A 243,812-nucleotide genomic window follows, 5' to 3' on the forward strand; every position below is an offset into this window, starting at 1 on the left:
GGTGCAATGAGCAGAAACTTCTCTTTGTAAATAATTGGAATCTGTTTTGGGAGCGTCCTAGGCTTTACCGTGCTGATGGCTTACACCCAAGCAGATTCGGATCGGATCTTCTGTCAGATAACATCTCCAAAATGTTAAATACCTTTTGACTAGTAAACAAAAGTCCAAATCATAGTCTCTGCTGCATCAATTTAACTGATATAAATAGTGTAGAACATTGCATAGAAACTGTGTCTATTCCTCGTTTAGTGAGATCAAATCATAAATCTACTGCAGGATCTAGAAAAAATCTAATTGTTATTAAACCAGAAAATGTTGCTATTGGTAATCAAAAACAATTTTTAAAGCTAGGTCTTCTAAACATTAGATCACTCACACCTAAGGCAGTTATTGTAAATGAAATAGTCACAGATAATAGCTTCGATGTACTTTGCCTTACTGAAACCTGGCTTAAACCAAATGATTATTTTGGTTTAAATGAGTCTACTCCAGCAGGATACTCCTATAAGCACGAGCCCCGTCTGAATGGTCGTGGCGGCGGTGTTGCAACAATCTATAGAGATTTTCTCAATGTTACTCAGAAAACGGGTTGTAAGTTTATTTCATTTGAAGTACTTGTACTAAATGTTACGCTCTTAGATGTTCGAAAAACATCCCTATTATCTCTAGCCTTGGCTACCGTATATAGACCGCCTGGGCCTTACGCTGATTTCCTAAAAGAGTTTGCAGATTTTCTCTCAGACCTATTAGTTAACTTCGATAAAGCATTAATTGTTGGAGACTTTAATATCCATGTAGATAATCAAAATGATGCGTTAGGGGCTGCGTTTACAGATTTATTAAACTCCTTTGGGGTCAAGCAAAACATTACCGGACCGACTCATCGATTTAATCATACACTCGATTTAATTATATCACATGGAACCGATCCAACCGATATAGATATCATTCCACAAAGTGACGATGTCACTGACCATTACATGGTAACTTGCATATTACGTACTCCTGTAATATATCATGCTGCGCCGCGTTATCGATTAGGCAGAACAATCCTTCCATCCACCATAGATAATTTTTCAAACAGCTTATCGGATCTGTCTCAGCTGCTCAGTGAACCCAAACAAACAGATGAACTTGAGGAATTAACTAGCACTATGAGCACCATTCTCTCTGGATCATTGGATATTGTTGCGCCCATTAGATTAAAAAAGGTCAGAGAGAAAAGTAAAGCACCATGGTACAACAATACTACGCGTGTTCTAAAGAGAGAAACCCGTAATTTAGAGCGTAAATGGAAACAAACCAACTTAGAGGTCTTTAGAATCGCATGGAAAGACAGTATGTCACGTTATAATAAGGCCCTAAAAGCGGCCAGGGCTGAGCATCTACGCAAACTAATAGAAAACAACCATAACAATCCTAAGTTCTTATTTAACACCGTGGCGAGACTAACAAATAAACAGATGTCTCCTGAACAAAATATTCCATTACAGTTTAGTAGCAATGATTTCATGAAGTTCTTCACTGAGAAAATAGAAAACATCAGAACCACAATTGTAAACGTTCAATCCTCAATCGCGCCTTATAATTCAGCCTCAATTATCACCCCGCAAGAACAATTACAGTGCTTTACAACTATAGAACAAAAAGAGTTAAATAAACTTTTTACTTCATCTAAAACAACAACATGTTTACTAGATCCTATACCAACTAAGCTATTGAAAGAAGTGTTACCTGTAGTGGAAGAGCCTCTCCTCAATATTATTAACTCGTCTTTATCTTTAGGTTATGTTCCAAAAACATTTAAACTGGCAGTTATAAAACCTCTCATTAAGAAACCACAATTAGATCCGAATAATCTAGTAAATTATAGACCCATTTCAAATCTACCTTTTATGTCTAAAATACTAGAAAAAGTTGTGTCCGCTCAACTGGGCTCTTTCTTACAAGAAAATGACACCTATGAAAAGTTTCAGTCTGGGTTCAGGCCGCATCATAGCACTGAAACTGCGCTCGTTAAAATCACAAATGATTTACTTTTAGCTTCTGACCAAGGCTGTATCTCAATATTAGTTTTACTTGATCTTAGTGCTGCGTTCGATACTATAGATCATACAATACTCTTAGATCGACTACAAAATTATACTGGTGTTCAAGGACAAGCATTAAGCTGGTTTAGATCGTATTTATCTGAACGCTACCATTTTGTTTATTTAAATGGAGAAAAATCTATCATAACTCCAGTAAACTATGGAGTGCCGCAGGGATCTGTGTTAGGCCCTCTATTATTCTCAATATATATGCTGCCACTTGGAAATATTATAAGGAAACATGGAATTAGTTTCCATTGTTATGCTGATGACACTCAAATTTATATTTCATCACGGCCAGATGAAAACGCTAAATTATCCAAATTGACAGAGTGTGTTAAAGATATAAAAGATTGGATGACGCATAATTTTCTTTTATTAAATCCAGACAAGACAGAGGTACTACTTATCGGTTCAAAAAACCACCCACAAAACCTCTCACAATACAACTTTAACATAGTAGGATGTCCTGTTACTTCATCCTCTACAGTAAAAGACCTGGGTGTTATATTAGACTGCAACCTGTCTTTTGAAAATCATATTTCATATGTTACAAGAACAGCCTTTTTCCACCTTAGAAACATTGCTAAGCTACGTAATATGCTATCTGTTTCTGATGCAGAAAAGTTAGTTCATGCATTCATGACCTCGAGACTAGATTACTGTAATGCGTTATTAGCCGGTTGTCCTGCATCCTCAATAAACAAGCTACAGTTAGTCCAAAATGCCGCCGCTAGAGTTCTAACTAGATCAAGAAAATATGATCATATAACACCGATTTTATCATCCCTACATTGGTTACCTATAAAGTCCCGTATTAATTACAAGGTATTGCTACTGACTTATAAAGCCCTAAACGGCTTAGCTCCAGTCTATTTAACGGATCTTCTATCGCCCTATAATCCATCGCGCTCTTTAAGGTCACTAAATTCGAGGCTTTTGGTCATACCTAGGATATCTAGGTCCACCAAAGGAGGGAGAGCATTTTCACATTTAGCACCAAAACTCTGGAATAGTCTTCCGGATACTGTTCGTTGCTCAGACTCGCTCTCCCAGTTTAAAACTAGATTAAAGACGCATCTCTTCAGCCAGGCATTCATATAATACTTTTAATCTTACAGTTAAATCCGACCTCTAGCATATAAACGCCAGAGGAGAACTGGCCCCCGACTGAGCCCGGGTTCTCCCAAGGTTTTTTTTTCTCCATTAGGTCACCTGATGGAGTTTTTCGGTTCCTTGCCACTGTTGCCTTTGGCTTGCTCAGTTGGGGATATTTGGGGATATTTAATTTAATTAATCAATCAACGATACTATTGATCAGCATTACCAAACGTAGACGTTCCACTAGAAACAAACATTGATGTATTGTTCTAATTTATTACTGTGAAGCTGCTTTGATACAACCTGTGTTGTGAAAAGCGCTATATAAATAAACTTGACTTGACTTGACTTGACTTACAGGAGCATAGTCTGGGGGTTGCCTTTTTTTCTCCTCACCTCTCCTCATGTTAGGCTGTATTTTTTTCCTCAATGCTCTGTCTTCCTGTCCTGTCTACCCCCTTGTCATATTGTATGTATGTTTGTATGGACAGGTTTGATGGCTAATGGCTTGGTTTACTGGCTTTGATGGCTAATTTCACTGGTACTTGTGACTAAGTGACAATAAAGGCTACTACTACTAGTAGGACCTAACCCATTCACACTTTGTGCATGATATCACCAACGGCAAATGAGATCCACATAACTTTTATAGTATTATCCAGAAATGATCTTTATCTACAATAAATAAATAATTTATATACAAAAAAAATGAATTTGGTCGATTTAAAATTCTTGTCCTCTCCCAGGCTCTATGGGGATTGAATGGTGGGATCCAAATAAGACCATTTCAGCCCCCCAGACCTAAACCAGTTCCTCGAAATAATAATTCCTCATCTGCAATATCCGCTCATGACATGGGAATCAGTGAAGAGGAGTGGGACCGGCTACAGAAGGCTCTGGACTGGCCCGGTCCAGATCAAGAAATCACTCAGCTGGATCAGAGCACAAGCCCAGTCCACTCAACATTCTCTATCGTGGGACTCAAGGAAAGTTACAAAGTGGGAGAAAAGATCTCTGTTACCATCACAGCCAGAGACCACAACAAGAACCTGAAAAGATATGGAGGAGATTTTTTCCAAGCAAAGCTATTCAATTCAAAGCTAAAGGTGTGTTTGTTTTATATTATTTTATAATATTTCTTTTTATAAAAATTAAGACACTGAGTTTGATTAGTTGAGTTTTATTTGCCTGTTAATGGTTGATTTACAACATTTTATAAATTAAAGTTTTATATGCTTTAAAATTGGATTTACCTACAGACATTAGTATTCTGCATTATACTTAACCTTCTCTATTCTTCTTGAAGGCGAGTGTGTACGGGGAGGTTGTGGATTACTGTAATGGGACTTACTCTGTTGCTCTTCTTCTGCCCTGGGAAGGTCAGGCACAAGTTTATGTACGTCTAGAGCACTCCAGTGAGCTTGTGCAGATTCTTAAAAAATACAGGGCGTCCTCATTCCCACGCAGCCACTATAATGGCTACTTTGTAGGGCCAGGACCCAATAAAACCAGGATCAGTGAAGTAGTGCAATGCAATCTTAAGTGGGGTGCAGATGGAAGTTGGAGTAAAGGTGACTGCTGCTGTGAGTATAAGGATATAAAAACAGGGACGGTGTGGCAGTGTGAGAGACCAAAGAAACTTTCTTGTGACAAACTGGTTAATCACTCTTACGGAGGTTTGGAAAACCCATTAAATCCTTTTGAGAAGCAAATTTTCACAAAGTAAGTGGTAAAGGATTAAAAATGAATTGCAGAGGAATTGTAAAAACTAGAAAAACTGCAGAAAAGGTTTTTTTCTCTCCACAGGACATTAACAAATGTTGCTATTACTGGAAACACACAAATCATAAATGTCCTTCCCAACACTACAGGAATTGGTATGTTCATATATCAGGACCGATATAATCTAAAATCAAATGTAGTTAGTTGCAAGAGAATTAAGAATTTCCATAATTACGTCACAGTCTCTTCAGGTAAATGTTTCTTTGCTTTAGGCACAATGGAGAGATGCAGATCTGGCATGACGACACCAGTTCCTGCAGGGTTTTATCTGAAAGATGTCTGGAATTCTTTTGTGTGCAACACCCAAAAGTTCAATTCTTCACAAATGGGAAATTGTCTTAAAAACAAGATTGTCTACTTGATGGGAGACTCCACTACAAGGCAGTGGTTTGAGTATTTAGAAAGAAAAGTGCCAGGCAAGTTGTTCATAAATGACATTGATGGGAGGGTGGCGGGGGATTATTTAAAAATGTTCTCATGTTATTTAAGACTTGAAGTCATAAAAGTAATATAACTATACAGAAGCCCCAAAAAGCATTTGGATACTTAATATTAAATCAAGTGACAATTGTTTGTAAAGACTTAAATAGGTCACACTTAAAAATTACACTGTAATTGTTTTTCTCATTGCAACATGTAATTGCAGAAATTCTAAAATAATTTGTTTGCATCTAATGCAATGACATTCAGAGACATGCAAATGAGTCAGTGCATCTTGAAGGGATAGTTCACCACATAATGAAAATTCTGTCATCATTTACTCATCAACATTCATCAAACATTCAATATGGGTGAGTAAATGATGACAGAATTACAATTTTTAAGTGTACTATTCCTTAAGTGCCATATTTCCATATGTCTAGGGGGCTGCTGTGTACAATAAAAATTGGCTTTGCAAAGTTGTTTAAGAAATAAATAAAGCAATGAGTCTGATTTAAGTTTTACTTATCTTATTTAGACATAAAAAGAATGGACCTCCACACTCCTCATTCTGGTGGACCCCTGATGGCTGTAGAATTGAAAAATAATATCATTGTTCACTGGAGGCCACACGGTGTTCCTTTGCGATTTTCTAAAATGTCCATTACTGACTTGCATTATATTAGCAATGATATTGATGAAATAGCTGGTGGTCCTCATGCAGTCGTTGTCTTCACATTCTTTGCCCACTTGGTTTTTCACCCTATAACATTTTACGTGCATGAAGTGGCCAAAATCCGTCAGTCTGTTGTTGCATTGTTGAGTCGTGCACCAGAGACTACCGTCATCATCAAGTCTGGAAACACTGCAGGATTTAAGGTACAATTGCTCATTGTCCAATCCTACTCCATTTTCAATCATTTTTCTGTCTTGTATTTGTAATGGTACATTTGTCCTGCTGTCTTTATATTTAAAGTCTAGAAACACAAATATGCATGGGATAAGGTGACACTTTATTATCCAATTCATGCAAAATTCCATCCCTTAAAGGAGTTTCAGTGATATCCTATCATTACAAACCTTTATGATTGTCTTCCATGGTTTTGCAGAATGAAAGTGGATGGGTACCAGAGTATAAGCAAAGTAGTACATATGACTCAAGCACTGTGAGAGAAACAGAATTAAATGTAACTACTTTTCCCATGAAAAAATGGTCACCATTCACTGGACATTCTGCTATAAATAGCTTTTTTGTTCAATAATAGAGACTAGTATAGAGCTCAGCATAAAACATAAGGAAACATAGATTAATTAATCATTTATTATTTAATTTAATTAACTATTCCATGTTTCCCCCCTATTAGATAGACCTACAAGGTCAAAGTTTAATGTCAGTTATAACAGGTGACAGACAAATATTTAAGTAACCTACTCAGCGCTGTTTCTGGTAGAAAATACAAACAATGTAGTTTGTCTAAACCAAGTTAATATTAATGCTTACAGTACTGTCTGTTACTGATCTGTGTTGTTACAGGATATTTTTCAAAGTGATTGGTACACAATGCAGCTGAATACAGTGATGCAGGAGATGTTCAGAGATATTGATGGAGTAATCTACTTCGATGTCTGGCAGATGACGTCCTGTCACTATCTACGTGAAGATATTCACCCAGGTCCTGTTATCATTGCTATTGAAGTCGACATGTTGCTCTCATATATCTGTCCTGCCTGACACAATAGAATAATATTTACCTCACTTTGTTATAATATACCAAGAAATGTATGTACCCAGGGCCGGAGAGAGGCCACTTTTCAGCCCGGGAGTTTCAGGCCCAAGACCGGCCCACTTTTTCCATGGTGGAATTCCAAATTAGCACTTTTTCCAAATTGGATAAATGAAGCAACAGTTCAGCTCTTACTATTGTGTAGTTTGTATTAATACCATGGTTCAACAAATAATGTAAAGGTTAAATAATAATTCACTTAGACTTTATAAGAAGCGATTGCGACTTTATTTCACGCAATTCTGACTTTATATCTTGCAATTCTGACTTTATAACACGAAATTGCAACTTTATTTCACGCAATTCTGACGTTACTATATCTCGCAATTCTGAGAAATAAAGTCAGAATTGCGAGATGTAAACTCGCAATTGTGAGATAAAAAGTTGCAATTATCTTTTAAAATGTTTTATTCTGTGGCGGAAACAAGCTTCCATACCTCCTGGCCTCTTCCTCCCATCCATCCTCCCTGACGCGTACCATTACGGTAGGGCCGGCCCAGCTATCGGTTGGCGGTGCCGCGGTAGCCTACCTGAGAAAACAGGCTTGTTCGACTTGAACCGGTGTCGTGCCGAATTTCTACCCCCGCCAAATTATTACCCCCCTAGTACTGGTAGGTTTAGATTAGTTGTGGGGGAGGGGTTAGGATTAGGGGAGGGATTAGGATTAGGCAATCAGGTACTGACTTCAACGAGGGGGGTAAAAATTTGGCAGGGAGTCGAAATTCGGCACAACACCGGTTCAAGTCGAACAAGCCTAACGTTTTGGAAAAGACGGGCTATGGACCCAACCAACTCTATAGGAGGGGAGGGGAGAACTCCCTCACATAGTACAATCCATGCAGAGGCTGCGTGCTGCGGTGTCAGAATGCGGAATGTGTAGCCTAATGTAACTAACGTAGTTACCTTAAATGCCTTTAAAACTTTTAACTATTTTCAAACCTCACATTATTACCTTCATTCTGGTGCACATGGATGCACTGTGCAGAGGACTGAGTTCTTTCTCCTTTGCTTGTTTTTTCCTGCGTGTGCGTATTTGACCATGTAAGTGCTTTTGTTTTACACTTAACTATTATTCTGTATTTCTTAAGTTTATCCTAAATGTGTTTATTTTGCTGTATTTCCTGCTTAGGCATGTTCTTTAGTTATTTACATATGTATTTGAGATTATAGTATGAGTAGATGGCCTCATGTATTGTTTAAATTACTTTATTTCCTGTGAATTCAATGTTATGTTTATTGTAAACTAAAACATTGTATTTCTGTTCTTTGTAGAAACCACACGCTCACACACATACACCCCTACATACACACATATCCAATACCTGATTTGGAAGGAAAATAAAGACCTTAACATCAGAGTGACTAGACTGGACCTGTTATTACTGACAGCCCCATTGGCTTCAAGCTAGCTACCTAAGCATCCTCTTACAGGGTTCCCATTCTTTTCTTGAAATGATTTTCCAGGACTTTTCCAGGACATTTTCAAGACTTTTTCAGTTGCTACAGTGTGAGTCAAGTTATCACAACTAAGGCTGGGCGATATACCGATATTATCATATCGAGATATATTTTGAAACAGATGTGATATTGTACCTATACCGTTATATCTGTATTATAGTTGTGCAAAGATTGTTGTCTTTCACAATGCCACCTGCTTTCCTCTACTTGCAATGCCACACTACTAAAAACAGAAGTTATTCTCTACTTTAGTTCATACACTGCTATTTTACTTGCTGATATCAGTTTAAAAGTCCAAACTCTCACAGTCAAGCTGTATTCACAATCAGTCACTAACGTTAGAAAATATTAACTATTATCGGACTTCTAAATTCCTTCCTGACATCTTCACTAACTCCTGCCTATAAAGGACAACAACACAAATTTGAAAGTCTAATACTGCTTATATTGACTGTTTACTCAATAAATTAGGCCTACTTTTCATACCTTAGCTTTTTCATATCTTTCATATTCTATGTATTATACTTACTGTACACAAAACATTACTGCTTATTTCACATAGTTAGATGCTAAACTGCACTTTGTTGTTCCAGTATTGGTCATTTTAGGTTAGTCCAGTCATCCGGAAACAAGATTCAGGGTAGATGACTAGACTCATATCTCTCGCTAGCACAACAATCATATTGAACCTGAAAAAAATGAACATGCAATTCAGTTCTCACTGCCTCTTCTCTGCGCTCTGTGTATCTAGCTAAAAAAACACCATGAAAAGTTGGGGCTCTGTGCACATACACAGTATTGTGATTGAGCTGAATTCATGACGTTTTTCTCATTCACATGTTTTTTGTTTCTGCTGTCGGACAATAGAACAAGTATGAAATACTGAGTGGAATGTGGCCCGGTAAGACTACCTGTTACCCGTCGCTATCTCGAAGCTGTCGTCGTGCTCGCTTGAGTCGCTACGGCTCCACTAAAACCAAAAATATATTTCACGCAAAGGTATGAGTGACGACACGCCCACAGCTCTCCACTGCTCCTCTGTCACTCAACAGAGAGAGGGAGAAAAACCTCTCACTCGATATACTGCGATACAGCAACACTCTTTAACAGAGAGTCGCTAGCTTTGGCCCTTCTTTGGATAAATAAATCCTTACTTGGGTCTGAAAAATCGATAAATCAAGCAACAAAGACAGATGAAAACACTGGGAAGCAGAACTGTTCTAAGGAAATATGCCATTTGATTGGTTGGTAGCGTCACCAGACCTGCCAACTTCGTCAAAATATTTTGAGTACCACTTGTGTTGTGCAGCTTTTTTTTGCAGACTTTTGCAACTCCATTCCTTTGCATGCAGTAATTTCCTCATTCACTGGCTAGAAATTGGTTATAAAAAAAAACAATAAAACCTATATTTTTATTACAATACTTTTAATAAAGAAAATAGACATTTTGTACTGTACTGGCCATAATCTTTAAATGTTTTTTGCCCTCCACATGGCGTCGACAGTCTGCAAAACACACACACACACACACTTGTTCAGCAGGTCTGCTGCTGAACATGATTGATAGATTTGCTAAGAAAAAACACCTCCCAAAACTTTCTTTTTCTTTTTTTCACTTAGACTTCGGCTCGAATGTTTCCACAGTGAAAGTAACCTTACATGTAACGGTTCACATTTACCAAAAGCTGGCAGGTCCGCTCACACACACACACACACAGTTTACCTTTTTAAGCCCAACTGCAGCGAATGGGAAACGGGGTACAGAGAGTGAGGTAGAGCAGTGGCATTGAGTAGAGCAGTGCTGCTGAGGCAGAGGGCAGGAGGAGAGGGACGGGAATGTTACGTTGTCGGTTCGGTAGACTCGTTACTCTCCGCTTTTCTACAATGATTAGCTGAAACTGCTTCACCACGCTACTGCATCGTGTTATCAGACAGGAGTACCGCACGTGCACATTTACCACAGAACTCACATGTCCGTAGTTTAGAGGGGCAAGTCCTTCCAGCGTACTGAGATGACAAATTGCGTACTTGCTACGCAAAATGCGTACATATTGGCAGGTTTTTGTCACATGGGGCGCTGTGCTGGCTACATGCAGAAATGAATGCAGACAAGCGCTCCAGCCCAATATTACCAAAGTCCTTTTAGGCAAGTCGTGCCACTCGGCCGCCATCTTGGCAACGCCTCTGGGCAGCTATTTCGGACTAACAAGACCAGGCTCCTATCTAAATGAATGGGCAGAGAGTCAGAACTGCACTTTCACTGGTCACTGGGACATAAAAACTGCATGTATAGAAACAGCAGTAAAATATGATAAAAATCGCTGAAAAAGTTTGATGACTTTGCCCCAAAATAAGGTTTAAAATGCCTTTTCCCCCACAGGTTATACTTTTACTACGCATGCGCAAGGGTTCACGACACCAACTTCATTTACGTCTCTATCCAGAATGCCGGTGTTGTGCATATTCAATGTCAATATTTTCTCCTTTATTTAAATATAAGCAGGTTTGCACTTTATCAGTAATAACAATGTATTGTATAGATCAGTTGCTTTAACTATTCATTAAAATGAATCGGTTCAAATGAATCATTAGTTCGCGAATTGGACGTGTCATACGGTTGTGTGATTATCTCAGCAGTTAGGACATGGACATCCCCCAAGGTTAGTGTCAACACAAAAAACATTACATCACTGGATAGGTTTTTTCGTTTATTTAGAGAGTAATTTTATGTCGGCTGAATGTGCGGAACGCATTTCAGAGAAGATAAGGCAACGTATTTTAGCACAATTCACACCCAGCGGTAATTCAGGGGGAAAAAAATCTCTGAATGCTCCAACATGAAACTTTGGTCTTCCGACCTTTTACCATCATGTCGTTTTATTTTTATTAATATGCGTGCGGGAGAGAGAGAGCAAGACAGCGCTTAATTTGGAGACGGTGAAGTCTTGTTTACACGTTCGCCTGGCTTCGGAAAGAGAGAAAGAGAGTGCGCGCGCGCGGCCGGGGCTCTCCCTGCTTGTCCTTTCCATATGGTTCTTTCAGTTAAATATGTGCCCTGTCACTGATCTTGCACACACAACAACTCGCTGTCCCCAAATCGTCTCCGCTGTCGCAAAACCTCAACTGTGCGCATGCGTCAGTGGAACCAGACGATAGGTTTAAATGTTTCGCGGCTTGACTGTTAAAAGCAGATGATTGGCTTTCCAGCGGGAGGGGCGGGACATGTTCATACAACCGCCATCTTTGCCGTTACGGGTTTTCCTTATATAGTTCTATTGAGGATTGAGGAAGTGGCATGTCTCTTATATAAATTGTCTCTGATATTACCCGTTGAAGGCAGCTGAAAACAGACATTCATGCGTAAAATGTTTAACCCGTTTGCGTTCATCCACAAGGAGGAAAAAATATTTTCCAGGACAACGCAAACGTTTCCAGGACATTTTACTTTTTAGCACAATTTTCCACCGGACAAAATTGCGATTGTTAACTCATGATTTCTGTCCTGTCTGTGCGCACCAAACTTGTACTTCTATGCAGGGCTTAATTTGAGCCGGAACACGCCGGAACATGTTCCGTCACCTCCGACGTTGGATCCGGAACCTTTTTTATTGGATCCGGTACCTCCTGTGTCACTATGGAAAATGAATTGCCTAAATTAAAAAAAAATAATAAATAAATTAGCCTTGTGTAGTGTTCAATGTTGTTATTTGTCTGGTTAGTCTGTATTCCCCATTGAAGTTCTACAAAAATCTTGTGTTTGCATTTTCGATGCGTTTTGAGATTGCTGTTAGCCTCGATGTCAAAAATTACGTCAAATGTCAATGAAATGTCAAAAAGACAGCAAAGTTTGCTTAACTTTTTCAAATACGCTGGCTAGTCAGATCCCAAACAAGCAAAAATTGTTTCCGCTGATCAAGAATGTGGAGAAGGTGGACACAGTAGTGTCGACATAATATCTCGTTATTTCGACATAATAAGGGGACATTCTAATCTGCATTAAACCACATTAAGCGTTCTTATGGGAGGAAATGCTTAACGTGTAATTGCGTTCATATTCTGGGCTCATCTTATTTTTTGTACATAGCATAGCCTACTTTGTTATGATTTTAGTATCATAATGATTAATAAATGTATGCACAATTATCCGTGAATTTGATTTGAACAAATGCCTTGCAAAATTCAGAATTAAATGAATGTGCAGCAATTTGTACAAATAAAGAGTATGTAGGCCTACTATACTGTTGAAGCCATTAAATAAGCGCATTTAGTTTCAGATTTGTTAAAATATTATAATGGTTTTTTTTCCATCTATGTTGATTTATGAAAAGTGAACAGCACGAGTAAGATAGGATGCGCAATATGAGACGAGTGGGTCAGACATGATTTTGACCACTTCATTATGTTTTGTTTTGTAGAAAGCGTTTCGTTTTGTATAAATTGTATCTTAATTTTAATCAATTTTTCATCAACCAATTGCCTGGATTTAAGAAGCAAATATAACAGAAAATAATCATGGAGGCGCCCGCGCGGTCATTGCACGTTAACTGGAGCGCATCTCATCCTAACTTAACGAAACTCAGTGTATGCCTCACACAGACATGAGAAATACATCAAATACACAAAGCTTAAAATGTCTTTAAACGAAATAATTCAAAACGAAAAGAAAAAGGCTACTCTCTGATTAGCCTATGTTAATCCATTATGTGCATTTCTCTCTATAGGCGCGTAACGCGCGTTCATATGGCGATCGTCAACTTCATCTTTGTAGCTGACACTGTCAGAAAACACTAGTTTATTAATGAAAATTAATACAAGCGTCACCGGATTTACAAATGCACATCTTGCTTGTTGCACGCACACATATTATGTCGAAATAACGAGATATTATGTTGAAATAACATTATTATTAATAATAGCCAATACATCTTTTAGAATATTTGATTGAATGCTGAATGTTGCGCTTGTTCAATTTAATAAAATTAAAACTTTAATTGTGATCATTAAAATAATTGAATATTAAATATTTAGTGGCCAAGTTTTGCGCAGCTCCCTGTCAATGATCTAGCACCCCGTCAATGATCTAGCACCCCCTCAGCACATGCGTTAAAAATTCTCTGGAGCTGCCCCAGAAGCTATAGGCAGTGTAATTTTTTTTTGTTCCGTTACCTCCAACCCCCGTTTTGAGTAGCCGGATCCACCCCCCCTCTGCGCTCCGGGACCTCACACTTTACAAATTAAGCACTGCTTCTATCTACTCCTCAACCAGACCACCTTGTAACAGTCACAGCCTGGCAGGCTATCTTTTTCTGGGGGCTATGTTCATCCTAGCCACTAGGGGTCACTAGTAGCACTCCATGTGTAGATTTAAAAAGGGAAGTAGCAGAAGGAGAATTATGCCGGTCACACGAGTCACGTGATCTTGAAAGCAGGAAGTGCAGCCACATCCACAGCAGCGGGCGGAACGGACTTCCTGTTTGTGAGTCTACACATCGAACGTTAGTTGAACTGTCAGTGAGAATCTATAGCCGGATTTTCGAAAAGGCGGTTGAGCACGACTGCTCCGTGAATGGATCAGAGGTAGGTGGCTGGAATAATATGTATAATGAAGGAGAGGATGAAGAAAAGGAAGAAGGTAGGAGACGGATGAATGATAAAAGAATCAAAGGGAATAAAAGAGTAAGAAATGAGAAAGATAATGACACAGAAAGTGAAGAAGAGGGGCAAGTTATGGTTCTAAAAGAAAGAGAGGAAAAGTATGTAGTCATAATAAGATTTAATGAAAAGAACCAGGGGAGTATGAAGAAAGTTAGCCCACTAGTGCTAACAACAACTCTGGCAAACAAGATAGGGGATATCGAATATGCAAAGGTCCTAAATGATGGCAATTTATTGGTGAGATGTGCTGATGCAGTGCAAATGGAAAAAGCGCTAAAAGTTAAAGAGATAGGAAAATGCAAGGTGGATAATACAGGAAGGGTAGGAGCTCGGATGGGAGGTGGAAGCACAGGAGTGATAACGGGGGTGCCAATGAGTGTTAGCATGGAAGAAATAAAAAGGAATATAAAAGGAGGGAAAGTACTTAATGTACAAAGATTGAAGTCAGCAAAGGAAGGAGTGATGAGAGATAGTGAAACGGTGTCAGTAGAATTTGAAGGAGAACATATTCCAACGAAAGTATTCTTGGGTTTTATGAGTTATCCAGTCAGGATGTTTGTACCAAAGCCAATGAGGTGCTTTAACTGCCAGAGATTTGGGCACACAGCAAAGAATTGTAATAGGCAGAGAAGGTGTGCTAGATGTGGAGGAGACCATGAATATGGGAAGTGTGGTACAGGGGTTCCACCAAAGTGTTGCAGTTGTGGAGGTGCCCACAATGTGGCATATGGAGGGTGTGAAATTATGAGACGGGAGACTAATATTCAAAAGATAATAGTGGAGAAAAGGATTTCCTATGCTGAAGCTGTAAGAGTGTCAAAACAGAGGGTAGATGAAATGAGAGAGCCAGTGGTTATGGAAGAACAAGTACAACATCAAAGAACCAATGATAGATTGTATGTGGGAAAAAGAGATCTAGTTACATTCATAGCAGGGGTGATAAATAGCACTGCAGAAGTGAAATCAAAAAATGAAAAAATCCAGTTGATAGTTAAAGCTGCAGTTAATCATTTGGGACTGGTAGGGCTGACATGGGAAGAAGTGAGAGAGAACCTGACTATTCAGTCAAGTCAAGAGGCATCATGGGTTGGTTAATCATTTTAATGGTAATTCTTTTACAATGGAATGCTAGAAGCTTAATGGCTAATGGTCAAGAATTTAAGCATTTCATAAATGAATTGGAAGAGAAACCAGATGTGATGTGTATACAGGAAACATGGCTGAAACCAAATCTTGATTTTGTAATACATGGGTATACTGTATTAAGGAAAGATAGGTTTGATGGAGGAGGAGGTGGGTGTGCCACATTTATAAAGCTTGGATTGACATATAGGTTAATAGAAATGGGAGATGATCAGGAATATATAGCGGTGGAGGTGTGGGAAAAAGGGGAGGGGATAAGTGTTATCAACTATTATAACCCATGTAAAAGGATGATGATTGATCATTTATTAAGTATTCAAGGTCAGGATAGACAAAAAGTAGTCTGGTGTGCAGATTTTAATGCTCATAGCCCTGTGTGGGGGGGAGTACAAACAGATGCAAATGGTAAGATAATTGAAGAATTGATGGACGAGAGAGAATTGGTCAGTCTGAATGATGGAAGTGGAACTAGGATAAATTTAGTAACAGGAATGGAATCAGCATTAGACCTAACATTAGTGTCTAACAATCTGGCTGGAAATACTAGATGGGAGGTCTGGAAAACAAATACTCTGGGTAGTGATCACTACCCAGTTATATGCAGAGTAGGTGGAAGACAAGAAATAAGGGTAGAAGAAAGGATCCCAAAGTGGATATTTGAAAAAGCTGACTGGGATAAATTCAAGAAGATGAGTGAAGAAATAATGACTAGGATTGATATAGCTGGAAGTATAGAGGAGATTAATAGCCAAGTTACTTCAGCAATCATAATGGCAGCGGAAGAAGCTATTCCTAAAGGGAAAAATAGAGGTAATAGAAAATTGGTGCCTTGGTGGAATGAAGAGTGTCAAAAGGCAGTGAGGAAAAGAAATAAAGCGTTTAAACAAGTAAAGAGGGATCATAACATGCAGTCACTAATTCAGTATAAAAAAGCGCAGGCAGAAGTGAGAAGAACTATTCGACAGGCAAAGAGGGCGAGTTGGAGTAAATTTTGTGATGAAATTGGAAGAGCAACACCTGTGGGTAAGGTATGGTCAATGATAAAGAGGATGGGTGGAGATAGGAGACAGTGGGAGTACCCAGTGTTGATATTAGAGGAGGAGATAGGTGTCACTAATCTGGAAAAGGCAGAAATAATGGCAAAGGCGTTTACAAAGATACACAGTTCAGAAAATTTATCAGAAGAAGAGAGAAGGAGAAGGTCAGTAACTTTAAATCAAAATATGCATGCGTTAAATAGGAAGGAAGAGACTGGTAGTATTATTGATGAGGCTTTTTCTCTGGCGGAATTGGTTAGAGCGATCAAAAGAGCAAAGCCTACTTCTCCAGGGAAGGATCAGGTGTGTTATGTAATGTTAAAACACCTTGGGGAAAGATCACTATTAAAGTTACTGGAGGTATTTAACAAGATATGGAAGGAGGGAAAACTGCCAGGTGCATGGAAAGAAGCAGTAGTGGTTCCAATTAGGAAACCTGGCAAAGATCCAAGTAAACCCATGAGTTATAGACCAATTGCTCTAACATCTAACTTGTGTAAGATAATGGAGAGGATGATAACAGAGAGATTTTCATATGAAATAGAGAAAAGAGGATTACTGGTAAGTTGTCAGAGTGGATTTAGAAAGGGACGGAACACAATGGATTCAGTAGTAAGATTAGAGACTGAAATAAGAAGGGCACAAGTAAATAAAGAGACTGTAGTTGCAGTATTCTTTGATATTGAAAAGGCCTATGATATGATGTGGAAGGAGGGGTTATTAATCAAGTTGGATAAAATAGGGATAGGTGGGAATTTGTTTAACTGGATAAAAGATTTTCTGTTTGGTAGGAAAATTCAAGTAAGAATAGGGGCAGAAGAGTCAAGCCAATATGAGGTTGGGAACGGGACACCTCAAGGAAGTGTGATAAGTCCTTTGTTATTTATTATAATGATAAATGATGTCTTTGTAAATGTTTCAGAAGACATTGGAACATCATTGTTTGCAGATGACGGGGCATTGTGGAAAAGAGGAAGAAATATAGAGTATACAATTAGGAAGGTGCAGAAAGCAATAGATAAAGTGGTGGAATGGGCTTATGAATGGGGATTCAGGTTTTCAATAGAAAAGACTCAGACAGTCTTTTTTACCAGGAAAAGAATTCAGGAAGAAATTAAGCTAATGATGTATGGGAGACAGTTAGAGAGGGTAAATTCCATTAAGTTTTTGGGAGTGATTTTAGATGCAAGGTTGACATTTGCAGAACATATAAAGAAAATGGAAGATAAGTGCAAGAAAGTCATTAATGTGATGAGATGTTTGACAGGAAGAGAGTGGGGTGCCAGTCGTTCATCGCTTAAAAGTATATATGTGGCTCTGATAAGATCAGTGTTAGATTATGGTAGTATAGTGGTTGGGTCTGCAGCTAAATCGCTTTTAATGAGGTTGGAGGTTATTCAGAATCAAGCTTTAAGAATTTGCTGTGGTGCTTTTAAAACTTCTTCAGTAACTGCCATACAAGTGGAAATGGGAGAAATGCCACTGGAATTAAGAAGGATTCAACTGATGGCGAATTACTGGGCTGGATTGCAGGGCCATAATGACTCGCATCCTACAAAAGCAGTATTGCAGGATTGCTGGGAAAATGGAAGAAAGTTAAAGGAAAACTTTGGTCGAATTGGAAATAATGTAGCTAAAGAGTTAGAAGTATTTAATCTTAGAATAAGTCCTACGGTAGTTTTTCCAGAGATTGCCCCTTGGAAGATGACATGGCCTGAGGTAGACTGGTATGTGCATGAGGAGAAAAGGAAAGAAATGGAAGAAGTTAATCTGAAAAGAATATTTAACAATAGAGTAGGTGGGAACTATAGTGAATTTATGCAGATTTATACAGATGGTGCTAAAAAACCAGAGACAGAAGAAACAGGGTTTGGGGTGGCAATTCCAGGGAAAGAAGTAGAAATTAGTAAAAAAACATCTAATAATTTAGGGGTATATACAGTAGAGATGATGGCAATTTTAATTGCTTTACAATGGGTGGAAAAGGTAAGACAGGAAAAGGTTTTAATATGTTCTGATTCTTTATCAGTCTTGGCAAGTTTAAGGTCATTCCATTCAAAAGCTCGGCAAGATATCCTGTATGAAGTACTTCAATTAAACACAAGGTTAAGTCATATGGGATGTCAGGTTAAATTTATGTGGGTGCCAGCACATGTTGGCATTACAGGTAATGAGATGGCAGATAGGCTGGCTAAAAGGGCGCTAACAAAAGAGAATGTAGAAGTACAGGTTAATGTTAGTAAAGCAGAGGTTAAAAGCATAATTTGGGAGAAAATAAATAAAAGATGGCAAGAGAAGTGGGATAGAGAGGAGAAAGGGAGGCATTTATACCAAATTCAGAGAAATGTTAAAGGGGACAGGGTGGGAAGTGGGAATAGGAAAGAAGAGTCTGTGATGACGAGGTTAAGGTTGGGACACTGTTCACTGAATAAAACACTAAAGTTGATAGGGAAGCACCAGACAGGGTTGTGTGAGGGTTGTCGAGAAGAGGAGTCAGTGGAGCATATAATTATGAGTTGTAAGAGATATGAAATGCAGAGGCAGGTAATGAAGAATAAGTTGAGGCAGATTGGGGTGCAGGAGATTACATTAAAAGGGTTATTAAGCGCAGTAAATGGGACACAGAGTAGAATATTGATGTTATTTTTAAGGGAGGCGGGACTTTTCAATAGGATTTAATTGATAATTAAAGTGTGTTTTGTGTGTGAGTGTTTATTTGAGGGGAATGAGTGTTATGTAAGTGTAGGAAAGAGAATGGACAAAGTTGTATTATAAAATCTATTATCTGATCCATATTCCGGAGCAGAGGGGGGCGGTAATGCACCAAAAAGCTGGATGCCAACCGCCGTAAAATTGGAAAGAAGAAGAAGAAGAAGAGAATTATGCCCAGTGTGATTTGCCACATGCTGTTGACTGCTGTCTTTGAAAAATCCTGATTTGGGAAACTGTTTGTTTGCTGCCCAAATGTAAGTTTATGAGGTTATACCATGTTTTGTTTTATTTTGTTTTGATTTAGTTGGAGACCTGTTTCTTTTAAATGGATTGTTTGTTTATGGGTGAGGAGGTGATTTGTTGTATTTCTTTTTCTTGTAGAGGATTTTTGTGCTATCATGTTGCTACTGGACTTCTTACCAGATGACCTATTTCATTGATTCCCTTTGGAGACAGAAATGCCCTTAGCCAAGGAAGGACATCTATGTGACTACTTAAAACACTACAGACAAGTCTGCTCTTATCCTGAGGAAATTGACTTTGCCACCTCGCTTATCTATCATTAACTTTGGTATCCTCTTATGATCACCTACGGTTGCTTTTTGGGACAGTTTGTTTGGCTGGTAATTGTTAAGTATGTGCTTATGTGAAAATTGTCTATGCCTCAATATATGTTTGAAAAGATTTTTTGGCTGTTTCTTTCCATTATTCTTTGTTTGATTTCTTGAAATATATTATATCCTTCCCTGGGTATTTTGCAAATATGATCCCCCCCTTTTATTTTGTAACCTATCAGTTCTAAGCAGCTGGGACAGTTATAGAGTGGCGCCCGAACAGGGACTCTTTGCAAGTTAAGAATTTCAAGAATATTTTTTTTACATTTTGTTTTGGAAATTATACTGTAATATGTCAAGAGATCCACATCCTGTACGAGAGCTCATTACTACTTTTAGTGAACTGTACATCAACTCCGAAGAGGATAACGATTCTGAGGCCCCACTGGACGTTCCACTTCCTCCACCACCACCTCCTGATGTACTTGATCCTCAATTCTCAGCTCAGTTAATGGATGAGATAACCCGCCGTATTACAACCCTGGAAGAAGACCTTCACGACTGTGTACAAAAAGTGAGTTTATGCTGCCTAAATGCAGAGTTTAATGATCAGTGCCGTTTTTTGGAGGAGAGATTAAACTATAAAATAGAACGAGAGTGTGAGAGAGTCAAAAAGATTCTTGATTTGAGTATTCAGGATTTGGGCAAGTCAGTAGTGGATTGTTTGAAGAGGAGAGATATGCAAATTGATGCCAAATTGAAATCTCAAGCTCCCTTTAGATCTACTGCTATTGTGCCTCCAATGTTTACTCCTACCTTACCACACCACAGATCTTTCAGTGCTCAAATTCAGCCTCCTATACCTGCCAACGCAGATAGTGGTCATGTTTCTCAATACCGTCCTCCTGTTAGAGTTGAATTCCCACAGTTCGGCTCTGATGAAAAAAATGACCCCATTTCATTTATTGAACATTGTGAAGATTATCTTGCTCTTCGACCACTTACTGATTATGAGATTTTAGCTTCTCTCACCTCAGTTTTAAAGGGAACAGCTAAAGATTGGTGGCTAGCAGAACGACGATTCATTTCCATGTGGAACCAGTTCAAGCAAACTTTTCTTCAAGCTTTCTTAAACGACGACTATGAAACAGAAGCTGCTAAACGGTTGTTGGAGAGAAAGCAAGGCCCTAAAGAGTCTATACGTGATTTTGCTTATCATTATAGAGCCCTGTGTCTTCGATGGAAAAAGGAGATGACAGAGAAAGAGATTGTCCAGTCCATTTTAAGAAATTGCAACCCTCACCTCGCCAGTCTCCTGAGAGGAACTGTCAAGGAAGTAGGTGAGTTGGTGAGGATTGGAACTCAAATTGAAAGAGATCTGGAAGAGGCCAAGAAATATTGGAGTCAGGCCAATGCAGATATACAGAAACAGAAAACTCAAACTGAAAGAGACATTCACACAAAGTCAAATCCTTCAAACACAGGTGTTATTCAACCTGTTCACACCCCTGCTCAGATTAACTTGAAGATGGTGACCCTACCAATGGTGATCCGTGGAAGATATTTCCAGGCCATGATCGACACAGGGAGTTCACTGACTCTAATGCAAGAATCTTGTTGGAATCAGTTGAAGCACAGAGAACAGTTGGATTCTAGTCGTGGACAGACTTTCCAACAGGCCAATGAACAAGTTTTAAGTGCCTTGGGTTTGTGGAGATGTGATGGCGAGTTACAGCAGAGAAAGTTTGCTTTGTCCTTGTATATAATGAGGGATGCTGATCTCACTGTGCCTATAATCTTAGGAATGGATTTTCTTATGTCATCTGGAATTTGTCTGGATTTTCATAAAGCCCAATATACACTGCCTGCCACAGAAGGATGTCAAAAAGAAGTATTTTCATTCAACCCTGTCCATTCTCCCAATGCTTTGTTGTCCTTCTATCTAGCCTTACCCATACCAGAAGAGTCATCTGAAAGCCGCTCTCTTATCCATCAACTAGTGGACAATGCAGACACATCTTCAGGATTGAAGTCACAGCTTGAGCAGCTCATGAAAGACTGGCCCACAGTGTGCACCAATGAAATAGGGCACACCAATATAGTGAAACATCGAATCATAACCACTAATGAAGTACCCATCTGCTGGAAAGCCTATAGGGTATCTACTGAAAAACAGCTTTTCATCGATCAAGAGATAAAGGGGATGCTTGATAAGAAAATTATTCGGCCCTCAACATCTCCCTGGGCTGCTCCAATTGTCCTTGTACCCAAGAAAGGAGGAGGGCAAAGATTCTGTGTTGACTTTAGAGGGTTGAACTCAAAGACCTTCCTAGATGCGTATCCTATGCCACAAATACAGGATATTCTTGAGTCTCTCCATGGAGCAGGAATCTTCAGTACCCTAGATCTTAAAAGTGGGTATTGGCAGGTGGAAATGGAACCTGAAAGCATCTCCAAGACTGCTTTCGTCACATCGTCAGGCTTATTTGAATTTCTTCGTTTACCTTTTGGGCTCAAAAATGCAGCTGCTTCATTTCAACGATTGATGGAGTTAGTGCTTAAGGATTTTAGGGGGAAGAGTTGTTTTGTGTACATCGAAGACATTGTGGTGTACTCGAAGACGGAAGAAGAGCATTTGACACACCTGCAAGCAATATTTCATTGTCTCTACAAAGCGGGGCTCACTATCAATCTCCAGAAGTGCAACCTCATGCAAAAGTCTTTGAAGTTTTTAGGACATGTGGTATCTAGTGACGGAATACAAACAGACCCTGCAAAGGTGGAAGCTGTTACTAAATTTCCCATCCCTCAATGCTTGAAGGAGGTACAGCGGTTCCTAGGTCTTGCAGGATGGTACCAAAGATTTATTAACAGGTTTTCTGAGAAGGCTGCACCACTGCATACTTTAAAGAGGAAAGGAGCAACATGGTCTTGGACTGAGGAGTGTCAGAAATCTTTTGAATTGATCAAACAAGATCTGACCAATGCACCTGTCTTGATGGCCCCTGATTTGACAAAGCCTTTTAAAGTCCAGACTGATGCTAGTGAAGTGGGTTTAGGAGCCGTCCTCACGCAAGAGTTAGAAGGAGCAGAACATGTAATAGCCTACGCTTCACGTCTACTACAAGGAGCTGAGAAGTCCTACTCAGTTACAGAGAAGGAGTGTTGTGCCGTCATATGGGCCGTTGAGAAGTGGAGGCCCTATCTTGAAGGTAGGCCTTTTGAAATTATCACTGATCATGCGGCTCTCACGTGGGTGTTTAACCACCCTAAGCCATCTTCCAGATTGACCCGATGGGCCATCCGACTTCAAGAATTTGATTTCAGTGTCAAATATCGAAAAGGTCAGTGCAACATCGTGCCCGATACTCTCTCATGTAGTCACCTGGATGTCTCTTCACTTCTTCTATAAGCCCATGTCAAATCGCAGGACTCATCTACCACTTTTTCCAGTTTTCCGATAGAATGGTCTGACATTGCTAAATCCCAAAATGATGATTCAGAAATTCAAGAACTCACTAACAAAGCCAGGTCACTCACAGATCCCAATCCATTACGTATACATTACCTGTTAAAGAATGGCTTTCTTTTTCGCAGTATGCCAGATGGACAGAAAGGGCCCAAGTTACAGCTAGTCATTCCTGTTTGCCTACGAAAAGACTTTCTCCAATATGCGCACGACAACCCATTAAGTGGCCATCTTGGTAGACTTAAGACTCTACTGAGGTTAGTAGATATCTGTTATTGGCCTACTCTACGCTCAGACGTCTGGAAGTATTGTAAAGAATGTCAGGTTTGTCAACAATACAAGCCCTCCATTTCCAAGTTAGCTGGGCATATGCAGTCGACTCCTGTGGTGGAACCTGGACATATGTTAGGGATCGACATCATGGGACCGTTTCCTAGGAGTTCTAAACTAAATGAGCATCATCTTGTTGTAGTAGACTATTGTTCGAAATGGGTAGAGTTGTTCCCTCTGCGTGTGGCCAAAACACCTCAAATCGCTCGTATCTTGGTAGACGAAATCTTCACCAGGTGGGGGATGCCAATGTATTTGGTATCTGATCGAGGAACCCAGTTCACTTCCCAACTCCTCAGGCTAGTTTGCAAGCAATGGAGTGTCGTCCAAAAATTGACTACCACAGCACATCCTCAAACTAATCTCACTGAAAGGGTCAACCGTACTCTCAAGACCATGATCTCATCCTATGTTCAAGATCACCACCGGAATTGGGACAGATGGTTGGCGGAGTTCCGTTTTGCCATAAACACAGCTTGGCAGGAAAGCACGGGATTCACTCCAGCTGAAGTCGCATTAGGCAGGAAATTGAAAGGACCTCTAGAAAGAGCCATTCAAAGACCTCCAGATCCGGACAGTCCTGCGTACCCAGTGTTAGAAAGACAGAAAGATCTGATAAAAACTGTGCAAAGGAATGTGGAGCGAGCTCAGGCAAAACAGAGAAGGTATTACGACCACCGGAGAAGACCTGTGCATTGCCAGGTTGGGGATTTGGTTTGGGTTCGCACTCATCCTTTGTCACGTGCTAGTGATGGCTTTATGGCTAAACTTGCAATGAAATGGAAAGGTCCTGCTAGGATTGAGAAATGTCTTGGTCCTGTTAATTGTTCTGTGTCATTTTTAGATGATCCCAATCATGTTGATCCGTTTCATGTACAAAATTTGAAGCCTTTCTATGGAACTGTTGATAATCTTTCTAATTGAGGGGGGGGGGGATATGTAACAGTCACAGCCTGTTACATGGCAGGCTATCTTTTTCTGGGGGCTATGTTCATCCTAGCCACTAGGGGTCACTAGTAGCACTCCATGTGTAGATTTAAAAAGGGAAGTAGCAGAAGGAGAATTATGCCCAGTGTGATTTGCCACATGCTGTTGACTGCTGTCTTTGAAAAATCCTGATTTGGGAAACTGTTTGTTTGCTGCCCAAATGTAAGTTTATGAGGTTATACCATGTTTTGTTTTATTTTGTTTTGATTTAGTTGGAGACCTGTTTCTTTTAAATGGATTGTTTGTTTATGGGTGAGGAGGTGATTTGTTGTATTTCTTTTTCTTGTAGAGGATTTTTGTGCTATCATGTTGCTACTGGACTTCTTACCAGAGGACCTATTTCATTGATTCCCTTTGGAGGCAGAAATGCCCTTAGCCAAGGAAGGACATCTATGTGACTACTTAAAACACTACAGACAAGTCTGCTCTTATCCTGAGGAAATTGACTTTTGCCACCTCGCTTATCTATCATTAACTTTGGTATCCTCTTATGATCACCTACGGTTGCTTTTTGGGACAGTTTGTTTGGCTGGTGATTAAGTATGTGCTTATGTGAAAATTGTCTATGCCTCAATATATGTTTGAAAAGATTTTTTGGCTGTTTCTTTCCATTATTCTTTGTTTGATTTCTTGAAATATATGATATCCTTCCCTGGGTATTTTGCAAATATGATTTCCCCCCCCCCCCCTTTTATTTTGTAACCTATCAGTTCTAAGCAGCTGGGACAGTTATAACCTAGAGACTTCAGGCTTTCGGCATTATGTTAATGTAGCAGATTGGGAATTTCCCTTTGTTTCTCCCCCTGGTGGAGAACTGAATTATCTGCCCAGTAAATTTAGTGGTGTCAGGTAACCGTCTGGTGACTAATTACCATGATTGCACTCTAAATAAAAATGCAGCATTCAAATGGCTGGGGATGTTACTTTTTGCATCCTGGTTGCCTGTTCTTAGTGGAGTCGTGTGGTTCGGGGCATTTAGTCTGCTCATTGCGTGATCAGGTATGTGAATGAGCGGAATATGGAATGTGATTTTATAATATTAGTGTGTAATTTTATAGTTTGTGTCCTGCAGTCACTACACAATTTGAGTGCAGCGAGAACCTGTACAGTCGTGTTAGAATCATTGAAAACGCAGTGAGTATGATCTCTTTTCTGGTGGATCGTTTCATGTTTATAAAAAAGTTAATTTCACTGCTGTGTGTGCGTGCAGGTTGGAAGGAACGTGCAAAACAGGCTTGCTTCCAGCTCTGAGCGGTGTAAGCTTATCGTTAATGGCAAGACGCACGGCCCCCGGATTACGCTGCTGTTTTGTTTCTATTTTGAATGTTTTATTTTCATTAATGTTTCTGTATTGTGGTATTTTCTTTAATTGTTATAATCTGTATGATTTGATTTTCTTTCTTTGTTTATATAATTTGTAATTAATGTGAGCGCTCGGGTCTCCTGTGGCCAATGGTAAAAAAAGGGTACTTTGCCCACCTCTCTTTTTGGGGGTATTGTGTTTAACACTTGAGTGTGAGTTTCTCATTCCCTTTCTAGTGTGCAACACCAGTGTGAGTGGTTGGTTGTAGTGAGCGATTACTGTTTGAGGTGGGGCAGGATTCTTTTTCCCTGTTAGTGTCTTTTGAAGACCCAAGTGCTGCCCGTAGTCTTTAAATCTTTTCTTTTCTTTATTTTAAGTACCTTTTTTTGGTATGTGTCGGTAATGTAAGAGGTAAATGTATTGAAGGTACTTATTAGTGACTGTCATGTGCAAGAACCTTTTTCTGGAATGTGTCAGTAATGTAAGAGGTAAATGTATTGAAGGTACTTATTAGTGACTGTCATGTGCAATAAAACAAATTGTTTTAATTTGCAGAGCTGTCTCAGTCCTCTCTGGAAAGAACGAACCTGGGGTTTAGATTTTCTGAGTACTAGTATATCCTGGGGTGAAAGTCCCTAGGTGGCGTAGTTGGCTACTGTTAAGACTTTGAGTATCTTCATGTGAGCTTTTGCTTGTCTTAGTTCTCATATTGCTCTCCGCCTGACCATCGTGCCACATTAAGGAAGGTCTAATCTCGGGAACGCACAAAAAAATCCAGGAAAAGATTTACTATCTCTAAGGCCGGTGACACACTGGATGCGTGGCGTGAGCGTCTCAGCTGCGTGGCGTGTCCGTTTTTATTTCGGCTCCCATGTTAACAGGTTAGAGCTTGCACACTGCGTGCGTGACACGCGCGTCTCAGGCGCGGCTCGAGCCGCGCGGAAAACGCGTGCTTGCTAGAAATAGAACCGACGCCTATTTTTCACGCGACACGCAAGCGTCTTGGAAGCGTTTCCAAGCAAAATTGAATAGGAAAAGATGTTTATATGAAATTTTGACACGAATACATGTTAATAAATGTCATTTTGATGTTTGAAAGTGTCTAGGGTTTGACATAAATGCAAATATAAATGCAATTTAAAAAAATATTATCGATTTTCAAATACTGCACCTGTCAATACAGAACGAAATATTCTATAGTCTATATTGCCGTCAACACTGCCGACGTTGTCTTTGCTGCTATATATTTATGTTTAACATGAAGTATAGGCCTTCCACAACTCTCTCCCCATGTCACCAATATGTCACCTAGCAGCAGCAGCGCCGCGTCAGACACGCTTCTGGTGTGCAAAGACATGGAAAACGCGACGCAGCCGCCACGCAGCTGACACGCAACAGAAACGCCACGCTCACGCCACGCATCCAGTGTGTCACCGGCCTTAAGCCGCCTTCACACTGGCAGTTGAAATCAGCTCCGTAATACGCAATACGCCCCCAGCGGACGTCGTACACAACGGTGAAAAGCGTCGGAAGCACTGATCTATATTCACCTTATTCCAGAAGTAGCACTGGGTGGCGCCATCCGCGTAATCTCACTTCCTGGTTTAGCTACTTAGCGCTTTGTTTGCCCTGGTCCAATCTGTTATCTGTTTTGATATAAGTAGATAGACTATAATATTATAGCCAAATGCGTTGGCCTATGGTTATTAACTGCTGCAACGTACTAAAGTACATTTCACTTGAAGCTTTTGAAACAATGCCACAATCAAATTATTTAATAGCTGTGTCTTTCTAATAGCTATTACTTAGTTATGAAGATGTGCACAAACACTACTACATGTAAAGTTTGAAACATTATTACACCACAGTTTGTTTACTTAATCACCAGATACATTTGCAGTGTATAGCCAACAGATGAGAAAAAAATAGCCACGAACTGGTGTAGAAAGAAAGTAGAGCCTCAACTAGATGAACAAGAGGGTAACGTTAGCTTAGCTAACTGCTAGCTGCAATTTCTTATGGTTTGATCTCTAACACAAGTAATGGCTGTAAAATAAATCCAGCGACTGAATTCTAGAGGACCATATAGCTTTCAAACAAGGTATAGCATGTGTATGTGTCCTGTAGTGAGACCATTACAACATTAGATATTTGTGGCTAATGTAGGCTAAACACTACAAATCGGCCGAGCTGCGATCAGACAGGCAGACGGGTCATATAAACACCTAAAAGTCGTTTAAAAATTACCCCGAGAAACAGTGCATTGCTGTTCTGTTGGTAGCACATTTGGCACAAATTAGCTTATCTTATGTGACATTTTATCAGTGAGACTTCTCTGCAGTTCTCCTCGAAATTGAATGAGGGTCCGCTAAACCGGGAGTTGGTTTACAACGGAAGTACTGGACAGAAGTAAAAGTGGGCGGGGCGGAATAAGGTGAATAGAATGACAACATCATGAAAATAAAAAAATGACATGACAACTAATCGTTATAAAATCATTATTTATTTTATTAAAAGTTAAGAATCCAGGTTTGTTTATCATAGCAACGCTAACTTCCATTGGGATTTTCGGATAGAAACCGTCCGTAGCCTTTCGCAAGAGTTACATTCTTTGAACGCATCCGGATGGCCAACGGACACGTTTTTTTTCGCACCGCACTCGTTCGCACCTGGTTCGGACCCATTCGCATGCGGTCTGCGAATCTCCATAAGAAATGAATGACTTCCGGTCGTTTCGCTGCCGTATCGGAGCTGATTTCAACTGCCAGTGTGAAGGCGGCATTAGTATTGTGATCCCATGACGTCAGAAAATTGCGCTAAAACACTCACTGAGTTTTTATTACTTGTTTCCCATTTTCCATGTGTTTTCCAGGACTGGAAAATTGGTCTTTCATTTTCCAGGTTTTCCAGGACGCGTGGGAACCCTGTCTTACTCCTTTTCACCCACATTTCACATTTAATAATATTAAAACCTTTAAATATTTTAAATCAACGATCCATATGAGCAGGTAGCTTCTAGGTCGTCACGCTAGATCAACTTATTAAACAGTTCGTATAGCTGTGGCGGATTTCACCCTCCAGCGAGCCAAAGTCTCTTTCTACAGCTGCATCCCCGCGTGTGTGTGCTGAACTTCAGTATAACTTTAACACCATGACACGCAACTGGCTTACGTAACGTCGAGTTTCACTGTAGCAGCCCTTGGCATCAATAAACCCGCGTAGAGTTCGACCTGTGCAAATATCTTTATTGTATCTTCACCAGGGTTGCCAGGTGCCAGCAAGGTTTTCCAGCCCAAAACCTCGTCAAAAACCGCCCAAAAAACCGCCCAATTTTTTGTGTGGCTTGTTTCTCGTTTAAACACATTAAAATCATTAACAAGCTTTAAAATTACCCATTTTTCGACTTAGCCTATCCAATTTTAGAAACAATATGAACGCAAAAGTAGGCTACTGATCTCAATCAGACTATTCTACTAAACTACAAGCTTATGTTACGGAAAATAATGCGATCAACTTATCGATGAGTCTCTTTATTGTCAATAAAAGTCACTTGGAAAAAAGCATTCAGTAGGCTAACATAAAAACAGTGGATATATGGACATAAAAAATAACCCACTTTAACATTTCATTTATTTCAAATGGCAACATAAAACATGCATATTAGGGCTTGGAGGAAAAAAAATCGATTTTTTTTTATTACAGATATTAATTCAAATTAAATTGCTTCTTTTTTTCTTTTTTCTTTTTTTGCCCTTGCTTACAGATGAGGTTGACCGAAGTTATAGCCACTTTCGTTTCAACAGAGGATGAAATGTGTCGTTACAGAGCTGCACCATTCTTTAAAAGTCTGTGATCTCGATTCAAACACTCACGCGATCTTCTTCCATTTCGTCTGTCAAACCTTTGACAAAATCATATCGCAACATTCAAATCTGTGTTGGCGTGCGTGCGTCACTTTAAGGTAGTGGGAGGGAGTGAGGTTAAAGCCGCTTGTCCACCAGCGTCCGATCAATTTTTGTTTGGCGTCGCGTCAGAAATCATAAGCTTTTAGGGGGCACATCAGCCAGAGTTGTAGTGTGTGTGTGTGTGTGTGTGTGTGTGTGTGTGTGTGTGCGCGCGTGCGTGTGTGAGTGAGTGAGTGAGTGAGACTGCTGCCTGCTGAACATTGGGTCGCAGGAATAAGGATCTTAAGTGCCGGTGTTTTGGGAACAAAAACCCGCCGAACTGATCCGAAACCAGCCCAAATTTTATCCACCCGCCCAAACCCATTTTTGCCCGCAAAATAGATTGCAAAACCGCCCAATTGGGCGGTAAACCGCCCAATCTGGCAACCCTGATCTTCACGCACCGTGAAACTAAAACAAACAAAGCCACAATAAATCTTACAATAGGTGACACGCCCCCTTTTTTGTGTATTCCTGTGGGCAGAGGTTAGTCAAAAAACCCGTCAAGTTCCCCTCTTTCAGGGCCTGTTTTGTGTGAATGCCATGGTTATAAATGAGGCCCATATTCAGTTAGTTTAATTTTCATGAACTTTTAGTTTGTTTTTCTCAGTCACATGTTCTCCTTTGTCTTAGTTTCCCACCAGTCATTTGTATCCTTGGTTACCGTCTTTATGAGTTCTGTTTCAGCTGTGTTTGATTATCATCTCGTTTATGTTTGCTTTATAATCTGTACCCTCACAGTCACTCTTTGTGATTCCTGTTTCTGTCTGTCTGTCTGTCTGTCTGTCAGGAATACTTTCTGTGTGGAATTTTAAAGCCTTTTAAAGGCTATTATCTTCATCTTCATTGTGTTTCCTGCAACCATGTGTGACATTAAGTCATGCATTTTTCTGAATGAGACATGGACAAAATGGCAGCATATATCATAACAATAAACATGATTATAAACAAGTTAATTAACATATAAACATGTCGGATAAATATAATTTGAATATTTACATTTATTTACATATTTTAAATACCATTTCTGCTTAATTTATGTTTGTAAATCATACATGGGTTAATAAAACTTTTTTCTTTAATCAAGGAAAATTAGTTAAATTAATTAGCCTATTATTCATATTTTTGGTATGGTTTTGGTATGGCTATAAATGCATGTATTGCTTCCCCCTTTTATTAATTGATTTTGCTTGTTTAATCCTAATTGGTAATTTGCTCGGTTCGATGGAATCATATAAAATAGAACATCACTTTCCTTCCTAACGGTTTGACAACGTTTTTTTTTTTTTTTACAATGCAGTAAAGACTCAACACTCAAAATCATGAAATGGTGTTACTTATATACACAATAATAAATACTTTACAAGGCTCTTACGGACATTCATCACTTATGTAACTACATTGATGCTCCAACGGCAGTGAGCGCGCATGCGCATTTACAGCATCATCAGCACCAGCTCAACAGAACATCGCGATGCTCCTGCCTCTTCCTGTGTTTACTATCGTTTGGGGAAGATTTGGTTATGAAAACCTTTAGAATATCGTCATACATGCTGATGGATGTTTTCTCTATCGTACCACACACATAAGCCGAGACGCGGAAGTTAAATAAAAAGCTCTGACAGGAGTCAATCTCTCATTACAGTGAGGGCCTTATCAGAGCGCGTAACATCGTTTTCATCAGGACTGACCAGGGCTCTTATTTTTATTTCGTGATTTCATGTGTATAAAGGTGTAATTATCTGCTCAGTGGGATGCACATCAGTGCTTTGCCGTACTCTCTCTCCGTTATAATGGCTGCTCTATATCAGGGCACGGACGTGTCCTCACCGGATAAATATCTGGCGTTAAAAGACGTCAGAGAGGTGAAGGAGGAGACCACTCTGGACGAGAAGCTCTTTCTGCTGGCCTGCGAGAAGGGTAAGTTCATTTACCATTACAATACGAATGTATTTAAATATATATTGTATAACACAACAATAATAGTATATTAGGTTATATTTATGTTAGATACATTTTGAGGTATAAACAAAATACTTATAGTATGTAAACTTTTTTTTATTGTTTCTATTATTTATCATTGTTTTATTAAAATATAATAGCTCTAATATCAAATATTTGTTCATATTTAGTGATGAAAGCCTAGTGTCTGTGTGTGTGTGTATATATATATATATATATATAGCAATATTATCACATTATTGATAATAATATAGTACGTTTATGACCTAATATTAATTTAGAGATAATTTAGAGGATGTTTTTTACTTTTAATAAAATAGTCACATGTAGAAAAACTGTAACATAAGAAGTGCTAGAATAGAAAGTTTCAAAAATGACTTAGATTAGAACAGAGACGAAGATGTAGTTTAGTTAACTAAAAAAAAGTTAGCTAAAAGTCCGTAGAGATTTTATTTCGAATGGTTTAAGGGTAATTGTATACAATTAAAATAATTGTAATCAAATAATGGACTGTAAGAATTTCACATATTTATTTTGAATTACGTACTACTAGTTTGGCTCTAGTAATTTGTTTTGAGATAAATAGATTTTGAGAGCTTGACTGATGGCTCAGACCTGGTTCATACAGCAGTGCGCTGCGTAGTTTATTTCCAAACATTCCAGAAACAGCTTGGAAAACTAATGAATTTCCTCTGGTTACATTGTGCAGACAGGCGTCAGTTGCTATTCTTTTACCATATAAAGAAATCCTAAAATGGCTCAGGGAAGGATATCTCTCCTTTAAGGGCGATATAGTTTTCCATCACAAACCACTGTCCTCTCTTGCTGATAACATTTAGTTGTCATTGTATAAACCATTGAACCTGTATTGTTACCTAACTGCATTTTAAGGAGACTACTACATGGTAAAGAAACTTCTGGAGGAGAAACGACATGGTGAATTAAACATTAACTGTGTAGATGTACTTGGGAGAGATGCTGTCACCATTTCAATCGAAAATGAGAATCTAGACATATTGCAGTTGCTCTTGGACCATGGCTGTCAGGTACGAAAACACCCATGTCTTCAGCTCATGCATAACATATTATATAAAACCAATCTGTTAATTTGGGATGGGTGTGTGTGTGTGTGTGTGTGTGTGTGTGTGCGTGTGTGTGCGCATGCGTGCGTGCAGGCCACAGATGCATTATTAGTGGCTATTGATTCAGAAGTGGTAGGAGCAGTTGACATCCTGCTAAACCATCGGCCCAGGCGTTCCTCCAAGCCTTCTATTGCGGTTAGTCTATTTTTCAATTTTATATTCTTTTTTTAGTTTAAAAATATAAACTCTACCAGTTAACTCGTTGGAAATGCTTGAGAGAATTTTTTCTCTTGATCTTAAAAACCTTTTGTTTTGTTGAAACGAATAGTGAAGGAAAAGCCAAGCGTCTGGCACACATATGCCCTTTTGAATGATATGAGTATTTTTTGGAAGAGTTTCTTTTTTTATATTTGATTGACTAAATATTAGTATTTTACTATCAGTGATATTTATACAGTTTTATATATATTTATTTATTTATATTTATAAATAATATTTGTATAAATATTCATGTTTCAAAATGTCATATTGCTTTATTCCTTTTTTTAATTTTAATTTTATTTAGAAATTAATGCAGCGCATTCAAAACCCAGAGTATTCCACCACAATGGATGTTGCTCCAGTCATTCTTGCTGCCCACAGGAACAATTATGAGATTCTGACCATGCTATTAAAGCAAGACATCTCACTGCCCCGACCGCACGCTGTAGGGTGCGAGTGCACCCTCTGTAATGCCAAAAACAAGAAGGACAGTCTTCGCCACTCAAGGTAATAATTTTATCTAATCAATCAAACCATTTGGTTTATTTAATTTCTCTTATTCGCACATTTAAAAAACCTTTTTAACATTTTTATTGCATCATCTTATTGTATATACTGTATATATATATATTTTATTTTTGTAATCTATTCATTTAATAATTTTCCCATTTTCCCTATCCAGAGTTCTTAAAATTAATTCTGTGTTTATATCTTAAAAAAAAAATAGAAAAGCATTTTAGAGAACGATTAAGATTTATTAGTTCAAAGTTGAAAAAACGTTGAAGGCTTATCAGGGACATAGTCCGATCTTTATTCAAGGACATGTAAGACATTTCAACCTACAGTATATGATACATACTTTAGGGATTTCAAGTAGTCCCTATTGAAAATGCACCTATAAATACATTTGATAAGAACAAACAGACATGCTAAAGTATATTTACAATGTGTAGTTGTGTTGCAATGTATTTAGTGTTCTCCTTCCTCCTCCATCGTGTCTCTTGCAGGTTCCGTCTAGATATCTACCGGTGCCTTGCCAGCCCATCCTTGATCATGCTTACAGAAGAAGACCCCATTCTGAGAGCATTTGAGCTCAGCACTGATCTGAAAGAGCTGAGCCTGGTGGAAGTGGAGTTTCGGTAATGGAAGAGTGATTAGAGAAAGAGGTCTCATAGGGATAACTGCTAAATGAGAGAGCTAAACAGCAGCAAATACCCTCTTTGCTTTGGTTTTGACCATTTTACAGAAGCATGCATTTTAATAACAATTAATTTACTGGGGACAAAAGTTGTTCTGTTGTAGAAAGAACCAGGATGTTTGCCAATGGTTAGACACCTAATCATATTGAGTTAAAGGTGCAATTAAAGTGATTTCTAAGAAACACTATCTATGTTTATATGGAGACACCTTTTGTTTTAGTCAGAATGAATTAGTTGAATTGAAACCAAACGTTGTGTTTACATGACTGCTAAATAAAGTCATCAGGTTGATGTGCGCGTTTTATGTCACAAGCTTCAATATCGGAATTTATTTTTTTTACATGAGTTTCCCGCTGTTTACTCAGACTATTCTCCTAAATTGATTCTTTTCTTCATTTTAAAGAACAGACTTAATATTTATCTATTTCGGGTCCTAATTAGGAGACGACATGTGCATGAATCATTGTGCCATGCTGCTTATGCTTATCAAGCAGTAAAAATGCCCGTTCTTGCGACCAAAGCAAGGCGTCTGTGTGGATGAAAGTCCAAAACAAGGACTGATGGGACGTTGTCCTGCTCCACTTCACAGACGATGGGCCCTATTTTAATGATCTAAAACGCAAGTATCAAGCGCGAAACGCAAGTAACTTTGTTTTAGTATGTCTTGGGCGCTGTTGCTATAATACCGGCGGGATAAATGCCTCTTGCGCCCGACGCAAATCTAAAATGGGTTGGTCTGAAGTAGCTTCATTATTTATAGGTGTGGTTTGGGCGTAACGTAAAATAAACCAATCAGAGCGACATCTCACATTCCCTTTAAGAGCAGACGCGCTTGTTCCATGGCAGATTGCTATTATAATGGCGGACTTGCCAGGCGCACGCCAGGAGCGGTTCACAGCTGAGGAGACCGACGTTCTCGCCAGGGCCGTAAAAGACAGAGAAGTGACATTGTATGGGGATGGAGAAACCCACCCAAATTAGCTTCGGTTAAACAGGCGTATAACAATTTGGGTAAATGTGTAAGCTAGATTTATGCCTATTTTTTCACATCTTCATGGATACAACAATGATTTTCCTCGTGTGTTAATTTTTTTCCTTGTAATAATGTATGGTTTTCTAAAAATGAGAACTGCTGCGTCTGTGTAGATGAGAGAAGCAAAGTGCATGCGCGTTGTGCACACGCTACATTGATTATGGCCAAGCATGCACCTTTAAAATAGCATATGAATAACATGCGCAACGCGCCACTGACTTTAGACTAGGTTTTTCCTGGTCAGTGGCGGAATTGTTTTCTAAACCTGCAAAATAGCACCAGGGAATGTTTGCGCCGGAACACGCCTCCTCTTTGCGCTGAACCGCCCAGGGAGCGCAAGTTCATTTCGTAATTTACCGCCGTGCGTCTGTGGAGGGAAAAGTCCGCTGTGCGCGGGTGCAAAATAGGAATGATACATGCGTCGGTGTACAAAGTCAATTGCGCTGGGTGCAAGATAGGGCCCGATAAGTGGAAGGAGAATTTTTGTGACATTTCATTTAACAACAACAGCAGCACATTCATTGCGTCATATGTCATTACAGCATTTCTACATCATTGCACATGCGCAGTACTGTCCAGTTGCTGTTTTCCATCTGATCAAGTGTTTATATGTCCTCTCGATCAGATTAGAAAAAGGTTTAAACCAGGGCTTAAAAAAATGTTTCTTTTCATGCATTCGTTCGGTATTATTACCGTTCCGAAACTGGTTTGATTTGAAAAAAAATTACATCTTTAATATCTTTAAAACTGTTAATAATGTTTGTTGTTTAAAAAAAGTTACCTATTTTTTGCTGTTTTCTTTACTCAAAAACATGAAGAGAGTCTTGTATTTGCTGTCTAGTCATAGCCAATACAACATTTATTCAAATATATTCAACGAAAGGAAACTGAACCAAAACGCAGCAAAAAATGAGCTTTCGTTTGGTTAATCTGTAATTAAGTGTATATATGTAATATAATACATATATATATATTACTTGTATTATTATACATTAATTTTTATATATTTAGTTTTAATCTGTTTTCTCTGTTCACAGAAGCGCTTTAAGTGCATGATGTGACATTGTGTGAATCCATGTTCTACACTATCCTGCAATTTTCACTGGTTATAAAACACACAACAAGCTGCATATTACCTGCAAGTCATTTTCACTGAAATGTAGGCCTAATGCTTTATGGTTGGTGATGTATCCTCAGAAAAACTAACACCAGCGCATTGCCATTGCGACCCACCTATGATGACTTGACAGCTGAGCGCGGGCAGTTCACTCACATTGGATGGGCTATGCTTCAATATCACATTTGCATAGTCCGAACTATTTGAATTCGTTATTGGTTGACTGCCAAATTAAAATATTAAATAGAAAGATAAAATAGCGTTATTAACCAGTTAATGGCCATTTCAAATAAGCGTTTCTGTTCAGAACGATTCAATTTGATTTAGTTTCCGTTTCTGGTAATGTTCCTGTCTAAATTTCGGTTGTTTTAGTTTTTTGTTTTCTTTCATTGAACCGGTTCAGAGCCCTGGTTTAAACCACCCCTTACAATCTGAATGAAATTTTAGGGTATGTTTACACGACAGCAATATATTAAAAACAGAAATGTTTTTCCTTTGCATTTTTCGAGTACAGACGTCAACATTGTCAAAATGCTTCACGTTCACGGATCTGCGGAAATGACTAAAAATGCTATATTTCGCTGCCTGGCCAGTAGTTGGCGATGTCACTTTGTAAAGAAACACTATGCGCCTATAGACTGAACACGTAGTAGGTAGCTGTTTTCATAAGTTTGCGTTTTTGTAGTTTGCACAAATGCAATAACTGTATCGTTTTCAAAAACGTGTTTAAAACACATTTTCTAAAGTTTGCATTTTCAGGCCCACAAAACACCATTGTTGTGTAAATGAATGGCCAAAACACATAAAATTTTTCAGTTGAAAACGATGTAGTGTAAACAGACACTTTATCGGATTTGGCCAATTCATTCCGATTGACGTGGTTGCATGTGAGTTTTTATTCCGACTGCGTTAGTTGTCTGATTATAATCATTAAGCTAATGTTAATATTTGAAATCGACACCCAAACAAAAACACCCCTTCCTTCCTTGCTCCGCCCCCAAAATAATAAGCACACTATGGGAATCAGCTGTGATTCTACAACAACTGCGGCATACAACAGCATATCTTGGTTCAATGTTACTCATATATCGAGCAGAAACAAAGCAACCTCGGCATTCATTTCCAGGCCTTCCCACTCTCTAACGTCTCTCCAGCACTGGAAAGCTTTTCCAATATTAATGCAGATAAAGACATTTTTACAGCACACAAACAGACATCTAGCTAATATTCAAAATATTTTTTGTTTACGTGTGGATTAAAATTTTCAATAGCGTTTCTCAGAAAATCTGTACTGCACTTATAAGAATGACTTTTAAATTCCAAATTAGCTGCTAAATTTGAAAAAATTCACAATTCGTCTCCAGGTTTCCCTGAGAGAATGATTTATCCCATATAGTGCCATTTGTCGCAAATAAGGAATAAACAGTTAAATAATTACATTTAAGAGGGACTTAAAAGGATAGATTCATGATGAGTAAAAAGTATTTATTTAATTTAGAATTTTACATTCACGCACCATTATCAGGTGAGGCAAAAATGTTTTGTCTACAGCAATTTTTGGCCCATCATATTAATCGGTCAGTCAACTTGAAGAGGTTAATTCAGATGGGAAATATATTACAACAAGAACCTCATGTTTGTCAAAAGAACAGTAGGTGATTCAACCTAAATTTCCTCCGGTGTGACAAAACACTTTATTCCTAAACACATATTCCTGATTCAGATAATAACAAGTACCTCTACATGCCTGTAGATACTGACATTATCCCATGTTCCGTTGTAAAACAATTTCTCATCCAAAAAAGAGCTGTAGATTACTTACAATGCCATTGAAAACGTGTCATGACACATCTACACTCAAAAAAATTAAGTTTCCAAAAGGGGGTTTTCACAGCAATGCCATTGAATAGGGATTCTCAGCTCTGGCCCTCAAGGTCCAATGTCCTGCAGAGTCTAGCTCCACCCCTAATCAAACACACCTGAACAATCAATGTCTTTAGGATTACTATAAAGTTGCAGGTAGGTGAGTTATTCAAGGTCTGTGTCCAAAATCACACCCTTATACCCTTAGATAGGGCACTATTTGAGGGGACAGCCATTTGTAGTAGTATCCGAAACCATAGTGGACATTATCGAGTTCACTCATTCAATCTCATGCACCGCAATAACGAGTGTAAAACTGATGTACAAAGCTGAAAATACCCATAATGCTCTGTTAGGGTCGTGCCGAATAAATTACTGCTCTTGCCAGAATCATCCATCCATCCATTTTCCAAACTTTTGGTCCAATGTGGGTACAACTTAACATCATACAGGTATAAATTCCTTTTTAATTGATTATTAAATTGTTTTCGTATTGTTTCATTTATTGTTTCATGTTTCATTTCTAAACATGTTTTCATTACTACTGGAGCTGCCAGTTTCAAATGATTATTAAACAGTATTTTAGTGGATTAATGTAGGGAATAGTGAATGAGGGTATAGGAGGCGATTTCGAACACAGCAAAGGTTGCGGGTAAACTCTGCAGGAAAGTAGATCTTGGGGGCCACAGTTGAAAACCCCTGATATAGAAGAACCATTTTTGTTTCTCCAAAGAGCTTTTCAGTGAACAGAAAGAACCATTTTGTACATAGTACAAAGAACATTTTAAAAATCTAAAGAACCCTTTTCCACTATAAAAAACTTTTTGTGCAATGGAAACATTCCATGGATGTTAAAGGTCCTTTATGGAAACACAGATGCCAAAAGAACCTTTATTTGTAAGAGTGTAGAAGAAATTAAGCTTTTTCCTTCTACTGCTCATTCTGGGTCTCATTGACATTATTACAGGAATGATTATGAAGAACTTGCCCAGCAGTGCAAGATGTTTGCCAAGGACCTGCTGGCTCAGGCCCGCAACTCTCGCGAACTGGAAGTTATACTGAACCACACGTCCAGTGAAGACCAAGTGGACAAGAGAGGCCTGCTGGAGGAACGCATGAACCTCAGTCGCCTCAAACTGGCCATCAAATACAACCAAAAAGAGGTTAATGAGAATTTTTAACACAACTTACTGTGCTTGTGTCCTCTCAAGCCTGGGCTGCGTTTCTCATACAACGATATAACACATTGCTTAAGTACCATAGTATGATGCATCGCTGGAAAATGAACTACTCTTAAAAATAAAGGTTCCAAAAGGGGAATTTCTCAATGATGCCACATAATTATTATTTTTGGCTCCCTAAAAAAACCTTTCAGTTAACAGTTCTTAAAAGAACCAGGTTTTTTTTTTTCTTAGAGTGAAGAAAATGTTAATAAGCTTAAGAACCTTTTTCCACCTTAAAGAATACTTGTGCAATGGAAATGTTCCATGAATTTCTTCATGGACCCAAAGATACCATTAAAGGGTTAGTTCACCCAAAAATGAAAATTCTGTCAGTAATTACTCACCCTCATGTTGTTCCAACCCCGTAAGACCTTCATTCATCTTCGGAACACAAATTAAGATATTTTTGATTAAATCTGAGAGCTGGATCACTCCTCCGTAGGCTTCTAAGGGATTGAAACTTGCCTGGCCCAGAAAAGTTATTTAAGAGATCGTTAATATAGTCCAAGTGACTACAGTGGCTCAATCTTAAGTTTATCAAGCGACAAGAATACTTTTTGTGGGCAAAAAAAAAAAGAGATTTTATTCCACTATTCATTTCCTTCTTTCTGGGCCTCGAGTTAGTTCACATAGTGTTTTAGCACAGCACTTCTGTGTTGTCACTATTGGCCGACGCTGGTCATGTGTGTGATGCGTGTGACATACAACACAGATGCGCTGCGCAGTTACACTACATGAACTCGAGGCCCAGAGAGAAGGAAATGAATAGTGGAATAAAGTCGTTATTTTTTATTTATTTTTTTGCGCACAAAAAGTATTCTCGTCGCTTGATAAACTTAAGATTGAGCCACTGTAGTCGCTTGGACTATATTAACGATCTCTTAAATAACTTTTCTGGACCGGCAAGTTTCGATCCCATAGAAGCCTGTGGAGGAGTGATCCAGCTCTCAGATTTAATCAAAAATATCTTAATTTGTGTTCTGAAGATGAACGAAGGTCTTACCGGGTTGGAACAACATGAGGGTGAGTAATTACTGACAGAATTTTCATTTTTGGGTGAACTAACCCTTTAAAGAACCTTTATTTTTAAGATAGTTTCCCGAAACGGTAGTAACTACGTCGCACAATTGTCGTATGAACGACGTTGGTTCAACAATAGAGAACCATTGTTGATGATGTCATGCAGCATGGTGGAGATGTAAATAATGAGCGTACGAGGACTGTGTTGCTATTTTTGTTCTGTTGTTTTGCTTCAGTCACAGGTTCCCTCTTATGTCGTATTCCTGTTCTAGAGCACAGTCGCACATGCAAGCTCTTCAAAAATGAAAGTCATTCTTTTGAAAAACTACAGATGTGATGAAATTTGTGTATATATACAGTGAGGAAAATAAGTATTTGAACACCCTGCTATTTTGCAAGTTCTCCCACTTGGAAATCATGGAGGGGTCTGAAATTGTCATCGTAGGTGCATGTCCACTGTGAGATACATAATCTAAAAAAAAAAAAATCCAGAAATCACAATATATGATTTTTTAACTATAAGTATTTGAACACCTGTCTATCAGCTAGAATTCTGACCCTCAAAGACCTGTTAGTCTGCCTTTAAAATGTCCACCTCCACTCCATTTATTATCCTAAATTAGATGCACCTGTTTGAGGTCGTTAGCTGCATAAAGACACCTGTCCACCCCATACAATCAGTAAGAATCCAACTACTAACATGGCCAAGACCAAAGAGCTGTCCAAAGACACTAGAGACAAAATTGTACACCTCCACAAGGCTGGAAAGGGCTACGGGGAAATTGCCAAGCAGCTTGGTGAAAAAAGGTCCACTGTTGGGAGCAATCATTAGAAAATGGAAGAAGCTAAACATGACTGTCAATCTCCCTCGGACTGGGGCTCCATGCAAGATCTCACCTCGTGGGGTCTCAATGATCCTAAGAAAGGTGAGAAATCAGCCCAGAACTACACGGGAGGAGCTGGTCAATGACCTGAAAGAGCTGGGACCACCGTTTCCAAAGTTACTGTTGGTAATACACTAAGACATCATGGTTTGAAATCATGCATGGCACGGAAGACTCCCCTGCTTAAACCAGCACATGTCAAGGCCCGTCTTAAGTTTGCCAGTGACCATTTGGATGATCCAGAGGAGTCATGGGAGAAAGTCATGTGGTCAGATGAGACCAAAATAGAACTTTTTGGTCATAATTCCACTAAACGTGTTTGGAGAAAGAAGAATGATGAGTACCATCCCAAGAACACCATCCCTACCGTGAAGCATGGGGGTGGTAGCATCATGCTTTGGGGGTGTTTTTCTGCACATGGGACAGGGCGACTGCACTGTATTAGGGAGAGGATGACCGGGGCCATGTATTGCGAGATTTTGGGGAACAACCTCCTTCCCTCAGTTAGAGCATTTGAAGATGGGTCGAGGCTGGGTCTTCCAACATGACAATGACCCGAAGCACACAGCCAGGATAACCAAGGAGTGGCTCTGTAAGAAGCATATCAAGGTTCTGGCGTGGCCTAGCCAGTCTCCAGACCTAAACCCAATAGAGAATCTTTGGAGGGAGCTCAAACTTCGTGTTTCTCAGCGACAGCCCAGAAACCTGACTGATCTAGAGAAGATCTGTGTGGAGGAGTGGGCCAAAATCCCTCCTGCAGTGTGTGCAAACCTGGTGAAAAACTACAGGAAACGTTTGACCTCTGTAATTGCAAACAAAGGCTACTGTACCAAATATTAACATTGATGTTCTCAGGTGTTCAAATACTTATTTGCAGCTGTATCATACAAATAAATAGTTAAAAAATCATACATTGTGATTTCTGGATTTTTTTTTTTTTTTTTGATTATGTCTCTCACAGTGGACATGCACCTACGATGACAATTTCAGACCCCTCCATGATTTCCAAGTGGGAGAACTTGCAAAATAGCAGGGTGTTCAAATACTTATTTTCCTCACTGTAAATATATGGAATGAAATATGCTAGCATGCATGTCAGCCTGCTTATTTTGCCCCAGAGCACGATCTATTGAAATCCACAAGTCATAAAAAAAACCCCAATGCTTCAGGTCAAGAGCTGTGGAAGTGTGTGATGCTGTTTGTGAATGTTCTTTGGAACTATGGTTGGCTGGGAAGCACCAAATCATTAATTATTGGTTAGGAAATGCATAGTTAGGAAATGCACCCCTGGTAACTTGCTTAATCAATAGACAAATATTGTCAGATTAAATGCTTTGACAGATATACAGTATAAGCCTTTATTTTATTAGAAAACACCATATACACATGGCTTTTTTGTAATGTGTTTTCTCTTTTTCTGACCTGTAGTTTGTCGCCCAGTCCAATTGTCAGCAGTTCCTGAACACGGTGTGGTTTGGCGAGATGGCGAGCTACCGCCGCAAGCACACATGCTTAAAGATCCTGTATGTTTTGAGTGTTGTTCTGCTGTGGCCGCTGCTGTCCGTCTGCTACCTTCTGGGACCTCGTTCTCGTGTGGGCCAGGTCATCCACACACCTTTCATCAAGTTCATCATTCACAGTGCATCTTACTTCACCTTCCTACTGCTTCTAAACCTGTATTCACTGGTCTACAATGAGGATACGAAGAACTGCATGGGTCCCCGTTTGAAGACGATAGACTACTTTCTCATTCTCTGGATCATAGGTGAGGATGGGTGGCATTTGTGTACATACATGAACACATTTATCTGTTATTTTCTTGGCATCTGCTTGCTATCCAACAAACGAGAATGTTTTGCTGGGATCTTTGTTTCAGCAGGAAGAAAAAGATAAATCAAGTATTATAACAAATCATAAAGTGCCACGAATTCATCCCTAAGGCCTTGAGGCAAATGCCTCTTCCGAGTCCACACTTTGGTGATGTAATGCTGCATAGACTGTAGAGCAGAAGTACGCTGTGCATCAAATGGTACAAAAGAGTAATTTGTAACATTGCGATTTTAAAAATTCATATAAATGTAAGGGTGTGTTCACACTTGTAGTTTTGATGTTTTTTTTCCCCCCCATTTCCGAATCTTTAAATACATGTTAAGAGGTTCATGTTGTGGATTCAGTCTGTGGCAGCCTACATTCTCTAATTCAATGAAACGTTCAATGAAGTCTCAATGTCAAAATTCTTTCATATCTACCTTTGTAAAGATTATATTTATGAAGTCAGATAAATAATCACAATGGACCCACACCACGAGCCTTAAACTTATACGCAGTTCAGTTCGTCCATCTGTTCTTAATAATTTTACAGCACCATTAGTATGACTGATAAATTACATAGATAATGTTCCCTTATGCGGAAGTGAGAAACAAAGCTAGTGGTTAGAATCTCTCTAGAGCGCATTACCATGATACCACTGGGTAATTTGTTGCTAATGGCACTTGTTTTAGTTTTTGTCTTATTTCCTTTAAGTATTTATGGCCCCAAATGGCTGTGAATTTAAATTTGTATGGTTTATTGTGCACCCTGACTTAAAGAATATCATATGATCAAGTTGAAGTAAATTTAGACTGCATGAAGACTATTAGAGGAAGGAAGATGAATTATTTACACTTCAACTGTAAAGGGATAGTTCACCCAGAAATGAAAATTCTGTCATCATTTACTCACCCTCAAGTTGTTCCAAACCTGTAAGGATGTCTTTCTTCTGCTGAACACAAAATAAGATATTTAGAAGAATGTTGGTAACCCATCAACTGTTTGGTTACCAACATTCTTCGCAATATCTGCTTTTTGTGTTCATCAGAAGACAGAAATTCATACAGGTTTGGAACAACCCTCAAGTTGTTGTAAATGACAAATGAGTAAATGACAGAATTTTCATTTTTGGGTGAACTATCCCTTTAAGAATATGCACTGCTAATATCATTTACCTAATGTTTCTCTAGATGTGCATTTAACTCTCACCACATCAGCGTCCTTTCCAGCTTAATACAATGTTGCTGACTGCTGTTTTAATAACAGGCCCAACATCTAATCACACTAATCACCTTACAAATTAACTGAAATTCTATAAAGGAAATCATATTCAGCCCATTAGAGCTGATTCAGAACATCTGTCTTCATTAATTTCCAAAACAACCACAAGCCCTCCAGTGTACTTTCATACTTCAAAATGCACTATCAAACAGACTATAATATTCAACTGTCTTTAAAACTAGTTCAGCGAGTTTTGTGCTTTTTTGTGGTACATCCATTGTTGTGTTGTTACCTCTGCCTCTGAGTTCATGAAATGTTGTTTGGACGCCAGCATTCTTAAAAAAAAAAACGATGACAGACTTTGGTATTTTTGGGTCAACTATTCCTTTAAATGTGGTAAGTTGCGACAAGTAATTGTAAACACCATTTCACATTATAAGTTATAAAGTCAGCATGAAATCAAAATAGACTATTCTCTTTTTTTATGGAATATTGCAGTATTTATTATGAATAATTTATTCATGCACATCATTGGTTTTTTTTAGTCATGTACTAAAACTCAATCTTTAATGAAAATAACTTCCCTTCCCTCTTACATTGACATTTCTTTCTAATGATGTGTTACTGGCGCCTTTCACTCACACGAGTCCCGCCCTACATTTTTTTTTTTTTTTCGAGAAGCCGTTTCATTTTGATATACGTCACAATAGGGACCATCACAAAAAAGACTATCACAACTTCCGTTTATTGATAATGATCGACGCATGATTTATGATGCTTTATCACTGTCATATTATGTAAATAATGTAAAGCAGTCTTGCTCTCTGATAATTACAATACAAACAGTATAGCAAAAAAAAAAATTGTGTCTATTTGCACTAAATCCCAATAGCCTTTTTACACTAACTCAACTTGCCATTGTCTGGTGGAGCCTTTTTCCAATCCCATTCTTCAACCTACTCCCATCGCATACCAGCTCAGAGACACATTCATTTTAAATACAAATGAAGAAAATATTTGTAAAGTGTAATTCGAGCACTTCGTAAAATTGTTTGGAGAAGCCTGGCACGTCCACTGCATGCATTTATTTTAATAAATGTAAACAGATGTTGTGGTAAACAATATGTTGTTATTAATGCATACTGTTGTCAAATGTAATTCAATACACTGAGGTGCAAATAGTGTCTTCCACTTTTTTTGATATACTGTACTTACACCCAGTGGAAATAGCATCTATCACTATTTGCTCTTATTTTTTTTGTCAGGCATGGTTCTTTGAGTGTCACTGGCCCTCTAGGGATTATCATATAATTTGGAAGTGATTCAAAACTGCCAGAAATAAGGAATTTCTGATTTGCTGCTTGGACGCTTCTTTGTGCTGATGGCAAATTCCTATCTCTGCAGGCATGGTGTGGTCGGATGTGAAGCGTCTATGGTATGAGGGATTGGAAGATTTCCTGGAAGAGTCACGAAACCAGCTAAGTTTCGTCATGAACTCACTTTATTTGGCCACCTTTGCCCTGAGAGTGGTGGCTTACAGCAAGGTATAAACCCAGTCCAGAACATTTCATTCTGAGCACTTTGCCAAGTCATTACTCACTAGGTTTCTCAAGAATGAAAATTCTGTCATCATTTACTTTTACTCATCCTCTTTTCTTTCCAAGCTATGACTTCCTTTCTTACGTGGTACATAAAAGTACTATTTCATTGAACATCTTTTGTGTTCCATGGAAGAAGAAAGCTCTAGTTTGGAATGACACAAGGATGTGTAAATTATTATACAGAATTTCTTTATTTTTTAAATCACCAAATCTAATGAGCGCTGGCTAATGTTTAAAATCTTGTTGTCTAAGTGTTACTGTGTTTAAGTGTCTCTGATAGCATAATTTACACCAACCTTTCTTTTGTCCTCTGCTTCAGTATGAGAATAAAGAGATAGATAGGAAAGATTGGGATGCGTCCCATCCCATCCTGGTTGCAGAAGGACTTTTTGCTTTCGCCAATGTTCTGAGCTATCTGCGTCTCTTCTTCATGTACACCACCAGCTCCATCTTGGGGCCTTTACAGGTAATCACAACATCCACAACTCAACAGTTCTTATCCATTCGCAATGCAGGTTTTTGAAGGCCAAAAAAAAAAGTAACTTCAAAAGCATGTCAGTGGGCACTGCAGTATAGCATAAATTATTTGTCAAGCAGATTACAGATTCTTAAACACGAGAATCATTTTAAATGTCGCAATGTATGATCCACTCTACAAAATGGAAATGCTAAACCTTTATGCTTATTGTTGACTATACACAATCACATAATTCGAAACGGAATGACCTTAAATGAGAATGAGGATTATTTTGCATAGATGTTCCATTTCAATCAAAGCCAATGCAATCCTTCTGTGTCCAGAGGCATATGAGCAATTTGTATGAGCATTAAAGGTCCGTTTCCGCAACTTGTTTCTTTCCTAAATTAATCAATGTTTTTGGACTATGCTGACTATGTGGAGGGCAACCTATAACTAGTCTTGAATTGGCCTTTTACAATTCTATTTCTTAGCACTTAACACATGCTTGTTGAAGTAAATATTTTTGTTTCTTGAAGAACAGATTAAAGATTAGCTGCCAAGGCATGAGTCTGTTTGTTCAGATGTTAGCACTTTGTCCTTGGCAATGTGCCATGCTCTTCCAACTGAGCTACAGGACGATTTATTCATATTTTTAAGATTCACTCACTCGGCTTTGTAACCGACTTCAGCAGCTTCAGTTTTCAGCAGGCATCTTTCCGCAGTAGTTTCAGAGAGGTTGCATAATGCAGAGTTCTTCTCTGAGGGCTTCAGTGTTTGGCTTAAGTAACGCCATGTCAGTTCTGAGCGTACGTGTGAGTCGCTCTCTGCTCTCTAGACTGACATCAGTGTCTGGCGCTGATGTATGGAAAAGTAATTCTCTCAAGAAGTGTGGTCGGAATGATACATTCAGACACACTTTGCTGTAATGGATTCACGCATGAACACACCCTATGCAAGATATTTAGGGCAAAGAGCATGGTATTTTTGGTTTTCTGTAAACGCACGTAGCTACCCACATGCTTAAATAGTTGCTTTGTCACTCCCTCTAACAGACAAACAAATGATGTACAAATACAGGAATGACAAGGAACAGACTCAAGTATTCACACAGCTGACCTCCACTGTGAAGGCAGAGGAACAGTCAGACGTTTACTCCCTCCTGCTTCATTATTTGGTTGAGGGTGTCCAGTAAATCTCCCCAAGTAAAGATAGCAAGTGGAAAACACTGAATCACCTCTGGATAAACGTCTAAGGACATATTTCTCTTTGTGAGGGCAAGAGTTGAGACGTCAAACTGACTGCTTAAACTTTATTTAAAGGAGTAATTTGGTGTTTGTACAGCACAGCTGTCTGAATTGTGCAACTTTGTAAGGACGTGAAGCCTTAAGCCTAAACATACCAGCTGTGCAGTATGTGATGGGCTGGTGTATTGCCAAATCCTGTCCTTACTAAAAAATAATTCATTTGATTAAGTACTCAAGTAAAGTTCAAGTTTATTATAAGCATAATTTATGTACATAATTTATGCATAATATCAATGTACTAATACTATACTTGTAAGTGTACTATTTCATTATTTCATGACTTGAGAGTAAATTGGCCCACTTTTTAGTGTATAAAAGTATACTTTTAAAGTATACTTTAAGTGTAACAGTAGTAAAACAACTAGTTTGCCACTACAATTTTCATTTGTACTGTCTGCAACTATACTACAGGTAAACTTACATACTGATAGTTTACTAGTTAAATACTTGTAGTTTCTTTAAGTACTTTCTTTAGTTTCTGAAAGTACGCTTTGAAGTGTACTCTCAGTAAACTACTAGTATAGTAGTTTTATACTGCAAGTATACTTGTAAGTTTTCTTTAGGTGAACTTAACATTATACTTATAGTTTACTATTTATATATTATTTTTGCACTTTAAGTATATGTTCCTATTTAGGTATTAATTTATATACTTGAAATACCTTTATCTGTACTTTTAGTAGATTGAGTATGTATATTTTTGTGAAGTCCAGTGTACATAGGAATTTACTTCCAGAATTAAGAAAATTCTGTTTTCTTTATAAATCTATCTTTTAAAAAATGTAAGTTTATAAGACATTATGTAAAACTATCTAAAAAAAAGGAATTTCATAGGCTATACTTAATCAAAAGAGTAAACACAACTACAAGTATACTTAGAAGAATACTTAATTATACTTTTAAATTGATCTTGATAAAAAGATTGAGTACAAGTATAGGCCAAATAGACTTTTCTGTCAGTTTAAGTCAGGTATAATATAAGTGTAATTTTATGTTTATCTCTTAGAAGTACACAAAGAAAATTTCTTTCTTCAAAGAAGTACATCAAATGTTGTCTGAAAGTATACTTTTTATTTTTAGTTTAAAAGAAGTATACTAATAGCACACTTGCTTGTATGTAAAGAAGTAGTCACTTGCAGGTCCAGATGGATTCTGTGGGCTTTCCCCATATATTTTGTGCTGATATTTGGGAAAAATCTGCAGAATTCTATGGAAGGGATTATTAACATGTTACGTATTAACATGTTAACAAACGTTAATGGTCAGTAAGATACCATTGTTTGTTTTAAAGAAATTAATCCCTTTATTCAGCAAGAATGCATTCAATTTATCAATAGTGACAGTAAAAAAATATTTCAAATAAATGCAGTCCAGAATCCTGAAAATTCGGCTTTGCCAACCACAAACATTATACAAAACATTAACACTCTTAAAACAGGATAAAATAGTGGAATGCAACCGTTAAAAAACACAGTATTATATAGAATTTCTAATCAGGCATCAAATAGAATTCTTACTTCAGCCAGTGAAATCACTTTGAGCTGGATTTGGCATGACACCTGGGCTTCATATCAGAAACAAGATTGGAATGGCAACTGCAACGGTTCAACAAATATTGAAAAATATTAGATGTGGAAAAGGGGTTTGAGAGTGACAAGAAAATGAATTACACTAATTGCAAAAGAAAGAAAAAACCCAACATCCTGGCTACAGTATGTTTCAGAGCAAACACACAGTACAGAACCGAACATTATGGTTCACTGGTCAGACTTGACACAAGCAATTCATCTAGTCCTCAGCCCACACTGGAAAGGCCAGTGGAATCTAAAGTACAGATAGAGGTAGGCACCTTAAAAGAGCTAGTCTACTGCATGTGTGTAAGTACAGTTCTCTACTGAGAAATATTCCCCTTCCATTACCCCCTAATGAGTCAACCAAATATTTACCCGAGCCAGGTTTATCAGTGACTAGTTGTTGTCTGCTATATGAAGTTAGTTAAAAATGACATGCAACACTTAAAATTAACTTGTTTCAGAATATTGCCATATTTACTTAACTTTTTTTTACTTGCTTTAACTTTTAAACATTTTTTTATTTCCAGGACCATCAACCCATAAATAGCTGTTCTCAAACATCTCCATTTCAAAAGGAATATTCCTAGTTAAAAGGATAGTTCATCTAAAAATGGAGAAAATGGAGATTCTGTATTTTTTTTTTTTTTTTTTAAGAATAATCTAGTCAGTGAAGATCCAAAAAAAATATATATATATCATAAGGGCTGTGACAAACCACGTCGGCCTATCGGGTAAGTTTTTGGAGTGTGTTCCATATGTCGGCGGCAATTCGGCTGATTCAGCAAGTTTTTGTTTAATTTAACTTCAATTGTGTTTGGCTGAAAGAAGAAAGTCATATACACCTAGGACGGCTTTAGGCTGAGTAAATTATGGTTACTAACCATTTAAGTTGTTTTTAACCTGGAAAATTCCTTATTAAGAACAAACTCTATAGATCCTATATACAAGTCAGTCTGGGCTACTCAGGGCCGGTTCATTTGTCTTTTCAGATCTCCATGGGCCAGATGCTACAAGAGTTCGGGAAGTTTCTTGGCTTATTCCTGCTCGTGCTCATCTCTTTCACCATCGGCCTGAGACAGCTGTATGGAAAAGACCAGAAGGATCCATCCATAACCAAAGATCAAAGCAAGGACTGCGAGGGCATCTACTGTCAGCAGCAGAGCAACGACACCTTTCATACGTACTTATTTACACTAATTAGAGAATTTGAAGTCGTGTAAAAGGTTAAAGGGGTCATATTCATTTTTCAATCAAAATGAGTTGTTTTTGTATCTTAGTTTCAATAAATGCTCTTCTTCGACTGGGGAGGAAGTTTTGAGTTCTGAGCTCTTCCTCATGATATGACCCCTTTGAAAGGTATTTGACAGACAAAGCAGTTTTCAGATTTTTGTGACAGAAATCATATTTCTAAAGATGCAAGGCTCCATGTTGCCAATGAAAAGAAAATGAATGCTCTGTTTTAATGTAATATTTTACCTTAATCATTTATCTTCAACTTTCTCTAGGTTTATGGGGACATGTTATGCCCTCTTCTGGTACATTTTTTCCCTGGCACATGTGGCTCTGTTCGTCACAAGGATCAGCTATACTGAGGAGCTGCGATCATTTGTTGGTGCTCTTATCATCGGTACCTACAACATTGTTGTAGTCATCGTTCTCACTAAACTCCTAGTGGCAATGCTGCATAAGAGCTTCAGACAGATTGCTGTGAGTGACCCTTGAGATGATTTGATTCCAAAAATGTGAATCCAATAGGTGTTTTCTTAACATGATAGAATTACCGTAATTGTGTTTCTGTCAAGTAGAATGAAACAAATTAAGTTCCATAGTATCCATCCCCCTGAGTTAACATCACATAAACTCTATGGCAGGGGTTCTCAACTCTGGTCCTCGAGGGACCACTGTCTTGCACCCTAATCAATCACACCTGAAAAGGCTAATCAATATCTTTAGGCTTCCTAGAATGTTACAGGCAGGTGAGTTTGATTAGGGTTGGAGCTAAATTCTGCAGGAAAGTAGATCTTGAGGGCCAGCATTGAGAACCTCTTTACCACGAGTTTTCCAAACTTGATGGGAGCAGTAGAGAGGTTAATGCAGTCTTATCGGTTGTTTTATGGAGGTCTATCCATTAGCATTACCGTTCGTTTCAACAATGTTTAATCAGCTGGCAAATCCTGGAAATAGGTGACCAGAAACCTGCCATTTTTGATTGTGGGCATTTAGTTCTGCCATGTGGTCACTCATGATTGAGAACAATGGGAATACTAATGGTAGAGCTCTTTAGTAGGGATGTAGCGATTCACTCAACTCACGATGCGATACTGATTGTACAATATTATTTTCACATTATTTTTATTTGACAAATTATGAATGAAAAATCCATGTACACATTTAGAGAAAAAGATAGTAAAATCAATACAACACCTGGTTGTCATGAAAACACTGATGCACCTTGTGATCTTCGTGGCTCTCGCACTTGTCGCCGCAAGTAGGGCTGTAAATCCGCCGGTCACTGTGGTTTGCCTTTTTACATGCCGACGGAGGTGATTGGAGCTTCTCATTGTGGTGATTATTAGTCTTTGGGAAGTTAAAATGTCGCTACATTTTAACATTGCGCTTGCTGTCGCCATGTTACGGTGTGTGTCAACTGGCACGAAGCAGAGCGAGCCTTCCAATTCATTCCTATGGAAGTCAAGCTTCCACCAAGAATTAACTGAAAACGCTCGCTCTGCTTCGTGCCAGTGTGCCCGCACCGTCCATAATGCTAGCTACAACTTGCTCGCTGCTATTGAGCCTGTGTAAAGCGAGGTCACAGTATAGCACCCCTGCTGTTTAAAACGTGTATCGTGATTTGTTTAACATCTTAGCCGACTTGATTAGTCATATTTTTATCGATTTTTAAATGGCTACTAGTGAATTGTTACATCCCTACTCTTTAGTTATATTATAACTCCTTAGTTCAGGAAGACATGTATGAGTACAGGTACCTCTGGTTTCTTGTATCAGGCAATGAGCAATGGGTACTGAAGGCATCATTGTTGTACCATGATGATTTTATCCACTTGCAGAACCATGAAGATAAGGAGTGGAAGTTTGCTCGGGCTAAGCTGTGGCTCAGCTACTTTGATGACAAGTGTACACTGCCCCCACCCTTCAACATCCTCCCCTCACCCAAGACCGTGTGCTACCTGGTGATCAGCCTGAGCAAATGGATCTGTTCCCACACCTCCACAGGCAAGGTCAAGAGACAGAATAGCCTCAAGGTATGTAATACTTATGTAAACTTATATTTGGGAAAATCTACCTACTTGACTGTGTATCCATAGTTTGCATTTTGATTGATTTGACATGAAAGGCCTGGACACACCAAGCCAACTGTCGGCCGTCGGGCAGTTTTTGTGCGTCGGTAGGAAAAGATTTTTTTAGTCAGGTGCCGTCTGGGTTTTTTGGGCTGATTCAGCATGTTGAATCGGCATCGAGCCGTCAGTGAGAGAGAGAAAACTCTGCTTGACTGTTCAGCTTTTTGGCCTAGACACAGTCGACAAGAGGCGACCACACAATCAGCTTGGTGTGACCGGGCTTAAAGTAAAAACTGTTGCTTCTAAAGACAGCCTATCCTTACAGCTTTGTACTGGTGTGGGAACAGGTGCTTGGTCAGTGAATTTGTGAACCTTACTTGCCCCCTTTCCACCTAAATGGTTCCATGTTCCTGGCAATTGCCAATTCTCAAATGGTTCCATGAATTTCTACCTCAGAAAAGGAGGTTCGGGGCCTAAAATAATTTCGAAATAATAATTTCGTTGTCTACTAGAGGGAGGGTGAAATTGCTCAAAAGCAATGGTTTTGAATCATCTTGCACATTTTGTATGTCTGTCTTATCTGACACATTTCAGTTTATAGAGCTTTCACCTAATGAGCTGATAATCGAATCAGGTGACATACATAAGGGAGACATACAAAATGTGCAGGATTGTAAACCACTGCTCTGGAGACCAAGGGTGCCTGTTTGTTCATCTTTCCATGCACAAGAGAAAGACAGTAAACCCGTGGGTTCAGTTTCTATGTCTCTCAAGTAGGAATAATAAAAAAAAAAAAAAGAATACCAAGAGTTTGAGACCTGTTGGTACGCAAGAGTCATTTTCGGTTCTGTGAACAGCATACACGCAGATCTGCCGCTGTTGCATAAACCAGGGGTGCCTAATTCATGCTCCTGGAGGGACTATTCTGTAGAGTTTAGCACCAACCCTAAATAATCCTAAATGAGCCTGGTAATCAAGGTCTTAAGAAGTGCTAGAAGTTCCAGGCAGGTGTGTTGGAGCAGGTTGGAGCAAAACTCTGCAGGATGTTGGCCCTCCAGGAGCAGGATTGGGCCTAGAGCTTAGATCGGGCCCAACAAATCAAGCCCGACCCTACCCGAGCCCGAGCACGTTGTGTCCGAGCCCGGCCCGGCCCGACACATTCACTGTAATTATGAGCCCGAGCCCGATTTAAACCCGACCATATGTGGGCCGTTATAACCAGGGGCGGCGCCAGAATATTTTTTAACGCAGGTGCTGCTGTGCTAGATCATTTAAGATACAGGGGGAGCTGCGCAGTTATATATATTATATAAATACTATTAATAAATGAGCAAAAATTGCCCACTCAATATTAAATATTCAGTTATTTTAATTATCACAATTAAAGTTTTAATTTTATTAAATTGAACAAACACAACATTCAGCATTCAATCAAATATTCTTAAAGATTAATAATGTTACTACAACATATTGTTATTTCAACATAATATGTGTGTGAGCAAGGGCGTAACTTTGGGTCTACCATTGGGGGGGTTAAACTCGCTGCATATTTATTAATTTATTTATTGAATAATTTTCTTGTGTAAAAGGTAATTTGCCGTTCCTGTTTTAGAAATACATTGTGATACTTTTACTGATTTAGGCTACTTAACGTAAATGCAGTTGTTCACTTGACTATTTATGCCATAATGACACAGTGTTTAAGCACTAGCCAGCAGTGGCAGCTTCCAATTAATTGATTTTTTGTGTGTTCAATATCTTATAAAAAAAAAAGCTAAAAAAAAAAAAAAACTTAAAGATTAATCAATTGCATCACTGTATTGGCACCTACATGCAGCAAATGTATTATGCACAATTCAACTCTCAATATTACAATATAGGGTGGCACACTGGAGTGCAGCTTGCACCTTTATTCTGAACAGATTTCACATATTGGTGGGCATCACCAAAACTCACCATCCACTAACAAAATCTTTAAGTTTATCTGTTAAAATGTATTTTATTAACATCACATTTTAAAAACTTAACATCAAATAACAGCATTAAAAACTTTCAAAGAGAGAAAATGAAAGTGCAATTATATTATCACTTTGCATGAAATAAGACTCAAAAGTAGATAAAAAAAAATTGTGTTTGCATTTAGCCTCTGATAACATCAAATTCAGAAACTGGGAAAGTGTGGACTAGTTGTGCTTTGATTCATTTTGTCACTTTGCAAACTGCAAAAAGAACAAAAAAATTATAAAAAAATAAAAATAATGATAATAATCTCAAATTGAGCCGGAGGTGGTAAATTCCTAATAATTTACGTATTTTTGTTTTTAGGTATTTTAAGATAACTTACCTAAAATACGTTGCGCATACAACTAACGCGATCGTTATAAAGGTGTTTTAAACAACAAAACACATCCACTTGCACATATTTGACAATCGGAATATCAGATATATCCTGCTATAGCTAACAAATTTGTGAAATTTTTAATAAAAAGAAATAAAAGCAGATCATCAGTCATTCATTCAGCGCTATTGTGGCTGCGGTGTGACAAGCAATGAATGACGCGTCTCCATGGGAACCATAAAGTGATAGCCTAGCTACTACTTTTAAACTTACGTGTAAAAAGGTTCAGCAAGGCTTACATTTAAATGTGTCTTTGTTTTGTTTTGAGTGTATGGTCAATAAATAAAGGAATTAAAAAGATGGGCACAAAACCTGTTTGTCGCGCCCCATTTGTCATGTCTCTATTCCCCCCCAGCAGTGGGCCGCGCACGCGCCCGCGCCTCACACTTTGAGAAACGCACCTCCGTTTGGTCAGGATTTTTCCTCTTTTTGGCTGGTGTCGACCATAGACTGTAAAAAATGGTGTCGACCAACAATGAAAAATCGTTGTCTGGCTGCCTTTCAGTGTCCTTTTTCATCTTTCCATCCGTTAGCATGCACCGTCAGCTTTCTCCAACTATTCATCCCAGCGACTGCGCAATATAGTGAACAAACTTGGTAGAGAAAGCGGGTTGGGTAATACCAAGTAGTCGGCGGTGCGGTGGGCGGGAAGTACATTACAGATTATTTAAAATATGATACTATCTTTCTTGCTGGCAAATGAAATAAAGAAAACGAACAAAAGTATTCATTCGGAATATTTCATATTTATTTTAATATGGGGGGGGGGGGGGGGTTATATTAGCTGGATCAGATTTTTGGGGGGGTCATAACCCCCGTAACCCCCGTGCAAATTACGCGCATGTGTGTGAGCAACAAGCAAGATTTGTAAATTCGGTGACAGCGTGTGTTACGAGTTTCAAATGGTGTACTGTAGGCTAAGTGACCGCGACGCGCCGGCGATTGCATGTCATGATTATATTGTCTGCTATAGGCCTATTGCTTTTTATGTATTAAATCCAGGCAATTGGAATGTATTAAAATTAAGATACAATTTATACAAAACGAAATTCACTTTAAAGAAAAGCTTTCTTCAAAACGAAACTTAACAAACTTGAAACTAAATGTGCTTATTTAATAGCTAAAACACGTAGGTTACTACAGACACTCTTTTTGTACAAATTGCAGCACATTCATTTAATTCTGAATTTTGCACATGTAAAGGAAAGGCATTTGTTTGTGCATAGTAAACATATCTGTAACATTTATCAAGTTCATGTGCGTGCATTTATTAATTATCGTATGAATAATGCGACAAGGAAGAAGCATGTAAACATTGTTTATTCAGAAATAATTGAATGGATCGGAAAAGTAACAAAAGAGGACATTGAGGCCTGAGGCTGACTACTATCATAATTTCTGCCATGGCAAGACTGCTTCATGTGTCTGTTCATCGTCGAAGTCCCCGTTTTTTTGCTGTCATAGGCGAGCAGCGTGCCGCATTTAATGCACGAGACAAAGCCAACACATATTGTCACTCCGCACGACTAGTTTAAAATGTTTCCATACCTCCGATTTTCCTCCAAACTTGCTCAAAGTTATTTCTTCTGTTTAAATTTTTTTCTTTGCTTCTTCAAGCTCCATGTTGCACTTAAGCAGCAGAATAGTAGCCTACAGCACGCACAGCAGGTGTGATGTGTCACGCGTGCGAGACTGCGAGTGAGAGTGGACGAGACGCTGCGCATGACACGTAACGTGCTTTAGCCTATCAAGGGCCCGACCCGACCCGGCCCGAATACAGTGGCGGGAAATATCGGCCCGACCCGGCCCGCGGGTCGAGTCCGGGCTCGGGCAGAGAATCTAAGCTCTAATTGGGCCCCCCAAGGCATTCACAAACACGTGCCATGCCATATGTTTTTTTGGTTATGTAGTCACATAAACAACATGTAGCGTCATAATCCATTGTTACCATTCATTTCTCAAGTCTGTGGAAACACCTGGCTGCTTCGAAACAGGTTTGCCTGAACATTGGCTGAGAACCAGGTCTTGCACCATTTTAGTGAAAAAGGGGTGAGCTCTAGAATATTGTTCCTTAACATCAGCCTACCAATGAACCAATAACTTTTTGCTTCCAGGAATGGAAGAACCTAAAGCATAAAAGAGACCAGAACTACCAGAAGATTATTTGCTGTCTAGTGCACCGTTACCTGACCTCCACAAGGCAGAAGATGCAGAGCACTGACCAGGCCACGGTAGAGAACCTCAACGATCTGCGGCAAGACCTATCCAAGTTCCGGAATGAAATGAGGGACCTTTTGGGCTTCCGCACTTCCAAATATGCCATGTTCTACCCCAGAAGCTAAGCCATGACCATTTAGTAAAAGTGACCCAGCATGTTCAGCACTGCTGCTCTTCTTTTTCTTTGGAAGATGTAAGGTGACAAAAAGTCCTGGGACTCTACTGGAATTCTATTAAGCTCTGTTTATTCTACAGCCTCCAGAACCATAACTTGTGTAATATTCTTGCATCCTACTTGTTTTCTAAAAGTGTCATTCTTTTCAAATAAATAACATTTATTATAGAGAAACATTTATTGAACTTGCTTAAGTTCTTAGTAACTGTTTCAGCATTCTCAGTGTTTAAACGTATGGTAGAGTTCTTCAAACCTACTCTTGACGACCCCCCAGTGTTCCCGAAATCGCATACTATTTGAGGAAGTACTACATTTGAATTTAAACTTACTTCATGACCATTAAAAAAGTTTGTTATATATGGTATGAATATGGGTAGTATGAATTCAATTCGAATGACTTATTGCATCCGGCATGTTACTGTCACGTGACCTAACAGCATCAGTTCACTGCCATTCATAAATCCTCTCCAATGGCCTCATGGCCTCAACGGTCGTATCCGGTGTAGACATGGTGTAACTCTTTCACCCTGTTCTGACTCTGGGTTCATTTCCTAATTGACTCAAGGTTTTCTTATTGCAGACAGGCAAAAATCCCATGGATATGTCTATTTATGACTCAGTGTCATTCAATCTATGAGTAAACTGTAGGCAAGGCTTTCAAGGTTGAAAAAAACTTTACTTTTCTAGCTAATTTGCAGCAATAAAGCAGGTCATTCAGAAATGTACCCACATTTACATGGCAACACCTGTTCATTATTCATTACTGGGACATTGTTATTCATTTCACAGTGACAGTCTACTTAATTCTAATGATCAGAGAGAGTATGTAAAATGGTCACAGCTGTTTCTGGCACAAGAAATATTGAGCAACTTTATTAGGGGAGGAAAAAAAGGATGTTACACAATTATAGAATATGGCCCTTTTAATAGTTTACTAAGGAGTTAAACGTTAGAATAATACCCTTCACAGTCAAGCACTATGAGCCCTAGGCAATTTTAGAAACAGATGTCCTGACATGAACATGTGGACTTTCTAAATATTTTCAACTGAAAACTTCCTTGAAACAAATCTGATTCTGGAAAATAATGCATTTAACTTACAAAAATACAAATAAAATAAACTAAATAAAGACAATATCCGAGATTTAACTGATAATGAACTTTTATTTTTCCTCTCATAAAACAAATAATTTATAACTTAACATTCACCTCATAGGTAGAATAGGTTTCTTTGAAAATATTTCAATATTATCCAGCATGATTTCAAAAACAGCAAAGATGTGCTACTAATTTATTGCCTTTTAGCTCCTCTAACTTTGTTATTGGATCAAAAATCTACAAATATCTTGTAAACTGTGCCATTCAAAACACCATAATCTTGCTCTTTACATTCCAGTATTCTTGACATGTCTTATTACTTTTGCTCTTGCTGTCAGTTTGATGCTCATCACAACAGTAAGAAGAGAAGTAGGAACCAAGAGAGCCCAACCAGGTGTGTGCCACGTGCTTCAACAGTCCTCGGCCTCCTCAGAAGAGGGCGATGAAGGAAGTTGGGACATGCAGGGCAAATATGAAGACATCACACACCCATGAGTGGATTTCAAGAACAAAGATTTTCCGTAAAAGCTCAGCAACGTTTGTTCTTCAGCATGTTAAATGCCCTCTGGTTCTTGGCCTTGAAAGCCATGATGAAATGATGGGGGGCGATCATTCCACGGCCCTCCTCATCTGCCTGGCCCATGAAGATGTAGTTCAAACCTAGCGACACCACACAAATAAAACCTGAATGCAGTGACGGAACGGCAGAGACATTCAGGAGGGGCTTTGGATCAGCTTTTCTCTGGGGCCTCACTTGCTCTATCCACTCCATATGTTTATATACTGTATAAACATATGACAGTGAGATTTCGTCATGAAAAATCATCATTTCTAAACTCAGTGAGTTAACCCAAAAATTTTGCCATTTTCTACTCCCCTGTTGTTCCAAACTCGCATTTGGTTAAAGTTAACATTTCCATAACTCACCTCTTCTAGGTGTAGTAAAGTTCAGTTTTTGTCTGAACTGTTTATTTAAAGGTGCATTCAGTAGTTATTTAGCTATCATTAGCATTGCTGTTATGAGTACTTTAAGTACAATACCATGGTGTTAAACGCTGCGCTGCCATCTATCGATGTGGATCAGCATGATCTTCTCCTGAGTTTTATGGAAATTACACAGATACTAGTGAGTTTTAGGACATGTTCACACAGCAGCAGAATACAGTTCTTTTTAATGAAATCTGAGAGCTTTCTGTTCCTTCATTTTCTGCCTACTTAACTACTACTTTCAAGCCCCAGAAAGAAATCTCCAACACACCTTCACGCACTGTCTGCTCTCGCGTCAACTCAAGACGCATGCGTCATGGTGCTCTCGTGAACGTGCATTGAAGATTCATATTTTGTTAATAAAATGGTAAATTGTGTTTTTTTGCATAAAGCAAGCACTTGAGTCACTTCATAAAACTGAGGTTAAACCACTGAAGTCACATGGATTACTTTAATGATGTCTTTAGTACCTTTTTGGGGCTTGAAAGTGGTAGTTACATAGGCTGTCAGTGGAGGAAGATCAGGCTCTCAGATTTCATAACAAAGATTTTCACTTTTGTGTGAACTATCCCTTTGATACAGTAACATTCACACATGGTACTGTTATGTATGGGAGTTAAAATCTTCTATAATCAAACTCACAATTGTATTATTTGCAATTGCAAAGGCTCTATCTCCTCTATGCTTTAATTGTGATCTGGGGACAGATAAAAGTCTCTTATCACCAGACCTCAGATTTCGTGTGGGATTGTATGGACAGAGTAGCTCAGACAAATAGCTCAGTGCCAGATTATTTAAAGGGTTAGTTCACCCAAAAATGAAAATTCTGTCAGTAATTACTCACCCTCATGTTGTTCCAACCGCGTAAGACCTTCGTTCATCTTCGGAACATAAATTAAGATATTTTTGATTAAATCTGAGAGTTGTCTCACTCCTCCATAGGCTTTCAGAGGGACCGAAACTTGCTGGCCCAGAAAAGTTATTAAAGAGATCGTTAATATAGTCCAAGTGACTCCAGTGGCTCAATCTTAAGTTTATCAAGCGACGAGAATACTTTTTGTGCGCAAAAACAAACAAAAATAACGACTTTATTCCACTTTTCATTTCCTTCTCTCTGGGCCTCGAGTTGGTTCACGTAGTGTTTTTGCGTAGCGCGTCTGTGTTACACGTCACTACGTAGGCTCACAATTGGCCGAAGCGGGTCATGTGTTATGTGTGATGACGTGCAACACAGACGCGCTTTAATTTACTTTTTGTGCGCAAAAACACTACGAGGCCCAGAGAGAAGGAAATGAATAGTGGAATAAAGTCGTTACTGACAGAATTTTCATTTTTGGGTGAACTAACCCTTTAAGGATTTAAAAACAGAGAATCATTTTAAACTCAATTCTAAAATGCACAGGTAGCCAATGCAGCGATTTCAAAATTGGAGAAACGTGATCAAATTTACATTTTCTTTTGAGGAACTTTGCAGTGGTATTTTGTACTAATTGGAGACGAGCAAGTTTTCTCAGAGAGAGAGGATTTAAATCTTAGAGAAAAGACGTAGCTGGAAAAAAACAAGAACTAATCACCGCATTTATTTGTTTTTCAAATTTGAGGTTCTTATCCCAGAAAACACCTAAGTTCTTAATGCATGATGAAGTAAAAGGACCAAGGTAATCCAGGTCAATGTTGCTGCTCTTAAAAGTTTTCATGGGGGCCAAAGACTATAACCTCGGTTTTAGATTAACTCAGAAATAAGACATTTTGAGAAAACCACAATTTCACTTCATCTAGGCATGCAAAAAGAGATTTCAGACCAGCATGTTTGTTGCGTTTCAGAGGTAAATAAATGTGGGTATCATCTGCATAGCAGTAAAATGATACACCATGCTTTCTGAAAATGGAGCCCAGAGGAAGTAAATACAGGGAAAAAAGAATGGGTGTGAGAATTGAACCCTGCGGCACTCCACAGGAGAGTTGAGCAGGCGAGGAAGAAAAATTACCCAGTCTAACAGAGAAACTTCTATTCGTTAAATATGATTTAAACCAACTGAGGACAGTTCCCTGGATGCCCACAAAACATTCTAGTCGGGATAAGAGAATTTTATGATCAACTGTATCAAAAGCTAATTGGAGACAAATGTCCACTTGGAGGTTAGGAGGTTGTGGAGGTTAGGTCTAACAGTATTAGAATCACAGAGTCACCAGAGTCAGTCTTACCTATGATTACCTATGATTAGATTAGTAGCTATGATAACTGGTAGGAGAATGTGGGCTTGACTCCAGTTGTACGTTAATACAGACAGTATTAGAGATGCTACTGTAAGTTGCTGTGTGAATGGGACAAAGTAAATGCGGTTGTCAATCCCAAACACTGACAGTGTGAACGTAGCCTTAGAGAGAGCTACACAATAATTAATTCCCTTTCCTGTCCAAAAACAAAAAAGCCACAAGGGCATCACTACTCAGGATTCCCTCTGTCATCAAATATTTACACATTGTGAATGCACACCAATGTTTATGCTTGTTTTTTGACTTTGGCCTTTTCTGCTTCTTCGGTCATACAGGTACTGATTCTACTGTTGTCTCCACTGGTAAAGCACGATAGTAAGTGTGCTTTGTCTGTTTTTCACTCTTTGCATCACCAAACAGCATTACGATCGGCCTATTGGTGTATCTACAGAGCAGCGGCAGCTGATGTGGAACACTGTAATAAACACCAAACTACTGAATGCACCTTAAAGAGAAACTAGCTGCTTGGAAAGGCAAGAGTAAATGCATATTTAAGTTCATACTTTAGTTTTTTTAGGCTTAATATTTTAAGCTATCAGTTTTTCATACCCAAAATAGAACCAGCCAACCTTATGTTTTGCAAACATTTTTTTTTTAAATCTTACAAAAAAATTAAGCTCACAGTTATAAATTATTATAGTTTGTGGAAAACCTGAAATATTCCTTTATTTTTACACACAGAGAAGCAAACAAGCAGTACTAACAGGAACACAACTACTTATTCAGTATGAGAGGTTACATTAATGTGTTTTAGCTGATGTCTGTGGCAGATAAAACTGTCTAGCACATTAAGCCCAAAGTACACTTCACTTTTTACACATTCTCTAGGGTCTGTGTACAGTGCGTGTGAGGTGAATTTTATCATCAACACAGTACGGACAGCAGCCCAAGTTTTCTAACTGCACACACTTTGTACGCACAGCTCGCACATGCACTGAAAGGTTTGTTTGTTTTTAAACAATAATTAGTTTCTCCACAATGTGGCAACAATACGGTGGCCGAGAGAGCTCAACGTGCTACAACTGAAAAAAACGCATGCAAATTTCTGTATTTGTGCGCATTTTTTGTGCATATGCAGCACATTTGCTGTTAAAATGAAGATGTTTTCTTAATTTGCTGGTGTTTTTTCTATTTGCATGTTTTCCTCATTTACAGCATATTGAGCTTTATGCTATTTACAGCACATTTCTGTATTTGGTTGCATTGTGAGTATTTTCAGCACGTGTTGTCAAACTGATGAAGCTGTTTTCTTAATTTGCCGGTGTTTTCTCTATTTGCATGCGTTTTCTTCAATTGCAGCGTGTTGAGCTCTCTCGGTCACCGTAGTGCCCCAGGGCCGTTGATTCACGAGGCAGTCAAAGAATAAACTGAATAAACAGAGACAGAAGCTTGTGCCAGCTACAACAACAATGGACGGCTATGTAGATGAGAGATTGGGCAGTGAGGTTAGAAAGTACCCACATTTGTACAACTCTAGCCTAAAATATTAAAAAGATGTGTATATGGGTTATAACTCACGGGGAGGTATTTTTCAGGTGATCTCCTGTAGACCAGAAGGGTAGCGCAAATCGTAATGCGCATGCGTCAAATGGATAATACTTTGAAAGGCTTTGCATATATCTGTGCACGTACACTAGTATACGTTGGGCTTAGGTGTTACTGTTCATAACAAGCTGAGGCAGGCACTCACCTCGTCTGACGTAGGGGCACTTCTTGCAGAGGATGACAATCTTTGTGCTCATGGTTTTGCCAGCCTGCTGGATAGCAAGGTTACCTTCCTTGTAGACATTGATTATGGAGATGGTGGCGTACATGCTACCCTCTCGCGTTACAGCGGTGATAACGGTTCCAGTGATAACTAAAATGTCAAAAAGATAAAAACAACGCGTTAGAGACCACTAATTTGAATGTGATTGAATTATCTTCATTTGGGGGCTTTTCTTTATTTATTTTTATTTTTTCTTAGCAGTGCTGGGGAAAGTTACTTTTAAAAGTAATGTGTTATAATGTTGTGTTACTTCCTAAAAAAAAGTAAAAAAAAAAATGTGTTATTTAGTTACTTTCTATGGAAGGTAATGTGTTATGTTATTTTGTGTTATTTTTCCTCATCTGGGCTGAACTTGTTTTCAAACATTAATTGGCGGACCCCCTGCAGTACCGTTAAGTTCTATTTTTGGCAAATGTAAAGACCCTTTCACACCAAATGCAGGAGAAGAAAGTTCAACGCTCTTATTTCAGCAATAAAAACAAATGAAAACGATAAACAGATGTTTATCAAAAGTCATTTTTGCTTGTTAGTATGGTTGAATTGGATCATGGAAGGTCAGCAGTATTTAAGACATTGGTCAATAAAGGGAGATGTAATACAAAGTATATTTGTGTTAACATTTAATTATTACAGTTTTTATTCATTTTGAGAAATTATTATTATTATTTACTCATGATTTCTTACAAAATGGGGACAGGAGAGGTGTCAGTCAGTCAATACATGGGAAAGCAATGTAACTTCCGTTACTTATTTGAAAATGTAACTCAGATATTTTAATGTAAAGTTAAAAGTAGTGCATTACTTTAGTAGTTACTTGAAAAAAAGTAATCTGATTACATAACTTATACTGCATTACGCCAACACTGTTTTTAGTACTTCAAATAAACTTCAAAATCAACTCCTCCTGATAGACCAAATAGTAGAAGTAGTGGTTTAAAAATGGTAATATTAGGATATGTTAAATATGGCTTAGGCCCATTATTTGAACATTTATTTTCATAAACTTGTGTTTATCCATTTCCACAGTACATAAAGGGTGTGATTAAAGCAATATGACTTGATGTGCATGTAATTTTCCACCTTCGTTCACATTCAGGTCTTGTTTCTCATCATGACTCTGGTCTCCACCAACCACAGGATTTCCCCATATGCAAATCCAAGTAAACAGCAGAAATCATAATGAAATATCTACTGGCTCCAGGACGTGAACATTGCAGACCTGTTCCAGGGGCAGCGACTGCGGTCAAAGAGCTCGACTGAATCAACACTCCCATTTACCAGTGGTTTATCCACAGTCCACTGCAGTCTATTTACACTAGAGCACTGTATCCCACACACAAATCCACTGTGCTGAGGGCAAAAAATGCTCAAGGAATCTTTTGAAACACGTTGACACAAACCAGCAGGCCAAAGATAGCATGCTGAAAAAGAGCCATAAAAACATGCACCTTGTGAAGAGTACAAGATTATAGACTAAATGTGAAAAATCACTGCTTGTTTCCACTTATTCTGATGCCCCCCACCTACAAATTCCCACCTTACGTTGCGCTTGTGTGTGTTTGTCTTCATGTGTCAGCAAAAAAGTTAGTATGAACTGCAGAGTGCTGCTCTTACCAAAGTTGCTGGAACAGTAGTGGCTCTCAGGGGTTCCCTTCCGTTTGCATTTCTGTTGACACAGCGCTGCAGAATACTTCAAAGCTGGAGAGGAGAGCAGAGATAGCAAAAAAAAAAAACTTCAAGAAGTTTTACTGTAGCATGCTGACTCTGAGCCAGCGGAGTTTGTCTTTTAGTACATGCGTGCAAAAAGTGAGAAAGTATGGGTTAGGTTCAAGCTCCGGAAATTGGATATCAAAGCCAATATCGAAGAGCAAAAGGATGGAAATTTGCCTGAATGTCCTGTCTGTCGATTATATTTTTACTTAATTAAATTAAACAATTTAAGTAATTCAATTTAGATTAAATGATATGCATCAAATAATTTCAGTACATTTTTAGTATTGTAGCAGTGTTGTACTCCCAGCTTTAACACTATTTAAAATAATTTAACAATGTTTAAATGCTTTTCACATAATTCACTGATTGTGTACAAATGGCAAATTTTGGAAATGTTAGGAAATATATATATATATATAGCTCACAAAGGTTAGGGGTTGTAAGATTTTGTAATGTTTTTGAAATAAGTCTATTATGCTCACCAAGGCTGCATTTATTTGATCACAAATACAGTAAAAACAGTAATAATGTTAAATTTAATTATACTTTAAAGTAACTTTTTTCTGTTTGAATAGTTTTAAACTGTAATTTATTTCTGTGATGGAAAATCTAAATTTTCAGCATCATTACTCAAGTTTTCAGTATCACATGATCCTTCAGAAATCATTATAATATGCTGACATGGTGTTTAAGAAGCATTTCTTATTATTATCAATGTTGAAAACAGTTGTGCTGCTTCATATTTTGTGTAAACCTTGATCAATTGTTTTCAGGACTCTTAAAAAAATAGAAAGTAAAAAAAAAAAAAAAAAGACAGCTTAGCTTCAAGTGTTAATTTCCCTTTTGTTTCCCCTAGGCAAAGACAAATAATGAAGAGCAACTGTGGTCAGATTTAAATTTTCTGAAAAAGTCTTAATCCAGTGCAATTTTGCTTCTGAAGCAAATTTTTTATTTAATATTACTTTTACTGGAAAACATGACACAAATACTGATTAAGAGTGATTTTGCCAGCAACATGATCAAATGCACACTGTGTCAGGAATTGTCCTTTTTGTTCCATCTCTCATTGGCAGGCTTGCATTGAGTGATCTTGCATCATTTACTTTCCACTACATCTTCATCTAATGGACTGAACACGTGTATGTAGCAGATGTACAATGCGATTACATGTTGCCTCATATGACTGCAGTTTCATAAGGTGCTAGAAAGCTAATTCATTCATTTCTAATGTGACTAGTTTCATCTTGCGGAAAACCGGAATGGCTGGTGACAAATCGTTAACATGGCAGCAGGTCAATCCAGGTTGGTCTTTTGAGTAGGGATGTTTAATGAGTAGTCATTGACTTTTAAATAGGACCTATTAAGTTTTTTTAACGTTTTCAACTTTCTTTAGTGTGTAATGTTGCTGTTTAAGCATGAAAAAGGTCTACAAAGGGAGTTATTCTGGATATCAGTGAACACGGTTTCTGAACACCCTGAAACGTCTCCATTGTAGTCTTGACAATATTTTTCATTTAAATAATTCCCCACCCAAAGCATACGCAAAATAAAGGGGGCAAAGCCTGGTTGAGTTGCATAGCAGAGCATTGAAACTCGTGGTTATGGTAAGGGGATTGACATTTCTGAAACATACACAAAGAAGTTGACCAATCACAACACACTGGTCAAGCCGACCAATCAGAGCACATTGCACTTTTCGGAAGGAGGGGCTTCTTAGAGACCGGAACTAAAAAGAGTGTTACTGACAGACTGGGAAGAGAGGTGCTGCAACAATTTAAAATATATGAAAGATTTGAGCATGAACCTATTCTAGTAGACCTCAAAAACAAAATCAAGGCTTTGTAAAAGGGCATAATATGACCTCTTTAACCGTAAGTCAACACCTATAATGTAGGCTAACATTAAACTCTCCACCTACATGCAGTATGATTAAGGAGAATACTTACGTATAGGTCTAGTGGTAGTGGGTGGTGCTGTCGTGGTTGGTGGAACGGTTGTGGAGGGAAACTTCTTTGGTCTAAATTTGTAATGACCAATAAAGCCATCCGCTGTTAAACTAAGATCTGAGAGGAACTGAATGAAGAGCTGATTTCCCTCTGAGAACACAGGCCTAAAGCAGAGAGATACACAGAATGTGAAGTGCAAATAAAGAAGTATTGCTAACAGCAGCATGTTTATATCTTGAATATAGAGCAAAGGACTGATGTAACACACTTGATATGATATATATGATGCATTGATACATACGCTGGTGGACTGTCTCCACAATATTTCCCAATTCTTTTAGCGTCGTTGATTTCTCCACCATTAAAAATTGCTACGTAATCGTAACGGCAATAGTTGTCCCGCTCCACATCAAACTTCTCAAATTTTACCTCTATAATCTGTAAAAAAAGGACAAATGTTTAAGCTATATGCGAAACACACGATTAAGGAATATCTGAAATAATGATGGCATTACACTTTTAATCAACGCTACTTGTAAAACTGGGATTTTTTCACCCATTTTAATATCCTCCAGCTAAAAATCGTAAGTCGAAAAGCTTAGAAAAATAATCATATTGTGAGGTATCATTAATGGTTGTAGTCGTCACATTTATTTATATAGCGCTTTATACAATACAGATTGTTTCAAAGCAGCTTCACTGTGATAAACAGGAAAATAAGTATTAATGTTGTAAAATTAATAATGAATCTAATTCAGTTTCAGGTGTAAGACCGCACTACAAAAGAATATAGTGTTTTTATCCAGCTCAATTTAGTTAAGTTTTGTTTTATTTCAGTTCAATATCAAAGGTGCAAAGTTCAACAATTATGAAAATTTCAATTCTGCTATAAGCAGCTATAAAACATATTGTCATTATTCAGCTCAAGTCAGTTCAATGTTAATTTAATTTAGTTCAATAACAGTGTCAATGTTGCAAAGTTAGGGTGTGTTCACACTTGGCAGGTTTGGTTCGATTAAAACTCTAGTGGTTCATTTGAATAAGCGTGAATGCTGCCATCAGAACCCTGGTGCGCACCAAACAAGTGGACTGAGACTGCTGAAAAAATTGGTCTCGGTCCTATTCCAAACCAACTCTGATGCGGTTTGACTGATTTATGAACACAACATAGACCAAAGACATCAAAATGAATCAAAAACTGGTTGTGATGTCACAAGATGCGACCATATAAAGGACATGGTTTTTCTTGTCTCGTCTGGAGCTACTGTATGTTGCCCACAGTTTGGTACAGGTGTCAGAACTGTGTCTCCATGCATTCCTGGCACTGTTTTGACTCCTTTACACATTTTGTAAGCTCTTCTGTTAGTAGAAATATCATCATATGTATGCGCATACAACAAGCACATTTAGCCCAGCAAACAGCATTGTTTTGGAAGTTCCATTGCAAAACATACATTTAGGTTTGGTCTTAAAAATGACAGTGTGAACGCCAAGCGAACCAGGACTAAATGCCTTTTGTTTTTGTTTTTTTTGGTCCGGACCAAGAAGAACCAAGAGAACTGAAGTACAAGTGAGAACACACCCTTAGAGTCATTATCCAGATCAATTCTGTACAAATGTTGCAGTGCAGTTAAATCGACAATACTACTGATTGTCTGTTAAGCCATTAATGGTTTTTGTAGCCATAAAATAAAATAAATAAAATAATGATGAGTCCACCTGGTTCTTGGGTGCTACTATATGCCAAGAACACGTGACTCCAGCAGGATAGTCTTTCTCTGGCCAGTTAGGGGTCTTGAAGGTTCCTGATGGCTTCATCAATCTCCCACCACAGTACTGATCCCCTGTAAACATCCATTAAGACAGACGTTTAGGAAATGTTTCCTAAACTACACGAGAGAAACGCTAAACATAGACCAAGCATCCAGTGTGAGGTCGTTCACCCCTAATTAAAAGGAATGCATGAGATAATTGCACAGCACCATCATTGGCGGACTCTAAAATGTACTTCCCTACAGTCTTGTCATTACGAGAGAGTTTACAGACTTGTTGGTCCCAGCGTGCAGTTCCTGCCTTAATCCTTCAACACAGCTGCCAAAGCCCTTTATCCAAAGCTGATTCTTCTAGAACTGTATGCCAATGAAAGCAGTGTGTATTGATTTTGGTGCGCATATTAAAAGGTGCTAAGCCTATTTTTAACCCAGAAAATATGATGAAATTGCACTATAAACCTCTCTGCCATTTTAAACAGAATTTTTGGATTGCTATGCTATACTAAAAAGATTGAAAGTCACTAGACCCATCATAAATGTTTCCAATCATATTTCACTCCAAGATCACAAGGAAATACAAGTCCATGTCACAAATTCAAATACAAGTAAGCCATTTGCAGGTTTACAATAATGTACACTAATTTTAAAGGTACACTTTGTAACTTTTTTTTTTTTGTTCAAAATTTATATAATGAGCAAGTACATAAATCCATCTTCCAACCCATGTTTTTGTCTAAACCTGAATCACTACGATACACCTATAATAAGTGTTTATATTCAGACTATTGTAGGGGCTGTTTACACGACTCTGTTTTAAAAAATGTAAAACTTTTTATGCGTTTTGGACCTTCATTTACACAACAATGGCATTTTGGGGAACCTTTGAACACTGATTTGTCAAATTTGTGACATTTTGTGAAATTTGTGAAAACGGTGACGTTATGCGCATGTATATATTATGTGTTCAGTCTATAGGCGCATAGTTTCTTTACAAAGTGACAACGCCAACTACTGGCCTGGCAGCAGAATACAGCGTTTTTAGCCTTTTTCCAAGATCCGTGTGAACGGACATCATTTTGACAATGGTGTTGTCTGTACGTGAAAAATGCAAAGGAAAAACTTTTCCGTTTTTAGAACATCGTTGTTAACAGGGAGTTTCCATACATAAACAGGGAGAATTAGCTCATGCTACAATGTTCTTCCACAAGACACATGCAGTTTTGTTTATTAACCGCTAGAGCAGCAAAACTTACATAGTGTATCTTTAATGAAAAATTCGTATAACGGTTTTTATACAGAACAAATCACTGTATTACAGTAAAGAAATTTAATGAATCTAATGAAAATGTATGATTCTAATGAATTTAATTAGAAAATAGAAAACAATGAAAAATGAAATATGACCCTTTTTCATAAGACTCACACATAGTGGGTGACCAAAATAAGCACTGGCACAGCTTTTAGCACAAAACTTAAACCTGATATCATCAGTGATGTGATTACTGCAAGAAGAGCTGCACGATTCTGGATAAATTAAGTATTTATTTATTTTTACAGAGATCACGATTCTCCTATGATTCTGAATAGACAGCTAAACAAAATAACATCATTTACTAGAGGTTCTGACAAAAAAGTATTATTAATTAAAAAAATTCAATGGCTTCACTTGTTTCATTACTGGATGAATCATAATTTATTAATGAATCTCTCAAATTAATGATTCAATTAAAGTTTTTAACAGTCTCTGTAAAACACCTTTTGAAAGTAACATGAAGCTTTAAATAAAGACTCACCAGTATGTAATGATGTAATCTACACTCACCTAAAGGATTATTAGGAACACCTGTTCAATTTCTCATTAATGCAATTATCTAATCAACCAATCACATGGCAGTTGCTTAAATGCATTTAGGGGTGTGGTCCTGGTCAAGACAATCTCCTGAACTCCAAACTGAATGTCAGAATGGGAAAGAAAGGTGATTTAAGCAATTTTGAGCGTGGCATGGTTGTTGGTGCCAGTAGAGTTCTCAACGGGTCGGGTCGGGTCGGCCCGACAAACCCGACGGGACCCGCGGGTTCGGGTCGAAAATATAAGCAAATGACTCGGGTCGGGTCGGACCTCGGGCTTAATCTTTTCCGCTCAGTGAAAAACAAAACAAACAAAAAAAACATTTATTAATCATCGCTGCTGTTCACCGTAAATAAAGTCTGGCTGCTGCGTGCAACGTCTTTAGCCTGGAGAGAAGAAGATGGAGTAGGTGAAAAGTAAACTTGACGCAGGTGAATTCACCGTCGCTACTACAGGAGTGTGAAAATCAGAGGTCTGGAAAGTTGTTTGTATTGTTTGTATTGTTAAAAGGCGTGAACGTTAAAGGTTGATTTGAATTCCCGTCTGCTGGTCATGATAATACATGTATGAGAGAAAAAAAAAATTATCGTCGGGCCGCGGGCCGGGTTCGGGCAGATAGTTCATGTTGAAGTGTCGGTTTACATCGGGTCCGGGCTTTAAAAGCCACGGGCCGGTTCGGGTCGAGTTGTAATTTTCAGGCCCGTTGAGAACTCTAGGTGCCAGACGGGCCGGTCTGAGTATTTCACAATCTGCTCAGTTACTGGGATTTTCACGCACAACCATTTCTAGGGTTACAAAGAATGGTGTGAAAAGGGAAAAACATCCAGTATGCGGCAGTCCTGTGGGCGAAAATGCCTTGTTGATGCGAGAGGTCAGAGGAGAATGGGCCGACTGATTCAAGCTGATAGAAGAGCAACTTTGACTGAAATAACCACTCGTTACACACGAGGTATGCAGCAAAGCATTTGTGAAGCCACAACACGCACAACCTTGAGGCGGATGGGCTACAACAGCAGAAGACCCCACCGGGTACCACTCATCTCCACTCCAAATAGGAAAAAGAGGCTACAATTTGCACGAGCTCACCAAAATTGGACAGTTGAAGACTGGAAAAATGTTGCCTGGTCTGATGAGTCTCGATTTCTGTTGAGACATTCAGATGGTAGAGTCAGAATTTGGCGTAAACAGAATGAGAACATGGATCCATCATGCCTTGTTACCACTGTGCAGGCTGGTGGTGGTGGTGTAATGGTGTGGGGGATGTTTTCTTGGCACACTTTAGGCCCCTTAGTGCCAATTGGGCATCGTTTAAATGCCACGGCCTACCTGAGCATTGTTTCTGACCATGTCCATCCCTTTATGACCACCATGTACCCATCCTCTGATGGCTACTTCCAGCAGGATAATGCACCATGTCACAAAGCTCGAATCATTTCAAATTGGTTTCTTGAACATGACAATGAGTTCACTGTACTAAAATGGCCCCCACAGTCACCAGATCTCAACCCAATACAGCATCTTTGCTATGTGGTGGAACGGGAGCTTTGTGCCCTGGATGTGCATCCCACAAATCTCCATCAACTGCAAGATGCTATCCTATCAATATGGGCCAAGATTTCTAAAGAATGCTTTCAGCACCTTGTTGAGTCAATGCCACGTAGAATTAAGGCAGTTCTGAAGGCGAAAGGGGGTCAAACACAGTATTAGTATGGTGTTCCTAATAATCCTTTAGGTGAGTGTATACTATCTTTATTCAAAGTGTCAAGTTACTTTCAAAACAGAAAAGTTCTTTTTTATTCTATTTTGAACGCTACTTTAGACATTAGTGTTTATATCTGAACTATAAACTTTTAATTAGGGATGTTAACCGATGACCGTTTGACCGATGGTTGACCGTATCAACGTTAACCGATCAAAGTTGTCAGTAGTCGGTTAAAAAAAATGTGATCTCTAAATTAGGCTATTATAGACAGTGGACTAAACGCTACTACAGTTAGCCATCTCATTCCAAGATCTTTTTGTCATAACTCGCCTGTTTGTACTTAATAAACCAATAAAAACATTTGGCGCGAGGTCACAGCGTTTGGGTTCGCGCACTCACAAGGTTTGCGAAAAGTAAAGGCTACAGGCTAAAACACTCGAGGTTAAAGCGGCGTCTCTTCGGAGCTGTCATTTCCTTAAATGAGCTGCGGCAATGTTTCAAATGAGCTTCTGACTCTAAACAAACGCCTTTATTTTTAACGCGATCACCTTGTACCCAAACCATTTCGAAACTAAGGAGCCATTTGTCCTCCGATTACATACAAGCTCCTCGGCGCTGCGTTTGCGGTAGGCCTACTCATGTTTCGCGCTGTAGGGGATTTAAAAAAAAGTGACGTGAGTGTGAGTGTGTGTGTGAGCGGGAGGTAGAGCGGCAGAGAGATGCGACGTGACAGAATTCCGAAATTGCAGGCGCGGCTCGAAATGGCTGTTATTTCAAATAGCGTTATTAATTATTACAGAAATAGTGATACTTGTGTGGTTGAAAAGACTGTTTGTGAAGCTGTTTCATACCTATACATGACTACTGCTCTCTAGCTGGGTCAGCGGCAGCACCAACAAACACAGATTTGAATGTTTGCTGTGATCGTGTGCGTCAAAGGTTTGATAGACACAGCTGAATCGTTGTCATTAGGAATAAGTTTGCATGGGTGTTTGAATCGAGAAACAATTAATCGTGTGGCTCTAACAGCAAGCTTCCATTGTTTCCAACACGCATCAGCTGTCCGTCAACTACAAAAAAACAGAGACACAATCTAAATCATTAACATTCCAGCTGTCTTGCTTCAGCCAAGCAGACGTCTCGTCACTTATACAGTTACTCAGCGAGCAAGACAGCCCCTGGAGGTCTGACCAATCACTGATTCACTGGGAAAACGTCTGTGAGAAATTCCACATCATGCCATGAAATACACAGCAATGTTCTCCAGCTTCCTCCGGAGTGTTCTAAATCAACTGTCAGGCCCTGCAGAGAAAATCCCATTTTCTTTAACTAGTTAAAGTAAAACCAGGTTTTTCTTACTTTTGTGTAAATCGACAAGGTCTTTCAGTGATTTACTAACCGGAAACGGTTTATATTGGGGCATTAAAGATCCATTTCTTTTCTCCAGCTAGCGTTATACTGACCTCTGACTTCTCTAGGAGCTGTCAGATGTTAAATAGCTCTTAACTGCTCATTAAAGATGACCTTTGCCCACGTAAACACAATCCAAGCGTAATAGCATCTGAGTTTATGGACAGAAACATGGATCATATTTTGGAAGAGCTGGCCAGTATGATTGTATATAAACACCAAATTACAATCAAAAACAAATAACAAACAAACTGTTGAACTAATCCTTAAAGGGTTAGTTCACCCAAAAATGAAAATTCTGTCATCATTTACTCCCCCTCATGTCATTCCAAACTCAAAAGACTTTGTTCATCTTTAATGAAGTCTGAGAGATTTCTGTCTCTCCATTACAGTCTATTTACCCAAAACTCTGACTCAATTGAGCTTATGTTTACCATATTTGAGTGCTGATCAATGTTTATGTGAATAAGCCTACATTAAATCTGTTCATCATATAAAGTGAGCGTGCCTCTTCAGAAGACTTGGATTAAACCGCTCGATTCACATGGATTTTTTATATAATCTCTTTATGAATGCTTTCAACCAGAGTTTTGGGTGAATAGACTTTCAATGGAGGGACAGAAATATCTCAGATTTCCTTAAAAATATCTTTATTTGTGTTTCAAAAGTCTTATACGTTTGGAAAGACATGATGGTGAGTAAATGATGACAGAATTTTCATTTTGGGTGGAACTATTCCTTTAAAACACCTCATAAACTATTTTGGCTTACTGAGTTGAACAGAGCAAAACATCTTATTAGCTGCCAAATATATGGTCCATTTTTAAGATGTTCTTACCCCGTTCATTAGGGTTGGCAGCAGAGTACACAGCCAGGAAGCCGCTACCAGCTGTATTGGCATCAGACATCATCTGTATGAGCATCTTGTTGCTTGTGGAAACGAGGGCTCCAGGCCTGAACGTCCCACAGAAGCGGCCGAGACGCTGTCCATTGCCGTGGCCACTATAAACATCCACATAATCATATCGGCACAGGTTGTCACTCTCTAAGTCAAGAAAACGAAATGAGAGGACGACCACTTTGCCCTCTGGAACCTGCAAGAAGCAGACGTCATATTGAGACCCATAAGAATGATCGGCAACACTTTCGTTTAGGGTCCAGTTCTCACTATTAACTAGTTGCTTATTGCCATGCATAATTCTAGGATATTGGCTTATTACTAGTATTTATAAAGCACATATTAATGCCTTATTCTGCATGACCATATTCTACAACCCTTAATCCTACTTAATACCTAAACTTAACAACTACCTTATTAACTATTAATAAGCAGTAATTAGGAGTTTATTGAGGCAAAAGTCATAGTTAATAGTTCGTTAATAGTGAGAATTGGACCCTAAACTAAAATGTGACCGAATGCACTACTGTTCTAAAGACATCTGATACACACATTTTAAACAATTACTTTACACTTATAGTCATCCGTTTATATTGTACTAACATTTTCAATTTAAATATGTAATTTTCAGTGCTTCATGGGGTTGGCATTAGATAGAAGCTGTGATAGCCTATTCTTCTCTTTCGTGACGTATATCCGAGTGAAACTGCTTCTCAAACAAGAAAACATGAAAGGCGGGACTTGATTTTGTCAATCAGGATAAATCATTTATGATGAATACTGCAATATTCCATTAAAAAAAACATGATTTGACTGTGATATTAAAGGGGTGATCACATGACACTTTTCGTTCCACTGACTTCCATTAATACGCAAGTTTTTACAAATTTTCCTGTGTTCCAAAGTTCAAGTTTGGTGAACTCAGCCCTGCGAATATGCATCACATGAAAACATTCAATAGAAAAGAGATATGTTACGTTGCAGGATTGCATTAAAGTGGAGTAGATTGTATATTTTCTTTTAACATTTTGGAAATATTATATTTTGAATTAGGTTTTTAAAAAAAGATGCCGCAGAGTGACGGCATAGGATGACTGTTGCAGTGTCTAAATTTTGGTTACACTTTATTTTAAGGTGTCATTGTTACAGTTTAATTATATATTTAAGTACTGAGTAATATTAATTAACTACATGTACTTACTATAGGGTTAGGGTAGGATTAGGGTTTGATTGAGGATTAGTTGCATGTAATTATGCATAATTTACTGTTATTACTATGGTAAGTACATGTAACATAACAAAGTCACTGTAAAATAAAGAGTTACCGAAATTTTTACATTTTAACTAAAAAAAAATTGTAAATACTTTTTTTGTAATTTCTTAGCATTTTTCAAATGACTTAGTTTGTAATGTTGTGATGCATCTCATGATTGGTTTGATTCATGGCTTAAAGTGTTTTACCCAAGATTGTTTATCAGAAGCCTATGGAGAGAATGAATTGAAAAATACTTCAAGAACCATGACTATGAAATCTTTATTAAGTATTATACTAACAAATATGCTAATATATACTAATATATAGGCTAATACATTACAAGTAACACAAGTTTACGTAATCAGTTTACTTTTTCAAGGAACGAGTAAAGTAACATATATAACTAAACATCTGAGTTACCTTTTCAAATAAATGCAAGTTACTTTGTTTTCCCATTTATTGGCTGACAGGCATTGTGTGCGCTGTGTGAACATGATGGTTATTGTAGTTCTAGGCTAAATGTGAACATGCATTTACTCATCTCACTTGCACAAAAACAGATTCAGCATCTCTCAAAAAGAATAAAAACAGTGAAATGCAAACTAATAAGAATATATATATATATATATATATATATATATATATATATATATATATATATATATATATATATTTTTTTTTTTTTTTTTTTTTTTTTTAACTGCAGCAACATGGAAATCAGGTTCTGCCCTAATTAAGATTTTTAAAATAAAGTAGACAATCTCTCTTAGTCAGAGTGGTCACCAATTAAGTCTCTTATATGCAATGACGGCAATGCAATAAAATGCTAGAATGAGTCTGGAGTTGCCACAAGGATGTAATGTGGCCAGCAGCCAAACCAGATGGAGATCACAACCAGACACACACTGATTCTTGCCACGACTTTCTATTGCATCATCATTATAGTACATGCAATGCAGAACTACATTTGACTTTTTTTTTCTTTCTTTTTTACCCACAAAACACTAAACATACAGACATATTCAAACATGGACATGGAACAATTGAGCCTCAGCTGTTAGGCTATCTGTTTTTGTTGTTTATAAACTTTTTAAGATTAAATTTAAAAAATCTGGAAAAAAAACTGACTTGTTAGAGATTGTCTAAAATGCAAACAATGTTCATCACAGCATGCACTGTATTCAATGAAGTTCTGTAGATACCTATGCTATTTATGTGTGTATGAATACATTCCTGGACAAACTGATGGATTGTGGATTAAAAACATATAAATCTCCACAAATGCTAGATTTGGTAAGGTTCTATGCTAACTTGACATCTGTAAAGTGTTTTCTGTTTACCTGCTAATATGTAACAAATGCAATGATAACATTTTTTTTTCTTGGTTTCTCTGTTCATGTGTCTTTTTGTGTTCTTCGCCATTACTTGACCCACTGATTATTATGGAAGCTTGTTTCTACCACAGAATAAAATAAAAAATAAGAATGGTATTTCCAAATTTTGATCTCATAACAATCTCTGATTGTTTTTCTTGCAATTACAAGCTTATATCTCACAATGCTGACTTTATTTCTCATAATTCCAGGTTTATACCTCACAAATCTGAGTTTATATCTAACTGTGAGAAATAAAGTCAGAACTGCAAGATATAAACTTGCAATTGAGAGGGAAAAAAAGACAGAACTGTGTGTTTATATCACACAATCCTGAATTATTATTATTTTTTGTCCTTATAGTGTTGTGAGGTCGCAATTGTGGGAACTCCCTTTTCTGAGAAAAAACAGTTTAGAATTGTGAGATAAAAAGTCACAATTACCTTTTTATTTTTTTATTATGTGGCAGAAACAAGCTTCAGATTACTCATAAATAATGCTGATAAGTGAAAAAGTCTCGTGACTTGCAAATGAAAGGTTACAGATATTAACAATGACTGAAACTGATTGTTTGAAAACTACTTCATGAATACTGCATATTCAAACTTATTTGAGTATAAATACTTTTTTTTATATACAGAAAGGTATGATATTCAAAGGCGATAAGAGTGTTCGTCATTCAAAATCGAATCTAATTCATTCTGATTGGTTAATTTTGCTATAGTGAATTCTGATTCGTGTTTTAACCATAGCCCCTTTAACATGGCGACTGTTATATTTAATTTCCACAGTGCCAAAGCCTCAAACTAAATGTAAACAGAATTCTTTTTTTTCTTTTTCTTTTTTTGCTGCTGCTGCAGGGCACTAATATCTTCTTCAGGAAATGCAAATATGGTTTTAACTATATTCGCTTTGAGACGCGCATGTCAGTTACAGTCGGCATTTCAGCTATCCGAATACATAATAAATCAGTTACTTACAGTAATTCGCCATACACATTTGGTATTCGGCGGATAGACGCCCGGATAACCCTGACTACCGATAACACCCGACTCTCCTGTGATATTACCACCACACGTGAAGGTCTGTCTAGACAAGAGAAAGAACAATAAACACCTGCATCGATGCAGCATTCATTTTTGCAACACAGCCTGTATGTATCACAAAACTTTGACATGCATGCACAGCGGTTTCGTATGTGAGATCCGCCGCGCCGCTAGCTGTGATCATACATGAGCATTCAGTGCGCGCGCATCATGACTGAACAAACTTACCTGTTTTGAGACTGAGCTCGCACATTCAGGATGAGCAGCAGAGCCCAGGCGATCAGGACACCGCAGATCTTCCACATTGTAAGAACGGACGGTGGAACAGATCAGACGGTGTGCGTGTCTGCGTCCAGCTGCATTTAATGATTATTAAATTATTGTCCTCCGTCTGTTCTGAAGTTGCTCCGGGGAGTTTCAGAGGCAGATGAATATAGCGTTTGTTCTGCTCTGTGGGAGGGAGCAGCACGACAGCTGCCTTTTTCTAAACCTGTGATCAAAGACATGCACAGGAGAAAGAGAGAGAGGGCTCTGGATAGGCGTCTGATTTAATAAGAGGCTAAAATAAAATAAATCTTTTTTTTCTTTTCTTTTTTTCCCAAGTAACACAGTAGTAACAAATTTTAACTATTCAGTTTAGTTCAATTCAGTTTTTTTTTTCACATTTTACAACACATATCCACTAATTTATTTGTCAAATAATCTATGCACATCCATGAGTACTATGAGATGATTACAGCGCCACCTCGTGGCTTTAATGGTAAAATATATTCCAATGACTAAATGTGGGGTGTTTTAGGGGTTGAGTTTAGCCCCTTAGGAACTCTTAGTGCTTCAGCATACCAAGACATTTTGGACAATTATATTTTCCCAACTGTGTGAATGGCCCCTACCTGTTCCAACATGACTGTGCACCAGTGCACAAAGCAAGGTTCATAAAGACATGGATGAGTGAGTTTGGTGCGGAGGAACTTGACTGGCCTGTACAGAGTCCTGACCTCATCCTGATAGAACAAATTTGGAATGAATTAGAACGGAGACTGCGAGGCCTTCTCGTCCAACATCAGTGCCTGATCTCACAAATGCGCTTCAAGAAGAATGGTCAAAAATTCCCATAAACACAACCCTAAATCTTGAGGAAAGCCTTCCCAGAATAGTTGAAGCTGTTGTAGTGGCAAAGGGTGGGCCAACACCATATTAAACCATATACGGATCAGAGTAGGCTTGCACCAGCCGTTCGTAAGTTCTTTTTTAAATTGGAACGTAAAGTCCACACTATAGAGGCTTAGTAACTACTAGCTATTTTGTAACTAACTCTGTACTTTATTCCTTTGCAGCTAGTAAGTCGTATACTCTCCATAAAGTAATGCATACTTCGCATAATATAACGTTTACCCTCGATGATCCAATATCAGCCGTCAAATATGCGAGCACAAGTTGTTTAAATGCTGGGAATTTCAGTTTATCCATTTTTTTTCCTTTTGCCTCACTTAACTAACAGTAAAAATACGTTTCCATTAAATACGACACTTAATCACGATCAAGTGTTTTTATATGTAAATAACATTCAGAAACTGTATTTGAAACAAAATTAATAAGGATAAATAAATACAGTAAGTGATAAAAAATAAATAAGTATTGATCAAAAATAAATAAATAAAAAAACATAAGAAATAACATTTATTGATTATGACTGATTTTATTTGACATAATGGCACACTGATCGGTGGGGCAGATGCACACAGCGGTGCGCTGGAGCCACTAACAAAGTAATCTATTCATATAATATTCTCTCTCTTAAAATGTAAGCTAGTGTAAATGTCAGGATTATCATGTCCAAAGAATTGAAGTCTGTCAGGTAAAAAAGCTTATTGATGCAGTTCAATCTGTCTGCTATTTTAGTCCAACGTTATTCCTGATCGGAGGCTTCCTTAAATATTTAGTTTATACATAGCCTAGTTACGCTTCAGCTAAGTTTAATGGTGCAATGCAAAAATATTGAGTAGTGCAAGTTGTATCTTAGTACCCATTTACTTCAAAACTACCATGTCCTTACTACACGCGACGCGCGATAAAAGGTTCCCTATCAAGGCTACGGAACTTTGACATTACGGATGTCGTATATGGGAACTCATCCTTCACATCCGCTGAAATCTTATAGGCTAACGCCAGTAGAGCTGGCCAGTTGACGCAAAATATGCAAATACTGAAACCCCGTTGCAGTATAATGCAAATGCAGCGTCAATTTCATCTTCAGAATCTCTCTCTTCACTCTCAAATCGTGTGCTAGAAAGCTGATACTACACTAACAACTTACTGGATTATTTGCCGTCGTCGAAGGTGCGCCAGAGATACTACACTGTCTCCTGCATCCGATGCCGACTGTTTGCAACCTGTGCAAGGGCTCCATCGTGCCCCCGGATACGCACCTGTTTTGTGTTGTGTGCATGGGGCTGGCCCATGCTGAGTCAGCCCTCAGAGATGAAGGGGTCTGCGACCACTGCGCGGACATGTCCCTACGAGCTCTCAAGGCCAGGCGGGATGAAGCTCGCGCAGCAGCGGGGATCGGGCCTACCGCCGCCACCGAGCCTCTGGTAACCCCCCCAACCGCGGAGCCGAGGTTCGACCCCCGGTGAGTTTCCCTGACCCCACCTTTCAGCCCCCCCCGGCGAGGTTGCTGACTTCGTGTCCTTCGGGGCGAGTGAGGAAGACGACTCCATGTCTCTGTCTGCCTCCGAGAACGACTGGGGTGCGGAGCAGGCCGCACCGCTGACGGCCGCGGAGCAAGAGACCCCGGCGGACCTGCAGGACGAGCTCTTTCGCATCCTCTCTAAGGCCGTCGAGGAATTGGACCTCTCGTGGAAAGCTCCCGATGAGCCGTCGAAGAGCAAACTCGACACGTGGTTCCTCCAATCGAGCCGCCGTCAGGCCGCTTCGAGAAGAGGAACCCCATTTTTTCCTAACGTGCATGCGCACGTGGTGAAGTCGTCGGCGGCCCCGCAATCGGCGCGCACCCTCACTTCCACCCAGGCCATGTTTGCCCCCGTGGACGAGGTGGGGGACCACGGCTACCTCCGCATCCCCCCCGTCGAGGAGACCGTCGCCGCGCATCTCTGCCCGTCGGCTCCCGCCCTGGGCTCGGACCACAGCCTGCCGACCCGAGCTTGCAGATTCACGGCCCACCAGGCTAACAAAGCCTACGGTGCAGCAGGGAAGGCGGTATCTGCGCTACACGCCATGGCCGTTCTACAAGTGCTGCAGGCTAAGCAGCTGAAGTCTCTGGATGGCGCCGCCTCTATCGATGCTGATGCCATTCGGGATCTTCGTTCGGCCACGGACCTCGTGCTCCTGGCCACGAAGCGTTCGGCCCAGACGATTGGCCATTCGATGGGGTTTTTGGTGGTCCTCCACAGACACCTGTGGCTCACCCTGTGGGACGTGCAGGAGGCTGACAGGAAGACGCTATTGAATGCACCGATCTCCCCTGGAGGCCTGTTCAGAGACGCCGTCGAGAAGGTCACCAAGCGTTACTCTGAGACCCAGAAGAAGGTGAAGGCAAGAAGCCATGTTATTCCACGGAGGGCGCCCCCGCCGCAGCCTCGCTCTCGCTCGTCTTCCGCCTCGGGCCGTCAACCTCAGGCTGCGGCCAGACATCAGTCAGCGCCCCGCCTGGGACCGGATGCCCGTAGAGGCCGAAGCGGCCAGTGGCACTCTAAAGCACTTAGTCCCTCAGCATTCTGTGAGCGACACGTGCAGTTATGTTGTGAATGCTGTAAATGTTGTTTCTTGTTCAATAAAGCAAACTACCACTTCACAAACAGAGCTCTTTTCCCCTCTTGCACCACACACTGTGTTACCTGCCCTCGAGCAGCGCAGAGTCACAGTCAATAACCATAAAGGCACCTCGTGGGAAGCGCGAGGTGTCTGTTCCCAGCCCTTATATAGCGGCGATGACCGCAGGTTTAGATCGGCCCATGCTTAGTCGTTTTCAGGCAGCGTGGGAAGCTATTCCGGGCATTTCACCATGGGTGTTAAATATAGTTCGGCACGGGTACACACTTCAGTTCAAATGCAGACCACCCCGCTTCCGCAGCGTTATCCAGTCATTAACTTTGCCCCAAAACGCTCATGTGCTGAGGCAGGAAGTGTGCAGCTTGCTCGAGAAGAAAGCGATAGAACCGGTTCCCCCGAGCGAGCGGGAGAGCGGGTTCTACAGCCGCTACTTCGTAGTGCCGAAGAAGGGAGGGGGTCTCCGCCCCATACTGGATCTGAGACCCGTCAACAGAGCGCTTCACAAGCGCGCCTTCAGGATGACTACTCTGAAGCAGATCCTGGCGCAAATTCGCCCTGGGGATTGGTTCGCTTCAGTAGATTTAAAGGACGCTTACTTTCATATCCAGATAGTAAAGCGTCACAGGCGATTCCTGAGGTTTGCGTTTGAGAATTCGGTGTACCAATACACGGTGCTTCCGTTTGGACTAGCCCTGGCTCCCCGAACATTTTCGAAATGTGTAGACGCGGCACTTTCACCCCTCAGGTTGAGCGGGATGCGCATCTTGAACTATCTGGACGACTGGCTGGTTCTCGCACAGTCGAGAGAGACGCAGTCGAGAGAGCCTACGCAGAGCGAGTGGAGGCTCTGAGTTCTTCTCTCGGTCTCTTCAGACCTGGCAGGCTCGTCCCACTGAAAGAGTTTCAGAGGCTACTGGGACGGATGGCAGCGTCTTTTTCAGTGTGTCATCTGGGGCTACTGCATATGAGACCGCTTCAACACTGGCTGAAAGCGTGCGTCCCCCCGAGTGCGTGGTATTCCGACCACAAGCATATTATGGTCATCCGATGATGCGCCCGCGCCCTGGCCCCGTGGAAGAACCCGGATCTTTTCAGCTCAGGTGTTCCTATCGGCATAGTGGCACGGCGCGTGGAGGTCCTGACGGACGCTTCGTCCACCGGATGGGGAGCGGTCTGCTTGGGCAAGCCTGCCTCGGGTCGGTGGTCAGAGAAGCAAATGGAGTGGCACATAAATCGCTTAGAGCTGAAAGCGGTCTCTCTAGCTCTCAAAGCTTTCTGGTCTCGGCTGGAGCAGCGGCATGTGTTGATTCGGACTGACAACACTTCCGTGGTCTCGTACATAAATCGTCAAGGCGGTGTACATTCCAGAGCCCTATTCAAGCAGGCGGAATCCCTTCTGCTGTGGGCGGACCGGTCTTTCCTCTCGGTGAGAGCGGCTCACATCCCCGGTGTTCTAAACCGCGGGGCGGATATGCTCTCGAGGAGCGGGATTCCTCAAGGGGAATGGAGGCTTCACCCCGGGACGGTTCAGCTGATATGGAATCATTTCGGCAGAGCGGAGGTCGACCTCTTTGCAACGAGCGAGAACACGCATTGTCAGATGTTCTTCTCGCTGTCCCGTTCCCCCCGGGAGATGGACACGCTATCTGCGTGATGGCCGAAAGTCTGTCTCTATGCCTTCCCACCGGTAAAAATTTTGCCCGTGGTGTTGTGCAAAATCAGGGAGGAGAAGGCGGCGGTGACTCTGGTAGCCCCAAACTGGCCGAATCAGCCTTGGTTCGCGGATTTGATAGAGTTACTGGCAGGGCAGCCATGGGAGATTCCGCTCAGGAAGGACTTGCTGTATCAGGCGAGCGGATCGATCTGGCATCCCAGCCCTGGGCTGTGGAGCCTACATGTGTGGCCGCTATTGCCGCGTTTCACCCCCCTGTTGACGGACAGTCTATCGGTAGACATGCGTCGGTGACACGGTTCCTCAGGGGAGCTAGGAGATTATGCCCTGCACGGCCGCCTTCGGTGCCGCCGTGGGATTTGGCTTTGGTCTTGGAGGCTTTGTCACGACCGGCCTTTCGAACACTTGGCTTCGATTGCCATTAAGGAGCTTTCGGTTAAAACGGCGCTGCTTCTCGCTCTCGCTTCGGCGAAGCGGGTTGGGGATTTACAGGCTTTCTCTGTAAGTGAAGATTGTATTCGCTTTGGACCGGAAAACTGTAATGTGACTCTCAGACCGAGGCCGGGTTACGTCCCTAAGTCGCTCAATACCCCGTTCAGAGCGCAGATTGTTTCTCTGCCTGCCCTGTCCACTGAGCCATCAACCTCTCACGGTTCGGATGCTCAGAGTGCTATTTGCCCAGTCAGAGCGCTCCGGGAATACATTTCTCGCTCGGCCGCTTTTCGTCAATCGGACCAGCTATTTGTGTGCTTTGGTGGGTGCAATAAGGGACGGGGGGTCTCTAAACAGAGGCTTGCTCACTGGATTGTGGATGCTATTGTTTTGGCTTATGAATGCCTGGGGCAGGAATGCCCCCTTAACGTCAAGGCCCATTCGACTAGGGCGATCGCCTCCTCGTGGGCCTGGACTAAGGGTATGTCTATTCAGGATTTATGTCTTGTGGCTGGCTGGTCTTCTCAGAACACGTTTGCCAGGTTTTATAAGTTGGATTTGCCCTCTGTAGCGTCTCGAGTGCTTTCGGTGAGTTGATTGCATTACACAGCATTGAGAGAGCTGCTCTGCGCTTTGCTCATGAGTGGTTATGTGTGCTATTGTGTATGTTTTTACTGTTGTCACCGCTATGCGTTGGCCTTCTCTTACTGTTGTTGTTGCCCTGTTGTTAGACAGTGCAAACTTTCCCCGGTTATACTGCTCGGGATATGCAAATTCTGGCAGTGTTTTGTGAGCTTGTGATTGGTTCCTTTGGACCTATCAGAGGTTAGAGGTTCGCTATTGGTCAATCTCGGCCTATCAGATGCTCGCATACTGGGGGGGGCGGTCTTGGTATTGGGTTCTGTTGTCAGTGGTTTGTTATCTACCACGGCGGGGTGCTATACAGTTCCCATATACGACATCCATAATGTTGAAGTTCCGTAGCCTTGATAGGGAACGTCTCCGGTTACTTTCGTAACCTCGGTTCCCTGAAAGGCAAGGAACGAGATATTACGCTCGCCGCCGTGTTCGCTATTGATTTTAGCGTTTTTGTTCGATTCTGAAGATGAAATTGACGCTGCACTTGCATTATACTGCAACGGGGTTTCAGTATTTGCATATTTTGCGTCAATTGGACAGCTCTGCTGGCGTTAGCCTATAAGATTTCAGCGGAAGTGAAGGATGAGAGGAGTTCCCATATACGACATCCGTAATGTCTTGTTCCTTGCCTTTCAGGGAACCGAGGTTACGAAAGTAATCACGTCTGGTTAGGACACGGTGTAAGTTGTAACATGCGCAGAGCTGGTGCAACCCAGGAATGGGATGTTATTAAAGTTCATGTGCATGTAAAAGCAGACGTCCCAAAAATTTTCGCAATATAGTGTATAGTCGGCTTTCATCAGTGCTAGTTCTTTGGCGTCGGTTTGGTGTGTCCCTACTCCCTACCCTTAGTTTTGGCATATCTGTGATCTTGTATGGCACTGGTGCTCCATGTGAGGAGCATGTGAGCACCTTTGAGGCAGTCACAGGTAACCTCTGTAGAGACTGGATGGGCATGGGTGTTTCTAAAGCAGCCTTTGGCAGATGCTTAGACTGATGCTCATAGATCCTGAGTTTTTATCTTTGTTGGGACCCGACGTTCACAAGTGGTTCCTAGCACCCAGCAGACAGAGGTGCTCCCTGTGGCTTTTTCTGCCTCCACTTTCTCCTCTGGTCATTGGTCCTTTCAGTGTTGCATCAGAGAAACTTGAGTGCTGAGCTTTCTTCGATGCATCACTGAAGACCAGCGATGAGGTGAGGTCCACTTTTTTAGAACTGGGAGAGTTCTGCTGGGACTTGATGAGCATACATTCTCCCTGTGTGGACCCGTCAGGCACAGGTGCTTTTGGTGTCATCAGCCTCCACTGCTTCGTGGTCTTCAGGTCTCCCCACTCAGTTTTCTCAGACCCAGCTGCCTCAGGTGCTCCCTGTGGCTTTTTCTGTCTCCTCTTTATCCGCTGCTATGTGATCTTAAGTGTTGCATCATGAGAAGCCTAAGTTTCTGGATGAGGTGAGACATCTCCATGGTAAGGGGTGTTGGTGGGCTGTGCTCTGGGTCTGGTTGCGCGACATCTGTGAGGTGTGGCTGGACGAGGCTGTTGTCATCCTCCGCTTTGCCCACTGTAAATGAGGATCCGTTCGTCCACAGCATGAAGTTGATCCAGCAGAGATTGCCGAGGGGCATGACGAAGCGGAGATCTTCGTCCAAGCCACACTTAAATCCCTCCATCAGACAGACGTCATCGCAGGTGGCTTGACGGCAGATGTCGAGGAACTCCTCCACGTAACACTCCAGGTCTCTGCCACTCTGGAACAAACACTGTCGCTCCTTCCAGCAATAAATTGCCCCTTGTCAGGGCAACATTAATGGATGCTATGTCCAGTTTTATTCTCATTTTGAGGGTCTGGTCATCTGTCACACACAGTTGGAGGAAACACAATGAAGATAAAGATCAGGGTCAAAAGGATTTAATATTCCACACAGAAGGTATTCCAAACGAGCCAGGCAAAAACACAACCGCTGCATTGACGTGACCGTACAAATGAACACTGAAAAGACTGCAACTTAAAATACAAAGCAAATGAAGAAAATAATGACAAATACCGGTAATGATAAAATGAATCACCATGACAACTGATAAGTGGCAAGAAACTGAACAAAGACAGAAAACTAGTGAAAACAAAATAAAAGTCCATGATAATGAAACTAAGATTGAGTGTCTGTGACAAGAGAGGGACTATAAGCACTTCAATTAATGATTGTTCATACAAAAATTCATTCTTATTTAATGTTTTTAGTATTTGCAGCTGGTGCAAAAAAAAAAGAAAAAAGGAAGCAAGTGAAGCTGCCGCATAAGACCACTCAACCAAATTTAGTCAGCAGATATTACAATAAGAGCACATTTCTGAAACAGAATAGAATTCACACAAAAAAAGCTCCTGTAGGCTGTTGTTTTTAAATATTTATAACAATATAAATAGCAACATAGGCTATTAAACGAGGGATCACTTTCCTGAACATCAGCACAATGCTAGGCCTATTGAAAAAAAGGGGAGTGATATTTATTGACAGACAAAACACAGGCAGGAACAGTCCAAACAATAGGGCAGGGCATACAACTGGAGAACAGGTAGGTTGAGGGCACAACTGGAGAACAGGTAGGTCGAAGATGAGACAGCAAAGAGGTGACGGCCAAAGATGGAGACAAGGCAGCGGCTCAGGGAATCAGAGGCTTGACAGTTGGTGATGAGACTGGACGTGGCACCAGGCTAGCTGCCAGACCAGGAGAGTCAACGACCAGAGGGCAACAAGATGCGGGACAGGAACCAACACGAGACAAGACTAACTGGCCAAGACAACAAGTAATAAAATCCAAATAAAACTGATAATGAGACAAAATAAATAAAGAAAAAAAAAATAGAGAAAAAAAACAGGATCTAGCAAAATCAATAAAATATCTATATATAAATAACTGAAACTTACAAAAAGAAATAAAAGACAGCAACCTTGTAGGGAACTAGAGAGAAAAGAAATAAAAGATTGGTTAATAATCAAAAACAAAAGAGAAACCAAAAATAAAACTTAGAACTAGATCAAAATAAAGACTCGAAATCAGGAACAAAGAAAAAGCTGGATAAATCAAAACAAACACAAAGCTACAGTAGAACTGACAGAGAAACTAAATCTAGCACTGACTGACAAGAAGTGAGAATGCATGCATACAATGAATGCAGACAACGCAAAAGCAAAAAGCAAAAAAAAAAAAAAAAAAAAAAAAACTAGCAAAGACATGAGGGAAAGAGGCACAATATAAAGGGACCAGAGCACATGAGGATCAGGTGAGCACAATTAGTGAAATGAGGACAAGATGTGGACTTAAACAAGAGGGCGTGGTAACGGGAAACAAGGAGGCTGGACAAGAGGAGCACATGGCTCAAACACAAGACAAACATAGAAACATGAAACAAAGACAAAACAGACAAGGCTGCCAGGGCAGAACCCTGACATATTGATTTTATACCATTCAAATACAAGACGTGTATATTAAATGACTTACACTTTGCTCTATATCGCCAACGAAAATACTATGCGGTTATCCGGACCACACCTGACCACACGTAACCACAACCGCTCTTGGTTGGTCGTAACCCCAGTGACGGGTAGGTTTAGGGGCGGGGTTGGGGTAGGTCATCACAAGTGGTCCGGATAACCGTATAGTATTTTCGTTGGCGATATAGAGCAAAGTGTAAGTCATTTAATATACACGTCTTGTATTTGAATGGTATAAAATCAATATGTCAGGGTTCTGCCCTGGCAGCCTTGTCTGTTTTGTCTTTGTTTCATGTTTCTATATTTGTCTTGTGTTTGAGCCATGTGCTCCTCTTGTCCAGCCTCCTTGTTTCCCGTTACCACGTTTCCCGTTACCACGCCCTCTTGTTTAAGTCCACATCTTGTCCTCATTTCACTAATTGTGCTCACCTGATCCTCATGTGCTCTGAAGCGCAGCAAGAGGAGCGAAACATAACAATTGTTCTCGTCAAAAAAAAAAACCCTGCTTTTAGCTTTTTAAACTATTATTTCCGTTATAATGTATTGATTGAAAAACGGAGAATAATAAAATTCGGATTTTAAACGCAACGGTGAGTTTATGAAACTCAGCGCTGATTAAGAAATAAACCGATGGTGCAAATTAAGATGATATTTTAGAGAATCAGTATGGGCTGCTGGTGATGCTTGAGACTATATTTGTCATTTTGTGTTTCTGTGAAAAACGAGGCTAAGAATACACTAAAAGATACTAGGCTATAGTGTGATAAATGTAAAAAACATTTTACGTAAAATGTTTTTATTTAAAGAAAGACACCTTCCCTTGTCATCAGGTAGCCTAGATTGCAGGAAAAAAAATAATTCATTCAATTAAAAATTTTAGGGTAATGGTTCACATCTATATTTTATAACTTGAGCCAATGAAAAATAAATAACTTGCCTTAACCAATATTTTTGATGTCTATAAAAAATATGTTATAAAACTTGGCACAAAGTATATTTTTCTTGTTGAAGAAAGTCAATTAATTTTTGATCTAAACCTCTATCTCTGTCCTCATTGTATTTTATGATGCTACAAATTATATCCAACTGTAAAAAAAACATTGTTGAAAAGTCAGAAATGGGAATGGAAGTACAGAGTTGTTGCTATACACCGTCCCATTTTGTCTCATTGGTGTAAACTGGCAGCTTTCAGAACGCTGATAGCCAGCCACTCAAACATGACATCATTTACGGGAGTAAACTGGGATGTGTGGGAACCCTGAATGAAGCTCTATTGTAGAGCTGGTCATAGAGCCTCTTGACTTAGTTGGTCATGCCTTATGGGTCCAGCTCCATGATGACTTTCTGGATGTATTCAAATGTCTTGGGATATTCCAGACTGAAGGCATAAAGAAGGCCCAGGAGAATGGCAACAGCATTTGCGACAGACAGCAAGTCGCTCAGAACCTCTTGTTCCTCAAGTATGATGCCAATGTTTGTGGTACAGCTTGTGCATCTCTGATGACGAAGATCGCCATGCTTTCTTGCTGAAGACTTTTTTCAGCCTCTTCCTTCTCCGACAGACCCTTCTCTGAGGGTAAACAATCTTTATCACAATATGCGTTATCAGTTGATATTATAATCATTACAATATGATTCAATAGTGTGTCAACCCTATTAATGCCACGAAAAAAACATTTTCTTTTACCGCCCCCCAGTGTCCTCTGGCTAGTACTACACTTTTTTTGAAAACCAACCGACATCAACCGATTGGTAATAATAAACGATTTGACCAAATAAATGACCATTGTGTGTGTAGCCAGTCACAACTCTTAGCTAACGTTACCATTAATCACACGTGTAAGCCAGTTGCTTTAGATGTAGCTCATTCACATAAGTTAGTTGTTGATCAGGTTAACTTCTACGGTTTTAACGTTATTCTTAAGATGCTGACTCGAGATACGTTCACTGATTAAACGTTCACGTTAATTACCATTGTAAAATCAAAATAAACCACGGGTAGACTTATGTTCCCTTTTGAATTTGGTCAGGAATTGATTAACGTCGACATATTAACGTTAACTTACCTAGTGTAAACTAAGCGAGCTAACACCAAGTTAACATTTTCAAACGAATGTACATATACTTATCTACCAGAGAAAGTCAGCAGAGCAACATGTCTGTCATAAAATGTACAGGCTACTTAATACAGCAGCACATTTAAATGGTTGTTTGTTTCACTTACTTCAGTTTATCCGCGATGCAACCGATGATTCTCTCCGGTGCAGGAGAGTTATCCACGAAATGTAGACTTGAAGAGCGGTCTGGTGACTGGTCGAGATTTGTGTTTAATGCCCGTGCGCTGGCCCGTGTGTAACCTTGAAATTGTACATTCGTCGAAACAAATATTTCTTCGTTGAGCTCTTAATGAAAAATATTTATATTTAACAATGAAATGAAATGAATGAAAAAAATATTACCTGAAAAATAAAACAAATAAATGAATAGAATTGTAATTTTAGAATTGAATTCAAGTAAAATGAATTGAAAGACAAATTATTAATTGGATGAGGTACTCACCGCTTGAAAACCTTTATTCATGTGTACATGCATTCATATAAGGCATGTACAATTACAATTAAATATTTGAAATTACACAACATTTTGCAAATATGCTACATAAATGGTCAATTTGGTCAAAGCTGCCTGGATCCGCCCGTTGGTTGTTGACTTTGATTTCCGTCCGCTGCTTTTTTTGGGGGGGGTGACCCGTCCACTCCTGCACTGTCCAGTTGAAGGAACAGACATAATCATGTAACGCTGACCAGATTTAATGAGTGATTCTTAAAGAAATTCTAATGAAAAATTGCTTCTACCATTTCGATATGAGGCGTCTGAATTGAAAAGGATATGATTCGCATCCCAGATTAAATTATTAAAGTATTTCGTTTCCAAATCTTAGTAAAACTGAGAGATAGGAGGGTCTAAGTTACCAATGCTCTTTTCCGGGTCGGCTGGGACCTGGGATGAAGTCTGTCCCGAGTTCTCCGGTTCGGTTCTGAAGTGGTTATCTGAGGGACTGGATGGTTGTAGCGCCTCAGTTCCACACACAGTTTTTTGTGGAGGTGCCTGACACACACCTGCGTTGTCCTGTTGAGAGAACAGATATAATCATGCAATGCTGGGCAGGTTTAATGGGTGCTTCTTACACTAAATCTAAAGGCGCATCTTTTTTTATCATTTTGAAATATAAAAGGATATTAAATTAAGGATCAAGAAAACATAGTAGCATATAATTAAAGGCAGTGTTTACTTGTTTGAATACATTGTAAAAATAAGTAAAAAAAAACAAGAGATATAAGGGACTTACAGAAGCTCCTGTGCTTCATTGACTCTTACTCCATCTGGACATGGGTGCTCCCTCGGGAGAACTGGGTGGTCGCTGTGGGGAACACGGTGGAGCAAGCGTTCTCTGTGGGGTCTTGGCAGGCACAGACACTCCCTTTTGGATATTCTTCTGCCTCAGCAGCTCAGGGTTTTTAGGATCTCTCCTCTCGGAGATCTTGTCTGGCATTGTTGCTCCATGTGAGGAGCGTGTGAGCACCTTTGAGGCAGCCACTGGTGGTGGTAGAGACTGGATGGGTATGGGTGTTTCTAAAGCGGCCTTTTTCAGATGTTTAGTTAAATGGTCTGGGATCCTGAGTTTTCCTCTTTTTTGGGACCCTATAGGCACAGGTGCTTCCTTTTGGATATTCTTCTCCCTCTGCTGCTTAGGGATCCTGAGGTTTGCGGAAGACTCAAGCACTGGTGCATTGTGCAAATGCTGCCTCAGCAGCTCAGGGTTTTTACGATCTCTCCACTCTGAGATCTTGTCTGGCATTGTTGCTCCATGTGAGGAGCATGTGAGCACCTTTGAGGCAGCCACTGGTGGTGGTAGAGACTGGATGGGTGTTTCTAAAGCGGCCTTTTTCAGATGTTTAGTCAAATGTTCAGGGATCCTGAGTTTTCCTCTGTTTTGGGACCCTATAGGCACAGGTGCTTCCTTTGGGGACTCAGCAGGCACAGGTGATATCTGTGGCTTTTTCTGCCTCCAGCTTCTCCTCTGGTCCATGGCCCTTGTTGTATCAGAGAAACTTGAGTGTTGAGCTTTCTCCGATGCATCACTGAAGACCAGGGATGAGGTGAGATCCTCTTTTTTAGCACTGAGAGAGTTCTGCTGCCTCCACTGCCTCGTGGTCTTCAGTTCTCCCTCCTCATACAGTATTTCCCATCTGAGAAGCCGGAGTGCTGGGAATGAGCCTTCTCAGATGCCTCACTGAAGACCAGGGATGTGGGGCATGATGGTTCTCCTTCCTCCACTGTTTCCCACCACTGGTCTGTGATGAGGTCCTCATACTCAGATATGGGGTCTGAAACCTCCATTATCGCCCACCAGCGCCCCGCAGCAAGGGCCGTAGTGAGCTCATCTGACAATTCAGTAGATGAGGACTGCTCTGCACTCTCAAAAATGGTGGGCATGGTTGACATACTCGAAAATGAACTAGAAGTGAACAATACATTTTGCAACTTATATCTGTGAAACACTATGAAAGAAAGAGAAAGGGAAGAGATGATTTGAGTAAACATACAGTACAAGAACCTAAAAACTTGTTGTCTTAAACCCAATGTAAACTTATGTCGTCCGCATTCTGCAATTTTTGTCATGTAAAGTTCCACGGAGGGAGCCCAATTTTTATGTTCGACCTCCTTAAAAACGCATTTAAAATGAACAATGAAGCTAAAAAGTTAATTGTTATTTTTATCAATTTCCACACTATGTGCATAACTCAGATGCACATAATGTAAATATAGTAATTTCTTATTATGCCCGGTTGTGAGAAATATTTGATTGATTACACGAATCAGCTTAAGGCCAACAAGCTTTCAGTATCAATTCAGTGTGTCATCAGATCTGCTATCGTTATGTAAATAAAATATAAATTAACAACAATTATATATATATATATATATATATATATATATATATATATATATATATATATATATATATATATATATATATATAAAGATTTGATCATTATTGATTCACATATCATCCTCTCATTTCCACACAAATCACCAGTGTAGCGTACCATGCCATTATCTAAATAATGTCTAAAGACATTCCAAAGTTTATGCAGATTCTTCTGCAAATTATGAAAAGATTAAAATTCAGATCCCCAAACCCTGTGTAAAAAGCATACTCACACAATCGCTGACTCGCTACAAGAAGAATAAATCCGCTGCACTGTTTATACTCACGATCATTATGACGTAACAGTCGAACACACGAGTTGCGACGTCACAGTCGAACACACGAGTTGATATCACAGTCGGCCACACGAGTCTGTGTCGGTGTATTAAAGGTGAACATGCAATACAAACAAAGACTGACTTACCTTTTTCATGATTGCTGATACAAAATCTAGCGCTGTTTATTATTTATTTTTAGCATTTGCAGCTGGTGCATTAAAGGGAGCAAGTGAAGCTGGCATACATTTTATTATTTAAGCACAGACCACTCAACCAAACTTAATCAACAGATATTACAATAAAAGCCCATTTCTGAAACAGAATACAATTCACAAAAGGTTGCTGTTCATTGTTTTTTCTCTATTAATAACAATAGCCTAGTTAACCAACATACCAGAAGAGGAAGAGCGCTGTCCCGAACATCAGCAGGACGTTGAGTTTATACAATTAAATAAACAAGTCGAAAATATAACATGACTTACATTTTGCTCTATATATCGCCAACGTAGTTCCAAATAAATCTATAAATCGTTGCGCATCTTTGAGAAACTGTTTCCCAGACTGAAAACTTTCCGTAAGTTTAGTGGCTTGGGATGCTCTCTGCGCAGACAGAGTGTAGGGTTCAGCTTTTTAAACTATTATTTCCGCTATAATGTATTGATTAAAAAATGGACTTTAGATGTTGAATATTAATATTCAGCTTTTAACGCCTATGAAAACCAGCGCTGGTTAAGAAATAAATTGCCCACCGGAGGTGCAATGAAAATGCATTTTTCATAACATTTCATTTACATTTTAACTTAGAGATGTAAAAGGTTTTCCTCTATTTAACAGCATAAAGGCCGAAAGACGCCTTCCCTTTTCCTCGCGCCTTCCCTCAGGTAGATTGCATGTCTTGTGTGGCTGGATGTTGGGTAAATGAACAATAATAACGTTGTTTATCCAATATTTGCTGAAAGCCACATATACGATTTTTAAAAGATCCCATTAGATATAATAATTTTTATGGTTAACCAGCTCATAAGTTATTTTTAAAGTCTGTCAGTGTCAATATTTGCTGAAAGCCACATATAAGATTTTAAAAAGATCCAATTAAGTTAGATATAATAACAAGCTCATACGTTATAAATTAAAGTCTGTCAGTGTTATTGTTCTGGTAAATTATTTAACGCTGCTGCAGCAGAACACATAGATGTGACGTAGAACCTGTTACCTCAGTTAAGATGGACCAATCAGTGTTTGATTACTGCATGAAGGATCGTTTTTCGTTTGTGCTTCAGTTTATGACATTTGTGGGCCAATTCCCAAAATATCTGGAATTTAAAAAACTCTATTTTTGTATATACACGTCTCAAAAAAAAAAAAAAAAGATGAGATTACTAAACCAGGGGTTTATTCTGTCGCTACTGTGTGTGTTCTGGCCAGCAGAGGGCGCCTTCTCTTCTTCCGTTCTTCTGTACAGTTAAAGACCCGCAAAGTAGCCAAAAGCTTTGCCTGACTCGTTTTGCAGAAATGTAACCGTAATTTACTTGTGTAAGATTCAAATTAGTATCACATTTATACAATAAATATCAGCTTTTATACAATCGTGAATAAACATAAACATTCTTTTTTTTTTCAGTTGACTATTTATTGTTTTAACACTTTTGGGCGGCTAAACAACCGCGGTTTAGGACCCAAATATATGTGGCACATTTCAAATTTCAAAACAAACTCGTCGCGCTTGTCAACAGTGAGAATGGATGCGGTGGACTGAACGCAGGACTGTCTTATTCAAACTATTACAGTTGAATGCATGAAGCTTTTTTGTTTTTATGCGTCTCGTGTGAATGAGGCATCTGACTACAAGACAAGTGGTCTAACGTTAGTTGGATTAAATTGATATTTGAAGCGACGGCAGAGATGGAGGCTCATGGATCTTCATCTGAAGGCTCAAGCAGCGCAGTGAAAGCTCCCTCCATCGAGGACTTTGTGCTGGTCAAACCCATCAGTCGAGGAGCCTTTGGGAAAGTTTACCTGGCCAGAAAGACATGCAACTCCAAACTCTATGCAGTCAAGGTATACAGATGTGTAGTCATGTTTGTTATTTATTATTCTATATAAGATAGAATATAATTCATATTTATTATGAGCATTTTGTTATATTCGGTTAAGTGGGTATTTATTTATCAAAATGAAAATGTATTTTAAGTGGTCGCGAGACAATTATTAATAATGCGCAGAATATCTGAGTCAACAATGTCGAAGGCCTGTTTTAAGAAACGAGAAGGAAGAATATCGTGAGGAGAAAAGGTGGATTCTAGTTGATTTCCTTGCATGTCTAAAGGGAAAATAGGGAAAATCAGGTACGAGGTAAAAGCTTGGGTTCGAGTGGTGTTAATTTTGTCAGAGAAGAAATTAAGGAAGTTTTCACACTCGCTATTTAACCAAGAGATCCTGCAAGAGGGAGGGAAGTTATTTTGATTGTAGATCATGAGGGGACATTACTTTATAAAAAAGTGAACGTTTAAATAATTTATAAGAAATACTGCAATATAAAAACAAGATCTTTATATTGATCTTTAACTCGATGGCATCAATATTTGCTATTATTTATGTATTCAATCAACTGGGGAAAATGGTGATTATCTATTAACGTTATAAGTTAACATTTTTTATTTGTTTTCACCATTTTGAAATTGTTTGCATTGACTATCAAAATGCTGCTGTTGTCTGGCAGGTGGTGAAGAAAGCAGACATGGTGGATAAGAACATGACCGATCAGATGAAAGCTGAGAGAGATGCTCTGGCTCTCAGTAAAAGTCCTTTCATTGTGCACCTGTTTTACTCTCTTCAAACCTCAACCAAAGTATATCTGGTACGTATAAGGGTGAATCTCATGAAAACGTGTACAGGTTACATTTTAAAAAAATAACTGAGGTAGAAAATGTTGAGTTTTAATAAAAAATAATGTCAAAAATGTATTTATGAAGTTCACCTCCGCATTTATTTCAGCATTAATGTGACATTTTAACTGGTTCAGCTATGTTTGATACTCTCATAGGTGATGGAGTATCTGATTGGAGGAGATGTGAAATCACTTCTTCATATTTATGGGTACTTTGATGAGGACATGTCTCTGAAATACATCTCTGAGGTCTCGCTCGCTCTCGATTACCTTCACAGACACAGCATTATTCACAGGTATTTCTGTCATTTGAAACTGGGGAATTTGAGTCATTTAGTGTTTTGTTTGTCAAACTAACTGACTTTTTTGTCATTTGATTCAGGGACTTAAAACCCGACAACATGCTCATCTCGAATGAGGGTCACATTAAGCTCACAGACTTTGGCCTCTCCAAGGTGAAACTTGACAGGGGTATGTTGTTGTTTTTCAAATTATTATTTATTGTTTTTAAACAACCAAAATGCTAAAATATAGTCTTTATTGTGATATTAACAACTTTTTCCTTTCCCACTATCCAGAACTAAACCTGATGGACATTTTAAACACACCCTCTTTAGTGAAACCTAAAAAAGATTATTTCAGAACACCTGGTCAAGTTCTGTCACTGATAAGCTCTCTTGGTCTCGTGAGTAGATTTGCAGATTCATATCATTTGTATTTTATATGGTTCAACAATAAGGTGTTTTTTTCCCCTCACAGTTCTGTTGTTCATATTTTAAATAGCCTTTCCACCTAGTAAATCCAGGTTTGAAGAAAGAAGAACACTTACATGCTCCTTGAGCTGCTTCACTGGTTCTCCTAGTTCTTGCTTACACTGTTTAAAGGGTTAGTTCACCCAAAAATGAAAATTCTGTCAGTAATTACTCGCCCTCATATTGTTCCAACCGCGTAAGACCTTCGTTCATCTTCGGAACACAAATTAAGATATTTTTGATGAAATCTGAGCCATGTCTGAATCCTCCATAGGCTTTCAGAGGGACCGAAACCTGCTGGCCCAGAAAAGTTATTAAAGAGATCGTTAATATAGTCAAAGTGACTCCAGTGGCTCAATCTTAAGTATATCAAGCGACGAGAATACTTTTTGTGCGCAAAAACAAACAAAAATAACGACTTTATTCCACTTTTCATTTCCTTCTCTCTGGGCCTCGTAGTGTTTTTGCGCTGCGCGTCTGTGTTGCACGTCATCACGCATCACCCACATGACCGGCGTCGGCCAATAGTGAGCCGACGTGTACACAGACGCGCTGCGCAAAAACACTACGCGAACCAACTAGAGGTCCAGAGAGAAGGAAATGAATAGTGGAATAAAGTCGTTATTTTTGTTTGTTTTTGCGCACAAAAAGTATTCTCGTCGCTTGATATACTTAAGATTGAGCCACTGGAGTCACTTGGACTATATTAACGATCTCTTTAATAACTTTTCTGGGCCAGCAAGTTTCGGTCACATAGCAGCCTATGGAGGATTCAGACATGGCTCAGATTTCATCAAAAATATCTTAATTTGTGTTCCGAAGATGAACGAAGGTCTTACGCGGTTGGAACAATATGAGGGTGAGTAATTACTGACAGAATTTTCATTTTTGGGTGAACTAACCCTTTAAGTACTTTACCTGGTGTTGGACACGCCTTACTATTTGAAAAAACAAAAGGGCTACGCTAACACTTTGAAACTGAATTTTTTAACTTTGACAGTGTTTGAAATCGGCATGTATAAACCTTAGTTTATTAGTTTACAAAACTGCAGCATAGGTGATTAACACATTTTTTTTAATGCCTAACAATTACCTTATCTATATAATTTCATTTAGACCTAACTCACTCTCTCTCTCGTACATTCTACCAGCCCTCTCTCCTCAGTGGATTTTAAAAAGGTCATATATGCTCCTTAAATTTGCCGTACCTTTCTATTACCCTTAATATGACTGCAGTAATGATAGACACTGGTACAGTACGTCTTTAATACTGTCCAGTTTGGCAGTAACAAACTCAACTTTATTGTCTTTATTGTGCTTGATATAAAATAAATGGTGCTTTTAAAGTCCTTGAATCTGGTGTTAATGAAAGAGTGGGAAACCAGATATTAGATTGATTTCTGAAGGATCATGTAACACTAAAGACTTGGAGTAATGATGCTGAAATTCAGCTTTCATCACAGGAATAAATTCAAATTTAAAATATATTAAAATATAGAAAATAGTAATTTTAAATTGTAAAAAAAAATGTTTAATGTACTATTGATTTCTTTTTTAAATGTAGATTATTTTAGTTTTTTTTGTACTGTTGATCAAATAACCCCAAACTTTCAATGGTGCTGTAAATAGTTTTAAAAGCACTTAGTAGTTGAATTGTCTAAACTAGTTGGTTTGAAGGAACTGTATGATTAGGGTTCACGTGAGCTTATTTAAAAACGGCTTGATGAAGTGCAACAGAACTGCGGGATCTTGGTACATTTTTAAAACTTCACGCTGTCTTAATACAACGTTCACACCACAAGATATTGAAAATAGCAGTGAGATGCAACAGCCATCTGCATGTGTATGTTACAAAAAGTAGCACAGACTGAATATAAAGAACGTGCAGCCCTTTGAAAGTAAATATCTATGATCTTCTGTTACTCAACAATCACAGCAAGTTTGCAACACAAAAAAATCTTTGCGAGATATATAAAAAAGCATAAACCTGATGACAGTACTAGCCTTATAGATAAAGTGACGATCCGTTAACTTGCCCGGGCCATCGATCATTCTTATTTTTGAGCCTTTTTATTTATATATATGTATGTTATGCATGTTTGAAACAGCTTGAATAATACATTACATTTTTGACTTGAAATGGCAGAATACCCCGGTGACAGAGGGCAAGCGTCACAGCAGCACAGTGTTTGGCAGTCCCAGATCCTGTGGGAAACTCAAGCAGAGGAATGCTTCTCTGTGTTCACCTCTGCTGAAGAGACGGGCAGAGTACCTGAAATCCCCAGTAGGCACAATTCGAGCTTTAGGTACGTGTCAGAATAATGTTCATACGGAGTGTGTCATTAGTGTTATTGAGAAAGACATTTGTCATTTTGTTTTTGCTGTAAGTGAATAATGTAAAGCCTAACATGAGCTATTCTTTAGGATCCAACAGTGTGTTCAGTCCTGGCCTGCTGGCTAGGAGTTTGACACCAAGGCTGATGAAATCCAGGAAGAGATTCGAGAGTGTTGGAAGCACCCACTCGTGCCAGTTACCATCCACTACTGATTCTGAAGACTGTGTCAGCCCAATGTGGGAAGATGAGCAGGTTTGTTTCAGCATTACTGTTGAAGGGATTTTGGTTCATAGCACATTGATCAATATTATATTGTCCGCATAAGATAAGAAGTAACAAAGTAAAAACTATAATCAGTTATTTAGGTTTCACAACATTATAATATACTGTATTAAAAATGGATATTCATTTTAAGATTATCTGAACATTAAATTTAAGTGTTATGAAATAAGTGTTTTTAAATATTAACTTCAAATGAGCAATTTTTGCAAAACGTAATCGAAGTATTAAAAAATAGAGTAAATGTGCAGCACAATTAAATATTTAATCAAACTAATAACAATACGGTACCAATATATTGTGTGCAATGCATGTAAAATAAATCCTTAAATTATTGTATTATCACAAAGTACAAAAATAACAAAGTATTTTTAAAATTACAATAGTCTAATTATTTTATGTATTTTATTATATTTTATATTATATATGATATCACAGATCACATTTCTTGGGTAAGTACACGAAGTACGCATACTGTAAGATAAATTGTAACCTAAATATTAATATTGAAATAATTTAAAATAACAGTTTACTATTTGAAAGTGTGTAAAATTATTTAAAGTGTAATTTATTCCTGTTAGCAAAGCTGAATTTTCAGCAGTCATTAGTTCAGTGTCACATGATCCTTCAGAAATCATTCTATGCTAATTTGGTGCTCACGAAACATTTTTTGTTATTATCAATGTTGAAAACCATGATAAAAAATGTTCAGGATTCTTTGAAGAAAATAAAGTTCAAAATAACAGCATTATTTGAAAGTAAAATTATAAATCTCTTCAGTCACTTGATCAGTTTGTTGTTTCCTTGTTAAGAAAAAGTACTATTTTTTTTATTTATTTTTATTTTTAAACACATTGACCCTAAACTTTTAAACCGATAAAGTGCAATTTATCATGTATATGATAATAAAAAAATCAACCTGACAATGTCTTGCAATTCTAGAATTTACTAGATGGCGAGAACCTTCCTCAGGAAAACGGAAGAGAAAAGGGCAATAGAATGTCAAAAAACATTCCCTTGACACCTGTGGAGAGGAGGCACAAGTTTCCAGCACGAGCTCAGGATCACAGCAATGTTTTGACTCCGCTCAATAACCAACTGGACAATAGCAGAAATATTAAACCAGATATTTCTGCAAAAAGGCTCCAGTTCAGTGCAACCAAGCACAGTGCCACATCACTGGGTAAGGCTGTTCCCCATCAGTCATTTGGGAACAGTTTTTTGAAGCCAGAGCCGCCAATAGAGCCCAAAGTCTCAGTAAAGAGAGCGTTTGAAGAAGTAGAGAAAAGCCCAGAGCAGGCTGAGATCCACTGCAAGAAAAACAATGCCGTGTACAAAAGGTCCTTCCATATTCCTGAGGGCAACTCAATGGCCAACACAGGCTTGACAGGAATTTTCTCAGTTGTGGGGCTTGATGATGGTAGAACTGCACCGAAATGTCAACAGTACAGTGAGAGAATGGGCCCAAAGCAATCTAGTCCCATAGCTGTGGCCAAAAATCTATTCTCTGATCTCGAAGATCAAGGCGAGGGGATGGCTTTGCTTAAAGCAGAGACCAACTTGAGCTCCCCAACCTCACCTGGCGATGCCAGAAGTATCAGAAGAAGCCTTAGTTTAGACTCGGACAGCTCGGGCCACGAGATGTCACTGGTTGCTAACACGCCACAAAAATCGACAGACTTCAAACATGAGGCTTTGTCGTCCTCATTCGAGGAGCTGGATGAAAACGAGATTTCCGTAGTCACGCCGGCAGCTCGGCCCACAATAGCGACACCAAAGCATAGCAGCTCAAAGCAACATAGGGGTGAATCTAAGTGTTCTCTTCTTGACCATCCTCATGGGCTATCTGACAGTATGATCAAATCACCTGGCTTCCTCAAACCCAAGAACGTGGTTGCTTTCAGGAGCTACTGCAGCTCCATAAACCGCTCTTGTATGTCGCATCTCAGCCTAGCCTCTTTGGATGCCATGGAGATGTCTGCGTCAACCTCCTTCCACAATGCCCAGTCTGCAGTGACTCCAGTTCAGAAGAAAAGGCCCAGTCTGAGCAGCTCACTTTACCAGGTGAGGAGCCTTTTGGAGTCTGATTTGAGTTGGAATTAAAATAATTTAAAATGAAATAGTCATATTTTCTTTTTCTTTTCTAGACTCCACAGCAGATGATTGTGTCTCAAACTCCCTACAGAACACCCAAAAGTGTCCGTAGAGGTCCAGAACGTGTAGAAGGGGCTCCTATTTTGGGAACTCCTGACTACTTGGCACCAGAACTTTTATTAGGCAAACCTCATGGTAAGAGTTTGTGTGATCAATATGTGATGTGTTTATCTTGTGCTGATATGTGCCTCAAATATTAGTCGTTAAATTATAATTGTCAACCATTATGGATTTTACAGTGGCCGAGAGAGCAGGGTGTCCCATGCTGAAATATGATATAATTCAAAATGTGGAATGCATGTCTTTAAATTAAGCATTTGATACAGTGCACTTACACTGTACATGTAGTTATATTTTTAAAAAATACTTTCATGTAATAGATTTGTTACTAATTTCTATAGTTACATCTGTAATTAACAGTTGAACCTTCCCTTACCCCTTCACCCATCCTTAAACCTAACAATATCACCAAACGTTCCTAACCTTACCCATATCTCACCTCAGTAGCAGCATAAGGGTTTTGCAGTGCAACATAACAATTGTACAATTCATTTTTGTTACACAGTACATTTACAAATAACGTGGGGACAAATCTTTTACTTTGCTTCATTAACAGATGTTATGTTTTAGTTACAGGGTCTGTGCGTTATGGTAAGTATGCTAAAAAGTATTCTGTTGAGATCATAAGCCATGGAGATGTTGGTGCATGTGTGGGCAGCTTACCTTTACCGCATTAGATAAGGACGTGGCTGACTAATTCCATTATGGGTCGCAGCTTTTGTGATTGGCAGCTCCTGATTCATTACCCTTAATGCTTCAGTAATGCTGAATGTCTCAACTCTGTTGGGATGTTATGACGGTGCTTGGGAATTCTGGGGCATTATACTAAAAATTTCAATGTTAAAATATTTTCTGGCATCCCAGTTTAAGTAAAAGTCATTTGTAGCTTGACTTCCTGAAAAGTGTGAACGCTAACTTTGTGTAGCTTTCGAAACATTGCTCTGTTCGAGTGGACCGTGTCAACTTATGTTTCAACCAAGGGTGTGAGTTAGGAGCAGAACTCCCTGTTTAGCTTAGCAATGGAAGTCTTTGGTATGGTTTAAGGAGAGTTTTGATGCAACAACTTAGCACATGGATACAGCCAAAGGTATATCCTTTAAACGGTGCTCAACACTTGCTCATTTAGAGAGTTCTCATCTCTGTCCAGAGTCTGCTGCGTCTCTCCAGATTTTATGAGCAGGGCTTGACATCAGCTACTGTGGCAAGTGGTTTTCCACTAGCCACTGAGCATTTTCACTGGCCACAACTGCCATATAGATATTTTTAATATTATCTCATAATTTGGCATCAGGTGTAGGCTTCTGTCACTTTAAGACCTGACGCAGGGATCCATTATACTGTTACACATGGTTTTTCATTCACAACTGTTTACGTTCACTTAATACACAACTGACTGTGTTTACGTGAGTACTCACAAGACTGGCATTTTGAGAACATTTTGTGTGTATTTGACTGTTTAAGCGCATTAAGTAGTGAAAAATAACTCAATTTAGTACTGAGAGGCGGCTTTATGTGTGAGCACAAAATCTGCGGGAATGAGTAAAATTATGCTCAATACGCGTAATCCCACGGCAAAATTCAAGCCCTGTAACACTTGAATATTGAGTATTCATCCGGAACAAGAAAAAAGTGCAAGGCAGGACTTGTTTTTGTCAGTTGGGGAATTGATTGGATCATTGGATGGTTTGGTTTGCTATTGCTGTGATCTCATGTCATCAGAAAAGAGATGAGATGTCGCTGCAAGTCAAAATTTATTTCGATTAACAATTATGAGTTCATGAGCAAGCTGAGTCTACAGAGTATGAACAATCAGAAACACATCTGCCTACTTGTGTACAATGGTGATGACCAAATTTGTTGCGCACTGTACGAATACCCTAGTGTATGCATAAAAACTGATGTATACTTTAGATATACTTTTTAAACCCAAAGTATACTTTAGTTTTTGCATTGTATGCGAGGATATGCATACAATGTGTGTCATAAATTTCGAGAAATAGCTCAGCAATTGGACAAAGATGAAACATTTTTTAGCATGTGGACCTCATGTGTTCGTGCATACTTTCAAATGAGGTATGGTTTAAAAAGCTATGCATTCGGCTGTACAAATATGCTTTGTTTGCGTTAAAACTCATGCATACTTGGAGTTTCTCAATTTGAACAAACTCTGGCATTCAATTAGTCTTGCACTGTTCGTCCCAGAGCCATAAAAGACAGACCGCGGCTATTTGCACTAAGTATAAATGGCAACAAAAAGGTTTTCTTTGCATTAATTGCAAAACACGTAGAACTATGGTCAGTCACATAAAAAGCTAACACCACCCGCTTTACTCTTACTATTTACTTTTACCATTACTTTTCTAAACAAACAGTTTTCACAATAAAACAGGTGAAACTTTAGACTTGCATTGAAGAAAGAGACCCATTCAAATCTACAGATTTGAGATGGTGGACACGTTTGATTCGGTCTTTTTGACCACCCAGAACACCCTAGCAACTGCATAGCAACACTCTGGCAACCACCTAGCTCACCCTGGGCAGTTGTTTTCTTAATAGTTATTTTCACAATTCTATACAGTGCTGCTAGTGGCAAAGAAACTTCACCTTTTAGGCTTTAAGTTTATCAGTGTTGAAGGTATTTATTTTTTGACTGATTGTTATTCAGTTTTGTAATGTAACATTAGCTATCATGATACTTGTGTTCATATCAAGCTGGTTTTGTGTTCTGCTGTTCCCTTTCCCCCAAAAAAATCAACTCAAGCCTGCTACTGTCACCTCTTTATAACAGTGGTCACATTTCTAACACATTTTGAGCCATGTTGCATGTTTGCTCTAATAAAACAGTGTGCGTAAGTGTGTTTTGTTGTTCTCCAACAGATTTCATGGTGGATTGGTGGGCGTTAGGTGTCTGTCTGTTCGAGTTTCTCACAGGAATCCCGCCCTTCAATGATGAGACTCCACAGCTGGTGTTCCAGAACATTCTCAACAGAGGTAAGAGGATCAATGATAAATACACACCAAAGGTGATGAAAAGAGGGTTTTTTTTTTAAATAACTAAAAGTTATGTACTCCTGGATCCAACAAATGGATCTCCTGGTTTGTTTTTCCTCAGAACCACGAGACTTGTGTTGACTGTTTCTGATCTTCATGCTCTTCATTTAACGATGTGTTCAGATATACCCTGGCCAGATGGAGACGAGGAGTTGACCCAGAATTCAAGAAATGCCATTGAGATTCTTCTCACCATGGATCCAAACAAGAGAGCTGGCTTTAAAGGTGAATCATATTATATATCAAATTAATATTTTTAACAACTGAGAAGATAGGTGATTTCTTTTATCAAAGTTTGAATACTGTCAAGTTTATAATATTACATCAGCATAAAAGAGTCAAATTGGATGACTAGAGGGAGGGACTATAAGCACAAAGGCACAACATGTAAGATTTGTGCATTAAAATATCTGAAAACTTTATATATTTTGTTTACTTGTGTACTTATATTATCCCAAATGTTTCCAATAATGTTTAAATCCAGAGAATGTAGCAATTTTATCCAGTGTAACATCCCTCATTGCATCACCTGCCAGTGGCCTCATGTCCGCTTTATCCTCGGTTTCCACGTTTACTGCTGTAGAAACCATGGGAAGACAGTGAGACTCAGAATCTCTCTGAGTATCTGTGGCTACATTTACATGCAACCAAATTAACCATTAGTAGTCGGATGGACGGCTCAATCGGACTGAAAAGCCCTCAAGTAAGACCTTAATTGATCCGATTCAGCTCGATCCGAATTAAATTTCAATCGGATTAAAAGGGGTGGTTTATTCCTTTTCTAATCCGATCGAGAGGACATGTAAACACTTGATCGGATTGAAAACCGAAACTGAAAAGACTCCGCATGTGCAATGACGTTAATATAGCGTGATGACGTATGGCGCATGGAACGAGCTGTTCCTTCTGTTGAATAAAGTGTCAAATAAATGAGTGTCCCATCATTCTAAAATTCTCCTTTCACTGCGTCTGTGAAGTGAAGCAGGGCAACGTCCCACCAGTCCTCGTTTCGGATTCTCATCCACAGATGACTGGTTTTGGGCATTTTTACTGCGTGATCAATATAAGCAGCACGGCATAACGCTGCACAGTTCATGTGCTCATGTCTCCAAATTATGACCAGAAATGGATAAATATTAAGCCTGCTGTTTAAAATATGTATGTATATGTATATTCGTGCAGTGTGCACATGTCAAAAAATCTATTTCGATTTGAAGCTTGTTGCATATAAATGCGCACATCAACCCGATCACGTTTAGCGTTCATGTAAACACTACATTCAGATTCATCAATCGGAATGAATTCAGTCCAATTGAAACAAAAGTTGTGCATGTAAACGTAGCCAGTGTGGCATTTCCTAACGCTGTTTAACAAGTCTGGTGGACAAGTCTATGTGTAATTTAATACAATATGTGTTATACATAAACAAGTCAGCTTTTTGCATATGCTGTGGGTACGTTCAAATGTACTTTTAGTATGATTGATTTTGAACTTGTAAAACTGCGCTGCGTTACCCCACCATTTGATATGACAAATAAAGTAACATGTATGAGTAGTAATTTAGCATTTAACATTTACTTGTGGCTAATTCAATAGAATGAAAAAAAAAATCATGTGATCAAATGTAAACGGCATAAAAAACTTCCATCAAAACCAACAAACGTTAAACAATGTTCACTAACCACTGAAGTTTTTCAATTGGATTGGCGTTTATTCTCTTTAGCATGCAGTGTGAAGGATTTCACTCAGTTCGCTGATCATTCCGATCCAGTTTCAGCGAGTAAAGAATACATTTATACTTGTATTATGCATGTTATCGTCTCTGACATGTTGAAGTCGCTCAGGCCGCCATTTTCTCCTTCTCGGAAAGCAATAATGTACTCTAAACATCTGGTAGTGTGGGTTTTCCAGGTAATGCTTGCACTTTCTCTTCCCGTAAATACTACTGTGTATTTTGCACGTTATTTTTGACAGACATCGATGTCTTGATATTCAAATCCGGATTGTAAGGTAGTAATTTGTTCTTAGCCGACAAGTATTCAGTGAAGTGATTGATGTCTATGGGTGTGATATGATCTTGACCAAAAATTTACGTACCTCTTGATGGAAATAACATTACAACATTTATTTCCATGAAGAGGTTTATCAGTTTTTGCTCAAGATCTTGTATTGACAATGCAAGAGTCCAGCACTCTGTAAAGTCTCCTCCAGCACATCCCGAAGACTTTTAATGACTTTAAGGTCTGGACTCAGAGATGCCACTTCATGTGACAATAATTCGTCATGCTCTCTCCCAACAATTTTTTCACAATTTGCGTCTGATGAATCTTGACATTGTCATCCTGGAATTTGGCCATGATGTGTCTCCTACATGGTTGTGTAAGAAATGAAAAGCTACACACTCCCATTAATTAGGGTTAGAAGAACTTTTGCCAAAATTTATTTTCATTGAATTATTTTGAACTAGCATCTAAACCTTGTTAATCTTACTAACAAGAATTGTTAATGTCAAATTCTTAAAACTACCTTAATCTCAAGTTCAACACTGGCATGTTTTCATGTGTTTTTGTGTCTTTCTGTAGAACTGAAGTATCATGCGTTCTTTGAGGGTGTGGACTGGGAAAACCTTCATCATAAGAGTATGCCCTTCATCCCTCAGCCCGATGATGAGACAGACACCTCGTACTTTGAGGCGAGAAACACAGCACAACATCTCACTGTATCGGGCTTCAGTCTGTAACACACACACACACACACACACACACACACACACACACACACACACTGTAGCGCAATGGGCTCATGCAGTATGTTCAGGTACAGCTGTGTTGTAGAAGCTCTAATGAATACAGATCCCACAGTGCTCTTGTTTGTCCTTCTTCCTTCTGTCTCAGTTATTCATGTCAGATGTTTTTATGGTCTTTAAAATGTATATGCAGATTTGACGTTGGAAAGCATTCTGAAATGCAGTGAGCACATAAATCAAAGCTTGAGGTGTAAAATCATCCGTTATCTTTGTTTGGGGAAGGAAAAAAAAAGTAATATATTTTGCAACACTACTATTTACTATGTCTCATCAGTGCACATTTAGATGGAAGACTGCTGTTTTTAACTCATGTTTTCTTGAAAACTACTTGTCTGATTGTAATTTTAACATGCTAAATGTTTTAACTAGTCTACAGCAAGTTTGATTTTGAACATGGTTGCTGCTTCAAAAAAACATCAGTTTTATTCATTTGTAATTGTTTAGTATACACAACATCTTAAAATGTTTCTGGTTTATAACTTGTCATTTGCCTATTTTTAAGATGATTGAATAAAATACAACTGTTGTGTTAATAGATGAGCGTTATTTCTGAATTCACTTGAAACCTAAAGCCTGTGCTGTTTGTCTGATAGAAATAAATAAATTCACTCCCTATCACCGAAATATGCATATAATATAGAGGCCTGATCTTCCACGCGCCCCGGTGCAACCGAGCAACACACCAGAAGTTTTGATTGCTGAGTGTGTGTGGGAGAAAGAAATCTCCAAAAATCTAAATATCAGAAAGTAAAATAAGTTACTCAAATTTCATTTGTTTTGAAGGTACAGGTTACTATTAATATTGTTCATCTATCTGACATAACCTGGCTTTGTGCTTTTGTTGTAAGGAGTGGGACAAAAATAAAAACTGAGACTGAGAAAGACTTCCAGCCTCTTGAAGTATGTCAGTTACATAATGGGCAGATTAAAAAATTTCTTGGGCATTTTTAAATGTACGTTTAAAAATGTTTCCCCGGACATTACATGGGAAGAAAAAAAATACAGCTTGTTTATTAATTGTTTCCCTCATTTTCGTGAAAGGGTTATTCCACCCCAAAATAAAAATTTCATAATTCGAGACTACAATATATATATTTTTTTCTGATTCTGTGGAATGTACTCTGTTGATAAATACATGTGTATATAGTTTATATGTGTATATAGTGTGTGTGTGTGTGTGTATCTATCCATCTATCTATCTATCGATCTATCGATCGTACCAGTCAAAAGTTTGGAAACATTACTATTTTTAATGTTTTTGAAAGAAGTCTCTTATGCTCATCAAGCCTGCAGTAAAAAAAAAACAGTAATATTATGAAATATTACAATTTAAAATGATGGTTCTCTTTTTTAGTATATTTTAAAATGTAATTTATTTTTGTGATGCAAAGCTGAATTTTCATCAGCAAGTACTCCAGTCTTTGGTGTCTTATGATCCTTCAGAAAATGAGTTTGATACTCAGTTATTATCAATGATGGAAACAGTTGTGCTGTTTAATATATTTTTTTGGAATACTTTTTTCAGGATTCATTGATGAGTAAAATGTTAACAGCATTTATTCATAAAAACAGCATTTATTCAAAATAAAAACATTTTTAACAATATAAATCGTTACCATCACCTTTTATCAATTTAACGCATCCTTGTTGAATTAAAGTACTAATTTCTTTAAAAAAAAATAGTTATTGTTCCCAAACTTTTGAATGGTAGTGCATATTGTTACAAAAGATTTCTATTCTAAATAAATACAGTTCTTTTTAACTTTTAATTCTTTTTAACTTTTTATTCATCAAATAATCCTGAAAAAAGTATCTTAGGTAATAAAAAAAAAATATTAAGCAGCACAACTGTTTCCAACATTGATCATAAATCATCATATTAGAATGATTTCTGAAGGATCATAAGACACCAAAGACTGGAGTACTTGCTGATGAAAATTCAGCTTTGCATCACAAAAATAAATTACATTTTAAAGTATATTAAAAAAGAGAACCATTATTTTAAATTGTAATAATATTTCATAATATTACTGTTTTTTTTGTTTGTTTTTTTTAACTGCAGGCTTGATGAGCATAAGAGACTTCTTTCAAAAACATTAAAAATAGTAACGTTTCCAAACTTTTGACTGGTACTATATATATATATATATATATATATATATATATATATATATATATATATATATATATATATATATATAAAATATGAAAAAGAAAGGGGGCACTATAAAATTCTATGGTTTTATGTATCAGGTCATAAAAAAAAATGTATCTGGTCCTTGGCAAGTCTTAAAATTAGGTAAATACGACCTCAGATGAACAACAACACGTGACATTACACCATGTCAATATTTATTTAACAAAAACTAGGCCAAAATGGAAAAGCCATGGGCTACAAACTAAGTGCACACATACAGCTTCCATAGGAATGAAGAGGGTAAGTAACAGTCAGGCGCTGCTAATCAAATTAATTGATCATCAGTAAGTGTGACCAACTCTATAAAAGCTGAAGTTCTGGCAGTTTGGAGTCTGGAGCATTCAGGTGTGTGTTAACACAATACCAAGGAGGAAAGACATCAACAATGATCTTAGAGAAGCAAATCTTGCTGCCATCAATCTGGGAAGGGTTATACGGCCATTCCCAAACAATTTGAAGTCCATCATTCTACAGTGAGGAAGACTATTGCCAATCTTCCCAGGACTGGACGTCCCAGCAAATTCGACCCAAGGTCAGACTGTGCAATGCTCAGAGGAATCACAAAACACCCAAGAACTACACCTTAGATTCTACAGGCCTCAGTTACAGTTTTTCTCAATTGTTTACACACAGATACTGGTACTTGAGACACAATGACCACAACGTGTAACTCATTCACCAACCCCCTGAACCAATTCTGCTAAACTACAAGCACAATTCCTGCTTTACACTCAAATTGCAGTTCTAAAACACACTTTTTTCAAAACACTACACACAATTCTCTGCTTTTGGCACAATTGCAGAAAACCTCTTGTTTTCACAAGGAACACACTGCCATTCAAATATGCACACTGACTCTTCACATGGGCAAACACCCGTCACACAGTTTTACAATTAGCAATCAGAGCTTTAGCATAAAAGGGCAACAGGTCAGCTCTTCAATGGGGCAATGGATGCCAACATTGGATTTTTTTTTACTGTAACTGTATACAGTCAATTCTTCTGTTGTTTTGTATGTAGACCACTGTATGTACAACTTTGTGTTGGTTGGGATGTACACTGTGTACAATTTTTTTGTGGGAAAAATAAAATATATTTGTTACCGTGTATTTGTGTGTTCTGAGTATAAAAACAATATTCTCAAATATTTGACAAAACACTTGTATATACTGTATATATGTATATACTGTCTGTAGTAAGTGTAACACTGAACAAAAAAGGCCTAAGTCATTATGATGAATGGAGAAGTGTTTTCCATTCATCATAGTGTTTTACATTGAGCACATCAGTGTTCAACTGGTTCTTATAAATGTCTGTTCATATGATGGTTTGTGTGTGTCATTTGAAAACAAAATACCATTTTGAGAAGAAATAACTTTGTTTTGAATGTAAAGTTTCATTTTGCAGGAGAATTGAGGGGTTTTGCCCATTGTGTGTGTGTTTTTTTGATTTGTGTGTAGAGTTCTGAGAATATGAGGCATGCTTTCAGAAAATGTGTGTAAACAATCGAGAAAAACTGTAACATGTGAAATGTCAAAGTTCATGGCAGTACAATCAGAAAAAGACTGGAGAAGTGTGGCATGTTTCGAAGGGAAGCCTCTTCTCTCTAAAAAGAACATGGCAGCACAAGACTTCTGGAACGATGCCCTTTGGACAGACGAGAGCAAAGTGGAAATGTTTGGCCATAATGCACAGCACCAAGTTAGGCGAAAACTAAATACAGCATATCAGCACAAATACCTTACAGCAACTGTCCATCACGCTGGTGGAGGGTTGATGATTTTTGGCATGTTTTGCAGTCACAGGACCCGGGCACCTTGCCCTCACTGAGTCGACCATGTCATGCAACAGGACAATGATCTCAAGCACACCAGCAAATCTACAACAGAATGGCTGAAGAAGACAAGAATCAAGGTGTTGCACCGGCCCAGTCAATGTCCAGACCTCAACCCGACTGAAGTGTATATACACAACTTTTTTGTTGTTTGAAAACTGCTAACCTTTTTTATTATTTCAATAAAATGAATGTACTATGTTTTAGTTCAATATTGTTTTCTTATTTAATATTGTTTTCTTATTTAATATTTTGTATTTTTAGGGGATCTTATGGTACTGAATTATAATTATGGAATAGTTATGGTCCATTTATTACCTGTTAATCACCTTTATTAATAAAATGTAATTTCTTAATCTTAATCTGACGTAAATCTTGAATACTTTGGACCAAAGATTTAAGTTTGGTCTCTCTTTTAAAGAAGACACTTGGCAGATTATTGTAAAAGTGAAAAAAGTTTTTTAAATAATAATAATAATAATAAAATAAAAAATCTAAAACAAGTTCTAGAAGTTTGTTTATTATGAAAAATGCATAAAAATACTTTTTTTTAAAATTTGATGTGAAATAAATCAAAGCTATGAATCTAAACAAAGTTCCAAATTTGAGGTTCTCCAAAAACATTAGCTTTCGGTAATTAGTTTGTGCAGTTCCAAACCTTTCCACTAAATGAATTTCGCATACCATTCGTTTCTAATGCGAAAGTACAAGTGTGATTGTTTTCAGGACGATTTAACCTTATCGAATCATGTCCATGATTTCTTTTTTTCACATATCAAGTGTCAAAACCTTTACCAAGTTTTGTACCATTCCACTTAAGTAAAGAAAAAAAAAGTTTTCAGTCAAAAATTACTAAATTAAACCAATAACCAACTTGTACAACGTGGTCATAAATATAATAAATTCATTTGTATGTCATGTTTGGGACTCTGAATAAAATTACTATATAAATAGTTGAAAAACTTTCTAGACTGAAATGGAAAATCATGTGATTCTTTTTGTAAAATTGACTTAATTTTGTGTCATCAATGCTGATGTTTTGTGAAGAATTTACGACCGTTCAACCAAGTTTGGTGTGTGTTACAAGGCAAATGTTTTTTAAAGATTATATAAAATACAACACATAAAAAAAAAATGCACGCATCTGATAATGCAAGAGCAAATATGACATTAAATACAGAGCAATGAGGAAATAAAAACCATTCAGTTTTTCTAAAGCTTTTAATAATGCTTAGGTCTAACATATTGAATGACATGTATTGTAAGTGGTGAAACATGCGCTTATCATATGTCTTCTGTTTTAATAGGAACATAATGTTTCATCAGAACAAAAGCATCAAATCAAGAACCTCCTGCTCTATAGATGATTCAAAGTAGTACAGACATGAATAATATATGCAAATGCTACATTACAGTATAGTACAATTAAAATAGAACTTTGTGTATATATTTTTGCACATTTCTAATATACAATTATTAAAGGAATTATTGACTCATTTACACAAACTACAATGAAACACTTGTATGTCTCAGTTAAAAAAAACAAACAGCCTACGTAAATGATTCATTAGATTTCAGCCTTGTATTAGTTTTAGTCACTGTCTTCACATTCATCCAAAGTGCTTTACATTTCAAATGGATAGATTTCAATCTCAACCCTGCAAACATTGACAAAGGTTTAGGATTTCTCATGCACACAGACCTTGTAGTAACATTCAAATAATTCACCACAGCCACAAATTAACATTAGTAAATGTGTATGTAAATGTGTCTGCGTCGAGTGGACCCAAAAAGTAGTTGCACACTTGAATCACACTAACATTCGTCTGAGTGTCACTGCATCTTCAAACAAATGACGCTTATTTTATTATTTGAAATCTAGACTTTCTTTGCAAAAAGTTCTTGAAGTGTGCTTGTTATCTCTATTTAAAATAAACGACACTTGCTTTAATATTCTGTATCTAATGCAGTGACGCGCCGATTCTTGTTTTATTAAGTGTGGTTCAGCGTCTACACACTTTTAAGGGTGTCTGATGGGCCAGATCTTTCAGGAATCATGATATTGAGCGGATGAGGAACATAAATCTCTATATTGCCTTTTGACCCTTTCCATAAATTTGCAAAGCAAAGGGTCACTTAAATACGCATGATTTTTCTCATTATGGCTTTGATAAGCACCACAGATCACTTGAGTAAAAGTCAAGACTAGATATTAACATGAATAATAAAAATGTTACACTTATTACCTCTAACAAATTTGCGGTCCGAAGCCCTTGATGTGGGCTGAGAATCAGAGAAATCATCAGTGCATCTTAATCTTTGCTACAGTATTAATGACAGTTAGCAGCTATGAGCACAGAACACTGAATGATATATAAGTGACATTAAAGTTAGAATTATGCATGTCTATTAACTGGGTTTCCATAACTACTACGAAAGATAGTAATTCTACGTTTAATTACCCAAATCAGGGATTTCTCACTTTGTTAATTTTACATTGCAGCTTATCGGAAAAAATGATAAGCTGCAATGCTGTACATTCACTCAGTCTTTCTGTTCGCTGATTCTCAAGATTCGTCATCATCATAGTGCAAAAGCAGGAGTTAGAGATCACGGGACAGGCAGAGAAACGCCCTCCTCCTCCTAAACGCAACACGCCTCTCCTCTGGATCCAACCATCAGTCCATTCCTTTCAGTTGATTCTTCTGCAACAAGATGAAACAATCTTAAAGTCACCATGAAATCAAAATGGATTATTATTATAACTGTACACATCATATTTTTTAATTCATCTGCCCTTGTAATCTCCAATCAAAATAACTTCCCCTCCTTCTTACATCTCATCTCTTCTATGATGATGTTTACTGGCGTGAGGGCGGGGCAACCTGTCACTCACATGAGATCCACCAATAGCAAACCACAACCATCCAATCCACTCCCCTTATGGACAAAATCAAGTCTCGCCCAACTTTTGTTCTCGTTTGAGAAGAAAAGACCATTGCAACTTCTGTTTCATGCCAACTTTAAACATACCTGTTTTTACATGCATTTTCCAACTTGGTCTTATTTTATTTAATCCGAATATGATCATATCTGTTAATAATTACCTAAGCTATGTTCAGACTATGCAGTGTTCACTGTAAACTGGCTATGATTTTTAAAAAATACTATGAAAAGGTTTTGAAAATGTGGCATCTATTATAATTTGCAGTTATACTTGCACAGTATTCTAGCCTGACGTCGTCATACTCTGATATAGTCTGATAGCTGTGATTATGGGGCGTTTCAACCGAACCAGGAAGGAAAATGCCTCTGCACTCAATTGGATAGACCTACAGCCAATCAGAGCAATGGAGTAAGTGACTCAACTGCACGCACGCTGGAAGAAGTAGAAGAAGAAGATGAGTGTAAACGATCTTTGCCGGTGTTGTAAAAGTCAGTCAAGTCAAAGAATTTAAAAAGAAAAAGTAAAAAATCAGTAAAAAGAATTTAAGGATGCACAGAGTACTTACCAACACGATCATCATTTTTGAGAGAAACAGTAAAGGGTGAATGCATATACGAACAAGTTCTCCGTTAAGGATTAGAACTCGACAGCAAACAAATCTTATCGCAATTCGCAACCCAATCGCTCTTTGGTGACGTGGATGATTACGTTACTGTTAATCATCTGTCCATCATCGTATAAAGCCCGCCCTTACAATTTGATTGGTCTGAACAGCTCTGGGTCGAGCATAGTTGTTTAGGTTATTTGATGATTCGAATGCCATTTATTTGAAAACGATATATTTTTGTTACATTATAAATGTATTTACTGACACTTTTAATCAATTTAATACATCCTTGCTGAATAAAAGTCTTAATTATTGTTTCTTTTTTTTAACTTTTGAACAGTAGTGTACAAATGCAAAAATAAAAAGAATAGCATTGCGTTACATAGCTAACATGACAGTGCGTACCTTCTCCTGCGCTGCAGATACAGACGGATGAGCCACTGCACCACAAACGGCCAGATGGCGGCAAAGGCCACAGTTCCAGGAGACACATCAAAAGGCCACCAGGATGGCTTCTGTAAAGTGTAAATAGCAAAACAATTATAATAATAACAAAATGCAAATATTATGTCAGCACTCGTTCTATGGCAATGGCATAGTCACATGAAATGATCTGGGACATGAAGTAACTGGCATTTTCTATGACCAGGGTACAAAATAACATTTACAACTGTGCATTTGGCAGACATTTTATCAGTTCAAGCATTCACCGGGAATTGAACCCATGACCTTGGTGTTGGTAGCTGTCGGAGCTACAGGAATGCTCTCCTACTTAGTCTTAAAACTCTTAAAAACATCCCATCAATCAGTTTATAATAATGACTCTACCTTCTTAGTTTTATTTACAGGTGGTGACAGGTAGTCTGACGGCAGCGCCAAGGATCGGGCCTGAGAAGTGGCACATGACAAATGAAAAATGTTAGATTTCAGATTGAATCCGTGTTCTCTATCCTGATCTGATAAAGGGGAGGGTTTGTAACCTGTACGGCTGTCAGAGCTTCTAGCGTGTGCAGTCTCTCTAACACGCTCTGCATGTCTTCCTGCAGTCTGGCCAGAGCACAGATGATCTGTTGGTTGAGGTTCTCCATCACAGGTCCACCCGTCCCCCAGCACTCCCCATCTCCCCCACTGCCCTGCTGTGGTCCTGCAGGCCCGGAGCCAGAGGCAGGAGACCTGGACCCTGATACACACGAGACAAACAACATTCTGTAGATCATTAACAGACTTCAGCTCTGTTCCAAAACCTAGTGAACTGCCTACCTAGGAAGCATTTTAAGGCATCATATGTGCACTCAATGCAGAGGTCTTTTTTGTCAGGAAAAGTTTGTTAATACTATTTTGACCGAATCAAGTTTATTTATAAAGCACGTTATACAATAGATTGCTTTAAAGCTAGAGGCTGTAAAGTATTAAACATGAAAACAGTGTCAGTGTCTCCTTCAATTAGAATTTTAACTTCCTTTTCTACTATAAAGCGGCTCTCCCGTACGTTCATGTTTTCACTCGCGGACGTTTGACCTCTGACCTCGACGGACTGAACAGAAAAAAGAACCGGAGAAGATTTCCACGTCAAAGAAGGCGGAGCCTCAGCGCCACATCAACCTGTTATGTAATCGCAACGGACCAATGGTAGTTCGAATGCATTTAACGGCCGGAAGCAAACTTTTCTTGAAAGTTTGCTTTGAAGAGCTGTTTCGAACTCCTGAAACAAAACCCCTGATACGTTTTGGCCTGATTTTGCTTGAAATCACATCACACAAGTTCGTTCTTTGATTTTGCTGTTGTAATGCACCATCGTAAAGCCCAGTGGTGGACAGTAACAAAGTATTTTTTCTTTGTTACAGTACTTAAAGGGTTAGTTCGTCCATTTAAGACATGAAGTTGTATGCAATCCTTACCAGCACTATAGTGCGTACACACTGACCCACTCTGTGGTCACCTCCCTGGTCAGAGTTCTGGCCGCTCGAAGTTTTTCAAGAAAGTATTCCCGGTTAGTTTCCGGGGCCTCAAAACTGTGCGTTTTTACGTGAAAAAATTATATGCGTTTCAAAGCTTGATTAATTTACATCACAAAAAACACTCCGGGCAAAATTCATATCTCAGTTTTAATCGGCACTATTTTCTTTCCATTTCTATCAATCCGCGCTGCTGTCAACGTCAACAGTGCGCACATTCCGATCAGCTGTTCCATATAGTGTTAACACAATCGAATGACAACGACGTAAAAAGTACAAAATTAACAATGGTGCGAACTTGTAAATTCCCAGGTTGTGACCACAAGAATGTGCCGGGATCACCGTTCAGATTCCATCGTTTTCCTGTTTCGGATAGCTATTAGACCGCTTTGGCTGGTTGCCATCGGCTACTCTGCAGGAGCTAAAATATCCAGAATAAAGGATTTTCGTGTGTGCAGTGCTCACTTCAGCGCAGACGATTACATCCCCAACCAAGGAGAAAAAAAAAAAGATTTTAAAGAGTTTTGCTGTACCAGTAGGCCTACCACAGGTAAGCTCTATTTACTAACTTTATGTCTAAACTGTACGGTAAACAAGCTGATGTTTAGACTCCAGTAGAAATCACGTAAAAAGAGGTCTAATATAAAAACAGTATATAGGGATATAACGATGGAATCTGAACGGTGATCCCGGCACATCGGAACGTGCGCACTGTTGACGTTGACAGCAGCGCGGATTGATAGAAATGGAAAGAAAATAGTGCCGATTAAAACTGAGGTATGAATTTTGCCCGGAGTGTTTTTTGTGATGTAAATTAATCAAGCTTTGAAACGCATATAATTTTTTCACGTAAAAACGCACAGTTATGAGGCCCCGGAAACTAACCGGGAATACTTTCTTGAAAAACTTCGAGCGGCCAGAACTCTGACCAGGGAGGTGACCACAGAGTGGGTCAGTGTGTACGCACTATAGTGCTGGTAAGGATTGCATACAACTTCATGTCTTAAATGGGCGAACTAACCCTTTAACTCTGGGTGAGTATCCCTTTAACTGAATTCACAAGTCTGGCTGAAATTTAGCCAAGAACCGTGAGATCCTTGGAGTGCAATAAATTAAAATAATGTTTAGGTCTCGATGGTCAGTTGTTTGTGAACAAAATCTGCTGTAATACATGTCCATATCACCATCTCAACGGGGTAGGTTTTACGTTAAAAAAAACAAAACAACAACCCTAAACTTAACTGTAAATTAATGCAAATCATTGCCCATGCATCTTCCCCGCTGCCGTAGCAGATCAAATTCTATAAATCTAGTATGTTTGCATACTGTTCTTTTTAAAAAATGTATGCATTTATCCCTATGTGATGTCTGTTTTTATGTTCTTTGTCAACACGTATTTTGTTTTTCCTCATTTTCAAATACTATGCTATATCTCTAGTTTATAAGTAATAAACTAAAACAAGAATTTTCTTACATGCAGATCAATACATATGTATTCTGCATCCACTAACATAGTGACTAGTGCTGGGCTGGCTACTTGACAATTCATAACGAAGTCAGACCCAACAAACCCCCTCCCTCCCCCTTATGTAATATAAAAGTATACAAGTATATAAAATTAACATTCATCCATTAGTACTTTTTACTTTTAATCAGTACTTTTATCTTAAGTTTATTCAAATCCAAGTACTTTTGTACTTTTACTAAAGTAAAATTGATAAGGAGTATTTAATACTTTTACTGGAGTAATACTTTAATAGAGTATCTGTACTTTTACTCAAGTACCTGATTTGTGCAGTTGTCCACCACTGCTAAGTATACTTAGGTTTTTACACGTATGCATAAAGTGTCGTCAATTTTGTCATCAGCTCCCGGTAGCGGGATGTTTGCTAACAGTATAACGCTGCAAAGGTATTTCAAACTTCTTAAGTGAAGAACGAAAAAGAACTTCGGCGTGAGTATATCGGGGCCTTCAGTAGACAAAAGCAAGCTAGCAAGGTTTTGAAACAGAGCTTATATATGATCACTACTGTTTTTGGCTGCTAGGTTTTACCTCTTCCCCTCCTGACCACAGAACTGTTACTTCTGTTCGCAGGAAGTCCCTGTCTCTGAGAAGCTCCTCCGCTGCTCTGTCCATCTTCTCCTCCATGCTGTGCACCTTCCTCTTGTCCCAGCAGTTCCTCCTGTGATCTGACCTCGTCTGTGGAGGACAGCCTGCTGTGGCTCTCCTCGGCCACGTCCAGTGAGTGGTTGATGTGTGTCTCAGATCCCTGGTGTCCAGGGGCAAAACCACATGCATTGCTGACATTTTGCTAGAAATCTGGCAAACAATTGCAGAGGTGCTCTGCAGAATTATGGTGCGGTCACGTTTACTTTGGTTGGGCAAATTTGCACAAGCGAAATCCAGTCATTACAATAAGAATCCACACGATTGGGAATTTCATTTGAGGGTGAAAGATTTCCCAACACACATATTCTGGCCAACAGAAACTGCTTGGTTTGAAACATTGCTACACTATTGACAATAGATAATGCCTAACCTTTGTCCACAACATTTTGCCAAAATTTCAATAATGTGACCGCACATGTATCTTAAATTCTCAGCATCAAGTAAATTATGGTTGGGATATGATGGAAGTGTAAACTGAAATCTGCTTACTTCCTCTCCACCAAACTGGTCGACAGAGTCACAGTACACCTCGCTGTCCGAATCACTGGCCACATGGTGAGAACTGGACACATCTTCTGTTTCATATGCAAGACATTGAGTCTTTAAGATCAGATAACTACTGATAGTGTGTTCAAGATCTTACTTTTAAAGTCTTAGTTATATAGGTAAATGATTACCTTCAAAGTCCTTTTCCTCACCTTTGATGTGTCTGTTGAGCTCTACGATGTCTCCAGCATGGTTAATGCTTTCAGAGTCTTCTTCTGACTCTTGCCTGTTCAGATCAGACATAGACCCGTGTGTTCCATTGTTAAGGACTTTATGTTGACTGATATTGCCGTTAGATACCGGTCCTTTAAGTCTCCCTGTAGAAGCCCTTTTCTTCGGTTGTGAGGCTAAAAAAAAAATGTCAAAAAAGCAAATGTATTATTATTGCATGTATCATGAGGAAATTTAGAGTTGCTTACCAACGCAAAACTGCTCACAACTCTATATGGGTGCCAATGTACTGCTAGGTTTCTAGGGCATCTAAGGGCCCTTTCACACCCGAAAGTCTGCACCAAGGTCCGAACCAAAGTTCATGTTTTGATACATTTGGTTAGTTTTGGTTTGGTTTCACATTGCAATTATGCGAGTGCACTAAAGAACTTTACATGACGTACTTGCGTCCTGTCGTCATCATCTATATGGCTGCATCTTAACATTGATTGGTTTGTAAACGGACGTGCGTCTGACGTCAGCGTGTTGTCAATTTGGTGGGTAACTTTGACAAGAATGAACAAACAGATGCATATCGTTGCCACTATACTTTTATTAATATGGCATTACTCCCTGCAGCACCAACTATACTCGAGGCTAGTTCAAATTCGCCAAATGAACATCCTCGTTGTGCAAACATTTAACCGTCGCCGGCAGGGAGATAGGTCTGACTGCAGAACCGCAGAACCATACGTCATAGCAGTGTGAGGACGACAGGCCAGCCTAACAGTCTGGTGCCAGAAGTGGATACCATACATTTCCACCTTTCATATACCATACCTAAACCTACCCATCTCCACCCCCTGATCCCTAAACCCACCCCTAAACCTACCCATCTCCACCCCCTGACCCCTAAACCCACCGCTAAACCTACCCATCTCCACCCCCTGACCCCTAAACCCACCCCTAAACCTACCCATCTCCACCCCCTGACCCCTAAACCCACCCCTAAACCTACCCATCTCCACCCCCTGACCCCTAAACCCACCCCTAAACCTACCCATCTCCACCCCCTGACCCCTAAACCCACCGCTAAACCTACCCATCTCCACCCCCTGACCCCTAAACCCACCCCTAAACCTACCCATCTCCACCCCCTGACCCCTAAACCCACCACTAAACCTACCCATCTCCACCCCCTGACCCCTAAACCCACCCCTAAACCTACCCATCTCCACCCCCTGACCCCTAAACCCACCCCTAAACCTACCCATCTCCACCCCCTGACCCCTAAACCCACCCCTAAACCTACCCATCTCCACCCCCTGACCCCTAAACCCACCCTTAAACCTACCCATCTCCACCCCCTGACCCCTAAACCCACCCCTAAACCTACCCATCTCCACCACTTAGATGCATTTACCCCGCCCACTTCCGGCATCAGACTGTTAGGCTGGCACTGTCATCCTCACACTGCTATGACGTATGGTTCTGCAGTAGAGGTCTGCACTCCCGCGGGAGTCCCGCGGGACCCGCGGGTTGCGACGCAAAACAGTGCGGCGCGGGACAAATTTTGAAAGGTCATTGCGGGCGCGGGCGGGATGATGGAGGTGCACTTGCGGGTGCGGGCGGGAGGGATGATACGCTGCACTCCCGCAAATTAAATATGAGTGTAAAGTAAAATATATAAATGATTAAAGTAGCGTACATAATTTGTAGTTTTGAGGGAGATTCTGTTTGGCAGCAATAAAAACGTTTTAAGCAGCCTAAACTTGTGGATGTTGTCCTTTGGAGTACGGGCGGGGCCTAATCTCACGCACACTTGTTTAGAGACAATTCCTTCCCGCTGCTCCGTGTTCGAACTCGAAAGCTCAAAATAGACAGCAATAACATTCTAACATTATCTAATATATAATTATATATATTAGATAATAATATTACCTAATCGAATAATTTTTTTTTTTTTTTTTTTGGTTACTGTTAGCCTACTAGTGAATATTATGCTGTTCGTAGGCCTAATATGGGACTGTTTCGTGTTTTGGTGATCACATTTTAAATGTTTAAATGGCCTGTAGTCTAGGATAAAAATGATCCGTTTAACAAATGTTCCTATGTGTGTAGGCCATGCCTAAGGCTGTTTTTATGTTACATGATAATTAAGCCTATTGAAATTTGGGCCGATTAATGTTTATATTTGTTGGCGTTAGTTACTGTAAGGAATTATGTGCGCACGCATTTTTTTTCCAAGACCTTTCGTGAGACAGAATGTGAACATCCATCCTGCTGCCTGCCGTCTTGCGGGCATTTGCGGGCGGGAGCGGGACATAATATCACAGATGCGGGCGGGAGCGGGACTAAAAATGACAAATCTTTGCGGGAGCGGGCGGGAGCGGGACTGAACACTGCGGGAGCGGGCGGGAGCGGGCGGGAGCGGGACTGAACATTGTGTCCCGCGCAGGTCTCTATTCTGCAGTTCTGCAGTTGGTTAATATTGCCAGCAGGACGCAGGACGAATGCGTGTGTGTGTGTGTGTGTGTGTGTGTGTGTGAGTCAGACGAAACACACACCTAGGTTTAGGGGTGGGTTTAGGGGTCAGGGGGTGGAGATGGGTAGGTTTAGGGGTGGGTTTAGGGGTCAGGGGGTGGAGATGGGTAGGTTTAGGTATGGTATATGAAAGGTGGATATGTATGGTATCCACTTCTGGCACCAGACTGTTAGGCTGGCCTGTGTGTGTGTGTGTGTGGCGCGCGCGCGAATCAGCTGGAAGAAACGCTGTGGGCAGGACTGCACATAAATATTCTTCTTCAGTTGATTCTGGCTACGTGGGAACCACCGGAACTTCCTGTAAATGGTCTGGAAGTCCGAACCATACAGAAAATGCTTTCACACTGGAAATAAACCAAACCTTTGTTCAGTTTGATCCAGACCGAGACTACCTCTTTTCGTCTGACCAAATTTCGTCTGTTTGGTCCGGACCGTGGTCTGGGGGAGGTTTCACACCTGTAATTTTGATTCGGACCAAACTGAAAAGTCCGAAAGTCCGGACCAAACAAGGTAGATGTGAAAGGGCCCTTAAAGACTATTCAACTTTTAAACTGGAGGTCTCCTACAATAGGTTTAAATGCATCCAAGGTTAAAAAGAAAATAAAAAAAAATTCTCATAACATACAGCAGCATCTTTTCTCACAGTATCTGAAAGCCCTGTTTACACCTGGTATTAAGATGCGTTTTGGCCGATCGGATCACAAGTAGATGAGGGAGACACATTCCCGTTTACACCTGGTGTTTTAATCTGTCTCTTTTGTCCACTTTCAAACACTTCTGTCCTGCATTTCTTCGAGGGGAGGGTCTATGGGTGGGTAAATGTATGGGCTTTTTCAGATCTTTCGATCTAATGGACAAAATAAGCTCACGCAATGTACATTTGAACACGCTCGGAGATGACAGAAAAACATGCAGAGAGAATCAGCTTTAGTTTCTGCTCTGACAGCTGTAAGACCAGCCGAACACTGTGTGTGTGTTAGAAATCAGGAAGTGAGAGAACGTTGTGCTTGATACGTTTTCCGTCTTCAAACTAAACTTGGGTCTAAAGAAGACAAAGTTTAAATCCTGTCTGCCTAGTCAAGTCAAGTCAAGTCAAGTTTATTTATATAGCGCTTTTCACAACACAGGTTGTATCAAAGCAGCTTCACAGTAATAAATTAGAACAATACATCAATGTTTGTTTCTAGTGGAACGTCTACGTTCGGTAATGCTGATCAATAGTATCGTTGATTGATTAATTCAATTAAATATCCCCAAATATCCCCAACTGAGCAAGCCAAAGGCAACAGTGGCAAGGAACCGAAAAACTCCATCAGGTGACCTAATGGAGAAAAAAAAAAACCTTGGGAGAACCCGGGCTCAGTCGGGGGCCAGTTCTCCTCTGGCGTTTATGAACTAGAGGTCGGATTTAACTGTAGGATTAAAAGTATTATATGAATGCCTGGCTGAAGAGATGCGTCTTTAATCTAGTTTTAAACTGGGAGAGCGAGTCTGAGCAACGAACAGTATCCGGAAGACTATTCCAGAGTTTTGGTGCTAAATGTGAAAATGCTCTCCCTCCTTTGGTGGATCTGGATATCCTAGGTATGACCAAAAGCCTCGAATTTAGTGACCTTAAAGAGCGCGATGGATTATAGGGCGATAGAAGATCGGTTAAATAGACTGGAGCTAAGCCGTTTAGGGCTTTATAAGTCAGTAGCAATACCTTGTAATTAATACGGGACTTTATAGGTAACCAATGTAGGGATGATAAAATCGGTGTTATATGATCATATTTTCTTGATCTAGTTAGAACTCTAGCGGCGGCATTTTGGACTAACTGTAGCTTGTTTATTAAGGATGCAGGACAACCGGCTAATAACGCATTACAGTAATCTAGTCTCGAGGTCATGAATGCATGAACTAACTTTTCTGCGTCAGAAACTGATAGCATATTACGTAGCTTAGCAATGTTTCTAAGGTGGAAAAAGGCTGTTCTTGTAACATATGAAATATGATTTTCAAAAGACAGGTTGCAGTCTAATATAACACCCAGGTCTTTTACTGTAGAGGATGAAGTAACAGGACATCCTACTATGTTAAAGTTGTATTGTGAGAGGTTTTGTGGGTGGTTTTTTGAACCGATAAGTAGTACCTCTGTCTTGTCTGGATTTAATAAAAGAAAATTATGCGTCATCCAATCTTTTATATCTTTAACACACTCTGTCAATTTGGATAATTTAGCGTTTTCATCTGGCCGTGATGAAATATAGATTTGAGTGTCATCAGCATAACAATGGAAACTAATTCCATGTTTCCTTATAATATTTCCAAGTGGTAGCATATATATTGAGAATAATAGAGGGCCTAACACAGATCCCTGCGGCACTCCATAGTTTACTGGAGTTATGATAGATTTTTCTCCATTTAAATAAACAAAATGGTAGCGGTCAGATAAATACGATCTAAACCAGCTTAATGCTTGTCCTTGAACACCAGTATAATTTTGTAGTCGATCTAAGAGTATTGTATGATCTATAGTATCGAACGCAGCACTAAGATCAAGTAAAACTAATATTGAGATACAGCCTTGGTCAGAAGCTAAAAGTAAATCATTTGTGATTTTAACGAGCGCAGTTTCAGTGCTATGATGCGGTCTGAATCCAGACTGAAACTTTTCATAGGTGTCATTTTCTTGTAAGAAAGAGCCCAGTTGAGCGGACACAACTTTTTCTAGTATTTTAGACATAAAAGGTAGATTTGAAATGGGTCTATAATTTACTAGATTATTCGGATCTAATTGTGGTTTCTTAATGAGAGGTTTTATAACTGCCAGTTTAAATGTTCTTGGAACATGACCTAAAGATAAAGACGAGTTAATAATATTGAGGAGAGGCTCTTCCACTACAGGTAACACTTCTTTCAATAGTTTAGTTGGTATGGGATCTAATAAACATGTTGTTGTTTTAGAGGAAATGATAAATTTATTTAACTCTTTTTGTTCTATGGTTGAAAAGCACTGTAATTGTTCTTGCGGCGTGATAATTGAGGCTGAATTATAAGGCGCGATTGAGGATTGAACGTTTACAATTGTGGTTCTGATGTTTTCTATTTTCTCAGTGAAGAACTTCATGAAATCATTACTACTAAACTGTAATGGAATACTTTGTTCAGGAGACATCTGTTTATTTGTTAGTCTCGCCACGGTGTTAAATAAGAACTTAGGATTGTTATGGTTGTTTTCTATTAGTTTGCGTAGATGCTCAGCCCTGGCCGCTTTTAGGGCCTTTTTATAACGTGACATACTGTCTTTCCATGCGATTCTAAAGACCTCTAAGTTGGTTTGTTTCCATTTACGCTCTAAATTACGGGTTTCTCTCTTTAGAACACGCGTAGTACTGTTGTACCATGGTGCTTTACTTTTCTCTCTGACCTTTTTTAATCTAATGGGCGCAACAATATCCAATGATCCAGAGAGAATGGTGCTCATAGTGCTAGTTAGTTCCTCAAGTTCATCTGTTTGTTTGGGTTCACTGAGCAGCTGAGACAGATCCGATAAGCTGTTTGAAAAATTATCTATGGTGGATGGAAGGATTGTTCTGCCTAATCGATAACGCGGCGCAGCATGATATATTACAGGAGTACGTAATATGCAAGTTACCATGTAATGGTCAGTGACATCGTCACTTTGTGGAATGATATCTATATCGGTTGGATCGGTTCCATGTGATATAATTAAATCGAGTGTATGATTAAATCGATGAGTCGGTCCGGTAATGTTTTGCTTGACCCCAAAGGAGTTTAATAAATCTGTAAACGCAGCCCCTAACGCATCATTTTGATTATCTACATGGATATTAAAGTCTCCAACAATTAATGCTTTATCGAAGTTAACTAATAGGTCTGAGAGAAAATCTGCAAACTCTTTTAGGAAATCAGCGTAAGGCCCAGGCGGTCTATATACGGTAGCCAAGGCTAGAGATAATAGGGATGTTTTTCGAACATCTAAGAGCGTAACATTTAGTACAAGTACTTCAAATGAAATAAACTTATAACCCGTTTTCTGAGTAACATTGAGAAAATCTCTATAGATTGTTGCAACACCGCCGCCACGACCATTCAGACGGGGCTCGTGCTTATAGGAGTATCCTGATGGAGTAGACTCATTTAAACCGAAATAATCATTTGGTTTAAGCCAGGTTTCAGTAAGGCAAAGTACATCGAAGCTATTATCTGTGACTATTTCATTTACAATAACTGCCTTAGGTGTGAGTGATCTAATGTTTAGAAGACCTAGCTTTAAAAATTGTTTTTGATTACCAATAGCAACATTTTCTGGTTTAATAACAATTAGATTTTTTCTAGATCCTGCAGTAGATTTATGATTTGATCTCACTAAACGAGGAATAGACACAGTTTCTATGCAATGTTCTACACTATTTATATCAGTTAAATTGGTGCAGCAGAGACTATGATTTGGACTTTTGTTTACTAGTCAAAAGGTATTTAACATTTTGGAGATGTTATCTGACAGAAGATCCGATCCGAATCTGCTTGGGTGTAAGCCATCAGCACGGTAAAGCCTAGGACGCTCCCAAAACAGATTCCAATTATTTACAAAGAGAAGTTTCTGCTCATTGCACCATGACATTAACCATTCATTAAGCGCAAATAATCTACTAAACTTTTCATGACCTAGTCGATACGTGGGAAGCGGTCCTGACACAATAATCGTTATATCAGGCGATGTGCTGCGTACCGTATCGATCAGATTCCTGAAGTCTTTCTTCAAAACCTCTGTTTGGCGCAGTCTGATGTCGGCCCCTCCCGCGTGCAGGACAACGGTTCCGACGCGCTCGTTCAGAATCTCGGGAACGTGAGCAGCGATTTCAGAAACACGAGCACCAGGAAAGCAGTGACTATGCACCTTACTTTTATTTAACGTAGCGTGTACGTGTCGAACGATGGAATCGCCGATGATCACAGCATCGCGTTCTGTTTCGCGAAGAGGGGAGAAGCGGTTTTGTGTGGATATCTCGAAAACCGGGAGGGTCGGAGAGAGTTTTCTTGGTCTAGACCTGACTCGCGACTTCCGCTGCGGAAAAATCCAGGCTTCGTGATGGCATGTTGGAGCCGGAGTGAACGAGACCATGGCTGATCGCGACCTCGACGTTCGGGACCGATGTTGAGGAACGCACGGAGTAGACGAGGTCGGAGTCAGCGGGTTAGTAACATTAATCTCTGATTTGTGTGCCTCGGCACGTGATGTTTCGAGAGCCAAACGCCGGTCTATCAGCTCGGCTTTTCTTACTAAAAGGTCGTGGATCTGTTTCTCAACAGCTTCCAGCTCAGACTGCACCGCGTGCAGCTCAAATGTGTCCTCACCTGCACCAAAAGGTAGACTACTTACATTTGATATATTCGCCATTTTAACAGATGGACAGTAAGTTAAGTTAGCAACGACGCTACCAGTGGTGCTATCAATATTAATACTAATTTATGGCTTAAGTCTTGGATATAATCCGTCTTTTCAGTGGTACGGGTGTAGAGTAGACGCACGATAGGCGAAAAAATGTTTGTTTGTAACTTAAATGAGTGCGGAGAAGACGCAGCCGTGATCCACGGACGTAACCTATAAGAGTATCCAGCGTTGTGTGCCTTTCCTAATGTTAAAGCGTTAGGTCAGTAGATCTATGTCTTTTGTGGCTGTTCACATTCGACCACATTTACACTACGGAAGCAATCCGGACTAACATGTTTTCAACTACCTCTGGAAGTGGTCGAAAGTGGACAAGCTTAAAACTTTTTAGACCCCGTTTACACCTGTATTTAGCGTTGTCCACTTGTGATCCGATCGATCAAAACACATCCTAATACCAGGTGTAAACAGGACCTGAAACGGTTCGATAAAGGATTCGGTCTCTCTAAACCCCGGTTCTGATTGGTCAGACGGCCCAGTCTGTTGTACTCTCAGTGATACGAACAGTAACGATGGCGTAGGTTTTATCGTTTCAAGCCGATAGACAAACATTGGAAGAAGTATTTGATCAACCTAATCCACAACTGGAGCAGGACTTTTCTAACTAATACGTTTTTATTTTGTTTGTCGTATGTTGTAGATGAGACGATGGTTGAAGACAATCATTGAAAAATCATTGCGAAAATTTATTTTAATTCACATCCTCATCATTTGGAAGTGCATGCAAGGTGCATTTTTGCAAACGTATGTAAGTTCGTGCAGGAAGTGAGGCTGGAATTACTGACGACTCGTTTTGGGAGATAATAACTCAATTTATCTGCAGTTTGATCTTTGAAACTATGCAAGACATTTTACATTCACAAACAGCTATATTATATTTCTGGTTTTTCACCCACCTACATCCAAGACATGCTGCAACATCATGTTAAAACATGTCTATTAAATATTCCCAAAAAGAAAAGTATTTATGACTGTTCTGCTTTAAGCTTTGCTGCACCAAATGTTACAAACATCACAGAAAATATAGACACATATTTAAATCTCTGCTTGTTATTCTCCTGCCAGGCTGCAGTTGTAAATAAGAATTTGTTCTTAAGTGACTTTCCTGGTTAAATAAATACAATGAATACCTTACACACTACATGAAAGGTAATCTCAGAAAAAGCTAAATAGGGGCACTTTTAAGATGCGGTCATAATAACAAAATTTCGGTTGCACTTTATTTTACAATACGTGCAATTTCAATGTACTTTTTCAGTGTACTTACCCACAAAAGTACTGAGTATTGTAAAGTAAGGTTCAGGGTAAGTACCTATTTATTACCCAGTTAGTGTCATTACTTCAATAAATATATAGTATGTTATGTTCATGCGAAATTTTGCAGGCACAAAATGTATATTGTTTATTGTCATTATAGTTTAGTGATGTATGAAGCACAGCTGACTTTTAAACCAAGCAGCTTTCTGTTGGTTAACGAGGCAAATCCACATGAACCCTTTGTGAAATCTGCACGGGGAAACTCCTGATTGTGTGGATTCCTATTAAAATGTCTGCGGTGTGTGTGCGGTAATGTGACCATATATTAAGTTATGAACAGTGGTTATAATGATGTTTACCTTTTTTCACCTCTTTAACCTCCTCTTCTTCGTCTTTCTCCTCTTCTTCCTCCTCATTATCATTTTCTCCATCTTCCAGCTCAATTAATTTAGTCTTTGGCATTATTGCTGTTTTGACTGAGAAACTGTCCAGGCTGCCGTTCATCTCCATCGTCCTGATGATGCTTTTCGTGACACTTTTGGGTGGTGACGTTAGCAGGCTCCCAAAGCCTGGTTAGAACAACAATACATATGCTGTATCAATAGATGATGCTTTGAGGATATGTTCTGCACACTTTATAAAAGGTCTGTTCTATCAGGACTGTCTACAACCCTGTACAGAAGCCAGCAATCTACTCTAATAATAGCAGTGAGGGAACAACTGAGGTGTCAAAGGAAACACCTGGACTATGGCACTATTAACTAAGAGCACTGGGAGAACACACTGATATCCACTTGCCTTCAAGTTGCCTAGCAAATCTTTCCAAGCGGGCTGAGCATGAAACAAAGCGTGATAGTTAATTAATGTAAACAAGATGTTATAATTGTTTACATAAATACTACCGTTCCTACGTTTAGGATTGATTTTTTATGTTTTTGAAAGAAGTCTGTTATGCTCAGCAAGGCTCCATTTATTTGATCAAAAATACAGTAAAAATAGTAATATTTTGAAACATTATTACAATTTTAAAATAATTGTTTTCTAAATTAATATAATTACAATGTAATTTATTCCAGTGCTGGCAAAGCAGATTTTTTTAGCATCATTACTCCAGTCTTCAGTGTCACATGATCCTTCAGAAATCATTCTAATATGATGATTTGCTGCTCACAAAACATTTCTTATTATTTTCAATGCTGAAATGAATTGTGTTGCTTAATATATTTTTTAACATTTTTATAATAATAATTTTTTTATATCAATTTAAAAGATTTCGCTGTCACTTTTAATCAATTTAATGTGTCCATACTGAATAAAAGCATTTTTAAAATCCTATTGAATGTATGTGTATTAGTATATATATATATATATATATATATATATATATATATATATATATATATATATATATATATACACAGTGCTATGCATAAGTTTAGACACCCATGCTAAAGTTGACTAAAAAGAGGAATAAAAAATCATCTTTTTGAAATTGAACTTAATGCCTTAATTTAAAAAATTAGGAAAAATCCAACCTTTAAGGACACCAATTTTCTTTGTGAATGAATAATGTATCATAAATAAATAAATGTTCTTCCTTAAAATACAGGGTGCATAAGTTTGGACACCCCTATGTTAAATTCCCATAAAGCCAGGCAGATTTTTATTTTTAAAGGCCAGTTACTTCATGGATCCAGGATACTATGCATCCTGATAAAGTTCCCTTGGCCTCTGGAATTAAAATAGCCCCACATCATCACATAGCCTTCACCATACCTAGAGATTGGCATGGAGTACTTTCCATAAGATCATCTCTCGCGAACTGAACTAAAACCATGCCAATCTCTAGGTATGGTGAAGGCTATGTGATGATGTGGGGCTATTTTAATGGCCTTTAAAAATAAAAAATCTGCCTGCCTCTATGGGAATTTAACATAGGGGTGCCCAGACTTATGCACCCTGTATTTTAAGGAAGAATATTTATTTATTTACGATACATTATTCATTCACAAAGAAAATTGGTGTCCTTAAAGGTTGGATTTTTCCTAATTTTTTAAATTAAGGCATTAAGTTCAATTTCCAAAAGATGATTTTTTATTCCTCTTTTTAGTCAACTTTAGTATGGGTGTCTAAACTTATGCATAGCACTGTATATATAGTCATATGCATTATTTTCTAATGATGTTTGCTCCTATTACAATATAATTATTATAAAACTTCAGGCTTTCCAGATGTAACTGACATTTTTACAAAAATTAATATGATAACAACTGCTGTGAAAAATTTGATGTTTGATGATGAGTTTTTTTACGATTTGATTCATGTTTAATTTGAATTCATGATCCAGCTACGTGTTCAGCACTTTTGATTTATTACAAGTTTGATAAATAAGAGAACATTTTGAGGATGTTTCCTTCAAAGAAAAGTACTATCATAGTCATATTTCATCCCAAATTTGAAGGGTAAAAAAGTAAACAAGTATATTTTACATTAAGGATATTAAGCCTAATTTTTCAGACTTTATTTTTTGGCATTGAGACATTATTTACATGATAGTTAGGCACATTTTTCCTTGAAAGTCTCATTTCCGTAATACAACAAATGAAATGCTGAAAATGTCTGGAATTGATACCATGTTTTTTTTTAAGTGCTTAAATTATAAAATGATTATTATTGTTCTTACCAATAAAAAAAAATATGTATATATATTTGTAACAGAAATATTAAAGGTAAAAAAAGAAGAAGCATTTTTTCTTTTGATTTTTGGCCAAAATACAATTTGTGTGAGACCCGAGAGGGCACTATTGGTCAGTTTACCTGAGCTCAAATCTGACACTTGCGTTATCCTCCTCTTTTCATCAACGACCTCATAGAACGGTCCAATGATCTGCAGAAGCTCCTCTACCTCATTTGTTACAGGCATACTTTCCAGAATCTGTTCAGCACATATAAAACCAAGTTACAACAAAGCTGAAACGCGAACAATTACGTTACATACTACATTCTCAAACACTGCTAAAGAACCCAAAACATAATACCAGTTTCAAGTCATCCACATAGGCCGCCATCGCCTCCTCTTTTGGCATTTCTCCAAGAGAATTCCACGCATCCCTAAACACAAGCACCATGAAGGGTCACTTCACTGATAAGCTCCATGTCAACACTGATGTTGTCATCTCAAGCACAACCATATCAGGAGTTTGCACATTTTAAATCAACTCTCAGGACGAATGTATAAAAAAATGGAGGAAGAAAAACAGCATGAAACATAATAAAATGGTATGTGTGGGAAACCTGACTCTCTGTCGGTTACATTAAAGATTTTCGACAACGATTTTAAAATACGTGTTTACAGAAGTACAAATGGGGAACTTTCAGAGCGGTTTTAAAAAGTTACTAAATAATAGGAATCAGATGTTACTGATACTGATCTGTTATTTCACTGAACTTTAAATGGACTAACAGTTCAGTTTCAGTAGGTCACTGACACTGGTCTAAATTATGTAGACTCATACTGGCAATCTGGCATAGACCCCAAAATGACATCTCCAACTTTAGTTGTTGTAAATCTTGAATACTTTGGAGCACAGACTCCGGTCTCTTTTTAAAGAAGACACTCAGCAGATTATAGAAGTGAAAAAATGTGAATTTAAAGGTGAAATATGTTATTTTAACATCAATAGTTGCACCAAGTGGAACTGCAAAACTGTCAAATATGTGAAAAAAAACGTCAAATCTTTCAAAATCAAGACTTTGTAAAAGGACAAAATAAGGCCTATTTAAAAGTGATTCAATTGTAAAAAAAAAAAAAAAAAGAAACCTTTAAAAAACTATTAACATTTATAACTAAACATTTCTTTATAAATGTACAAATATGGACATTCAGCAGGTTCAATACCATTTGGCTTTGCCAACGGGGTCCCAGAATCCTGGACGGGGGATGCTGCAGGGGCCTTGTGTTGCTTGCTTGTAGTAGCTATAAAATTTCAGCATCATGTCATTGGAAGGCTGAAAAGAACCTGTTTGAAAAACAAAAAATACTGTAATATTAGAGATTTGTCAAGAAAAAAAAAATCTTTTAAATGATAAAAAAATCATATTTTTTTATTAAATATATATATATATATATATATATATATATATATATATATATATATGTGTGTGTATATATATATATATATATATATATATACACACACACATATACATATATATAAATACATGTTTTTATATACAATATATACTATTTTATACATTATAAAATAATATCAACTTTACTATATATATATGTATATATTTACTATATATGTATATATACAGTAGTCAACATTTGAAGTGGATCAAAAAAAATTTCATCAAAGTTGCCCTAAGACAAGAACGAGTATTGTTCAAAATTCATGTATAACTTTGATGAAGGGTTTTGATCCACTTCAAATGTTGACTACCATATATATATATATATATATATATATATATATATATATATATATATATATATATATATATATATATATATATATATATATAAATATATATATATAAATAAATAATGTAAAAATATGATCCATTCTGAACCATGAATTCAACCAAATTATGTGAATTCACATAAAAAGAAAAAATGCCATCATGTCGTTTTAAAGAAGGCACTATCGGTTCTTAAAGGTGAACTAATTAACTTTTTTTACCTTAAATGAACAGCTTCGGAGTCATTGGAATGGTTATATTACTTATTTCGGGTTGAATGGTGGTCGTTTCGCACCCCCCTGGTGCCCGTGAGCGGAAAATACGCACTTGCAACTATTGTCACTTTTTGAGTGAGCAAAAACGCACCGTTTTTGTGTCTGTCCCTTTAAAAGCAAATGAGCTGCAGGTTGCGGCACAGAGGGCGGAGCTTCAACAGTTTGTGTCCTTTTACATCACACAGACATGCACTGACAATGTCAAAAATGTTAGCCTTTTATGTTCAAACCGGAGTCAGACAATGATGGAGAGACTCAAGAAGAAGTGACAATATGTAGAATGCAACAGGACATTTCTGATTGGTTTATGAAGCTGATGTGTAGTTATCTTCTAGTCAGTGATTAGCATATTCTGTCTTGATAATCTATAAATCCTGTTCCCGGGGGCGGGGTTTATGTAAATTCTAGGGTTGGTGATGTCACTAACCCAGGAGGAATGTTAACCCACAAGAATGTCGTGTAGTCAAAAAAGCAATTTTTTTAAAGGGGTGGTTGATTATGATTTCACTTTTTTAAATTTAGTTAGTGTGTAATGTTGCTGTTTGTGCATAAACAACATCAGCAAAGTTACGACGCTCAAAGTTCAAAGCAAAGAGAGATATTTGCTTTTAAAGAAATCGCTTTTTAAGGACTACAACAAATGGCTGGTAGGGACTACACGAGCTTCCTCCCGTGTTAGTGACATCACCAACCCTAAAATTTACACAAACCCCGCCCCCGGAACACGATTTACAGATTATCAAGACAGAATATGCTAATCAATGACTAGAAAATAACTACACATAAGCTACATAAATTCATCAACTAACAATACAGAAATGTTGTCTACATGTTGTCACTTCTTCTTGATTCTCTCCATTTTTCTGACTCATAAAAGGCTAGGCTAAACGTTTTTGAAATTTTCAGTGCATGCAGAGAATGTCTAATAAGGGGAGAACTTCCACTCTCAGTAAACTTCCGGCTTCTGAACTGGTTGCAGTTCCACTCTGGCTCCATATGAGGGCGCTCACAGGACGAGTGCAGAATGAATGGAGGTCTATGGCGCTATACCCCTCAAAATCCATTTTTCTCAGGATATAATTTTTTGTCTAGTAATTTGAATGTTGTATTCGAAAGGAGATGCAAAGAAATTACACATTGCTGGGTGTTAGATTTGTTAGAGTCACTTATTTGCCTTAAAAAGTCTTTTGAAATGTCAATGACGTCATACACATCGTACGACAAGAGATACTGCTTTACGGCAATCCTTCAGTCACTTTGGTGCTTTCGCGCTCTGCACTTTCTTTTCTCTCGAGGCATCGACAACACAGCTGACACAGGTAAATACACGTGCTAGAAGAGTTTTTGTTTTGTTGTTTTAAAAGACCACGCCGAAAATACACACACACACACACACACACACGATGCCATCAAGCGGTATCTCTGGTCGTAATCAGTCCTTCACTGACCAATCAGCGTTCATTAGCAGAATGCTAGCGTGTTATGGCCATCAACAACTCAACCTGTAAGAAATCGAAAGGACACAAGTACTCGTTCATTCAACTTTCGACCTATAACCCATGTTGAACTTGCAAAACCTACAATCAAATCTGAGATTTCTCAACGGCAATCAGGTGAAAGAGACAAATTTAGCCGTCTAGCTCCATAGACTCCCATTCATTTTGCACTCATGGGCGATCGCCCCCAGTGGAACTCTGGTGGAACTACAACCACAATTCAGTACAATAGGACTTAATAGGGAGTGGCCAGGCTCTCCGTAGACAGGCTCTGGTGCATGTCTGTGTGAGGTAAAAGGACAGGAGCTCTTGAAGCTCCGCCCCCTGTGCTGGGAGCAGCAGCTCATTTGCATTTAAAGGGACAGACACAAAAACTGCGTTTTTGCTCACCTCAAAAAGTGACAATTTTAACATGCTATGTACAAATATCTGTGGAATATTTTGAGCTAAAATTTCACATACACACTCTGGGGACATCAGAGACGTATTTTACATCTTTTAAAAAGGGTATACCACCCCTTTAAAAGCAAATATCTTCCTTTGCTTTGAACTTTGAGCGTTGTAACTTTGCAGATGTTGTTTATGCTCAAACCGCAACATTACACACTACCTAAAGTTAGAAAAGTTAAATCATAATCAACCACCCCTTTAAAAAAATGATTATCTTGTATTTCACAAAATAAATACATAAACAAACAGCATATTGGTTTGGGGTAAATGAATACAGAATTAAAATTTTTGGGTGAACTATCCATCTACAGAGAAATACCATAAGCATGTCTTTAGCATGTTGTCATAAGGTAACACATCACCAATCAGCACACGTTGACTGTGATCAGGGCTAAAAGCACATGAGCTGTTTCACGTCTAAACCCAGCTGAATGTAGGCTAATCGCGTTGACCATAGAAGCCCGAAATAATTTCTAATTTGATTATGAAACTGCGGCGATCAAATGGAAGTAGGTGAGGGGTCGCGTGCACTGCTGCAATAACACACAATACACTATCTGAATGAGGTCAGATCTACTCACCGTTTGAAGGTAAACTTTGGATCACTTTGACAGCAGCATTGAACCTCTGCTCGTAGACTGGCTTGTTGTCACCCTCCATCATGACCATCTAACCGCTACAGCAAGATCCGGATCAAACCTACAGGCAAAGTTACATTACATATTACCCAATTTATGAAATGCATTTTCCTGTCACAGTAAATCTAAGCTGCTCATTACAAGTTCATACGACTATTTATCATTCCAAAAGAAGTAAACAAAGCCAAAAACAACCCATTATGTCTAGACCAACCCTGAAGGACAAGTAAGACATGGCCGAAAGTGCACCGAATACTATTTAATGTGATATTTCTAGATCAACCTGCATTAGAAATTATCGAAGCGACGAAGCACTAGCATCTGATACTTTACCATTTGCTGTTCTACCTGGTGTGCTGGTGAGACTACGACCTCATGAATACGTACCTGACAGTCAACATACGAAAGCCTTCCTCGTGTGTTTACTGGGAATTGTAGTTTCTTTAGAGAACGAAACTGCCGAGGGTTTTTCAGCAACGTTATTTAAATCCTACAAATACCATAGTTCTTAACCTACACGCGTAACATTCTGGGTAATGTAGTTCATCGAAGTAAGCTTACCCAAGGGGGGTTATGACATACAAACCATACCTAGCTACGAACTTTGAAACTGCCTAGCAATATTTTGACCCATATGTCTAAAGAAATAAATACGTTTAATAATTCTATGCGCAATCGACGCGAAGGCAACACTGTAGCACTTAATGAAACACATCAAAGCGTTCCGTCCCTCGTTACTAAATGAATTGTAAAACTACAAATCCCAAAGTTCCATTCGCTCAGCAACGCTGTATATCAGCTGTGTTGATAGGTGACGCTGTGTGACGAAAGCGAGGCCAGGGGGAATCAGACTCATTTCACAGAATCGGCTCTTTTGAACAGATCCTTGCAACGAACCGTTTGAATAAATAATAAAATCACTGATTCTTTTGCGTCAATACGTAGTTACGTCACCACGTGTCCCTGAGATCCTGGCATTACATTTCAAATGCTCATTATTAAACCATGTTGACACATGTTTCTGTTTATTGGTATTTCTTTCTCTATGACGTTATAGGTAGGCTATAGGGTTGTATATTGTAATTTATCCCATTTGCTACAACTCTCATATGAACCTAAATGTAGGCTAATGCGGATTAAATTAGGCTATACAATCACCATTTCTCATGTTTTTGTGCAAGTTATAACCAACTCCTTTTCGTATGCGTGTTGATAAATCTGTCATTTAATCAAGTCGTCAACATATTTCCAGTGTGTTTTGTAATATTCCTGCCTGCTAATCGGTTCACTCCAAAGCTCATTACGAGTCGCGCATGTCTCGGTTCAATGGTTTAGTGAGTCGTTGACTCGAGATTCAGATTCTTACTGATTCAGTCCGACATGTGAACCCTATGCATACGAATCGTTGAGTCCTGTTTTGCGAACCAATTCAATCGAGATTCGATTCAAAAGAACGACTCCGACTTCGCCAGGGCTGAGCTTGAGCTCTCAATCAAATCCCAGAGACGAGGAGTAGGAAGCTCTGCGGAGACATGTAAGATGGCAGAGCTGCAGATGTTATTAGAGGAAGAAATTCCAGCCGGTAAACGAGCTCTCGTAGAGAGTTACCAGAACCTTACGAGGGTCGCGGACTACTGTGAGAATAATTATGTTCAGGTAAGCGCGCGCGTGTTTCTCTTAGACTCGCTGATCTCCAACACTGCTGTGGGAATCGGACAGGAAATCTGGTTGTAAAATGGAAAAGCAGGGACGAGCCGCTTGTGGGAGAACATTTTGAGCTCATTAAGGGCGATCTTTTAAAAAGCTTGATCTTATTTAATATTTTGTAGATCAGATTTATAATCGTGTATGGGATTTGTGTCGTTTACATTGAGGGTGTGTCTAGATACTGTTTAACTTGGACAAATGAAGTTTGCTCATATCCACCAGAATTGTCTCAAACTTCAAAAGGAGGATGTGAGATTTGTCTTGTCTTTAGAACGACACATTTCTGACTCTTTTGACGTTAGACCGCGATTAGATATGAAACACGTTCAACTCGTGTTTTCATAAACTTATCGTGTCAAATGTGAACATGAGAGATCATGGAGTCGAGCTATAACTTAGTCATTTTTTATAGATCATTGTTTCTCGTATCTCATCAAATCTGCTTCCTCAAAGTGAGGAAGGGTTTCTTTTTTTCTGGTGAGAAACTCTAAAATCATATTGCTTATTCGAATTTGAGACATAAACCTGATTGGACAGAACTGCTTAAAATATCATTTATCATTTAACATCATCCAACTGTTAGGATTTAAATAAAGCCTTTTATATTGGTAATCATTAATGTGATATATAAATAGCTTATTAAACGAAAAAACATTTAATATTATTGTTTATTGTTGTAATATTAATATTTGGTCTTTATTAAGTTTATATTTATTTTAATTGCATTCATATAATAAACGTATGTATATGTGTATATAATTACTTTGAATATATATTAGTATACATAATGTATTTTAATTTAACTAATGTATTAGAATAATTATTGTATTAAACTAAGAAATATTTTTAATTAATTTAAAAATGAATGGGGGGAAAAGTTAATCAAAAAGAGAATGATTTATGTGTTCATGATCTGGCAGATAATGTATTTTTTTTATTTTTAATTGCATTTATATAATAAAACAATTTATATGTATATGATTTCTTAAAATATTCATTAGTATACATCATTTATTTTGTTCATACTATTTACATTATTTTATTAAACTCATAAATTATACATATAATTTTTTTAATTTGAATGAATAAGATTTACTTTTAAATGTAAGTAAAACTACATAAACGTGTGAAAAAGCTTAAATCAAAAAGAGAAGGAATTATGTATTTATGATCGGCAAATTATTTGTTTATTTAGCGTTTATCAGCATGACTGGAATTTTTTTAAGTGTTCAACGGCTCTTAATGATCCTCCTCTGCCAAGAGAGTTCAGTGCACTCTTGATTCACAGCCTGTAAGGAACATTTGACAGTCTGTAATCATTTGCGTCAGATGTTTGCAAACAGTGTCATGTTTAACCCCAGTCTTTCAAACCAATATTTCTCCCGAGACACAAAAACACCTGTTAGAAGCGTCTAAGATCGAGCCACAGGTGAGATCTGCTGCACCAAAGTGGCGTAATCAAGATGTTTATCAAGGTTTAATTGCAGAAAAAGTTGCTCGACAGGTAGTGCCGCATTTAATGTAAAAGCTGCCCGTCAGGTTTGATGTAAAATGGCAACCCTATTCCCCCGCATGACCGAGCACGCTTCGAGTCGCACCGATACTACAGAAGAAGATGACTCAGATGGGAAACCAATCACTAGGTCTAGTGTTCAAGTCTCGGCTTGACGGTCCGGCTGCAGGCTAACATGTGCCTCTCTTCCTCCTCTACATCATGCCTGAGCGCGGGATGAAGGCACTTCCTGTGAACGACTGCGTCTCTGCGGTGATGCAGCAGCAGATGGTGGGAGTGGGTCTTTATAACCAGGACAGCCACTGCCCCACTTTCTCATGTTCTCTCTGTGTGTGTGTGTGTGTGTGTGTGTGAGAGAGCGAGAGAGAGGCATGTGAAGCATGTAAGGAGTGTCGTGAAGTCGATCGTCTCCTCCAGGGCCGGGTCAGGTCGCGCTGCTGTTTTACAGCATGTGGAAATGTTGATCTTTCTCTGTCTGGATTCAGTCGGAGATGACATCCAGAGATCTGGAGTTTTACCCAAAATCCAAAGAATTTGTGATAGAAATAGTTGATTTACTCATCATCATGCTGGTCCAAACCCTCATGACTTTCTTTTTAAAGTGGAACATGAAAAGAGAAGTTCAGCAGAATGGAATTTTCAATGAAAGTAGACTGTGACCAATGCCGTTCAAACTCTAAAAACCACCATATGCTGTTTTGGTCATGGCAAAAAGACAAAAAAAATATACCTATATATATATATATCAAAATATACGCGGTTGATCCATATGGACCCCACGGTTCAGCACATGTGATACTCGGATTAATAGCTAAGTTTAACCATAATAGAGTGAAAGTTTGTCATTTGCACGTGTTTATTCTTGACAATTTACACGATTTTACACATACAAGGAAAGAGAACTCGATCGCGCACTTATCTTAGCACACAGCCGCACACAGATAGGCATGTTTTAGATAACGAGCGAACACTGAATTGATTCCTCTTTCGCGTCTCCTTGCACCTGAACGTACACAAAATTAAGTTAAAATACCTGTATCGGCAAGTATTCTCGTAAACACAGTCGGTTATGTCTTAAGTGAATGTAAACAGTTGAGGAAGAAATCGGATGTGGATCATTATATTGGATCTGTTCATTAGGTCTTAGGGTGTACTCACACTAGCCAGTTTGAACCGTGCCAGAGTGCGTTTGACCACCAAAGCGCGGTTCGTTTGACTAGTGTGAGTGCTCCGAACCGTGCCCGGGCGCGGCTCGATTAGCCGTCCCTGGCCCGCTTGGAAGAGGTGGGCCAGAGCACGGTTCAGTTGGACTCGGGCGCGGTTCGCATGCAGTGTGAGCGCTAACCGTGCTAGAGCACGGAACAGGACGCGCGACGTCACGGTTTTGCGACGCTCCAAAACCAACATTGGCGGGGAAAGGGTCGCTTTGGTCTACGGCAGAGGTGCAATGCGAAACCTCCTCATACGAGCAGCACGATTACGTGAAAATGTTCGTGCCACAAAGGCGATAGATCTGTTTAACAACAGGCTGTGAGAGGGCTGTGGACCACCGTGGACCAAACGACTCAAAATTATCCACAAAGTAAACAGAGCGATGGACTCCATTGTGTTCAGTGAGAGCGCCGCTCTTTCTGTTTATCCCGAAACCGTTGCACCATAATGACGTAAGCGTGCTCCGGCACGAATGCTGAAACCCTATGTGAGTGCAGGCCAGAGGGGGAGTGGGGAGGGGGGACAATCGTACTCGGGCCCGGTTCATGGCAACCGTGCCTAGTGTGAGTACACCCTTAAAGTGACAGCTGCCTATAAAATCTGCTGCTGTCGATGTCATTAATGTTAATCAAACCACAAAACACATCTTTAACAAAGAGGAATCTATATTTAATATATAGTGTTATTTTACATTTAATGATTACATTTGTCTTTAATAATGTTTCATTAAAAGCTAGATTTTTGCTGTGGTATCGAAGTACTTAAAGTGGGTTTTAAGTAATAAATAAATGAAAAGAAAAGTTAGTATTAGTAGGCTATACTGTCAAAGCATTAAACTTTAATACACTAAATGTCCATTTAAGTTACCGATAACTCAAATACGCAAGCAGGTGAACAATAAAATGCTAGTTTTATATAATATGAAACTGCTGCAGCCGCAGGAATATGTGTATGGGCATTAATTTGTGTTATTTTAACGTTATATTGTAGTTTTTCCCTGAAGTAGCCTACCCCATTCAGACGGTGATATACTGACATTCACTGGGCTTCAACTGTTTACTCTTTTACAGCAGATACTAAAATGACTGGAAATTTCGCAGCATCAGCCACATGCACACTTTAAGCTCAAAAGATCTCCCGGTTCTGGGCTTATTTGTGATTCAGACATGAAGACTATATTTCAAGTCTTCTGAAACCATACATAGTTTTGTGTAGCAAACAGACTGAAATTACTCAAATAAATTAAGTAGTTATAAGCTGATTTGTGCATCTGTCCCAATGCCATTGTATAAAAATGAGCAGAATCAAAGTCAGGATTTGGAACAATTTTATAATAACTGTTCCAATGAGACACTTACATTTAAGCATTATGGAAACGCAAGTTGCATTGCTTCACGCATGCATTCAAGTAAAATCTCTGATGTTATGTATAATGTGTTGAAAATATCCCAAAGCCCAATTTGCATGTTTGGCCAGCAACAGTTCCTCTTTTGCAATGCAAGACGGCGTGCTTCTGTAACCTCTGTGGACAGGTTGACTTCTGATAAGGATGCATTAATAAACACAAACCACCTGGCTTGAACAGGTGCTGGACCAACACTGCTATGCACACAAATATGAAATGGATACACAAGTTAAGTAAAGTAAAGTAAAGCAAATGTATTGGTGTTTGTTCCAGCAGTCATTTTTAGTTTTTCCATCTCCTGTGTGGTTTTCTGTTGAGTTGAGGTGCTCTTCTCTCATTGAGCTGGGCCAGCTCGATGGCACTTGTTAGCAGTCTCTCAGCGTTCTGCCCTACATGACTCCAGCGCTGTCTTCAGCAAACCAAGTGCACTGCAGACTTGGGTTTTCTGTATAATAGGACAAGTGTGAAGATTGCTGCCCACTGTTCCAGCATGGCTTCTCTGTGGAGGATGTTGGTATTGTGTACAGAACAATAAGTCTGATTTTAGTGTGATATAAAAGGCCTACAGCAGAACTTGTGATAAGACAGTTATTTAGAGACACTGAAAAATGTAGCACTAGATATGTCAAATACAAATTTCCTTGATTTTCCTTGATAAGTATGTGATTGGGTGCAGAAGTCACCATCATGGTGCTCGGGTGTTTCAAGTGATGCCGTTGCTATGAAAATGGTAGAATTAAGCCCAACGTATACGTCAGTTTTGACGCAAACACTTAGTGCATGTGTACATCAACGTTTTTTTGTTCATTCTCTTCCGTTTTTTGTTTTGTTTTTTTTGACTGTGAAGAAATGGGGCATCTCAAGATGCGTGTGCGTATAGTCGGATAAATCTGGTTGTGCGTACAGTACGAGCATACTATGCTGACATTTTAGTCGGGCTAAAGATTAGTCGACCAAAGATTTTCCTAGTTGACTTTGTCGTTCATTAAAGCCATTAGTCGATTAGTCAGAGTCGATTAGTACTAAACCATAATAATGAGCATTTAATATATATATATATATATATATATATACATACATACATACACACTCCAGCACACGCATAAGGCTTGCCGTAGCAATACCGGCAATGCATACAAAATAAGAAATTTGAAAATGAAATTTATCAAAATATTTTTTAAATGTAAATTATTAACAAACAAATAAACATATAGCAAACTGTAATGCTTAAAAGAGTAATATCAGTGAAAACAATCAGAGCAACTGACAAATTGATTTAACATCGAATGACACAAACAAAATAAATTTTATATAAATGTATATAAAAACTAATAAATATAAAATATAGCTGCAAACTGAAGAACATAGACAATTAGACTACACTACTCGCCTTGCTGCTTACAATGAAGCCGTAAAACACCGGCCTTTGAGAAGATGCACTCTGATGGCGTGGAAGTCAAGTTTAACACCCCTACTAATTTAGCTTTCACACTCCACACGAACACTTGGATATACACCTAATATTAGTGCACATTTATCTACTTTAATGTTAACAATAGAGATAGCAGTCGTATAAAGTGGCAAGTACTTTGTGGTCATTCTTTTCCCTCTCGAAATATTTTGAGAGAATATCCAATACACTTTGGATTTTGGGATGCGGCATTATGTCGGGCATAATGTGTTAGTGATCTGTCACTGCGCAACTTCGCCAGTTCCTGAATTTTTTTGTTTTTTTTTGTCTGCGATTATTCGACTAACATTAAGTTGACTATAAGGGGACAGCCCTAGTATAAACCATCAAATATACATTGGGCTTATAGTCATTTATTATTTTTTTGTTATATTTTTATGAAGAATATAGCCTTTAAAGCTGATATAGCAATCAAAAATAAAATGAAACGAGTGCTCTTGTTATGAGGTTGCTAGGCTGTTCTTGGTGGGATTTTACTCGTCCAAGTCTTTCATACTCTGCTCCTTATTTGAATCCCGCTTTCTATGTAAATCTATTGGATTTTTTTTCCCACCAATTTGTTGTCCACCCTGTTAAAATAGTTTTTTTTTCACAATAGTAGCAAACACTAGTAATAAAATGGAAGAAAACTGGCCAATGTGGTTTTTAGATAATTTACTCAGTGCCAGACAGTGCTGTGAGAACATTGAGTATTCTCAGATAAAAGTTGTAAAATACTTTAGAACCAGACTGAGGTTATGTGTGTGTCAGCTTTTCTAATCTGGCTGTTTGTCCCGTGGCCTTCATAGGTGTGGCTTGCTTCTCTTCGATGAGTCAGTGAGTCTGGATAAGGGCGGTGCCATCCAGGGCAGATTGTCATATCATGGGCTCTGTCTGTTTTCCAGGGCTTGGATGCCACTTTTATTGCAGCTTTGATACCTTGCTCATCATCATATTCTTAATTGACTAGCCAGACCACCGCTTGACTGTTTTTGACTTTTTACCTTAGCACCAACATTAAGCACAGTAAACTTGCTTCCTCTCGAGACCGACTGGAAGGAATGACTTGCCGTTCATTGAGTGAGTCAGATGTTGAGTCAGTAACCCCTCGGATGGATTTAGTGAGTTCATTCAGTGAAGGATTTCTCAGAATTATTCGAATTGGGTACTGTCTTGAGTTTGATCATTAAATGACTTGTTTTTCAGGGCCACTTGATTGACAAATTTGTTTTGTAAAGATATTCAGGCATTTCAATGTGTTTTAAGCATCCAACTACTTTTTGGGGCCACTGTATGTTTAAATTGTGCCTCATTGAGGTTCGCCATGGAAATGGACACAATAACCCCCCAGATGTCTCTGTTAACGGGATCGAGGTCAGAGGCTAGTGCAGTTATCATGCTAGAGACGAGACTTTACCACCACTAGCTCAGCTCCACCTAACATATGTCCTGGAAAGTGGCGTTAGCATTGCTCATGCCAGTACCTAGATTACGCCACAAGACCATAATCCTTTTCTCGCTGGCATCCTCGAGCAAAACCACATCAGTAAATCCTACAAATACTCATTATTTTTCCTGGAGGAGATCCTAGGCTGTCCCTTAACCCAGGCAGTTTGCGAACCAGCATGCACTTGGGTGGGAGGCGCTCTAAAATGCCCCTTCCTGTGATCAGACATGGCGATTACAGTGGCCATAACAGATTAAAGAGGCCTGTAATTACAACCCTGCTTCTTTGGCCTTGACTTCCATCTGTTCTTTTGCTTGAAAGAATTGACACAAAGGACACACACTTTGAACTTTTTTTTTCTCCTCGAGTATGAGCTACATATTCTCCTCTAGCACGAGCCATAAAAGCCTGATGTATCAAATATGATACAAAAAAACAACACTTTAATTTACAAAAAAATAAATAAAATGGGCCAAGCCAAAGAAAGCAAAATATTTAGTGGACTTATAATGGTCTTAACCATTTTAATCACAAATCACTGGTCAGGAAATTAACAAGATTTGCACAAATACTGTAGATAAAGTAACTTAGCGCAGGAGCATCTTGTTGAAAAATAACATCTGATAATTCCTCTAACTTTTCAATTGCGAGAAGCAAGCCAATCTACAATATTCTCCTGTACTCCAAAGCCTTAAATGACGTTTCACAGTAAAGTAGCTCGCCAGTACCAGCAGCTAAAAGGCTCTCCACACAATAGCCGTGTTTCCACTGTCGGGACAAAAGCGAGTGTGCTAGTAGTGTGTGCCAGAGACAGTCGAGTTTCCTCTAGCCGTTTCGGGGCTTGATCGGGGCCAACGGCCAGGGGTTTTAGGCCTGCCGAATACCTTGGTCCAAAGCGGGCCAACGGGCTTTCAAGACATTTTAAATCATTTTAAGCTCAAAACTCACTTTCAGACAGTGAATGTTTGAAATAACTTCCTTACGATCTGATGGGGATTCTGATCACCGTATGAGGCAGAAATGTATTTATATGCAATTCTAAAGGCTACTTGCTAACCATTGCGATAATAAATACACGTTTTTCATTGTGATTCATCACTCCCACAACTTCCCATATTCTGCCAAAAACTTGATACTGTCATTGATGTTTCTCTGAGAGAGCAATGGCTTTTTAAGTTGTGCATTTCCTTAAATTTAGGTAATTTCCAGATCAATACCAATAATGTGTGGTTGAGTCAGTTAAAAGCTTAATGTTTAGCCATTTTGGGCAATTTTTTTTGCCCTAGTGTGTGTGTGCGTGTGTGTAAAGGTTGAATAAACTGTTAATTTTGAAAGATTACATTTTTATGACATTTGTATCATGTGTTGTCAGGCTTAAGAAGATTTTCTAGAATCCAGCAACTGTTTTCATTTACTTTCGTTGTGCAAAAGAGCAGCATGGACATTCGACTCGAAGCGTGCTCGGTCATGCGGGGGAATAGGGTTGCCATTTTACATCAAACCTGATGGGCAGCTTTTACATTAAATGTGTTTCCACATGTTTATGGAAAATACCAAAGACTGCTTGAAGAACGTAGACAAATCATATATGATTATAATCGTGTATTTATTTGTTTTCCCGTTTCATCTGTCTCTTCCCTGTGCCTTTTTTAATTCCGGACTAATGTGTCCGCATATTCAGTATGTCATAAAAAACATGCACTCCGGTTAACTCGTATAACTCATAGCTCCTATTTTCTGTTTGTGAGCGCCCTCTGTTGCTCTGGCTGAAAGGATAACAGTATAGTGAGACGGGACCTCCCTCAAACCTCCTTAGATCGCATCATTTCCATAATTGGACAATTAATAGAAATGCTCGCTCTTTCTAAAGAAATGTGATGTAAACATAATATATTTTATCAGTATTTTTCGAAATGTGTAAGTCTTTGGACTTAAAAGCCTTAATGGAGTTGTTTTGTGCATCCTTGCAAATAAATGGAAGGTGCATGTGTTCGCTTTTTATGTGAAATGGTAAATACCAGTTAGATTCAGCGTGATTGCTGTACACTTCCTAGATACATTAATAAATTACTGTGTCACTAACTGTAACATTTTTTTATTGTAAAATATTGGTCAAATATTGATGCTAGAGTCTTAAGTCTTTAATTAACCTAAAGACTAAACGTTTATGCAACTTGTTTCATTGTGATTCATCACTCCCACAACTTCCCATGTTCTGCCAAAAACTTCATTCTGTCGTTGATGTTTCTCTGAGAGAGCAATGGCTTTTTAAGTTGTGCATTTGCTTAAATTTAGCTAATTTCCAGACCAATAATGTGTGATTAGCCGCTTTCCGACCAAGTAGTTCTAGGAACTTAGTTCTAGGAACTGTCCACTTCTAAACAGTTCTAAGAACTACTCTCCCCCAAACTCGGTTTTGCTGTTTGCGTTCGCACTGGCCAAGTGGCCATAGGAACTGGTAGGAGGGGTAAGGGAGTGACGCAAGCACGGTGACTTTTATTTTGACGGCGCGACAGACCTTTATTTTGGTGGCGCTGAGAACGCCAGAGCAAACAATGCTCGCATTCTCTGTGTTTATTCTGTCTAATAGTACTGTTTAATATCTTATTAGATAGAACTGCTATAGAAAGTAAACAGTATATGAAAAAAGGTTATTAGCCTACATAATCATGTTTGGCTTGGTCCACTCAAAGTTGCGTTGGTTTTTCTCTTCAGCATTTAAGGTTTAGAGACCCATCTATCACTGTTTTCCATGTTTGTATATTTAGTTTATGGAGTAAATATAATGTGTTTACATTCTAGCTGTTTTAAAAATGGCGGGTGCTGGTGTTCCGCGTGCGTTCGGTCAATCAGCGTACACTAACGTCACGGGTAGTTCCTATAGTGCTGGTTTAGACCCTACTCTGAAGTAGGACCTAAATTAGTTCCTCCAAATGGAGTTCCTAGAACTAAAATCGTTCCTAGTTCCTGCGGTGTGAACACGCCGACATCCGGGTACTATAGCCAATAGTTCTAGGAACTGTGAAAAGGTTCCTCCGGTCGGAAAGCGGCTATTGAATCAGTTAAAAGCTTAATGTTTAGCCATTTTGGGCCCTTTTTTTTGCCTGTGTGTACGTCGTATGTTTGTAAAGGTTGAATAAACTGTTTAATTTTGAAAGATTACATTTTTATGACATTTATATCATGTGTTGTCAGGCTTAAGAAGATTTTCTAGAATCCAACAACTGTTTTCATTTACTTTCGTTGTGCAAAGGAGCAGCGTGCCGTGGACATTCATCATAACTTTTCCTTTCTTACTTCATGGTGAAAAGAAGTAATACAGGCTTGAGTAAATGATGATGCAATATTCATTTTTGGTTAAACTAAGCCTGTGACAAGTCTAGTTCACACTGCCTTAATGAATACCAAATTGGTTGAGTCAGTGTGGTTAAACCCTCTTGGTGTTTGTTGGGTTGGTGTGAAAATGACAATATGTTTCCTGACATTTAAATCAAACAACCAGCAGAATGTTTGCAGGGAGTTCGTGGGGACAGTGTGAACTGGCCTTAAAGGGTTACTTCAGGATTTAGCATTAAGCTTTGTATTAGTAGAAAACCTGTAGTATTTTCGAATTACCATGCTTTCCACCCTCATATCCCCCTGAGACAAGAGATTTATGTATTTTTTGTCTGGAAAAAATCCTCCGATGACGCAAAAATCGTCATTTTGCGTCATCGGAGGATTTTCTGGACAGACGCTAAAGACTACAGCCAGTAGATGGCGTTGTTCCGCATGTTTTCAGCCCGCCCATACAGGGTGGGATCTCACTCAGAATGTACACAGTGTCAGCCGTCTTTCTTTGAAAGCTAAGCTAGCAGGCTCTTGTTCTGTGGAGAAAGCTGAATAGTAGGAGAAAGCTGAGTAAGTAACCATCCTCCTTTTCCCGGACTTGTCCGGCGGGCGAGATCGTTCAAAATGTCCGGGATTCAGCTTTTGCTTTCTGCGGTCGCCATTCATTGTTTACATGCACACCTTTCAATCTAGCTGAATTCATTCCGATTGGTGAATTTGAATGTAGTGTTTACATGAACGCTAAACAAGTGATCAGTTGATGTGCGTTTTACCATTGCTAAGAAAAATTCCCGCTCCTCCGTGAGAGATGCGAGACCCGGCGCGTCTCAGTAATGAAGCCACCGGCCTCGCGCTGTTCTCCCGCGGCCGCCAGCCTCGTCCTGCTCGCCACAGTAAACATGATGAATGGCGACTGTAGAACGCAAAAGCCGAATCCCGGACATTTTGGACGATCTCTAAATCCCTCGCAAACTCATCACGTAGGCTAGCTTTGTTGTTTACAACTGCGCACTCTTACCGGTAGGCGTGGCCTCCTAAGGCAGCGAAGCAAGTGCATTCTGGGAGTTGTTGTCTTTCATCCACATAAGCCAAAAATACATTTTCTGGCTTTTCTCAGTCTAGAAAGCTCCAAATTCAAAAATTTCTTCACATTTCTTCTACTTAAATGACCTATTTTAAATACACATTCATCTTCCCAGAGGTGAAGTATCCCTTTAAGCAGAATGCTAAATCCAAAATGCATATTATTTTTAAAAATGACTGACTAATTTAATAATTTGTCATAAAAAACATATGTGCTCAATTGAGTTGGATACATTTTTTTATCTGATATGAAAACATGTGCATAAACTACGATGGAAGCACTTTACAGAATAAATTCCTCGTTGCGCATCAAAAAAGACGTGACTTTGCGATGGGACGGCATAACTGGACTATCCAGCGGTCCGATCTCATTGCACAGCGTCTGAAATGCTGTTTTGGTCATTCTGAAATGCCCAAGCAAAGTCTGTCGTCAAAGTAGTTTGTTATTATTACCTCCCAGAACTGACTTACACGATTGCGTTCACAAACAGGAGAGCAAAGCAGAGGGGGAGTCTTCGTAAGAGTTACACAGTGTTAATAAAGGACATTCCTAACATTTTTTTCACCTGATCTTCCGAGTACATTTCCCGCTGGATCTGTATTAGAGCAGCGTGAGCTGGGCTGTCAGCTCTACAGGAAATCGAAACAATCCCTTTGTAGGAGAGAGTGTTTTGACTTGTTCTTCAGCATGAGGATGAACTCATTGCATGCTAAACCTTGAGTGTTTTACCGAGTGCCCATCACAGACTGTTCTTCTAGGGCAGAAAGGAATTAATTGTAGTTTCTTGCAAGCGTGCCAAGATACTTGGCTCCGCCGTCCAAGACAGTACTGTGCCTCAGAGCTGATTATGTCCAACAAAAGTGTCCAAAAGAGTTACTGTTTCTTCCTGTGGGCTCCACCAGTGTGTTGGGTGGAGCGTCTCTCCTGATACTCTGACTCTAGGGAGGAAACGTAGGCTTTTCCTTCCTGTGCACTCAGAACCAGGAACAGCCGACCTACCCTGTGATTCCTTTCATGGAAGTCGTGGAGATGAAGGTTGAAGAATGTTTTAGGTTCAGCTTAAACTTAAGATAGAGGACTGCAGTGTTTACTTGTAATGGTATGTTCGTCTGGCCTTGTGATTGGTCAAATAAATCCTATATGTTTGCTCTTATCTTCTCAAAAGACGTCACACTGACTTACAGGATATTGTCTTAGGAATTTCAGCAATTAGTTGGTGGGACGTTTCCATTTTAATGTGAATTTTCTTATAGGTCATTTTTAAAGGTGTTAATTGTGTAGTTACAGTGCTTGACACTTTCTTTTTTTTCTAATTTGAAAAATGTAAGAGTACAAAAAGAACTTAAGGGTGCAGTGAAAGTGTATTACATAATAATTCATTTTTTCCTTATGTACAAGCAAAACACTTTAATTCATGTGTAGTCTTTAATACTTCTAGCTGCACATTTAAACACGAGAAAACATGCTTTCTTACAACCAACTAAAACATATTACAGTACAAACACCACATTGTCATGATTCATCATCACCAGTAGATCATTAGCATTAGCTTGGCAGAAATGTGCAGTATTCACTGATGGTGAACGGCTCTGAAACTGTACGCCTAGAACGTGCAACAGCGCCACATTTTCACTTTGAACATGCAGCGTTCATATTTATTTAATTAAGTTATTTAATTATTTTGAAGTTTTCAAGTAATTGAAGTTTAATAAACCGTATCGCGATTTAAGACCAAATTTAAGACCTCTTAAAAACTTAATTAAAACTTTATTTATACAATTAAAGATATTTAAGACTCTTATGACCATACGACTTTTTTATCGCTCATTGTTCAACAAGGAAGAGTTGGCTTTCTCCTCTGCACCTTCTGCCTTTCCTTATCTCGGGGTGTTTGTGCCTGTGACCGTGGAAGAGATAAAAAGAGATTGTTGCCTTTGTCTTCTGGGAATGGGAGTTTGCCTTTCTTGCTTCGTGGGAAGTTTTTGAAGCTTTCTGAAGATGCCAATCAAACATTGTATCTGTGTGAAATGTCCTTCAGATAAAGCTGTTTTTCCAAAAAACTGCCTGTTTAACCTTGATGGGCTAATGTGAGATTGGTGCATTGTGGGTCCCACAACAAGTCTAGAAGGTTATTGATGTTTTTGTAAGGGCAAATATGGAAAGAAATGTAACAGCTGGACCAGAACAAATGTCTCCTGTTACTGACAAGGCCATTTCTGTTACACTAACACATATTTGCCTTATCAGCTCCCACAGTCTCGGTGTCTTGAAGAATCAGATCCACTGGCCAATAATAAGTATGATCGTATGATTTAAAAATCTACTTTTCTTAGAAACGAACTCGTACACTACCGTCAGTAAGTTCTAATTTAATTTACTTAAATTAACTTCCTGTTCATCAAAGAATCCTGAAAAAAATGTGTAATGGTTTTCACACAAATATTAAGGATTTATACTAAGGAAAATAATAAGGATTTTTCTCTACTGGCCCGACTGGGTCAGTGGTTCAAATTTTTACTTGCCCTGCCACAAAGCAATAAATAAATAAAATAGGCCTAGTTATTGTCTTCATTGTTTTTGACCCATATCCTTAATAAATAAGGTTGTGACACTAAAAACTACTAGACTAACTCATATAAATTTCAAGTATTGTTAAAGACAAGTAAACTGTAAGTAATAAAATAAGAACAAACAATCAAATTACGTGCAATAGCACAAATACAAAAGAACAAACATGCATATAACATAAACACTGTTTTTCATGTTTTTCAGGGAAGTCTAACAGTAATTTCAGGTTGTGAAAATTAATAATCAGATGTAAAATAGCACTGCAGAAGCAAGTTTATTAGGCTGCTGTCACTTTAAGAGCTGCACAGATCTAACATAATGTTCCACATGTGTTTTTTGTCTTAACTGTTTATGTTCACTTAAGATATTAAATTACAAAACTCACATTTTGCAACCTGAGTTAAAACCGGTTACAAGATCATTTTTGGAAGCTTATTTACCTTGACCCTCTTTCTGTTTCTTCATTATTATATAACAGTTTTATAGTCTTGACTTCAGGCCTTCAAAAATATCAAAATTAATTTTAATTTAGACTTTTGTATGTTTAATGTATTTTTGAATTCATTAATGTGGCACAGTCACTGTTAGCATGGCAACTTTTGCATGGGCAAGCACCACTGACATTTTCTTTCTAAATTCCCTAGTCCTGTCCCTCGTATCTGCCCTACTTATGTACATTTCTGTTAGCCGGATGTGAGCTATGAGATTTACAGACGCACCAAAGGTAAAATTCAATCAACAGAACAGCCATAAAGCAGAATAACAACAGATTCTGATAACAGTACCGTACATCCAGACTGGAAATGGCCCAAATGTTCTGTTTAAGAGATATGAGATTACAAGCTGCCTTTATGGCACTTTCAATCCTTTTTAAGTTGTCTGTGGAGAATGTTGGATCATATTTGCACATCTTGTTCAGCACCATTAAAATGAAGTCTGAATCTTATGACGTGGACAGGGTTTAAAATGTTAAAGGAGAACTCCGGTCAATTTTAACATTGAGCTCATTTTTTTGTACATTTGGAGTGCTGTCAATACAGAGAACAACGAAAAAAATCGGTGTTGCCTACACCATGTTATCCTCTTTTTAAAATTTGCACCCTGTTGACTTCAATGGGGCAAGTACTAAACCTGCTTTTAGCCTCTTAACATCCTTGATGTGTCAAACCCTTGCTAAAAATAGCATAACTTTTGACTTAAGAACAGCTCTGTTCCATTTTTCAGTGGAACATCTGTAAAACAATATTATTGCATACCTTCACCACATAATTTACAATGGGGAATGCAGAGCTGTACAGTAGTCCCCATGTGTAAATGTCTTTCAGTGTATGTTCTTGTATGTAATACAGACAGGGTGCGTCTCAATCAGCTCCCTAGCTTTCCTAGGTCGTGAATAGTATATCGTGTACACAAATTCGGGCACTGGTAAGGACAGTAACTTTTTAAAAGTACAAATAAACTTTCATTATCGAAAGCCCTCCTCACTGCAGGTGTTTGGTGATGTTTTATCTGCATGTGTGTCAGGTTTTGAAGTCCTTTCACGGAAGGCCTTGCTTGCGTTTACCTCAGTGAGATCATGGTTTACCACAGAGGTAGGCCAATTCGAGAAGTGAGAAAATACCACATTTAAAAACTGAGTTTCGGTTCTGTGCGGTTGCGTTTGAGGCAGATTCTGTTATTCTATTCTTAGTTTCACAACAGTTTCCGAGTTCTTTTTAGGCTAGCATACGTGATATAGGTGAAAGTTAAGACAAGTGTATATATATATATATTTTCCAATACCATTTATGTTTATGTTGAATTGTCTGATATATAAAAAGATCCCATATAAAGAACAAAGATAGAAAATGTGTTGTTTAGGGATGCACCGATGTGAAAATTGTGGCCGATACCGATAACCGATATTAATATTGCTGTTATGGCCGATACCGATATTTACCGATGTCGATATCTCTGTATAGAAAACAAATTTTAATGATTATCAAATAAAGAGCTATTTTCCAAAACACTTTTTTTTTTTTTTTACTTTAGAAATGACTGATATTGGGCACCTTTACCTGTATGCAAAATATGTCACACATACGACACACATGCATTATATTGCATTGCATATAATGTGTGCTGGTCAACTTGTCTAAAATGATGAAACCCTTAGAAAACAGGAAAAAAAAAAAACAGGAACATTGTGTACAATTAAGATAGGCTACTTAATTTATTATTCCAATATCCAAATATGATACTAAATAGCACAGGGAAAAGGGCTTCTATTTGTGACGTGCTGTCTTTGCCTTTGAACATTGCACATTTAAAACAGGACACGCATTAGCTGAATAAATGTTAGCCAATACAAACATATTTATAGAAAACAGTTGACAATGATTATACAGGAGTCCAATAATAGCATAACGAATCACTTATTCTAAAAATAATAACAAGTAGGCTATAAGACGAATCCGACATATGGGCTGTGTTAACAGTAAAACGTCCGTCATTTAACGAATTTTAAAAACACGGATCGGATGGATAATACAAAATGCTTTCTGACATTTTGAAAGAAAAAAAAGACAAGCAAGAACAAAATTTAAACTTAGCCCGTCAATTTTTCATTTTACAATTATCTTCTCTCTCTCTCTCTGTGTGCGCGCGTCCGTGTTTGTGAGGGACAGCTCGCGCAGCACTGATACATCGGTAGCCTACTTTTTAATCCATAAGTAACGAACGCGCTAGTTTTCATACAAAATAAATATGTAACATAATTAGGTAGGCTACTTTAGTTATTATCAACACAATAACGTAACACATGAAGGTACGTTTCTCAACACAGAATGAATAATAAACGCCTGTTTCTCCACTCGCGCTTATCAGTAATCCACAAATCACACGTGCGGTCACTTTTGAGAAAAAATCAAATTCGAACGGGTATCAAATATCAAGCAATATTCAAATATCTACGAGTCAAATAACGATCATTCAAAAATGTGTCATGAGGGAAAAATCATAAGTCGCACTGGACTGCGTTAACAATGTTACTGACGGGACAGTTCTCTGTAACGCACGTCCAAAGACTGCTTTAAAACTTTCACAGAGACCTCAAACAGAAAGCACAAAGCCTGTCTTTAAATTTAATTTCGTTTTGTATTAATTGTATCTTAATTTTGATCAATGTTTCATCAAAAATAAACAAAGTAAATATTAGAAAATATTTAATCAGGACATGGAGGCGAAAGCGCGTGAACTGAAGCGCGTCTCAAATGAACCGAAACCTACCTGCCTCACAGACCTGAGACATAGCCTATATAGAAAGCTTGAAACATCTATTTTTAAACAGAACAATTCAAAATGAAAGAAAACAGACTGTTCTCTGCTTATGTCATCTGTATGAAATGTGTATTTCTCTCAGGCGCGTTCACTGCAGGAGTCAGCATCAGTAACTTAATCTTCAACTTCACACGTCAAATATCGGCCTGTTCACATCGGCCCTATTTTGACATCGGACCGATACCGATGTGAAAAAAAAATGACCATATCGGCCGATATTATATCGGCGGCCGATATATCGTGCACCCCTAGTGTTGTTTACAGCTTTGGACAGAATACTAAATGCATTTTAATTCTAATATATACAAACATATATTATCATTATTTTATTATATTAATATTATTAATGTTATAACAATATTCATGAAATTATGTCTAGTTTTTTTGCAATCTCAATTGTAACCATTTATTTTCACTGTTTAATTTCATTTATTAACTTTGTTTAGAAATATATGATGTTATGCTATTTGTTTTTAAGATTAAATCTTAAGATTTAAGATTAAGTGGTTCTCATCCTTTTTGACTCCGCAACAGACCACTTAACAAAGCAGTAGCTTATCTACTGTAGCATTGGGTATACTCACAATGGGCTTGCTCGCTAACTACCTCAGCAAACTCAAATGAAGCTTTGATACATTGCGAACTTAATCAAATCCAGTGATTTACTTTGCCTATTAAAGCATCCCGGTACCTTGTAAATGTGACTTTGTTTTCCTCAAAATGATTTAAAACTTGTGCAATCTTCCAGAAGTTACATAGCAACCTGGCAGTCAGATTGGGATGGATGCTTTTAGCCAGTTATTTTTTTGTTTGCAGCATGCTGTATATCAGACGGTCCGTGGGTGTGCTCTCTGAGGCTGAGACTGTGTATAGGTTGAAGCGATTGCTGTTTTTTTTGTGAAAATGTGAAGTAAAATGTTTTTCTGACCTTGACCTGCAGGCACAGGATAAGAGGAAAGCCTTGGAGGAGACCAAAGCCTACACCACCCAGTCCCTGGCGAGCGTGGCCTATCAAATCAATGCCTTAGCCAACAATGTCCTGCAGTTGTTGGATATCCAGGCCTCACAGCTGCGCAGGATGGAGTCCTCCATTAACCACATATCTCAGGTCAGAAATGTTCATTTTTAATATATCTCTCTCTCAGTCTCATTTCCCTTGCTTTGTCCTTGTCTGTCTATAGTTTTCATTTAGCATTTGTCTGTCTCTCACAGTGACTGACTAGTTAATATCTGTTTTCTGTTCACCTCTTCTGCCCCCCGTTTCTCTTTCTTCTTCTTGAATGCGTCTCTATGCAGTCATCATGGAGACGTAAAACTCTCCCACAGAGTCCTTGTGTAAATTTCATCCCACTTCCATATGGTGCTGTTATTTGCTGAAGTCATGACTGGCTTCAGTCAAACCCACTAGTTTCTGCTGCCAATAAAAAAAAACTCAACTATGGCCATAAGACAAGCCATGTTGATATTTAGAACAAAGTAGTCTTCCTTAGCCTATATATGATATTGTTATACCGTCATATAAGATTTTCATCATACAGCCAATCCCTATTTAGGAATGTGAATATCATTTTTATAACTTTTCTTAAGGAGAGGTGTGTTTATTCAGATCATTGCATTATATATTATTTTTAATGGTTTGAATGATCAGTTACATTCATCAGGACTAGAGAATCACACTGATTCATCATAGGCCTATGTCACGGAAAAATTGAAGACCGGAAGTACGTCTTTTAGTAGGGATACGGCTCTTCCGGTTAGCTTTTTACAATGGCGGAGTCCGATAGATACTGCTGGACCAAATCTCTCCGCAACCTGCCTGAAGTCACATATGACGATGTGGTTCGGATGGTAAATGAAAACCCTCAAGTGGAAAAGCGTGAAAGCTGAGGTATGGCTGTCTACGTCCTGACGCAGAGCAACCCGGTGCACTACAACAACAGCGGCGGGCCGTTCGCCAGTAAGGTAAACGTTTCTATGGTAACAGCGAGTTGGACCAATCAGCAGACGTTGCTGCTACGCTTAGGATTGTGGGTAGTGTAGTTTTTTTCATAAGATCGCGGATAAAACATGTTTTTCTTAAAACAAGGTTGATTTCATACGAACTTATAGCTTCTACAGGAGCAAAAACCTTCGTTTCACAACCTCATAGCTCGTGGTCAGTCTACCTCGGATGGTTTAGACATAATGGCTGATAATCTAAATCCTTATGGAGAAATACTGTTGACCGGAAGTTCTGAATCCCTACTCCGCTTTCCGGAAGCAGGAAGTGTGACATAGGCCTATTAACTTCAGCTTAGGACTTTATCTCTGTTCCAAAACAGTGAACTGCATTATGATCTTGTATGGTCCTAACCGTTATATAATCTCAAAAGTGACTTATTTAGAATGCTCTTCATAGATAGCAACTTGACTTACTATTAGTTTCAATAAGAATCTGAAGTTAGCGTGTTGCTAAGCTAACGGCTTGCTGCTGTAATAAATATAAAAGTACATGAAACACTCAAAAATCGGGTAAAATAGTCCATGTTTTAATTTTTTTGTTTTTTTGCCGAGTGACTAAATGTTTAGTCTTTTCACTGAGCTCATTACAATGCGTTCTGGTATTGAATTGAATACATATTCTGCTGAGTGTTTGCAGCAGCTTTGGTGCTGTTTAATAAGGCAGCTCACTAGGCTTTGAAAAGAGCTTATCGAAGTTATCATCAATTTTGTCCTCATCACTCAAAACTGTGGGGAGGTTCAGCTTCCTATGACAGTGTCAACAAGACCTTCAACCATCTGAAGATTCTTAAAATTTCGATCTCTTATGTGACAAACACCAATTCTGTTTTTCTCACCCTCAAGCACAAACACTGCCCACAGTGAAGTGCTAAAACCAGAATTATTAGATTGATATAATCTGCCAGTCACATTAGAACTTTAATCTGCAGATGTTGTTGGGTTTAATTGGCTTACAGTGGACTATTCTCAGGTCTCGTCTCCATTCATAAGCGTGTCTGGGAATCACAGTGGGCTTTATGAATGGCTGTAAGACAGGCTTATTTAGATGGTCAACAGAGGCCTGTTCTCACGTCCAGCTCTTCACACACACCCTCCACTTACAGTGTCAATCATGATTCTCTCCAAAGATGGAGATGAGAATAATAGGACAGTTATGTTGAAAACAGGGTGCTGTCTGTGAGCAAGCTTTCTGTTGTAGCATGTTGTACTAAAGGTGGGGGGAAACTTATTCAGTGATGCATCACAATTCTGAATCGCTCACAGATATAATGGTATGCTTTGCTTGCTGTCAATCCCAGAGACAAAAAAAAAAAGTTCACAAAGTTTAGAAAGAGCATGATGAATTTCTAAGTCAATCAGGGTTTTTGTGACATTGTCCATTACAACTGCACACTACATCAACAATGAGTGGCAGCTCAAAACCTGTCAACATCATAGTTCAATAGAGTCAAATCCTGTTCCTGTAGAGCTACTTTCAGAGTTTAATTAAACACACCTGAACTTGCTAATCTTTAGGTCTTCAGGATCACTTGCAACTTCCAGGCAGGTTTGTTGGAGCTAAACGCTGCAGGACAGTGGCCCTCCAGGAGCAGAATTGGACACCCCTGTCTTAGAGACCCAACTTAAGTCAGAACTCATTGCAGTCCCTGCATTTTGCATTTGACTGAAAGGAATTTAATTGTATAGGCCTAGTGTTTAAAGATACTCTCTCCTATATTTTAGACAAACTGACACTGGTCATTCAACTCTGGAAACTGTAGTAGTTCCATAAACAAACCGTAACCCTGTAGTGCTGATTGCCACGGATCAGACATGACTGCGCTGTTCTACTGGAAGGTGACTAATGGCTATAAAGTGGCTCTAATCTCTCAGCTGAGGCACACCTAGAGCTTTGCTGACAGAGGATGTTCCCGTCTTTACAGCATTTCTCACTCTTTCCTCTTCCTCTGGCTGCCGATAAGACGGACCGCACTGCCAGCATGTGGCCAAATTAAATTAGAACATCAGTGCACCAGACTAATGGGCCAGCATGCCAGGTCTGGAGTTCATTGTTTTCATCGCAGCTCTACACGGAATATTCTGAGTTGTGTTATCACGAATCTGTCTTGTTGGAGCCGGCACTGACCCTGAGCGTGGGAGGCTGAAGTGCTGCTACCTAGACCAGTGCATGAAGTGGCTGCTAAGAGACTGTGAACAGTCCGCGCTTTGTCTGGCCAGCTAAAGAGTTGGCAACACACTAGGAGTCTCGTTTTGCTTTTCTCTCTCTTCATAGCTGCAAGTAAATCTGTGTTTGCCTGTTGCATCTGAGGAACTACAGAGATGACTAATTAAAGGCAGCTCTGAGTGGAGTTCTGAAGCAGCATGCTTTGAAACGGTTTCATGGTTACCCCATCAGCGACTGATCTCCTATTAACTAATTTCAGAGAGGCTAACAAAGTAAGCTAGCTTTGAAAGCATGAGATTCAACCCTCCCTTCACCGGTCTCTAAAGCCACGCCTCCTTCAAAACATATGAACACACAGCAGAGTCTGCAAAGCGTCACGAGACGTTAAATGACCCCATGTCTCAAAGCACATAACATTTCAATAATAATGAACACAAACAACTTATAGAGCTCGGATTTGTATCACCTGACTGCTGCAGATTCATTTTGGCATTGATAGTGTTGACATAGAAACGCATAAATTTGAGTCTGAGGACGTGAACAGCTCCTGATAGAATGTCGCTGGTTCTCATCTCGTAATTACAGTTACGATGGCGTGAACGCAGCATAAGCTCATTGTTTTGGTTCATGGAGCTGTAAAAAAGTGACTGCTGTTTCGTCATGCTGTGTTCCTGACCAACTTAGTTGAGTCCAAGGACAAACATCAAGAGTAGGTTGAGTCAAGACTGAGAACAGAAGATGGAGTCCAAGTTAAGACAGAGACATAAGGAGGGTATGAATGATTCAGACAGAGTAAATATGCTTTCCTTTGGGGTGAATGAAGCCTGGTTTTGAATTAGTCATGCAAACATCTGCAGGACTTACCATCTCCCGTTTTTCATTAAAGTTGGGTTTGATTGATCCATCCCTTTACAAGACTTTACAAGTTTGTCAAAAACATGTCTGTCATTGAGTATTTTCAAGTAAGAATTCAAAGTTCTGAGTTGTCTGCAATGCAGCAAAGTATGTGCATTCCTCAAACATGTTCATAGCCTCTAATAAGCTAAAAGCTCTGTTTTCTGATGCATCTCTAATCATTATCACCAAAATGCAAGTTTATAGTTTATGGCACTTGGCTGCTGAATGCCCCCGCTGGGAAGTTCTACATACTTGGTTGTTACATGTGAATTGTAAATACTTAGCCCCCCACTTTGAGTTAGCAAGATTAACTACAAATTCTTTTGGGATTTCTCTGTCTTTGGGATCTCTCCTGACTGTCTGGCTGAGTGTGCTCTTGGCAGATGAGCTTCATCCAAACAGGAAATGGAGTTCCAGAGATGAGATTGTAGGGAAGACCTGCTTTCCCTCTGTTTCCTGACAATAAAGTTTGGCCAAAATGTTTCACTTGGGAATGAGATTATGAGTGAATTGTGACAATTAAGTAGGTTACATAAGGGGGCAGGGGTTTCTTCAGTCGTATAACCTTTCCCAACTCCATGCTTCCCACACAACCTGCAAGTCTCTGAATCTTCTTATTCCTCTTCAGAATCGCTAGAGATACAGAGAGCAGCTCAACAACTCTCCAATGCGTTTCCCAGTGTGAAGACTTCAATCTATTTGGCAAAGAAATAATTTCCTTGCATTAGGGTGCTGTTTAGACTATCATCGTAACCTGATGTTGACCTACAGTGTTTTGATTCAGGAGTGGAAGCCTCCAACGCAATTTGAAGAAGAGTACAAGAAGTAGACAAGTAGAAGAAGAGAGTCATTGAGGGCACAGTATAATTTTAGTGCTCAGTTTAAGGGATGTAAACTACCCTCTGTCGATTCCTCAACTTCACTTATGTTATTCACTTTATTGTTTCTAACCTGGGTATATAAAGCTTATGCTTCACACAGGAGTGAAAAGAGATGTTATTTGTTTCAGTAGATTATGCTTGTTTTCACTGTTCACTTTGGAAAGCTTAAATCCTTGTATTTTCTCGTATAGTACTGGGAGAATTTAGAGTCAGATAAGTCCACATTTTTGGCTCGTTTCCACTGAGCGGTACGGAACGGAACGGAACGGTACGCATTTATTTGCGTTTCCACTATCAAAAGTTGTGAATGGTACCAAAATAACGAACCGCACCGTACCACTTTTTAGGTACCCTTCCATTGGGGTACCTAGCACAGTGGAACGGTACTAAAAGGTGGAGCTAGACTCACTGCAGGACGTTGATTGGTTGACAGAGAATCGTCACTTGCGCGTGCTACAAGAGGAATGACAACATAAGAAGCGCCATTTTTTAATATAAAGTTTAATGTAATACTACTGTTACTGTATCACGAAATGTAATTTTAAGAGTTTTTCAGGCGAGAATGTGGTTGTTTAAAGCTCAAATCTGTGGTTTATTTATAAAGATGATTATTTTTTTCCCCGGTTGTGAGATCCATGCGGTCAGCGGGCGCTCGGCGCTCATGTTTCCCGGCTGGATGAGCCTTTCCTCGGCTAGTCCTCGGCGTTCGTCGCTGACTCCGACGGTAGTGGTTAAACAAGATATAATTCGTTTTGTGTAGACCTAACGGGCGATCTTTAGTCCCGTGAAGACATGAGTTCCCTGTCAATCGTTTTGGCTAAGGGCTAAGTTTAGTTAACGTTATTTGTGTTTAACTTTACTTGTAATTAGGGGTGTGCCATATCATACCGTCCACGATAATACCGGTATAAATTTTTTCATGATAAAAAAGTGTCATATCGCGATATCACTGATATGGCGCATTACGTTCCCTAGCACGTACAACAACAACACCTGTCTGAGCGCGAGAGCAGCAAGTCAGCCTCCAATGACGATTTAGTACCTAAAAAGGAGCTACTTCAAAAGTATTTTAATAATTCCCGCAGGTCTACCACTTATAATGCGGGAAATTCCCCCGCAAACACTGATTTTACCAACCGCGTGAGTGTTCAGCGGTGCCGCGTCTTCTCTCTCTCGCTCTCAAAATGGGTTGCACAAGTCAAGCGTCAATACCACACTCTTGTGTTTAGCAGTCAGGACATGACGGAATCTTTTGTCACTTGCATCGTAACTAAAGTTTATCATTTTTACTTCTTTTTAAGTCTCATCAGTTTAAACATTTGCGATTTTAAACTACTCTCGCGCGCTCTCTGAGAGATGTTTACTCTGCGTGCATACATACAGTAAAGCCGTCTCACAAACAGCTCGCGAGTAACAAAAGTTATTTTTCGCGGATTATATCGCTTTAACAGGGGAAAAAACACGCAAAATTGTGTAAAAATTTCGGTCATGGTTAGTGTATTTGTAAACAGTCGGTTATGTCTGAAATAACCATAAAACGCGCGTGACAGTGTGACAGACAGTATAACAGTAATGGATCCGGGCACTAGCTCTAAAAGTGACAGCAGCCATATGTGTCTGTCATTAATGTTGTCGTCAAAACAACAAAAGATAGCTTTCATTGTAAGGAATCAGAATTAATAGCCTATGTATTTAATTTAGTCAGTACTCAGGACTAGTGTTATTTTACATTTGATTACCTTATTCAGTTTCTGTAGTATTTCTGAATAGTGTTAGACGAACCTACTCAAAAACTTTTATCTTTATTTGTATCTTTATTATTTTGTATATATTTTTTGCTACTTTTTTCAATTTAATTCAAAGATTGAAATCAAGCTTCCTTGTGTTGTGTAAACTCTTAAAAACAAAATTACCCAATTGTAAAAACACAATGAGTGATCAAACATTTTGGTGAGATAAATGTAATAATAAAAAAAAAATTCTACATTTTTTTTATATCGTCATAAATATCATTATCGCAAATATTCTTGAAATATCGTGATATAATTTTGAGGCTATATCGCCCACCCCTACTTGTAATGTTAGACTATATAGAGCGCTGCATTTGGATATTTGACTGAATTGATTGCTTTATTTCTTATTGTATAGCTGCTTGTACTTTACTTAAACTTTTATATAGGCTATTATTGATAAAACTGAAATTTTACAAAAATAATATGGTTTCTTGTCATTTTTATTACAAGATTATCACTGATGTTTGCAACATTTGTACAAATGCATATATTGCCTGGAATATGTTTATTTTATTTTTTTTTTTAAACGAAAAGAGGTAACGTTAGGGTTGTGTTTTAAATTTCGTTTTGTTATAAATAGAATAACGTATAACGTGCAGTGAATAATCAATATGCGTTGCGCATGAACCACATTTGTGTCCCTATAATGTTTAATTTATTTAAATGAAAACGAAAAGAGGCAGAGTGGTTTTTTATAACATATTTCGTTTTATTGTTGCTTAAAATGTACATACAGAGTAAGTTAACAGAGATAACCGGAATAGCGAGCTGAGTGACGCTTTTAAGAACGCGCTGTAGACTACCATGTAGGAGTCGCAGATGGCAAGTACAAACTTTGCGACGTACTTGATATTGAGAAAAGCCTAATGTCGGCGCTTGTCTTCTTGTGACAAACATGTCGAGAAGCAAGAACAAGATCTGCTGTATGTCATCCATTGTAGTTTACTATGTTCTTCTTCGCGCGAAAATGACGTCGATCGAAACACCACGCCTATCAAGTAAGGGTACTGTTGGCAGTGGAAACGCTAGCCAGATCATGGTTAACAGACCCGAACCGTACCGTACTGTCCCGTACCGTACTGTACTGCTCAGTGGAAACGAGGCTATAGAGTCCGGTCGATTAAGCTGTCCACTGAGTAGTGTATTTTGCACCCATTGCACAGTATGTAGATGTGTCTTTGTCATTCATGAGGTTAATTGCAGTCTTTTTGTGTATACAACCAAATACATTTATATACTTTTGCAAAGTAAAGGCTCACTCTTGAAGAGGTAGCTCATTTATATTGCTCACAGCAAACGTTCATCTGGCTCGCTGCAGAGATAGCTGCTCTCAGATGCTCGTGGTCACCCTGTCGGAGAGAAGCCAAAGCCAGATGGAGCATAACACACCCGTAAATCTGTGGAGGGAGCGCCTGTCCTTACCCTTCAGCTGTGCTCGTAATGTTGTTAGTGAGCTGCAGTCCAAACTAACAGAGCTGCGTCCTTGCTTTTAGTCACCAAGCGTTGCCGTTTAGCGCCGGAAATGCGACAAAGAGCTGTTCTGTTGCATGAGTGGTTAGTTTTTTTCCTGAATTGTATTGGTTATGTGCTAATAATGCTGGTTCACAAGCTATTTAGCCTGCTGTGGGACTTTAATTCTTACAATGAATTAAAAAAAAAAGTTTGGCTAGTAACACAAACATCAGGGTGTGGTCCGTTTCTCATTTCAGAAGTAATCATGCGGTTTTGCGCTATTATTAAATGCTGGCATGGCAATCCTATTGACATAACCACATAAAGTGGAAGTGTGTGTGTTGTTTTGGGTGTGTGCTACAGGCCACTGTTGCTACAGATATGCACAACACGTCTGTCTGTTTGTGCATAGCTGGCTTTTCCGGAAGCCATGCCACCCCGGGGTCGCACCGTTAAACTGCTGAAATGACTTTTTTCTTTTTCCTGTCAGTTGCTGAAGTGAAACTGTCTGACCAGTTTCAAAGCCTCTCTTTTTGTCTGCTACTTCTCCACAAAATTCACAAAATTTAGTTTGTAAGTGAAATACATTTCACATTGAAGAATAATAAATATATGATTGCACTTTATTTTACAGTCCTGTTGTACACGTGCTGTTTACTAACTACAATAACCAGTAGCACATGTTAAGTCCATGTATTGTAAAATAAAATGCAACTAAATATATTTTCAATTATTTGGTTTCAAATTACCTAGATGTTTTATTTTTTTGAGAATTATTTGCATATTTTCAAGGTTTAACAAAAATGTCTCTTACTTTTGACTTGATTGTTATACCACATGACATTTTAAGTCATTTAAATTAAAGATTTGCTCGAAAATAGTATAAAAGGTTTCAAAACCAACATGAATACAAAATAGTACATTTCTAAGAAATTGGTATATTGGTAGATAATAAAAAAAATGTTGTTTCTGTCAAACTAAACGAAAATTTGTCAATGACTCCCCTGTAAAACCAAGTTCCGAAACAATCCGGTACGCAAGGGCTGTCTGTGCATGAATGCGTACGTGTCCTCCTGTGAATAGTACATGCAATAATATCATGGCTACGTGCATGTCTCTTGGTCTGACTGCTCCTTTTAGCGAGTTATTAATGTCAGACTCAAATTATTCAGAGGTGCTTTAACCAAGTAATTTACAGGCAACTATTTAAACCTAGCGCATCACTTTCCATTTGAACCATCTTTGCATGTATGCAGCTTCTCTCGCTCGCTCGCTTGCTCACTCTCTCTCTCTCTGAACATGCTTGTCTACGAGAGCCAATGCTCTCGCTCAAATGGTGATGAGAAGACAACTCATCATTAATTTTTAATGCAAAGTATCTCAACTAACACACTACTTTCCATACAAAGAAATAGTTTTAAATAATTATTTGAACAGAAGCTGCTTATTATAATTGCACTTTATCATCATATTATGATAGGATTAAAGTACTAATGTGCAATATCTAAACCTAAACTTATCTAAAACTATATATAAAAAGGGAAAGTGCAGTGAAAACTGTTAAGTAGTTTTGTTTTACATTTGATTTACTAAATTAATATCTTTAATGTACTATTTATTTGAAAAATACTTGGACTATATTTCATTGTTTTGATATTTATATATAAAAAAGTTTAAATGCAATACTTTTTGCTGTGGTTTTGAATAAAAGTTATCAAGAATCATAGAATTTTACTAGATTTTGGTATTGACTGTTAAAACTTTGCTATAGGGACAACCCTACTGGGGATCATTAGGTCTCACAGATCACACCTCTTTGACCTCAGACATGCAAGAGAAGCAAGTTTGGCGGGAACCATTATTTTACTGTTGAGCAGTTTTTGAATGTGATCAAAGCAAGCACCCTCTTGTCGTCTTCTGAGGGTGGTGAAAGACCCTTGAGCAAGACATTGCTCCAGGACCGTCCCTGTAGAAATTGTACATTGAGTTTCTTAAAATGGGAAATGATCTACTAAATGACTAATAACACAGTAAAGGCTCTTTCACTTGATTCTCCTGTGAACTCAGTGTGAAGTCACTTCATGTTGAGTTGTGATGCATCTTGATACATCCTGTTGTAAGACACAAGATCCGAGGCATACCATTACATTAGATATTCAGTGTGAATTAAAAATAAGGCTTTACAATTAATTGCTATAAAGCGAAATTGCAATATGAAATACAATATACATGACCATATTAAAGGCAGGGTATTTGTTCCAGAATTTTTTTTATTTTTTTTTGTTATGCTGGTTGAAAGTCTCTTCACATTCTGTAAAATGTTCGTCCAAACATTGCATTCGGTCCAATATTTTTTATTTTTTTATATACTTATTTAGAAAATAATAATAATAATAACAAATCTGGAATAGTTTTTTTAATTGCAATCATAATTCTATCAAGAAAATTGCAATTTTTTTTTCTTTTTTTTTTTTTAATTGTGCAGCCCATTACAGTTTAAAGAGATTCTTGCCACTTGTATTTAAAACTTGACATATATAATTTCTGAAATATTCTGTTAATGAAAAAGGTGAATAATTTCTTCAAAATTTGATTTTTAGAGCAAACTATTGCTGTTCTGATGTGTGCAAAAATAAGCTCAGCTTCAGACATCGCACCTACAGACATATACCGTCTGATTCGTATTGCACAGAAAATATAAAGCACTTTCTCAGAATGCTCCATTCTGATTAACTGGTTATATGCAGTGCGCGGGAGTCAGGTTGCACCAAAGTTAACATAAAATTTACATTGATATTGTTTGCATGAACAACACATTTTTTGCTTGAGTTTGAGGACCAATGAATGCATCTATGGAGAACGGTTGGATTTGCCAATGTCTGTGTGGTTTACTTAACCTAAGTAAAAAAAAAACAACAACTGTGTTTTACATATTAGTCAGTAGTTATTGGCTAGATTAAGCTGCAGTGTGGACCAGATTTCATGCCAATTGTCATAAGTCTGGCTTCACAAGACTAGAGCAGATACAGTCTTGCCAAACTCAGATGACCTACTGTGATTTGTAATTAGTTAGATCCACATGCTGATTAGCAATGTGTGAAAGCCATTCAGGGCTCAAGGGATGAATGTGAAAGTGATGGAGTGTGCATTTGAACTGTTTTGGCAGCAGGGTTGGCCTTCATCATAGGATGTTGAAATACTCCCAGTTTGAAACCAAGCGGGCATTTCGTTGAACCCTAACTCTTGTCAATCAGGAGAACGCTCTCAATACTTGATTCCAAAACAATGAAACACGTCATTGGGTTTTTTGAGGACCTTTGATAAAGTTGGACCCACACACATTGTGCAATATGCAACGCACATTTCAGCACATCTATTTTTCAGCTTTCAGGAAGGAGATGAAGTCAGATTGTGCTCCCTTCCCACTTCCCCCAACTCCAGCTGCACTGCTGAATGTAGAGCTCGGTTTTTTACTCAAAAAAAGAGCTGCTGATTTCACTAACAACAGTTCTGTAAAGTCTACATCTATTTTTCGTCCATCCACATTTACACATTTACAAAAACCTTATCTGTCTTTTTGTTACAATGGATTCTAGTGCTGCAGAAAGAAAGTCCTGCAGGCTAACACTGATTTAGTCTTAGCTAGGGGTGCACCGATCCGACTTTTTCAGTCCCGATACCGATACCGATGCCTGGGCTTTGTGTATCTGTCGATACCCGATACCGATCCGATACTATAGTTGAATTAATAATAAACTGTATACCTTCCACCTTATACCTTCCTTGAAGAGACTAAAGGCACCAGACTTTACTAACTAAACATAACTAAGACAAAATAACAGATGTATGTAATGTGTTGTATTCTTATTTATTTAAAAAACAATTGTGCATTCAAATCGAAAATAGAATATAATCAAACTTCTTTAAATAAATGTAAAAAAAATCAAAATAAAATGTAGCGGTGGAAACAAAAAAACTGTGTTTCCAAAAATTGTAAACATGTAAAAATATAAAGTGCAAAGTCCTGCAACAGGAATTTAAAATGCAACATAGCAGCTGAACCTGAGAATAAAAAAATAAAAAGTTGGTCGAACAACAACTTGATCACACATACAAATAATAATAACCAAACATTGTAATGTCCATCACAAACATGACCTGTGAATGCTCACTTAATCAATGGCAAATTTAAATGTCAGTTTTAATGATCATTATGTTTCATATTTTTAAAAATGAAAACAAAAAGAAGCAGGGTTGTGTTTTATATTTCGTGTTGTTAATATGCAGTAAAGATAATCAATGTACGCGTTTGCCTGAACCACATTTATGTGGCCATTAATATGTTTAAGTTTTTTTTTTTTTAAATGAAAAGAGGCAGAGTGGTGTTGTATAACATACTTCGTTTTATTTTCGGCTAAAATATACATAAAGAGATTACCGGAGTAGCCAGAGCGAGGTGAGTGACGCGATCAAGAACGCTGCTGTTCCATTTGCAGAATAACCGGACTCGCGTCCTCTCGTCCTCGGGAGTTCGTTCTCCTGAGTCGAACCTGGCAAGTCCGAACTACCAAGGAGGACGCAAGTCCGAAGTTTGCGTACTTGGTATTGAGAAACGGCCTCTGGCTCGCTCCATGTTGCTTCTAGCATGCGACACGCGTGAAGCTGACGAATGACGTAGGTTCTGCTGCGACGAAAAAAAAAACCAAAAAAAAACCTGGATCGGCCCGTGGATCTGTTATTTTTTCCGATCCCCGATCCAGCTATTTTATCAGTATCGCGGCCGATATCCGATCCTAATATCGGATCGGTGCACCCCTAAGCCTAACAGGGTTCGCCATTAGTGCATTACGTTTTTAGAGAAAGTCAAAATGCGGTAAAATCTGATTTATTTTATTTGCTCTATTACAGGCCTAACTGGCCTTAAACATAAATATCTGTAGACATTTGGAATTACAGGCAACCGCTGCATTTTAATCACGACCCTAACAAAGATGTTGCTTGAGCAGTTGTTTGTATTTTAAATTAGATTGTATTAATTTGAAGATTTAAAGCAAAACTGACTTTAGCTTTGTGAAATTATGCTAGATTAAACATACCTGCACAAAACAAAACAGCAGACAGACTGAGTGAAAATGCACTCTTTGACAGTAGGTGGTGCTTATGGGACAACAGCGATATAGTGTTTCTTTGGGTGCCGCTGTACACAAAGCCAGTTCAGTGCCATTGAAACTTTTCCTTTCAAAGATACATTCAGATAAACCACTGCCCTCAATTCAGTATGTATATTTTTCTTCTGATATTCAATGTTTCAACACAATTCTTGAAACATTGTCATTAAATTTTTTTTTAGTTGTTGTTTTAGGCATGTAGACATGGTTAATACGATCTGCTGAAGTTCAAACTGAGCATCAGAATGGGAAGAGCTGTGATTTAAGTTTGAATGTGGCATGGTTGTTGGTGCCAGACGGGCTCGTCTGAGTATTTCAGAAACTGCTGATCTACGGGGATTTTTGCACTCAACCCTCTCTAGGGTTTACAGAGAATGGGCCGAAAAACAGAAAATATTCAGTGAGTGGCAGTTTTGTGGGTGAAAATGCCTTGTTAGTGCCAGAGGTCAGAGGATAATGGCCAGACTGGTTCAAGCTGATAGAATGGCAACAGTAAATTAAATAGCCACTCATACAACCAAGGTCTTCAGAAGAGCATCTCTGAGCACTCATCACGTCTAACCTTGAAGCAGACGGGCCACTGCAACCAGTTCCACTCCTGTCAGAACAAGAACAGGAAACTAAGGCCACAGTACTAATGGGGCTAACCAAAACTGGACAATAGAAGACTGGAAAAATGTTGCCTGGTCTGATGAGTCTCTTTTTCTGCTGTGACATTCAGATGGTAGGATCAGAATTGAACATGAATACATGGATCCATCCTGCCTTGTATCAACGGTTCAATGGTGGTGTAATGGTGTGGAGGATATTTTCCCGGTACACTTTGGGCTCCTTAAACCACAGCCTATCTTGAGTATTGTTGCAAACCATGTCCATCCCTTTATGACCTCAGTGTGCACATCTTCTGATGGCTATTTCCAGCTGGAAAACGCGCCATGTCACAAAGCTCAAATCATCTCTAACTGGTTTCTTGAACATGACAATGTGTTCACTGTAATCAAATGTGCACAGATAATAACCTTACTCTAAACATTAATAAAACAAAAGAACTCATTATTGATTTCAGGAAGAAACCGATCGTTCACACGCCACTGTATATCAACGAGGAGATAGTGGAGAAGTGCTGAAGTACCAACTAGTCTCTCCCTATGGAGGATCCCTTTACCACTCTACAGATAAAGCGTTGTCGGGAAAATTAATTTTGCGTATCTACCCCGAAGTGATAAAATAAAATAAAATTCGTCTTAGCGGCCCCAAATTTAATAACAAATGATCGTTGCGACGGAAGCGAATCAATCACAACTAACTTTAGCTGGAAAATAACTTTATTAAAGAACCGCTATAAAGCCAAAACAATCTCTGTTACCTTAAATTATACGCTTATCTCTGTAAAACTGCTTTGAAACAATCTACATTGTTAAAAGCACTATATAAATGAAGATGACTTGACTTGACTTGGAGAGAGTCTAGCTTTAAATTTTTGGGCACACACATCTCTGAGGACCTTTCATGGACTACAAACACCACAGCGTTAGTCAAGAAGGCACAAAAGCGGCTGTATTTCTTAAGAATGCTTTGGGGAATAAACCTCTCACAACGGCTATTGGTGTCATTCTTCCGCTGTTCCTTTGAAAGTGTCCTCACATATGGAGTGCTGGAGTGGTATGGAGGAAGCTCGGCAGCTGATAAAAAGGCCTTGCAGAGAGTACTAAAGGCCGCACAGAACATTACAAAACAAACGCTACCTGCCCTGGATGACATTTTTACCTCTCGTTGTCTGCAGAAAACACACAACATTCTGAAGGATCCGTATCACCCAGTCCATCACTACTGCCATCCGGAAAACACTACAGGTCTATCAAATCAAGCACAACAAGACTCATGAACAGCTTCTATCCCAAAGCTATCACGATAATGAACCATGATCTGAAAATACATCCCCAAACCATCATCATCACAACAACACATTCGAGCACTTTATTTATTTATGAGCAATACGGCCTTGATTGCAATATGTATTTAACTACTCTTACCTGTATACATTGGAGAGTCTAAAATATTTTGTTGTATGTAAATTGTACAATGACAAATAAAGAAATCTAATCTAAAATGGCCTCCACTGTCACCAGATCTCAATCCAATAGAGCAGCTTTGGGATGCTCTTGGTCAAATGCGAGATCATGGATCATGGATGTTCAGCCGATGACAAATAAAGAAAGCAACTGCATGATGCTGTCGTCAATATGGACCAAAATATCTGAGGAATGTTTCCAACACATTGTTGAATCTATACCATGAAGAATTAAGGCAGTTCTAACATATTCATATCGTTAACTGGATAATTTAGTTTAAAGTGATTTTTGTTGGACTTCCATAGTTGTGTGTGTAAATCAAGAGCTCCTGTATTACACCAGTAATGAACCAGTGTCTTTTGAGATGACTAAGTAATAAGCGGATGAATTTAAACCTCAGAGGTTTTTAAGGGCTTCAGTGCACAAGACTCCTTCTTCCTGATGTTGAATAGGAGCTGGAGCTGCTCTGACTCCTTTGAGAAATGAATGGGATCCTCTGTGTTTCTGCACTGCAGACACTGCTGCCCTTTCATCTCCAACAGGAGGCCTGCTGCATCTGCTCGAGTCTCTCGTGTGCCAGAGAGTGCTGTTCCCTCTCCGAGAGACAGACTAGATCAAGCAGATGGCAATAAACATTTTAATTGGTGCTGTATGGTGTGTTACTGGTAAACTTTGTTGCCCATGAAGCCTAATTGAGGAATCTGTAAAGTTGAGTCTTTATAGGGAACTGAAACCTCAGCACTAGTGCAAGTGATGCAGAGCCGTTTAGATAAACACCCAGCATTCATTGTGTCAGCTTTTTATGCCACTGATTTTGGCCTTTGGATGACCTGTAGTTAGTCAGAATGAGTTGAAAACATATGCATGGCCATTCATCAAATATAAAATATAATGACATTCTTTCTCATGTTCTTCTCAAAGCTCTACGTGATCACATTAACCGTTTTCCAATGTCTGTGTGTTTTGTATATTATTTGGGACAGCATTTCTCAGAATGAGGTCTGTCAGAAAATAGTCAGTAGGTCCATGGAAAATCCCTGAATTGTGAACAAAAACATTAGGGACTTAGGACTTCCACAATGTGGAAAACAGAATTGCACAGTCTAAAAATGGAATTTACTATATAACGTGGAATGTCACTGAATTAGGTACAATATTGTGTCATTAAAATTTTCAAATACACACAGATAGGTCTTGACTACAAATCACCAAAATAAATTGTATAGTAAAATATACTTCTCAAAGTAATCTGAATTTTGATGTAACTTCTAAAGTTTTCTTTTAAAGGGATTTTTAAAAGATTTCAGTCATTTTAAAATATTGATTAAATGGTTAAAGTTTCATGAATTAATTTCATTACAACCGGAGTAAAAACTCCATTTGTTTTTTCATCAAGGGGAAATTGATTTTTAACAATACCTTTTAAAACTTTAAAGACAGACTGTGAGCTACGGCGTTGTTAATGGAATTTGCTTCTGTTGAAACTGTCGGCCTGCATTATTTCAACTTATGCTTAAAATAATCGTGTTTAACAGTGGAATTCATGGTGTAAAACTGCATTACCCATGACGCTGTACAGAAAATTCCACCAATCAGAGAGTCGTCACAATCAAAAAGCTCCGCCTACTCCAATGAATCACTGAATCAAGTCAGCCTCCCTACGCTCTCAAAATACTTAAATATTTGTATTGCATATTGTATTGCAATAAGCTTGAAAAACATATTGTTTTTATATATTTTCAAATGAGTAATTTTATATTTCTTTATTTTTTTTATTCGATTATGTTCGCAAGTCCTCTTTTTCACTCACTAAAGCTGTTGAGTACACAGTCTTGAACCATTGCATTTTTTGTCCGATTTTCAAATATGTTTCTGCTTCAAATCAGATTTTGTAATGTTATGATTCACCTTGAGCTGGTTGGCTTGGTCCATGGCTTATAAAGCTTTAAAGAAAACTGTTTTTAAATCCCTAAGGAGAAAGGAATGGAAAAAAATACTTCCAGAACCAGCGCTGCTGGTTAAATGGGGGCAGGCACTGTTGCACTCTTTTAGGGTTTTGAAAGGAGTTTAAGTATATCACTTTAGTTTAAGTATTTAAAGTATTCAGAGAAATACTCCTTGGATCCCAATTTTCAGACTCTCTGTATGGAAAATTAGAATTGGTGCATTAGTGCATCCTGATTCACATTTGGCATTTACGTTTGTACACTGAGAATAGTAAGCCTGGATTATGTACTTTTCTGGTGGATTTCCTAATGATGTATTTGTTAGATGATTAAGATGCTTCTGAATGTTGAAAATTGGCAAGAAATGGCTGCAGACGCTGAAGCTTTCATGCCAATTTTTAAATGTATTACCTAAAGTAATGATTTTATCATGCTGTAGTATGTCTGGCATACTTTTAATGTGTAGTACTAGTAGGCAAATTGAGACAGAGCATGTGATTTTTGTGCCCTATTAGTTTGAAAAACAGAGGCTGCCTGGTGTTTTATACACCGTTATGGGTACTTTTCTCTTTTATAGTGTCTATTTAAGGTCAAAAGTGTTTCACTTCTTCACAAGCTCCTTTAAACACCTGGAGGATGTCTCGCACAACAGGGTACAGACACTGCAGTGAATCACTCCGCTGAAGAAACCCTTCCGTGTCCGGCACGTAGAGCTGCTCATGCTCCCAGCCTCATCACCCTAATTTCACATTCACAGCATGTCACGCTTATGGACTTGTTCCCTGTGTACACGGTCCGACTGGCTGGCATGTCATATCACGTCTCCAAAACCCCTGTGAAGAAGAAAAGCATTCACCATGGTTCATTCACTTTTAAAAATAAAAATATTATTATATAATGATGTACGTCACCATTCAAAACTTCAATGTCTGTACGATTTTTTTCACTTATGCTGCTCAACAAGGTTGCATTTATTCAATCAAAAAATACAGTAAAAACAGCAATAATGTGAAATATTGATGCAATTTAAAATAACAAAATAAATAAAAACTATATTTATAATACATTTTTATTTATTATAAAATAAATTCTATTTGAAAATATTAGAAAATTGTATTTATTCCTGTGATGGCAAAACTGAATTTTCAGCAACATTACTCCAGTCTTCAGTGTCACATGATCCTTCAGAAATCATTCTAATATGATGATTTACTGCTCAAGAAACATTTCTGATTATTATTATCAGTGTTGACAGTTGTGCTGCTTAATCTGTTGAAACAGTGGTACTTTTAGAAAGTATTTATTTGTAACATTTTAAATGTCTTTACTATCACTTTTGATCAATTTAATGTGTTCTTGAATAAAAATATGAATTTCTTTTAAAAAATTCTTACTCCAAACATTTGAACAGTAGTGTAAATGATTTCCGTAGTGCGTACCAAAGTAGAAAAAGCTGCACAGCTTTATTTTATGACAAGCATGTAATCAAATTATAGGCTAGGTTTCTGGACCTTGTTGTCAATCTTTCATCTTGTTTTTGTCTTGTGTGTTTATCAGACGGTGGACATCCATAAGGAGAAGGTCGCTCGGAGAGAGATTGGCATCCTGACAACAAATAAGAACACATCAAGGACTCATAAGATCATCGCTCCTGCCAACATTGAGCGGCCGGTGAGGTACATCAGGAAGCCCATCGACTTCACAGTGCTGGATGATGTGGGCCATGGAGTGAAGGTAAATACATTGCCATCGATTTCTTTTCTTTTTTTCATATTTCTTAACTATTTCTTTTTTATTGAAAAATACAAAAATCTGTTCATTTTAGTGATGCATTTATCAAGTTTTATTCCATATATACATTTTCAGTACCTTTTATTTCAGCAATTGTTACACGTGTTTTTGTTATGTTAAAAATGTGTATGGTGATATCTAGGGTTGTCATTAACGATTATTTTGTTAATCGAGTAATCGGTCGGTGGTGATAAAATAGACCCAAGTGAATAGCCTTTAAAATGATAAAAATGCATGTATAAAAACAGTGAGCCAAGCACTAGATGCAGGTCAGTGGGACGAATAAAAGCACAAGGTCTAGAGACACACTTAAAAGTTAAACTTGTTTTTTTAACTTGAGTGACACATTTTTAGAGTGCTGTGCCATGCACTAGGCTCTGCAAATGACGTTCGTCTAGCATGTGTTTACATTGATAAACAATGGAAAAATGAAATGGAAAAACAGTAGACTATACTATTGAATTGGTGAATTAGGTCTTAAAGTGACTAGCCTATTATTCTCACTGCTTTCTGTGTTTTTAATATTAATCAAACAACAAGACAAAAAAACTGCTCACAGCTCTTTGCTGAATAGTTTTTGTAACTTTAATGAGGATTAATCTTTATTCAGTAAAGACTATGCAGTGTTATTTTACATGTGGTTGCTTTATTCAATTTCTGTACCTGAAAACGTACTCGGTTACTAATGTAACCTCGGTTCTCTCTAGAAGAGGGAACGAGTATTGCGTAAGGTTAGCTTACGCATCGGGAAAGTCTTCTTTCTTCGAGATCTGAAGCCAAAAAAAAATTATCCTTAATTTTGTATACATTGTCAACGCAGTGCAGCAGCCGACAGACCTAGGCAGGCTGTATAAGCGTGCTCATTGGCTGCTCGGCTGCAACTGCTTAAGCCTATCGGTGAGCGCTCTCCACACCCTTCTTACCGTCAGAAAGGGTGTGGCCAGCGTGTATATATTCAGCGCTCATAGGCTAAAATTCTGGTTTTCGCAGTCTAAAGCGCAAAAGCTCGTGGCGCGACACGGCAGGTTACGCAATACTCGTTCCCTCTTCTAGAGAGAACCGAGGTTACATTAGTAACCGAGTACGTTCTCTTACGAGAGGTCTCTCGTATTGCGTAAGGTTAGCTTACGCATCGGGAACCCTTTGTCAACGTCGTGTGCGCTGAGCATCCAGCCCATGAATCCCAGGGAAACCGGGGAAAACACTCTGCTGGGAAATGTGGCCGGTCGGAGAGACGGGCCAGCGCAGTACAGGCACTTCATGCAGCATATGAAATAGAGCGGCGCGGCCGGTCTATAAACATATAACAGTACAAATAGTAGGGCCGGCAGAGCGAGCCCATACAGTACATAAGCACTCATAAGGGTAGGAGAAAAACGACATAGTCGGTCTCACATGAAGGGAAAAATTCCCGCGCGACAGAGAATAATACGGGTGGCCAGCAGCGCGGGCCAGCACCGACAACAGCGCGTAACGGGAAATAGGAAACAGAGCGGATCAGCCGGTCTGAGTCAAACACTTCACCCTGAGTATAGTACCAGAATAGCGCCAGCATATGAACGTAGTCTGCACACGAGAAATGGGCAGAGCATACATGTCACTTATGCTGACAGTATTTTTGCCTGTAGGGCAGGAACTTCCAGGTTATAAAACCTCACGAATGTTGATGGGGAGGCCCAGCCCGCCACCATACAAATACCGTGATTAGAAATTCCGCTGGACCAGGCCCACGACGAGGCCATGCCTCTAGTGGAGTGGGCTCTGAAGCCCAGAGGGCACTGCAGGTGTCTGGAGGCATAAGCTGCTGCTATCGCGTCCACTATCCACCTGGACAAGCTCTGTTTCGAGGCGGCAAGACCCTTGGTGCGTCCGCCGAAGGAAACAAAGAGCTGCTCTGAACGCCTGAAAGCGGCGGAGCGCGTGATGTAAACTCTCAGCGCCCGGACAGGGCATAGGAGGTTATCACTGTCCCCACTGTCGGATGCTGGCAGAGCCGAGAGGGACATAACTTGTGCCCTAAACGGGGTTCCAATCGCTTTGGGGATGTAACCGTGTCTCGGTCTGAGAATGACTTTCGAGTCATTCGGCCCGAACTCAAGACATGCAGGGCTAACAGATAGCGCGTGCAAATCACCCACTCGTTTGACTGAAGACAGAGCTATCAGAAAAACGGTTTTAAGCGACAGATACTTTAGATCCGCGGATTCAAGCGGTTCAAAGGGAAAAGCCTCTAGGGCCGCTAGGACCAAGGACAGATCCCACGAGGGAACCGAGGGGGGCCGCGGGGGATTCATCCGTCTAGCTCCTCTGAGGAAGCGGATAATGAGCTCATTCCTTCCCATTGCCCGGCCGCGCGTCGTCTCAGCGAACGCTGCAATAGCGGCCACATATACTTTGAGCGTGGAAGGGGATCTGCCCTTTTTCCAACAGCTCTTGTAAGAAGGAGAGCACCCGCGGGACCCCGCATGCGCGCGGATCCAAGTTTTTAGTAGCGCACCATTTAGAAAACACCGACCATTTAGACGCGTAGAGCCGTCTCGTGGAGGGGGCTCTCGACTGTGTGATCGTGTTCACGACCCCTTCTGACAGGTCAACGGGTATCCGTTGATCACCCATGCATGCAGCGACCAGCGCTCTGGATGGGGATGCCAGATCGATCCACCGGCTTGGGAGAGGAGATCCTTTCTCACCGGGATCGGCCATGGGGGTGAGTGCGACAGCCTCACTAGCTCTGGGTACCAAGTTTGGTTTTCCCATCGCGGGGCTTCCCATCGCGTCCTCGCTCTTCGAATAAAACTTCGGGCATTGAGCATTGTCTTTCAACGCAAAGAGGTCGATTTCCGCTCTGCCGAATAGGCGCCAGAGAAACTGGACTGTCTGGGGGTGCAGAGACCATTCTCCCGGGGGAATGTTGTCCCTGGACAGTCTGTCTGGACCGACATTCAGGTGGCCCGGCACGTGCGCGGCTCTCAGCGAGCGCAGCGAGCGGTAAGCCCACACGAGAAGGCGTTCTGTCAGCCTGCACGGATTCCTGGATCTGACACCGCCCTGTCGGTTCACATAGGATACCACGGACGTGTTGTCCGAGCGGACTAGCACATGGTGATCCCGTATGAATGGGAGGAAGCGCCTGAGCGCGTTCTCGACCGCTATCATCTCCAAACAGTTTATTTGGAGGCATTTTTCCCGTTCTGACCACAGGCCAAAAGCCGGTTTGCCCTCGAACAGAGCGCCCCAGCCTGAGGTGGAAGCGTCCATCGAGATAACTTTGCGGTGTGAGATAGCTCCCATTGTCACTCCCCGCTGGTACCAGTCGGCCGCTAACCAGGGCTTCAGAGCTGAAACGCAGCTCTGAGTCACTCTGATGCGGATACCGCCGGAAGCCCATGCTCTGTGAGGCACTCGGGCATTCAGCCAGCGTTGTAGCGGGCGCATTCGTAAAAGACCCAGCCGAAGCACTGCTGCGGCTGAGGCCATACAACCTAGTAACCTCTGAAATGTTTTGAGAGGTACGGTGCTGCCCGGCCGAAGGGACGCGGCCAGGCGTCGAATGCAGCGCGCGCGCTGTGTCGACAGGTGGGCCGTGTACTGATATACCTGACCGTCGAAGGCGAATCTCAAGAATGGCCTGTGACGGGGTATTATCAGGATCTGAAAGCACGCGTCTTTTAGATCGAGAGATATAAACCAGTCCCTAGGGCGAATTTGTCTGGTTGTGAGCATTTTGAACGGTCTTCTCATAAGAGCCTCGTTCAAACGTCTCAGATCCAAAATTGTTCTGAGAGCTCCGTCCTTCTTGGGAACGAGGAAATAACGGCTGTAAAAGCCCGACTCGCTCATGGAAGGGGAAACTGGTTCTATAGCCCTTTTGCACAGAAGTGTAGCTATTTCTGCTCGAAGTAGATGTGCTACTTCCCCATTCACTCTGGTCTCGATACGCGCTTGAAAGCGCGGAGGGCGGCGAGCGAACTGCAGAGTATAGCCCTGTTTTACTGTGCTTAGCACCCGTTCTGATGCGCCTGGAATAGTTTCCCACGCTTTTGCGTGTGCAGCCAGGGGCAGAATGGCCTCCGGGCTCCGATCGCCGCGCATCGCGGGCTCGAGAGCTCGAAACGGATGGGCGGGCGCCGCGCGCGCGCTCTTGGTGCTTAGATACGGCGGATCGAATGCAGCGATAGCTGGCCGTTTTACACACATTGTCCCGGTGGCTTTAGACGGGGAACATAAAGTGTGAGGCGCGACGCGCGATGGCGGCGTCGGGGGCGAAAATGTACGTTAGTATTTGTGAGCGCTCGAGGGCGGGCACAGGAGTTACATTCAGGGGCGGACGCGGCGCGCGCGCTCTTGGTGGTTAGATACGGCGGATCGCACGTAGCGATAGCTGGCCGTTTTACACACAGTGTCCCGGTGGCTTTGGACGGGGAACATATAGTGTGAGGCGCGAAAATGTAGTTAGTATGTGTGAGCGCTCGAGGGCGGGCACAGGACTCACATTTAAAACATGACCGGTCGTGCGAGGCCGTGTGACAGAGCGGGCAGTGAGTACGTGTGGGCACGGAGAAGTGGACACGTGACCTACTTTTAACACTAAAGCGGCTTTTGCCTGCTTCATGAGAGTGGGCTCTGTGAGAGACACGGGATGTATAGTGCTTGTGTACAGGGGTGAGCACAGAACGTGGGCACATTCACTGTACTAGAAACACATACGGCGTCAGCCGTGCAACCAGACATTATGCTCTTTTGAAATTTGTCTGGGTTGCCATGAGAACGGCGGATGCGCGCAGGCGAGCGGGTAGATACCGGCTCGTTGACTGCGGGGTAAACAGCTGCAGTAGCCGTGGCAACGGGGACTGACAGAGCGTTAAGCTTCGACGGTGGTCCAGCCGCAGGGCTGCGGGATTTAACCGTCTTTTCTTCTCTCGTGTTTAGACGCTCAAAAATACTCGAGCACCCTGAGAAGGTGTGGTGCGAGAGGCGGGTTCGCTTTCTGTAAGTAAGAAAGACTGGCCGCGAGCTCGGAGAAGCAAGCAGCATAAATTTTATTTTCCCCGAGAGCTGGGATCGAACGCGGATTTCTCGCATGAAAGCGTATGATTCTGCCACTGAGCCACAGGGGAAACGCATAAGCTTTCAGTTAGCGCGAGCATATAAAAAGCGACCTCATGTGTCGCGTCGGCGTTTGTTTGCAGGCGAGCGTGTGTTTAAAACAGGCTCGTTTACTGCAATAGTAATATTTCCAGTCGCCTGAACTTAAGAGGGGACTGAGAAATGTGTGAGGATTGGCGGTTGTCCAGCCGTAGCGAGACTAACACACTCTTCTCTTTTCGCCGGTGAGTGAGGCGCGCACGCTGAACGCTGCTCGTGACCGTCCGCTTTGTCATCCCTTGAACGGCGCAATCTGCGCGGCCCAACGAGGGAGAGAGCGGGCTTGTTTTCTGTATGTAAAAAAAACTGGCCGCGAGCTCGGAGAAGCGAACAGCATAAACTTTAACTGCCGCGAGAGCGGGGACCGAACCCGGGTCTCTAGCTTGACAGTCTAGGATTCCGCCACTGAGCCACAGGGGCGAATACATTAGTATTATGTCTTGTGACGGCGTTTGCTTGCAGGCGAGCGTGTATTTATAACAGGCTCGTATACTGCAATAGTAACAATTCCAGTCGCCTGAACTTAAGAGGGGACTGAGAAATGTGTGAGAATGGAGGTTATAGTCCAGGCCACGGCGGGACGAAAACACTCTGTTCCCCTTTCACCGGTGACGCGCGAGGACGGAGTAGCTTTCTTGTAACGTAAAGAGAGCTCAGACCGTCCGCTCCTGCCATCCCTTGTGAGCGGCGCAGTTTGCGCGGCTCGAACAGAGGGAGAGGAAACTCGCTCCGAGACCGTCCGCTTCTGCCATCCCTTGTGAGCGGCGCAGTTTGCGCGGCTCGAACAGAGGGAGAGGAAACTCGCTCCGAGACCGTCCGCTCCTGCCATCCCTCGTGAGCGGCGTATTGCACGGCTCGAACAGAGGGAGAGGAAACTCGCTCCGAGACCGTCCGCTTCTGCCATCCCTTGTGAGCGGCGCATTGCACGGCTCGAACAGAGGGAGAGTACGGGTATCTATCACATTCGCCTCATCTCCTGACGCGGCGGCGGCGCGGGCAGAGCCGGCGGTTGAGCGGCCGGGAGGGAGAGGGCGAGAGAGAGCTCGAGGGAGAGGTTCCGGCGAGCTCCTCAGTCACAACAGTCTCCGGTAGGCCTGTCGCGATAATTAAATAACCGTCTGATCGCGATTATTTTATCTAACCGCGATTGTTTCAGACAACCGCGATTATTGTGCTCTATTATAGACCTACGGCACAAGGGGGAGTCATGGACCAAAATAAATAAACAAGCACTAATTACGTTTTCTAGCAACATATTCAAAGTCATCTGAAGCCATTCCATAGCTTAATGTGAGGGACAGTAGTATATTTACATTGTTAAATTAAAGTTCACAAACTCATCTGCAGCTGATCATTCAGTTCAGCATTCAAACTCTGCAGATGTCAATCATTCCGTTCAGCATTCAAACAGCGCGCGTCGTCCGGTTACGACAGGATACACGGTAAAACATTGACGTTATAATGCTTGATCTGTAGATAAAGGGCTGTGGATTTGCATAAAATGACTTTATTTTGCTGGAGTTTTTTGCTGTTTCTAAATGACTCGCTCGCTACCGTGTGCCTACACAGCACAAGGACTATGAATTGGTATCAGACGCACAATAACTGGAGTTTAAAACTGTGAAGAAACAAATGATCAATAAACTGTTGGACAGATATACACTAGGATTTGTGCCCTCGACATTTCTTCGCTTTGTGCCGTGAACTTTTAAATGCGCACTTGTGCAGCGCTGCGCACTGTGACTCCATGTTGCATTAAGCACATCATTCTGCACCCGCGATGCGCATACGCGCTTTGTTCCGCTCTGTTTTGAAGCGCATCATATCATCATGGTTTGTGCACATTTGTTTTTATTAACATGTTTAGATTTTATTAAATTACTGTGCAGATGTTTTCAAAAATTACTTTTTGCTGCTGATTTATACACTCGATAAGTTTAATAAACAAATTGTCATAGCTATTGAATATATTTATTTAATATTTAAAGGTGTTAACTGTAATCTCACACTGCAAAATGATAACTTACAAAGGATTAAATTCATCACAATTATTTAATGAATTAAGCACAAAGCCATAAAACAGACAATTAATCGGCATAATCGCCAAAGCCCTAACACAGACAATTAATCGTCAAAGCCCTAAAACTGCCAATTAATTAGGGCTGTGTATTGGCAAGAATCTGGCGATACGATACGTATCACGATACATGGGTCACGATTCAATATATTGCAATATATTTCGATACTGTGCATAAGGCGATATATTGGGATTTTTTAAAAGTAAAATATATTAAAAATATTAAAAAAAAAGACATGATGTGCATAAAAGTCAAAGAAGTTTACTTTAGGTAAACAATTCAGTACACAGAAAATCAAACTGCCAGTTTGGGCTTGTGGTTTACAGGTTCTTAGTGAGCAAATGTTTATATGCTCAAGCAGGCCATAATAAAAGAAAATGGGTACATAGCCCCTGTCACAATACAAAACAACAACGTGAACTGGACGAAAATGAATGAAAGTGGATGAAAGTGAACAAAATAAATGTGTCATATTGAAATCAAGTTTTATGTGATAAAAGATTTTAAAAGAACTGGACGCGCGAATGAGGCGAACCGCGCCGCACTAAACGTCTCGTGCCGCAGGACCTCCAGACGCGCGTAAATGCTTCTTTGCATTGACTTAACATTGCAATCACTCGCGCCAGATGCTCTCTTCGCGCGTTTGATGTGAACGATGCACGCGATTACATTTTAGACAAGCTTTGTTTCCAAATGCACCAAGCAAAGATATCCTTTCAGTTGTATAAACTTTTATAAAACCAGCCAATATAATCACAATAAACACATCTAAAATGAAATATTTAACATATAGGCTATATAACAACTGCACAACGTCTAATTTGTAAACAAAATGATTTACGCACTAAATCCAGCATAAACTCCGGCACAATTTGCATATGTTTAAACTCTCAAGACAGACGTCACATCCCGAACCTCACAGCAATTGGCTGCCGACTGCGTTTTTCGCTTGATATTTGTATAAAGGAACTGCCCAACTTTTTGACGCTCTCGGTCGCTCTCAACGCTTTCTCCGGTCCGCTGTCAATCCTAAAATGTCCAGTGGACACGCACCGTTATAGGCGAGCCTGGCGAGGACACTAGTGGTGCGTCTCAGCATAGCTATCTAGTGGTAGGGATTTAAACAACATAAACGTGAACCACTGTCTTACGGTCTTACCATGAATATTTTTGGACGTAAAAAAAAAAAAAAAAAAAAAATCGATATTGCGTCTTTGAAAATCGATACAGTATTGCAAAATAATATATCGCGATACTCAAGTGTATCGATTTTTTCTTACACCCCTACAATTAATCGGCATAACCGCAATTATTTTTTAGACAATTAATCGTCAGCCAAATTTCATAATCGTGACAGGCCTAGTCTCCGGTGGTCGCTGCGAGCGGCGCTTCTTATTGCGCGGCCCGGCAGGGACAGGCGGAGCGACAGCTTGGTCGAAAGCTTCAAGTCGAGCCCGCAGGGTCGACATTGAAAGCTCTTCGCACTCGGAGAGTGCGGCGGCGGCGTGCCCGCGGCCCAGGCCGAGAGCGCAGAGAGGTAGCGGTCTCCGTTGCTGAGCGGGGCGCGGCACGAGCCGCAAAAACGAGGCGTTTTTACAAAAACGCCTCGTGCTCTTTTAGAGTACACACAGAAACAGTAATAATGTAAAGGATATGTCGCCGGATAGCGTAGCAGGCACGGATGGCTGAAGGCGGCGAAGACGGCCGGCTTCCTCAGGCGCTGTCCTAAGCTTGCTGGTCGCTGGTTTCAACGGCGGCGGCTCTCAAGATCCAGCGATGCGAAGAGCGTCGCTGAAGACAAGAAAATCAGAATTTTAGCCTGTGAGCGCTGAATATATACACGCTGGCCACACCCTTTCTGACGGTTAGAAGGGTGTGGAGGGCGCGAAGCGCCCTCATTGGTTGCCGCGTTCAGAGCGCTCACCGATAGGCTTAAGCAGTTGCAGCCGAGCAGCCAATGAGCACGCTTATACAGCCTGCCTAGGTCTGTCGGCTGCTGCACTGCGTTGACAATGTATACAAAATTAAGGATAATTTTTTTTGGCTTCAGATCTCGAAGAAAGAAGACTTTCCCGATGCGTAAGCTAACCTTACGCAATACGAGAGACCTCTCGTAAGAGAACGACTGTTAGACCAACGTGAAAAGCACCGTTTAATTCATTTAAATTATTTTGTTGTATTTATTTGTGCTATTCCTCGTAATTTGATTATTTGTTCTTTTATTATTGATTTGTCTTTACCAATATTTGAAGTTTATATGAGTTAGGCTAGTAACCTTACATGGGTCAAAAAAACTGAAAACAATAACTAGGCCTGTTTTATTTATTTATTTATTTCTTGTGGGTGGGGCCAGTGAAAATGTTTGCTGGGCAAGTACAAATTTTAATCACTGAGCCAATATGAAAAATCCTTCTCGTTGAGCCCTGCACACAAAATTATGTCAAAATATCCGTCTCTTCAAGTGTCCTCAAAGACTATGGTTATGAAGTACTTAAAAGTGTTCTTTGAATAATAAATTAAAATTATATGTGCCCCCCCATTTGAAAAATGTATTGATCCATGACTCAATAACCACAATCCGATCCGTGAGTTCTGTGATCCATTGCACCCTAATCGGCTTTATATTGGCCCATCTAAGATGTCTGCCATCAAAATCCATATTGGTCCACCACTAGTTAACAGCATTACGCATTGTTTTTGTGACTCGCCAGCTGAGACTGCGCTTGGGGTTAGGGTTTCTAAAGCAGAGTTTCTGATACATTATGTCTATTAAAATTGAGCATGAAAGTTATCAGCAAAATAAGATGAATGACACAAGATTACACCTGCCTCTGTTCTAGTTTATAGAGGAAGGCATTGCAATAGGGCTGGAGTTTTAAATATAACCTGACATTAAATTTTATTTATTTTTTAAATCCAGCAATGCAGTGCACATTCCAGCTCTTGTGTTGACAGCATGCGTCGGTGTTATCTGATGTGCTGAAATGTAAAAAACATTTGACCTAGTGACAGCATGACCCTCCATCTGTGGTTCTTCACAGGGGATTAGGGCTTAAATGACGCCTACGACCCAACAGCCAATCGATTACGAGCATTTATAGGATGAGGCTCACATATAATCAATATTGATGTATGTGTTGTTTACATTTATTGGGGTTAAAGCTAACTGCTGTTTGTTTGTGTAGCTTCAGTGTCTATTTGGACTAGAGCCAATGGCAGTTCAGCCAAATTAATGAACAAAACCTTGTTTCAGTGTCCACTGTCCAGGGCACAAACTTGTCATTATTGTTTCTTATGCTCATCCAAGGCTGCGTTTATTTGATCAAAAATCCAGTAGAAACTCTAATGTTGTGAAATATATTAAAAATTTATATAATATATATATATATATTAAAAGTTTAATTTTAATTTTAAAATGTGAAAAAGTTATTTTAGAATTTTCAGCATTTTACTTTTTTTATCAATTTAAAGCAGCACTCAGTAGCTTCGGGATTTCTTCGCTGTATTCTCGCTTTTTGCTCGCAGGTTTCTCTCTAGAGCTCCCCCCACAGCTTCGGAATAGATATTTGACAACACTGTTGTAAAAACTCTTTGGTGATTCTCAGACACCAGAGGCTAGCAGATCAACGACATCAAAGCAGATGGGACATTCTTTAAAACGTCTTCTTCCTTTGGGTTCGGACAGCGTGAGGGAGCGCAATAATGACAGTATTTGAGCAGATTTCTTTTGGCCGTAAAGCAATTGTTTACATCGCGAGACCTGATATCACGCGATACCTCCTGCCGCGGCTGCCGGCGGCCCGCCGTCTCAAAGTTGCAAGTGCGAATTTTCCGCTCACGGGCACCAGGGGGGTGCGAAACGACCACCATTCAACCCAAAATAAGTAATATAACCATTCCAATGACTCCGAAGCTGTTCAGTTAAGGTAAAAAAGTTACTTAGTTCACCTTTAATGCATCCTTGATGAATACAAGTATTAATTTCTTTAAATAAATTAAGTTAGGATTTTACTGACTCAACTTACACTGTAGTGCATTTTTTATTTAATGTATTAATTATTAGATTTATGTTTTTTGTAAAGCTCACAGAACATAAGGGATATGCAGTTATTGTTTTCCTCCCCAATTATTTATTTATTTATTTTATTTATCGGCATTTTTACCGTTTCTCTGGTTATTTATTGCTTAAAAGGGTATTCATACAAAAGTCAAAATTATATTCCAGACTTTCCTCTGCAGAACACAAAATAATATATTTCTAAAATTTCTAAAATTTATGTATTTATTTGTGTCCATACAATGAACATTGTTTGGTGAACTATTCCTTAAAAGTTTAAATTTGTCGTCTACACCAAAGTTGCAGAATATGTATCATACTAACTAAAGCCAAAATGTCGATATCATCCTGACCCTGTCACCGAATCTCCTGGCAGTGTTTTATTACACCTGATGTCGTTCCGTAAGAGAAGCCGTAACCTTGAGTCACCTGACAGGGATTACAGCGTCTTCAGCCAAATTTACTGTGTTTGCAAAAGATGAGATTTATTTTCAATGTCAGCTGACACTTAATCTAGTCAGCGGTTGCAGGAATGCAGAGGAGTTCTCAGACGTTTTTTGACTCGTTTATTTTACTTCCTTTTCCTGTTCAGGAAAAATATTGGGATCCTTTTCTTTGCCTGTTTCAGTGAACATTAAGCGCTTTCGCAGTCTTAAACGCGGAGGATTTTGGCGCTGTCAGGGTATGATACATTAAGCCGTATTTCTGTCTGGCTGAGGCAGGAGTTTTGCTCTCGACTGATTCCACTGAGATCTAAATGAACACCGCATGTGTGTTTGCTTGATGGGATGGATCTGATCCTGGAAACTGATGTTGTGCAAGATTTAGGGGCCGTTTACACAACACTGTTTTCTACTAAAATCTGAATACCTTTTATGCAATTTGGCCGTTCTATTACACAGAAACGGCGTTTCGGGGCCTGAAAATGCAAACTTTTGAAAACGGGTTTTTGAAGACGATTACTGTTATAGTCTTCGTGTAAATTACAAAAATCCAAATTTGTGAAAACGGCGAAGTCTTGCAAATGTGTATTAAGTGTTCAGTTTCCTAATATATAACCAAAGGTTGAAATAGTTAAATTAGATTTTTCTACTTTGTATTTTCAGTTAGACTGCAGTCTAACCGGTTAAACTACTGGATTAGCATACTTCTAGGATAGAATTATTATTTTTATTTGGTATATATATATATATATATATATATATATATATATATATATATATATATATATATATATATATATATATATATATATATATATATATATATATATATATATATATAAATTTTATATGCGTTTTCATTTGTTTTTGTTTTTTGTGGTTTATTCTTTAATTTTTTGTATACTTTAATTTGATTATTAATTTATTATTATTTTTAATTTGCCATTTATTTATTTGTTTTATTTTAATTATCATTCAATTTATTTATTTCATTTGGTTTGTTTGTTTATTTTTGTTTGGTTTATTTATTGATTTTCTTTTTTTTAAAGATTTATTTCTGCCGTTTTGGGCTTTTTTTTAGCTAGGAGACAGGAAGGGAAGTGGGAGAGAGAGGAGGGTGGGACAGTTTATGTATTTTTGTTTATTTATTTGTTGGTTTATTTGGTTTTATGTTGTTTTTTATGTTAACTTGTTTTATGAAAGTAATAAGGCACATCAGGTTCTGTTATATTGTGAATATAGTGACAGTTGAAGGGGTTGCAGGTGCTTCACAACACACTGTGCCTTTATATACTCACAATATAGACTGACCTCAAGTGCCTTATTGCTGAAATAAACTATTGTTAACTCTCAAGTCTACACTATTTAATGTATGTGCATTGTCTCGGTTACTTTTGCCCTCATTGCTCATACAGGACAGCACATTAATAATGCCACACTTTGCATGTAGTGCAGAACAGTCACTACACTTGCAGCCTTTGTTGTGTGAGTCTGTTTTGTCACTGCAGTTTCTGCAATGTGGACATTTTTATACAGTATTTAATAAGTGCATAACCAACTTATGCTCATAGAAAAGATCATATACATGCATATGCGGCAGACAAACGCAAATGCTTTTGTGTGCATGAAAAGTTTGGGTGGTAAATCCAAAGGGATGAGGGGTTATTTCCTATAATCACACTGTTTGTGTGAACGCACTGCAGTTCAGACCCAAATAACATGAAATGAGACCGAGGGGTTGAATTGATGTCTGATTCAGACCACTCAATCGAAGAAAGTGTGAAAAGAGGAAAAAGCATTTTAGCATCGCCACTCTCAGCTCTAATGCAGTATAATGCAGGTTTCGAGATTTAAAGTGCTTTTGTCCTGCTTTAAGAGCTCTGAACTGGCACATGCCGATGTTTGACGTGCCTGTATCTCTTTCTCTCCCTCTTTTTGTCTTTCTCTCTTGTTCTATAAATCAAACTCTCTCTTTTCTTGCCCTCGCTAGTGGCTTAAAGCCAAGGTAAGTGTACTTATCCCTTGAACCCCTCCTGCTTTAGTCTATTACTGATCAACTGATTCAGTCTTCCCTGTGATCCAATTACATATTCATATTCCTGCATTCATCCTTACCTCATATAGGCCTGTCACGATAATTCATCTGGTTTGGTTATTCAGTCTAATCACAATTATGTGAGAATTGTGCGATTTTAAATTTCAAGCACATTTTACCATCCAAATAAGGGAAATCATATCATGGTTATTTATTAGATTAGATTTTATATTAGATTATACAGTGTATATATACATTTAACTTGGAATCATAACATATTAGGCTTACAGAAGTAAAATGTTAATTGCTATTTTTTTATGACAGTTATTCATCAATACAAATGTATGATTGTGACAGGCCTAATCACAACCTCATCATGTGCTGTAGTTGTAGATCAATCCCACTGCAAAGTGATCCATCATAGCTGTATTATTTAAAGATTATTACATGTTTTAAAGGTCCCGTTCTATGCCCCTTTTCACAAGATGTAAAATAAGTCTCTGATGTCCCCAGAGTGTGTATGTGAAGTTTGAGCTCAAAATACCCAACAGATCATTTTTTACAGCATGTTTAAATTGACATTTTTTGGGGCTCAGAAAAACGAGCCGTTTCAGTGTGTCCCCTTTAAATGCAAATGAGCTGCTGCTGGACGACACAGGGGGCGGAGCTTCATGAGCTCGTGCTCAGTCTGTCAGGAAAAATTCATCTCACGGAATGATGATAATATCAGAAACTCTCAGTAACGGCGTTCATTTCGAGTCGGACAATAATGCCTACAGAGCCAGATTGCTGTATAGAGATGAAACAGGTATGGTTTAGTAGTTTAATTACGGTTATTATAACGTATTTGTCATCTGCTTGTAGGCTATGTATCCATTATTTATTAATAGCCTACAAGTCTGCTGTCTGAATGATGATCAAACATGTACTGATGAGTTTAATAAAGTTTATTGTACATCACACAAAAGATGAAGCGTCAGTTTTACTTCAGAAAATCACCGTAAGAGCTGAGTAAACACAGTAGGCTAAGTTATAAGAAGTGCGCAAGTAGCCAGTAGAGTTGAGGGAGCATTCCTGTGGGCGGAGGTTAGTCAAGAAACGGTTCTGGTGATGTCACTAATGCAGGATGTAGAGGGGTGTAGTCCAATCGAGCCGTTTTTTGTAGTCAACTTCTGTTAAATAAAATATCTCGCTTGGCATTGAACTTTGAGCTTTATAATTTTACAGATATTATTTATGCTCTAACAGCAACATTACACACTAACTAAAGTTTGAAACATGGAATCGCATGCAACGGGACCTTTAACACTAAATCATGTTCATATGTGGCTGAAACACACAGTTGCCTATTTAGGCTTCTTTTATTTTGTTTGTAATTCAGTGACTTTCAATGTCAGGTTTTTAGTCTATATGATAGTGATAGACTGATATATATTGGCAAGGCCAAAACGTCAACTGATATCTGAGCGTTTTGAGATTGTAGATGAGTATGTTGATAAGTGTTAGTTTCCCATTGTGTATTTATTAAAATCTGCTAATAATTGTTATTGGATAATAAACATATTGTGCATATTGTGTAAAACTTTTTTTTTTACCTAATTAAAATTAAATGCAATTAAATATTCCTATTTGCTATTATTGAAATTGTTGATGACCACTAATGATCAAATGATCGACCACTAATTGTCTTTTCATTTTGAATCAATGGTCCTCATTCATGAAACGTGAGCAGAATTATTTTTTTGTGTAAATCGTATGTAAATCCGCTTGAGGTAAGTTAATGGATTCATGAAAGCGTATTATCAAGAAATGTACACCTGCTCACAACCTTACATAAATAGTGCATAAAATATCCAAACGTTTTGTGTTCTTTGAGATGATACGACTGCATTTGATAACTCTGCAATAATTATAGTTATAGTGCCTAAATTAATTCATTAAAAATTCAAATAAGTTAATTCGGTTAACAAAAGCAACAGCTATGTAGTCCGTTTTCCTTTTTATTATAGATTTCTATTATACTGGAGCCAAAGCTGAGAAGGGAGTTTCCACATTACATGTAGTTCAAGTAGTTGTGATTTGAGATTATGCTAATTGTGAAGAAGTCTGCATGCATAGCTTATTTATGAATTATTTCATTATCATACACACTTTTAACTATCAAATCCGAGGTTACGAATCATTTGTGAGAAGAGTTCTCAGGAAGGTCCATTTTACACACAAATTACTCATATATGTATTATATAATCATGAATGAGGCCCTTTTATTGCAGTAGAAAACTGAACGTTTGGATGAAATCTAATGTTTTGTCTGGTAAAGTCCTCTTCTCAGCTCCATTCCTTTAGTCTTATTTATGTAACCTGATGGTCGAGCTCTGGTCGAATGCTTAAACTGATGTTTTGCTTGTCCAATCAGCAACACGGCAACAATCAGTCAGTCAGAGGAGGAACTCTGTCCAGGACCAATCCCCCGACACAGAAACCTCCCAGCCCACCCTTGGCAGGACGAGGCACTCTTGGGTAAGATCTTATTATATACTTCAGTGTGAAAAGAATGAGCTGTGTGATAAAGCTATCAGACAACACCTCGACACTGACAGCAATTTCAGTAGCAAAGTCGGAAAGCATATGTCATAAATCATATATGCCTGTTTGTTTTAAATATGCAGGCGTAACAATCCTTATAAAACGCTTGAGCCGGTGAAACCTCCAACCGTTCCCAATGACTACATGACGAGTCCAGCTCGCTTGGGCAGCCAACACAGTCCAGGACGCACCGCATCTCTCAACCAGAGACCCAGAACCCACAGGTAACACACATCTGTCTGTCTGTCAGATATCTCATTTTCTCTCTTAATGTGGCTTTTTCCACTAGTCCTCTCCCACTCTTTTCCATGAGCCTCCACAGTTTTATTTCTGAATGTCAGCGCATATTTGACGTCCTCTGGGGGTATAACGTTTTCGCTCATGTTCTTCACGTTGCTAATGTCTAAATGACGATGATCGGGGGGTTTCTGAATGTTTCCAGTGTGCGCTCGGCACTCTTCACACCCACTCGTCTAACATCTGTAAATAATGTCATCACACCAACCCACACCTCAACCGCACTCCAGACCAGAGGGAATAACCCCTCATCCCACTTCCCAGCGCTCACTAAACACAATCAGGACTGCAGCGTTCATGCTCAGAATGACTCGGCCTCATTAGTTAATGCTGACTGTGATGCCATAAATAATACACAACTTTTCATTTGTGTATAGTGGCACCACAACGCCAGGTCTTGTGAGTGTGGCCTGCTGAATCCATCAAATACTTGTCTTAAAGCGAAGAAAGAATTTTGCTTCAATTACCTTCCTCCATAAAAACACAAAGTAGAAATTCTGAAGAATTGTACTGGTAAAATTACAATGAACTTAGTCGTTCAAGCTTCTAAAAAGATGCGAAAATCCCCATGAAAGCTCAATGCAATTTGACTACATGCAATATTGGGTAAGACTTTATTTCACAGTGTCCTTCTTACACAGGTTACATGTAGTTGCTAAAGTAATTACCATAAATTGTGCATAAATACATGCAACTAACCCTAAACCAACCCCTATTCCTAACCCTACAGTAAGTACAAAAACATGTAAATGATTACCAACTCCTAACTTTTGAAGGATATGGTGCTTTTGTGTCACTCTTGACAGCCTCAGTTCTTGGTCATTGTAATGTATGAAAAAGAGTGACATACGAGAACAGAGATTCATTGTTTTCACTTCAAATATATTTTTACTGAATAATCTTTGAATGCTGTTTTCAATTACTGATGTGTAGCCGACAGTGTTTATCAATCGATGTGATGTTGCAGCGTCAGCAGTTTTTTATGCACTTCTTATGTGTGATTAAGATGAAGTATGAATGCTTGTCTCCACTTGAGCCATTATCCGTTCTCCAGAAGCATTCATTTGCTGCTTATTCAGCTCTGTTTATGCTGCCTTCATCCTAAGTTCTTTGGGTGCATTATGGGTTACAGTGTCAGTTAAGGTTACATTTACAAATGGATCTAGTAATCTGGGGTCTCATTTATAAAACTGTGTGTAGGATCCTTACTAAAAGTGTACGTGCGCTGAAAGCCAAAAATGGCGTACGCCAAAAAATATTCAGACTTATAAAACGTACGCCAGAACCTGCGCAGAATTCACTTTATAAATCCCAGTCAGCGGAAGATTGTGCGCACATGCGTCTCCACCTCGAAATAACCATATATGGAGCTTACAATGCCTAGTTTTACTATGCAGATCCTCATCTGCATATCATTTGCATATGATTATTCATCCACGTGATAACGTTTAACGGTACAAGACACATTACATTAATAAAAATCATGTAGTAGCCTATCTTTGCCTTGTTTTTGAATACACAAATAGTTTAAAATACATGTTTTTCTCAATCTTTTCCACTGGCTGAATTGTATTTTTAATTGATTTATATTTTTTAACGGAAACAGATAGGCCTTGGGCATTGTTTGCACGAAACTATTTTCCAAGGCAATCTGGTATTATCATGATAAGCAATTATCTCTGTGGTTAAAACATTAAAACACACCACGCCACAGGAAAAGTGTTCAAAAACAATCACATCCACAACAAATATTTCTATTGATTGAATATAAAAAATGTTTTAACTTCTCAGTAATGATTTCATGTTTAAGTGTTCTCCATTAATTTGAATGGCATATTTAATCTAAATGTTTATATCAGAAGTAAAACATAAAGTTTAAATCATTATTTTATTTATTTAAACTGTTATTTGCGTCAGTTTCACTAAACGGCCAACGCGCTCGCTGGCGCGGACATTTAAGAAGGGATGGATATTTGCTTCAAGTGATAGGCTTGGTGAGAGAAACTATATTTGTATTATCTTTCTGTATATGTCTTTAGATTTTCTGTCTAAAAGTGACCAAAAAGACATTTAACTCCAGCTCACCATCGGTGTCGCCAAACTGCTCCATCTCCAAAACGTTCGTACGCATGGGTCAGAGTTTGCGTGCAGGTGCGCACATTTTCTCGTCAAGTTTGTTTTTATAAATCACAACTTAAGCGTCGGAAGTGGCGTACGCCTCTTTCAGGGCCTGTTTTGTACGTATGCAACGGTTATAAATGAGGCCCCTGGTGATGTCGAGTAGTGATATCTTTTTTTCTTTTTCTTTTTTCTTCTTCAAAACAGTTGTGAGTGTTTAGGTCAGGGGTGCCCAATCCTGCTCCTGCCGATCGACTGTCCTGCACAGTTCATCTCCAACCCTAATCAAACACACCTGCCTTTAATTTTCAAGTGATCTTGAAGACGTTAATTGGTTGCTTCAGGTGTGTTTGATTAGGGTTGGAGATGAACTGTGCAGGACAGTCGATCGGCAGGAGCAGGATTGGGCACCCCTGGTTTAGCTGTTGGTCAGATGACCAGATATCAACTTAAGTCAAATTGATTTATATAGCGCTTTTCACAATACACATTGTTTCATATCATAATGTGTATAATATAATATTAGAGCCGGGCGATGATGGAGTTACATTTTGCGACAATACAAGTAATCAAACAGTGAAAATATGCCATACAGGATATATCACCCTTTACGAGAATGCTCTATGCATGTGGATGAAGTTGGACATACTTATACATTCAACTTTATATAAAGAGCTGGGCAATAAGTTACATTTTTAGACCAAATAAAAAAAATCAGGCAAATGACATTTGCACTGTAGTATGTATTGCTTTACGTGAGTAGTGTACAGTATGTATGTGGATAAGATTAGATGTGATATAGCCTATATATAACGATATAAACAATCACACAGCTGAGATGTGCTATATTGTATTAATTGCTTTACATGAGTATACTGTATGTATGTAATGTATAATTTTTAACAATGGGTGATTAATATAATTTACATTTAACACTGCTTATTAGTTACATTTTTAAATTGCGAGAAAGTCACAATTGCGAGATATAGAAAGTTAAATCAATTATATTTAAAAAAAATCAAAAATAAGTCTGAATTGTGAAGTATTAGCTCACAATTGCAACAGTAAATTGTGGGATACAAGTCGGAATTGCCGTTTTAATTTTGTTTCTGCAATGGCGGAAACTAGCTTCTATATGATCTTCTCCTAAACTCCTATACTAGTCTTTCAGAAAACCCACAGAATAATTTGAAAATTATTCATTTGGAAAAGATTTGCACATCTCTAGTTAAAATCAGATCATTTAACTCGGTCTCCGTTTAGATAACGGGGCAATAAAGCCTGCGCTGTTCTGATGAGATCTCTTGCAGTGCATCATGGGAACCCCTGCAGCTCTGGTTTTTACATGGACACAGAGGATCATGTGGGGGTGTAACACTGATGCAATGATGCTCGTAGCTCCAGTGTTGAATAATCCATCAATTGATCTGTGTTGAACATACGTGTAACTACGTATGGCTAACGTAGTGCAATGTGTCTCAAAGCCAAGTGTGTATCTAGGTCACTTTACCATGTGAGCCTGTGATGCTCAGAACGGAGCACTAGCTTATTTCTTACTGAATACTACAGTATACGATGTTCTGCTTGCTGTTCTATGTGGAACATTATGCATGATGTGATGAAAAGCATTTAACAGTAGTGTTATATCATGACCTCATTGGCTTAGTTTGATTATCAAATCACAAAAGCTGTGATTTAAAATAAATAAATAAATAAATACAGAATATATATATATTACACACTGACGGCTCATGATCCAGTATTGAGTTTGGGTTACTTGTGTATTTGGGAATGCAAAATCTGGCAACTATCTTCTCTAACTTGAGATGAAAAGCGCTTAGAAAGCATCTGATGTCAACAAAAGAGATGTTTTAAGGGTTGGCTCTGGTTTTCTGTCAAAATAAAAGATTCATGGTTTAACACTTGAAGATTGAAGAAATTACGACAGACAGTTGTACTGTGAAATTAAACGCAGTATTATATTTTTCTTAATAGTCGTTTTTATTTTACAGTGAAAAACAGCAATATTTATTATTTTAATTATTTTATTTACAGCACAATTCTATAATAAATAATACATATTAATTTATTTTAATCAAGTCATTTTCATGTATATAGTGCTTTTAACAATGTAAATTGTTTCAGAGCAGCTTTACAGAGATAAACGTATAATTTATGGTAACAGAGATTGTTTTGGCTTTATAGCGGTTCTTTAATGAAGTTATTTTCCAGCTAAAGTTAGTTTTGATTGATTCGCTTCCGTCGCAATGATCATTTGTTATTAAATTAGGGGCCGCTAAGACGACACCATTCTCTCTACACAGACTTTAAACGCGAACCTGTGAGAAACACTGATGCCGTTCACATGCGCATTAAGAATTGGTTCTATAGTTATGTGCGTTTGAATATATGTGCGCAGGTTTGTAATTCCCTACAGACCAAGCCTAAACAAAGTACTGGCGTTTCCTTAAAATAAAATAAAATTCTGTATCAAAAATTATGTCACTTCGGGGTAGGTACGCAAATTGAGTTTCCCGACAACGCTTTATCTGTAGAGTGGTAAAGGTGGTAAATTTTAGATTTATAAAGATACATTTTTTTGTGGTATTGTTGTCTTTTGCAGTCTAATCTAATGAGTTGAGAGAAAGATCACTGTTGATATTGCCATCACATTGAAAGTCAAATTGCATTGTGGGATACAGTACTCCTCAAAGTATTCTCTGTTTTAGTTGATGTAGTAGGTGTGTAAAATCCACATACTATAGTATGCACTCTGCATGCTTCAGAAACGATGATATGTATGCTGAGAACTGTGTCTGACTTCTTCTCCATCTCTCTGCAGTGGCAGCAGCGGGGGAAGCGGCAGTCGAGAGAACAGTGGCGGCAGCAGCATCGGCATTCCCATCGCTGTGCCGACTCCCTCCATTCCCAACTCAGTCCCAGGTGAGCTGCAGCCCACATACAGCTGCTGCTAAAGCACGAAGCCCTAGGTTAGGGCCAGCCGGAGAATTAGACTTACACTTCACATGTGGGTATTTAACGCTGCAGTGTTTCCCGTTCTCTAGAGTGAGAAGCAGGATTAGTTGTTCATGGCCTGATTCTTGCAGCTAAAGGTTTGTCAAAGTAGGCCACTACACAAAACAAGGACAGGTAGAAATAGAGAGGAAGTGGAAAACTCTAAAGGGTGGTCTCTCTGCAGAGAACAGGAGAAAAGAAAAGAGTTTAGTGAGAAAAGAGGTCGCTGTCCTGTCCCCCCCCCCACCTCCTGAATCCTTACAGTCACCATAGCAACACTGCATCAGCACCTTTGATTTCCTTCTCCTGGATTAAGGTTATTTAGTGCTGACAGGACTTTTGAATGCAGCTTCTCTGTCCTTGTACTTTTTATTTATCTGTTTGTGTACTTTCATAATAACATTTAAGGTTTTTCCTCTAGGCTTTGATGAAGGACTATTTTGGCTCCCAAAACCCAGTGAGCTACCTACTTAGGCTGCATTTTAAGGCATCTTAAACACATTTTGGCTATTCTAAACTTTTACGCCGAGACGCCTCGTTTTAGACAGCATCAGTTGTGCCTTTTATGGAGAAGACCGTTGCATTAGAAAATTAATTCAAGATGGCGCACAGAGTTGAGGGAATGTTGATTATACTTGCATCATTAAGTTCTGAATATTTGATAAACAGAAAATAGTTTGTATATAATAAACGGGTTCATCAAAATATCAGTTCAGATGAGTTCTGTCTAAATAAAAATTGTTTATAGAGTGTTTTTTGGTCCAGAGCACTGCAGGAGTGAGTCCTAAAACACGGAAACAAGTTAGCATGTTCACCCTTCCGGGTCCATTGTCCAGAAGTCAGTGGGTTTTAATGGGTTTTGTTATTGCTTTTAAATGCCTGAAATAAAGTCTGTGGTTAACAAAAGCTCTAGATATTCTCAAGTGTTATTCTAAAAAAAAAAAAAAATCAGTAAAACCCCTTTGTGATATTTTTAAGCTTTTATGTGCGTTGATAACGGAAATTCACAGGAAATTCATCTAATCACTTTTACTGCCTCATTGTGTCTATAATCACACTCTTGCAAACTATTATAGCTTGTAGATTTTAAATAAAGATTGAAAGAGTTGTCAGAAGCTATAGATGATGTCATACTACTGTGGCATAGTTCGTTTATGGCGATTGTATTTATACTTCCAAGTTCCGCATTTGTGAAGATTATCATGGTTAACCAAACGTGTGAGAATTCTCAGCTTTTGTTGGTCAGAGCTTTTTTCTGCAATAATACAAAAGTCAATGGAAAAATCCGTTGATTTTTTTTGTGTAGGGAACCGGGGTGATGCAAAAACGTTGCCAAAAACGTTTGGTGGTTGTTAAAAATGTCGTCACTGCAGTTCTCCATATAACACATCTATTTACCCAGTGATTGTGTTGTTAGCTTAGCATCAAAATCCACTGGAGTCAGTTTAGAGTCGAGTCTCCCATGTGCTTCGTGTATCAAGTGCTATTTGTGTGCCACGAAAAGTTGCTGCCCACAAGGATAAAGGATGGTTAGGATGCTGTCTATGTAGACAGCGATGTAGCTCACTGGGTTTTGGAGCAGAGCTTAGTTTTTTGTGCGCTATTAATGAATGGATCGCGCTCAAGGTGTGTTTTCTCTGATATGACGTTCTGACCCGCAGTCGAACACTCATGGGCTGCTCCTCCCCTAGCCCCTCCTCCTCCACCCCCCCTCCCCGGTCAGGGTCCACCAATGCCAGCCGCTGCTATAGGTGAGCCCCGCCCCCGATCCCATCGCCAACTGCACAAAATCTGATCCAGCGACACCGGCGTTACCGTCCCGCCATCCACCTGTCCGTCTGTGGATGCCAGAATGGGCCGCTTTTGGGGATGGTGGTGGTGATAATTGTTATTTTGGGTGGTGGATTTGTGCTTAATCAACCAATTTAAATCAATGCACTGTGGAGAAGTCTCTGAACTGCCCTAGAGTATTTCCCATAATTCATTATGTTAGTGTTGTTTGATAATGGAAAAAATCCAGTAGACCTATTCATACCAAGGACAATAACTATAATGTTTTAATAATCATTCTAATTCTGTGAGAATAGGAACAACACCGCAATTATAATGATAATGTCAAAGAGGAACAATATTGTTGGAATCACTTTCAGAACGATTGTTTCTTGCTGATTAACAATAAAAACATTGACAGCCAATCAGAATCCATCAGACTTTGAAAAGCTTAAGCATTTAAAGCGGCAGAGCGCACTTAGATCGCACAAAACTGCAGAGCGCGCTCAGAATAAACAGAACGTTATTGTCTGTTGGCGTGGGCGCTAATATAGTTGTTATAATTGTCTTTATTATTATTGTTCTTGGTGTGAATGGGCCTTTAATGGGTTATTGGGGATAGTCCACCCAAAAAAGACAATTCTGTCATCATTTACTCACCCTCATGTTGTTTTAAACCCGTACGACTTTCGTTCATCTTCGGAACACAAATGAAGATCTTTTTGATGAAATCAGCTACACAACTACCACTTTGACGTTTATAAAAGTTCATAAAATTGTAAAACTAATCCATATGAATTGAGCTTGTTAGTCCAAATTTTCTGAAGAAACATGATCACTTTATGATGAACAGATTTAATTTAGGTTTTTATTCACATATAAACATTGACCAGTGAACGTAATTAGAAGCTCAAAAAACAAACCTCATTGGTTCTTGTGGAAGCTCAAACATGCTGTGTAACATAAGAATGATCCTCATTGGTTCTCGCACGTCATGTGAACATGCTTGAGCTTCCGTTTACCACAACTGATGACATGCGAGTCGATGAATGTCAATGTGAATAAAAGCCTAAATTCAATCTAAGCGATTGAATCTCTTCAGAAAAATTTAACTAAACCGTTCAATTCATGTGGATTAGTTCTACAATCTCTTTATGAACTTTTTGAAGCATTAAAGTGGTAGTTGCGTAGCTGTCAGGGACGGAAATCTCTCAGATTTCATCAAAGATCTTCATTTGTGTTCCGAAGATGAGCAAAGATTTTGGAACGACATGAGGGTGTGTAAATGATGACTGTATTTTAATTTTTGGGTGTACTAACCCCTCTCATTAGGAATGAAACATTTCCCCATGTGGATTTGGCATTGGATTTAAGCTTTTTGAACTTTGAACATGCAAATTCACCACATTTACCAATATAAAGCTTCTTGGTTTGGAAGCGACTTCTAAGTACGCTGTGTTTCATGAATCACTAGTGTAGGCAATGGACAATAAACTTGCTTTTTCTGCTAAATTTCACTGAAGTTTCACTAATGTTACCTCACCTTGACATGGAGAAACTCAAGCTGTGTCTAGAATCTTGAGGGTGGGCTCTCTTGACTCATGCCAGACTTAGAAACTGCATAGCAATGCCTTAGCAACCACCTTAAACAACCTAGCATTGTGTTTGTGAGTTGTCAGAGACTTCCTCACTGCAGGCTCTTTTGAAAGATCATATTAGCCAGTGCATGACGAATTGACTAATTGCTTTTGTAAGTGCTTTGGATAAAAGCTAAATGCTTAAATGTAATATGCAAACATCATATCCCATAATTCTGTTCATTAGAACGGGTTTTCACTGGTTCCACCTCGACACATTTGGAATGAGAGGTTCATCCTTAAATATTTGTATTGTGTTCATATCATATGTCACTGGTGAAGGCTTGTGGTGCCACAGTGATGTTTGTCCACTGTGTTTGTTGTTCGCTTCGTCCTGGCCATCACTATCAGGGAGAGCGTGTCTCTCTAGGGTTTCCCTGTAATCTGATATCTGACACTGTCAACAGGAAATGTCCCTATAGAGGAAATCCCATCTGCAGTGTACACACACGAAGGACTATATTATTACAGACACAACTACAACATGGTACTCTTTCTCAAGGCCTTTTCTAACTTTGCACATTGTATTGCAGGTCCTGTTGTAGTGTTGTATAATTACATTGCCATTGTTTGTAGTTATTAATGTAAAATGGCTGTGAGTTTTCATCTAATGTTGGGTTTCTCAAACCCAGGTTTTCTTTGCGAATCTGATGAAACATGCCCTGGTCATATTTAAACCAAAAATCAAAAGAAATATTACAATATAAAATGTAATCACTTTTGAGTTTCTCATTGATTTCTATGAAGATTCTAAATTAAATTCTCGTACTGTAATACAGTAATATAATAAAAAATGAAAACTTTTAAAAATTAGTATAATGTTTTATAAATCTACTTTTTGGTTTGTTTTCTTGCCTTACAGTAAGTATTTGAAGGGATATATTTGCTTAATATTTGTGAAAATAAGGACCAAAAAAAAATCAGACTTCACTCGATTAATCGCATCTACCATAAGTTTGTTATAATATATATATATATGTATGTATGTGTATATGTATATGTATATATATATGTAGTACGTACATACATGCATACATGCGTGCATACATATATACATGCTTTCATACATACATACATAGACACACACACACACACACACACACACACACACACACACACACACACACACACACACACACACACACACACACACACACACATATATATATATATATATATAAAATGTCATATATATATATACATATACATATACATTTATTTGATTTATTTATACACACATAAACTTTTGTTAGATGTGATTTAAAGTGATAGTTCACCCAAAAATTAAACTCATTTACTCACCCTCAAGTTGTTTCAAACCTGTATGAATTTTTTTCTTCTGCTAAACGGACAAAAAAGGATATTTTGAACAATATGGGTAACCAAACAGTTGATAGGCCTCTCTTGAACTTGAGTAAATGATGACAGAATTTTATTTTTTTGGGTGAACTGTCCCTTTAATCTCGATTAATCGATTTGACAGCTCTATAAAAAGTATGAAAAGTATAAAATATGACCTGGAAATGTGCTTGACGTGTTTCGTTGGATTCGCTCTTCTGCCTATTAGTTATTTCCTCAAATGAATCTGTTAAACCATTCAATGTCGGGAATCTTGTGTTGCCTGCTGTAATTCACTGGCCACTCCTGGACTTTCTCCTGTCTCTGTACCCTCTCCTGTGGGCACTAACAGCGGTGGCTGCTGGGCCGGGTCTCGGGCCGATCCCCATGTCCCAGTTCGGCACGATATCTCGGCAGATCTCCCGACACAACTCCAACACCTCGTCCTCCGTCTCCATGGTTTCCGCCACGGGAACGTACCGCCGAGCCCCGTCCGTGTCTTCCCAGTTCTCCCTGCAGCAGCCGCACATTAACGGGGGCACAAACGCAAGTAAGACACGAAGAACGCTGCACGAATATACAGACACGTTCAGACTCACATCAGACTGAATCACGCACTTGACAGTTTAAATTCAGCGATAGCAAGTGGAAAGCCATATCCATGCATCATAAAAGGCAGTTATCTTTAAGCTCGTCCCGTCTGTGGAGAAGGGAACAGCCTGTCTCTTCCCACAGGTGTGCGGACGTACACACTAATGTCATTAAGAGCGGAAAAGCCTCCGATTTATGATTCGTGAGAGCACAGGGCCCGTGGCCACCTGTTTATGAATGGAGATTTAGTGTGAGATCTGAAATCCCACTGTCAGATGTCCATGAGCATTAGAGTGAATGATGGTTAAATCGGCATCGGACGTGAATGAATCACACATCATTCATGCATTCAGGGGAAAATCCTTCTCATTTAACTAACTGCTCTATTTAATGAACTAATCACACTGTCTAATCACAATCATCTGTCACCATGGGGACAGTGGGTTTAGTTTTTTGTGTTACTTTCGTCTAATTGTGCAACAGTTTGTTTTTAAGAAGTGTTTAACAAGTGTTAAGAACAATTTTATCACAACTTTTTATATTTTGGTTGATGATGATCTTCACCACCGTTCCAAATGTTTGAGGTCAGTACAATTTTTTTTAAAGAAATTAATACTTTTAATTAACTAGGATTAAATGCAATAAAAAAATGACAGTAAGGACATTTGTTATAAAAGATTTTCAGATAAATGCTGTTCTTCTGTATGTTCTATTCATCAAAGAATACTGAAAACATTTATCACAATGCATTGCAAAAATGTGAAATAGCGCAATTGTTTTCATCATTGATCAATAATAATAAGAAATGTTCCTTGAGCAACAAATCATCATATTAAAATGATTTCTGAAGGATCATGTGATCAAGGATACTGAAAATTCAGCTTTGCATTGCAAGAATAAATTACATTTTAAGATACAAAAAAAATATTTTAAATTCGAATAACATTATTATAATATTTATTTTATACTATGATAAATAAATAATAAATAATATTTATATTTACTTATGATCAAATAAATGCAGACTTGATGAGCAAAAGCGAAAAATCTTACCGACCCAAACTTTTGAACAGAAGGGTTTATTATGATATACAATACTTATTTATGTTTTTGTTTGTTTTTTTACTTTTCCACTGCAAAGTTGAGGCCTTTTGACCTTTTCTTCTTCTGGATTCTACTTTGCAATGAAACAACTTTTGCAAAAATTATTCTAATGCTATTTTATCTGGAAGATAAGATTTTTTTTTTGCTTCAAATGTTTTAAATTGAAACATTCAGTCCTGGAAAAAAAACATGGAGATTAATACAATCTTAAATGAGAATTGTGATATTGATACAACTACAGCTTAAAGTGTTACTGAAAAGCAAGATATTCATTGGTCAAAAGGTATGAGAACGCTGCCGATTTGTTATTAGATATCAAATTACCAGATAGAATGTCATGTTCAGTCTCTCTATATCTATATAGGATTCCTATTCCTATAGGACTACTCTTCCCCACCTTCATTATGTGGGACTGATGTTTTCTTTTCTCTTCCTGCTTTTTTTTTTTCCTCTTTCCTCTTGGTCTCTCCTGCTCTTTGTGTTTGTGTGTGTGTGTGTGTGTGTGTGTGTGTGTGTGTGTGTGTGTGTGTGTGTGTGTGTGTGTGTGTGTGTGTGTGTGTGTGTGTGTGTGTGTGTGTGTGTGTGTGTGTGTGTGTGTGTGTGTGTGTGTGTGTGTGTGTGTGTGTGTGTGTGTGTGTTGGGTGGTGTTCAGTGTGTATGGCCCCCCCTCCTCCACCCATGCCCCAGCTCACCCCACAGATCCCACTCACAGGTTTTGTGGCCCGAGTTCAGGAAAACAGTAAGTCTGACGGCCACGTTTCTCACCCTAGCATGTGGATGTGTTAGAGGTTCACTGCATGCCTCCATCTCCATCTCCATCTGTTTGTGAAGTAGTCAGTGTTCATTCCGCGTAGCGACTGCAGGTCAAAGAGTGCATGCGTATCGCCATTGTATAATTCAGTTCACTACAACAGATCGAAATAAAGCCTTTGCTAACGCCTAAAGCCTGCGTTTTCTGAAAACAAAAAGTGTGTCACACATTTACATAAGTGTCTATTGCTTTATGTAACCTTAAAGAGGCTTACTAGGCTGTTTGGGGCAAGAACTTAACGTTTTGTACTTGAAAGGCGCTCATTGTTTTTAGTCAGTTTTACGTGTGCTCTTTACATTGGGTTATATTCAATGGCGATAAAGCATGCCTCGTATACACACTTGCCCTGCGTGTGATATTGGACGCTGTTTCACGGGCTACTTTTGTGTATGGCTTTTTGTTTGATTTGTACCCAGCAAGCTTAAGGTAGGGCTGAACCACACTGATGCACCATGGGAAGGATTGAAACATTTTATCCCAACGTTTCGCCAGTCATCAGAGCAGCCGCATCGGTTAACTCACACACTGCTGACAGAGACGTTTAGCTCAAGGACACTTTGAGTGCACTGAATCGTTCAGAAAGAAGGATACTGTGGGTTGATGAAGTTGTCATTGTAGGTTTGGTCTTGAAATGCCTCCAGAGTGTGTTTTGCTGCCCTCTCATGATGCATTCTGGTACTGTGAGGCGTTTTTGAGGTAGTCTCACAAAGCCAGACTGTCGACTATGAGCACAACCTCTGTCAGTTCGCTATTTTTTTTGTGTCTAAGTGATAGTTTGGAAAATGGAAGTAATTGTTTGATTAAGTTCATATTGGTTTCATGTGCCATGCAAGTATATGTTTATCTTAAATATTTAGAACAATTATAAAAAAATAATTAAAGTTTAAGTTTGTAAATAAGTTTGAAACAAAGACCCTAAAATATGATGATTTCACTCAAATATAAAAGCAGCTATATATGTTCATGTATAAAGAACTATTTATGTTGTTTTAGAAAAATATTAGGTGTCATTATAAATAATATTATATTTTATTACTATTTAAAGAAATCTCATCAACCACATGATATGCATATAATTGGTTAAATAATTGAATTTTTTTTATAATATATTTTTTTTAAAGTCACTGTACTAAAGCCAAATAAAATTTATGAAATATTATCTGGAAAATCTTAAATTTGTATTAAGCTGACAACATGTCTTTCTACCTACTTTTAATTTTGAATATTAGTATTTATAATAGCTTTTATTTCTATTCTTTTGGTTTCATTTAATTTTTAGTGCATTTTTGCAGTTTTATGTGCTTTGAAAATTTTTTTTTTTTGCTATTTTTTTTTTTCCTTTTATTTCAGGTTTATTATTGTATTTATTTATTTTGTCAGTAATTTTAGTTCTTCAACTTAATCTTATTTCAGTTTGTGGCCAAGACAACATTTCTAATTTTCATTCAAGTTTTTTTATCTAATACTTTTTTTCCCCCAATTCATAAATACAATTTTAAATCCTTTAGGTTTAGTTAACAATACCAACTCTTCTGTCAGTAGAATAAAATTAATTTCATTATTTATAACCAGACGTTTAAAAGCGAACTGAAATTGAAGTACACAATGTGTTAAACAAAGAAGTTTAAATGAGAACTCTTAATTTAATTATTCTGTAAATTATGCTGTACCCCCCCCCCCCCCATACACCCTTTAGTGGCGTTCAAGTTTGAATGTATGGTGTGTGTGTGTACTATTTATTATGTGGAATATTCCATAATTTTGCCATCATTTGACTGTTGAATTTCACTTCTCTGATCCACTTAAATCTGGTAAGTATTCATATCCGTGCATTCCTTCATACATACACAATAATCTCCCTAGAGATCCATAGATGTGTGTGTGTGTGTGTGTATGTAATCCAGCGCCCGTCGTGAGTGTCTCCCGCAGACACGAGTGTTTATGCAGATTCACCGTTGGTCATGTGATTTGCATGTCTACTAACCGGCCTGCATGAGAGCGTCTGAAGCGCATGCCCGCTCTGGAGCCGTGTCATTAATGCGTTTGACTGACTGTTGTGTGACGCGTGTCCAGTTGCAGAGACCCCGACTCCACCGCCCCCCCCTCCCCCTGATGACATCCCCATGTTCGACGAGGCTCCGCCCCCTCCTCCTCCTCCTCCTCCTCCTCCTCCAGTGGACTATGAAGATGAAGAGGCAGCTGTAGTGCAGTACAGTGACCCCTATGCAGACGGAGACCCTCAGTGGGCCCCCAAGATCTACATGGAGAAAGGTGAAGTTGTTCATCTACCTTATTAATCTGCAACAAATCTGTATTCATGTAAAGTAACAACCTATAGTTTTATTATTAGAATTAGTATTATTATTATTTAGCATTTGTCACTTATTTTATTTATTAACATGTCAAATTTATATTTTTGAAATGATCACAATGCAATGATTTATATATTTATTATTATTAACATTTTTATTAATCTTATATATCATTTTTATTGTTTATTTTTATTGGTTAACAATTATTTTTACCATTTGTTTTGTTTATTTTATATATGTTGCATTTATATTTTATCAACATGTAATTTATTTATTTTTTACATAGTAGTAGTAGTAGTGACATTATAAAAAATCCAAATAGTTACATATGTTAATAAAATAACAATAAAAATAACATATTGGTCATAATAGTCAACTAGGGATGTTATATTTTTATGAATGTAACATAAATAACCTTTATTGTTTTATTATTTAATTAGTTTTATTATTTACCATTTGTTGTTTATTTTATTAACATATGTAACATTTATGTTTTTTAAATAATCAACATGCAATGATTTGTATATTTATTATTATTATTAAGATTTATTTTTATTGGTTAACAATAATGTTTACCATTGTTTTTCGTTTATTTTATGTATGTAACATTTATATTTTGAAGTCAACATGTAATAGTTTTTTTAATTATTATTAGTAATAATAATTATTAGTAGTGGCATTTATTTTATTTTTATTTTATTAACGTAACTATTTGTATTTTTTTTATATTGTTCATAATACTCGTTTTAAAACAGCTATTTATTAAACATTAGTGTCTTTGATCATATAATAGTTACCTAATAACACTCTTGATGTGGCGTATTTTTTTAATAACTGATAACGTTCATCTTTGCAGTGGTTGCCATCTACGACTACGTCAAGGATAAGGACGACGAGTTGTCGTTCATGGAAGGAGCCATCATCTACATCATCAAGAAGAATGACGACGGCTGGTTCGAGGGAGTGAGCAACGGCGTCACGGGTCTGTTTCCCGGGAACTACGTGGAGTCCATCATGCACTACGCCGACTGACGGGACTCGACCCAAAAATCATATATACCCAAACACAGTATAAACCGTGTGCAAGGATACATGTTTGTTCCCGACAAATGGCGGATCATGAAAATCTATGAACTTTACTTTGTGGTGATGGGTGGATGTGGGCAAACGGGATGGAGCGACTATTCGGAGGAAGTCAGTGTACATAAAATGAAAGTTAGCCTGTGGGGTTTCCGTAGTGAATGTCAATCACAGTATCTTCAACAGTCAATACATCATGTGAACATGTAAAGTAGATGATTGTCACCATTTCTTCTTTTCTTTTGACATTTCCAACTGAAAGTCAACCATCCCTCATCCTATCAACTAATTAATTTTAGTGTTTTATCTTAAAGCACCATGTCATTGCCCCAAAGTGTATCAAAATCTTAACGTAAAGCATGCATACAAAATTGAAATATGTATCGTAACCTAAACGTTAAATTCCATTCAGCTTCCATCTGTGTATTATTTACAGAACACTTTATTTTAAATATAGGCATTTGTAGACTACTTATGTTTATGCTCTAATTTTTAGTGAAACGTCGATATGAATTTCTTTATTAATTTGGTTAATGAATGCAAAGCACAGAACTTTTTCATTTGTTTCAACAACGTCTCCCTCCATGTTAATATTTTTTTAGAGTATTTGCTACAATGAACAAACATGAATTCTATGTAGATAGCTTGAATATGTAAGCTGTAAAGTATCTAAAGGTCTCTCTAATCAGTACAAATCACAGTTCTTACAATATGCTGGACTCATTCTTTTGCGCCGTGGTCTGTAACAAGTAACTGGCGTGTCGTGTTGTACAGTACGGTCTGAACTGGTCTAGTTACTCGACTCAGGTCTGGCATTAATCACACCGTTCTCTGTCTATTTTTCACTCTTTCAGCTGTTTTAGGAGTCGTACCGTCTGAGAAACGAGTACAGAGATTTCTGACCACTGTCAGTCATTTCAGGAGTTTAAAGCTAATGCCTTGAGACTTTTTTTGTCATACTGAAACATTTGAAGTGTTCAACTGAATTCCAGCTGTGCTGAAGCTCGTCTCAGCCCAGAATTTGTATTTATAATGTTAATTGAAATTTAATTGTACAGTCTTTTATAATAAATCATTCTATGTAAAACCTTGGTCTATTCATTTAACATTTTACTTTTTTAGAAGAATGTAGAGCCATATTTGATATCATACCATACATGCACAGAATTTCATAAAATCCTACAAAATAGAGCTAAATAATTGTCTTTAGAGAAGGGTCATAAGAAGGGCCAACGTGTTCATGACCTCGGGAGGTCAGACTATATATATACTGTATGAGCTGTTTTCTGAGATTTACAGGTTTTGTTTAATCTGCTATAGCAATGAACTAACCCACTGACAGGCATTCAATTGTAAACTGGTGGAGATTCTGCACCTCTATATGGATCAGACATGATCTCCTAATTGTCAAGAAAACATGAAATATAAGTATTATTTAAACCTTTTTTGTGAAAATACTAAAATGATACAATACAGTTCAATATGGACACTTGTTTCCTCAATGGAATTTAAAAAAATAAAGGTAATTGTGACTTTTTCAATTGACACTCGGAATTGCTAGAAAAAGTAAGAATTGCGAGTTTTCTTATCTTAATTTTTTTTTGTCTCTGAATTGAGTTTATATCTCGCAATTCTGACTTTTTCCTGGCGATTCTGAGTTTCTATAAATACCTTTTATTTTATTTTTTTCCGTGCCAAACCAAAGTTTGGTGTCAATGTTTTTTGTTTAGAAACTTTTATTCAAGCAAGGATGCATTAAATTGATCAAAAGTGACAGCAGAGACTTTTATGTTGTTATAAAATACTGTTTTCAACACTGATAACTATCAAAAATGTTTATTGATCATCATATTAGAATGATTTCTGAAGGATCATGTGACGCTGAAGACTGGAGTAATGATGCTGAAAATGCAGCTTTGATCACAGGAATATAATAGAAGGATTCAAATAGAAGTTATTTAAAATTTTGATTGGTGAGCGTAAGAGACTTCTTTCAAAAAGAAATGATGTCATGTTTTTTTCCATCAGAAAAAAAGAGTCAAACAGGCTGTTTACTTTAAAAAATACCTTCTTTAATTTAAGTAAATAGCCAGTGAACTTTAAGGCCTTGGTTGTTATTGAGCACTTACAGTGGAATCAAAGACGTTTGGCCTTTCGTAGTGTGGACGGATGTTTAAGAGAGCGTCTGTAACGGATACACACACACACGTGACAGTAGCACATCTGTGCTACACCTGGAATTACAATGATCTCGCAGAGTTAGTCCTCCTGTACCAGTGAGACCCTCTCGCAGAGGTCAGCGGAGGTCAGGGCTCTGCGATTACAGTACGGTAAACCCTGCAGAGGTGCAGCTGCCGGAGTGTGAGTCTGTGTGCAGCTTCACTTGTCTCTGCGCAGCATCAGCTCGGTCAGGCGGATGAGAGCGTCTCGTTCGGTCGACGGCCTCAGGCGGCTGATCTGACGGATGGCCTCTTGACAGTAGTGTTGAGCGAGGTAGCTGGTCTGTTCCACACCGTCACTCTGAGAAGCAGAACACAGGACACAAGCTGATGAGTGAGTGAGGAGGTTCACCAATCATAGAAACTTCTGCAATGCTTCTGGAACTCTTCTAGTTGGAGGAATCCCAAGACACTTGACTGGTTCCGATTTTTTCAACTAGGAGTGACACCGTGTCCTAACTACACGCGACGCGATAAAATTCCAGCGACAGGCAGTGTGTCTGTCCACACTAGACGCGACGCGACTGTGAGACGCCACAACGTCAATCAAACATAACAGCCAATAAGAACAGCGTGTGGGCGGAGTCTCGCGGCAAGCGCACAACACTTGAGAGTAAACTTGACGGCACTCGCAAGAAAATGGATAAGTAGCTACATAATCTAATTCACAAATGTTACACCATTTAAAAAATGCATAGGCTACTGAGTTACTAAAACAATCTTTGTCAAATAATACACTTGTTAGTTCACAGTTTTAACGTTCATGTTTCCATTAGTTTAATTTCAAGATCTGAGGTGAAATATGTCCATTGTTGCTTTTACAGCTACAAAGCTGGAGCACAAAATGATATTCAAAGTCACATTTCACGCTTTTAACATTAAATAAAGCACATAAACAGTACCTGAGATTATCATGCACTTTGTGTTTGTTGTTCCAGCGCGACGTCGCAGAAAAATAGAAACCGTTTCTAAATTAGAAACGTCGCGTGTCGCCGTCGCGCCTGGTTAGGACAAAAACGTACTCGGTTACTAACGTAACCTCGGTTCTCTCTAGAAGAGGGAACGAGTATTGCGTAAGTAGCTTACGCATCGGGAAAGTCTTCTTTCTTCGAGATCTGAAGCCAAAAAATTATCCTTAATTTTGTATTCATTGTCAACGCAGTGCAGCAGCCGACAGACCTAGGCAGGCTGTATAAGCGTGCTCATTGGCTGCTCGGCTGCAACTGCTTAAGCCTATCGGTGAGCGCTATGAACGCGGCAACCAATGAGGGCGCTTCGCGCCCTCCGCGCCCTTCTAACCGTCAGAACGGGCGTGGCCAGCGTGTATATATTCAGCGCTCGCAGGCTAAAATTCTGGTTTTCGCAGTCTGAAGCGCAAAAGCTCGTGGCGCGACACGGCAGGTTACGCAATACTCGTTCCCTCTTCTAGAGAGAACCGAGGTTACGTTAGTAACCGAGTACGTTCTCTTACGAGAGGTTCTCTCGTATTGCGTAAGTAGCTTACGCATCGGGAACCCTTTGTCAACGCCGTGTGCGCCGAGCATCCAGCCCATGAATCCCAGGGGAACCGGGGAAAACACTCTGCTGGACAATGTGGCCGGTCGAGAGACGGGCCAGCGTAGTACATGCACTTCATGCAGCATATGAAATAGAGCGGCGCGGCCGGTCTATAAACATAGCAGTACAACAGTAGGGCCGGCGGAGCGAGCCCAAACAGTACATAAGCACTCATAAGGGTAGGAGAAAACGACATAGTCGGTCTCACATGAAGAGAAAAATTCCCACGCGGCAGAGAATAATGCGGGCGGCCAGCAGCGCGGGCCAGCACCGATAACAGCGCGTAACGGGAAATAGGAAACAGAACGGATCAGCCGGTCTGAGTCAAACACTTCACCCTGAGTAGTTACCAGAATAGTGCCAGCATATGAACGTAGTCTGCACACGGGAGCTGGGCAGAGCATACATGTCACTTATACTGACAATATTTTTGCCTGTAGGGCAGGAACTTCCAGGTTATAAAACCTCACGAATGTAGACGGGGAGGCCCAGCCCGCCGCCATACAAATGTCGTGGATAGAAATTCCGCTGGACCAGGCCCACGACGAGGCCATGCCTCTAGTGGAATGGGCTCTGATGCCCAGAGGGCACTGCAGGTGTTTGGAGGCATAAGCTGCTGCTATCGCGTCCACTATCCACCTGGACAAGCTCTGCTTCGAGGCGGCAAGACCCTTGGTGCGTCCGCCGAAGGAAACAAAGAGCTGCTCTGAACGCCTGAAAGCGGCGGAGCGCGTGATGTAAACTCTCAGCGCCCGGACAGGGCATAGGAGGTTATCACTGTCCCCACCATCGGATGCTGGCAGAGCCGAGAGGGAAATAACTTGTGCCCTAAACGGGGTTCCAATCGCTTTGGGGATGTAACCGTGCCTCGGTCTGAGAATGACTTTCGAGTCATTCGGCCCGAACTCGAGACATGCAGGGCTAACAGATAGCGCGTGCAAATCACCCACTCGTTTGACTGAAGACAAAGCTATCAGAAAAACGGTTTTAAGCGACAGATACCTTAGATCCTCGGATTCAAGCGGTTCAAAGGGAAAAGCCTTTAGGGCCGCCAGGACCAAGGACAGATCCCACGAGGGAACCGAGGGGGGCCGCGGGGGGTTCATCCGTTTAGCTCCTCTGAGGAAGCGGATAATGAGCTCATTCCTTCCCATTGCCCGGCCGAGCGTCGTCTCAGCGAACGCTGTAATAGCGGCCACATATACTTTGAGCGTGGAAGGGGATCTGCCCTTTTCCAACAGCTCTTGCAAGAAGGAGAGCACCCGCGGAACCCCGCATGCGCGCGGATCCAGGTTTTGAGTAGCGCACCATTTAGAAAACACCGACCATTTAGACGCGTAGAGCCGTCTCGTGGAGGGGGCTCTGGACTGCGTGATCGTGTTCACGACCCCTTCTGACAGGTCAACGGGTATCCGTTGATCACCCATGCATGCAGCGACCAGCGCTCTGGATGGGGATGCCAGATCGATCCAGCGGCTTGGGAGAGGAGATCCTTTCTCACCGGGATCGGCCATGGGGGTGAGTGCGACAGCCTCACTAGCTCTGGGTACCAAGTTTGGTTTTCCCATCGCGGGGCTATAAGCAGCACTGAGTGGTGCGTTTCTCTGATCCTCGAAATGACCTGTGGCAACAGGGAGATTGGAGGAAAAGCATACAGCGGGAGGCTGGGCCATGTCTGGGACAGCGCGTCCTCGCTCTTCGAGTAAAACTTCGGGCATTGAGCATTGTCTTTCGACGCAAAGAGGTTGATTTCCGCTCTGCCGAATAGGCGCCAGAGAAACTGGACTGTCTGGGGGTGCAGAGACCATTCTCCCGGGGGAATGTTGTCCCTGGACAGTCTGTCTGGACCGACATTCAGGTGGCCCGGCACGTGCGCGGCTCTCAGCGAGCGCAGCGAGCGGTAAGCCCACACGAGGAGGCGTTCTGTCAGCCTGCACAGGTTCCTGGATCTGACACCGCCCTGTCGGTTCACATAGGATACCACGGACATGTTGTCCGAGCGGACTAGCACATGGTGATCCCGTATGAATGGGAGGAAGCGCCTGAGCGCGTTCTCGACCGCTATCATCTCCAAACAGTTTATGTGGAGGCATTTTTCCCGGTCTGACCACAGGCCAAAAGCCGGTTTGCCCTCGAACAGAGCGCCCCAGCCTGAGGTGGAAGCGTCCGTCGAGATAATTTTGCGGTGTGAGATAGCTCCCATTGTCACTCCCCGCTGGTACCAGTCGGCCGCTAACCAGGGCTTCAGAGCTGAAACGCAGCTCTGAGTCACTCTGATGCGAATACCGCCGGAAGCCCATGCTCTGTGAGGCACTCGGGCATTCAGCCAGCATTGTAGCGGGCGCATTCATAAAAGACCCAGCCGAAGCACTGCTGCGGCTGAGGCCATACAACCCAGTAGCCTCTGAAATGTTTTGAGAGGTACGGTGCTGCCCGGCCGGAGAGACGCGGCCAGGCGTCGAATGCAGCGCGCGCGCTGTGTCGACAGGCGGGCCGTGTACTGATATACCTGACCGTCGAAGGCGAATCTCAAGAATGGCCTGTGACGGGGTATTATCAGGATCTGAAAAGCACGCGTCTTTTAGATCGAGAGATATAAACCAGTCCCTCGGGCGAATTTGCGCGAGAATTTGTCTGGTTGTGAGCATTTTGAACGGTCTTCTCATAAGAGCCTCGTTCAAACGTCTCAGATCCAAAATTGGTCTGAGTGCTCCGTCCTTCTTGGGAACGAGGAAATAACGGCTGTAAAAGCCCGACTCGCTCATGGAAGGGGAAACCGGTTCCATAGCCCTTTTGCACAGAAGTGTAGCTATTTCTGCTCGAAGTAGATGTGCTACTTCCCCATTCACTCTGGTCTCGATACGCGCTTGAAGCGCGGAGGGCGGCGAGCGAACTGCAGAGTATAGCCCTGTTTTACTGTGCTTAGCACCCGTTCTGATGCGCCTGGAATAGTTTCCCACGCTTTTGCGTGTGCAGCCAGGGGCAGAATGGCCTCCGGGCTCCGATCGCCGCGCATCGCGGGCTCGAGAGCTCGAAACGGAGGGGCGGGCGCGGCGCGCGCGCTCTTGGTGCTTAGATACGGCAGATCGCACGCAGCGATAGCTGGCCGTTTTACACACAGTGTCCCGGTGGCTTTAGACGGGGAACATAAAGTGTGAGGCGCGACGCGCGATGGCGGCGTCGGGGCGAAAATGTTCGTTAGTATGTGTGAGCGCTCGAGGGCGGGCACAGGAGTTACATTCAGGGGCGGGCGCGGCGCGCGCGCTCTTGGTGGTTAGATACGGCGGATCGCACGTAGCGATAGCTGGCCGTTTTACACACAGTGTCCCGGTGGCTTTGGACGGGGAACATATAGTGTGAGGCGCGAAAACGTATGTGTGAGCGCTCGAGGGCGGGCACAGGACTCACATTTAAAACATGACCGGTCGTGCAAGGCCGTGTGACAGAGCGGGCAGTGAGTAGGTGTGGGCACGGAGAAGTGGACACGTGACCTACTTTTAACACTAAAGCGGCTTTTGCCCGCTTCATGAGAGTGGGCTCTGTGAGAGACACGGGATGTATAGTGCTTGTGTACAGGGGTGAGCACAGAACGTGGGCACATTCACTGTACTAGAAACACATACGGCGTCAGCCGTGCAACCAGACATTATGCTCTTTTGACATTTTCTGGGTTGCCGTGAGAACGGCGGATGCGCGCAGGCGAGCGAGTAGATACCGGCTCGTTGACTGCGGGGTAAACAGCTGCAGTAGCCGTGGCAACGGGGACTGACAGAGCGTTAAGCTTCGACGGTGGTCCAGCCGCAGGGCTGCGGGATTTAACCGTCTTTTCTTCTCTCGTGTTTAGACGCTCAAAAAATACTCGAGCACCCTGAGAAGGTGTGGTGCGAGGGGCGGGTTCGCTTTCTGTAAGTAAGAAAGACTGGCCGCGAGCTCGGAGAAGCAAGCAGCATAAATTTTATTTTCCTCGAGAGCTGGGATCGAACGCGGGTCTCTCGCATGAAAGCGTATGATTCTGCCACTGAGCCACAGGGGAATCACATAGGCTTTCAGTTAGCGCGAGCATATAAAAAGCGACCTCATGTGTCGCGTCGGCGTTCGTTTGCAGGCGAGCGTGTTTAAAACAGGCTCGTTTACTGCAATAGTAATATTTCCAGTCGCCTGAACTTAAGAGGGGACTGAGAAATGTGTGAGGATTGGCGGTTGTCCAGCCGTAGCGAGACTAACACACTCTCTTCTCTTTTCGCCGGTGAGTGAGGCGCGCACGCTGAACGCTGCTCGTGACCGTCCGCTTTGTCATCCCTTGAACGGCGCAATCTGCGCGGCCCAACGAGGGAGAGAGCGGGCTTGTTTTCTGTATGTAAGAAAAACTGGCCGCGAGCTCGGAGAAGCGAACAGCATAAACTTTAACTGCCGCGAGAGCGGGGACCGAACCCGGGTCTCTAGCTTGACAGTCTAGGATTCCGCCACTGAGCCACAGGGGAGAATACATTAGTACGCGGTTAGCGTCATCATGTCTTGTGACAGCGTTTGCTTGCAGGCGAGCGTGTATTTATAACAGGCTCGTATACTGCAATAGTAACAATTCCAGTCGCCTGAACTTAAGAGGGGACTGAGAAATGTGTGAGAATGGAGGTTATAGTCCAGGCCACGGCGGGACGAAAACACTCTGTTCCCCTTTCACCAGTGACGCGCGAGGACGGAGTAGCTTTCTTGTAACGTAAAGAGAGCTCAGACCGTCCGCTCCTGCCATCCCTTGTGAGCGGCGCAGTTTGCGCGGCTCGAACAGAGGGAGAGGAAACTCGCTCCGAGACCGTCCGCTCCTGCCATCCCTCGTGAGCGGCTCAGTTTGCGCGGCTCGAACAGAGGGAGAGGAAACTCGCTCCGAGACCGTCCGCTTCTGCCATCCCTTGTGAGCGGCGTATTGCACGGCTCGAACAGAGGGAGAGGAAACTCGCTCCGAGACCGTCCGCTTCTGCCATCCCTCGTGAGCGGCTCAGTTTGCGCGGCTCGAACAGAGGGAGAGGAAACTCGCTCCGAGACCGTCCGCTTCTGCCATCCCTTGTGAGCGGCGTATTGCACGGCTCGAACAGAGGGAGAGTACGGGTATCTATCACATTCACCTCATCTCCTGACGCGGCGGCGGCGCGGGCAGAGCCGGCGGTTGAGCGGCCGGGCGGGAGAGGGCGAGAGAGAGCTCGAGGGAGAGGTTCCGGCGAGCTCCTCAGTCACAACAGTCTCCGGTGGTCGCTGCGAGCGGCGCTTCTTATTGCGCGGCCCGGCAGGGACAGGCGGAGCGACAGCTTGGTCGAAAGCTTCAAGTCGAGCCCGCAGGGTCGACATTGAAAGCTCTTCGCACTCGGAGAGTGCGGTGGCGGCGTGCCCGCGGCCCAGGCGGAGAGCGCAGAGAGGTGGCGGTCTCCGTTGCTGAGCGGGGCGCGGCACGAGCCGCAAAAACGAGGCGTTTTTACAAAAACGCCTCGTGCTCTTTTAGAGTACACACAGAAACAGTAATAATGTAAAGGATATGTCGCCGGATAGCGTAGCAGGCACGGATGGCTGAAGGCGGCGAAGACGGCCGGCTTCCTCAGGCGCTGTCCTAAGCTTGCTGGTCGCTGGTTTCAACGGCGGCGGCTCTCAAGATCCAGCGATGCGAAGAGCGTCGCTGAAGACAAGAAAATCAGAATTTTAGCCTGCGAGCGCTGAATATATACACGCTGGCCACGCCCATTCTGACGGTTAGAAGGGCGCGGAGGGCGCGAAGCGCCCTCATTGGTTGCCGCGTTCATAGCGCTCACCGATAGGCTTAAGCAGTTGCAGCCGAGCAGCCAATGAGCACGCTTATACAGCCTGCCTAGGTCTGTCGGCTGCTGCACTGCGTTGACAATGAATACAAAATTAAGGATAATTTTTTGGCTTCAGATCTCGAAGAAAGAAGACTTTCCCGATGCGTAAGCTACTTACGCAATACGAGAGAACCTCTTGTAAGAGAACTCTGATTAACATGGAAAAGATACCTTTTATCGCGTGTCGCGGCATCGCGTCGCGTGTAGTTAGGACACGGTGTAACACTTAAATATAAAATGTCGGGATAAGTTATACATTTATTATCTTTTTTTATTCATGTTTTAAAATGGTGTAAAAAAACAATTAAATCAAAAGGTATTGCTAAATTGAAAAATAAATCGACATTTAAAAAGGTTTCATTCATATTTTAAAATGTTTTACTTTCTCCATATATTTCACCACAAATCAAACTGATATTGTATTTTGCTTTAAGAAAATGAAGCCTATTTTTAGGAAGATAAAAAAAAGTCATTATGACCTACTTTCCTCATTGAACATTTCCACACCAAAACTTTCCAACTCAATATCATAATAATAACAAATAATCCCATTCTCATTAATGTAATGCAAAAAAAATATATATATTACAAAACTATTATAGTAGGCTACTATGTTGTAGTAAAATGATATGTAAATATTTACAGTTATGCATATTTGTGTAGTAGGCTAAGTTTGTTCCACCATCTTCATGTGGAAACGAGCTATTAGTTCATTCTAAGAGTTCAGTAAACCGGCTGTGTCGTCGCCGACACATACCAACAAGCTGTAACTCTTCACTATCAAAACCATTCAAATTGCCCCTGACAGTAGACAATATACGCTATTCGGCAATCTACGGCTTATAACGCTAAGTTCATGCTTTCCGTCAGCGAATGACAGCATGCTTTCTGGCAGAGCGGGAGGATTTGATCAGAGATATGAAGCGGCAGGTTAGAGTGTTTTGGACTGCATACAATAATAAAAGAAACGAACAAACACATGGCGAAAGAAGTGGTAGACAGTAGAAGAGGGGATTGGGATGATTTTTATTGAAACTTGGGAGGTGATTGGCAAAGAGTAAAGGCCAATCACCTCCCAAGAATCTTAACGTGTTATTCGCTGATCAGAATTAGCGGCAATTCCCTTTCACTGTGTTTATTTCAGCAAGATTGGATGAACGTTAGCCTACTATTGTTTAAGAGTCCAACATCCAGCCACACAAAAGACATGCAATCTAACCCTGATGACAAGGGAAGGCGTCTTTCTTTAAATAAAAACATTTTACATTTAGCCTAGTATCTTTTAGTGTATTCTTAGCCTCTTTTTTTCACAGAAACAAAATAACAAATATAGTCTCAAGCACCACCAGCAGCCCATACTGATTCTCTAAAATATCATCTTAATTTGCTTAATTTTTTATTAATCAGCGTTGAGTTTATAATAAAAGCTCATAAACTCGGCGTTGCGTTTGAAATACGAATTGTATTATTCTCCGTTTTTAAATCAATACATTATAACGGAAATAATAGTTTAAAAGCTGAAAAAAATGTTTTTTTTTTGTTTTTTTTTAATTGAATTAGCCTATTATTTAATCATTTAAGAAATACCGTTATGTTTCGCTCCTCTGCGCTTCAGAGAGCATCTCAAGCCACTAAACTTATGGAAGTTTTCAGTCAGGGAAACTGTTTCTCAAAGATGCGCAACGATTTATAGATTTATTTGGAAATATTTTCGTTGATGATATATAGAGCAAAATGTGTATATTAACGACTTGTTTTTTGAATTGTATAAACTCAACGTCCTGCTGATGTTCGGGACAGCGCTCTTCCTCTTCTGGTATGTTGGCTTAACTAGGCTATTGTTATTAATAGAGAAAAACAAGGATAGCCAACAGGAACTTTTTTTGTGAATTGTATTGTTTCAGAAATGGGCTTTTATTGTAAAATCTGTTGATTAAGTTTGGTTGAGTGCTCTGTGCTTAAATAATAAAATGTATGCCAGCTTCACCTGCTCCCGTTTATGCACCAGCTGCAAATGCTAAAAACAAACAGCGCTAGTTTTTGTATCAACAACAATCATGAATTAAAAAAGCTAAGTCAGTCTTTCTTTGTATTGCATGTTCACTTTTAATACACCGAAACAGCCTAGGTCTCCCATCCCTCACAAACTCGTGTGGTCAACTGTGATGTCAGCTGTCGACTGTTACGTCATAATGATCGTGAGTATAAACAGTGCCGCGGCTTTATTATTCTTGTAGCGAGTCTACGTACTACGTACATTTACATTATGTGCATCTGAGTTATGCACATTAGTGAGGAAATTGATAAAAATAATTAACTTTTTTAAGCTTCATTGTTAATTTTAAATGCATTTTTAAGGAGGTCGAACATAAAAATTGGGCTACACACGGAAATCTGTGGAACTTTACATGACAAAAATTGTATTGGGTTTAAGACAACAAGCTTTCAGGTTCTTGTACTGTATGTTTACTCAAATCATCTCTTCCCTTTCTCTTTCTTTCATAGTGTTTCACAGATATAAGTTGCAAAAAGTATTGTTCACTTCTAGTTCATTTTCGAGTACGTCAACCATGCCCACCATTTTTGAGAGTGCAGAGCAGTCCTCATCTACTGAATTGTCAGATGAGCTCACTACGGCCCTTGCTGCGGGGCGCTGGTGGGCGATAATGGAGGTTTCAGACCCCATATCTGAGTATCCTGAGTATGAGGACCTCATCTCAAACCAGTGGTGGGAAACAGTGGAGGAAGGAGAAACATCATGCCCCACATCCCTGGTCTTCAGTGAGGCATCTGAGAAGGCTCATTCCCAGCACTCCGGCTTCTCAGATGGGAAATATGAGGAGGGAGAACTAAAGACCACGAGGCAGTGGAGGCAGCAGAACTCTCTCAGTGCTAAAAAAGAGGACCTCACCTCATCCCTGGTCTTCAGTGATGCATCGGAGAAAGCTCAACACTCAAGTTTCTCTGATACAACAAGGGCCATGGACCAGAGGAGAAACTGGAGGCAGAAAAAGCCACAGATAGCACCTGTGCCTGCTGAGTCCCCAAAGGAAGCTCCTGTGCCTATAGGGTCCCAAAACAGAGGAAAACTCAGGATCCCTGAACATTTGACTAAACATCTGAAAAAGGCCGCTTTAGAAACACCCATCCAGTCTCTACCACCACCAGTGGCTGCCTCAAAGGTGCTCACATGCTCCTCACATGGAGCAACAATGCCAGACAAGATCTCGGAGAGGAGAGATCCTAAACACCCTGAGCTGCTGAGGCAGAAGAATATCCAAAAGGGAGTGTCTGTGCCGGCCAAGACCCCACAGAGAACGCTTGCTCCACCGTGTTCCCCACAGCAACCACCCAGTTCTCCCGAGGGAGCACCCATGTCCAGATGGAGTAAGAGTCTATGGAGCACAGGAGCTTCTGTAAGTCCTTTATATCTCTTGATTTTTTACTTATTTTAAAATGTATTCAAACAAGTAAACATTGCCTTTAACTATGCTACTATGTTTTCTAGATCCTCAATTTAAAATCCTTTTATATTTAAAAATGATAAAAAAAGATGCACCTTTAGATTTAGTGTAAGAAGCACCCATTAAACCTGCCCAGCATTGCATGATTATATCTGTTCTCTCAACAGGACAACGCAGGTGTGTGTCAGGCACCTCCACAAAAAACTGTGTGTGGAACTGAGGCGCTACAACCATCCAGTCCCTCAGATAACCACTTCAGAACCGAACCGGAGAACTCGGGACAGACTTCAGCCCAGTTCCCAGCTGACCCGGAAAAGAGCATTGGTAACTTAGACCCTCCTATCTCTCAATTTTACTCAGATTTGGAAACGAAATACTTTAATAATTTAATCTGGGATGCGAATCATATCCTTTTCAATTCAGACGCCTCATATCGAAATGGTAGAAGCAATTTTTCATTAGAATTTCTTTAAGAATCACTCATTAAATCTAGTCCGCGTTACATGATTATGTCTGTTCCTTCAACAGGACTGTGCAGGAGTGGACGGGTCACCCCCCCCCCCAAAAAAAAGCAGCGGACGGAAATCAAAGTCAACAACCAACGGGCGGATCCAGGCAGCTTTGACCAAATTGACCATTTATGTAGCATATTTGCAAAATGTTGTGTAATTTCAAATATTTAATTGTAATTGTACATGCCTTATATGAATGCATGTACACATGAATAAAGGTTTTCAAGCGGTGAGTACCTCATCCAATTAATAATTTGTCTTTCAATTCATTTTACTTGAATTCAATTCTACAATTACAATTCTATTAATTTATTTGTTTTATTTTTCAGGTAATATTGTTTTTCATTCAAAACATTGTTAAATATAAATATTTTTCATTAAGAGCTCAACTAAGAAATATTTGTTTCGACGAATGTTCAATTTCAAGGTTACACACGGGCCAGCGCACGGGCATTAAACACAAATCTCGACCAGTCACCAGACCGCTCTTCAAGTCTACATTTCGTGGATCACTTTCCTGCACCGGAGAGAATCATCGGTTGCATCGCGGATAAACTGAAGTAAGTGAAACAAACAACCATTTAAATGTGCTGCTGTATTAAGTAGCCTGTACATTTTATGACAGACATGTTGCTCTGCTGACTTCCTCTGGTAGATAAGTATATGTACGTTAGTTTGAAAATGTTAACTTGGTGTTAGCTCGCTTAGTTTACAATAGATAAGTTAACTGGCTTGTATGTGTAGAAGTATTGCCAGGGCCGGCCCTGACCAATTTGCTGCCCTAGGCAAGATTTTACCTGGTGCCCCATGCATCGCAGCCCATTTTACCCCGTCATTGTGTTCATGATTATTTAGCATATAATATATATATATATATATATATATATATATATATATATATATATATATATACACACACACACACACACACACATTACAGCCTAAACAGAAATACCAAGAGCATTACATCTAACATTCAAGTCAAGTCCCCATTATCTTATATAGCACGTTTTACAATACAGATTTAATGTGAACTTTGCTATTTTGAATAAACCTGTAAATAAATATCATTACTAATTTTGGAAAATCAATTTTAAAAATGCCATATACAGTACAGGTCAAAAGTTTGGAAACATTACTATTATTAAAGTTTTTGAAAGAAGTTTCTTCTGCTCATCAAGCCTGCATTTATTTGATCAAAAATACAGAAAAAATAATAATATTGTGATATGTTATTACAATTTAAAATAATTGGTTTTCAATTTATTATACTTTAAATTCTCATTTATTTCTGTGATGCAAAGCTGAATTTTCAGGATCATTACTCCATCCTTTAGAAATCATTCTAATATGATGATTCATAATCAAAGTGGAAACAGTTCTGCTGCTTAATATTTTTCCATAACCTGTGATACTTTTTACGATACTTTGATGAATAAAAAAAAAAAAAAGAAAAAGAAGAAACTGTTTTAAAAATAGAAATCTTTTGTAACAACAATATACACTACTGGTCAGTAATTTGGGGTCAGTAATTTTTTTCTTTCTTTTTTTGAAATAAATCAATACTTTTATTCAGCAAGGATGTGTTAAATTAATAAAAAGTGATCGTAAAGAAGATTTATATAATTAGATTTTTTTATATTTTTATAAATGCAGTTCTTTTTAACATTTTATTCATCAAATATATTAGGCAGCAGAACTGTTTCCAACACTCATAATGAATCATCATATTAGAATGATTTCTAAAGGATAGACTGGAGTAATGATGCTGAAAATTCAGCTTTGCATCACAGAAATAAATGATAATTTAAAGTATAATAAATTGAAAACCAATTATTTAAATTGTAATATCACAATATTATTATTTTTTTCTGTATTTTTGATCAAATAAATGCAGGCTTGATGAGCAGAAGAAACTTCTTTCAAAAACATTAAAACTAGTAATGTTTCCAAACTTTTGGCCTGTATTTATCCCCCACAAAACTGCACAACTGTAGAGTAAAACATTAATAAAAAAAAGTGATAATAAAAAATGCGTCTTAAAACTGACATGATTGTTACAAAATCACACAGTCTGGGGCCTCTCTGGAGAACTCAGAACAACTGCTAACATTAAGTTTAAGGTAAAAAATAACTGCCATGAAATTATAGTATCCTACTCCAATGCAATAAATTGTTCATACACTACATCACTTTACCTCTGTCTTTATCCCCTTTTATCCTCTTCTCTTCTTTTTGGCACTGTATCTATCGCAGACTATATGCTCATTTATAATGTGTCATGTAAATTCGGCCATCCGTCACAATCAGGAAACTTTCACCGTGTCTAGGACTAGCGCGAGCTGCCAGGCCCGTTTCTACGAGCTGTGTGTTAACAAAAGCAATGCTGTCTACATTGGATGAGGCGGGCACGCTACACAACAAATTACCAACAACTGATCGCGCGCGCTCTGTTTCTGACGCACTTCAAGCACTCGCTGGGCGGGGGAAGATTGAAGAGCCGGACTTTTTTTGCTTTATTTGGTAGTATTTCGAATTAATGGTTTTAAAATAGTATTATATATATAAAAAAAAAAAAAACTAAAAAAAAAAAAAAAATCCACTCGTTCACTCATTCTGGCGCCCCTATGGATGAGTGGCGCCCCTAGCATTTGCCTATTCCGCCTATGCCGCGGGCCGGCCCTGAGTATTGCTGCATTGGCGTCAATCGGTTGATGTCGGTTGGTTTTCAAAAAAGTGTAGTACTAGCCAGAGGACACTGGGGGGCGGTAAAAGAAAATGTTTTTTTTCGTGGCATTAATAGGGTTGACACACTATTGTATCATATTGTAATGATTATAATATCAACTGATAACGTATATTGTGATAAAGATTGTTTACCCTCAGAGAAGGGTCTGTCGGAGAAGGAAGAGGCTGAAAAAAGTCTTCAGCAAGAAAGCATGGCGATCTTCGTCATCAGAGAAGCACAAGCTGTACCCACAAACATTGGCATCATACTTGAGGGACAAGAGGTTCTGAGCGACTTGCTGTCTGTCGCAAATGCTGTTGTCATTCTCCTGGGCCTTCTTTATGCCTTCAGTCTGGAATATTTGCATATATCCAGAAAGTCATCATGGAGCTGGACCCAAAAGGCATGACCAACTAAGTCAAGAGGCTCTATGACCAGCTCTACAATAGAGCTTCATTCAGGGTTCCCACACATCCCAGTTTACTCCCGTAAATGATGTCATGTTTGAGTGGCTGGCTATCAGCGTTCTGAAAGCTGCCAGTTTACACCAATGAGACGAAATGGGACAAAGTATAGCAACAACTCTGTACTTCCATTCCCATTCCTGACTTTTCAACGTTTTTTTTTTTTACAGTTGGATATAATTTGTAGCATCATAAAATACAATGAGGACAGAGATAGTGAGATACTGACTTCAGCTGCATTTCTAGTAATGATGAAACTGAGAGATTGTCACATTTCCCTAATTCACTGCATTGTTCTCGGTTAAGGCTGTTGTTTTCTACGGTCAATGTTTGCCAGCTCTTAGAAGTTGATAATCTGACACTTGAGCACTGAAATTGTGGATGTGTGGAAGTAATGTATAATAAGTTAATAAATATCGATGTAATGAAAATTATGTCTTTTTTTATTAGATTTTGGACAAGATTAAATATTAAGTAATGTTCTTTAATGGGATACATGTTTTATTAAATCCATATCTTTTTGTTTGTTTAAAATAAATAATTTCTATTAACCTGTATTTTTAAAAATGAGAAATAATTGTATGATTAAATCTATATCTATTTGATTGGAGAAAACAAATAATGTCTAATACACATTTATTAAATGATTAAATCTATATATTTTTGTTTAGATCAAAAACAGAATTTAAATTAATTGACTTTCTTCAACAAGAAAAATATACTTTGTGCCAAGTTTTATAAAATAGTTTTAATAGACATAGAAAATATTGGTGAGGGCAAGTTATTTATTTTTCATTGGCTCAAGTTATAAAATATAGATGTGAACCATTACCCTAATTGGATGAATGAAACATTTCAGTGTATAATAATAATAATAATAATAATAAATATATATATATATATATATATATATATATATATATATATATATATATATATGTAAGGGATAATGTAGAGCAAGGCGGTTGTTATAGCGAAGCCAGGCTAAATGCAAACTGCATATTACTATTATGTATATCAAGCAGTGTTCGTTTTGTGTCTAAGCACGTAGGTGGTTCCCCTTGATTGCATAACATTCTAAACATTAAAATCATTAAATTATGTTTTTAATATTAAACCAAGCTCACCTGCGCTCCCTTTAAAGTGCGGCTGACTGAGCTCACACAAAAACTCCTGTCATTATCAATGAATCGAAACACACACTGTATAATACAGTTGTAATCAAAGTTATCCAATCCCCATTCCAAATCAGGTTTATTTGCAAAATGTACAGACTTTCAGCTGTTTGCGTTGAACAAATCAAACAAAAGTTATAGAAATAGCTCAACACAACAGTTTCAAGTGGTTTCCTCAAATTCAATTGAAAATGCAACTTTTAATGACTTCTGCAGTCTCAAAATTATTTTGTAAAAATCATATTTACATCTCTTATTTACACAATGTCCACGCTTTGTTATAATGAGATGATTTGCAAGAGTGTAGAACTTAGTTAAACAGTGTTTTGAGGGATATTGAGCAGATTCTGACTAACATACAGTAAACACCTCTTATTGGCCATTGCTATCAACAGACATGCCTGTGATTGGCTACAATATTCAACGCTGCAAAAACACGTTATATAGAAACCTTTGCAATTAGAAACCAGAGCTCACAAATTTTACAATTTTAAAAACCCATCGGATCTACACAAATCACAGAAATGACCTATTTGGTGTCAGGTTTGCATCCCTGATTCTGAATATGGTAAAAATGACAGTATTACAGTAATGAGCTCAAGAAGAATAACAAAAAAACGCTAAAGTAAAACATCTGTTAGCGTTAATGAGACTTTTGGGGGGAAACTGTCATTCAAAATGTCACATTATAAAAATGTCATACAATTCTTATAGGTTTGATTTACTGCCTTTTTTCTTGTAATATTGGGGTGAAATGTATGGAAGCTTGTTTCTGCCTTGGAATAAAAAAAATGAAAAGTAATTGTGACTTTTTTATCTCACAATTCTGACTTTTTCTCTCAAAATTGTGCGATATAAAGTTGCAATTACGAGTTATGAAGTCAGAATTGCATGATATAAAGTCTTTATCTCTCAGAATTGTGAGTTTATATCTCACGATTCTGACTTTATAACTCACAATTGCGACTTAATATCACACAATTCTGAGAAAAAAAGTCAGTTATCAACTCACAATTGAAGAAAAAAAGTGAGTTAATTATCTTCTCAAAAATGTTATTCCGTGGCGGAAACAAGCTTCCATAGAAATGTGACCTGGGGCCAGTTGCATAAACATATTAGCCATTAAGTTAAGACTGTGTCTTAAGAACTAGTATGACCAACTAGCAGTTAGTTAGGGGTAATCGAGTCTTACTTTTTCGTATCAAATTAGACAAATCTTCGTTTTATGTTACAGACTTGTATGAACACTCCAAGAGAAAAAATTGGATGACTCACTTGTAAGACTAGTCTTAGTGTTTTATGAAACCAGCCCTTAGACATGTTTTCATGAGATTCACATGTATACAACACAAATCCTCCTCACCTTCAGGACATATTGCCAGGCTCGATCCACATCTCCATCAGAGCTGAAGCGCCTCATTATCATTGCATGCAGCTCAGGAAACTAAACAGAGAAAGAAGAGTGAAAAGGGCTTTAGAAAATCCAAACTGTTTTACAATTAAGTTGTAGTTACTATGGCTGTAATAAACCAAGTCAACCTTTAGACCTGATTCCCCTTTCTGTACTTCAGGGACGTGACGTCATATTGTGAGAGCACAGATGTGTTCAGCTGTCGTACCTGTTGGCAAGCAAACAGAACGGGCCCGGTGGCCAGACCCAGTTTGAGATCGGCGGCTGACGGCTTCCCCAGGCGGTTTGCACAGGACGTGAAGTCCAGAATGTCATCCACAAGCTGAAAAAGACAATTAAGTTGTATTTTACTTTAAACATAATAATTCAAGATAAAACCAATGTGACCTGTAATGAATCATTGGTAATGATAGAGGGAATGGTGTCGTCTTAGCGGCCCCTAATTTACAACAAATGATCATTGCAACGGACTTTAGATGGAAATAACTTTAGATGGAAATAACTAACATTGCGACTAACTTTAGATGGAAATAACTTAACTCTGCTGTAAAGCCGAAACAATCTCTGTTACCTTAAATTATACGCTTATCTCTGTAAAGCTGCTTTGAGACAATCTACATTGTTAAAAGCGCTATATAAATGAAGATGACATGACATGACATGAAAGAATTCAGCTATAACAGCACAGATTTATTAAAATATGCAGCCACTGCCTAAATGTTTGGCCCATATTTTTACTGCTTAAAGTTGCAGAGTAAAATTTTTTTGTACTATTAAGAGAACTGAAATCTGACTAGCTGTCTGAGCGAGCGATGACAGGGTGAAGTGTTTGAGACTTATTCGCCTTTACTTCTAGTGTTGCTAGTGAAAGAAATGACACACTGTAGCTTTAACTGGAAGAACCAGACGGTCTTTAGTCGAAACAGCAATTTTCAGTTTCTCGATTTTCAAATTCTGTCAATTTTATCACAAAATTCAAACAATAAATGTCATTTCGACAATAGCTCAAGAGTCAGCTAATAAAAGAACTCTAGAGAGCAGCATTTCTCTAAATACATGCACTGCATTACATATTAAATACATTTTTACTTAGCCTGTTGTCTTCATTATTTGAATATATGTTTAAATAAATCTGTCATGAAAATAAATTACAATCATTTAAATGTTTATATTTCACCAGCAAAAGAAACAATTTATTTTATTTCAAATTTGATATAAAAACGGCCTTACGTACAATTTAAATGTTTGTACAACTGAGTTTTATTTGAGTGTTTATTATTAAACAAATCTGATTAATTTTAAATCAAATCAAATCTTCGGTTTTCCGCTAAATGTCAATTTCAATTTTGCCAAGTGCATTGTGAATTTTCAGTTTCGGCCCAGAATTTTCCGTTTCTGGTGCATCACTAACCTAAAGAAACTTCTACTGCTGAAGTTTGTGTTATAATTATTATTTAACTTCAATTACTTCCTGCATTTGTAACTGCAACAAAAGAACCATTGTTAACTTGGAGATCACAGACCACTGCATTACAACTAGCATGCAAACAACGACAGACTCTATTTACACTGTGTAGATTAAATGCTTTATCAAATTAAATGCTATTATAGCAAGTGTGAATAGTGATAGACTAGATGCTATATAAACCAAGTGAAAATAGCATTTCACATATAAATGAAAAAATTACCTGGAATGCAATGCCAACGTTTCGTCCATATTGATAGGCTATCTCATGCACCTCGGGATCAGAATTCACCAAAATTGACACCTAAAATTCAAAAGAAATAATGCTGGTGTTCAACTTCTCGTTCAGCTCTGAACTTCATCTTATCATTGTTATGTATGTAACGGAACGTACATACTGCCTTACAACTGTTTGCAATGAGACTTGCAGTCTTCTTGAAGGTTTTCTCGAGGTAGTGCTTGAATCTCTCGTTTTCATTCTCTTTAGACCCTAGCTGCATGAATTCACCTGGAATTCATCAGTGAAAAATATAAATAACAGGTCCACTGTATAAAACAAGTCTCGTGCATAAATCTGTGGAGACTCACCTCGTACGAGGTCTTCTATAACTTGTGACAGCACAGAAACTACTGTATTGTTCCCGATACGCGCTAATGCCATGGAGGCTGCAGACAGAATGAAATCTCCAGCCAGGATAGCCTAACAATTACAGATACAAATATATTTATATTTAATAACAACATTATTCAATTCTCTATAGAAGCTTGTTTCTGCCAAGAAATGTAAAAAATAAAGGTAAGTGCAACTTTTTTGATAATTCTGAACTTTTTCTCTCTCAACTGCAAGTTTATATTTCACAAAAAAAAGCCAACTGTGAGATAAACACAATTGCAAGAAAAAAGTCAGAATTGTGTGTTCATATCTCGCAGTGCTGGCTTTTCTAGAAATGTAGAGATTTAAACTTTTGCAAAATTGCAAAAAATAAAGTCAGAATGCCTCTCAGAATTGCGACTGCATTTCTAAGAATTGCGAGTTATAAAGTCCAAATTGCGAGATATAAACTTGCAATTTTGAGGAAAAAAGTCAGAATTGTGAGATATAAACTCACAATTGCAAGAAGGAAAGTCAGAATCTTCAGATAAAATTTTGTATTGCCTGGCGGAAACAAGCTTGCATATTCTCAACTGATTTTACATCAGATTTCAAATTAGACATCAACACAGAACCAAAATGTGTGAGCAACAGTTGAAAACCACCGATCTGCCTATCAAAGAATTGCGAATGTGTTTTTTCAGAAATGCGACTGTTTCTCTCAGAATTGTAAGATTAACTTATAATAATAATAAGAATAATTCATTACATTTATATAGCGCTTTTCTCGGCACTCAAAGCGCTTTACATTGAAGGGGGGAATCTCCTCAACCACCACCAATGTGCAGCATCACCCTGGATGATGCGACGGCAGCCATATTGCGCCAGAACGCCCACCACACACCAGCTTACTGGTGGAGAGGAGACAGTGATGAAGCCAATCAGTATATGGGGATGATTAGTAGGCCATGATGGACAGAGGCCAATGGGCAAATTTTGGCCAGGATGCCGGGGTTACACCCCTACTCTTTCGAAGGACATCCTGGGATTTTTAATGACCACAGAGAGTCAGGACCTCGGTTTAACGTCTCATCCGAAGGACGGTGCTCTTTGACAGTATAGTGTCCCCGTCACTATACTGGGGCATTAGGACCCACACAGACCACAGGATGAGCACCCCCTGCTGGCCTCACTAACACCTCTTCCAACAGCAACCTGGTTTTCTCAGGAGGTCTCCCATCCAGGTACTAACCAGGCTCAGCCCTGCTTAGCTTCAGTGGGCAACCAGTCTTGGGCTACAGGGTGACATGGCTGCTGGCTCAACTTGCGAAGTTATATAAAGTCTGAATAGCAAGATATAGGCCTGGTTTCACAGACAGGGCTTAGATTAAACCAGGATTAGGCCTTAGTTCAATTAAGACATTAAGTAGCTTTTATAAACGTGCCTGAGAAAAAAACATTACTGGTGTGCATCTCGAGACAAAACCATGGAACTGGCATTTTATAAGATATGTCAGTGCAAGTAGCTTTTAGTTAAAACAGCTCAAACAAGCATTTTAGTCTGGGACTAGGCTTACACCGTGTTTGTGAAAACAGGGGTTAAACTTTCAATTTTGAAGAAAAAAAATTTTACTTTCACAAATATGTTTTTTTTTTTATTATTATTATTAATGCCTGGCGGAAACAAGCTTCCACAGTTCCCAACTGATTGTCCTTCAGATTTCAAATTAGACATCAACAAAGTACCAAAATCTGTGACCAACAGCAGAAAACCACCGATCTGTTTTATAATCAGACGAGTTACTCACTTTTTTCTCACCCCACAATTTATTAATGGTGTTTTTCCCACGCCTTGTGTCCGAGTCATCGATGACGTCATCGTGCACCAGGCTGGCAGTGTGGATCATCTCAGAGATCATGGCGATAGAGCGCTGCGCCGGCAGCAAGACCCTGAGGACATCAGATGTGCCTTATTAACACTGACTGATGCATCTCACACACACACACACACACACACACAGCACTGAAGTGCTTTCTCACCCCTCTTTATTGCTGTGGACGTTACAAGCTCGAGCCATCAAGATCACAATCATTGGTCGGAAGGCTTTTCCCTTTCCATCAAAGTAATAGTCACAGAGTGCTTTGAGCTCGGCTTTAGACACCAGCAGCTGCTGAACAGACATTACAGAAGGTCAGTTTGAGTACAGAGAACATCCCAGAGAAGTGGTGGAAGGTGTTTGGGCATTACTAATTACTAATATAATACTTCATAAAACAACAGTGGACAAGATATACAATGTTTAGTAGTAAAAGCTATGTAGTCCTGTACTGTGCAGTTTCCTTGCTGTACCTTTTTTATGTCTTCGTATAAATCTTGCAAGTCCTTTTGTGCGAGTGAGAAAGGATCTTTTAACTTTGCATCGCTGTGTATACTGCAACAGACCCGCGGTGTTGAGTACAGACATCTATACCTGTGCCTGAGACACAAACATGGAAAAAAGATTCAATAAACACAATTAAAAAACATATGTTTCTAGTTATTAACACACAAAAAAGCAATGTGCATGTATGAATGTATCTATAACTAAGGGAGAGCAGGGCTAGTTGACAAACTGACACTAATAGTTAGGCTTGGTTTATTTTTGACACTTAAGTCAATATATCTAATGTATTTAAAATGTACAATTACAATGATGTAATGTACTTGAAATTACATATTATACATATGTAATATATGTAAATTATGTATGTACTTAAAATGTAGTCTGTTTAACGTCTTGGCAACTTTGAAAGGGGTAACTTAGTATAGTCTAAATGAAGAGTTCAGTGCCATCTGAAATTTTCTACTAGAATGATCATTTTTATTAAGCTCATATAATTAAGTTCAGTAATTTCACTTAAATGACAATTAATAGGTTATTTACATTGCCATTTAAGTGAAATTATTGAACTTAAATATATGAGCTTGATAAAAATGATCATTCTAGAAAAAAATTTCTTTTGCATCTAAACTCTTCAAATACATTTTAAAAAAATCACCCATTTAAATATATTTTTATTAGTGCTGGGCAATGATTAATCGCGAATAATCACATCCAAAATAAAAGTTTGTGTTTACATATATGTGTGTGTACTGTGTATAATTATTTTGTATATATAAATACACACACACACACACACACACATGCATGCATGTATATATTTAGGAAAAATGCAATATTTATAAGATATATATATATGTATAAATATACAGCATATAGGCCTACATGCAAATATTTCTTCAATATATATCCATTACAAAATATAAAAAAACAAATTACACACAGTACACAGCACATATACTATGTAGACACAAACTTTTATCTTGGATGCGACTAATCGTTGCCCAGCACATCATTTATATGTAATGGTTATACCCTGCATTTCTTTTGGGGGGGGTTGGGAGAATATATATATATATATATATATATATATATATATATATATATATATATATATATATATATATATGGAGAGAGAGAATTTATATAATAATATGAAGTAATTTTATGTATATAACAATAGTTGAATCTACTTGAATATATTTTAAATGTAAATATATTTATAATAAATGAATTGAATATATTTAAGGACAATGTAATTCATTTAAATACTACAGTCTTGTGTGTAACATATTCCTTCAGAAAATAATTAATATGCTGATTTGCTGCTCACCAAAACATTTAGAATTACTATCAATATTGAATTTACTGGGTTTTTTTTTACTGTAACTAAAACTATTTATTTCTTTAAAGAGAAAAATATATATCCTGCTAACCTCAAACTTCTGAACAGCAACTAAGTAGTTTTGTTTTAATAATTTCATACAAAAAAAAAGAAGAAAAAAAAACACTCAACTGGTTTGGCTAACTGAAACTGTCATAAGTAATACTCATAACATTATGCAACTAGACTTTGACCCAGATAGTTTTTATTTTATGTTATATATAGTCCATGTTACACCTTCCCTGTGTGACAACTAGCCCCAGTGTACCTATACACATTTGTACTAACTAGTAGTGCACATTTATTACCCATGACTTTGACATACCTTGCTAGGATCATTGGTTTGTAAAAATGATGTACAGAATTATGTACAGGGCCCTGCCGGAATAAAACCTGAAAAGCATAAATACCATATCATATAAAGCTGAAAGTTGTGCAACAACAGCCATCACAACAATAGTACACACTGTGCTCAGGATATAGTGTGTCTTAACATTTGCCAACACAACTTACACAAGTTCACAAAACTTCCTGTGCAACAATCTTGTGTACCAGTGACATTGAACGGCATGCAACACTGAGCAGTGAGTCTCTAATGCACGAGTTCATGACCTTTAACACAGAGTTCAGGCAGTTCTGCACACACACGCCTGCAATCATCTGATCTAAGACCTCTTACACTATTACAGCGCCAGACATTCGCACTCATCCTCATCTCAAAGCTGGTGTGATCATGTAAGGCAGTGATCTGTCATTCATCGGCTCACACCGGTGACCTTCATCATCATCATCAGCGTGATCGCGTTACCTGTGTCACAGCGGAGGAAGACGCGGTTCTTCTGCCAGCTGAAGCCGTGTGTGTGAAAGCTCTTCTGCTGATCCCACAACACCAGTCCAGTACAGCAGCTCCAGCACTGCTCCTCCAGCACAGGCTCCACGGCACCGCCATGATGCCCCGACCAACAGCGGCACATGCCCAGTGACGACACGTTACGGAACCGCAGCATGAACCGGAAGATAATAATGTCACGTGATGTGATGCAGAAGAGGAGGTTCGTTTTAGAAATAGAGTAAACGGGAAGAATAGGCGTAAAATTAAAATGGTAGTGCATGGTGGCCCATAACTTGTCACTTATTGGTTTGGTGCGATAGTTCGAAATAATAATTATCTAATTGTAAACAATAACAATAAAAACGTTATATAGTATACAAATTATTACACTCATTAGTTAAATATATTATATATACATATACACGTCAATAAAAAGGAGTAGGCCTACTTATACTTTTACTGGAGATTCTGTCTTCTTTCTGAACCAGCAGACATCTCTCACAGCTAAAAACAGAAAGCACCTCCAAAGTCCATCATTCATTGAACAGCAGCAGTCCAGGTGAAAGGCAGGACATTATGAGGTGTGTACACAGTCGTTATTTTTTATTCAACTAAATACATTTAGCAATATGTAGGCCAAAAAAAAGACTCAGTATAGAATACACAGAAGGCCACAGAAGATCTATTCACAAGGAGGCGCAACAAAATATTAATTAAAGTCACTATGAAATAAAAAAATAAAAAAATTATTTGCCAATTAAAAATGGGCAAAATAGGTCCCCTTTAAAGGGACACTTCACCCATTTGCATTAAGCTTTGCATTGTTAGAAACCCAGTCATACTATTGAATGGTCGTGCAACACTCTCTCATTTTCCCCTGAGACGGGAGAAATCTGTTATTTACCTCTTACACTTCCTCCTACAATGACGCAAAAATCGTCATTTTGCGTCATTGTAGGAGGAAGTGTTAGAGGGGGGGATTTCTGTTAAGACTACAGACACTAGTTTCTCATCTAGAGGTGGTGGGGCGCGGCAAGATGGCGGCCATGGTGGATGTTATTTTTTAGCTGCGAAAGCCTTGGGGTGTTTTTTTCCAAATAGTCGTGAAGGGAGAAATATATTAACACAATTTTATAGACTATGCTGCATGTATTTTACGTTGGATTATTATAGACGATAGATTTTGGAATCGTTCCCCCTCAGTTGTTGGATATTGATTTCCTCTCACGAAATGAAGCCGAGTGCTCTCAACAGCTCTGGTGCCATTAAACGAAAAGAGAAGACTGCTTCTAAAGCATCGATATCGGTGGAGACAAATAAAAGTCAAGAAGAAAGGATAAGCAGTGACATTGAGATGGCTGATCACTTGTACTCCATCGAGAAAGATATTCAGCATATGCAGACATCCCAAGTCTCCCGGAAGTTCCGGGAGTCTCCCGCATATTGATAGCGGCTCCCTGATGCCCGCAAATCAGTTAAAATCTCCCGGAAGCAAGAGCGCGCAAGCGTAGCGCGCGCACGGCAGAGAGAGGGAGCGAGAGACCTTGCGTGTGTGCGCTAGTGTGCGTGTGTGCCTCGGGATTTTATCTCTACTTTCGAGCCGAATTAATCAGAACCCCCCCCCCCCCCCCCCCCCCCCCCTCCCCTTGGAGATTTCTCGAACCGAATACCCCCCCCCGTTGGAGATTTCTTGACTCCCGGAAATGACTTTGTGCAGGTTGGGATGTCTGCATATGCCAGATGAGTTTGACACGCCAGAAAAACCTCGCTCCAAAAAAAAGAAAGACGAACCGTCGCTTCTTGAGATGCAAGAGAATATTGTAACTCTTTTATCCAAGAAAATTAATGAGAGTTCGGGCCACCTGGAGAATCTGATTCGGGAAAATACACTCAGCATCGGAACTTTGAAAAAGTCAATTGACTTCGCACTGAATGAAGTTAAAGACTTGAAAGACGAAATGAAAGTGGTGAAAGAATTCACTAAATCGCACGAGCAGAAAGTTGCTGAGCTTGAACGAAAAGTTAATGAAGCAGAAAGATATCGGAGAAGATGGAATTTGAGGCTCCACGGTGTTCCCGAGAAAGCGGATGAAAATCTCAAGCATCAGGTGATTGGAATTTGCGGCTCAGTTGCTCCAGAGTTAAAGGAGAGATGCCAGGTTGATGTGGACATTGTTCATAGACTGGGTCGGAAAGAACAAGGAAGAAGCACAAGAGTGACGATAATTCAGTTTACGAACAGGTCTACTCGGGATCTACTCTGGAAAAGAGCGAAGAACTGTGAATTCGGCGTTGGACGTGGAGAGAAGAAAGCTCCTGTGGCCTATGGTGAAGGATGCCAGAGAGAAAGGTCGCAAAGCTTATTTTGTGGGGAGTAGAGCCTTTGATGATGGCGTTGAAATTTTCCCCAAATAAAGGTTTGGTTCTGATGGTCTCTGACCTAATAATTCAATTGAAGATTTGTGAAGTGAATGAGAATGGTCGAGGGGGAGTGGGAAAAAAAGAAAAGAAAAAAAAAATGAAAAAAAAAATGAGTAAAAGTAAAATAAAAAGTAATTTCCCAGGTAAAATTATAAACGGATAAGGAATTTGCACCCTTTGAGTTACATATACCTTAGCTCTTAAGAGTTTTTCTTTAAGAGTTTTTCTTTCTTTCTTCTGTAGTTGTGTTCATTAAAAGTTCATGTCGTTATCTTTTTGTTCCTTTAATGTGAGGGGTATTCGAGATTTAACAAAACGAAAGGCTGTTTTTTTGTATTGCAAGAGATTTAATGTAGATTTTTATTTCTTACAAGAGACTCATGCTTGCTCTTCAGATGTGAATTTTTGGAAATCTCAGTGGGGCAGCGAAATTTGGCATTCTTTTGGAAGTAATCACTCAGCGGGAGTTGCAATTTTAAAAGGTTCATTTAAAGGTAAAATTGTTAATAGCAAAGTCCACAATGGAGGGAGATGGATAATCCTAACGGTATCCATTGATGGTAAAATGTTTTTGTTAGGTACTGTATATGCCTCAAATATAAAAAAATATAATGCTGATTTGTTCTCTGAAATTGAAAATGAGATAAGCAAAATAAGGAAAAGATTTCATGATATTGAAATTATACTAGGTGGGGACTTCAATACTGTCCCAAATGTTAAGATGGATAGAATTCCTATTCCAATTAAATCACCTACAAGTGATTCAGAGCTATCAATATTTTGTGAAAATGTAGGGGTAATTGATATATGGAGATATAAATACCCACATTTGAAAGAGTACACGTGGAGTAATAGGGATAAATCTAAACAGTCAAGAATTGATTTTTGGTTAATTTCTAGTTCATTAGAACAAAATACAAACAGAGTATCAATTGAACCATCAATATTGTCTGATCACAAAATGATTTATCTTCTCATTAAAATGAATAACGAAACATCATATAAAAGCTCTAAGACTTATTGGAAGTTTAATAATAGATTATTAGAAATTGATAGTTTTCAATATGAAATTAAGAAAATAATACAAACATGTTGGAATAAAGCTAAGCGAACAAATTTATACTGTCAAAATTGGGAGCTCATGAAGTTTCAGATTAGAATTAGTGCAATTGATAAAGGCAAAGAAGTTGCGAAGTCTAATAAATTAAAGGAAGAGGAAATTATTAAAGCTATTTGTAATATTACTAATAATGACAGTGATGGGAATTCTAATTTAATTAATTTGCAGGCTGAGTTAGATAAATTATATATAATCAAGGCAAAAGGTTCATTTGTTAGATCACGAAGACGTTGGTTGGAGGAAGGAGAAACTAATTCCAGATACTTTTATAATTTGGAGAAAAGGAATGGAGAATATACATCTATTAGAAAGCTTAATATTAATGGCCATGAAACACAGGACCCTATTATTATTTCAAAGTATGTATCCGATTTTTATGGTAAATTATATTCCAGCAATACATGTTCTGTAGACAAAATAGATGATTTTTTAAAACCCCTTAAACAAAATATAGCTTGTATTGATGAAGATTTTAAAGCTCTTTGTGATAAGGAGGTATCCATTTTAGAGATAAGAACAGCTATAAAAAAACTTAAATTTAACAAGTCCCCCGTTAATGATGGCTTAACTGCAGAATTTTTTAAAACATTTCAAGATGATCTAGTTGAATTTCTGTTAATGGTCTTTAAAGAATCTATTGATCAGGAAGCTTTGCCACCCTCCATGACACAAGGACTAATATCCTTAATTCCAAAGCCTGATAAAGACCTATTGTCACTAGATAATTGGCGACCTATTACATTAATTAATAATGATAGTAAAATTATTGCTTCCATATTTGCTGAAAGGTTAAAGTTAGGATTAGAGTTTATTATTGATGAGGGGCAGTCAGGATTTATAAAAGGTAGACATATTTGTAATAATATTAGACTTGTATTAGATCTTATAGATTATAATGAAATTATTAATGATAATAGTTTTATTCTGTTTGTCGATTTTTACAAGGCCTTCGATACAATTGAACATGACTTTATTTTTAAAACTCTTAAATTTTTCGGTTTTGGGGACAAATTTCAAAAAGTAATTAGAACCCTATATAATAAGATTAATAGCTCTGTAAAATTGGCATATGGAACTTCTCATAGATTCGAAATTAAAAGGGGTATTCGACAGGGCTGCCCTATTAGTCCATTACTTTTTTTGTTGGTTACACAAATTATGGCCATTCATATTAAGAAGGACAATTTTCGTGGTATTAAAATAGAGGATACAGAAATTAAATGCACACAATTAGCTGATGACACTACTCTTTTTTTAAGAGATTATACTGAAGTTGGAAAAGCAATAAAATGTTTGCAGTTATTTTCATCTGTATCTGGTCTTTCCCTAAATATTAATAAGTGTGAGCTTATGGCTCTAGGTTCATGTGACTTTACCACAATATGCAATATTCCTGTGAAAGAAGTTGTCAAATATTTAGGTATTAAGATATCAAAAAATAAGGAAGTCAGGAATGAGTTAAACTTTACTCCTATCATTCAATCATTTGAAAAGAAATTGAACTCTTGGCTAATGAGAGATATCTCTTTAACTGGTCGTGTGTTATTGGTTAAAGCTGAAGGTTTATCCAGGTTGGTTTATAATGCTCAAGTGTTAGAGGTACCCCCCTTGCTAATTAAAATGATAGACACTAAACTCTTTAAATTTATTTGGAGGAACAAATCACATTATATTAAAAAAGAAAATATTTGTAGATCAAAAGTTGAAGGAGGATTGAATGTTTTGGATTTTAAGACCTCTAATATGATATTTAAAATAAAATGGCTTCAAAATTATTTAAAATATAAGCAAAGTATATGGTATACGGTACCTAATTTTATATTTCAAAAAGTAGGTGGTATAGAATTTATACTAAAATGTGATTATGATGTTAACAAAATACCTGTTAAACTTGCAAGTTTCCACAAACAAGCATTACTTTCATGGACTCTTATGTATAGTCATAATTTTTCCCCCCATAAATGTACCATATGGAACAACAGATGTATAAGGGTTAGAAACAAGTCAATATTTTTTGAAAATTGGTTTGAAAAGGGAATTATTTGGGTTAAGCAGTTGATTAAAAATGATGGTGTTTTATACAATTATAATGAGTTTGTTCATATTTATAACTTTTCAGTTGATCCTGTCCAATATTCTTTGGTTTTACATGCAATTCCCAAGGAAATTTTGAGATTATTAGAAGGTCATAATAATTGTTCTCTACAAACAACAGTAGAAGAATTTACCTCTTGTATTAAGTTGCAGGGTAAAGATTTCACAAGTTCTGGATGTAATAATATTTTTTTGCGGTCCCTTCTTCAATCTAAATGTATACTTGCTGTTACTACTCACTGGAATTTTTTATTTAAGAAACATATTGAGTGGAGTAAAGTTTGGATGACACCTCATAAGTATTGCATTACAAACAAAGTAAAAGAGGTTTCATATAAAATTTTCCATCGAATTTACCCAGTTAAGTCACTTGTGGTACAGCGTTTTAAAGTAAACATTGAAGATATTTGTGCTTTTTGTAAAATTACCCCTGAGACTATTAAGCATTTATTTTGGGAGTGTCCCAAGACCCAAATGTTTTGGAAGGAACTTAGTAATTACTTGCAAAGTAAAGTTAGGATTCTTGTTAACTTTGAAGAAATTGATGTTATGTTAAGATGTTTTTCATTTGAGGGTGATAAAAATCTTTTGTTTATATTTGATTTAATTATTATAATTTCCCGTTACTATATTCATAAGGTCAAATGGAATGGAAAGATACCAAATTTTGAACATTTTAAAATTGATGTTAAGATATATTTAGAAACTATATCCAAAAGTAAAAACCTGAAAGCTATGAAAACTACACAGCTGTTTGACAAGTACAAGCTTTTTTTGTAAAAAGCCTTTCTATTTTTTTTTATTTTTTTTTATTTTATTTTTTTTTTTTTTATTTATTCTCTACCCCTGACATGTATGGACATGTATGGTTATGTGTACTCTTGTATGTAATATGTTTTGTTATTATTGTATTTCAATAAAAAAAAAAAATAAAAAAAAAGTTTCTCATCTTTCCCAGGGTGGGGCGCGCTCACGCTACAGACCTATTACAGATCAGTGGGTGGGACTTTACTCTCTGAAACTGAAAGCAATATCCTCCATCTTGTTTGAAGCTAAGCTAACAGGCGCTGTGGAGACAGATGTAAAGTTATGACAATAGCGGAGGAGAGTGCTCAATATGATATAGAAGAAGAGGATTTCGGAAGTCTGATGCTTGAATCAGGTGTTTGTGGCTACCTTTACAAGCCGCATTATAGCGAAGAGCAGCCGAGGCAGAAGACCTGCCTGCCGCGGACGAGGAGCCCGGACTGGCTCGAGTTAGGGCGGACTGGTGGCGCCGGTGATCTCACTATGCAACTACGAACCGCTACGAACACAGAGATAGAGTCCGTCTGCGACAAAGAATTTCAACGATAACAATTTCTCCAGGACGAAATCTCTGAATCAGACGAGGACACGGACGTTTGTGTTGTGAACTATCCTAGTTTCGCACCGCATATGTTCTGACTGAACATCCAGGTACCATGCAATAATTCACCTTTTCGAAAGAAATACAAACGAGGAGTAATGCACTATATGAGTTCGCCAACTAACTAGACATTTTGTGTGAATGTGAAATGAATTTCAAGCTCTGGTAGTAGCTAGCCTTGTAGACGGAAGAGTGATTTCTCTTATAGGCAGATATGCGCTTTCTGGATTAGTGGGAGTGGCTTGCGGAGCTGTGCAATGTGGTGCATTGTGGGAGTTGTTGTCTTTCATACAAATGCGTTCTGAAGTTATTTTTTGTCTTTTCTCGGTCACGAAGGCACCAAATTCAAAAATTATTTTACATTTCGACTAAATATATGACCCACTTTAAATAAAAAACAATGTTCAAATGGGTGAAATGACCCTTTAAAGGAGAACTCCGGTCAATTTTAACATTGAGCTATTTTTTTTTTTTTTTGTACATTTGGAGTGCTGTCAATACAGAGAACAACGACAAAAATCGGTGTTGCCTACACCGAGTTATTTTATTTTTAAAATTTGCACCCTGTTGACTTCAATGGGGCAAGTTTTAAACCTGCTTTTAGCCTCTTAACGTGAACACGAGTGGATCTGACTGCAGTAGATGTGAAAGATATGAATAAAATTATGTTATTTAAGCCAGCGCAAATACCTGTGTTTACATCCTGTTTACATCCTCGACAATCGACTACTTTGGACTTCAACCGAAAACAGGATGAAAACACAGGTATTTGCGCTGGCTTAAATAACATCATTTTATACATATCTTTCACATCTACTGCAGTCAGATTAACTCGTGATCACTCTGAAGGAATCACTCACATTTTCTGTGCACTTGTAATGACACATCAAGGATGTTAAGAGGCTACAAGCAGGTTTAGTACTTGCCCCATTGAAGTCAACAGGGTGCAAATTTTAAAAATAGAATAACTCGGTGTAGGCAACACCGATTTTTGTCGTTGTTCACTGTATTGACAGCACTCCAAATGTACAAAAAATTGACCGGAGTTCTCCTTTAAGACTTGCTGTAACCGTAACCTGCCATTTAAAAGTATAATTTCATTATTTCCAATATTTCATATTTCTATATTCAAAATGTTATATTTAAAACATTAATTTCATAACATTATATTTGCAGTTATAATTTCAGTGTAAATACATTCCTGAAAAAAAAAAGTGATAATTTGTTGTTGGACTTTGGATAGTTTCTAAATCCCATAGAATGGACTGTATGTCTGTCTCTCAGCCATATTTTCATTCATGGAAATATGGCATCTATAGCCTAAGATCGATATTGTTTTATCATTTTAAAATTATATGTTGAGTCTAAACATTAACACTTCTTATAGGCCTGTGCTAAAAATGATAACCTTGTTCTATGACCTGATTGACTGCATTGAAGGTTTCCACATATAAAATCTAAATGATATCAGACTTTGAATGACCTTTAAGTCATTAAGTGACAAACCTTTTCTGTTTTCTTTTTCCTATGAGGGTCAAAAGTCCTGAGATACTCCCTCAACTCCCTCTGAGCAGACTAGACCATTTTGCTCATTCTTAAGATCTTAAAGGGATATTTCACCGCTGGAAAGATGAATGTGTATTTAAATTGGGTCATTTGTGTAGAAGAAAATTATTTTAGAAGTTGGTGCCTTCTAGACTGAGAAAAGCCAGAAAATGTATTTTGGCTCATAGATGAAAGAGAAACAACTCCCAGAATGCACTTGCTTCGCTGCCCTACGAGGCCACTCCCAAGCCACGCCTACCGGTTACAGAGGGCAGTATCGGGAGAAATGATACAACTAGGCTACAAGCTGACTCGAAACTGAAAAGAAGCCGTTTAATCGTGAGATCCCCCTATCCCTCTATGGGCGGGTTGAACACATGCAGAACGAGCTCCTCCTACTGGCTGT

General features: G+C 39.0%; 7 protein-coding genes across 26 annotated transcripts in view; 4 read left to right on the forward strand and 3 right to left on the reverse strand.

Annotated features, from left to right (window-relative positions):
- Positions 1 to 7,125, forward strand: part of LOC308682420 (NXPE family member 3-like) — a gene marked incomplete at both ends in the record, with an annotated part of 13,096 nt that extends 5,971 nt beyond the window's left edge. The window contains 6 exons of the mRNA XM_081352129.1: positions 3,938 to 4,297; positions 4,498 to 4,913; positions 4,998 to 5,068; positions 5,186 to 5,389; positions 5,932 to 6,272; positions 6,928 to 7,125. Of these exons, the coding sequence (XP_081208255.1) occupies positions 3,938 to 4,297; positions 4,498 to 4,913; positions 4,998 to 5,068; positions 5,186 to 5,389; positions 5,932 to 6,272; positions 6,928 to 7,125 (1,590 nt within the window). The remainder of the gene's footprint in view (positions 1 to 3,937; positions 4,298 to 4,497; positions 4,914 to 4,997; positions 5,069 to 5,185; positions 5,390 to 5,931; positions 6,273 to 6,927) is intronic.
- A 24,398-nt stretch (positions 7,126 to 31,523) lies between these two features.
- On the forward strand, positions 31,524 to 57,422 carry trpc1 (transient receptor potential cation channel, subfamily C, member 1; the record flags this gene model as incomplete). Its single annotated transcript, XM_081353285.1, has 13 exons — positions 31,524 to 31,689; positions 32,623 to 32,777; positions 32,907 to 33,008; positions 33,379 to 33,581; positions 34,082 to 34,213; positions 39,254 to 39,449; positions 42,842 to 43,178; positions 45,849 to 45,988; positions 46,365 to 46,511; positions 50,373 to 50,563; positions 50,889 to 51,090; positions 52,452 to 52,646; positions 57,195 to 57,422. The coding sequence occupies 13 exons, from the start codon at positions 31,524 to 31,526 to the stop codon at positions 57,420 to 57,422; spliced, it is 2,394 nt and encodes a 797-aa protein (XP_081209411.1).
- An 897-nt stretch (positions 57,423 to 58,319) lies between these two features.
- On the reverse strand, positions 58,320 to 79,061 carry pcolce2b (procollagen C-endopeptidase enhancer 2b). 2 transcript variants are annotated; one of them, XM_081352598.1, is made up of 9 exons: positions 78,795 to 79,061; positions 78,501 to 78,609; positions 74,833 to 75,088; positions 68,981 to 69,105; positions 67,563 to 67,699; positions 67,262 to 67,425; positions 65,217 to 65,300; positions 63,525 to 63,692; positions 58,320 to 59,230 (listed from the first exon to the last, which is right to left on the reverse strand). In XM_081352598.1, exons 1-9 carry the CDS (start codon positions 78,869 to 78,871, stop codon positions 59,100 to 59,102), a joined length of 1,251 nt encoding a protein of 416 aa, XP_081208724.1. In that variant the 5' UTR covers positions 78,872 to 79,061; the 3' UTR covers positions 58,320 to 59,099. The 2 variants fall into 2 exon arrangements, with proteins under 2 accessions (XP_081208724.1, XP_081208725.1); XM_081352599.1 differs by lacking the exons at positions 78,501 to 78,609; positions 78,795 to 79,061 and adding an exon at positions 78,637 to 78,784 and having other exon boundaries at positions 58,326 to 59,230.
- A 16,251-nt stretch (positions 79,062 to 95,312) lies between these two features.
- Positions 95,313 to 108,718, forward strand: mastl (microtubule associated serine/threonine kinase-like). 3 transcript variants are annotated; one of them, XM_081352428.1, is made up of 13 exons: positions 95,750 to 95,920; positions 96,582 to 96,719; positions 96,906 to 97,045; positions 97,132 to 97,220; positions 97,328 to 97,434; positions 99,648 to 99,807; positions 99,926 to 100,089; positions 101,059 to 102,180; positions 102,264 to 102,405; positions 102,901 to 102,921; positions 105,208 to 105,321; positions 105,505 to 105,606; positions 107,964 to 108,718. In XM_081352428.1, exons 1-13 carry the CDS (start codon positions 95,765 to 95,767, stop codon positions 108,119 to 108,121), a joined length of 2,613 nt encoding a protein of 870 aa, XP_081208554.1. In that variant the 5' UTR covers positions 95,750 to 95,764; the 3' UTR covers positions 108,122 to 108,718. The 3 variants fall into 3 exon arrangements, 2 of the variants coding, with proteins under 2 accessions (XP_081208555.1, XP_081208554.1); XM_081352429.1 differs by lacking the exon at positions 102,901 to 102,921 and having other exon boundaries at positions 95,313 to 95,920; XR_014029169.1 differs by lacking the exon at positions 102,901 to 102,921 and having other exon boundaries at positions 95,582 to 95,920; positions 105,443 to 105,606; positions 107,964 to 108,717.
- A 4,704-nt stretch (positions 108,719 to 113,422) lies between these two features.
- Positions 113,423 to 137,945, reverse strand: acbd5a (acyl-CoA binding domain containing 5a). 6 transcript variants are annotated; one of them, XR_014029192.1, is made up of 14 exons: positions 137,563 to 137,945; positions 137,119 to 137,236; positions 133,751 to 133,871; positions 132,891 to 132,963; positions 132,670 to 132,787; positions 130,212 to 130,421; positions 120,596 to 120,790; positions 120,387 to 120,472; positions 119,781 to 119,997; positions 116,753 to 116,952; positions 116,601 to 116,660; positions 116,178 to 116,287; positions 114,763 to 114,923; positions 113,423 to 114,721 (listed from the first exon to the last, which is right to left on the reverse strand). XR_014029192.1 is itself a non-coding variant. In XM_081352666.1 (13 exons), the coding sequence occupies exons 2-13, from the start codon at positions 137,204 to 137,206 to the stop codon at positions 114,911 to 114,913; spliced, it is 1,491 nt and encodes a 496-aa protein (XP_081208792.1). In that variant the 5' UTR covers positions 137,207 to 137,236; positions 137,563 to 137,945; the 3' UTR covers positions 113,423 to 114,910. The 6 variants fall into 6 exon arrangements, 4 of the variants coding, with proteins under 4 accessions (XP_081208792.1, XP_081208793.1, XP_081208791.1 ...); XR_014029193.1 differs by having other exon boundaries at positions 137,509 to 137,571; XM_081352666.1 differs by having other exon boundaries at positions 113,423 to 114,923.
- Positions 137,946 to 138,547: 602 nt separating this feature from the next.
- abi1a (abl-interactor 1a) lies at positions 138,548 to 209,964 on the forward strand. 9 transcript variants are annotated; one of them, XM_081352669.1, is made up of 11 exons: positions 138,573 to 138,831; positions 157,150 to 157,317; positions 176,141 to 176,317; positions 192,549 to 192,652; positions 192,802 to 192,942; positions 197,976 to 198,076; positions 199,840 to 199,899; positions 203,246 to 203,443; positions 205,241 to 205,327; positions 207,473 to 207,670; positions 208,568 to 209,875. In XM_081352669.1, the coding sequence occupies exons 1-11, from the start codon at positions 138,715 to 138,717 to the stop codon at positions 208,741 to 208,743; spliced, it is 1,527 nt and encodes a 508-aa protein (XP_081208795.1). In that variant the 5' UTR covers positions 138,573 to 138,714; the 3' UTR covers positions 208,744 to 209,875. The 9 variants fall into 9 exon arrangements, with proteins under 9 accessions (XP_081208802.1, XP_081208795.1, XP_081208796.1 ...); XM_081352677.1 differs by having other exon boundaries at positions 138,630 to 138,831; positions 199,810 to 199,899; XM_081352670.1 differs by lacking the exon at positions 205,241 to 205,327 and having other exon boundaries at positions 199,810 to 199,899.
- A 589-nt stretch (positions 209,965 to 210,553) lies between these two features.
- On the reverse strand, positions 210,554 to 235,017 carry pdss1 (prenyl (decaprenyl) diphosphate synthase, subunit 1). Of its 4 annotated transcripts, none has more exons than XM_081352683.1 (11): positions 234,795 to 235,017; positions 234,312 to 234,379; positions 232,572 to 232,698; positions 232,262 to 232,389; positions 232,030 to 232,171; positions 230,218 to 230,329; positions 230,028 to 230,137; positions 229,853 to 229,933; positions 228,373 to 228,486; positions 228,117 to 228,197; positions 210,554 to 211,311 (listed from the first exon to the last, which is right to left on the reverse strand). In XM_081352683.1, exons 1-11 carry the CDS (start codon positions 234,933 to 234,935, stop codon positions 211,171 to 211,173), a joined length of 1,245 nt encoding a protein of 414 aa, XP_081208809.1. In that variant the 5' UTR covers positions 234,936 to 235,017; the 3' UTR covers positions 210,554 to 211,170. The 4 variants fall into 4 exon arrangements, with proteins under 4 accessions (XP_081208809.1, XP_081208808.1, XP_081208810.1 ...); XM_081352682.1 differs by having other exon boundaries at positions 210,845 to 211,311; positions 232,262 to 232,392; XM_081352684.1 differs by having other exon boundaries at positions 210,845 to 211,311; positions 230,031 to 230,137; positions 232,262 to 232,392; positions 234,795 to 234,979.
- Between the last annotated feature and the right edge of the window lie 8,795 nt (positions 235,018 to 243,812).

This window comes from Scardinius erythrophthalmus (assembly GCF_964197995.2).
Source record: "Scardinius erythrophthalmus genome assembly, chromosome: 22".
In the NCBI taxonomy this organism is placed as follows: Eukaryota; Metazoa; Chordata; class Actinopteri; order Cypriniformes; family Leuciscidae; genus Scardinius; species Scardinius erythrophthalmus.

Coding starts and splice junctions, on each gene's coding strand:
- acbd5a (XM_081352666.1), bottom strand. CDS start 137,206: ATGGTCATGATGGAGGGTGACAACAAGCCAGTCTACGAGCAGAGGTTC. Junction 120,791..130,211: donor GGTTAAAGAGGTGAAAAAAG/GTAAACATCATT, acceptor TTTTTTTTTTAG/CCTCACAACCGAAGAAAAGG. Junction 116,661..116,752: donor AAGCTCTGACAGCCGTACAG/GTTACAAACCCT, acceptor GCCACTTCTCAG/GCCCGATCCTTGGCGCTGCC.
- mastl (XM_081352428.1), top strand. CDS start 95,765: ATGGAGGCTCATGGATCTTCATCTGAAGGCTCAAGCAGCGCAGTGAAA. Junction 97,221..97,327: donor CAAGGTGAAACTTGACAGGG/GTATGTTGTTGT, acceptor CCCACTATCCAG/AACTAAACCTGATGGACATT. Junction 102,406..102,900: donor TTTATTAGGCAAACCTCATG/GTAAGAGTTTGT, acceptor GTTATGTTTTAG/TTACAGGGTCTGTGCGTTAT.
- abi1a (XM_081352677.1), top strand. CDS start 138,715: ATGGCAGAGCTGCAGATGTTATTAGAGGAAGAAATTCCAGCCGGTAAA. Junction 157,318..176,140: donor CCATTAACCACATATCTCAG/GTCAGAAATGTT, acceptor TGTGTTTATCAG/ACGGTGGACATCCATAAGGA. Junction 207,671..208,567: donor CAAGATCTACATGGAGAAAG/GTGAAGTTGTTC, acceptor TCATCTTTGCAG/TGGTTGCCATCTACGACTAC.
- pdss1 (XM_081352682.1), bottom strand. CDS start 234,935: ATGGCGGTGCCGTGGAGCCTGTGCTGGAGGAGCAGTGCTGGAGCTGCT. Junction 234,380..234,794: donor CTTCCTCCGCTGTGACACAG/GTAACGCGATCA, acceptor TATGCTTTTCAG/GTTTTATTCCGGCAGGGCCC. Junction 230,330..232,029: donor AATTGTGGGGTGAGAAAAAA/GTGAGTAACTCG, acceptor TGTAATTGTTAG/GCTATCCTGGCTGGAGATTT.
- pcolce2b (XM_081352598.1), bottom strand. CDS start 78,871: ATGTGGAAGATCTGCGGTGTCCTGATCGCCTGGGCTCTGCTGCTCATC. Junction 75,089..78,500: donor AATGTGTATGGCGAATTACT/GTAAGTAACTGA, acceptor TGCTTCTTGCAG/GTTCCAGAGGGCAAAGTGGT. Junction 59,231..63,524: donor GTGCCCCTACGTCAGACGAG/GTGAGTGCCTGC, acceptor TGGTGTCGCTAG/GTTTGAACTACATCTTCATG.